The sequence below is a fragment of the Schistocerca piceifrons genome, chromosome 6 (genome assembly GCF_021461385.2).
Source record: "Schistocerca piceifrons isolate TAMUIC-IGC-003096 chromosome 6, iqSchPice1.1, whole genome shotgun sequence".
NCBI classification, from domain to species: Eukaryota; Metazoa; Arthropoda; class Insecta; order Orthoptera; family Acrididae; genus Schistocerca; species Schistocerca piceifrons.
In genome coordinates, this window is record NC_060143.1 from 20,259,043 (window position 1) to 20,502,835 (window position 243,793).

The 243,793-nt window shown below is 41.0% G+C and overlaps 1 protein-coding gene across 1 annotated transcript; it reads right to left on the bottom strand.

Annotated features, from left to right (window-relative positions):
- Nucleotides 1–45,741: 45,741 nt before the first annotated feature.
- LOC124802766 lies at nt 45,742–222,798 on the bottom strand. Its single transcript, XM_047263758.1, has 8 exons — nt 222,631–222,798; nt 212,444–212,689; nt 203,424–203,582; nt 170,442–170,608; nt 168,809–168,885; nt 100,451–100,570; nt 57,834–57,956; nt 45,742–48,411 (listed from the first exon to the last, which is right to left on the bottom strand). The coding sequence occupies exons 1-8, from the start codon at nt 222,721–222,723 to the stop codon at nt 47,321–47,323; spliced, it is 2,076 nt and encodes a 691-aa protein (XP_047119714.1). The 5' UTR covers nt 222,724–222,798; the 3' UTR covers nt 45,742–47,320.
- Nucleotides 222,799–243,793: the final 20,995 nt, after the last annotated feature.

Sequence of the window (243,793 nt, forward strand, 5' to 3'; positions counted from 1 at the left end):
CGGCTGCTATGACCAGCGTAGTAACGAGTAAGACTTGGGTGACGAGAGTTCGCACAAAAAAGTGATGGTAGTGAAAACTGGCGAAGTGTCTGCGAATGCTTATTCGTTCCCATTGGTGTAAACAAGGCATTATGGTGTGGGGGGAGGGAAGAATGACCGCTTTAAACTGGCTGTGCTCCCTATAATTGGTCTAATCTTGACTTCGCGGTCCCTGCAGGAATGGTCAGTACTTACCTATATGGATATGGTGTCTGTTCTTTCGGACATGTCCGAAAGAACAGACATCATATCCATATAAGTACAGGGCTATTACAAATGATTAAAGCGATTTCATAAATTCACTGTAGCTCCATCCATTGACATATGGTCGAGACACACTACAGATACGTAGAAAAACTCATAAAGTTTTGTTCGGCTGAAGCCGCACTTCAGGTTTCTGCCGCCAGAGCGCTCGAGAGCGCAGTGAGACAAAATGGCGACAGGAGCCGTGAAAGCGTATGTCATGCTTGAAATGCACTCACATCAGTCAGTCATAACAGTGCAACGACACTTCAGGACGAAGTTCAACAAAGATCCACCAACTGCTAACTCCATTCGGCGTTGGTATGCGCAGTTTAAAGCTTCTGGATGCCTCTGTAAGGGGAAATCAACGGGTCGGCCTGCAGTGAGCGAAGAAACGGTTGAACGCGTGCGGACAAGTTTCACGCATAGTGATGTGAAAGATTCAGTGTTTAAACCTCCTCTACCAAGAAACGTGCCAGAACTGCGAGCTCGCATTAACAATGCTTTCGAACTCATTGATGGGGACATGCTGCGCCGAGTGTGGGAGGAACTTGACTATCGGCTTGATGTCTGCCGAATCACTAAAGGGGCACATATCGAAAATTTGTGAATGCCTAAAAAAACTTTGTGAGTTTTTGTATGTGTGTGCAAAGCATTGTGAAAATATCTCAAATAATAAAGTTATTGTAGAGCTGTGAAATCGCTTCAATCATTTGTAATAACCCTGTATATAGTTCTGACAATACCAGCCATGACCTTCTTCTTCTGTGCCTATGCACACATATATTGTGTGGACATACAAGGTGAGAATGTGGGTCTCGCGGGAAGCGTGCGCGAGATAGTCCCAGTCCCTATCCTCTGTACCCTCGGTGGCTCAGATCGATGCCGGCACGGTACCTCAGCGTGTTCGGTCAGGGAGCTGGCTGGCCTCTGCAATAAAAAAACTGAGTGGAAGGGTCAACAAACGAACTTTAACGGATGTCATGTGACGTCCGCAGCGACCAAATCCAACGATAAAAAAAATGGATAGAGCTTCTGCCATGTAAGCAGGAGATCCCGGGTTCGAGTCCCGGTCGAGGTACACATCTTCACATGTCCCCATTGATATATATCAACGCCCATCAGCAGCTGAAGGTATTCATATAGTTCTAATTTTGGTCAGTATTTAGTGATGTGACAGGAACGATCATTCGAAGCAATGAAGTCCAGCAAATACGAGCTCTAAAATGCATCCTGAAGAGCTATGAACACTTGGTCAGTAGAAAAGATGCCTCACAGCATCGAACATGAAAAATTGCTCATAGCTCTTAAGGTATTCATTTCAGAGCCCATGTTTACTAGATTTTCTTGTGCTTCGAATGATCGTTCTTGTCATATATTTGAATACCGACTGTTCCTCCTGAGATACCCTGTGTAGGGAAATGTATGACGTTTTCAGATTTCGCACTTAATATTGACTCTAGAATTGTTGTTAATAGGCTATCGCAGGGTGTCAAGCGTCTGCCAATTTAGAGTTTTCAGCACATCGGCGACGTTCTCAAATGGGTCAAACAAACGTGTAACCATTTCTGATGTTCTTCTTTATACACTGAGATCACAAAAGTCGTGGGCTAACTATATGCTTATATACAATTGTGACGGCAGTATTGCATACAAAGGTATAACATGGCAGTGCCTTGGATGAGCTGTCATTTGCACTCAAGTGTTTCACGTAAAAAGATTTCCAACATGAAATTAACACATGAGAATTAACAGACTTTGAAAACGATCCTGGTTGGAGGCGGTTAAGTGGGAGATGTGTCTCAGAGCTGGATTGTGACAGACGGTGATGCGAGACTGGACGCGCACGTAGTTTATGTATCAGCCGATAGAGGACAATATTGGATAGGGGGACTGTGATTTTAGTTTCGATTGTGCCCACTAGAGTGCACTAAAGTAATAGAATGTTTTTCATAAACTGTATTAGTAGTTTCATAAAGTGTTATTATTTCTTTTTGTGTGTGTAAAATGTTATAAATGTGTTTTAGCAGTATGAATGATGCGTGAGTGTGGTTTAAGGTTAATATGGAGATAATTTTTTAACGAGTTATGTAGTAGGATATAGTGTGGGAACATTTTGAAGAAGTATGGATATGGACAAGGGGATTTTTGTAGAATGGATTTGTAAAGTAAGTTTATGGTACAGGGAAAGTTAATTCAGGTATAAATAACAACAGTAAATAACTTTATGCATAAGCGAAACTTCAGCGTATTAGATAATTACGTCGGAAAGGTGCAGTCGTTAGGTTTACTATTTTGCCATTGGTTACTGATGAAAAGTGCGGACTGACGCGGGAGAGTGTTGTTTTGCTATTGGCTGTTGAGTAAACTGACCAATGGTAAAGCAATATTCTTCGCGCGCCTTTCTCTGCTGGTAGAGAAGACTTAGAGTATTCTAGGGAGGAGTCGAAGCCTAGCCATGAAACAGATCGGACGTGTGTAGTAGTAGTTCCGATGGAAACGATAAGTTGCCGGATCTAGCAGTGTTTCATACATCAAAAGTGTTGGAAAGTGACGGCATAATTATTCCGAGGTGTGTGTAGAAATTTCGGAAATTTTAAGTGAATTTTGTGACGAAAAAAGACATAAATTCCGCGTGGCGTATTGAGCAGGTCGGTGGCTGAAAACTGACTGCATTTGGTACCGATATAGTATTTGGCGAGCATTATCAATCAAAAACAATCAGTATTTTTGTAGCTACTACGTTTTCGGGAAATGCAACACCATAAACTTGCTAACGTGAGTGAAAGAGATTATGAGTGACTGTGTTAAGACTAGCACGGGCTTGGCAGTGATACTTGTTCACCTACGTTTCAGAATATATTAATTGAGGACAAAATTTCCAAACTTTCATTTCGTGTTTCCCCCGAAACGTAGATTAGTGACTTAAATTGCAGCCTGGTTCACGTCGAAGTACAGTAGGTTTCACTCGGCTTTCCTACTGATGATCTGCTGAGACAATGTTCACAGGTAGGTGCAGGTTCGTCGTAAAGGGACGGAAAGAACCACGCCGCCGCACACGGAATGGTAGTTGCAGCCAGACGCATGAGACATTCCATTTTGGAAATCGTTAGGGAATTCGATATCCCGAGATCCACAGTGTCAAGAGTGTGTGGGAATACCCAATATCAGCATTGCCTCTCACCCTGGACAGCGCAGTGGCCGACGACATTCATTTAACGACCGAGACTAGCGGCGTTTGCGTGCGGTTGCCAGTGTCAATAGACAAGCAGCACTGAGTGAAATAACAGCAGAAATCAATGCAGGACAGAGCAGTGAAATCAGGCGTCAATGGAAAACCGACGCGAGTGCCTTTGCTCACAGCACGACGTCGCCTGCAGCACCTCTCCTGTGCCCGTGGCCATATCAGTTGGATTCTAGATGACTGGAAAACCGTGGTCTGGCCAGAAGATCGCGAGACTCCCCAGCGAGATGGGCAGTTTTCGCGGAAGCCTGCTTTGTGCTTCTTTGGACACAACCATCACCCGGCACCTGTCTTAGCTGACAGCAGGGGACACCGTGCTTCCACTGCCGCCCCCAGAGAATAACGGAGTATGACATTTTTGCCTTACCTGCATGAACATCAAAGGTCGACACGCCGGGACTGCCTGGCCAGCATGAAGAAGATGGCTGCTTTCGCTCCAATATTTTTTGTCATCCAGTCGAACTGAGTTGCCATGCTACCTTGGTTGTCACCAAGAGCCCAACCAATCGAGGAGACACACTGCTCTTGGCCAGCACCAACCTCGCGTTTCTTAACGTCTGTTTAGTACACCAGTAGAGGACAGTTTCTGCAGCATTCCCCTTTTTGTCATGAAGTAAGTGATACTCTAGTTCGTCACATTGCAAATACCATTGAATATTTTCCTCTATGTAGTAGCCGTCCGCAGCTCGTGGCCTTGCGGTAGCGTTCTCGCTTCCCACACATGGGGTCCCCGGGTTCGATTCCCGGCGGAGTCAGGGATTTTTCCTGCCTCGAGATGACTGGGTGTTGTTGTGTCGTCTTCATCATCATCATTCATCCACATTACAGTCGGAGGAAGGCAGTGGTAAACCACCTCCGCTAGGACCTTGCCTAGTACAGCAGTGTGGGTCTCCCGCATCGTCCCCTACGCTCCTCGGAGTATGGGAGCTCATCATCATGTAGCAGCTATTTAACTACACATTCGAGAAAAGAGGAGTAGATTTTCTGGGTTTAGTTTTCCAGTCACCTTGCAACTGGTCTCTCTGCTGCTGCCTGGTGTCAATGAGCAATCACTTTGCTGATTTTGGGAAAATACAAGTTTCGCAACCTGTGTGAGCATGACCCGCACTCTAAGCAGTTTGCTACCTAGTTGTTCTGGTAACTTAAGTTACCCGCTTGATTATAGTTCATGACTTCGCCTCATTAATGTTGAATTTGCGAGAGGAAGGGGAATTTGAGTTTTCTCAAAGCAGTCTTTCACATAATTTGTTACACTATCCTCCCTACCCCCCCCCCCCCCCCAAAGTTACTACCATTTTGTGTGAATTTAATCCCGATATTTAGAGTCCTTTGCTCTCTTTTCACTACTTCTGTATTGTATCCAAAAATTGGAGCACATAAAAATCTGTTATGCTGAGCCTTGATTTAAATTACAAAGTCCTTTAAAATGTCCCAAAACTTTTCCATGTTTAGGCGACCGACTAATAGTAAATATAACCTGTTGCACACCTAGGCTTGTTGTTATCATTTTTTACAGTGGCCAAGCTCAACGATCATTCTATCATTAATCAGTACAGGTAACGAGCATTGCACTCGCTTATCTCGTTTGAAAATAAACCTGTTTATTCACAAGGATGAGCTACGTGGATTTCCTAATGGACTATGTTTGCTGTGTGTTGTTTCATGACTATTTGGCTAACAACATACCTTAATGTTGGTCTAGGTTTAAACACTCACATAAAAAGCTAAAACTTTCAAAAGAAAGTTACTAATTTTTGCACAAAAAAATGGTTCAAATGGCTCTGAGCACTATGGGACTCAACTGCTGAGGTCATTAGTCCCCTAGAACTGAGAACTAGTTAAACCGAACTAACCTAAGGACATCACAAACATCCATGCCCGAGGCAGGATTCGAACCTGCGACCGTAGCGGTCTTGCGGTTCCAGACTGCAGCGCCTTTAACCGCACGGCCACTTCGGCCGGCTAATTTTTGCACATCTTTGAAATCCTGTCAAGATCTGATTGACTATTTTTGCTGCTCTTTTCCAGACATTCCTTTCTTATCAATAACATCCATCCTTTGCAAAAAGTCTGAGGTTATTTATGTTGTCCAGCAGTTCATGAATAAACATCGAACAACAAGGGTCCCAACGCACTTCACTGGAGTTCAAATGGCTGTGAGCACATCTGAGGTCATCAGTCCCCTAGAACTTGGAACTACGTAAACCTAACTAACCTAAGGACATCACACACATCCATGCCTGAGGCAGGATTCGAACCTGCGACCTAAAACCGCTAGGCCACAACGGCCGGCTTCGCTGGAGTACTGCTGGCATTGCTTCTACATCTGCCGATGCTTCTCTATCCCAGATAATATGCTGCGTCATTCCTTCCAAAAAATCCTCAGTCCAGTAACATATTTGCTCTGGTATCCCATATGATCTTATTTTTACGTAATAAGCGTTGATGTGATACTTGTTAAATGCTTTTCAGATTCCAAGAAATACTACATATACCCAACTGTTTTGATCCATGGCTTTTAGAATATAATGTGAAAAAAGTTTGAATTGAGTTTCGCATGCCAATGTTTTCAAAATGGGTGCTGGTTAGTTTTCTAGAGGCCAAGGTTGTGACCTTTACTCTTGTGGGTTGCAGTGGTGGACTGTGAAGTGGGTTGATAACTGTTGGATACTGTAAAGGGACACCCTCGTCTAGTATTACTTTTCCTCGACAGAAGTAGGCGATACCAAAAATAATTACAGATTTTTAAACAGTTTAATGTTATCTCAGCTGTTTTTCTAAAAGAATTTCATATGATTTTGTATACGATGTGCTATATTTCAGGCTAAAATGTACAAAATGAAATTACTTTAATTACGTTGTTACAGTCGATATGTAGTAGCTCTCTATGTAAGTTAAAATCACCCCTTTTTTTTTTTTAGAAATATTTGAAATTACGAAACATCTGGCACGCTTAAAATTGCGCAATCAGACGATATTTACTATGTTTACTTCTGGATTCACTTATAAAATAATGATGTAAATTGGTGGAAATTAATTTGCCAAGAAAATTTGTAAACTCTTTGGAATATTGTTAGTACCACAAAATGGATTAGTAGTGGACATACCTCTGATGTGATCGGATGTGTTTTTATTTTTGGCAATAACAACGTAATTTTCGGTTTTGAAGTGGAAATTGCAAAGATAATGCGATATAGAAAAATGTGAGAGAATAAAATTAACTGCTCAGGCAATACTTCAGCATTATTTGCGTCAATTGGAACAATGAGAACCTACAATATCAAAAATTTCAGCTTCAAGAAACAGCCCCTAGACGTGAAGAACTGGAGCCAACTATGAGAAACGAAGATAAGTAAAAACGTTTATTGTAAATCTTACTCCTCTCGAAGCTTATGACAAGAGTTAATTACAAAGTCAGTGACAATCAACAAATGATGTGAGGGAGAGGTAGATTACAATACCCAGCATGGGGGGGTAACATTATATTTGGACACCAAACATTTATTGTTCATGAAATGAAACAGGTGATCTCTCTACATCCTAGGTAGCTAGCATTGGCAGTTGTGCTGTAGAAGGTACTCCACTTGTATGCACTGACCAAGGCATGGTGAGCCGCGTGGCTCGATCAGCGATATTCCCACCGCCAGTATGGGTCACATTTCCGGTGGTGTGCGCAGAGCGCATGGAGGTGCCACCTACCAGGCCGATCGGGGAGTGAGGGGTAAGCTCAAGGAAGTAGCGAGGATTGGGCTTTGGGACGCCTAGCAGCAATGTCGTTTGACAAGTCTGGCGGACAGTACAGGTGCCGTGCGAGGCAGCAGGAAGAGCACATCTAAAAGGAGATGTTTACCCCGGTGACGGTGCCGTAGGAAATATAACCGGCGTGGAAGCAGTCACGTTACTCGGAAGCCATTTGTTAGCATAGGATGGTGCCATGCAGGTGCCCATAGCCATACCCTGGATTTGTTTATACATAATGCCTTCAAAGGAGAAGTAATTGTGGGTGAGGATATAGTTGGTCATGGCGACTACGAAGGAGGCTGTTATTTTTTGGAATGTAATGCAGGGCCTTGGGCATTAGGAATGTTAGTGTACAGGGAGATGGCATCAATTGTGAGGAGCAGAGCACTGTGTGGTAATGGGACAGGAACTGTGGGGAATAGGTGGAGGAAATGGTTGGTATATTTTATATAGGAGGGTACTTTCTGGGTAATAGGTTGAAGGTGTTGGCCTACAAGAGCAGAGATTCTCTCCATGGGGGCACGGTAACTGGCCACAACGGGGTGTCCTGGGTGGTTAGGCTTATGGACTTTAGGAAGCATTGCTGTGCTAGTGTCAGTCCTAGTCGAGGGAAAGGGAAATTTTATCAAAATTCAATGAAGGCGTGGTTGGGCGATGAAATCTGGGTCCGCTGACACTCGTGGGTGCGGAGCTGTGACGGCAGTATTGCATGCATGATTTGTTTTGAATGGAGCAACAATGAGGCAGGAAACGTTGCTTTAAGCTATTGCAATTTATGAGGTGGGGCACTAGGCCAGAGCCAAGAGTGGCAATTTTTAAATGGCTAATATGTAGGAATTTATCCCTGCCATAGTTTCTGTCTCTCTCTCTCTCTGACACTATATCAGAAGCGAGGGAGGAACCAATACAAATACACAGGCAATTTTAGCTTGGGACAGAGTGTGCCAGGTCAGTTGAGCATCAGGGCAGACCTGTGCTGGTCTTCGCTTTAGGGGCCAGTCTGGCAGCAATGTTATAAGTATTCTGTATTAACTTGTATTCTGTTTCTGTGTACCTGTTCGGGCTATATTCCGCCCCTGGGGACACAACACCAGAGCAGGACAGAACAGCACCCTGGAACTTGGAGACTGCATGGTCTGCATGAAATAGGGCAGTGACAGTGGTCTGCAGCGGGTCCAGGAGGGGCTCTGTTCCACACAAGTCTATGGACAAAATTCGCTGTCCACCTGGTGTACCGGAGTCCGGGCGAGGCGTACGCTGTGGGAGGCACAGCAGCATTGCAGTGGCGCCAGAGACGGTGGCAGGTGTTGCCGTCCAGCAAGCACAACTAGTGGCAAGTTACAGCACAGCATCCAGAAGGGCATGGATTCAAGTCTGCTCCTGTCCTGTGAGCAGCAGCGGCCTGAGGGCCACGAGTGACCTTTGTCCCATGGTCAGACAGAGGAAGCCAAACGGGGCAGAAGGCAGCAAGGACCAGGGACTGTAGCAGTCTCCGGAATTGCGGGCAGCAGTGCAGCGCAAGTGGCAACGCATCAGTGGGTGGCAACCAGGAGAGTACTGTCTACTTCCAGGAGGGTGGCCTTGATGACAGCAGCAGCAGCGCAGCATACCAGGAGCCGGCTGGACTCGTGGGACAGCACGCAGGTGGCGCGCCGACACTACGCTTCACCCATCGAGTACTGTAAATTATCGGAAGAAGCAAATGTTGCACTGCCCCTCGAATCTCTTGAACTTGCTCAGCCTCCTGACAAAATGCAGCGTGGGAGTCCCAGCTTCAGCTCTGCCATCTGGAATGACAGGTTCGACACACTGACCCACAACAGCATATAGAGTGTGGGGAGTGGTAGGGTTGAGTAGAGAGATGGACTCCAGGGAGAGGTTCTGGGATAGGACTAAGGATTTGAGTAATGACTAGAGATAATGCTGGATTACTGGAATGGGGTTATTGTGGCAAGGTTTGTAGGTTCAAGTATCTGACAGCTGCTGGAGTCCTTCTGCCAGGTAATCCTTGCAGTTCAAAACGACAGTGGTGGAGCCTTTGTTCACAGGTAGGATAATAAGGTCAGAATCAGTTTTTAGATGGTGGACTGCGGTTTTTTTCTGATGATGTAAGGTTAGTTTGCATGTTGAGGGATTTTGGGAATGATAGTGGGGCAAGATTTGACGTTAGGAAATTCTGGAAAGTTAACAGGGGATGGTTTGGAGACAGGTTGGATGGATCATGGTTGGAGTGAAATGAGTTAGACAAGGTTCAATACTGGTTTGTGTTTGAGTATGATTGATAGGGTCGGTGGCAAAAAAGTGTTTCCACTGAAGGGACCGGGAGAAGGAGAAAAAATCTTTAACAAGTCCTGCAGGATTGAATTTGGGAGTGGGGTAAAAGGTTAGGCCTTTGGAAAGAGCTGATATTTATGTGGGGCTACGGTTTCTGGAGGACAAATTCATGGCTGTGTTGCGGGTCTTCACATTTATCCACCCTCAGACCTGCTACCCGCAGTAATATATTTCATTAGTTATTCTTTACTTTGGTCCATGTGACTTCTCACTCGTGGTTCTGGATTCTATGTGGTGGTGGGAGGGAGTTTTGGAGGGTGGGGTAAGTGTAGTAGGTGTGCAAGACAGAGTGTGTCAGCTGTGAGGGGATGTGGGGGAGGTTTGGAGGCTGTTGTAGAGGTGGTGGACAGTGGTACTCCAAGTGAGCAGGATGGAGAGTTTTTTGAGGTGGTGTTGTGCATTTTGCTCAAGTTCTTGCAGGGTTAGTGTTTCAATGTTTGTTATGGGTTCCAGGAATTTGGGGCTGCATAACATGAATTTTGTGGATGGAGAGAAGGAACTGCAAGAAGGTTTGGGTTTGGTTGATATGGTTTAGCAGGATTGTGTTGGTGAGGGCTGAGGACTGGCAGAATCTGAACAGGTGGAAGGAGGAGTGGTAGCCAGAGATGAATAATTTGATGGTAAGGCCATTAGGGGGAATTCAGTGCGCCAAGCTACAATGCAGGAACAATATGTGGGACTGGTATCTGGCTACAGATAAGGAAACTTTTCTGTATTGATGCAGATGGAAGGAGCAAGGATCCGTGGCCATAGAAAAATGCGAAAAATTACCTAAATAATGTAGAATTACGCCCGAAAAATTTCGCAAAATACACCAAAATACGTGTGGAAATTCATGAAAAGGATGAAATGGATGCAAAAGAGGGAAACAAGATGAAATCTGGGGGAGTAGATGATAGCGAAAGGCGAGAACTCGCTAAAATTGGTGAAAGATCGTGTGGCACCAGAAAGATGTGGGAATTAGTACGCAAAAATATAGGAAATGACATGAGGAGAGTGGTCAATTTGAAAGGATAAAAATAATTATATCCGCAGAAGTAATGTGCGACATAAGATGCTGCGCCAACAATCAGCATGGTCTTGTAGCTGTCTGTTGTGCGCAGCCGAGACGGTTCTCCTCATAACTCAGTACCACCCAGGACTGGAGCAACTGAATTGCATTCTCTGCCATGGTTTTGATTTCCTCTTGTCATACCCTCAAATCAGAAATGTCCTGCCCACTATCCTTCTCACCCCACCCACAGTGATATTCTCCCATCCGCCAAACCTATGCAATATACACGTCCATCCCCTGCTCCCAATCCCTCACCTCATGGCTCATAGCCCTGTAATAGACCTAGATGCAAGACCTGTCCCATACATCCTCCAACCACCACCTACTCCATTCCAGTCACTAACACCACCTATCCCATCAGAGGCAGGGCTACCTCTGAAATCAATTATGTGGTCTACAAGCTAAGCTGCAACCACTGTGCTGCATTCCATGTAGGCATGACAACCGACAAGCTGTCTGTCCACGTGAATGGCCACTGACAAATTGTGGCCAAGAAACAAGTGGACCATCCTGTTGCTGAACACGCTCCCAAACATGATATCCTTCATTTCAATGACTGCTTCACAGCCTGTGTCATGTGGATTCTTCCCACCAACACCAGCTTTTCTGAATTGCGCTGGTGGGAACTTTCCCTACAGTACATTCTATGTTCCCATAAGCTTCCTGGCTTTAACCTTTGTTAGTCTCTGACCTCACCCATCCAGCCCCTTTCCTGTTCCCATTCCAGCACTACACAGCCATCATTCCACCACCACACCCAGTTTTTTTTTATTTCTCTCCTTTTCCGCCACTCCCGTGTCCCCTCTCCACCTCTCCCCTGTCCACCATCTAACCTGCAGCACTTCACTGTCCTGTACCCCCACCATACTATCACTCTCCCTCCCTTCTCCAGCCTCCTCCTTACTCCCACCCAGATGCCACTCCTGTCATGCACTGGTGCTGCTGCTCACAGTGTGGTTTCAGTTGCCTGAGACTGCAGTCGTTTGTGTGAGTTGCATGTGTGTGTGTGTGTGTGTGTGTGTGTGTGTGTGTGTGTGTGTGTGTGTGTGTGTGTGTCTATTGTTGACAAGAGCCTTAATGGCTGAAAGCTATAATTGTGAGAATATTTTTGTTGTGCCTATCTGCGACTCAGCATCTCCGCAATATGGTGAGTAGCATTTTACTTCTCACAACATTGCTACAGAGACAAATTAGTCACTGAGGCACTATGAATTACAATGCTAAAGTTCATTGTTACCGATGGTCTACCATCTCAATACTGTTCAGCATCCTGCATTAGTTGTTCTGCAGTCATCCACTCAGTGAATGAACTAGACTTCATTCCCAACTATGTAAGATTTTGATGAGGCAACATGTCCAATGGTCCATCTGGCCAATACAGCTGTGGCTGTGTTATATTTAGAAGAGTAACTCCTGTCATTGTAGCTGGTAAATAAAACGTGGGTCCCACACATGGTTCCATTTATCAACAACTCACTGCTTCTTAACTCTAAGTGTCTTGCTACCATTAAAATTTAACTTTTTTAGCAAGTTGCCACCACTATTATATCATCGTACATAAAGTATATGAAATGTGGAGCTGCACGCTGGAAGTATGGCTTTGATCCTCCAGGGTGTTCATGGCACTTTTGTGAGTTTTTTTTGCTGGGCACATGGTGCCCTGAGCTATTGCAGCCCTTTCTTCCTTCCCGGGCTTCATTCTCAGTCCAATGCCCCTCCCTTCATATCCTAGCTCCTTCCCCTCTGCTCCCTTGTTCCCATCTCTCAGTGTCCTGCTTATGTCGGCCCTGCTATCCTACTAGTTTCTGCTATCACTTGCAGTTTAGTTGCTCTTGAATTTTTTTCACGTTACCTTTTGGTGTTCTTGGTCTCCCTTTGGTGTTTTATCTCCCGTTCTAAGTTTAGTCGCCATAGTGTCTGCCAACTGGGGAAGAACACCTAACTTAGTGTCTTTGGCATGTGGTCTCTACCACCTCTTCCATCTTTTCCTCAATGCTGTTGTCCTTATAATGCTATATAGCCAGCATTGTAGCCTGTCTGTGTTGTGGGGTCATTACATATCCTTTTGGTTGAGACCCCTGACAACGCAGGGATCACACTTCTGATACCTAAACTGCTTCCTGCTCATGTATGCCTACGAGTGTTTGCTTGTCTTTCTGGAACATCAGAACAGCCATTGTGGCAGATGGCCTTTGCTGTGGTTGGCTGGTACCCACAGTGAGAGCCCCTAATCAGAGCCAGTGGTATCAGGGTGGACACTTCCTGTGTGAAATGCGTGAAGCTCAAAAAAACCAGCTGTTCTTCTATGGCCATCTCTTTAGTTGGTTATGGGAGGAGGAGGAGGAGGAGGAGGAGGAGGAGGAGGAGGAGGATATTGGTGTTTAACGTCCCGTCGACAACGAGGTCATTAGAGATGGAGCACAAGCTCGGATTAGGGAAGGATGGGGAAGGAAGTCAGCTGTGCCCTTTCAAGGGAACCATCCCGGCATTTGCCTGGAGTGATCTAGGGAAATCATGGAAAACCTAAATCAGGATGGCCGAACGCGGGATTGAACCGTCATCCTCCCGAATGCGAGCCAGTGTGCTAACCACTGCGCCACCTCGCTCGGTGGTTGGTAATGGGTCCTTTAAAGCTGTTTCTTATGACCCTACAGCCTTCCCTTCCTGGCTACACCCTGAGAGGGGGGTCTGGCTTGTTGTTGACTTGGAGTGAAACCCTTTCCCAGCTACCTGACCTGCACCAGAACTGACGAGGACACTTTCACTGCCACCAAGTCGTTTTCGTCATGGAAATTATCAAAAACAAGTTTGGCAAAGTGGACTCTCTGAGTAAGATTTGGTCAGGTTCTCTCTTGATCAAAACTTCTTCTGCTGCCAAATCAGCAGCCCTTTGTGCTTGTGATCATCTTCGCAAGATCCTGGTGTCCTTTACTCCGCACCAGCCTTTGAGTATGTTTCAGGATGTCATTTTTCATTGGGACTTCATCCTGCAAATTGATCAGGAACTTAGGGCAAATTGGTATGACGGGGCATTTTGTTTAGCATGTTCAGGAAGGCAGTAAGGACAGTTGTATTGATAATGGAGCTTTTATTCTGGCGTTTGAGGAGGATAAATTTCCAGAGGTCAAAGTTAATGGTTAATCAGTGTGATGTGAAGCTGTATGTCCCACCACCCATGAGGGGGTTGCCACTGCTTGTGTTTTGGGCACATGTCTTTGCACTGTACAGTGGACCCTGTATGCGTTGAACATGGATGCCCACTCCATGAGGGGAGCTAGTGTGTTCTGCCACCCATGTGCATTGTCCTGACATCACTCCCCACACTCACTGGATTGCTCATTTTTATAAGAAGGAAAAGAAGATACAAGAGTATAAGTCCCTTGATTGTTTATCCTACATTGAGGCTCTTCGAAATATGACTGTCTTCACCCTGTGTCTATAGCATCTAATGTTGCCTCTGTTATGTCCTTTCCTCCTCCTTCCTTCTCTTTATCGCAGTCCCATCCTCATCTCCACTTCTCCTCCACTGCAGTTTCCACACTCTCCCCTCCAGGTGCCACTGCCCTACCTGGCCGCAGAAGTGTCCCCTTCTTCAGCATTTGCCAGTGATGATGCCTTTTTCTTACCAGCATCTCCCAGACCAGAAGCTTACTACCACATGTCGTCCAGGAGACCCACCGGCCGTGCACCCCAATGCTGCCTGCTCTCTGTCAGTTCCACATCTTGCTGAAGATGCTCTCTCTCTGGGCCCGGTACTTCTCGACCCATGAGAGGGAGGAAGAAAAAAAAGAAGAAGAAGAAATAGTAATAGTCCTGGGACAAGACCTCTCCAGTGCCCCTGAAGGTGCTGACTCCCCCTTTGCAACCTGAGTCTGACCTCTTGTTTATGGATGATGCACCATTCTTGTAGCTCATGGATGGTGACCCAGCAGTGTGACAAGCTTTGGACCATTTGCCTCCCATTTGGATCCCCATTCTGCACTTATTCAATGGAATTTTAATGGATATTACTGCCACTTTCCAGAGTTGCAATGCTTTATTTCCTTTTTCTCTGCAGTTTGTGTCATTTTACAGGAATCCTATTATACTGATGCGCACTCACTGATCCCTCACAGGTTTCGTGCTTCCTGTTGGAACTAGGTTGGCCCTATGAGGGCTTTTGGTGTTGTTTGCATGTTGATCCATTGGAACATGAATACTCTTTCATACCACATAGTAGCTTGTTACTGTCCAGGTCCACTTGGACTCTGTGGTCATCATCTGCAATCTCTATTTCCCTCCTGACAGGCAACCTATACCCACTGCCTTAACTGACCTCCATCCTCCCTTCTTCCTCCTCGGTGATTTCAATGTCCATCACTCCTTGTTGATTAGTGCTTTTTTGTTTCTTCAGGGACTCCTCATAGACCAGTATCTTGTAGACCATGACCTAGGCCTTATTAATGATGGTTCCCCTATCCATGTAAGGAGGTCGGGACGTATTGAAGAAGTTCATGATGTGTCTGACATATTTATTCACACTGCCCACATTGCTGCCTGCCCCTGAATGGTCCCCTTCCACTGCTGGACGGTCCTGTGGTGGAGCATGGCTATTACCATCACAATCCATGATTGCCTTGCAACGCCTTAAGTAACACCTGTCCTCTGGCAGTCTTATTACCTTTAAATGCCTCTGCACCAAATCCCGTTGCTAAATCAAACAGAACAAGTGGGTATATAGGAAACAATTTGTATCTTCACTGGGCTCTTGTTGTTCCTTTGTCATGGGTGTGGGCTACGCCCTGCAATATCCAAGGTTGACAACTGCTGTCTTCCATCCAAGGCATTTGCCCTCCATCAAATCTCATGGAACACCTTGCAACCCATTTTGTGATGGCATCTGCATCAGCCTGCTATGTAGCTGCCTTCCTTCTCCAGAAACAGCAGGCTGAAGCTTCCCTCTTACGTTACACCTCTTATCAGGTGGAAGCCTACAATGAACTTCTTACTGAATGGAAACTTCTTCTGTCCCTCACCACCTCCCACAACTCAGTCTCTGGCCCTGATTCCACCCATAACTAATTGCTTTAACATCTCAGTCCTCCACAACAGCAATATCTTCTCCAGGTGTTGAACCTTATTTGGCTCAAAGGTGTATTCCTCTCCAGGTGCATGGACAACATTGTGGTTCCCGTCCTTAAGCCTCGTAAGGATCCATCATCCCCTGATAGTTACTGCCCAATCAGTCTGATGACCAACGTCCCCTGCAAGTTAATTAATAGATTGTGGCTCTTTGGCTCTGTTGGGTCCTTGAATCTTGGGATCTTTTATCTCCTTACCAGTGCAGGTTTCAAGAGGGACTGATCATCTGCTACGGTTGGAAACTGAAGTCCGGTAGGCCTTTCCTCAGCACCGCCATCTTGTCACAATTTTCTTCGACATATGTAAGGCCTATGACATGGCTTGGTGTCATCATATCTTAATTACATGCCATGGTTTTTATTCGTCTGTTCCTCTCCCACTGGTCACTCAGAGTTTGGATTGACACCATTCTGAGCTCTCCATTGGCTCTGGAGAATGGCATTCCACAGGGTTCCATTTTAAGTGTCCTTCTTTTCCTCATTACTATTCATGGACTCTTGGCCTCCACTGGAAAAAGTGTTCAAATCTGTGTGAATTCCTAAGGGACCAAACTGCTGAGGTCATCAGCCCCTCGAATTACACACTACTTTAATTAACTTAAACCAACTTATGCTAAGAACAACACATGCACCAACACCTGAGAGACGACTCAGACCTCCAGTGGGAGGGGCTGTGCAATCTGTGACATGGCGACTCAAACCGTGTGGCCACTCCGCGTGGTGCCTCCATTGGACTGTTGGTCACCCCTATTCTGTATATGGACGAATTCTGTATCTGCGCTAGTTCCCATGACAGCTCAAAGGTCTCACCTGGTTTGCTTCCATGTGGACTCTCTCCCATGGTTTCCAATTCTCCCCCCTTGAATCGTGTGTCATGCATTTCTGATGCTGTATTACAGTCCAACTTGACCAGGAGCTCTACATCTACACCCAACGTCTGACTGTGGTCCTGTACTTCCGTTTCTTGGGTATTCTTTTTGACAACAAGCTTGCCCCTCCTGGAGATTGGCAACCCCCCCCCCTTCGGGTAATAAAGTATGTGCAGTTAAAGATACTCCTCAACGCCTCCCAATGAATCTAGCATCCTCTGCTGCCTTCATATCAGCCATACCAGGTTGACCCATCGTTTTTCTTCTCCAGAATGAGCCACCACCCATTCCCCCCATTTTGTAGCTATGCAGCTCCACTCTTAGTGAACCATATTTTGCTGAACTGCCCCTGCCTTTTGTCTCTCCACTCTAAATACACCCTCCCATTCTCCTTTTCCTGGGTGTTGGTGGCCAACCCTTCCTTGCTATGTCCATCCTTAGTTTTCTTTGTGAAAATTGTTTGTCCTCCCAGATTTAAGTATCTGATCTCCTTCTGGGATTTGAGTCCCTCAGTCCGTCGCTTTATTGTGCATTAACAAAGGATACAGAATTAACTTTGTTTGCTGTTTCTCACTGCTCTACTGCTCCAAATTTGTTGACACCAGCTACATTTCAGTGTTCACACTATTTTCATCAACACACACTGTGGAATACGGAACAAAAAACTTGCATGAACATCACCTCATCTGAGACACCGACTGTGATTCAACAACAGCTGCCATCAGAGCCTTAATTAGTGGACTTACATGCCAACCCAACACTGACCAACCTTCAGGACAATACAAATTCTGTTTTTGTGTGAACAGATAGGGTGCCAGCAGAGTGTTCTGCATCTACCATAATGCAATCATCAACATTAAACATGATCACTTCATGCGTGCAATCATTGTGCAACATTGATGCTATGTTCCCAGCTCAAAGCACACCACGAACAACAGTTTCAGTACCGGTCATACCTTACTATTCAGGCTTCACAGGACAGTGTAGAGCTGCACCACATCCTAAGCTCCCAGGTCCCAGCCTGATCAAGTGGCATTATAGTCACGATGGCTGAGTGTGTATTCATTTCACTAGGCATTGTAAACAGCAACTCAAAATTCGTTTTTGTTCACTTGGAATTAACCAGTGACATCATCCTATGCCCACCAGCATACAGCAAGTACACTGTGCTGCATTACTAAATATAATCTGTTCACCACACCGAGTTTTTTTATCTAACAGTTCTGCCTCACTCACAATCATTATGAGTTGTAACTGAGGTGGATATACGCTACTGGCCATTAAGATTGCTACACCATGAAAATGACATGCTACAGACGTGAAATTTAACCAACAGGAAGAAGATGCTGTGATATGCAAATGATTAGCTTTTCGGAGCATTCACACAAGGTTGGCGCCAGTGGCGATGTGGTGTCACTGCCAGACACCACACTTGCTAGGTGGTAGCTTAAATCGGCCGCGGTCCATGTAGTACATGTCGGACCCGCGTGTCGCCACTGTGATCGCAGACCTAGCGCCACCACCAAGGCAGGTCTCGTGATACGAGAGAGCAACCGCCCAGTTGTACGAGAACCTAGCTACCGCCCAGTTGTACGCGAACCTAGCTACCGCCCAGTTGTACGAAGCCTTTTCTCTCATTAGCCGAGAGACAGAATAGCCATCAGCTAAGTAAATGGCTACTAACTAGCAAGGCGCCATTTGTATCAGTGCCTATAGCTTACGAGTATTCAAGAGAGATGTATTCCAAGGACTAATAAAAAGATAAGTAATAAGCATCTACATACTTTTCTTCTTATTCATTTATAAGTTCTCATGTTCCAGACTTCACGCCCGTCTGCTTTAGCCTTGCGTGCCCTATCGGCTACAGCGTTAGTCTAGCATTCCTTTTCAGCCATCTAAACTTCACGGTGTCGGCCCAGCTACCGACACAACATTTATTGGCGACGAGGATGGGATGCATCGGATTTCGGGATCGGTGCTGTGCTTGCGCACAAAGTTGGCTCCCATGATCGCCCTATTGCCTTTGCGTCCAAATTGCTCTCGTCTGCGCAAAGAAATTACTCGCAGATAGAGAAAGAAGCTTTGGCTCTCGTGTTTGGTGTTACTAAGTTCCATGATTTCTTGTATGGTCGTCACTTTACCATCATCACAGACCACAAACCTTTGACGTCGCTTTTTCATCCGACCAAGCCTGTACCTCCACGTACAGCGCAGAAATTCATTCGCTGGTCTATTTTCCTCTCGCAGTACCGCTACGATATCTTGTATCGGTCCACTGCTAAGCACGGAAACGCCGATGCGTTGTCCCGTTTGCCTGTTGCTGAGGATAAAGCATTCGATTCTTCCGAACTTGCTTGCATGTTCATTGATTCGGAAACCGATGAAGTGGTCGAATCGTTTCCGATTGATTTTAGTCGTGTCGCTACAGCCACAGCTGCTGACCCCGTCCTTGCTACTGTTTTACGTTTTGTTGCTACGCAATGGCCTTTGTCAAAGTCTCGGATCGAGGATCCGTTGGTTCGCCGATTTTTTGCTCACAAGGAGAGACTTTTTGTTCGACGTGGTGTTTTGTTGTTGCGTTCTGATAATGATCAGTCCCGAGTCGTGATCCCACGTTCGTTACAGTCCTCTGTTTTACGGCTTCTTCACCAAGGACATTGGGGTATAGTGCGAACGAAACAACTTGCTCGTCAGCACTGTACTTGGTTCGGAATCGATGCTGCGATTACGAATATGTGTTCTTCGTGCCCGGCGTGTGCCGAACAACAATCCGCACCGCCGCGGAAAGTCTTTGCGTGGCCAAAAGCCACTTCCCCTTGGCAACGCTTGCACATTGATTTTGCTGGTCCATTCTGGAATGCTCGATGGTTGGTTCTGGTCGACGCCTTCAGTAATTTTCCTTTTGTTGTCCGGATGTCTTCCACGACGTCCTCCGCCACCATCCAAGCGTTGTCTGCTATCTTTTGCATTGAAGGTCTTCCGCAGACTATTGTTTCCGACAATGGCCCACAATTCATGTCCGCAGAATTTCAGTCATTCTGCCAGGCCAATGGTATTCAACATCTGACATCCGCGCCGTTTTCGCCTCAGTCCAACGGTGCCGCTGAACGATTGGTCCGGACTTTCAAGTCACAGATGTTGAAATTGAAAGAGTCGCATTCTCGGGAGGACGCATTGTTGCTCTTTTTGTCTTCGTATCGCTCTCAGCCCCGAGATGGTCGCTCGCCGGCTGAGTTGCTCCACGGTCGTCCTCATCGCACCTTGATGTCTTTGCTGCATCCGCCGCATCAGGTTCCTGTGCAGCGGCAGACTCCTGCTTTTGCTCCAGGCGACGTTGTATTTTATCGCAACTATCGAGGTTCACGGCGTTGGCTCGCAGGGCGCATTCTTCGCTGCCTCGGCCGCGCGATGTATTTGGTTTTGGGGGCCTCTGGTGAGGTGCGTCGGCATCTCAATCAGCTGCGCCTCTGTCGTCGCTCGGGTTCTGCCGCTCCCCGTCTGCTTTCAGCGACGGTGCCGTCCGGTCAGCGCCCTGGGGACCCATCTACTGGCTCGCCTCATCCCCAGGTGTTACCGACGATGCCTTCCATTTTGCCCCATGGCGACGCGCCGCCGCCGCAGCAGCAGCCGCCGCCGCCGCCGCCGCCGCCTGTTCTCCCGCCGGCGTCGCCCGCATTAGACGCTTCGCTGCAGCCGCCAAGCGCCTCCCAGGGTCACGCGCCGCCGATCGCTTCCCGTGACCAGCTGTCCTCCGCCATGGAACTCCCGCCCGCTCCGGACCACATGACGTCATCGCGCGTCGGCTACCCCGACGCAATGGAAATTGATCCTTCGGTCCCTCCTGTCTCTTTACGGGCGCATACACCGCATGTTGACGTGCACCCTGGACTAGTTTTGCAGGCGTTTCCTAGCTCCCCTCGGACCGAATGGCCGGGTGCGGGTGGCACAGCCTCGCCTGTTGTTAGGCTCCCCACCTCATCGCATACGTCAACATGTGGTCCTCCCCACGGCGGGCGGAAGCCTTATCTCACGACCGTTCGCCGATTTGCGGGGGAGGAATGTGGTGTCACTGCCAGACACCACACTTGCTAGGTGGTAGCTTAAATCGACCGCGGTCCATGTAGTACATGTCGGACCCGCGTGTCGCCACTGTGATCGCAGACCTAGCGCCACCACCAAGGCAGGTCTCGTGATACGAGAGAGCAACCGCCCAGTTGTACGAGAACCTAGCTACCGCCCAGTTGTACGCGAACCTAGCTACCGCCCAGTTGTACGAAGCCTTTTCTCTCATTAGCCGAGAGACAGAATAGCCATCAGCTAAGTAAATGGCTACTAACTAGCAAGGCGCCATTTGTATCAGTGCCTATAGCTTACGAGTATTCAAGAGAGATGTATTCCAAGGACTAATAAAAAGATAAGTAATAAGCATCTACATACTTTTCTTCTTATTCATTTATAAGTTCTCATGTTCCAGACTTCACGCCCGTCTGCTTTAGCCTTGCGTGCCCTATCGGCTACAGCGTTAGTCTAGCATTCCTTTTCAGCCATCTAAACTTCACGGTGTCGGCCCAGCTACCGACACAACAGGCGACACCTACAACATGGTGACATGAGGAAAGTTTCCAACCGATTTTTCATACACAAACAGCAGTTGACCGGCATTGCCTGGTGAAACGTTGTTGTGATGCCTTGTGAAAGGAGGAGAAATGCGCACCATCACGTTTCAGACTTTGATAAAGGTCAGATTGTAGCCTTTCACGATTGTGGTTTATTGTATCGCGACATTGCTGCTCGTGTTGGTCGAGATCCAATGAGTGTTAGCAGAATATGGAATCTGTGGGTTCAGGAGGGTAATATGGAATGCCGTGCTGGATCTCAATGGCCTCGTATCACTGGCAGTAGAGATGACAGGCATCTTATCCGCATGGCTGTAACGGATCGTGCAGCCACATCTCGATCCCTGAGTCAACAGATAGGAACGTTTACAAGACAACAACCATCTGCGCGAACAGTTCAACGACGTTTGCAGCAGCATGGACTATCAGCTCGGAGACCATGGCTGCGGTTACCCTTGATGCTGTATCACAGACAGGAGCGCCTGTGATGGTGTACTTAACGACGAACCTGGGTGCACAAATGGCAAAACGTCATTTTTTCGGATGAATCCAAGTTCTGTTTACAGCATCACAATGGTCGCATCCGTGTTTGGCGACATTGCGGTGAACGCACATTGGAAACGTGTATTAGTCATCGCCATACTGGCGTATCACTGGGCGTGATGGTATGGGGTGCCATTGGTTACACGTCTCGGTCACCTCTTGTTCACATTGACGGCACTTTGAACAGTGGGCGTTACATTTCAGATATGTTACGACCTGTGGCTCTACCCTTCATTCGAACCCTGCTAAACCCTACATTTCAGCAAGATAATGCAAGACCGCATGTTGCAGGTCTTGTACGGGCCTTTCTGGATACAGAAAATGTTCGGCTGCTGCCCTGGCCAGCACATTCTCCAGATCTCTCACCAATTGCAAATGTCTGGTGAATGGTGGCCGAGCAACTGGCTCATCACAATATGCCAGTCACTACTCTTGATGAACTGTGGTATCGTGTTGAAGCTGCATGGGCAGCTGTACCTGTACACGCCATCCAAGCTCTATTTGACTCATTGCCCAGGCGTACCAAGGCCGTTATTACGGCCAGAGGTGGTTGTTGTGGTTACTGATTTCTCAAGATCTAAGCACCCAAATTGCGTGAAAATGTAATCACATGTCAGTTCTAGTATAATATATTTGTCCAATGAATACCCGTTTATCATCTGCATTTCTTCTTGGTGAAGCAATTTTAATGGCCAGATGTGGTATGTTATGTTGTTGCTAATAGTGCACTGCCAGAACCTAGCTCACGGTGTGTCATGCGAGGGATTGAAATGTCACTGTCAAAGTGAAGTTAGTGAGGCTGGTAGTGCTCTACTGAGCTGTTTAGTTTGTCCGTTGCTGTTTGCGATACACAGAATGGCTCAAGCCATAGCACCAGGTTACCTCTCTCTCAAGATGGGAAACTTCTCACAAATGATGTCTATCTACATATCTGAGTAGATTCTGCAGAATTATATTTCCTTATTGACACATGGTCAGATGTGGGTACATCACCTCATCTAATGTTTGAACCACATGTCAAAAACTTTGGACTGCAACTATGTGGGGCTAATGATGCAAGCATCCATGTACACACCATACAACTTACGGATGAGTTAACAGTACACTTCAACCTTTTATCTAGCCGATGTCACTCATCCATGATAGGGGTCTACATCCTTCACAAATTCAGCCTCTAACCTGACCTCTACCATGGTTGGTTAGTCCACCACATCACATCACAGTCTATCCAGGTTCTTTTTGCCACAACCTTGCCACAGGAACCATTGTGAAACAATACTCGTGTCCACCTTCAACCTATGTCACAGTCAGTTTGACAGATGTCAAACACTGCAGCAGCAACAGCACGCACAGCCCAGCCCCTTCCCCCTACCGGAGGGCCACACCACAACATACAATGCATCTAACCGACAAACTAAACAGCTCAGTACAGTGCTACTGGCCTCGCTAACTCAACTTTGACAATGACATTTCAAACCCTTGCATGACACACCACGAGTTACATTCTGCCAGTGCACTATTAGCAACAACATATCATACCACATCTATATGACCCTAGGTGCACCCATTCACCACAAGGCACAGTGCTTCACACTGGCTCTTCTCCAGGCAGCTAAGACTGCAATGGATGAAATGTTGCAAGTGGTCATTGTCCATCCGTTGGACAGCACTTTGGCATCACCCATAAAATCAGTACTAAAGACAGTTCTGTGAAACTCTTTGGGGCTACAGATCTCTTAATTCTCACATTATTCATGACACACTGTGCCAAACATTCAAGATTTCCAACTTTCACACATGGGAGCTACAGCTTTTAGTGTGACTGACTGCTACAAAGCTGATTATAAAATCCTCACACATCCAGACAACATCAGTAAAATAGCTGTTATTACACCCTTCAGCTTGCTCAAGTTCGTGGTAATGCTATACAAACTGAAAAACATGGCACAGATATGGTAGCATTTTATTGACAGAATAGTTTTCAAGATCGATTACTGTTACATGTATACCTTGATGAAATTTTAATTTTCTCCACTGACTCCCACAGGCACAAAAAACACCTTGAACTCATTCTCACTGCTCGGACACTCAATGCAGATGGAATCAAACCACCTCGAGATGGTGCTGAATTTGTCTGCCAGATGCTGCCACGGCAAACTTATCATGACCTCCAGCAGTTACTGGGTATTCTAAACATCTGCCAATGATACTTACCTCACACAGTGGAAGTTCAGGCGTCTGTAATTGATGCCCTGGCAGGTCCTCATGCACAACGGAAAAGGAAACTTGTATGGACCACAAACATGCAGTGTTTGGCCAAACTAAGTAATGCCTTGCAACAACAATCTCACTGGAATGTTCTATACTGGATGTTCAAATTACTATCACAACTCATGCCAGTGACTCTATCAGGGTGGTCCTGCAGCAGGAGGTGGTAGGTGATACATGGCACCTCAGATTCTTCTCCAGAAAACCACAGCATCCCACTCAAAATGGCCAACTTTCAACAATGAATTACTGGCAATACATGAGCCTGTATGATACTTTTGGAGAAGGTATAGAGGGCTGTCGTGTTATCACTGGAACAGAACGCAATCCTCTAGCAGACACCATATGACAGCCATGAGTAATGATCAATCCAAGGCAGTTCCACCATATTGATTTAATTGCTCAAACTTTGCTTGGGGTAGACAGCATCATGGATGCTTATCTTTGTTGAATGTAGACATACTCTCTTACGGCGGATTACAGGAGATAAGCATATGAACAAGAGTGGGACCTGACAGTTTAAGCTCGACTCACAGACAATTTTTCCAACTTCAAAATTGAATGGAAATTCATCCCAGGGTCAGAGGTCAGTGTTCTTAGTGATGTGTCAGAATTGAAGATCCAACTTATTCTACCCACGTCTATGCTGCACATAACCTATGATCGCCTACACAATCTCGCACAGTCAAGTGTTCGACCCATGGCCCAGCCTGTGACCAAGCACTTTGTTTGACCAGGTGTCAAATGAGACTGCTGTGAGTGGATGCGTGTGTCTCAATTGATTGTCAGCATAGCAAGGTGGGCTGATGTGTGCAGACACACCTCGGCAGTTTCGATATACTATGCAGACACTTCCACCGTGTACATTTAGACCTCATGTGTCCTCTATCAGTCGTGAAGCGGACAAATACCTTCTTCCCTCGGTTGACAGTTTTTCATGCTGGGTAGAAGCAGTTCTGCTGACAGATATCACATTGTGATCCATGGCCAAGGCTTTCATACCAGCTTTGATGCCATCACCACTGATTAGGGCCACCTATTCGAATTGTCTCTCTTCATTGCCCTCTGAAACTTCTGCAGTATCTCCCACCATCACACCATGGCATACTGTCCCCTGGTGAACAACAGCATTACACGATGAAGATAGCATTCATGTGCTAAGGTGGGGCACAGACCAAGGTCCACTTGTGGATGCTTCTCAATGTCTGCACAGCATTTAAAGACAACCTACGAGTGTCACTTGACTGGTGCCTCCTCCACCAGTGCGCTCAGCTCCTAAACCATTCATACACAAGAGACTCAAGTGTCACACACATGTGATGCTCCATGACGACACTATAGAGCTGCCCTTGCAGCCTCTCTTCAAAGAAGCAGTTCAGGTGCTAAAACAGCCACACATTTGATACTGGCATCGACAGCAACCATAAGACAATCTCCATTAATAGACTAAAATTCAGATGTACCATTGTCATTGGGGAGGATACAAATGACCAATACTTATGACTGGATTACAACCTGAGGAACCACAAATACTCGCAGTCAGCATGAGACTTCCAAACAGACAGAGTCATGGTCAAACTAGTGCCACTGACCTCTGTGTTGAAGCAACTCATGCAGCCCAGGATGCCAGGACTGAGACAACTGCTATTAGTCTTGTCAGGACCTTCTGCCTATTAACTACCATGGTGTCTTCACTAATCTCCCTGGAAAGTGAACTCGTGATCATCCTGCTGGTTAGCACAAAGAGCAGCTTGCCGACCTCGGTTACACCTTCCCATCAGCAGCCACCCAGAGATGATTCACAGCCATTGTCAGCAGAGAAAAAACCAACTGTGACACCTGACACCTCCTGCTATGGCTACCCACGTTGGCCTATGCTGCAATGTGGGCCTGGTATGACACACCATACAGAAGCAACAGCCAGTGATGGTGACCAACAACCCTCACCCTTCACAGATGCTGACTTAGCACCACACTCTACAGTGCTATGCACTCTGGTGGGCATGGGGATGAGGCTCTCAGAGTCTCTGTGGGGCAGTGAGGCAAAGAAAATGGCTGACCAAGGCAGGTGAGCAGAGATGCAGAGCATGGTGGCTTTCTGTATTGTGCAAATACTAACAAATGTTTAATCTATAACATTGGTGTGTGAATGTTATTGGTGTATTCCAATTACATGGAGGAAAACATCTACAGTCATGATATCATCTTCACCAGAAGCCCAAACCCTACGAATGTGTAGAACTCCAATCAGTATAGAGACATACTCCAGAAGATACTACTTGGTTCAAGATGAAGATCTGAAATATTTCTACATGTTATGAGTACACTCACAAGGGTGCCCATACAGTAGTTTGTACATGGGGGGCACTACACATGGGAGTATGGTACATTTTTAATGTTTTGGAGGACAAATGGTGACTTGTAAGCTGCCATAAAAAATTTTCAGATTTGACTATGTTAAAAACAAGTATAATATCTGCCATGGGACATTCCTATCTGTGTTATCATAAGTGGTGTCAAATGTGCAGTCTGCAAGCTCCCAAATGAAACAGTGGATAAAATATGGTGTGAAAGGAGCTGTGTTCTCACAAAAGCAAAGTTACCAGCACCCAACATGACCAGGGATGAGTGCAAAGGCCTGTGAGCACCACACAATGATGAAAGCAATGTGGTCCTTCCTGCTGACAAGGGGAATGCAGCCATAATTATGGAATATGTGGACTATGATATGAAGATCTGCACACTACTGGATGAAGATTCTTATTGTAAACTCCCATGCGACCTGACATTGAGAACAATAAGAAAGACATGTGAACTTCTCCAGTGCTTTTTGGTGGAAGAGCACTGTGGTCAAGAATCTTCTCCCACAGGCATCTTGGCCACCTACTGATTATGCTTTGCCAAAAATCCACAGGGACACAATGCCATTCTGCCTCATCATATCCACCATTGGTCCACCAATGTACGTGGCAAAGTACTTGGCCAATCTCCTTGTTCCACATGTCAGACACTGCGATCATCACACTAAAAATTCAGCAGATTTCATCAACTGAATTAACCATCTTCTACTTAGTGAGGGTGACATTATGGTCAGTTTGGATGTGGTGGCACTGTTCACAAACGTGTCTGTCAAAGACTGATTGGCCCTAGTATCCCAGTTCTTTGTAAGTGAAGTGGTCGAGCTATTTAGACACCTCTTACATCCTCTTATTTTTCTTATTAAGACTAGATGGATGGTGTTGCAGTGGGTAGCCTGTTAGCAGTTGTTGCAAACATCTTTGTGGAGAACCTTGAGGATATTGCAGTAGACACGGTGCCATTAAACTCTGGTTGTTTTTTTCGATACGTTGATAATACGTTTGTCATTTGGCCCCATGAACATGTGAAACTTGACAAGTTCTTGGAAAAATTCAACAGAATTAACAATAACATCCAGTTTACCATGGAAATAGAAAAAGATGAGGTATTGCCATTCCTTGACATTCCCATCTGTTGCAAACAAAATGGATGCCTTCATCACTGCGTCTATAGAAAACCCATCCTCACTGATCTGTACTTGCAAGACATCAGCCATCACCACCCAACACAGAAGTGCACTGTTTTACAAATACTGGTGCATCATGCAAGAATGATATCAGACACTAATAACATGCCCTATGAATTGAGGCTTCTATGCAAGGTCTTCAGGAACAATGCTTAAATATTCATCAACTAAATAATGTGATTTCAAGCAAGACTCACAACAAGACTACCTAAAGGGGCGAGAAAAAAACTTGCTTTCTTGCTGTTCTGTGGTTCTGTATCAGGCAAAATAAGCCGCCTAATGAAACAACACCAAATCGATCTTCAGGCCTCCAACAAAAATCCGACAATTACTCAGACCAATTAAAGATGCAGCAGGTCACAGAACACCTGGAGTCTACAAGATACCTTACAAGTGTGGCCAGTCTTAAGTTAGACAAACAGTATGCACTGTGAAACAATGCAGGAAGGAGCATGAGTTGTTTTTATCACCTACACTACCCTGAAAAATCTGCTTTAGCTGAGTGTGCTTTAGAAAATGGACACCAGATAAAATCTGACAAAACATCTGCCTTGGCTCTGTGACATTACAGCCTTTATCACTGCGATTTTTAACATGTAAAAGTTTCTTTTTTTTCTGTATTCGCGTCAGTATGTGCGAACTTTTAACATATACCAGTGAATGTTGTAACCAGATATCTTTGCCGCGCTCCTGAAAAGCGCAGAATATCACGATAGCTATAAACTGTTATACGCTGCTATCGATCAGTAAAAAAAAAAAAAAAAACGATGCACCTATGTTTCAAAATAACAATTGCCAATTTTTACTTCTGCAGGGAGCCGCGCCGCTCTCTAGTTGTTCTTCTGTGAATGTGTTGCGAGTCGGACGCAAAAGTATTGTGCTCCATACTGATATAATCATTTTATTGTAAATTTAAGAGTTTAAGTGATTAAAAATATATGTAGCCACAAACAAGCGAGAATGTGTATCATGAAAATTCGCTCCACCGCTACAATGGGTGGCCATGTTAATGTAAGTTTCCGTTTCATAATATAATACTTGAAGCCTTGAAGTTTATTTAATTTCAAAGAAAATCTCTCAACCTTATTTTCATTAATTATACTTGTGATAATCTTTCCTGTTTAAAAGATTTATGCAGCTTATGATCCAGCGTGTGTTCTGTCGGAACAGGAGGCTGTCGTGACGACATCGTTATAGTATTTATTCCAAGTTCTTTCAGTTCCGTTTATATGTACGTACAAATCCAATTAGTTGGTCCCTTAGGTTTCTTTCATGTAACTTCCGTCTGTTTTCTCCGCGCGATCTTCCTCCGAAAAAAATTTCTGTTCATTTTTTTTGTAATTTTTGATATCGCGAATGAGAAAAGACATCCGCCTCCTGCTCCGAACGGAACACCACGACTTTTCTAACGTCGTAGAGTACCGCACGAATTTTCCGCTAAAAGGTAATAGAATTTCTTAAAGCTGGACCAATTACACATGTTGCTGCTGTTCTCCGACAAATCTGGTGTGATTAATAGTAATTTATTCTGTCACGACAAAAAGAACCAATTTTATTTTTACCAAAGCAACAAAGCTTTCAATTAAATTACAAAAAAAAAAAAAAAATATCATACCAGATCTGGCGCCCGAACAGGGACCTGACTAAAATATTGAAAGTGTCACGGTACTAATATATGATTGTCTTATTTCATGTATCGCTCTTTGGAACCCAATGCTGCATAAAATTACGGATGAGCAATAAATATACGCAATATTGAAGGACGCGGTATTTACACAAATATCTTGGGATTTAATAAGACGCAGATTTGCAGTTTTGAAGACAACGCCGAGTGAGTACCAAATTTTCATTTGCCATAGTTCTGTCTAAAGAGTAGCTCATTTGACCTTCAAATTCGACCTCACTCTATCCTTTCTGTAGCTTAACGTAAAAAACCACTTTTTTTCCTACGTAAATATTTGAACATTTTCTGTAACCTTTTGCTTGGACTATTTGTTTTATACTGTAGTTGGTATTCTCGTGTAAGTTCAAGATGGATGTCATTTCAGTCTTTTCTGTGTAACAGCGTTGGCAATCAATTGTTTCAACGGCGTTGACTCCATCTTGTCTTTTTGCTACAGACGTGTGTCAGTTATTACCCACGTAACATTAGACATTTGACGAACGCGCCGCGACTTTAACTTGCGCGGCAAGAATAATTGACAATCAGAATTTCAGTTGGCAGTACCCATTTTAAGTTGGCAATAGTTGAATTTCATTATGGCGGATGGACAATCGACCGCGAACTCTGCAGACGAAAGCGACGGCACTGTTAACAAACATTACCGACTCCGCTCACGCGGAACGACGGCCAGGACAGACGACAGACAAGAGGTAGCTAACGTTGACGACACTCAGCAGGAAACACCCACCTCCCCGATAACGGTATCCATTGACATTGTCAAAATGTTACAGGAATTGATACTAGACAGATAGGAGAGGGAACAGCGCGAACGTGATCGCGAACAACGTGAGAAAGACAGAGACAAGTTTTTATCAGAGTTGAAAACGGATATGACAACACAGATTGACTCAGTTAGGAATGACGTAAATACCACCATTGATGCGAAAGTAGGTACCCTCACTACGCAAGTAGGCTCTCTCACAGCACAGATAGATTCCGTTAAGGGTGACGTCACGGCGCAAGTAACCACTTTGACAACACAGATAAGCACTCTGAATAACAAAATTGACAACATTGGTCAGAATCTCACAACTCAAATCGAAGCGTGTCGCAAAGAAACCGATTCGGTAAAACTTGCGTATAAAACAGTTGCACGACAGGTAGACGAGTTAGCGACAGGGGTAGCCACTGTAGAATCAAAAGTAAGTGCAATGGCGAATGACATTTCGGACCGAACTATTGAGGAAAGAGTTAACAGTAGTGTTGCTTCGCACACTAAAGCACTTACCGAACATTACAAAGAATGGATTGATGTACAAGAGAAGCTTGTTGAGGAGAAGGTTACACGTGACTTGAAAGATGTTGTTAAATCCGCAACCTTAGACATATTATCTGCACCCGGCAGTTCAGGAGACACTGTTTGTACTGAACTAGGCCAAATTAGACGAGTGTTTACCCGGGACTTGCCGGAATGGCGGAAGCAAGTAACAGATGAGATATCCGACCTGAAACAGCAAATTCAAACACTATAGTATGATAACCAGGGTGACGGGAAACACTCACTACCTTCTGAGCCAGATGAACATCAATACCAGACAACACAACAACACAACACACCACAGTGTGCGCAAAACTATAGACCTATATCTCTTACGTCGATCTCTTGTAGAATTTTAGAACATGTTTTTTGCTCGCGTATCATGTCATTTCTGGAAACCCAGAATCTACTATGTAGGAATCAACATGGATTCCGGAAACAGCGATCGTGTGAGACCCAACTCGCCTTATTTGTTCATGAGACCCAGAAAATATTAGATACAGGCTCCCAGGTAGATGCTATTTTTCTTGACTTCCGGAAGGCGTTCGATACAGTTCCGCACTGTCGCCTGATAAACAAAGTAAGAGCCTACGGAATATCAGACCAGCTGTGTGGCTGGATTGAAGAGTTTTTAGCAAACAGAACACAGCATGTTGTTATCAATGGAGAGACGTCTACAGACGTTAAAGTAACCTCTGGCGTGCCACAGGGGAGTGTTATGGGACCATTGCTTTTCACAATATATATAAATGACTTAGTAGATAGTGTCGGAAGTTCCATGCGGCTTTTCGCGGATGATGCTGTAGTATACAGAGAAGTTGCTGCATTAGAAAATTGTAGCGAAATACAGGAAGATCTGCAGCGGATAGGCACTTGGTGCAGGGAGTGGCAACTGACCCTTAACATAGACAAATGTAATGTATTGCGAATACATAGAAAGAAGGATCCTTTATTGTATGATTATATGATAGCGGAACAAACACTGGTAGCAGTTACTTCTGTAAAATATCTGGGAGTATGCGTGCGGAACGATTTGAAGTGGAATGATCATATAAAACTAATTGTTGGTAAGGCGGGTACCAGGTTGAGATTCATTGGGAGAGTGCTTAGAAAATGTAGTCCATCAACAAAGGAGGTGGCTTACAAAACACTCGTTCGACCTATACTTGAGTATTGCTCATCAGTGTGGGATCCGTACCAGATCGGGTTGACGGAGGAGATAGAGAAGATCCAAAGAAGAGCGGCGCGTTTCGTCACTGGGTTATTTGGTAACCGTGATAGCGTTACGGAGATGTTTAATAAACTCAAGTGGCAGACTCTGCAAGAGAGGCGCTCTGCATCGCGGTGTAGCTTGCTCGCCAGGTTTCGAGAGGGTGCGTTTCTGGATGAGGTATCGAATATATTGCTTCCCCCTACTTATACTTCCCGAGGAGATCACGAATGTAAAATTAGAGAGATTAGAGCGCGCACGGAGGCTTTCAGACAGTCGTTCTTCCCGCGAACCATACGCGACTGGAACAGGAAAGGGAGGTAATGACAGTGGCACGTAAAGTGCCCTCCGCCACACACCGTTGGGTGGCTTGCGGAGTATCAATGTAGATGTAGATGTAGTACATTCCGCGACCGAAAAATGAATTTAACGATTCACACAACAACAACACTGAACAATTGACACCACAACCCTCATGAAAGAGGAGAGTGTATTGAAACACAGAGTTTTTCAACCATTCCAACCGGAAAAGCGAAATATTCATCCAGTCGTTTTCCTAAATAACTTTTCAGGAGTCTTTCCAGCTGCCTGGAATGACAAACAGAGAATACAATTCATTACCGGATACATACAAGGAGAAAGTGCTATATGGGGAACCGAGATGGTTGATAGAACTTTTTAAGCAAATTTTGGAGCGCAGGTGTTCAGCAACGCCTACGCAAAGAGGTCTACAACGCCGAACCTTTCCATTCGAACAGTGGCGGACTTCGCCGGTACTTTGAAAAGTACTTGAGAAAGATACAATATTGGGACACTCCCATAACAACAAAAGATGTTATTATGATCCTTAAGTAAGTCAGAACTACCCATTTCTATACGCGAAAAATTAGTGAACGTGTCAGAGGAAGATCAGGACGCATTTTTATCCGTCCTTGATTCGCTCGATCTTATACACGAAGACGCGCGTGCGAATGCTAACCGTAAGAACAACAACGCAGGCACGTATTCGAATGGAAACGGTAGTAATGGAAATGGTTCACACGAAACACAATACGGAAACAAACAGTACAATAACCGCAATAGAGGCCGAAACAATGGTTACCGTAATGGTAAACACAAAAACATGCATTACGACAACCAACGGTACAATCCAATATACAACACGCAACGACAGTATTACGGGAATGCCCCATACCAATCAAACAATAACGGTAGTAACTTCTACCAGAATGGGAACAAATACAAGGGTAAATGTTGCAACAATCAAAATTGCGGAGGTCAGCTACCTCCACCACAACCCTATGGGCAGCCACAACACCAGCAACAACAGCAATACACGCCTCAGCAACAACCATTCATGCAACAACAACAGTACACGCCACCACAACAGGACTTTAGATACAATAACAATAAACCAAGAAAACCATACAATCCACCGGTATATTTTACGCAGGCGAGTAATGTACCGATTTTTCAGCCTGGTAACCAAGTGCAGTACCAACAAGGGTTTGATACAAATCAACACACAATGGGTAAAAAACCAGCGAGAATGGTCAAGTGATGTGACAGAAGAATCAAATCAGTCGCATCACAAGAAAGCGGAAAACTAACGGCAGCACCCTTTCGCCTCCTTGGGGATGCTGCGGGACATAATGGGGGCAAACTCGACCTTGAACGACTTAACGTAATACGTTATGATCGCGACACTGACTTGAGAGACGATTTGTTGCAGGAAAATATTGAGACAGACTTGAATGACGTATGGGAAGACGAAGTACAAGCAATGACTAAAATTTACATAGTCAATACACCAATAGATGCTATTATTGATACTGGTGCAAACGTAAATGCTTTATCACTATGTATGTTTAAGAAAGTTTCTGCAGGGATGAAAATTTTAACGTTACCAGTACAAGGTTGTTCAGTAACAGGAGCGGTAGGATCTTTATCACAGCGAGTCAATTTGCAAGCTCAGGTACCGATAAGGATTAATTGTACTTCTTTCATGTGTGTATTTCTAGTAGTTAAGAATTTGTCAGTGCCATGCTTATTAGGAATGGAGTTCCTGAGGAAGAATAAGGCAGTGATTGATATAGAAAAGGGTATCTGTACAATCCGAGTAGGTGAACAGGAGGTAACGCTGCAATTGTTGCGCGGCAAGGTCAAAAGAGTCAACACTGAGCACAAAGTTAAGGTACGCAGACTGGTACAGCGAATGTTTTTGAACCAAGCACACATGACAAGACCGGGTAACAGTTGGACGGATTTTGATACTGATGACGGACGTCCGACTAGAGAAGAGATTTTGAATAAAGTAAGCGAATCAAGTGAACTTGATTACATACAAAGGCAAGATTTACTGCACTTACTTATGAGGTATCTTCATGTCTTTTCTTCGAAACCTGGAGTAATACGTGACTACGAATACGACATGAAGGTCGCTCCCCATTCTACTTTTTGCAAGACAACGTACTCTGTCCCGTATGCAAGTCGAGAGGCTGTGAAAAATGAAATACGTAAAATGCTTAAGTGGGAGATCATTGAACCGTCAGACTCACCTTACAGTAGTCCGTCATTGCCAGTTTTGAAGCAGGATGGTAGTGTACGTATAGTTTTGGATGCAAGAAACATAAATAAAATAATTATTCCAGTAAGAACTCGACCTGAGGCTATGGATGAACAATTACAAAGGTTTCATGGAGTAAAATTCCTCACATCAGTAGACTTGAGATCGAGCTACTGGCAGGTCAAGATGACATCACAGTCTCGAAAATATACAGAGTTTATATTTGCAGGTAGATCATACCAATTCAAAGTAGTTCCATTTGGTTTGAATGTGAGTTCAGGCGTATTCATAGCTGCACTTGATCATGTATTAGGACCCGAACTGTTGGATCGAGTAACAGTGTATGTTGATGACTTACTGATTGCTACGAAATCTTGGGAAGAACATTTAGACATAATAAGCAAAGTTTTCCAGAGGTTTGTTGACTATGGAGTCACAGCTAATCTACATAAGTCTAAATTTGGTAAAAGCGAGATTAAATTTTTAGGACATCTTGTATCATCGCAGGGAATTACCCCAGATCCAGACAAACTAGCAGCTATTAAAAACTTTCCTGTGCCCTCTTCTAAACGCCAGTTGAAAGGCTTCCTCGGAATGACTTCCTTTTTCAGAAAGTTTATTTCGGACCAGTCGATGAACAGTCAAGCATTGCATGATCTTCTAAAGAAAAATACTCACTCGCATTGGACGCCAGAGTATCAGGCAGATTTTGATCGCATTAAACAAGCACTTCTTAACAGCAATATTTTGTTCCATCCAGACATGGATAAAGAATTCTGTATTTCGTCAGATGCTTCATTTCAGGGGCTTGGTTCTTGTTTGTTTCAAATAGAAGTAATTGATGGAAAAGAAGAGATAAGAGTTATCAGCTTTGCAAGTAGGGTTCTCACAGAATGTGAGAGGTCATACTCGGTGACAGAGTTGGAGGCTCTGGCCATTGTATGGTCCTTTAAAAGGTTCAATTACTACATCCATGGTCGGAAAATTAAGGTCTTTTCTGATCACCAAGCTCTTAGTTTCTTGCTCTCGTGTAAACTTCTTCATCCTCGTCTTACACGATGGAGTCTCTTCTTGCAAGAGTATGATTTCGAAATAGTATACATCAAGGGTAAAAACAACATTATCGCGGATGCTTTGTCACGCATGCCGCAAGGACTTCCCGAGTCCAGTGAACTTATCGAGCAGATGTCTAACTACCGAATTCTTCTAATGAAAGACCCACTACATAGAAAGTATTTCCTTCAGCTCTGCAAGCAGATGCGTATACTCCAAGAAACAGATCCCAAATGGCGTAAGGTCAAACAACTTCTTCTAACAAAACCCGATCACCACTTGTCCAAATTTTATAAACTACACAACGATGTTTTATTCCATCGAACTTCTCTCCTCTCTGGTAGATGGTGTGTGTGTATACCACACGCATACGTTGAACACCTTATCTGGTACACACATCTTTCCTGGGGTCATTATGGACCTGAAAAATGCAAACGAAAGATTTCTGTGTATTGCTATGTACCAAACTTGCACCATCGAATCCACAAGTTGTTAAGTACATGTCTTATCTGCCAGAAGGCAAAACCCTTCAACCATTCGAACCTAATTCCTCTGAATCCAATTATTACTGAGAGACTAAATTAAGTTCTGGTCCTTGATCTCGCCGGCCCCCTGCCGCAAGGGAGGGGAGGGGTGAAATACCGAGTCGCATTGATGGATCTTTTCACAAAACATGTGAGACTTTATGCAGTGAAATCATCCAGTGCACTTCCGATCATCCGTCGAATCGAACAAGACTATTTTCCTCGATTTGGCAAGCCGGAGGCCATTCTATCAGATAATGCATCGAATTTCACTGGCAGACAATGGCGCAATTTTCTTGCCAGACATGGCATCAAACAAATACTTATATCTCGTTTCAGACCGCAATCTAATCCCACCGAACGTATCTTCAAAGAGTTCAATAGATTCATTCGAACCTACATACCTAATCGACAAACCCGTTGGATTGACTTTGTATCTTCATTCGAGCAGATTGTCAACAATCTTCCACACTTCTCAACTGGATTTACACCTGCGGAATTAATGACGAGTCATCGGGAAAGAAATGAATGGTTAGATCCCATACTTAAAATTGTAGAACCAGAATTAGATTTAGATGCAAAACTTAGGCAAGCATTGGTATCCTTAGCTGTACAGGCGAATCTACGCAAGAAGTCTTATGACAAGAAGGTATCTAAGGCTCTTACATATGATATTAATGAAAAGGTGCTTTTACGGACACATTTTAAGCCATCGAAGTTGTTGAAAAGAAATCGGAAATGGAGGCTATTGTACGACGGACCATTTGTAGTAATTAGAAAACCACTTACAGGATGTTATCTAATAGCGGATCCAGCATCTGGCAGAATTAAAGGATTTTACCACCACCAGGATCTCAAGAAGTATAACGAGGCAAAGTAACAAGCAAAGGAACATTAGCCTAAGGTTTAACCTGTGAAACACTTCGGTATTCAAACACACCAATATGAGTACTCACACTTTGGCGAAAAACTGTGGAGGTAATTGAAGATTTGATTTATTATGGCGTACGAAAAGGAAAGCACATTCCATTTGAGAGGACAGATTCTCAGTTAGTTTTAAGTTAGTCATAGGTGTAAGCAGTCCAAGTTGGCTGTTGGCATTGAGGAATGCCGTTATTGGTGAAAGGAGATACGGAAGGAAGCAGCAGATTGCCACCTTCCAACTCCAATGAATATATATGTATGTGAAATATTAGGTTAAGCAATTTCTTTTTCAGCTCTCAAGACGGAATGTTAGTCTTTAAGTGTACAGAGTACAGCCTATTGCATGTAAACTGTGCGTTATTGTAACACCGCCATGAACTATACCTTTTGTTAGCGCGATCTTTAGAATTAAACAGATTTGTGTAGCCAAGTGTTTGAAATGTCAAAAGCAGTAAATAACAGAGAGAGAGAGTATCAAGTAGTATTTGATAGTTTTCAGGAGATTCAATCTCAGATTCAAAGTATCATCTACGAACAGTAAGCCTCATAAAGATTTAATAGCTAAGCAACAATGCATTTCCTTTATTTTGTTTTACAACAGCTGTTAGGTCATGTGCCACTACATGGAAATACATACGTCGTACTGACAAGTCTGAAGTATTCCTGATGGTAAACGTTTCTTCTTTAAACATGTAAGATGCACTAAAGTAATTTGCTATTTCACAGCCAAGCCCGACAATCGCCCAGAAGGAAGCGTGAGAAACTAGAAAGCTGTCACCAGATATGACTCACATTATAATAATAAAACTAAGATCTGATATTAGATCAAAGAATAGCCACTTGAAGGCACACGTGACGCATGCCATGCATCTAAGGTCACAAAAAATATCCTAGTGTAGTTGTGCTAGAATTTGTATATGTATATAGTGTATTTATGTTCATATTTGATCCTCTCCTCTTCCACTTCCCCATCCTATCCCATTAAAAAAAAAGTGAGGATTAGAATTTGAAAGGCTCATCTGAGTGCTCTTTAGACGGTTGAAGTGGAAACGAAATTTGTGGGAGAGATCCATTAGCGAAAGTTTTGTTCTAATCGCGTATCGCGAGTAGCAATGTTGAGAGATTATAATACATTCCGCGAGTAGTACTTGCAGCCAGTAACTTTATGAAGCATGAATCTTCCGGAGAGAAATGCATGAGTATGCTCGACCAGTAGAGATAGAATTTGTTCAATCTGTGCTCTACATAAACAGTGACACTAAATTTTGAAGAGAAACGAAATAACAAGCTGCTTAAAAGATTTGTTTTAAGAAAAATTTTACCTTTGTAAAAGGGAGAGAGAATAACCGAAATAATCGTGCCTTGATGCACAAGTAGTGGTATTCAATACGCTAATCCGGCGTGGCGTGACTGAAAAGGTTAACAGAATTTTGTGACTGTAAGCAAACTTAAGAAATGTATGTATGTATGTATGTATGTAATTTATGGACATTGTTTAATCTTGTAATGTATTTACCTGTGAGTAACTTGAACTGTGAACTTTGAAATCGCAATGTGAGATGGGAGATGTGAATTTGCAGACACCCTAAGACGTTCTAAACAAAATGCGAGTGATAAAGTGTACAAAATACGTGTGCAGTGAGGTGTGTACGCGCAAGTGCAGGTAGTGACAGCGATCACGGCAAAACATTTTGCAAACTATATGTAAAACGTTGGCTTCACTTACCTGTGTGTAAGCAGCATGGCAGGTCGCAGGGACTGTCCTGTGAAATCCTCGAAACAGACGGTGGTATTTTCTACCCAAGTTTTCGATACGCCGATCGACGATGGAGAAAGGACACTAGACGTGTGTTTTCCGCGTGTTCTCATTTTAGCAGAGCGCGAGTGACACACGTTAAACTTCATACGAGCATACACGAGCGCGTGTTGCACTGGACTAGTAACCGGCAACAGCGCGGAGCTGCTTGCAATTGGACTCAACAATTAACATTTGAAACACAACCGACGCGCGCGCTGTGGAGGCGTGTCATTGACCTTAGAATGTTTTCCGTCTCACAACTACGCAAGAGACATTGCTAAAGCTATCACAATGAAACTTAATTATGAACTTTATTTATTCTGTAAAAAGAGAAGTCTTAGCTTCAAATTAATTTCCATTTAATCAGTCACGTCGGATATTTTGCGATAGATAGTTAAATAAAGACAAGGCATTACTGAGCACTGAAACGTTAACTGGAAGGGAAGGTTATCAATCCTGTCCAGAATCCTATAAAACCTTTACCTGTAAGTCTACATTATAGCACGAACCTAACACAGGTTTCTTTCTGTTTATTCGCATGTAAACGACATGACGCTTGATGCGAGACACTAGAGAGGCAACACGAGCGAACACAAAAAAGACGCTACCCAGGGTCGTGACCTCTCGGACGACGCCGCTCACCGAACGAGAATTGACGTTGCAGACTCCGGTTAAGTGAGCGCGTGACAAATAAAAGTGTACAGTGTAGTGTCAAGTGAAACATCCTGATTAACAACGACATTCAAAAAGAATCTAATGAAACGGATAAAAAACATTACGAGACCAAACAGGTCACAGAGAATTTTAGAGGACTGTTTAAGTAATTATTTCAATGTATCTGTGTATGTTTGTCTACTGACATGTTTTGTTTTCTATATAGAGTATTATTCATTTATCTTTGTGTGTGTTAGACTTAAGATTGTTTTTTGTCATATTTTGATTCACAGTAACAGCAATTAAGATAACAGTGCAAGGACACCTTACAATGAACTGAGAGAAGTGCCAAAGTGCACAAAAGACTATTTGTTTTCATAACTGTACTGGAAGCATAAAATAACTAGATGTCAAACTCATTCCAATTTTATGTTAGAACGAAAGTAAACAGATGATAAAACACAGTAATGTCTTGAAACTACATGTGAGTCCTGATGATCCTTCCGGAATCATCATGCCTCACATGGGAGGCATTGTGACATTACAGCCTTTATCACTGCGATTTTTAATATGTAAAAGTTTTTTTTTCTGTATTCGCGTCAGTATGTGCGAACTTTTAACATATACCAATGAATGTTGTAACCAGATATCTTTGCCGCGCTCCTGAAAAGCGCAGAATATCACGATAGCTATAAACTGTTATACGCTGCTATCGATCAGTAAAAAAAAAAAAAACGATGCACCTATGTTTCAAAATAACAATTGCCAATTTTTACTTCTGCAGGGAGCCGCGCCGCTCTCTAGTTGTTCTTCTGTGAATGTGTTGCGAGTCGGACGCAAAAGTATTGTGCTCCATACTGATATAATCATTTTATTGTAAATTTAAGAGTTTAAGTGATTAAAAATATATGTAGCCACAAACAAGCGAGAATGTGTATCATGAAAATTCGCTCCACCGCCACAATGGGTGGCCATGTTAATGTAAGTTTCCGTTTCATAATATAATACTTGAAGCCTTGAAGTTTATTTAATTTCAAAGAAAATCTCTCAACCTTATTTTCATTAATTATACTTGTGATAATCTTTCCTGTTTAAAAGATTTATGCAGCTTATGATCCAGCGTGTGTTCTGTCGGAACAGGAGGCTGTCGTGACGACATCGTTATAGTATTTATTCCAAGTTCTTTCAGTTCCGTTTATATGTTCGTACAAATCCAATTAGTTGGTCCCTTAGGTTTCTTTTGTGTAACTTCCGTCTGTTTTCTCCGCGCGATCTTCCTCCGAAAAAAATTATTTCTGTTCTTTTTTTTTTTTTTTTTTTTTTTTTTGTAATTTTCGATATCGCGGATGAGAAAAGACAGCCGCCTCCTGCTCCGAACGGAACACCACGACTTTTCTAACGTCGGAGAGTACCGCAAGAATTTTCCGCTAAAAGGTAATATAATTTCTTAAAGCTGGATCAATTACACATGTTGCTGCTGTTCTCCGACAAATCTGGTGTGATTAATAGTAATTTATTCTGTCACGACAAAAAGAACCAATTTTATTTTTACCAAAGCAACAAAGCTTTCAATTAAATTACAATAAAAAAAAATCATACCAGAGCTCACACAAATGGCTTCTGGGATTGTGTAATTACAGAAGCCACTGAAATAAAAATCACCGACAATGCCCTAAACAGATGCGGTGGCCTGCAGTTCAGCACAAAGTGGGATCCAGCAATCACACAGTTGAAGTGGGAGCAGCAAACCCTGAGTCAATGTATGCCCGTATATGGTGAGCTCGCGGGTACCAGTGAAATCACAGCCAACAGCTAGTGTATGTAACGGGCATACTCGCAGTCCACTATCACTCATACCATTTGACAATGGCCAAGGATTGCTTGGCCGAAAGCTCATGTAATTTTAATTACTTGACATGCTTGGAAACCTGAGAACTTTTATTCAATGTTACTGCCATAAGACTCTGCATTCTTACAGCTCTGTATACAATTTTCCATGGGTTACACATGCCGTATGGTGTTTGTTTAAAGGATTCTACCATTAGAAGATAGTTAAGAATATGACTAATCATGTATTAATAACTTGGAAAAAATAAAATTTAGACTGCACTATTGGTAATTCTTATCCTTCTTACTAACTGGTCATTGCAGTTATCCTAGTTACCAGTTCTACATTCCGACCTTGGCAGGGTATCCATTGCTGATTGGTCTCTGCATTATCCCATGTCTTATGGTGTTATTTGAAAGTGGTATGATGAGGTATGGGGAGAACATACTGACCACCCAATTATTGTCAGCTTCCCAGACTCAGAGCTACTACCTCTTGCTCATGTAGCTCCTTAACGGGCCCCATGAGGCTGAATGCAGCCTATTGCCATCCTCCCACCATGGGAAATTTCCTGGCAGTATTGAGAACTGAAGCTAGGTTTTCCACATGGCAGTCAAAAGCACTGACCACTAAGCTACAGATGCAGATGTTATCCCACTTTCATTCTGGCATATCTTTTCTTTCTTAACATGTATCTTATTCCGTCATTTGCTCTGACAGAGAGTAGTAAAGACAGTTAATTTCCCTGGGTACAATGTTCTATAATAATGTAATACATCAAAGAATGGAAACTACTGCTAGGAATATAAACAATCTAGGAAAAGGCAGACTGGTATTTACCATAAATAAGACACATAACATTGCAGACGGGCACAATTAAAAGACACTTACATAAAGCCTTTCGCCTCAAGCATCATCAGCAAAAGAAAAACACACATCTTTCATACGCACAAGCAAGCACACTACATGCACACATGATCTCCAACTCCAGTATCTCAGGCTAGAATGTAACCATCACATGAGGTTGCAAGCAGCAATGTGGAGGGGGCAGGAACAGAAATGCAGGGGTAGGGGGAGAGATGAACACTGTCTGGTGGAGTGTGCAGGAGCTAGAATGCCAACAAGTGCATCCCCTATTTCCGGTACAATAATTCTTGCTAGTATTCTATTGAAGTTGGTTGGTTATGTATTTTTTGTCTGATAAGGGTTATTGCTTATTTGGGTTTAAAGTTTAATTACTTTTGGTTATTTTGAGGTTGCGGGGCAGGGAGGTGGGGAGAAAAGGAGTAAAAAAGGAGAGGAGTGGGGAAAGATGGGTTGGCAGAGAGCAGCAAATAAACATGGCGAGAGACAAGAATGGGGAGCTGATGATGTACACTGCTACCCCTTCCTCTTCCCTGCCAACTTCAGATTGTTGCTTGCATCCCATGTGATAACTGCATTCTGGCCAAGATGCTGGAGTTGGCAGTAATGTGTGCATGAGATGTGGTTGCTTGTGTGTCTGAATGGTGTGTGTTTCTCTTTTGCTAATGAAGGCTTGCACAAAAGCTTTATGTAAGTCTCTCTCAACTGTGCCTGTCTGCAAACTTAATGTGACTTCTTTACAATAAGTAGTAACTGTCTTTCCCAACATTGTTAATGTAATAAATCATGTATGCATGTAGCTGATGAGAGGAAGAAGGGATTTTATTCAGATCTTAAACAATTCTGCAAAGTAGGTCCAAAAGACAAAATTAGCTAACAAAATAATCAGTTTATGAATATATAATTGGACAGAAAAAATCTTCTCATCAAGCAGAGACAGGAAAAAACACACATGAAAGTTAAGGGAATTTGCAAGCTTCCAGAACCAGTGGATTCTTCTTCTGGCAGAGGGGTTGAAGAGGAAGGAATAGGTATTAATAAAAAGGACTGCTTGAATTTTAGGTAATGGAGAGAGTTATGGAAAAGTCACCCAAAACCCTGGGTCAGGAAGACTTGCAGACAAGATGAGAAGCAAAGACTTAGCTTTCTGCTCTTCTTAACCCTTACACAATGTTTTATCAGTAATCCCTCTTGCTTATTAACAGTCTTTCCCTCTCACCCTGTCTTGTAAATCTCCCCTGACCTGGGGTACTGGGCAACTTTTCTGTAACTCTTCCTATGTTCTAAACCTTGCCAGTCTATTTCCTTCATCTTTCTCCTTCCCCTTTAACCCTTCTACCAGAAGATGGAGTCATTGGCTGTGAAAGTTTGCACATTTCCTTAACATTATGTGTGTTTTCTTCTGCTGCTGCTTGGTGGAAATATTTTTTATCTATCTGATAATATTTTAATATATCTAGAAACAAAGATGATGTGACTTACCAAACAAAAGCGCTGGCACGTCGATAGACACACAAACAAACACAAACATACACACAAAATTCAAGCTTTCGCAACAAACTGTTGCCTCATCAGGAAAGAGGGAAGGAGAGGGAAAGACGTATGTTTGTGTTTGTTTGTGTGTCTATCAACGTGCCAGCGCTTTCGTTTGGTAAGTCACATCATCTTTGTTTCTAGATATATTTTTCCCATGTGGAATGTTTCCCTCTATTAATTCATATCATTGATTATATTTTAAGAATGTGTCAATTGCTCTGACACAAGTGGGTTTGTAATGTTAGTTCTAGAAGGCAGACCGAGCGAGGTGGCGCAGTGGTTAGACACTGGACTCACATTCGGGAGGACGACGGTTCAATCCCACGTCCAGCCATCCTGATTTAGGTTTTCTGTGATTTCCCTAAATCACTCCAGGGAAATTCCGGGATGGTTCCTCTGAAAGGGCATGGCCGACTTCCTTCCCCATCCTCCCCTAATCCGATGAGACCGATGACCTCGCTGTCTGGTCTCCTTCCCCAAAACCAACCCAACCCAACCCTCTAGAAGGCAACAGTCTGAAGAAATAACCTGGAAACACGAAATATTATTGAACCTACTCTTAATCAACAGAGGGGTTAATACTTCATAAACATAATGTTCTACATCATCACAGCAGCTGTCTGCACTATGCTTTTACACCTACACTCTTACAAATGCAAAATGTTTCAGTATTTCCACTACATGGAAGTGGAATTGCTGACATCTGATATTACAATTGGTGTGCTTTTCAAGCCAAGAAAAGGAAATAACAAAGGCAAATAATTTGTGCATTTAATACTGTCAAAGTAAGGAAACTAATGGTATAATACATCCCAAATGAAAGTGAACCTCATAAAAACCACAAAATCTAGGGCATTTAAAAAATTGGGCTTTATGCTCTGTTAACGGATGCAAGGAAATCTGTTAAGAGTGGGAATAACAAAAAATAAATCCAGTTTAGAAAGATAAAAAAATTGCAATTAATTGGGCAGAATATTATTATTTTGTTAGTGTTAGGTATTTGTAACTGTGTCAAACTTTCACTAACATTAAGCAGCTCAAAAATTTTTTAGCAAGGACAGCAGACTTACTTGTAAAGGCAAGTACACTAACATTCATGTAGCAGAAAACTAACAAGTAAAAACAGAGAAGTTCTAGTATATAACATGTAGACTGGTCCACTACACACACACAAATATGTGTTCAGTCATGTAGTGATGTTAACTTAATTCTAATACCCGAGAAGGAAGTGCCATGAACCTGACATTATGAAATGCCCACAGAAAAATTGAACATAGTATTAGGCAGGGACTGATTTCAGACTGAGTTGGTCAGAGTAAAATAAATCAATATGTGATTGACAGTCATCAATCAGATTGTTCTATTATGAGAAGATTATGAACAGTAGTTACAGTTTTTGTTTCTGTTGGGGTAAAATAACGATTGTATGGCATTATTGGCTGGGTAACCCATCTAGCAATGTTTGGCCATCTGGTGCTAGTGTTTCTGAATGATGCAAATTCAGCAAATTGCTCGTTGATGAAGATGAGATGATTAGGCAACACAAACACACAATTCCTGAGTGAAGAAAATCTTTTTCCTGGACGGGAATCGAATCCTGAACCCCATAACCTAGTAGCAGCAATGCTAATCACTAGGCCACAAGTCATGGACTTTTGGGATGAAGTGCTCAAGCTGAATTAATGTACAGTCAGTGCATTAACATTAATTTAAAAAAAAAACCTAGTAAGATGATATAAAAGAAAAGGGCACAAATAGATCTGAAAATGTCTAAAGTTCTCCAAAATATAAGAGCTGGTAATCAACCTGATAAAATTATGTGATCCTTCCAACACTGTGAAGAACTGAATAGATGGAGAGAAATTTAGTAAATTTTAAAATTCTAGAATCCCCATTAGAAGTGAAATTGTGTTTAAATTAAATTATTTTAGGATTTTTCTTTTTGCAAATGACCTCATTTAAAGAAAAACACCAGAAATTAAGAGGCCACTACTGTCTAGAACATATCAGTAATTTATTCATTAGGTTTGAAAGGACACATCATGTACCAAGCAAAGGTATTTCCTTGCTAACCAATCACAGAATACCTATCAGTATCAATGAATTTTCATGTATAACTAAACATATTTCCAAATATTTCACTATACGGAAAATAAACTGACAAAATAATTTACACAAAATATGAAAGATAATTTAATGCAGCATATAGGTCAAGCTATCCACAGATTATAGTTTAATATCATGTGGTTTAAAGATGAAACTATTTTCATGAGTACAGACTTCAGAAAACTTGATAAACCACAAAAGTTATTAATTAGTTCAGAAGAATGAAAATATTTCCAGTAGTTATAAACATCCATTATGAATTTTCACTTAATTTGTATATTTATCACAAAATACAAAAAGTACCACTGTCCTGTTTCTGAAATTTGGTTTAACCACATGTGTAGATTATATTAGACTTATAAACTCATCTCCAGATGTAGGTACAGTTTGCAGTACAGACAGCATCCAAAATGATGGAATCTGTAGGCTTTAAATATATCAATTTTGGAAATAATAATGGTATTCAGTACAGAATGACAGCCTGATTTCCATCAGTAAAGTACTGTAATACAATAGTGCTCAGTCAATGTGAGGTCTGTAATTACATGTTTTAATTTATAAGACACCCACAGTAACATTAAAAATTCCCCTTCTCAAAAACTAACACATTCAGAAAATATCTTCAATTTATTCTCACATCATGCCTCTGTCAATACACTGAATGACAAGTTTTAAAAATTTTCTAGCATGTACATAACATTCAAGCTGAAGTATTTATGTTTCATCACAAAAAATACAGGTCTAGAGGCCATATTTGAAATGAAACTATTCAAGTTCTGGATACCATTCATAAATATGGCAACAGAACAGCATGTTCTATCGAAAAGTTGTAAATTACAACAACACTGACACTTATAAATTTAATTTTGACAGAACCAAACATAGTATTTGTAAGTTGCAATATACTCACAGCAGATGATTTTTTATGTAAATTTTTGGCTTGAGAAGCAGTGCCTTCCATTTCTGTGAATACAATGTATCCAGTACTATGTATAAACACCACCACAAAGGAACTGAAGAATACGTGTAAGTGTATAGACTGCCAGAAGAATTTAATTAAATAAAGCTATTTCTTTCAGCATGTTTAATAATGTATGAAATTCAAAAATTGTAAATGAAAACTATAACATTCCAGTGTAAGTCTGACATGCACTTTCTCATGTATGAAGTATTACATACAATCTGATTATTACACTACAAAAAGTTAAAGCATCCCTTAGTTTCATCACAGCTTGATACGAAATCATAAATTGTTTTATTAACTGTTACATAATTTCATGAAAATAAATATGAGAACTTCCAGAGGATTTTCAACAGGAAAAAGCATAAATAACAATAAATTATTAGATTATAAAAAGTGTTCATTATAAATACTAATGTACAAAATACATTTTTGCATTAATGTATGGGTAGGAAATAGAGGCCTGAATTATCTTTAACACAATTAGCATAGCAACATTTAGAACCATACACTAAGGACCAGGCAAGGAGGCTATTTAATTCCTACAAAATAGCACAGACTAAACAAAATATAACCAACAAAAACTATAAATATTCCCTTCAACACAAATATGCAAAGCTTTTGCAAAGTTTAATGGAGAATGTAATTGAAACAGAATTTTGAGCACATCAGTAATTACATGGCAATAAACTGCAACAAATTATTTTTCATCCATTTTTCCCTCACTTCCTTTGCTGCTCTGCTCAGGTGTTGCTAAATCTGTTTCTTTGCTTTCCACAGCTATTGTTTCAGCATCAGTGCTGCAACAGTTTGGATTTCCTGTTTCATTTTGCTGAATTTCAACAGCTGCAGAATTCAACAGCTCTTCTTGCTTAGTATCTCCAGGTGAAAGACCAGGGTCGCTTGTGCGCACTGTCTCAGCATCCACAGCAGGACTACCAGCAGAATCATGTGGAGCATTTCCACAGCTCTCTGCAGTTGACTGGCCAGTAGAACTAGAACACAAGTTGTTAATATCAGACAGTGTTTCAGTAACCACAGCAGAATGATCAGAATCACATGCAGTTTTTCCATGATTTTCAGCAGTTGACTGATCAGCAGTACTAGAACATAAGTTGTCAATATCAGACATTTTCGTTTCTATGTGGTCTGTTCCTTCTGATGGCATAACAGCTTCTTCAGAATTATTTTGGGTTTTGCTCATATAATTAGCTTCAGAAACTTCCTTTGTTTCACTCAAACTCAAATCATTCATAGCAACTACACATGGACTATTTTCCATTTGAGAAGGCACAGCATCTTCAGACATACTCTCAGTTCCACTTGTAGTAGTGACATCTTCCCACCCATCATCTCCCGATTCACTCCTTTCCTTCGCATCATCACTACTTTCCTTTTTATCTGAGTCACTTGACTTTGTTCCATAACTTTTATTTGTAGAATTTCTCTGTCCTCTCTGTCGTACTGCTTTTAGTATCTGTCGCTTTGGTTTTGGCGTTTCATTTCCTGTCCTTGAGTCACAAACAGGGGGTAACGGTGGCTTTGAAGCACTAGTCACATTAGCTTCAGAAGCATCATGAGCCACCTCTTTCTCCTTTGATGATGGTGTACTAGCCCCAGAAAGAGGTTTAGTTTCTGGAGATTGCTCATATTTCTTGTTCTGTCGTTTGCTGGGAACCTTCCTTTCAGTATTCACACGGACTGTTTCATCTTCTGACTGACTACTGTAGCTCATTCTTGCTTGCTGACGTGGTCCTACTCTACCTGTTCCTGCTATGTTCTTTGGTGATACTGGAGACAAAACAACAAACATTAGTAAGGTTTTCTAATACTTATATCACAAGGTAACTATCTACACTTTCTGAGTAATTCTACAAACTACTTCCAACATCAATTTTTGTACTTTCGTGCAATCACTGCCAGATTTGTAATTATTACAACTGAAATATGATTAATTATCTGCCTCAGATGTACATGCTGTGTCACTGCAAACTTTTCCATGAATTTATTGTCAAGGAACAATTTTACAAGAAATGAGGGAGTTGCCTGCAATCATAGTCAATTACATAAAAATGAGATGAAGTACATGTCTGTGCATTTGCAAAATGACAAATTATCAAATATACCCCTACAACATAAAAACAAAATAAGAAATAAAACAATAGTACAAAGAAACAAACTCTTTTGTGAAACAAAACAGAAATAAAAGGCACTTCACTCAAACATTTTAGAAACAATTCAAAAATTTGGAAACAATGAATTGCCCCTTGGGGAAGTACAGGGAAGAACACAAGAATTTGATAGCTCAAGAAAAGTGGGGATCTGGTTTAGAGTCCCAGATCAGCTAGCACATATTTAGCCACGTCAGGAAGTTTGACAGATACAACTGTCAGGTCCTGCCTTTCAGAATGGCTTTCACACCTTTGTAGCAGGGATTGCTCCATGTACCACACTCAGAAATTGTTTTTTGCGTGTTGTGAAGAATTATTTATGCAGTAAAAGGAATTGCAATTACTCTTGATTTGACAGAATGAAATTTTTGGAGTGCGATGGATTTATCTTTGCATTTAAAGAGTCACTTCTGTCAATCAATTGGAACATTACAGTAATACAGCCACATTTGTACTGGCTGTAATAGTAGTATTGACATTGAAAGATACATCAGACTAAAATTTGTCAAATGATTTTTTTTCTGCACTCTTAGATACAATGTGTCATCTACTCCACTCTCAATGAGTTCAGTACTTGCAAAGAACAATGATTTTTTTCCTTTGATGTGACCTTTCAGAATGATCCTGCAGTTCTTATATTTGGTGTGTGCCAAAGCAGTCTTTGTCCACTACCTTTCACAGTGCAGTAACATTCTCCTCAGTGGCAAATGGAGTAGTAGTCAATCATCTGAAACTCACTAACAATGATAATACAATAAACCAGTGTATGCTGTTTCAACAACTGGACTGGTTTTATCCCAGAAGTGACTAGTTGCTGGTGGACCTCAAGGAAAGCTGTCACAAAACCACACATGGCTATTCTTATTTCCACTGGGACATCTAACAACCAATCAACAAATACATCAAAAGTGATAACAGAACCTTGTATTGTTATCCACAATAAATTTGTGAGAAGGGCTAAGTAAACATTCACAGAAGCAGGTTACGTCTTGTTCTTGGAGAGTCACATGTTGTAAATCATTGCTAGTACCTTAGTATTTAGTATTAATAATGATACAGACTCAAAACTGATAGAATATGTTAGTCTTATTTTCCAGGAATTTATAGCCAACCAGAAAGAGACCTAGAGTTAAAGTCCTGTTACAGTGACATGAAAGAAATGCAACACACCACATTTTCCTATTTATCTTGAGGACACACAGACAAGGAAATATTATGTGGAATAATTTTATGCTGCTGCAGTCAGTTTTTATTAATATTTTATTAGCATAACGCATTTCGGCAGCATGCTGCCATCATCAGGTGCATTATACAGTTACTTATACATCAGCTGATAGGTTATGTACATTGGCTGTGTGTGCCAGTGGGGTTAAGAATTGAAAAATAAACATTTTTGTTGGCAATTTCATTTTTTGGCACACAGAGCACAGCGACAGGTCAATCACTGCTTAGCATTTTCATAAATGTCTGTTTACAACTTGTTTGTGAAAATGCTAAGCTGTGATTGGCCTGTTACTGTGCTCTATGTGAAATCGCCAACAAAAATGTTTATTTTTCGATTCTTAACCCCACTGGCACACACAGCTAATGTACATAACCTATCAGCTGATGTATAAGTAACTGTATAATGCACCTGATGATGGCAGCATGCTGCCGAAATGCGGTGTGCTAATAAAATATTAGTAAAAAGTGACTGCAGCAATATAAAATTATTCCACACAATCTTATAATACAGTTGCAGACCTCAAACAACATCCATGTAACATGAATAAATTTAAAGGAAATATTAGTTCAAAAAATTACAGGAAACTGATCTTGTCAGTATTCTTTTCTGAAAAAGGAATATGTTGGTATTCTCTGCAGATATAGTGCACATGTTAATTGATGATAAGTTTGTAAATGATCACTGTAGCAGAATAAACAATGTGCAGGCTTCATATGCAAAGTGACTCATGATTGAATCAATGTGAACCCATCCCTCCATCCCTCCCACCCTCCCTCTCTCCCTCCTTCGACATAAGGCACACACTCTTGTCATTCAACAATTTGCTCGCTATGAAATCCACCATTGTATTATGTGAAACCTATGTCAAGGAAGTGCAGCTGATTTTCCTCAGAAGATGCAATGGAATTTTGGCTATGTACTAGTGAGAGTTCCTTATGCTGGAGAATGAGCTCCTTGCTGACAAAAAATTAAATTTACTACCTCTGTTTGAATTATACATGAGAATTATTCACACAGTTTCATCAATATTACACAGTTATAAATTAACAGTATGTTGGGGCGAGTTATGTCTGCAAGCACACAATTCATTCTATAACAGCCAATGACAGTACAGGAAAAAGTGCAAATATCTGCTCAACATTGCTTTCAGTCTAGTCATGTTATTCATATGCCATGCCTCATTGTCAACAGGCTATTCATGATCACATCATTTCTCTTGTGGAGGAAGGGGATTTGACATTGCTGGAGGCTGGGGCACAGTACTGAGTCCCTGAGTGTACACGTGACAATGCAGATACTGCAGCATCTAGTACGTATTTGGGAACTGGAGTTTGTCATATAAGGATACCCATCCAAGATAATGAAGTTCTCAAAACGTCATGGCAAAACCCTTTTTTAAACACACCTGCATTTCCCAGCTCAGTGGATAAGGGCTGGCACCAGCTTCAGGAGACCAGACTACCTCACAAACAACCAGCAACAAAGGAGAAACTCAGTGATGATCATCGACTCTACTTATTAGTGTTTGCTGAGGACATTGTCAATCTTGAACATGATATTTTCTGACAAATCAGTACTGTTCTTAGTGAATGATGGCCCAGTACAAATACAAAGGCTGCAAGGTGCCCATTTTGGCCATACATACATCCATGAGTCACTTCACTGCAGCCTCATGTCTGTTGCAGTTTGGGGCTGGATGCATTCCTGTGGACTTGGAATCCTTCACAGGATAGATGGTCAACTTGGTGCTGCCCAGTATTATGAGTAATATTCTGGTCCCGCCAGTGCAACAACTACATCCAGAGGGATTAACCTGTTTCCAGCAAGACGAGTCTCCTATACGTGTCAGTGATGGTGCAGGGTTGGTTTACAGAAAAAATGTGATTTCCTCCTCTTGATTGGCCACCTCCAGCACCAAACCTAATCTCTTTTGAAAACTTATGGGCAGAAAAAAAACAGATCATGCCAGAAACTTGCCTGACCACACACTTAGAACCTGTGATGACCTTTAGAACATCACTGTAGCTCCTTGGGAGGAGGTGTCCGAAAATGAGATATTCATTACTCACCTCACAGACTCCTTTCCTCACAGATTCAGACAGTGATTGAAGCTGAAGGCCTCTGATTAGAATATTATGAGGTAATGAAGCATCATGCAATGCACTTTTGATGGCCAAAAATAGCTTTATAAAAACCCTGGACTATTCATTCTGTTAGTTTTGTGATTCCTATCAGTTACAGAAATTAATGGAACAATGGAAAAAAAAAGCTGCAATAAGCCTTATTTGAATCAAACCTTTTTGCCAGGGCCACTAGACTGTCAACTAGTCAACTATGTCACAGCTATGCATGCATTATGCTACAGCTTTCGACATCAGCTTTCGACATTTAGATACTTCTTACTGTTCCTGATTTCACATCGCAAAATACAGTGCCTTTACTATGTCCGTAATGCTACAAATGATGCAGCATAGCTTTCTTGCAAATTTTTAGAGGATGTATCTGCATGCTAAGTGTTAAGAAGGTGTTAATCCTTCTATTACACTGTTCATTACATTTCAACACCCCATAATAAGATAGATTCCTGTGTAACATGGCAGGTAATTCAATCTTCAGCCTTGGCCATTTTTTGTGCTGTCAGGTGTACATAATAGTACAGATGGATATGAATTTTTCAGGTGAGATGGTATAAAAAGTGTTTAACTTCAATGCATTACGTTCAATGTTATATCTTATTCAAGGTACACTGCAGAAAATTCCTATAACTGGCTGACTGCGATTTTTCAATTTTTTCCACAAAGTCTTCAATGTACTAATGGAAAATTATGTGTATTTATTTCAGTAAGTATCCACATTGCCATAATCAGGTACACTGGTAAACTGACCACTTGAGGGATGGCACAGCACTTTTCTCTCTTCCCCTCCACCCTCCAATCTGCCATTATATCTGCTAACTGCTCCTCCTCCCCTACTCTTGAGTTCAACAAATAGCTCTGTCCTAGGCTTGTGCCCTGGAACACATGCTGGCAGCACCTCTGCTGTCCCTCTACCTGCCCCTGAAGTCAGTTCATTACAGGTATCCCCTTCCTCTTCTTAATCAGACTAATTGCGGGTTCACAGGACTTACTAAGCATGTAGTCATTATAATGACTGATCAGTGGTTCTCTGACTAGGATATCAATAAATTCAATGAAGCAGTTCCAGAAGTTAAATGCAGGTGTCAAAACCACAGTATGGTCATAATCCATTCCATGTAATCCTGTATCCAGCACTGTCCAAGTTTAGGCAGAACCACAGTATGGTCATAATCCATCCCATGTAACCCTGTATCCAACACTGTCAAAGTTTAGGCAGTAGGCAAAACAGCCATCATCACTTGGTGTTTCAAATTCATCATATCTTTCCAGACAGAGCACCATAAAAAGGGAAAAATGCAGTGGCCACTTCCTCCTGAGGGTCCTCTTCTGTTTCTGCCAGTTGTACAGTGGGCTCTCTGAATTTGCCACTCCTTGTAGCCATTCTTCTGGAATACCATCCTCAGATGTTCAAGCTCTTGGATGAGACTTTCATTGTTATGGAGGGTCTTGTAAAGGATTCTTGTAAAGGCAATCTTTGTGTGTGTGTGTGTGTGTGTGTGTGTGAGAGAGAGAGAGAGAGAGAGAGAGAGAGAGAGAGAGAGAGAGAGAGAGAGAGGGGGGGGGGGTGAGGGGGGGTGCAAATGTGGTGTGAATGTTTCCCAACATAAGGAATAAACAAACTTAGCACATGACTATGTTGAGTCACAAATGTTGCTAGTAATGGGGCATAAAAGTGAACTTCCAGCAGTCCATAAAGTTTCGGAGGAACTAATGGTCTCTGTCATAACTTCTTAACACCCTCATTTGAGAAACATCATTGTCTTTCTCTCACCCTCTTTGTAGGGCCAGTGTTGACCCTTTGGTAGGCACTATCCTAAGCAGGCATAAAATTTCTTCACATAATTCTGGTGAGACAGGGCAACAGCTGCATTGCCTTTGTTAGCTGTTAAGACCACAGTATTTGGATCTTCTCTTAGTTTCCGTACGGCTGCCCTCTGCTGCCAGACATGTTTGGTTTAATAGGTCTTGTGCACATGAGAGCAGGAAAGGTTTCACGATGTTCTTCAGCTGCTTCAGCCTCAAGTTATTAAGAAATGAAAGCATAGCCTCATCCAATTATTTGGATCTGAGATTGATGATAGTCTGACAGGATGTTTCAGAAGATTGTCTCACTCATATGTACTTGAATTTTGATGTTTGATATCTGGTGGCCTTCCTTTGTGCAGAATCCACTGCAGCCCATTCAACAGCATCAAAACATTCCCACATCCAGCAATGAAATGGTTGGTCAGCAGTACATGTAATTTGAGTATCTGTTTGTTAGTAGAGCCCAGGCACTGGCAAGCAATATGTACTCTCTGCTGTATGATGACTAGACCAGCACATTTCTTTACTCTTCCGGCTGCCACTTAAGTCAGTGTGATGTGTTACCTTGGGAAAGTTCATAACCACACATTCTTCATGGCATCTCAAAAGGCATGCAAATGCATTTAGCAAATGGCTCCTTTTCAGTGGCACAGCTTGTCAAGTATTTTCATGCTGTGATACATCTCCTCCCCGTAGCAGTATGTGATGTGGTTCTTCAGCTTATTCCAGCATATTCAGGATGATGTAGTTCATGGGTGAGAGGCCAGATGTCAGTTTCCAATGGCCACAGTAATTTAACAAGTGACCAAATTTCCATCATCAGGTGCACTGATAAACTGATGTCTCAGAAGCCAGAGCAGCATTTTTCTCTCTTTCCTTCCTCTCTCTGATCTGACATTCTGTTCACCATCTGTGCCCAGCATCTCCTCCCCTACTACTCAGACTGACACACTGTTCTATCTGTTGTGTTGGCAGAAGAGCCAACACCGTGTTACTAGAGGAGGCCGAAATGCACACTTTTTAGCTCACGCAGGCTGGCGTGAGGAGGGAAGAACTATACTGACGTGAAGTCTGGAACATGAGAAGGAATTAGAATTCAGAAAGTGGACGTAATTACTTTGATACTTAACTTTAATCCATTAATGATGAACGTCGCTCTTGACGATACATGATTCACAATATTATCTGTTCAGAATAGTAACTGAATATGGTGCCTCACTAGGTCGTAGCAAATGACGTAGCTGAAGGCTATGCTAAACTGTCGTCTCGGCAAATGAGAGAGTATGTAGACAGTGAACCATCACTAGCAAAGTCGGCTGTACAACTGGGGCGAGTGCTAGGGAGTCTCTCTAGACTAGACCTGCCTTGTGGCGGCGCTCGGTCTGCAATCACTGACAGTGACGACACGCGGGTCCGACGTATACTAACGGACCACGGCCAATTTAAAGGCTACCACCTAGCAAGTGTGGTGTCTGGTGGTGACACCACACTATCCTACATTTCTGACCAGTTACACATACTGCTGGCAACTCTGCTGTTCCTCTGCCTGTCCTCATAGTCACTTCATTGCAAGGTATCTCCTTCCCCTTCTTAACCAGATTAATTGCAGGTTTCCAGGCCTTTAAGCATGAAGCCACTATTATGATTGATTAGTGGCTGCCTTACTCAATTCTCAACAGATCCTTTTATGAAATGATCCCAGAAGTTAAATGCCTGTGTAAGAATCTCAATATGGTCATAATTCAATCTTTGTACTTTCCACAGAAAATGTGATTCAACTGCCGACTTGTTAGGCTCCTGCAATCTGGTGTTCTGTTGATATGTCAACAATGACCTTTGACAGTACACACCATCTGACCTACATATGTCTCGCCACACTGGCAAGGTGTCTGGTCTGACAGGTGCCAGATTTCCATAATCCAAGGTTGTTGTTGCCACTGTCAAGCAGTGCCCATGTTTTATGCAGTGGGCGGAAGATTGTCTTCACTTGGTGTTTCAGAGTAATTCATCCTATCTTTCCAGATAATGTACCACAAAAAGGAATACAAGCAATGGTCTTATCCTCCTGAGATTGCTCTTCTATTTCCATCAGTTGTACCATAAATGTAGGATGTAGGGCTCCAAATCAGTCACTCTGTAGCTGTTCTTCTGGAACACTGACCTCAGGTGTTCAAGTTCTTGGTTGAAACATTCAATGTTAGAGAATTCAAGTCCTATGTACCAATGTTTTGAGCTTGCCATTCCTCTATGCCGGGTAATAACAGTGGTCTGCATCTGTGTATAGGTCAGCGTGCACCTTTTTCTGGTAAACACTGTGGCCCAATGTGCCAACGTCTCTTCTTTTTACCAGGGCATCCAGTAAGAGAAGCACTCCATCCACTTCCACTCCCATGGTAAATGTATGCAGCCTGAAGTAATAAATGAAAATTCATCAGGTTACCTTCCATTCAGAAAGTTGCTGCACTCAGCAACTGTTATATTGACTTGAAAATTATAGATTGCAGCAATCAGTTATTCTTTTTAAATTTTACTGTGCATTCTCAAAGCACTATTATTTTCACTCAATGCATGTAATTCCCTGTTGGTTGGGCTTCATCCACAGTTCATTGAATTCATTCCAAGGTTAAATCAATGTTCTGATGAATGGAATTCAGATGTATGAGGAAGTCATTCAAGGTCTCTCTTCTATGTGGCCACAAGGCAAAGGTGAAGGTGTCATCTACATACTGAAAGAAACTGGTAGTTTTCATTGGGCTGGCTCCAGGGCTTCTTCCTCAAATATTCCATACACATGTTGGTGACAATTGGTGAGAGTAGACTCCCCATGGCTACTTCTTCTGTCTGCTTGTAATAGCCATTGTTGACATCAAAAAATTGTGTCTGCTGGACACTGACATCTGGCCATTCACTCGTGAGCTATTTTGTCATGAAGTATGCTGGGACAAGCTGAAGGATCACATTTATAAATTATCAAAAGATGTTGGGGAAATACTAACAAGTCACAGATTATATTCTGCAACACACATGTGCTTACACAAATACACCACCAGGATTGTTACTGACAATACTTAAATGCTACCTCTATTAAAACTGCTCACAGAACATTAGGCCAAACATTAGAACTTGTAATGGAATTAAGATACAAAATGCGTTTGAACAAATGGAGATATGAATAACACTAAGATGGAACACTAAAATCAAGGTATCATATAGCAGAACAGGCTAATCCATTAGCAACCCAATAATCCCTTGGTGTATGTGTAATTTAAATATATTATTGTAAGTGCAACAAGATAAATTTGCTTAATTGCAGGCTGCTTTCATTGTGACAGCATAAAATTTTTCAACTTCCTGTTTTTAAAGTATTATATACCTCAAAGCATATCTGATATTATTTCTGCATTCTAACTAAGCTCTCACTGTTAGTAAAAATAATGCATATCCCTCACATACACACACACGACAGTCTCCCTGTACTAGAAACTAACATTCCAACATGAGTTTAAGTTTTGGTTCCACTGTCCTCCCTGTTCAACTATAAATATTTAAGTACATAATAAAATATTTTAAACTCAGTTCATTCTTTTTGTAAGAAACTGTTAACTGTCATCATTAATGTTTTTTCTTTCTTCCTTCGTGTCCCTTCCTTATCTACACCTCTCCCAGGAGCTTCCATTCTGATAACTTTCTTTTAAATTGATCAATTTTGTTAATGATTAGTTCTCCAAGCACACATCTTTCTAACTGACAGTTCAAGAGTTCAAGTTGAATTAAAAATGTGTTGTTATACTTCAACTGCTAGTGTCCTCATGTGTTGGTGTCATCCTAGCTGTAAATAATATTTATTTCCAGTATATAATTTCTATTAGTTACCTTTCACTCTCTGAACTGGAGGTGCAGCAGCATGATCATTCTTCACAGACACTTGCAGTGATATTCCCAAATCCTTCACAATCCTTCTTTCTGGTTTGGGGCTTTTAGCTGCAAGCCTTTTATCTAGAAAGATAATATTAAGAGGTATATAATGCAGTCATTATAACAATTATTAAGAGAGGCACAACAAGAATGTGACATTTATCTGTATATGTATCGCTACTTCTACGAAGTCATATCCAGTGATGAATTCAGGGGGTGGCCTGGGGGGGAAAGTCGCCCCCCCCCCCCCCCCCCCCCTGGAAATTGGAAATTACCCCCGAGAAATTCATATCTATAGTTGTGGTGAAACAAAAAAATTATCACCTAGACTGTTAACTTGTACCATTGTGACAAAATTTAAACTACGCCAGCTGCTGCTACTAACGAAGTTTGGAGTCAACTATGGAGAAGTCATGATGACATGCAGTTTTTACAAGTAAAATGAATGTGTAACACAATAGGTGGTAGCTGGGTCCCTATAGTTTGATTTTGTTACTTATCAGTTCGGTTTGGAGCACTTAGTGTCGATTGTTCTGTTTTTATTATTATTATTGCCAACACCAACAAATTAGCAGTTGCTGTATAATAAGTGTGCGGTAAAGCTAAGCATTGCAAGGTGTGTTGGCAATGCCGATTGTGAAATAAGTCAGCCTTTCCTCTCTCATGTCTTCCCTCACCGCACCTCCAATCGGCCTAACGTGTAAGCTAATCCCTTAGGTACGCAGCCCACCCTCGCTGCGAACTTTATTCTTATCCGCCGCTCATATCTATACTTTATTTGCCTTTATAATAAACCTGATGTCGCAAAACATGTCCACGGGTATTGCTACGGAATTGGAAGTAGCATCTGACATTATAAAAGATTGTATTAATTTTTTTATTACATTACTGGGAATATTTCCAAGATTTAATAGCCATATAGATTTTTCCTAATCGATGAGTCCAAAGCTCAAACCAAATATTTGTGTATACTTGACAATGATTTTTGCAGTGTCAATGGGGATACACAATTTTTGCCTAAAGAAGCGATACATTCCACCATGAGTGGGACGTTTGGCAATGCTGCTCTACGAGTATAATCCAAGCTTTCATTGTTGTATAAAAACTCAATGCATTGTTGAAACTGTTGTAAGGTTGTAACAGTCAGTTGACAGGTTACTATGGAAGTGTGATGTGATTATGTAGTGTACTACGTGCAGTCTTCGTCAGTTTATAACATAAAAAGAAGTGTTAGTGCCGAAATACAATGTCGAAACAACAAACTTCAATTTCTTTCTTTTCTAATAAAAGACAGTGTATTGCAAAAGACAAAGATGAGTGTGAGTCTACTGAAAGAAGTGCTAGTGATTGTGACGATGAATTGCATAGGTCTACCAAGTCTTCAGTTTCCCTTCCACAGTTTTCAAACGATAAATGTGCTATTTCTGGCCCATCCATAAATTGCAATTCTAAACAAAGTATTGAATGCGAGATTAAGTATCAGCAAAAATGGGAGTGTAAGTACAATTGGTTGTACTTTGATCATGAGCTGGGTGGGGCTTTCTGCAAATTGTGTGAAATGCATTTAAAAAACGATGTTGAAGCTCTACAGAAAACAGGAGGAGTGTTCATTTCTGTACCTTTCACTAAATTTAGAAAAGCTACTGGAAACACGGGAAAACTAGAAAAGCACGGTAACTCAGAAAAACATGACAGAGCCATTGCACTTGAAAATTGTAGATTACAGGGATTAAATGCTCCAATTCATACACATATTTAAACAAAATGAAAATGAAAAAGCTTTAAACCGCAAAGCATTGTCATTGGTAATTCGAAGTCTGTATTTCCTTAGTAAGGAAGAAATACCCCACATTACAAAATATGAAACTCTAAATCGTAAGGTAGTACTGAAAAGCGACATTAATCTTGAAAAGTGGTTAAAATTTCAGAGCAAAAGGTCCACATATCTTAGTAAGTATACTGCGTCAGAATTGTTGACTTGTTTGGGAGAGTCTTTAGACTTTTAAGATGAAACACTTCTCCATCACAAATATTTTTCATTAATGGCAGACGAATCTACAAATGTTTAAAATCAAAGTGAACTGTCTTTAGTAGTTGGATATGTTCCACCGTCTCCATCGTTTGAAGTGAAGGAAAAGTTTTTATGTCTCATTGAGTTGAAAAGCACTTCAGCTGAATCCATATTTACAGCAATTGATACTGAACTAAAGAAAAGAAAACTTTCTTATGACATATTATTATCTTGTTCTTTCAAAAGTGCTGTTAATTATAGTGGTTCTATCTCAGGAGTCCGCACTCGGTTGTCAGAGAGGAAGGGCCATAAGCTGCCATACATTCACTGTAGAGCATATGTTATGTCAATTGCTGCCACCAACTCTAGGAATAAACATCCCATTATAAAATGCACATTACATGTTGTTAAAGACATTTACAAACTTTTTCATGGTTCTTTAAAACGAGAAAATGTTTTGCATGAAATTCAGTGTGCTTTAGAGCAACCTGTTTTAAAAATACCCAAAGCTGTTGACATCCAATGGTTAAATACCTATCGCACAGTTCATGCTATTTTTGCTAACCTACAAATCCATGATAATGGCACGTGAACATATACACAAGGACGATGCGGATTTAACAAGTTTAGCTGGAGAAATCTTGTTAGAAATGAAGCATTCCAATTTCATTGTAGGTTTAGTGATTTTAGACGATACGTTAAATGCAGTCTCGAACTTACGTAAACTTTTGCAGAGACAATCACTTAAAATTTTGCAAATCCGTCTACTTGTTTCTGGAACTCTGGAACATTTAAGACACATCGACTGTCTTTGTGACTGTGATGGACATAGCACAGAAAATGAAACTCTTAATAAAATTAAAAAACTGCAGGAGGATGCAACAGAAGTTAAAGGTGTGCTATTCACGAGCGTAGAGGAGCAGATTCAAGCTATGAAAAGTGCAAGGAAATTTGTTAAAAGTATGATTGATGAAATTGCATATTTGGAAAGTTTTAAAAAATTTCTAGAGTTTAGTGATAATGATTGTAAAGAACAGTGCTTGATTTTGGGACTTACAAACATTGATGCTATTATTGCAGACTTGCATTCTTTTAGGTATGATGTTAGTAATAAATTAGATGATACATCTTCTGATGTTGCTTCTTTCATTCTGAGAGCCGACATCGGCTACGAAGCACTACGGACACTCGCTGAATGTGTACTGTGCATTCCCATTTCAACTTGCAGTGTGGAAAGGTCATTTAGTACAATGAATAGGGCGATGACAGAATTAGAGAATAGGATGGGTCAGGAAATGCTCCAAGCTTGTGTGAAGATTTCAGCTGAAGGGGACGATGAACCAACAGAAAGTTTTATTGATGACGTCATCAAGAGAGATGCTGTAAAAAAGCCTCGACGTATTAGTTTGATGTAAATGTGAGTTTTTTTGCATGCAATAAAATTATTTTATTATTTAATATAATTAACTTAGGCTTAGCCTAACAGCTTAGTACTTAACCTACATATTATTTAATTATATATTAGCTATTCATGAAAAATTTTAAATATTAATAGCGCTGCTATGTCTTTTGAATGCTATCACTTAAATTTTAAGCCTATAACTTCGTCCTCTCCCCCCCATCCTCCCCCTCCCCATTCAAGCTATATATCCCCCCCGGGGGAAAGTGGCTGTATTCATCACTCGTCATATCAGGAAAAACTCTGACTACAGCTGTCTCTAGTGAACTCATTGTTGATGGAAGGTTAGACCCTAATCTTCCTTGCATCCATCTACAGACAGTAATAATACACTACTAAACTGCAGGGAAAGGAATAAGGGGATGGAGGTATGACACCAGTAATATTTTAATGAGTCACATTCCTCACTAACTAAATAATTTGAACCAACATCTGATTGTGGTTAGTGTGTGAATGAGTAAAAGTCTGCCCTCCAAATGTAGAAGAAAGTAGCATCATTGATTTGGTAACATGTCTATTTTTGCTTCCAAAAACAAGAGATAATAAAAATAATACAGGTACTAGAACCATGTAACTCAGAAGACTTATCTGCTAGCCTTGTTGTTGTTGTGGTCTTCAGTCCTGAGACAGGTTTGATGCAGCTCTCCATGCTACTCTATCCTGCGCAAGCTTCTTCATCTCCCAGTACCTACTGCAACCTACATCCTTCTGAATCTGCTTGGTGTATTCATCTCTTGGTCTCCCTCTATGATTTTTACCCTCCACGCTGCCCTCCAATACTAAATTGGTGATCCCTTGATGCCTCAAAACATGTCCTACCAACCAATCCCTTCTTCTAGTCAAGTTGTGCCACAAACTTCTCTTCTCCCCAATCCTATTCAACACCTCCTCATTAGTTATGTGATCTACCTATCTAATCTTCAGCATTCTTCTGTAGCACCACATTTCGAAAGCTTCTATTCTCTTCTTGTCCATACTATTTATCATCCACGTTTCACTTCATACATGGCTACACTCCATACAAATACTTTCAGAAACAACTTCCTGACACTTAAATCTATACTCGATGTTCACAAATTTCTCTTCTTCAGAAACGCTTTCCTTGCCATTGCCAGTCTACATTTTATATCCTCTCTACTTTGACCATCATCAGTTATCTTGCTCCCCATATAGCAAACTCCTTTACTACTTTAAGTGTCTCATTTCCTATTCTAATACCCTCAACATCACCCGACTTAATTTGACTACATTCCATTATCCTCGTTTTGCTTTTGTTGATGTTCATTTTATATCCTCCCTTCAAGAAACTATCCATTTCATTCAATTGCTCTTCCAAGTCATTTGCTGTCTCTGACAGAATTACAATGTCATCGGCGAACCTCAAAGTTTTTATTTCTTCTCCATGGATTTTAATACCTACTCTGAATTTTTCTTTTGTTTCTTTCACTGCTTGCTCAATATACAGATTGAATAACAACGGGGAGAGGTTACAAGCCTGTCTCACTCCCTTCCCAACCACTGCTTCCCTTTCATGTCCCTCAACTCTTGTAACTGCCATTTGGTTTCTATACAAATTGTAAATAGCCTTTCACTCCCTATATTTTACCCCTGCCACCTTCAGAATTTGAAAGAGAGTATTTCAGTCAACATTGTCAAAAGCTTTCTCTAAGTCTACAAATGCTAGAATCATAGGTTTGCCTTTACTTACTCTAGCTTCTAAGATAAGCCATAGGGTCAGTATTGCCTCATGTGTTCCAATGTTTCTACGGAATCTAAACTGATCTTCTCCAAGGTCAGCTTCCACTAGTTTTTCAATTCGTCTTTAAGGAATTCAAGTTAGTATTTTGCATCCGTGACTTATTAAACTGATAGATCGGCAATTTTCACATCTGTCAACACCTGTTTTCTTTGGGATTGGAATTATTATATTCTTCTTGAAGTCTGAGGGTATTTCGCCTGTCTCATACATCTTGCTCACCAGATGGTAGAGTTTTGTCAGGACTGGCTCTCCCAAGGCTGTCAGTAGTTCCAATGGAATGTTGTCTACTCCCGGGGCCTTGTTTCGACTCAGGTCTTCAGTGCTCTATCAAACTCTTCACGCAGTATCGTATTTCCCATTTCATCTTCATCTAGATCCTCTTCCATTTCCATAATATTGTCATCAAGAACATTGCCCTTGTATAGACCCTCTATATACTCCTTCCACCTATCTGCTTTCCCTTCTTTGCTTAGAACTGGGTTTCCATCTGAGCTCTTGATATTCATACAAGTGGCTCTCTTTTTTCCAAAGATCTCTTTAATTTTCCTGTAGGCAGTATCTATCTTACTCCTAGTGAGATAAGCCTCTACATCCTTACATTTATCCTCTAGCCATCCCCACTTAGCCATTTTGCACTTTCTGTCGATCTCATTTTTGAGACGTTTGTATTCCTTTTTGCCTGGTTCATTTACTGCATTTTTATATTTTCTCCTTTCATCAATTAAATTCAATATTTCTACTGTTACCCAAGGATTTCTACTAGCCCTCGTCTTTTTACCTACTTGATCCTCTGCTGCCTTTACTACTTCATCCCTCAAAGCTACCCATTCTTGTTCTACTGTATTTCTTTCCCCCATTCATGCCATTTGTTCTCTTATGCTCTCCCTGAAACTCTGTACAACCTCTGGTTTAGTCAGTTTATTCAGGTCCCATCTCCTTAAATTCCCACCTTTTTGCAGTTTCTTCAGTTTTAATCTACAGTTCATAACCAATAGATTGTGGTCAGAGTCCATATCTGCCCCTGGAAATGTCTTACAATTTAAAACCTGGTTCCTAAATCTCTGTCTTACCATTATACTAGCCTTATGTAACACATAAAAATGGAAGTTTGCTTCCTTGTTTGTTGTTCTTCTGTTTGTTTCTATACCATTCATCCAGTCTAGATGATACTTTGGTGAGTTGTTGTATGTCTGTCTGTAATGCTTTCTGTGGGAGTAAGAACCAATACCACCTTAACCACTACCAGCTTAACTCAGGAATGTCTGGAGCAATTTCAGTTAAAGTTTGTACTTACATGACTCATTATTTGTACAAAAATATTGGGGATGGCGGGTAATACGCCCCAGCCAGCCCTATGGTTGGGGCTTTAGAGAGAAAACGTGTAGAAAATTTCATCAAATGTAGACCCTTAAGTTAGAGACGCCACACTCACAAATCCTCAGAAAAATGAAGCACTGGATAAATGGTTCTTCAAGAAAAAGAAGCTACAGGTCAAAAGATCAATATTAATGTCAAATCCATAGTCCTTGGGGTCGCTAGATTTAATGGTGAAAGCCATGATGATCCTTCACCCCTAAAAAATGACAGCATATTAAAATGACAGCATATTAAAATGACAGCATATTATTTCGTAAGCTTCCATGGCCAGTGTCAATTTAGATAAAATCATTTTGGTTATTAGGGCATGTCATTATGAAACACTACAACAACGAAGCAGTCATGTTTCATAATAATGGAGCCTAATACCCTAAATGATTTTATTCAGATATCCAGCATACCTTTGTAACACCCAAAGGGACTTATACCAAAACTGGCACACACCACTTGGTACCTATGAAAATTTACTGTGATACTAAGACACCACAAGCACTTCTATGGCTGAAGGTAGGAGTAAAAAGGTGTTACATAAAAGTATGATTCAGGCACCCCTGAAACCATTTCAACCATATTTGGTACATACATAACTCAGTATTTGTATAAAAATATGGTGGGAGTAAGTTGAGTTATAGGTGGGGGTGACAACAGAAAGCAGAGAAGTGTAAAAATATCCAAAAATAACTTGATGGTATTTCTTTCCTGTAATTAGTTGACTTGGAATATTTTAAAAATATGGAGCACGCTCTGTCTCTCAATTGAATTATTCATTGCATTGACCACATAGTGTGAATGAGCACTGAAGCGAGCCAATAATTTTGCCAATGTGTTTTGGTACAAAAGATCATGCCACACAGCTCAGTACCACAGATACATTTGACTTCCCCTTGAGAGTTGCTTAGTGTAAAACAGTGGAGAATCATACATTCACCAGTGAAAGTCCTTTTCCTGAACAATACAATCAATTACTATCAGAATTAAAACTTTTCCTCAGAATTCATGCAAAACTGCAGGGTTAAAATTGCTAGAGACATGGATGAAATATGTTAAATGTGTGTGAAACATATGTGACATGTGTATGTGGGCAATGCCATGGGAAATAGCTAGTTACAAATAAGGGCAGGAGTAAAGGTAACCATCCAACTTAGAGCTGAGGCATTGAGCAGATGACAGTACATAAAAAAGGTCAAACACTTTCAGACAATGTCCTTCCTCTGAGGAGCTGCACATACATTGTTTATTAGCCAAACTGGTATTTGGGTGTATAACCCATTTTTGGTGGTATGTGAACAGGAACAAACAACCATATGCGCATCAATTTCTACAACATGATAATTGCATACATAACAGCAGAAAAATAAGTCTACTTACATCATGTTTGTATATTGAATGAAATGTGTGTCAGTTACAAATTCTTTATGATGATCAGTCTGAGGTGCAGCTATTAAATTGGTGCATAAGTTTACAGCATTTTTGTTTTGCATGTTGGTATTCTGGTTACTATTGTTTTATTTGTTGTTCACTGTTGCTATTTTTGTTTACATATGGTCATTTGGAGATAGCAAGTGGATCTGTAGACGCTAAAAAATGAAGTGCCAAGTGAATAAATCTGAACATTTCTGATATTCTTCTGTCTCAGTTCAATAGAGAGTGACAACAGCACAGGCAGCCAGAAACATTTGCACAATGCATGAATATAGTGCAATTGGACATGTTTTGACATTAGTGGCTCTCCATGTTCAGGAAGACCTTTGGGGTTTGATCCACAATGACCCACATCAGTGTACTTAATGCAATGGGAAAGGTTCAAAAATTGGGTGTACAGTACAGCGTGCTCACATCCAGTCACAAAAAATGTCAAATTTGTAGTTCAATCATGTTAAAGTCTATTGTTGAAATCCTGAATTGACTCTGAAATAAGTGTTCAAAAAGAATTTGGGAAAATTTAATTGACTGATCACTTACAAAATAACAGGATGAGCCAGCCACACTCTTAACACATTAAAATCTTCTCCCTAAAAATTTAGAAATTCAGACATCTCACAAAATCTTGAAAGTTGTACCATATTCATCTCATTGTCAGGCAAAATACAGGACAGATTGACTGGCATACTAATCTTCACCCTCTTGCCTGAATATAAAATATATTCAGTTAAAAAATAGCATACTGTAATATGTACACCACAAGCTCTACAGATTGAAGGGTCCTCCTGCTGGAGTAGGAAGCCATGCATCATCAGACTTCATGATGTCCCAATGGCTGGAAGGAGACATGACATGGCCTAAAAGTTGGTTTTCGTATGCACAACTTACTGTCCCTCACTTCCAGCCGTTCTTTTCCCCAACTGACACACAACAATGTAGCTCAACACTGAGCTTGTAGGGAAACAGCACAGTTCACTGCCTGATTTAGAAAAAACGCTTCCTTGGCTGTCACATTTGCTGATTCATTTCCCTGAATTTCATTGTGTTCTTGTACCCAGCAGAATGCCATCCACTTCCTGAGCCTTTGCATCTTGAGATGGAAGTCCTGGATGTTCAGGTCATTTTTATCTGCTCGGTAAATCCACTGAATAAATTGAAAGGTGTTTAAGGAGTTGAAGCAGACAAAAATATTCACAGCAGGGGTATGTCCTGTCTTCTTCAGTGCACTGAAGATCATATGAATCTCTGCATAATAGAGAGTAATTTGCTAGTAAATGAATCTTTAGGACATGCTCCAGGAAAACCACTGAGCAGCCAAGAGTTGCCCCCTGCCGAGACTCATCTGTAAGTACAGTTACATAGTTGTGATATGATTTAATATTAATTAAAACTCACTCATTTAAAATTTAATTAAAACTCAAATCAGAAACATAGACAAGAGTGCTCCCTCTCCTGTACCACTGCAAATCTAAAATTATTCTGGGGCCCTTCAGTAGCCAAGATGGCAGTCGGCTCAAGCCCCAGGTAAGTGTTGGTATTTTCCCAACAGCAAGTGATCTTTGCACAGATCCCGAACAGCCTTGTTGCTCACAGATTTATAAAAGTTGCTTCCATGGGAGGGCAAGCAAAGATTTGATATGCTGGTGAATTGGAACAGCAAAGAACCTTTAAGCCTGACATACCACAAGCAACTGCTGCCAGATGGCAAGTGGCAGCTCCCCATCCTCAGCACAGAGGCTACGTAATTACCTGTAGCCACCAAAATCCCCCTCATCGTGGATAGCATCAAGGATCTTGAGATAACTAGGTTCCACTGATCCATAAACCATACAGCCACAATGTAGCCTGATTTGCACTAATGCTTTTTAAAACATGAAAAGACTCACTCTGCCTGCTTCCGCCCCTCCCAACGCCCACACACACCTGTCGAAAAATCAAAAATCAGAAACAGTAGCCCACTATAGCAGGGTTAAGAAGAGGAACAAAATAATGCAAAATCGAGCCAATACGATGAGCACTGCATTGGGCTCTTTGCTATGGACGCTTTTCTATTACAGCAATGGAAAACAAGATTTTCATATAAAATACTGCCTTGAGAGATACCACTGTCTCCCTAAAATATGACAGACGGAACTCCACGAACTCGGTATCTAAACTGTGACAGAGCGGCAGGATGACTTGGAGTGGGCAAGTGTTGTAGTGACTCGAGAATTTCAGAGTAAATTCTAGAGACACTCGGCCTTCCATCGTCTCAAACACCAGATATTTTAAAAGTATGTAAGAGAGCAGAAACATATCTACTGCGCTGTCAGTTTCTGCATGCAGGATGGAAGTTTGTAATGGGAAGATGATAAGCGGGGCAGTCAAACGCCGCCGTCAAGTGTTTGCCGCAAGAGCCACAGACACGGCGTGAGAGGACATGGAGTAATTAAATGCTATTCTCTGCTGTGTCAGTGAATGTGAATGTTGAAAAAAAAAAAGAAGACTTTTAACTTACTTCATGTCTTAGCTCGGAATGAAGCAAGAAGCATGGGACGTCTATAAATTATTTGGTTGTTAAAACCACGTAATTGTGATTATATTTAATTGTATCAAATAGGTTAAAAGCTCAAAATACGAGAAGATGGAAATATTTATATGTGAAATGCGAGAATGTTACTGTGTATAATCCAATACATTGTTAACTGGTAAAAACATACATTTTGTATATTTATTCTACATGTTTTATTATCAGATACCATTAGAACGTGGCGACCAACGTGATCAGGACTCGAAGAAAGAGGAATTCTCAAACAAAATCAAGATAAAAATACTTTTGAGTTGCTATAGCAACCAATAGTAACAAAGCAGGGAAATACTTGATTCGGTCATGACTGGGTGGAGTATCATGAGCTTCACAGAGTGCTGAGTCCAATTCTCACACGGTAAAGAGGCAGTTATAGGTCTCAGAGCTACTGTATATGAAGTCCAACCCATCCCTTTCTATGTTCATATTATGATGGGATGCTGGATCAAGACTGGAAAAACAAGTAGTTTTGGCAAAATTCTGTGCCACTGGCTGGCCAGTGACTCTTTGATTGCCACCAGCTCGAACCTGGTAACATGTGGTCATAGATCTTCACAGTAAATAAGAAACAGGTTGGCATCTGTGCAAGATGATCACTGAGAGCCTTAGGAACTAGGTTGTCATTTAGGGGAACATGTAAGGAGCACTGTGCCACCTTATATGGCACATGTATTATTGTAGCACCTGCTTGCAAGTTTGTGTTGAAGAGGAGAGGCAAGGTTGTCATTGTCGACCTTTGTATCTGCACAGTGAGTGTACTAATGTGTCCAAACTTAGCTTACCACTTAGCATACAAATGGGATAAACATCTGAACTGTCTTCTCAAGCACAGGGTGTCAAACAGACATTCTAAGTAAAAATGAACCTGGCCCCATAAGGCAGCTGATATTAAGTGCAGATCATAACAAAAATCATTAGAAATGCTGCTGCCACGTAACTAGAATGCATGAATTAATAAAGGTGAAAGTTTTTTGTCTATCCTAGAAAGACAAAACAGCTATTCCCTTTTTTATTCTACATATAATTTATCAACTGTGCTTCCAGGGGTCAAGTGATACAGAACGTTCAATCATGTTCAATTACTTTTGACACTCAATAACAAAATATTTAACTCTTGGACATTCTGAATTGAAAATTATTAAAATCGTTATCTCTACACATGGGAAATTTTTATCACAGGAAAGAATGATTAAAAATCTTCATCAACTCATTTTCATCTATTTTGTCATTGCTGGTCAATGCACTGAGTTGGTGGAGAATAAATTTACTTTTTGTACCAATGAAAAAACTCTTATGTACTCAATGTGAGGGTAGGTTAGTATCCTAAATTTTGATATTCAATGGTCAAAGTGTATGCAAGTTGGAGTGAGCAAAATCTAGACAAACATTTACTTTGGCCTAATGCACGATGGTACTTTACCACACAGCATCTGCAACAGCATTGTCTCCATGCTGGAACTGAAACACTAATTCCCTACTCTGGCCTTGACTGAATTCACTCAGCCTCAACTTTCCTGCGTTCTGTAGAATTTTAATCTTTCCCTAGTTGAAATAAAGGCTGTTCCACACTCACAAAGGGTTGGAGCAATGTGCACAAATTATTTGTGCACAAAAGTTCCCACAGGAATATTTAACTACCACTTTGGTATCTGTCGCCACGATGTGTGAAGCGTATCATCCTCACTTCGCAGAAAGCAATCCTCTCAATGCCCTTGCTTATTTCCACAAACTTGTGCGGTCCAACGGGAGATGAGAGAGAGAGATCTCAATTTTAGGTCTCAAAATGCTTTTATATAATGGGGATCTCCCCACCTCATCACGTCTGCATCGCCCAGTACAGCTTCAGCCAATCACCATCTCGCTACAAGTGAATTTTGTTTTTCTTGCTGGGTTGCAGCCTAGCCCTGTTAATGCCGTGGAGCCACATACCCTTGGTCCCGGCTGTATTTACATTAAAAGGAATAATGTATTGTTCTGGCCTTATCCCTTTCTGCGCTGAAGCTCACCGTTCTCTTGTTAAACGGGGTTTTCCGATGCCATTAAACACCTGCTCGGTTCATCTCCAAAATGCGTTTCACTTTAACCTGTTTATTCATGGCCCTGTCCATATATTGGTAGATATTGTTTTGTTAGTTTTCAGTACATGAGATTAACTGCAGTTGCCTTTTATTGATATAATATAATTAGTATTTTCTAAGGTCTCATACTGTTTCGTACTGTCATTACGGATCAAGCTTACGTAAGGTCTGTAAAATCCAGACACCTTACAAGGAGTGTTGTTCGTTATTGATGAATATGGATGCACCATCTTTACCTCTCTTCTCACTGAAACCTTCCTTCCTGTGAATGCTTTAAATCCATACTACTGGGCTGTCAGACCCTTTAAAGTGTGTCTCTTGAAGATGTAGACACAAGGTTCTGTCTTAGTTCTTACATGTGAACTCTAAACCCATTCACATTCCATTGCAGTATGGGAACCATTTTATTAGTGAAAGTTTTATGCAAAATATTTTTTGTTTATTGTGTTATACAGCTTTTATAAATTGTAGAAATGATACCTTAAGATATTTTATACTGGGACTGGTTTTGGAGAAAGTCATTTTCCAGTATAGGTTTTTGTTAAAAGCAAGAACACAACATCAAAAATATATTATTTATACATAATATTTAGCCACACAGAAATAGATCCATGGAGTGCTCTTTTCCACATTGGGATAACTGCAAAACAATGAATTTTGTAGCTCTTTCCAGCACATAGGAGGAAGACAATGAATTAAAGTTGTTACTTGTTTCTTCATCCAGGTTCCAACTTCAACAAACCAAATGCAAATACAAAGCTCTGTTTTGAAGTCTTAACACTATATGCATGCCTGTTGGTTACAGATGAATTCTGACACATGGACATCTCTCCATTTCATAGTCTATCCCATTCAGAAGTTGTGACATTACTTCTATTCAAAAGAGAATTTGTCTGACTTAAAATTTCATCTGGCAAAGTGACACATGATAGTACAGTAGCTTTACTGATCATGTGACCCCCTCACTTTGCAGTTTTGCTCTACCAAGCCAGTGATTTGAGCACATCTGCATAGGTAAGTCAGACAGCAGCGACCGGCCAAGGCAGATGCAGCAACAGGGAAGTAACCAATTTTGTGACTTTTATGAGTTCCTAACCGTTCTCGCATTTTTGTTTGTGTCAGAAAGTAAACCAATTTTGTGACGTTACAAGTTCCTAATTAGTCTCTCCTGAGTGCTTCGATAGTTCGGTTTTTGAATCTCTGCTTATTAATCTAATTTATTAGACACAGTTCATTTATTTTTGTCAGCGTCTACAGTAGAGCTCCACAGCACATGCCGACAGTCCATTTATCTGGGTAGTGTAGTTTCCCACAATCATTAGAATGGATAGGGATTGTGATTGTTGTGTGTGGAAGGGAGCCAAGTTGGTGACACTTTGTTCTCAGCTCCAGGCTGTGATGACTTTGGTCACACAGCTTGAAGCTGCAGTGGATGGGCACCACTGTTGTGGGGCGGCTGTGAGGATCCAATGGATGGCCAGCCCAATTACTGCTCACACTGAGGTTGACCCCTCACCTGTGGTCGAATAGGAGGTCACCTCGGGGTGTGGCAGGTGATGAAAGAGTTCCCAGGGTGCTGCATGTAAGGCTTTCCCGGTTAGCCTGACAAACAGATTCCACGTTCTGGCTGTGGCTGACACTGTCGCTCAGCCAGATGCAGTCACCTGTCCTGTTTCAGAGGATACCTCTCAGCTGCAAGATCTGGGCAATCACAGAGGGTGTGATTATTGATAGTTGGAAGCTACACCAATAGGCGTGTTATGAGGCCCCTTAGGGACATGGCTGCCAAGAAGGGGAAGAAAGCCAGTGTGCATTCCACGTGCATACCAGGAGGAGTCATTCCAGACTGTGTAATGGGTCCTTCCACATGCCATGATGAGCACAGGGTGCAGCCAACTGTGGGTGGTGGCTCACATCAGTACTGATGATGTGTCTCACTTTGGATCAGAAGAGATTCTATCTGGTTTCGAGCGGTCAACATGAGTGGTAAAGGCTGCCAGTCTTGCCTGTGAGATGAAAGCAGAGCTAACCATTTGCAGCATAGTTGAGAGGACAGATTGCGAACATATGGTACAGAGCCGAGTGGAGGGTCTGGCAGTCTTTTAGGTTAGAGGATCTCAGGAAAACATAAAATGGGCCTCAGTCACAAACGATGGAGGCCAAACACAGGAAGAACATAGAAACAGGAACCTTCGGTACAACAGCTGTAAATTGTTGTAGCTCTATTGGGAAAGTACCAGAGCTCCAAGCGCTAATAGAAAGCGCTCATGCTCAAATCGTGATAGGCACTGAAAGCTGGCTAAAGCCAGAGATAAAGTCAGCCAAAAGTTTTGCGAAGAACCTTATGGTGTTCCAAGAACGTAGGCTAAACACAGTTGGTGGTGGCGTATTTGTTGCTGTTAGAAGTAGTTTACCTAGTCGCAAAATTGAAGTAGATAGTGCCAGTGAGTTAGTAAGGGCAGAGGTCATTCTTGGCAACTGGAATAATATAATAATTGACTCCTTTTACCAACCTCCCAATTCATTTGATGTTATTGCTAAAAGGTTCAAAGAAAACTTGAGTTTGATTTCAAACACGTACCCGACTCATACAATTATAGTTGGTGGTGACTTTAATTCAGCCTCAATATGTTGGTGAAAATACATGTTTCAAGCCGGAGGTACACATAAAACTTCATCCGAAATTGTGCTAAATACATTCTCAAAATTATTTCAAGCAGTTAGTTTACGAGCCCATGCAAATAGTAAACAGTTGTGAAAATAAACTTGACCTCTTAGCAACAAATAATACTGAGCTAATAACGAGCATCAAAATAGATACAGGGATTAGTGAACACAGGGCTGTTGTAGTGAGATTGAATATTGTAACCTCCAAATCTACATCTACATATATACTCTGCTAGCCACCAAGCAGCGTGTGGCGGAAGGCATTATTAGTGCCAAAGTCATATCCCCCCTCCCCCTGTTCCACTTGCGGATTGTGCGAGATAAAAACAACTGTCTGAATGCCTCAGTATGAGCTCTAATTTCCCTTATCTTTGAATGGTGATCATTGCGCGATTTGGAAGTTGGTACTAGTAATATATGATCTACATCCTTCGCAAAGATCGTGTTTTGGAATTTAGTGAGCAGCCCCTTCCGTTTAGTGTGTCGCCTATCTGCAAGTGTGTCCCACTTCAAACTTTCTTTGAGATTTGTAACACTCTCATGATGGCTAAATGTACCAGTCGCGAATCTTGCCACTCTTCTTTGGACCTTCTCAATCTCTTGAATCAGACACAACTGGTAACAGTCCCATACAGATGAACAATACTCTAAGACTGGATGAACTAAAGTATTGCGAGCAATTTCCTTTGTTGAAGGACTGCATTGCTTCAGGATTCTACCAATAAACCGCAATCTAGACTTTGCCTTACCCATTAGGTGTACAATCTGATCGTTCCATTTGAGATCATTTCGATTAGTCACACAAAGATACTTGGCAGATGTTACCACTTCCAAAGACTGGGCATTTGTTTGTACTCACACATTAATGGCAATTTTTGCTTTGTTATACACAGTAGGTTACACTTACTAATATTGACTGATAACTACCAGTCATTAGACCACACATTTATTTTCTGCAAATCCTCATTGATTTGTTCACAACTTTCATGTGCTACTACTTTCCTGTAGACTACAGCATCATCAGCAAACAGTCTAATGCTGCTGTCAATACCATCAACCAGATCATTTACGTAAATCGTAAAAAGCAGTGGACCTATTACGCTGCCCTGGGGCACATCTGATGTTACATTTGTTTCTGTTGAAGTCTCCCCATTCAGGATGACATATTGCTCTTTGTCTGTTAGAAAACTTTCTATCCAATTGCATATGTCATCGGATAGATCTAACCAATTTTTGGAGCAAGCAACAGTGCAGAACTGAGTCGAATGCTTTTCGAAAGTCAAGGAGTATGGCATCAACCTGGGAGCCGGTATCTAGGGCCTGTTGTATATCATGCACAAAGAGGGCCAGCTGTGTCTTGCATGACTGCTGTTTCCTAAAACCACGCTGGTTTCTGCAGATGAGATTCTCAGAGTCTAGAAAGGTCATTATGTCTGAACACAAAATATGTTCCATGATTCTACAACAAATCAATGTTAGTGAAATTGGCCGGTAATTATGTGCATCCAATTTTCTACCCTTTTTATAGATTGCTATGACCTGGGCCTTCTTCCAGTCTCGTGGAACTTTCCACTGTTCCAATTATCTCTGACAGATAGTGGATAAGAATGGTGCTATATTTGTAGCATAGTCAACACAAAAATCTCGGCCAGATGCCTTCCTATAGTCTAAGGATCTTAACTGTTTTACAATCCCAGATACCCAGATACACTAGACACTATGTCAGCTATCCTTGTGTTTGTTCAATAACTTAAAGAAGGAATGGTGCTGCAGTCCTCTACCATAAACGAGTTTTTGAAAGCTAGGTTTCGAATTTTGGCCTTCTGTTTATCATCATCTGTTATATTAACCATACTGTCAGTACGAGAAGGTATTGAATTATTTGTAGCATTCATAGATTTTAAGTACAACCAAAATTTTTTGGGGTTATTTTTAGAATCTGCAGATAAAATATTGCTTACTAATTCGTTAAAAGAATCTCTTATTCACTTTTTGACAGCTGCTTTCACTTTGCATAATTTCTATTTGTCAGCGGGGCAGTGACTGTTTAAAACGTGTGTGCAAAATTCTCTGCTTTCTCAGCAACTTCCTAATATGTTTGTTGAACCACAGTGGATCCTTTCCCTTCTCTATATTTTTGCTAGGCACATATTTCTCTAGCACGTGGTGGACAATACCTTTAAATTCTGACCACCCTTCACAATTCTAACCTCATATAGCGTGCGGAAAAAGCGAACACCTATATCTTTCCATGTGAGCTCTGATTTCCCTTTCATTTCTCCCTATAAAGAAAGGTCAGCATCAACAAGATATTTTCACATTTGGAGAGAAAGGTGGTGACTGAAATTTTGTGAGAAGATTCCACTGCAATGAAGAATGCCTTTGTTTTAATGATGTCCACCCCAATCCTGTATCATTTCAGTGACTCTCTCTCCCCTATTTCGTGATATACAAAACATGCTGCCCTTCATTGAACTTTATCGATGTACTCTGTCAATCCTATCTGGTAAGGATCCCACACTGCACAACAGAATTTTAAAAGAGATCAGACAAGCATAGAGCAGGCAGTCTCTTTAGTAGAGCTGTTACAATTTCTAAGGGTGGTGAGCACTAAATTAGTATAAATTACTCTTGTAGTAACTCTTACTTCTTTAGTCTGGACTACTTTAGTAAATTATGTCTGTAGTAATATACTCTTTTAGTAGATGTTGGAGAGCTTAACTTCTGTTTACTTCTTTAGTTGTAACTAAAGCAGTAATACATTTTTACTAAAGAACTAAGCCATTTCTGCACACTGGTGGCATGTGCATTATGTGCTCTCTCGGAAAATATTGATTGTTGGCAGACTTTATTGCATCACCTTCTGTGTAATTTATGTTCATCACTATAATTTTAGAAGCTAGAAAGGATTATTAAATCGAATTGAACTGAATTGAATTGAATTAAAATTGGAAAATCTAAATGTTATTATAATAAATAATGATAAGATCTGTGTATTATGAAAAAGAAATATGCTGTTAATGGATGAATGTATTGTTAACCCTGCCATCTATAGCTATCAACGTCCATTGTTGTTGGTGACATGTATTTATTTAAATGCCAGTCTGAGATACGGGCTAGCAGCGACATGGAGGTAGCAAAGAAACATTCAAAAAACATACCAGAAAATGAAAAAAGTGATTTGCTGAAATAATGAAAAAGTACATAACAACTATTGAATCTAAAAGCACAATGTCAACATGCTGAAAAAGGGAAAAGGAGGCTTGGGAAAAAAATACACGTTGAATACAATGCAGAAGCTCTTACACAAAGATCACAAGAGCAGCGTAAAGTAATTTGGAAGGACATGAAAGTGAAAGCAAAGAAAATGAAAGCTAAATGTAATCAAGAACAAATTCAAACTGGCAGTGGAGTAGGTTTCTTTGAACTCAAATCACATCTGGTCCACACTTACATAGTTAGTTTTGAAGGAGTGGAGATTCTCTCTCAGGAAGACGGAAGACATCAAGTGAATTTCCATCTACTTTTTTGAATAGGAATGTTTTTCATTTATTTTTGTATGAGTTTTCCTGTTTGGGAAAGCAAATAAAAGTGTCATTAATGTAGTTTTGAAGGAGTGGAGATTCTCTCTCAGGAAGACGGAAGACACCAAGTGAATTTCCATCTACTTTTTTGAATAGGAATGTTTTTCATTTATTTTTGTATGAGTTTTCCTGTTTGGGAAAGCAAATAAAAGTGTCATTAATGAATATCTTCATAGTCAGCTCCAAGCATTCACCATGGGACACAAAGATGAGGTTGGAATTGTGAAGGGTGGTTCAATGTACCCTCTGTCAGTCATTTAAATGTGATTTGCAGAGTATCTATGTTGATGTAGATTTAGAAGCATTGCCAGTGGAGGGTGGTGTGTGCTGCCTCATGGCAGCTGATCATGTTTTGTGTTGTCCAGAAGGTCTCCTAATGGAAGATACCACAACTCAACACTAATCAAGACATTGTTTCTTGGATGGATCATATGATTTGGTGTTTCGCTGTGTGTAGCTACAGATTCAAGGCATTAGAAACACTCCTGCAATGCACAGAATTCAGACATCTTTCTACAAAATGACTAGTAGAATATTTACACATTAGCTATGTGCTTCTCTCAGATTATGCACCTCCAGACATTAAACAGAAACCTTATCAACTGTCCTGATTGGCATGCAAACTGCAGTCAAAAATGACCTGCCAGCAACAACCTGAAGAACTGGTGTACAAACAAATGTTATGCCTACCTGGGGAATTTTTTTAAATTGCTTCCAATAATGAAATTGAAGTACAAGATTTTGTACAATGGTTACACACAGAAATCTGCAGGGTCTGACCCAAGCATGCGCACCAAGTGTCCATTTATTTTTCAAAACTTACAACTGAATGAGTGTCTCTGTGCATCATGATGTGTTTGGGAAATCATTGTGGCCATCATATGAAGCTCCTTTAATGCCACAATAAGACATTTGTCATTGACATGAACAGTTTGTCTATCAGAGTCTCACTCAGTAGGTTAAAAACAGCCATTTACCACAGCGGAACCGTGAGACTATGAGACTAAGAAGGCCGAACAGGATAACCATCTACTACTGACACTGTTATTATAGTTGGTGCCAACTTCAATCTACCTTCAATATGTTGATGAAAACACATGTTTAAAGTCAGTGGTGAACATCAAAAGTTCAGGAACCGATCCATAGTGTAAATGTTTGCAAAAATGTACTTGACTTCTTAGTAACAAATAATTCTGAGCAAATAGGGGGCATCATGATGGATAGGATTAATAACCACAAGGTTCAAATGGCTCTGAGCACTATGGGACTTAACTTCTGAGGTCATCAGTCCCCTAGAACTTAGAACTACTTAAACCTAACTAACCTAAGGACATCACACACACCCATGCCCGAGGCAGGATTTGAACCTGCGACCGTAGCGATCACGCGGTTCCAGACTGTAGCGCCTAGAACCGCTCGGCCACTCCGGCCGGCTAACCGCAAGATCATTGTAGTGAGACTGAATCCTGTAACCGGTCTGGAATCGCGCAACCACTATGGTCGCAGGTTCGAATCCTGCCTCGGGCATGGATGTGTGTGATGTCCTTAGGTTAGTTAGGTTTAAGTAGTTCTAAGTTCTAGAGGACTGATGACCACAGCAGTTAAGTCCCATAGGGCTCAGAGCCGTTCGAACCATTTTTTGAATCCTGTAACAACCAAACCCACCAAAAATAAATACAGAATATGTCTATTAAAAAAAAGGCAATAAAAGTTCACTTCACACTTTCGTAAGAGACAGTCTCCACTCCTTCCAAACTATCTAAGCACAGACCAGATGTGGTTTTAATTTAAATAAATAATATTGACAGAAATTGAGGGATTTCTAATAAATAAGTTAATAAGAGACAGAGTTGTTCCCCAATTGCACACAAAAGAAGTCAGATGGCTGCTGAAAAAGCAATGAAAAAAGCATGTCAAATTTAAAAGAAAACAAAATTTCCAAGATCGGTGATGTTTTACTGGAGCTCAAAATTTAGCACAGTCTTCAATGTGAGTTGCTTTTAATAGTTGCCACAGTAAAACTCTGTCTCAAAATCCAGCAGAAAATACAAAGAGGTTCTGGTTACCCATAAAGTACACCAGTGGAAAAAAAAGTGGAGTAGCTAAACACACTTTCCCACAGTTCCTTAATATGAAGTAAATATTACAGAACTCAAACGAAGAAAACTGCAAACATGAGAAACTTAGAAGTCAAAATCCTCAGTGCAGCAAGCAACTTAAATCACTTAATAAAGGCAAGTCTTCCAGTCCAGCTTGTATATCAATTAGAAATATGTAAAAAACTGTGTAGACTTAATTTCTGAACCACTGACACCTCGTAAACCTGTCCTTCTCAGCTGGCAGCTTCCCAAAAAGTTTAAAAATACCTAAAGTTAAACCACTACACAAAAAAAGAAGCCAGGAAGAGGTGTCAAACTATAGACCAGTTTCTCTACTGTCTGCATTTTCTACAATTCTTGAGAAACTCTTTTGTAAAAGAATATCAAATGTCAAAGATAAATATAATATACTAACATAATCTACAGGAAAATTAAAGAGACCTTTGGAGATAAGAGAACGACTTGTATGAATATCAAGAGCTCAGATGGAAACCCAGTTCTAAGCAAAGAAGGGAAAGCAGAAAGGTGGAAGGAGTATATAGAGGGTCTATACAAGGGCGATGTACTTGAGGACAATATTATGGAAATGGAAGAGGATGTAGATGAAGATGAAATGGGAGATATGATACTGTGTGAACAGTTTGACAGAGCACTGAAAGACCTGAGTCGAAACAAGGCCCCCAGAGTAGACAACATTCCAATGGAACTACTGACGGCCCTGGGAGAGCCAGTCCTGACAAAACTCTACCATCTGGTGAACAAGATGTATGAAACAGGCGAAATACCCTCAGACTTCAAGAAGAAGATAATAATTCCAATCCCAAAGAAAGCAGGTGTTGACAGATGTGAAAATTACCGAACTATCAGTTTAATAAGCCACAGTTGCAAAATACTAACACGAATTCTTTACAGACGAATGGAAAAACTAGTAGAAGCCAACCTCGGGGAAGATCAGTTTGGATTCCGTAGAAACACTGGAACACGTGAGGCAATACTGACCTTACGACTTATCTTAGAAGAAAGATTAAGGAAAGGCAAACCTACGTTTCTAGCATTTGTAGACTTAGAGAAAGCTTTTGACAATGTTGACTGGAATACGCTTTTTCAAATTCTGAAGGTGGCAGGGGTAAAATACAGGGAGCGAAAGGCTATTTACAATTTGTACAGAAACCAGATGGCAGTTATAAGAGTCGAGGGACACGAAAGGGAAGCAGTGGTTGGGAAGGGAGTAAGACAGGGTTGTAGCCTCTCCCCGATGTTGTTCAATCTGTATATTGAGCAAGCAGTAAAGGAAACAAAAGAAAAATTCGGAGTAGGTATTAAAATCCATGGAGAAGAAATAAAAACTTTGAGGTTCACCGATGACATTTTAATTCTGTCAGACAGAGCAAAGGACTTGGAAGATCAGTTGAACGGAATGGACAGTGTCTTGAAAGGAGGACATAAGATGAACATCAACAAAAGCAAAACGAGGATAAAGGAATGCAGTCGAATTAAGTCGGGTGATGCTGAGGGAATTAGATTAGGAAATGAGACACATAAAGTAGTATAGGAGTTTTGCTATTTGGGGAGCAAAATAACTGATGATGGTCGAAGTAGAGAGGATATAAAATGTAGACTGGCAATGGCAAGGAAAGCGTTTCTGAAGAAGAGAAATTTGTTAACATCGAGTATAGATTTTAGTGTCAGGAAGTCATTTCTGAAAGTATTTGTATGGAGTGTAGCCATGTATGGAAGTGAAACATGGACGATAAATAGTATGGACAAGAAGAGAATAGAAGCTTTCGAAATGTGGTGCTACAGAAGAATGCTGAAGATTAGATGGGTAGATCACATAACTAATGAGGAAGTATTGAACAGGATTGGGGAGAAGAGAAGTTTGTGGCACAACTTGATCAGAAGAAGGGATCGGTTGGTAGGACATGTTCTGAGGCATCAAGGGATCACCAATTTAGTATTGGAGGGCAGTGTGGAGGGTAAAAATCGTAGAGGGAGACCAAGAGATGAATACACTAAGCAGATTCAAAAGGATGTAGGTTGCAGTAGGTACTGGGAGATGAAGAAGCTTGCACAGGATAGAGTAGCATGGAGAGCTGCAACAAACCAGTATTGGGACTGAAGACCACAACAACAACATAATCTCAACATGGTGTGGCGTCAATAGGTCACATTGACCACGTAAAGCATGATCTTTGAACTCTAACTGCTCTGATGAGCCGCCATGTTAATATTCCAGTCAGCCTTTGTACCTTGTACAGTGTACACGTGTATCTTTCTTTGTGCTGAAATATATGTATGTATAGGCATTTAGGGGAACAGTTTGTTGTGTATACAATTATCCGTATTCCCATTTTCAATACTGGTGACCCCAAAGTTTCTACGTCTTCCGCGACTTCTGCTCCGGCTGTGTGGAATCAACAGGTTTTATGTTCGATGCAATGGCTGCCTCAGCCAACGTTTTATACGAGGATTTGGAGGCTCAGCTACCACTACCAGGCCACTCCAATCTCCTGCCAACAGTTGTTTTGCCACTAACGGACATGATTCGTGATCTTCAACGAAGTTAACCTCAAACTTTGTAACTCTACAATGGCTGAGTGTTACCCCGTTACCTCAAACAATGGACTCAGGTTTTGTATCACTGGACTGTGCACTCCAACATGTGAAAGATGAAGTGGACGATTTCCAGAATTGTGTAACAATCAATCGCTCATGTAGAGTTCAAAGGGACCAAAATTCGCACACGTGCTTTGGTTCTCTACACGCCGCAACATCGTTTACAGTAGTGTCATGTGCAACACCGTCATTTGTGCAAAATGCACACACGGTCAATGCTATCAAGCTATGACAGTTTTGCCTTCCTCACAATTTAATAACAGACATTTTTATACATCAAGTCCGCCAGGCTCAACCACCAGATCTGTCGCCCAGTTTCTCGACCATGGGGGTTGGAGCACACCCGACGGCACTTCACCATCCAGGAGCATTGTACCACAATGTGACCACCAGCAGGTTTCACCAGTGATTTATGGTCCTATCACATGGGGTGCATTTCCGATGTGCACAGAAAACACTCACTGTTGCCACACCAAATACCAAACCACCCCCTCCCCCCCCCCCTACCGCCCGACCCCTCACTCACAGGGGGGCCTGATTCCAACCATAAAGCCGCTCACTCCTTCCACAGTACCGTCTGTGCCTACCATGCCGGCCTTCCACGTCATTTCCGAGGTGGACAATTTAATTACTGTGCCTTTAACCTACAGTCCAGTTTACAGGCCTACCTCACACACTGCACATCCATTCGTTCCCACGATACCGACCGTGCCTGCCGCATTGTGCTTCCGTGACTCATCAGGGACACTGCAACATGCCGTTGTTCGGGACATGTTTGCTGGTAACACTCCCACGCCAGTGGTGCAGGGTTACAGGACAGCCTATCCTACCACAGGACAGCAGGCCTTCCAAGATACACCGAAGCCACTCCCCCCCCCCCCCCCCCCCCCCCTGGCCGTCTGTCGAAGCTACTTCCTTTATACAAGGGCAACCCCATCTCATGGTTCCCACTTGTGGAGCACTTTTTCGAGTTACATCAGGTGACCGACGACACCTCTAAATTTCTATGTCTCGTCATGCACCTCCATGACCACCCAAATTTAATTTGTGACCTCTTCCTTTCGCCACCGCCACCACCAAAATATGAGTTCACCAAGAAGACAATATTGGACCAACTTGCCTGCTCGCCACAGGAATTAATGAAGACCCTGTACGAGGAACACCTGGAGGACCGCACTCCGTCACAACTCTGGCGCCGCCTTCGGCTACTTGTGAGTGAACACACGATGCCGGACTTTACCCCGTGGGCGGTATGGTCTGCCAAGTTACCTACCGACCTGCAGATACACCTGCTACCACACTTGTTCGAGCCTATCGGCTCTCACCTTTGCATCGCAGATCAGCTGTATGCACTACTGCGACAAAAACAACCAGCACACCTCTCACCGCTGGTTGGCACTATGCCGTCTGTTTACCAGCCGTCTGCGGGCAGAGGCAGGGCTCGTTCTGCCTTGATGCCATCTACACCACCGGGCACTACTCGTTCACTCTCTCCTCTTTCTCAGCACTCAAGAATAGCATATGCACCATACGTCCCAGTTTACATTCTGGAACAGATCAATGAGGACAAACCTCCTCCGCTGTTACAATCACTGCCACCACCACATCCAGCTCATCCGTACTGTTGGCACCACTAGATTTTTGGGGATGAGGCCAAGAAGTGCAGATTACCTTGCCAGCACCCAAACGTCGACCGCAGGATGTAAAAGACACCGAGTCCTGCAGGGAACTTCACAGGCGTCCTGAAACATTGCACTCTGTCCACTCGTCCTCTTAACTGAGCGGTTGTTTATACGTGACCAACATTTCGTCACGGCTTGTTTTCCTAATCGGCACAGGCGCTGACGTGTTCATCATACCTGCATCATTGGCTCCTTCCATTTTTCACCAACAAAGTCACTTCTACGCGCTGTCAACGAATCAACATTACAAACTGTCAGCTCTGCTAAAGTTATGGTGCATCTATCTCCTTCTCTACGTTTCCTAAGGACTTTTTACATCGCCGACATTGAGAACCAATTCTCAGTATGGATTTCTTGTCCCATTGTAAACTCTCCCCGAACATAGTCCGAGATTCAATGCTTCACCACCCTTCTGACATTCAGATACCGTGCTCAGGCACTTATGCTCATCGTCCTGTTTCTGTCGCGACATCTGATTTAGTTCGCGAGTGCTCCATCTTCGTGGACAAAATTGTGACCTGCATCACTAATCTACTGTCAGAGTATGATGCAGTGGCGTGACTCCATTGGCAAAACAACGAGTTGAAACAACGCACTGCTCACACTTTCGAAGAGCTCACCGCGGCGGCTCATACCTCGCTGCTACAACTGCAGTCCACAGTTCCTTCACCTGATCGACCTTCATCAGCAGACACCAGCACGGGCACCCATCAGGTTAGTTTAATACCATTCATTGCATGTGATGATTCACATTCAGTGATCTCTGAACCCGCCACACGCTGCTGCGTGCAGTGCTATGTGTTTCAAACAGTGCTTCTAATGACAGTCGCGCGCACGATGCGAACACGCCCACCGCGCAGGCTGCCATCCCGCATGTTGGTAAACATTCCCCCTCTCTCGCGTGCCTACCACGTGATTCGGTGACCATCGCCATTCCCCACACAATGCCCGCACAGGTTACTCAAGGCAAAGCTAACAACAGACAGTCACTGCGCGCCCCAATTCGCTCCATGCTGTGTGTGCAGCCGACCTTTCCAAACAAGTGCACGCCGTGCTCACGAAATAGGCATGTGACTTTCATGCTGCCTTTTCCCACCCACTAATTGCTACACCTCATCACACCCCACTCATCCCAAAACTTCACGTCAGGATGTTACTCAGCCTCGTGTGCAGTTCTCTGTCTCTTCCGTCACTGACGGAATGACACACAAGATAATTACCACTGCTGGCCCTCCTATTAGGCACAAGGTTAGACGCCCCAACCCCATTAATTTGTGCACGGCCCGGCAGCAAATTAATGAACTTCTGGAGGCAGGTGTCGGACAGCAATTGGTCTTCACCGATTCACCTCGTCACCAAACACGACGGTTCTTTTCGAATGTGTGGTGATTACAGACACTTAAATGCTCGTACCATCATGGACAATTACCCAGTGCCGAACATAAACGATTTCACCCCTATGTTATCGGGCACCACAATCTTCACTGTGATTGACTGTAAACGTGCCTATCATCAGATTCCCGTAGTGCTGGAAGACATTCCAAAGACTGCTATCATCATGCCACTTGGTTTGTTCCAATACAAATTCATGCCATGCGACTTAAAGAATGTGGCACAAACGTGACAATGTTTCACTGACTCAATCTTATGACAGTTCAAGTTCTGCTTTGCATACCTGGATGACATCTTCATTTTCAGCAAGTCGACTGAGGACCACAAAGATCATTTATCCCAGGTCCTCCAGATCCTGAATTCCAATGGTGTCAAGGTCAACAAAGATAAATTCCAATTGTGCCAGTCTTCTGTGACATTTTTGGGTTACAACCTCCCAAATCCCGTGTGCAGACTATCACATCATTGTCACCCCCAGCTACGTACAAAGAACTTTGACATTTCCTGGGTACTATAAATTACTACCACCGACATCTACCTTCTGTCGCCGCCATGCAGGCCCCTCTGACGGACTCGTTGTCCAGCAAACAGACTTCGGGCCTTAAGCTAGTCCGTTGGACCGAACCTATGCTTGAGGCCTTCAGGGCTCTAAAGGCAGCATTAACTCACACCATCGTACTCGCCCACCCCGATCCGTCTACAGAGTTCTTCCTCACTACGGATGCCAGTGACATCGCGGTTGGGGCAGTATTACAGCAACTCAAAGGCGACATGGTTTTACCCCTTCATTTCTTCTCTAAAAAACTATCTACAGCATAGAAGAAATATTCCGCTTTTGATAGAGAACTTCTGGCAGTCCATGAAGCCGTCAAACACTTTTGGCCTGACATTGAAGGCCGTTCTTTCTTCATCCTTACTGTCCACAAACCACTGGCGGATGCCTTCTGCAACCCTCCCAAGTACCCACCCCCTTGGCGTTTGCGCCACTTCGACCTGGTCTCTCAATTTACTGTGGATGTACGCTACATCAAAGGCACTGAAAACATCCCCACTGATTTCTTTTCGTGGATCAATACTGTCTCACGCATCGTCAATTTATCCGACCTTGCCACTCTCCAGGCCTCTGACAAGGAACTCAAGCTCTCCTCACAGATCCCCAGACATCGCTTGTGTTTACCAAAGCCAAGTTCCCTGGCGTTTTGGATGAAGTGTAGTGCAACTCTTCTACCGGCACTCTGCGGCCGTTGTTGCCTCCCACACTGTGCCGACAAGCCTTCGATGCCTTGCATAACCTCGCCCACCCTGGAGTCCGCGCCACCACACGCCTTGTCACCAAGGGTTTTGTTTGGAAAAAATGTTAAGCAGGACTGTCAAACCTGGGCACGCAGCCTGCCAACGCAACAAAATCGGGTGCCACACCTCCACCCCCCCACCCCCCCCCCCCCTTCTTGGCAAGTTTGACATTACGCAAGGACATTTTTGTCATGTACATATTGACTTTATTGGCCCTCTGCCACCATCAGAGGGCCACAGATATATCCTCTCCACAATCAACCGCATGTCTCATTGGGTGGAAGCTGTTCCTTTACCCAACATCACAGCAGAAACCATGGCCAAGGGATTCGTCTCATCATGGATCGCTAGGTTCAGTTGGCCGTCCACCATCACTACTGACCAGGGCTGACAGTTCGTGTCTGCTCTTTTCATGATTCTATGTAACCTTTGCGGTATTAAAAAAATTCATACAACAGCCTACCACCCACAAAGCAACGGTTTAGTGGAACAATGGCACTGCACCCTTAAAACAGCCCTCAGGTGCCATGACTGCCTCTGGTCTGAGGCACTTCCTTGGGTGTTACTCAGTCTCCATCCGACCTTTAAACCTGACTTACAGGGAACCATCTCCGAATTCGTTTTCAGCGAGAACCCAGTTCTACCTGGGGACCTTATCCTGCTTCAAGCACCCGAGGATTTCCCCACCTCCCCAGACATTATTAGTTGAATGCGCACCCACTTTAGACACATATGGCTACACCTGTCATTCCCCACCGGACACTTACGTGCCAACCACACTCAACACATGCTCCCACGTTATGCTCAGGGACGATTCCGTTAGACAACCCCTGCAACCCCCATACCTCGGGCCCTTTGAAGTACTCCGGAAGGGCGAGACGATTGTCAACATTATGGTTAAGGATCGCCTGCAGACTATTTCGCTACACAGGCTCAAGCTTGCTTTCATGGACTCCGATGCCCCTCTCCATCCCAGTTGGACCATCCAGACAAATTTTCATTGCCGAGCCCAATAACGAGTTAGCTTATCCCATGGTAGAGTCTTCTCCTTCTGATGATTTGTCACCGCAGTTCATGGGTTTCCCAAGCATGTTGTCATCAACCCCATGCGCAGGTTTTGATGACGTTTCATCTACTGGAGAGACTTGCTCCCCGACTTCCAATTTGCGCTCCAATGTACCACCTAACCGCGTTGACGACATATCAATTGTCGCTTTTGACGACTGTGTACTCGTGCTCCTTACAGACAATGCAGACTCGACACTCAAAGAGGAACTAGATGCCAAGATAGTGCACAGCCTGTCCCTCGCTGATAGTGCGATCCATCAAGAGTTCGTGCGTTCATCTCCTCGGACAGCGCCATCTACATGCTCGCATGCCGCACCCCTACTCACACCTCTACTCCTGGGCTGGCCAATGCATTGTCTGCCCCCATTTGCTGTCTGATTACAGTGTGGACCTGCAGCCTGTACCTGTGCATTCGCATACCGGCCTAACTGGGATGGAGCTTCCAGTCATGCACCTGCCACCTTGCACTACTCACTCCAATGCTGACGCCCACATGACCTCCCCTCAGGCCTCACAGGCCATACTCCATACTTTGGGAGGGGGGGCGGGGGGCTGTGTGGCGTCAATAGGTCACATCGATCACGTAAAGCATGATCTTTGAACTCTAACTGCTCTGACGAGCCACCATGTTAATGTTCCAGTCAGCCTTTGTACCTTGTGCAGTGTACATGTGTATCTTTCTTTGTGCAGAAATATATGGCATTGTTGCATATACAGTTATCTGTATTCCTGTTTCCCATAATGGTTTTAGGACAAATCACTCTATGGAAACAACAATCTTTTCTTTTCTGTATGGAAACTCTACAGACCTAGGATAGGCAGGAACATACCTCAAGTATATTCCTAGACTTGTCAAAAGCGTTTGATACCATCAGTCATGATAAATTACTAGGTACGATTCAGAACTGGGATATTAGGGGAGCAGCACATAACTGGATTAAACCACACCTCCATGAAAGAAAATAGCTCATAGAGAGAACACATGAAGTAAATGGGTCAGTCAAAACTCATCAGTCAGATTTATTAGTTGCCAAACATGGAATTTCCCGAGGTTCCACAAGGGGTTCAATTCTCTTCCCACTATATATAAATAAACAGTAAAAACAGTAAGCTATATCAGTTTGCAGATGACACCACCCTCTTAATTACAGGAAGTAGCAAAGAAAATGTTGAAAATGACATTAAGACTGTCACAGAGAAGACAGTACAGTACTTTGATGCAAACAGTTTGATTATACACTCCTGGAAATGGAAAAAAGAACACATTGACACCGGTGTGTCAGACCCACCATACTTGCTCCGGACACGGCGAGAGGGCTGTACAAGCAATGATCACACGCACGGCACAGCGGACACACCAGGAACCGCGGTGTTGGCCGTCGAATGGCGCTAGCTGCGCAGCATTTGTGCACCGCCGCCGTCAGTGTCAGCCAGTTTGCCGTGGCATACGGAGCTCCATCGCAGTCTTTAACACTGGTAGCATGCCGCGACAGCGTGGACGTGAACCATATGTGCAGTTGACGGACTTTGAGCGAGGGCGTATAGTGGGCATGCGGGAGGCCGGGTGGACATACCCCCGAATTGCTCAACACGTGGGGCGTGAGGTCTCCACAGTACATCGATGTTGTCGCCAGTGGTCGGCGGAAGGTGCACGTGCCCGTCGACCTGGGACCGGACCGCAGCGACGCACGGATGCACGCCAAGACCGTAGGATCCTACGCAGTGCCGTAGGGGACCGCACCGCCACATCCCAGCAAATTAGGGACACTGTTGCTCCTGGGGTATCGGCGAGGACCATTCGCAACTGTCTCCATGAAGCTGGGCTACGGTCCCGCACACCGTTAGGCCGTCTTCCGCTCACGCCCCAACATCGTGCAGCCCGCCTCCAGTGGTGTCGCGACAGGCGTGAATGGAGGGACGAATGGAGACGTGTCGTCTTCAGCAATGAGAGTTGCTTCTGCCTTGGTGCCAATGATGGTCGTATGCGTGTTTGGCGCCGTGCAGGTGAGCGCCACAATCAGGACTGCATACGACCTAGGCACACAGGGCCAACACCCGGCATCATGGTGTGGGGAGCGATCTCCTACACTGGCCGTACATCACTGGTGATCGTCGAGGGGACACTGAATAGTGCACGGTACATCCAAACCGTCATCGAACCCATCGTTCTACCATTCCTAGACCGGCAAGGGAACTTGCTGTTCCAACAGGACAATGCACGTCCGCATGTATCCCGTGCCACCCAACGTGCCCTAGAAGGTGTAAGTCAACTACCCTGGCCAGCAAGATCTCCGGATCTGTTCCCCATTGAGCATGTTTGGGACTGGATGAAGCGTCGTCTCACGCGGTCTGCACGTCCAGCACGAACGCTGGTCCAACTGAGGCGCCAGGTGGAAATGGCATGGCAAGCCGTTCCACAGGACTACATCCAGCATCTCTACGATCGTCTCCATGGGAGAATAGCAGCCTGCATTGCTGCGAAAGGTGGATATACACTGTACTAGTGCCGACATTGTGCATGCTCTGTTGCCTGTGTCTATGTGCCTGTGGTTCTGTCAGTGTGATCATGTGATGTATCTGACCCCAGGAATGTGTCAATAAAGTTTCCCCTTCCTGGGACAATGAATTCACGGTGTTCTTATTTCAATTTCCAGGAGTGTAAATCTGGAAAAAAACTGTTGCAATGAATATTTTCATCACCCATAATAGAACACCAGCAAATCCTCCTGTAGAAATAAGTGGACCAAAAATTGAAAAAACAGGGAGTACAACATTTCTTGGTATATGGATTCAACAAAACATGAAATGTGGTACAGACGTGGACTACGTGAACAAAAAAAATGAGCAAAACATGTTTTGTAATGACAGTAATAAGAAACTACATATCACATGAAAATCTCAGAACCATATATTTTGCTTATGTTCATTTAATATTGAAATATGGTGTAGTGTTTCGGGGAAACTGTGGAGCTAGTCAGAAATCATTTAGGCTGCAGAAAAAGATTATTAGATTAATGGAAGGGTTGGATCAAAGACCATCATGCAAGCCACTATTTAGGAAAAATAAAATACTACCACTTCCATGTATTTAAATACTTGAAAATGTAATTATTATAAAAAAAAAACTAAACAGCAGCTGTCCATGCATGACCTGTAATGAATCTGTACATAGCTACCACACAAGACAAATAAATAATGTACATGTACCACAGACAAACACAGGACTATTACAGAAAGGCGTACTCCATCCTGGCATCAAATTGTACAATGCACTACCCAAATCCACAAAAATAATAATGGACTTAAACAACTGCGAAGGACTACTTGGTTGAGCACTGCTTGTATACATTAAGGGAATACCTAGAAAAACAAAACTCCCTCGCCGATTAAGACTGTTTTTATAAAATGTGTAGAGTAAGAAAATATAGTAATTTTATGTTTTGTTAAAATGATGTCTGAAAAAAAAGGAATATGTGTTGTAATTAATGAATGATCCAATATCTTTTGTACACTGTACAGTCTAGATTCATAGGACCAATAAATAAACAGATAAACACCTCGTTAAAAAGCCTTGATTCACCTGTCCCGGGTGATAGTACCTTATGAGGATCCCTTGCCAGGGATACGGTGAAGACCTCAACGGCAGTGAAGGTGGAGAAGGTGGACTTCAGTACGGTGCAGCTGGTGCAAGAGGTGGCCTCTTGACCAAGGCCAAAGTGGACGGAGGGCACGATGGTTCCACATGTTAGTGGTGTTCCTTCCACATGTTAGTGGCGGCTGAATGAGTAATATTCCAGTCTAACAACGTGGTCATACTTTGCGAATTCAGGGATGACTTTGGATTCCCGACTCTTTACAATTTACAGCTTCAAATCGCAAAATGGAAAGTTCGCACAATGGATGCTCTACTCCAGGTGGTAACTCTGATGAGGAATCCACCATTACATCATGTAATGCAATGGGACCTAGGGTTCTGGGGGGTCCCAACATTTGTGATGAAGATTGAAAAGCCTTCCAAGTTACAGTTCAAGAAGTAGTACTACTTTGGAACATTAAATGTAAATTCTCTTATAAACGTTGGGAAACAAAAGGAATTAGAATTATTTCTGCAGAAGAAAAATATACAAATTATAGCAGTCCAGGAAACACAATTCTTAGATGAGAATGTAGTTGATACACAACATTATAGAATATATAAAGGGAAACCAGCAGTGAGAATAATGGAAAACATGCCGATGTTTAGAACAGCATTTTAAGCAAACAAAAAAAATCATAGACAGTGTATCAGAATTTAGATCGAATTCAGAAAGAATATCCATGTCAACAATAAATTGCAAGCATAAAAGTTACACCCTCATAAACTGTCATGCGCCTATAAATGCAGACAACAGAAGAAACCTGGAGAACGTAAATCAATTCTGGGATCTTTTAGACTCTGAAATTTCTATCATACCTAAAAAGGATGTTAAAATACTTCTTGGTGACTTCAATGTGCAAATTGGGAGGGAAAAGAAATTTAGGACTATTGTAGGTGCATATCCAGCACACTCAAGAACAAACAGAAATGGTGTAAGACTGATCAATATGTGTAAAATGTTCCAGTTAAAACTCATGTCCACACATTTCCACAAACTACCAAGAAAAGCCAAAACTTGGAGTCATCCAAATCCAAACCTAGAAGAATTTCAACAGGATCATGTAGCCATATCTAAAAAGTATATCACGGAAATCATGAATGTTAAAATAGTCATAAGCGGGGAATTCGACTCAGATCATTATCTCTCTGAGGTTAAAATAAAATTTCTCCCATCTAAAACAAAAAAGGTGACCAAGAAAGTGATCAGATACAACACCACTACAGCTAATATTACAAAAGAAAATATAGACAAATTTAGAGAAGAAACTGAGACAAGTAAAGAAGGTGACTGGCATGAACTCCGGATGCAAATAACTCAAGCAGCAGAGAAAACTTTAGGGTTGGCCAAGAATAAAAAGAAGACATGGTGGAATGAGGAGTGTGAAGAAGCAAGAGATCAAAAGAGTTCAAAAATGTAGAAAATGGAGATGTTTGAAAAAGAGGAAGACCTTGAATACTTCAGACAAAAAAGAAAAGAAACATCAAAAATAATCTGGAAAATCAAAAGAAACTTTGAAAATTCTCAGCTTATTGAAATTTTAGCAAAATGTCTTGAAAAGCTGTTAAACTGTCCAGTTCCAACAGATAAATTAGAATTTCCAGTGACACCTCAAAGAGGAAGATTTCTCACCAACGAAATTAGAAATTTATGAAGCCATCAAAACACACAAAAACCATAAAGCAAGTGGCGAAGACTCCATTACAGCAGAATTACTTAAGTGGTCAGAACCAAAAATCATAAAGAACCTACAACTGCTTCTTAAGAACATTTGGAAAACTGAAGAGATTCCATTTGAATGGAAAACAGCATTAATCCACCCACTACATAAAAAGGGAGACAAACAAAATGTCAATAATTACATAGGAGTGTCACTTCTGCCAGTGGCATACAAAATATTATCAAAAATTCTCCTGAAAAGAGTGGTAGATACTTTAGACAAACAACTGGGAGAATATCACGGTGGTTTTCGAAAGGGAAGATCCTGTGCAGAACAAATTTTTAACTTAAAGTCAATAATTTGCCATAAAATGTTAACCAGCAAACCAATAATAGTGTCATTTATTGATTTCCAGAAAGCATTTGATTCTATAGACAGAGAAACAATAGATAAGGTCATTAGAGAAATTGGTGTTAAATCAAAATTAGTAAATATAATTCGTGAAACACTAACAGGTACAATATCTAAAGTCTAATTTATGGGATAAGTATCACAGCCATTTGAAATAAAAACTGGTGTTAGATAAGGTGATGGTTTATCACCTTTACTGTTTAATTGTGTTCTAGAAAAAATTGTAAGAATCTGGAATTTGAAGCTAAAAAATCACAAAATTGAACCAATAACTCTGGGAAGGAAAACAAATGGAATCAAGGTAAACTGCTTGGCTTTGGCAGATGATTTTGCAATACTTTCAGAACACCTGACAGAAGCAGTTATTCAGATAAAGCTTCTGGAAAAAATAGCAAACAGAACTGGTCTCAAAATTTCAGCTAAAAAAACAAAATTCATGACAAATATAAAAAATGCGCCAAAATTCATGGAAACACAAATAGGTAAAATAGAGCGAGTAAATAAATTTAAATATCTTGGAGAGACTATACAACACAATGGACTAGAAATATCTGCAATAGATGTAAAAATTAACAAAATGGAAAGAGCATATGGTTTGACCAAAATTATTTACAACAAGAAATGTATATCTAGAAAACAAAACTAAAACACTACACCACAGTGGTACGAGCAGAATGTTTACATGGATCTGAATCCCTAACGATGAACTATAGGGTGGACAGACTAGAGGTTCTGAAGAAGGATTATTAGAAAAACAATGGGTGCAATAAAAACTGCAGATGGTTGGAATGAGGAGGTTTACAAAAATATAGAGAAAATATCTGAAGTAATGGCCAAACAAAGATTAGCCTATTTTGGACACCTCTGCCGAATGGATGGAAATAGACTAACAAAACAAATACTCTTATCTTTCTGGAAGCAGAAATCGACAATAGCATGGATAACAGAAGTAAGGAAAGATCTAGAAAGAAACAACATCAAAGAATCAGAAATAGCAGAAAGAAACCATTTAAAAAATAAAATAATTAATTTGGAAGGCTTTAAAAGCAGAAGAAATAAAAAATCAGGAACAACATGGACAGAAGAAAGGAAGAGACTTCGTGGGGAGAAAATGAAGGAATACTGGAAAAATAGGAAACAACAACAAAGGAAGAAGATGAACTGAAAAAAAAAACAGATAAATAAATAAATAGATCCCTTTCAGAGCATGCTGATATAATAGCCATCACATACAACTGCTCATGTGATGGACAATCCACATCTAAAGACTGGAAAGTTGCACAGGTCAGACAAATAATCAAGAAAGAAAATAAGACTAATCTGCTGAATTACAGATCTGTATCACTGATGTTGGTGAACTGTAGAGTTTTGGAACACTCATGAGGTGTTGCAATTAAATAATGAGGCTGCATACCTCCTATCATGCTGCAGCATGGTGAGAGGTTGGTATTGGCATGTAGCTGACCTTGATTATTCAAGATCAGTCACCATTCATTTCATCTTTCTCTGCTTTGGTTGGCTTTTGAGCCTTGGTTGTTTAGAACATTGTTCTGTAATAGTGCAGTGATCATGGTGAACTTAAAAACTGAGCAACACATTAACCTCAAACTCCTTGTGAAATAAAAAGTGTCACTAAGACAATGTTTTCACTTGTTAAAGGAGGTGTTCGGTGATAATTTATGTCACAAGTGCAAATTTTTTAATGGCACAAATAGTTTTCAGACAGGAAAAGATTGAAGATGAAGAATGTACCAGGGAGTTCAAGAAACGAATCAAACTAACATAAAATTAATAGAATTGAGTGGAACAACTGATGTCTGAGCACTCAGATGATTTCAGACATAAGAAACAGAAACCAAGATAAATTTTGCATGATGAATTAAACATGACAAAAGTTTGTGCGAAACTGGTTCTGAGAAACTTCTTTCAGGAACAACAATAGCATTGCAAGAATATTTGTGCTGATGTCATAGGACAAATCAACTAAGGACTGGACTTGCTTACATGTGTCATCACATATGATGAAACATGTATCTTCCAGCAAGTCCGAGAAATAAAGTGTAATTGATGCACTGGAAGACTCCCACATCGACGAGAAGGAAAAAGGATGATTGAATAACTGAAGAAAACGCTGATCAAAAAAAAAATCATGCCTGGACAAGTGCCTGGGGTCAAACCATTCATCAGAAATACTACAACGAAGTCCTAACCCAACTGAGGGGGAAGAGTAAGGATGAAAGGATTTCTGGAAGAATGGTGCATGGATTCTGCATCAGGATAATGTGCCAGCCCTCAATGCCACGTATGTGAAACAGTTTTTAGCAGAAAAACAAATTCCTGTACTCAAACATCCTCCATATTCACCAGATCTGGCTCTCTCTGACTTTTACCTGCTCCCAAAAGTGAAAAGTGCATTGAAAGGGATACATCTTCAGTTGAACAGGGTGAAAATGGATGGCCTACAGCAATGCTTTGAACAATGTAGGACACACATACAGAGGTGTATACATAGGGGAGGGGCACATGTTGAAGGGGATAAAAGTTAGGTGTAACTTTGTTTGCATTAAATCACATTTCACAGACCAGTCTCATTCTTCACTTGCCACACCTTGTATTGTGTTCAAACATAATGAATTACCTTGATGAAAACATTGTATTCACACATAGCATGGATCCAGAAAATATCATTCTTATGAAACACAACTAGGTCTTTATTCACAAAGAAGTAATGAGTGCTATTGATTAAAGATCTCAAACTGATTTCATATTTCTAGATTTCCAGAAGAATTTTGGCACTCTTCTTTGTAAGTGACTTCTAATTAAACTGTGTACCTCTGGAGTACTGCCTCAATAGTCTGGCTGAATTCATGATTTTCTGTTAGGTAGTTCACAGTTCATGGTAATTGATAGAAAGTTGTCAAGTAACATATAAGTGACATCTGGTGATCCCCAAGCAAGTGTTATAGTACCCCTTCTACTCTTAATCTACGTAAATGATTTATGAGACAATCTTAGCAGTGGTCTTAGTTGTTTGCAGACAATGCTGCCATCTACTGTATAGTAAAGCCAACAGAAGATCAAAGCCATTGCAAAATGATCTAGGCAAGAGAGCTGTATGATGTGAAATGTGGCAATTCACTAAATAATGAAAAGTGTGAGAGTACTAAAAGGCATGTTGACTGGAAACAAACTGTGTTCTATAGTTAAGACATGATTCATTATGGCTATCATGTTTGATTTATCAGATGCCTTTTTGTAACTGTGAAATAAGCATATGAACCCTTTTTCTCATACCTGATACATCATAATCACTCATACAGGTATTCATTATGGCATTTTCTAAGCTATTGGGGGTTAATTTTAATACCAAGAGTGAGCAGGGAGCTCACATGTAAAAAGATCTGTATAAAAAGGAATCCGAAGCAAGAAAACTTGATTTTATTTGATGACAAGCTGGATGTGAGAGAATTACCAATATATATCAATCATTGCAAATGTATAAGCATTTTTAAGTAGTTTTTTAAAGTGTTTTCAATGAAACATTTATACATGAAATGTTTCCACCTAAAAATTATTTTGATAAAGTGGCAAAAAAATTAAAATGGGTCCCTAAAGGTATAAAAGTCTCTAGAGCTAAGGAAAGACAGATATATCAAGAATTAAGATATAGCAAGTTGTTGAATATGTTAGAAGATACAAAATTATATTTAAGGAAGTTGTCTTGGTAGCAAAGCAAATGACAAATAATAGATTAATTTTAAGACATGAGACTAATCAAAGGCAGTGTTGTCAGTTGTGAAATCTGAATTAAAGGACAAAGTGAACACTGCAAAAACCTATACGGTACATTTCAAAACCAAATATTCAAAATGTGTGGAACTTAAAATACACCATAACAACCAACTTATGGAAGAAGCTGACACAGTCAGATTCCTAGGACTAAATGTGGACAAGAACTTTAAACTGGAATACACATATTGATTTCCTATCAAATAAATTATGCAGTTTTACATTTGCAATGCAAACAGTAGCAAATTCCACTGATTTGACTACACAAAAGTTGCTTATCATAGTTATTTTGAATCTATTATTAGATATGATATAATTTTTTGGGGAAGCTCAAGTAGTGTATCTCAAATAGTGAAACTGCAAAAGAAAATTGTCAGATACATGTGTACCACACAGCAAATGGAGTCTTGTTGATCATTATTTCAGAAACTACAAATCCTAACTGTTCACCCCATACACATTTACGAAATTATAATCTCCCTATACAGCAGACAAAAATTATTTGAGGAGAAGCATTTTAACCACACGTATAATGAAAAATTAAAAATAATTTTATGCTATCCACTCGCCTGTTGAAATTATATGCTCTGACTCCACAGTACATAGGAATGACAATATATAAAAATTAATGGACAAAAACATATTTAATATGAAGGCAGAAATTTTAAAAATGAGGCTACAGCAGATTCTATGGGAGAAAGGCTACTATTCAATAGAAGAATTCATAGAGGATGAAATGATAATTTGAGCAAGGAGTAATCAAGTGTTAGATTTTATTCTATGTATATATAACAAAATTGTATTACCATCATGATACTGTTTGTTAACATCAGCTGTTCTGTGTTTCTGGTGAAATTTTACCACAATTTTGATGTGTCTCCTGTACTTGAATCAAATGATTTAGATTACGTATTTAGATTACGTATGTTATGAGACAAATAAACCACAATTCACTACTTACAATAATAAACCAATCTTTCGAGCATGGATGTTTCCCACAAGTGCTAAAGTATTCAGAAGCAAACCCATTATTAACCCTTTAACTGCTCTGGACGTGTTAACGCGCACGCCTTTGTACCTATTCCTGTGTGATCTGAACATGTTGATGCGCATGTACGTGTAGACACATTCAGAGTACCAGGTAGAAGGATTGGTGGCGCGCATAAACCTGTTCAGAGCGCACAGGGACAGGTACAAAGGCAAGTGCATTAACACGTCAGAGCAGTTAAAGGGTTAAAAAAATTGCCAAGAGAGAGTATGGGAAATCATTATGCCATCTTTCATCTTTCAGTTCTGCTAAAAGGTTCTGAACAAGCTGTTGCCATTCAGATACAAAATTTTATTGAAAAAATATAAGATTATTTTGAACAATCAAACTGGTTTCCAGCTTGTTAAAAACAATATAGATGTGAGTAACAAATTTGTTGACCAGTTTAGCACTTCATTAGACAATAAGAATAAAGTTTCAGAGATCTTTTGTCACCACACAAAAGCTTTTGATGCAGTAAATCATGCAAGTCGTATCTACAAACTTGACAGATATGGAATTAGAGGGGTAGAGTTCTGCACCGACTTACTGCCCACCTTTGAAATAGAAAACATTATGTTGTTGTCTCTGCTAATGCAGCGAATTATTCTTCTGAAGGGAAGATGGTAACAGAAGGTGTCCTTAAAGGTTCTGTCCACGGACCTACTTTTGATTCTGTTCTACATTAATGACCTAACAATCAACATAAATGTCACAACAGTTTTATTTTCAGAACATACACAACTATCAGTTGAGGACCATGAGTCAGAAAACAAACGTGTCAGCATCATCAGTACATCATATTGTCTAGAAACATGGTTTCAACTTAATGGATTAATCTTGAACAACCCAAAAACCGATACGATCCAATACAGAAAAAAATAATCAAAATTACATGAAATGAAAATCAATCTTAAAAAATCAAGATCTAGAGGTAGTGGCCACTGTGAAATGATTACTATTAAACATAGACAAGAAACAAATTTAAATTGGAATAAATCTGTTTGGTATCTAATAAACAAATTCTTGTTGGTGAAAACAGTATTATGTAACTAGCAAATGGTTGATTTTGCATTTTTTACTTAGTTACATGTTCCATAGATCACGTGAATAATTGTTTTATCGAAATGATGTGGAACAAGTTATTTTAGAGAATACTTAAGGAACATATTATTACTTTTTTCGTCCCACTCGTGCAGCTATACTTAATAATTTGATATGAGTGTTCTATGTGAATTGCCTTGAGTAAGAACCATCTAATAAACAGAGTGTTGACAATGAAGTCGACTGGTGGTTTATCCCTCTAATGTGTTTTCACCAAGGCACTTAGTAGCTGAGGATGCTTGAATCTGATGAGTGAAACTAATCAAATAATACATGGCCTGTGGTGGCTTATCTGAACATTAAACCAGGTAAAGGTTGTAGAAATATTAAGAATGAATATCTACTGTCTTTGAGATACATACTGACACGCACATTTTCACTTGCAACTGACAAGGCAATCAGTCTAAGTTACAAACACTGCTACTCACCATACAGTGGAGATGCTGAGTCGCGATAGGCACAACAAAAAGATTCACACAATCATAGCTTTCGGCCATTAAGGCCTTTGTTAGCAGTAGTCACACAAATGACGGCTACGCAGGCATCATTTCACCGCCATACCCAGTCTTTTAATTTCTTTTTATTTCTCTCCTTTGCGCTACTCCTACCCTCCGTCTAAACTGCAACAATTCACTGTCTGCCACTCCCACCATACTATCCCTCCCCCTCTCCACCCCAGCCTACTCCTTACCCCCACCCAGTCACCACTCTCATCATGCACTGATGCTGCTACTCGCAGTGTAGTTTCAGCTCTCTGAGACTGCAGACGTGTGTGCAAGTTGCATTTGCTCGAGTGTGTGTGTGTGTTTGTGTGTGTGTGTGTGTGTGTGTGTGTGTGTGTGTGTGCTTGTGTGTATGTGTGTCTTCTGCTGACAAAGGCCTTAATGGCTGAAAGCTAAAATTGTGTGAATCTTTTTGTTGTGCCTATCGCATTTCAACATCTCCGCTATATGGTGAGTAGCAACTTTCCTTCTCTGGTATTGTTACATTCCATCCTGGATTTTCCATTGTCTGATTTAAGGTACAATCATTGTCATCTTTGACCACAGAGTCATGAGTTCTAGTACTTTCATCAACAGACTTACTCAAAATTTTCTCCACTGCGAGATTACAAGTAGTGCACTACACCATATTTTAAGTGCATAATAAATCCAGTGTTTCTACAGTCCACGAATAAAGATATCCCTGTTCCCTGTTATTGAGGTAGAAAAACAGGCAGGAAAACAATACAATTTTATCAGAAATAGTGAATTTGTGGAGTAATACTCAGCCACCAGACAACATATTCAAGTTGTGCAACTATGTGCTGGAGCTTGTGATGAGAAGTGTTAAGCCATACATTAATAAAAAGCAGATTTATAAATTTTAAAAATTTATGTCAGGACTGGTGTCTTCTACAATTACTGTTCCCATCTATTGCAAAAAGTAATCAAGATATTTTCAACAGATTGCTCTTCAGCTGATGAATCGGAATAGACAGCAGCATTTAAAATTTATTGAGGAAATGAAAGTCAGTTTAAACTCACCTTATAGTTATTTCGGATAAAGGAAAACATTTGATGTCTCTCAACTGATCTGCTGTCAAATATATTTAAGAAGCCCATTGTATAGGAGCACAGCTAGTATATTTGTTACATCACAATCAGTATTAGAACGCAAATAATTTAATAACTAATCAAGATTACTGCTAATAGTTAAAGGCATTTTGTTAACAAAGTTTCAATGAAAACATCTTCAAATACATAATAAAAATGTATATTAAATAGAAAAAAAGTAAATGATAATATTCAGAAGCATTAGTCTTTTGACCAATCAAGTATAAATGTGTTTGATGCAGAAATGATTGAAAATGTATGGAGCATCTTGACAGATTTACCTTGAGTGGCAAAAGGAGAGGCCGCATCATGTGTTTTTTTCTTTCTTGTGACTCCTTTTCCATCTCTGTTTGTTTCTGGATGATTTACTCCAGCAGGATGACCTCCATCTCTAGGAATATCTGAAGGAGAAAAAAGGAAATTCTTTTATCCTAATGTTCCCTGCACAGACAAAGGAAGCCAATAGTTCAATAACAAAATAAGATTCCTGTAACCTAAGTGGTTGCCTCCCTCCTGGTGACAAACTCAGCCTATAATGGTGTGAACTCTTAGTCTGCCATACACCACAGCCCAGAAAGAAGCACTGGTTCTGATGTAAAATATGTATAAATATATTACTTTTGAACCGAGATAGAAGTGAAACTATCCCCTTACCACAGTTTTTTTGCACCTATAACTAAACCACATCAAATGTAGAGGAACAACAACTTAAAACATAACCCCCTTGGGTATTTCTACATTTTTGATATTTCTCACAAATATGAGGTTATTCAGAACCATTCAGTTACTTTTTTCCACTTCTTAAACAAAGCCACCCCCACAGCCATAGCTACAAATGTAAACTTGTGTTGTGGCACACTACAGAGTGACAGCTGATTCATGTCCTGTTGGTGGAACATAATTATACTACATAGGATGATGGTACATGCAGTTCAAAGACTGTCCACCAGCATCTAGAACTATATTTGAAATCTCTCTAATTGTGAGTTTGTGAAGGCATATGATACAGCTGATGGTGATTTGGCTACTGGATGGATGTGTTATTCTCTGCTTTGGGCTGTTTGAGCAGAATATGCTAAGTGCTGGGACTAGGTTTTTGCCATCTCCCTTATGTTCTGTTAGAAAAAACTCTAAAAGAATTACTTAATGTGGATGAAATATATTGTCTGTTGAACAATAAAATACCATGAGTGACATATGATATCAACCAGTAGACTCCCCCCCTCCAACCTCAGGAGTGTGGCAACTGTGATATGAAGCAGTGCAAGTGACAGCTGGAGAGACAAGTAAGAATGGTATATTCTCCTCATTTTCTGGATGCTTGTCCCATCTATATTCTTGCTGTAGTACTCTGTCACCAGAAATGGCAATGCCTATCCCTGCTGAACTGAATAAGCCAAGAGTTTTGCAAAGCACTTATTATATCATATCAGTGCCACAGAACTGTCTATGGATGACCAAACAAAATCACATGAAAATGAGAATATTATGAAAAGGAAAGTTGCTACTCAGCATATAGAAGATATGCTGAGATGCACCTAGGCACAACAAAAAGACTCTCGCAATTAAAGCTTTCGGCCGTGAAGGCCTTTGTCACCAGAAGACGAAAGACACACACACACACACACACACACACACACACACAACTACTCACACACACAACTGCAGTTTCAGGCAACTGAAACAACACTGCAAGCAGCAGCACCAGTGCATGATGGGAGTGGCGACTGGGTGGGGGTAAGGAGGAGGCTCGGGTGGGGAGGGGGAGCGGGATAGTATGGTGGAGGTGGCGAACAGTGATGTGTGACAGGCGGCAGGTTAGATGGAGGGCAGGGCAGATGTGTAGTGCTGGAATGGAAACAGGGAAGAGGCTGGATGGGTGAGGACAGTGACTAATGAAGGTTGAGGCCAGGAGGGTTATGGCAACGTAAGATGTATTGCAGGCGAAGTTCCCGCAATTCAGAAAAGCTGGTGTTGGCGGGAAGGATCCAAATGGCACAGGCTGTGAAGCAGTCACTGAAATGAAGGATATCATGTTTGGTTGCGTCTTCAGCGACAGGATGGTCCACTTGTTTCTTGGCCACAGTTTGCAGTGACGAGCAGTCCATCTCAAAATATGCTGAGGGTCTCACTCAAGCCTTCACTGACCGTAATTATCCTCCAAAGCTTCTACAAAAACAAATCTCCGATGCCTTATCCTTCCAGTTTCCCACCAGCTCCCACAGTCTGACCATCCAGACACAGAGGAGCATTCCCCTCCTAACTCAGTGCCACCCAGGACTGGTGCAACTCAATTACATTCTCCACCAGGACTACAATTACCTCTCATCATACCCTGAAATGAGAAATGTCCTGCCCACTAGCTTCCCAACCCTGCAACAGTGGTATTCCACAGTCCACCGAACCTACACAGTATACCCGTCTATCCTTACATAACCCCTGCTCCCAATCCCTTACCTCATGGCTCACACCCCTGTAATAGGCCTAGATGCAAGACCTGTCTCATTCATCCTCCCATCACCACCTACTCCAGTCCAGTCACTAACATCACCTTTCCCATCAAAGGCAGGGCTACCTGTGAAACAAGTCATGTGATTTACAAGCTAAGCTGCAACCACTGTGCTGCATTCTATGTAGGCATGACAACCAACAAGCTGTCTGTACGCATGAATGGCCACCGACAAACTGTGGCCAAAAAACAAGTGGACCACCCTGTTGCTGAACAAGCTGCCAAACATGATATCCCTCATCTCAGTGACTACTTCACAGGCTGTGCCATATGGATCCTTCCCACCGACACCAGCTTTTCTGAATTGCGCAGGTGGGGAATTTCCCTGCAATACATCCTACGTTCCTGTAACCCTCCTGGCCTCAACCTTCTTTAGTCGCTGTCCTCACCCATCCAGCCTCTTCCCTGTTCCCATTCCAGCACTACACAGCCGTCATTCCACCATCACAACCAGTCTTTTTATTTCTCTCTTTTTCCACTACTTCCCCCCCCCTCCCAACCTCACCCCTGCCCTCCGTCTAACCTGCCGCACTTCACTGTCCACCACCTCTACCATACTATCCCTCCTTACCCCCACCCAGTTGCCACTCCCATCATGCACTGGTCCTGCTGCTTGCAGTGTGGTTTCAGTTGCCTGGGACTGCAGTTGTGTGTGAGAGTTGCATTTGTGTGTGTGTGTGTGTGTCCTCTATTGTTGATGAAGGCCTTAACAGCTGAAAGCTTTAATCGTGAGAGTCTTTTTGTTGTGCCTACCTGCGACTGAGCATCTCCACTATATGATGTGTTGCAACTTTTCTTTTCATAATATTGTTAAATTCCATCTTGGATTTTCCACTATAAGAAAATGATAGCTATACAAAAAGACCATAAAAGAAAGAAACTAAACTTGCTAACCTATTCAATCACTCTACTCCATGGTGAAACATCAGACATAACTCCATTCTCGAAAGTTTCCATTTTTATATTTTTTGTGCTAGTTGTAAGGATGTAAAGTGAATTCGAACTCCACTGACAAAATTTCACAGGTTTTTCAGGAACATTTTTTGGACATTTTGGTGTAAGTGATCTGTGGTCTCTGGTGATTCATTCAATAATAATGTAATTATAATATACTCAGTTTTTTACCACCCCTAATTAGCTTTGTTTCTGTGAAAATACCTTCTCAAGAGTGAACAAGTCTGTAACATCAACCATCTAAACACACAAAACAATTCAGAGTAATACAACACTCTCAGATGGAATGCATAAATTTTATCACAGTATATTCAACATGTTCTATCAGTGCACAGTACAGTATGTAGCTAATGCATAACTGTTCTCTTACAGGTATTGTTCAAAATGTAGACCACAATCACAAGAATGTGCACAGTGACACACTGTAAACTGTCTTACGTGCTCACAAATCCCACGAGTTTCATGTACTACCTCCACAGTTGTAGCAATCCTAGCAACCAGGTCCTTGCAAGTATCAGTCAGTTTCATAAATGTGACTCTTTTATCTGCCTCTAGAAGAAGTACTGGTAATCCATTGGTGTCTGGTAAATGAGCTGGCCACAGAACAGGACCACTGCAACCGGTCTATTGCTGTCCAGACTGTACATGAACATTCTGCAGAAAACAGATATCCAATAGCCATACATTTATGGAATAATTTTATTGTGCTACCAACTTTCGTGCCACATTGAACCCATCTTCAGGCCCCTACACATGAAACGAGATAGGGCATCCAGTCATCTGTGCTTACTGGAGACACCACTATATCAAATTGGTTTTTGTAGATACCTACACAACAGATGTGGACACTTCACACATCTAACAACAGCTCTTGCCATTGAAGAAAAATCAAGATACATTTGTAGTTTTTGTACACCTGGAAAAAACATTCAGTAATGTAAAATAGTGCAAGATGTTCGAACTTCTGAGAAAAATAAGGGTAAGCTGTAGGGAGAGATGGGTAGTATACAATATGTACAAGAACCAAGAGGGAAAAATATGACTGGAAGCTTAAGGATGAAGTACTCCAATTAAAAAGGATGTAAGGCAGGGATGTAGTCTTTTACCCCAGCTGTTCACTCTACACACTGAAGAAGCAATCATGGAAATGAAACTTCCTTTTAAGAGTGGGATTAAAATTCAAGGTGGAAGGATATAAATGATAAGATGCACTGGTGACATTGCTGTCCTCAGTGAACTTGAAGAAGAATTACAGGATCTGTTGAATGGCATGAAGAGTTTAATAAGATCAGAATATGGACTGAGAATAAATTGAAGAAAGACAAAAGTAACAAGAAGTAGAGGAAATGAGAACAGCGAGAAACTTAACATCAAAATCGGTGATCACTAAGTAGATGAAGTTAAGGAATTCTGCTACGTAGACAGTAAAATAACATATGATGAATGCAGCAAGAAGAACATAAAAAGCAGACTAGCACTAGTAAAAGGGCATCCCTGGACAAAAGAAGTCTACTAGTATCAAACATAGGCCTTAATTTGAGGAAGAAATTTCTGAGAATATACATTTGGAGCACAGCATTGTGTGATAGTGAAACATGGACTATGGGAAAACCAGAACAGAATCAAAACAGTTGAGATGTGGTGCTACAGAAGAATGTTGAACATAAAGTGGACACATAAGCTAAGGAATGAGGAGGTTCTCTGCAGGATCTGCAAGCAAAATCATATATGGAAAAAACTGGAAAGAAGGGGGGGACAGGATGATAGGATTGTGATAGGGGTTGACTTCAACTTGCCAGGTATAGATTGGGAGTGTTATGCCATCAAAACCGGAGCCAGAGACAGGGATTCATGTGGCATTGTTCTGGATGTCTTGTTGGAAAATTACCTTGAGCAGATGGCCACTTGTGAGGCTAACGTCTCAGATTTCTTGGCAACAAAGAGACTTGAACTTATCGAATCAATTTACATAGAGGAAGGTACCAGTGATCATAAGGCTGTGACAGCATCTATGATGACAGGTCCTACAAGGAATGTTAAGAAAGATAGGAAGATATATTTGCTCAGCAACGATGACAGATACAAATTTCAGAAGATCTCAGCAGTTAGCATCAAGTACTTGGTGATGAGGACGAAGATGTGGAGAACAAATGGAAAAAATTCAAAGGCATTGTTCAATATGCCCTAGACAAATATGTTCCGAGTAAGGTTTTAAGGGATGGGAAGATCCACCATGGTTTAGCCACGTTAGAAAAGCACTACAAAAACAAAAAGCACTTCATCTTAGGTTCAAGAGAAGTAAAAATCTAGCTGGAATGTGGCTTAGGACATTAAAGGCTGCACTTATGTGCCACAACAGTTGCTGGATAGCTGCCCTGCCACAAGCCTTGTTAGAACTTTGTACAGAAGTTAATCCGGACATTTGGGCATCAACCACCAAGAAGGTTTATGGGAAAAAGTTGTGTCTGCTGTCAGACATTTTTCAGCACAGTCGGCATTTATGGAACCAGAACTGTCATAATGCTACAACATGCGAAGCTCCAGATAGCCAGGTTATGCCTACCCCAGTATCATGTCAAAGGGCTCCAAAAGTGTTTATATGTAAATAAATTGTGACACGCTCCCATGTGCTGTTGAACAGATGCTATGTGCAGCCCTTACAGCCGCCATACTTGGAACCTTCCTGAGTATTAAAATGCAATGAACATTTGGTCCTAATAGCGTACAATGACTGGCTGCTGATAATGTCCTGGGAGAGGGTTAAACCAGCATACATGCTCAACCACAGACTTACCTGCACAACAGCAAGAGAGTGTGAGTCTTACACTGGCGACTTTTACCCCACCTGTCATGGAGACCATACAATGAGCAGCAGCATCACCTTTGACATGACAAATGGGCCCAAAAGTCAAGCAGAACAGACAGGTGATATATACAAGGGCATGTCAATGTGTACAGCATAAATTCCCAGACATGGCGGGTGCTCCCCTCTACCACAGGAGAGAGTGGGTGGTTGTGTGGTGAGCACCAGCCACGGCCAGTGACAGAAAAGACTTAGATGTTCTTTGGCTGACTGTATGGTTGTGTTTCCTTATTTATTCCTTGTTTTAATGTTTATGAGAGTTCTTTATTTATCCATTGTTAAGTAGCAATTTTTGTGTAGTTACGAAAATAGTTATTTCTTGGTATTATGGGAAGTTTCTGTTTCTGTATCTATAGATTAATGATGAGCAACACCTAGAAGTTGTGCACCTAGCTACAGTTGAAAACTTGACACCGTAGTCTAAAATGTTGGAGAAAGTGTGTTGGACATATACATAATTGTGAAAATTGTTGCACCATTGCTGTCAAAGTAAAATGTGTTTAAAGCAGCGTGGCACAGCCTGTCATAGTGTCAATAAAATGTGGAAACATTGACAGAATGTCTCATCAAAGAAGAGTTCCACTTGACCATGGTTGATGGAGAAGTTGTGCATTTTCAGTGATGGTGATCAGTAAGCAAACAAAAACGGCAAGTCAGCCTGATAAAACTGATGTTTCTAAAGAGTGAAAACACAATACATTGTTGTGTGATGTGGAGAAACATAAAAGTGCCAATGATAAATTTGATTGTGAACTTCTCCCCTCATCAGATAAAAATATCAAGTTGCCAAAATATCACTAGACACTTCCGAAAAATGGCTGAGTACAATCAGCTGGATGTATAGTCGATGACTAGAGGTATGTTGCATCATTTTACTTTTCAATGGGAATTGTTCTCAGAGTTTCGGTCCGTAATGGCCACATACATATTACTCAGCGATAAAATATGCCTTGTCACCAGTATGGAAACTGTCATTGTCGACAGGGAAATTCATTGTAAATGATGTGAGGCACATCTTTAAAATGTTTTGTATGTACCAGCTAACAAAAAGAATTTGTTTTGCTATGAAGCATGTACTTCAAAGAAAATCCCTCCATTTTTCAAAGAAGATCTAGTTATAGTTGTGCGGGACAAGTGGAAAGTTTGAAGCAAGAGATCTATATTTACTGGTTGTTTTTTATAACAAAATCCACTTGAGGAAGTGATGAAATAAACATTGCGGTAAATGACATGAAACAATGGCATGATTTACGGACCGGAAAATGTAGCATCTACTTTTGGCAAAATTCGTATCTATTTTTTGCAAAATTCCCAATTATTTTCATTGTTTGTAAATGATTAGATGCACAAATTTAAAAGGTTGTCACACTACATGAGCGAAGGCAAACAAATCATTAGTTCTTTGAAACTGACTGTTAAAAAAAGTGCTGACAGGGAGCTTTTTGACTGGAATGTTTTCTTTTGCAAAAACTTCAACACCTTTCAAAAATGCTTATTCTATTGAAAAGCAGCAGCATTTTCCCAACAGATAAGTGAATGCGACTCCTATATAAGGTGTTTCTGGACATTGTCTTTTCCTGACCAATTTGAAGATTAAAAAATCTGCAAACTACTAATTGTGATCTTTCGTGGGCATTCATAGCCCTAAGACACATTCTTGACAATGCTACAGATAGAACTGACAATGAATTTTGGGTAGAAGTATAACCGAAAGTACGGTAACTCCATTTTAACATTAGAGGAAGAATTTCGGCACCGTCAAAAAACTTTACAGATTTTGTTTTCTAATTGTTATAGTGGAAAGGGCAGGTGCTATAGGCTATAGTTGCAGATAGCTGTGAGCATAAATAGACGTGAATTTTGACTGCTACAGGGGAAAGACAAGTGTGATGAAACAAACCACACCTCAATTTTGCTGGGCAGCAGCCTACAGCAGAACTGACACATTGTCACAGGGATTGCCCATCTCTTCTGGTACTGTAAGGGTGGTAATCGAAATCTGTGATGGGCCAGGATTAGTCACTTCACTTATTTCAAAATAAGAAAATAAAACAATGAGCAATGTGCACACAACGCATTTGGGGACAGCTACCATGCAATTGTTTGTTGAGGTTAGCAGAGTATTATTAATGATGTAGTTCAGGCCTGACCTCTGGTGGTTTTCAATGCAACTAAGGTTCAAAGCACCCACCACCTAATTTTCCACATTAAAAATTTTCTACGTTATACTATCTTTTGAGCTTTAGCTAACAAACAAACAGACATGTTTCTTCCTTATAAAATGCTAGCTCCCATGGCTGAGTACAGGTACTATGTTGCATTACACGACTTGTATCTTAAACAGATCATCCAACCATCCACAGTTGGCATGGCACCAGATCATTCAGTGCATTGATACATCATTGCATTCATACACTTTATTTTGCAAGTAATTTCTTGTGCACATTACCTTTCCAATTTGGGCTTTGCCAGATGATTTATAATGGCAGTAACTGCTTACATTTTTGATATTGTATGCAGAAAGTAAAGCTATCTCAAACTATACTGGATAAATACCTCATCTGAATACAATTAGCTATGAAACAGTGTCTATTAAGCAATTTCACTCTTATGCATTTTGAGGCAGAATTTGCATCTATTTCGCATTTATCGCAAAATGCGAATTTTTACAGTCCCTACAGGATGAATGAATGGGTACATAAATGCAAGGATGCTTCAGCAGGTGTCGGCCAAGAGATCATTGAAGGACTTAATATAATAAAAGAAGATGACTTTCTGTGAACCCTGTTGGCTAGGCAAGGAGCATCAGCTTAAGTTAAAAAATGATGGGACAATTTGTTCTATGAACCCAGGTAAATTTATTCACTCAGATCTCTGCGGTCTCACATCATTTGAATCAATCAGTGGTGAAAATTTTTCTGTCACATTTAAAAATGAAGTAACTTAATACAAGATTGTAATTTTCCCAGACACAAAACTTATGTCAGTGACGGATTTCATGAAACAAGTTTGGTTTGTTGTGTGTGGACAATGGTACCACAGTCTAACATAAAATGGTACTTTGAGTATTAATTATGACGTAAAAATGCTTGTCAGAAAACGTACAATCCTGCTGGAGACAACTGCTCCATACAGTCCAGAGCACAAGGGAGATCGGAGAGTGACAATTCAACAATTGGTGAAAGAGAGCATATACATTGTTGAAAACCAAGATTATCTCAAAGTTCTTATGAACACAAGCATATGAGGTGCTATTCAAAATTTTCGGGACTGGTGCTGCCACCTGTTAAAAACCTTACCTTTGGACTAATGGTCACCATCACCCTTGGAGTAGTTCCCATCCACACGTACACACCAGTCCCAGCACTTCTGCCACTGGTCAAACGTTTTCTCGAAGTCCTGTTCCTTGAGGGAGTTTATCACTGCCAGCAATGTTTCTTGAATCCTCTCTAGAGTGTTGAACTGACGGCCTTTCAACTTGAGTTTCAGGTTTGGGAATAGCGCGAAGTCGCAAGGTGCCAAATATGGTGAGTACAGTGTGCGGGGTATAACTACCATGTTGTTTTTTGCCAAAAAGGTTCTGGTGAGCTAGGATGTGTGACAGGGTGCATTGTCATGATGCAGCAGCCAGTTTCCTTGATGCCAAAGTTTGGGCCGTCGTCGCCACACGTTTTCATGGAGCCGTCACAAAACATCACAGTAGTACGCAGAATTCACTGTTTGGTTGGGTGGGATGAATTCTTTGTGCGCAATTCCCTTGGTATCAAAGAAAACAATGATCATGCTCTTCACTTTTCTCTTCACCTGTCTCACTTTTCTGGGTCTTGGAGAGCCCAGGCTCTTCCACTGGAACAATTGTACTGCTCATGCTCTGTCCCCCAATCATTGCAAGGGTCTCCGTATCACTTGTCCCGAGATTTGCACATAATTTGATACACACACACACTGTTCTGTTCGCGGATCCATCGTAAAATCGCCACACACCAAACACAAGAGTATTATGGAAATCACTGTGGACACTCAACACGTCCTCCCACCTGAATGTCACTCCACACAGTGACTCATCAGATATGCAGCTCTCGCAACCTAGCGGTGCAAAGATCTACTATTCCTACTTTCCAGATGGCAGCACCAGTCCCGAAAATTTTGGATTCCACCTCGTATAACATTGCTGTCTACATCAATATATATGATTCCAATGAAATACAATTTGAAGTAAACTCCATAAGACTTGTGGACTGGACGAAAACCTCATATTCAACATCTTTGGATCTATGGATCCTGTGCTTTTGCTCATGTGCCAAACAATTTTGAAGCAAGCTCCATTCCAAAAACTGAAAAGTTATGTTCGTTGGCATCTAGCAGAATCGTCAAATTATTAATTTTTTGACCCCACAAATTGGAAAATTTTTATACACTGACATGCCACATTCAGTAAGATGAGCAGTAGCACACCACCATCACCATAAGAAGTTGATAATTCATACCTAAAGATGACAAAGAATGAGAAAATGGGGGTCGTACCAAGCAAACTCATGTCACGCAATTACAAGTACAATAAGAGACAGAGTCACCACAAAAAGATATAAGAGCAGCATGGCAGCTAATGGAAGAGCAATATCTTGCATGCCTGCAAGATTGTTCCACTGTTCATAAGCCATCAAAGTATGAAGCTGATTTCATCCAATATCATGTCTCTAATACTATTAAAGAGCCACTTTCCAGTCCCTACTCAAAACGCTGGAGAAAGGTGAATGCAAAGAAACTGGAAGCTCATGAGGAGAACGAAAAAAGGAATATCATTTGTAAAATCAGCAGCCAGCAAGTTATTGACTCAATGTGGATCTTCAAGGTCTTCTTTTACACAAACAGCAAAACTACTTGGAACAAAGCATGGGTTTGTGCAAGTAGTATGGCATCAACTACAACAAAACTTTCTTACTGTCTTTAAATATGTCTGCTTGTGTCTGTATATGTGTGGATGGATATGTGTGTGTGTGTGCGCGAGTGTATACCCATCCTTTTTTCCCCCTAACGTAAGTCTTTCCGCTCCCGGGATTGGAATGACTCCTTACCCTCTCCCTTAAAACCCACATCCTTTCGTCTTTCCCTCTCCTTCCCTCTTTCCTGATGAGGCAACAGTTTGTTGTGAAAGCTTGAATTTTGTGTGTATGTTTGTGTGTCTATCGACGTGCCAGCGCTTTTGTTTGGTAAGTCACATCATCTTTGTTTTTAGATATATTTTTCCCACGTGGAATGTTTCGCTCTATTAATTTACCAGTTACGTGGTATGACTTGTCCAGAGTTTTTCTGACAAAACTGTCACATACAAAAATTTGGAGATTATATAGTTCCACATTTACACTGCATTTCTACACAGCAACATTAAAGAAAAAATCTATATGGAACTAACTGAGAAGCTGCTGAGTGTCACAAAGAAGCCTGTAACCTGCAAGCTTGAGAAGGAACTGTATGGGCTCAGTCAGCCTCCTCGTTGCTAGCACAAGAAGTTTCTAGATTTTCTTTTGCAGTTTAATTTTCAAGCAAGTGACACTGATCCACGTTTATTCCATGGCACAATCATGCTGAAATTGTTATGTTAGCATTATTTGTAGATGATGGACTTACCTTAACACCTCAAAATCGAGGAAACTGATTAGAAAAATTGTAATGTCATGAGAAGAAACACTTGGTATTACAGTCAGAGATGATCATTGTATTGCGAGACAGGAAACTGAGTGAGATCAAGCAGGAGAGAGAATATTAATTGGAGGAAAGAAAATATTAATACATCTATGCATCTACATGAGAAGAATAACTGAAATGTTTGGAATGGGTTATGCAAATGTTCTGTGTGTTCCAATCGATCCTCACATTCATTTCTTACCTGTTGAGAAAGAATTTGAGGTTGAGAAAATGCCAAGTAACATGAAGTGATCAGACCATTTGTTTTTCTCTTTTATCTCGTAACAAGATATTTCATTATCAGTGAAAAGTAGTTTCTGAATGATCATAATAATGCACATTGGCAAGCTGTAAAGAAAATTTTCCATATTCCTATGAAATGGAAGTTATGGTATAGAATACTCCAACAGCAGCTGCGGATAATAACTAGTAGGTTTTTCTGATGCTGATTATGCAAGTGGCTCAATGAGATGGGCTTCCAAAAAAAAAATATTGTTGCTCTGAGTACACCCAATATGAATACGTAGTTGCGAAATATTACAGCAAAAGAAGCAATCTAGCTGTGAAAATTACTTGGTGATCAGCTGACATATTGGGAAATTAGTGTTATGTAAACTTACAGGGCTGTGAAAACAAAAGTGCCCCAAAAAAATATTTCCTAAACCTCAAGAGTAGGAAACCCAATTCATATTACCCTTGCCTCTTCTTAATGTGCACAAAATATTTTGCTATGAGCTGGATCCACACTTCACTGTTATGATAGCCGAACTGATTTCCATTTTGGAAGCCGTACTACTCTTGGCACAGACGCCCACATCAGACATAAAAGTCATCGTCTCTGACAATACGTCAGCCCTACAACTGATTAGAAACCATTATAATAGTTGTACCATCCCCACTGTTGCAGCTATTGTTGATGCTGCATTTTGGGTGCAGAGGAACTGTCACAACATTGTGTTGGTGTAGATGAAATACTGTGGGACACCTGAGAATGAGCAAGTGGGTGCACTAGCAAAGCAGGCATCTCTGGACGGAGCTCTTAAATATGATAAATTGCCTGTCACAGAAATGACACCCACACTCAAAGTTGTTGTCATCCGGCTGGAAAGAAAAATGGTACTGGTAATCTAAAATCAAAGGCAGTCACTACACACTAGTTCATTCCACGATTCCAAGAGTACTATGGTATAATAAGGCACAAACATCGAGGAGCTTCACGACAATTATAGCATGGCTGAACTTTAATCATTAAAAGTTCAAGAGACATCTCCATCTGCTTAACCGAAGCGCCACCTTCTGTGTGTTTCCAGAGAGGAACAATATCTGAACCATATATATTTTCTACAGTGTCCTTGGAAAACATATTACAAAAACATCCTTACAAGTAATCTTCAGGCTCTAGATCTTCAGTTCCCAAGTAGCCTCAAATCTTGTTAGCATCTAACTATGCAACTTATAAGCATGTTCGTCAACAGTGCCAACACCAAGATATAAATCCCTGTGCCACTAATGTAGTGCTTCTGGTAATTAGAATGCCTGAGGATGACCAATGAGCAATTAACTGACTATGCCTCCACGTGCTGCTCTGCAGAATATGGAACGCTCAGACGCTGAATATGGTACTTATCGACCTGGACTAATATTAAATTCTCAATCTGCAGCTTTTGCACAATTCTCACAGGACATGTGACTATCATTTTGTTAATAATTTATATGTGTAATTATTCAGGTGAACTGAATTGGGAATATCCCAAATTTGTACCAATGCCTTTCTCTTGTGGAAATTTGTGGTAAGTTCCTGTGGGACCAGACTGCTGAGGTCATCAGTCCCTAGGCTTACATACTACTTAATCTAATTTAGTCCGCAGCTTGTGGTCTCGCGGTAGCGTTCTCGCTTCCCACGCACGGGGTCCCTGGTTCGATTCCCGGCGGGGTTAGGGATTTTCCCTGCCTCGAGATGACTGGGTGTTGTTGTGATGTCTTCTTCTTCATCATTCATCCCCATTATGGTCAGAGGAAGCAATGGCAAACCACCTCCGCAAGGACCTTGCCTAGTACGGCGGTGCAGGTTTCCCGCAACGTCCCCTACACTCCTCGGAGTTTGGGACCTCTTCATCATCAATCTAATTTAAACTAACTTATGCTGAGGAGAAAACACACACACACACACGTGCCTGTGGGAGGACTTGAACCTCCGATGGGGGGAGCCACACAAACTGTGGCAAGGTGCCTTTCCGTCATTTACTACTTGTGTTAGCAGTAGGATTTTTATAGTGTAATGACACTTTATATCCTGTGTTCCATTTTTGTCTTGTTTACCTGTTTTAGTATACTCTGATTACAAAACTTGTTTTATGTCTAATCAGACCGTAAATCATGTTCTACATTGTACCTGGCTACGACATAAAATAATGTCACACTGAATTGTCAAACCCAATTGTCATAAAATTTTCTGTGCTTGGATGACTAAATGGCATATTCCAAAAGCCAATAAATTAAAAAAAATAATCCAGAACAATTTCATTTTGCTAACCTCATATAAATGCTTTTACCAAAATGTTTTTTGCTTGGGGAGTTTCGAAAAGGTTTGCAATTATGTGTAAGGTTTGCTGGCAGTCACTGAGATCTCTAATTGTGAAATACTGGATGAGTAAAGTCTCCTTAATTTGCACACTGTGAGTTACTCTGCATGGAGATGTATGCACAGTTTCTAATTTTAATAACTGACTTACTGTGTTAAACCTTTGCCATAAAATTATACCTCTCAGTGACTAGATCACTTCACTTAATAACTCTATGAAATATTGAGAGTCAATTTTCTGCTTGTGTCTGTATGTGTGGATGGATATGTGCGTGTGTGCGAGTGTATACCTGTCCTTTTTTCCCCCCTAAGGTAAGTCTTTCCGCTCCCGGGATTGGAATGACTCCTTACCCTCTCCCTTAAAACCCACTTCCTTTCGTCTTCCCCTCTCCTTCCCTCTTTCCTGATGAGGCAACAGTTTGTTGCGAAAGCTTGAATTTTGTGTGTATGTTTGTGTTTGTTTGTGTGTCTATCGACCTGCCAGCGCTTTTGTTCGGTAAGTCACCTCATCTTTGTTTTTATATATAGTTTTAGATATTTAGTAATATGAATGAAATAGAAAATAGAGTAATGTTTCTTTTTTCTTTCACATGCATTGTTCATCATTGATTTGACCTGCCAGGATAGCCTAGAGTGCTAATGCAGTGCTTCCTGGACTCAGGTAGGCATACTGGCTCTGGATCGAATCTGCCTGATGGATTAATGCCGTGGGCCTGTGTGCTGACCAGCCTGGATGTGGTTTTTAGGCATTTTTCCATATGCCACTAGGTGAATACTGGGCTGGTCCCCGCATTCCACCTCAGTTGCATGACTCACAACATCTGACACATGTTCCCACTGTTTCATGATTTACACTAGATACAGACAGATGGGGTACACTGATTCCATCTCGGGGGGTATGGGGTGGTGGCAGGATGGGCATCCGGTCACCCCTTTCCATGAGCTATGCCAAATCCGACTGTAACAATGCAGACGCAGTGAAAACTGTGGGATAATGGCACAAGCTAAAGAAAGAAAGAAGTAGAATTCTAGGGATAGAATCTGAAACACCTATCACATTAAAAATTGATAATCAGAGTGCAATTTCGTGATCAAAAAAATTCTGAGTACCACTTAAACACCAAAAATATTGATATTCAGTTCCATTTTCTGAGTGAAAACATTTTGAATTATGACATAAAAGCTGACTATATTTGTATCAAAGAACAGCTTGCTGACATGTTGAATGAAGTGTTAACCAAACAGAGAGAATATTATGAGAAGAAAAGTTGCTACTCACCAAATAGTGGAGATGCTGAGTCGCAGATAGGCACAATAAAAAGACTCTCACAATTAAAGCTTTTGGGCACTAAGGACTTCTTCAACAATAGAACAGAAACACACACTCATCACACACATCTCACACACACGACTGCAGTCTCAGGCAACTAAAACCACACTGTGAGCAGCAGGACCAGTGCATGATGGTAGTGGCAAATGGGTGGGTGTAAGGAGGAGGCTGGGGCAAGGAGGGGGAGGGATAGTATGGTGGGTGAGGCAGACAGTGAACTGCTGCATGTTGGACAGAAGGCAGGGGAGAGGGAGGGGGGAAGTAGCGGAAAAGAAAAGAAATAAAAAGACTGTGTGTGGTGGTGGAATGATGGATGTATAGTGCTCGAATGGGAACAGCGAAGGGGTTGGATGGATGAGGACAGTGACTAACGAAGGTTGAGGGTTATGGATGTATTGCAGGGAAAGTTCCCACGTGCCCAATTCAGAAAAGCTAGTGTTGGTGGGAAGGACCTATATGGCAGACACTATGAAGCAGTCATTGAAATGAAGGATATCATGTTTGGCAGCATGTTCAGCAACAGGGTGGTCCACTTGTTTCTTGGCCACAGTTTGTTGATGGCCATTCATGCAGACAGACAGCTTGTTGGTTGTCATGCCTACATAGAATGCAGCACAGCAGTTGCAGCTTAGCTTGTAAGTCACATGACTGGTTACACAGGTAGCCCAGCCTTTGATGGGATAGATGATGTTAGTGACCAGACTAGAGCAGGTGGTGGTGGGAGGATTATGAGACAGGTCTTGCATCTAGGTCTATTACAGGGGTATGAGCCATGAGGTAAGGGATTGGGAGCAGGGGTTGTGTAAGGATAAATGAGTATATTGTGTAGGTTTGGTGGACAGTGGAATACCACTGTGGGAGGGGTGGGAAGGATATTGTGCAAGACATTTCTCATTTCAGGGCACAACGAGAGGTAATTGAAACCCTGGCAGAGAATGTAATTCAGTTGCTCCAGTCCTAGGTGGTACTGAGTTATGAGGGGAATGCTCCTCTGTGGCTGGATGGTGGGACTTTGGGAGATGGTGGGAGACTGTAAACATAAGGCACAGGAGATTTGTTTTTGTACAAGGTTGGGAGGATAATTACGGTCAGCGAAGGCTTCAGTGAGACCCTTCAGTATATTTCAAGAGGGTCTGCTCATCACTACAGATGCAAAGACTACAGGTGCCTGGGTTACTATGGAACAGACTTCTTGGTATGGAATGGGTGGCAGCTGTTGAAGTGGAGGTATTGCTAGTGGTCAATAGGTTTGGTTTGGACAGAGGTACTGATGTAGCCATCTTTGACGTGGAGGTCAACATCTTGGATGGTGGCTTGTTAAGTTGAGTAGGATAAGGTGAATCAAATAGGAGAGAAGTTGTTGAGGTTCTGGAGGAATGTGGTTAGGGTGCCCTCCCCTTCAATTCAGATAGCAAAGATGTCATCAATTAATCTGAACCAGATGAGGGGTTTAGCATTCTCGGTTTTTAGGAAGGATCCCTCTAGATGGACCATGAATAGGTTGGCCCATGAATAGGTGGTGCCATGCAGGTGCCCATAGCCGTACCACGGATTTATTTGTAGGTAATTCCTTCAAAGGAGAAGTAATTGTGGGTGAGGATATAGTTGGTCATGATGACTAGGAAGGAGGTTGTTGGTTTGGAATCCATCAGGCGTTGGGAAAGGTAGTGCTCAATAGCAGTAAGGTCATGTGCATTATGAATGTTAGTGTACAGGGAGGTGACATCAATAGTGACAAGCAGATCACCGTGTGGTAAACGGACAGGAACTGTGGAGAGTCGGTGGAGGAAACGGTTGGTATCTTTTATATAGGAGGGTACGTTCAGGGTAATAGGTTGAAGGTGTTGGTGTACAAGAGCAGAGATTCTCTCATTGGGGTCACAGTAACCGGTCACAATGGGGCATCCTGGGTGGTTAGTTTTATGGACTTTAGGAAGGATGTAGGAGGTAGGAGTGTGGGGAGTGGTAGGGTTGAGTAGAGAGATGGATTCTGGGGAGGGGTTCTGGGATGGGCCTATGGATTTGAGTAGTATCTGGAGATCCTGCTGGATTACTGGAATGGGGTCACTTTAGCAAGGTTTATAGGTCGAAGTATCTGACAGCTGGTGGAGTCCTTCCGCAAGATATTCCTTGCAGTACAAAACAACAGTGGTGAAGCCTTTGCCTGCAGGTAGGATTATAAGGTCAGGATCAGTTTTTAGATGGTGGACTGCAGTTCTTTCGGTGGATGAAAGGTTAGTTTGCTGCAGTTCTTTCGGTGGATGAAAGGTTAGTTTGCAAGTTGAGGGATTTGGTGAATGATAGTGAGGCAAGGTTTGAAGTTAAGAAAATCTGGAAAGTTAACAGGGGGTCGTTTGGGGGCAGGGGGTAGATCATGGTTGGATGGAGGAGTGAACTGCTTCAGATTCACTGATGACATCTTTGCTATCTGGATTGAAGGTGAGGACATCCTATCCACACTCCTCTAGAACCTCAACAACTTGTCCCCCTTTTGCTTCACCTGGACCTACTCAACCCAACAAGCCACCTTCCTAGATGTTGACCTCCACTTCAAAAATGGCTACATCTGTACCTCCGTCCAAACCTACCATCCACCAGCAATACCTCCACTTTGACAGCTGCCCCTCATTCCATACCAAGAACTCCCTTACGTACAGACTAGCCACCTGTGGTCATCGCATCTGCAGTGATGAGCAGTCCATCCCAAAATATGCCAAGGGTCTCACTGAAGCCTTCACTGATCATAATTATCCTCCCAACCTGTGCCTTATCTTTCCAGTCATCCACCATCTCCCAAAGACCTACCATCCGGCTATGGAGGAGCATTCCTCTCGTAACTCAGTACCTCCCAGGGCTGGAGCAACTGAATTACAATTTCCGCCAGAGTTTCAATTACCTCTCATTGTGCCCTGAAATGAGAAATGTCCTGCCCCACTATCCTTCCCACTCCTCCCACAATGGTACTCCGCCATCCATCAAACCTACACAATATACTCGTCTATCCTCACACAACCCATGTTCCCAAACCCTTACCTCAAGGCTCATACCCCTGCGATAGCCTTAGATGTAAGACATTTCTCATACATCCTCCCACCACCAGCTGCTCCAGTCTGGTCACTAACATCACCTATCCCATCAAAGGCAGCACTACCTGTGAAACCGGTCATGTACTCTACAAGCTAAGCTGCAAGCAGTGTGCTGCATTCTATGTAGGCATGACAACCAACAAGCTGCCAGTCCGCATGAACGGCCACCGACAAACTGTGGACCACCCTGTTGCTGAACACGCTGCCAAACATGATGTCCTTCATTTCAATGACTGCTTCACAGCCTGTGCCATATGTATCTTTCCCAAAAACACCAGCTTTTCTGAACTGCACAGGTGGGATCTTTCCCTGCAATACATCCTAAGTTCTTGTAACCCTCAGCCTTCGTTGGTCACTGTCCTCACCCATCCAGCCCCTTTCCTGCTCCCCATCCCAGCACTACACAGCCGCCATTCCACCACCACATTCAGTCTTTTTATTTCTCTCCTTTTCCGTTACTTCCCCCTCCTCTTCCCCACCTCTCCCCTGCCTTCTTTCTAACCTGCAGCACTTCACTGTCCACCACACCCACCATATTATCATTCCCCCTCCCCAACCCAGCCTCCTCCTAACCCCCACCCAGTTGCCACTCCCATCATGCACTGGCGCTGCTGCATGCAGTGTGGTTTCAGTTGCCTGAGACTGCAGTCACATGTGTGAGTTTTGTGTGTGTATGTGTGTGTGTGTGTGTGTGTGTGTGCATCTATTGTTGACAAAGGCCTTAATGTCTGAAAGCTTTAATCGTGAAAGTCTTTTTGTTGTGCCTGTCTGCGACTTAGCATCTCCGCTATATGGTGAGTGGCAACTTACCTTCTCATAATACTGTTACATTATATTGTTTGATTTTAACCGAAGAGAGACTTATTTATTTGTATGAAAAACTTAATACTGAAAAAGCACAATGCATTCACTAAGACGGAGGGAGTACAGGCAAGTTTATGCATGCTTGTATTGAGTTTCAGTGTCCTGTAGAATAATTTTTTTAGTTTTCAGAGATGTGCATACATTTTGTTCATCACCATTAGATGAGTTCTTATTCTTAAGGCAGTCACTGTAAATGATGCTAATTTGGTCAAATAAATCAGCAATTTAATTGATATAAAAATGTTATTTCTCTCTGCAGTTCTTCAAACATCTCATCACATGAGCTCCATTGAAAAAATGCAAAATTTCTGCAGCCCCATTTGACTAATAACCAAATGCCTTATCAGTATTTACTCATACAGAACAACATCAAACATAACATGAACCTAGATCTTTCCCCGTCAATTTCAATAGAAGATTTATAATTTTTTAAGACGAAAAAGGGAGCATTTTATTCTTCTCCCATTCTTACAGCTAATTAGATGCCACGATATATCGTGTTGATAGAACTCTAGGATGTGAAAAATCAACACAGTACGTATCTCACATTAGTTTGAAGGTGGGCAGTAAAAACTGAAGTAAACTTTCTCTCTGTACATAATTAGAACAGCAAGTACCAGCTGTGATAAACCAGGTGGATTATTGCCTGTCCGTTATGTTTCCTCCTCCTCCAGAACTTTTAATTTTTTTTTTTAAATTTTGTAGTATATTTGATATTCCCATTTACATAGCATGCACACAGTATGTAAAAATATAAAATATCGACCCATGACGAATTCAACTTAACTGTATTATCTGTTACCTTTTTTAGATTATTCAGAACCCATTAGTATAATTAGTTTGGCTAAAAGCTGTGCTACTTACACAATACAGTAATTTAAAGTTTTGTTATCATTGTTCATGTTGTTGTTGTGGTCTTCAGTCCCGAGACTGGTTTGATGCAGCTCTCCATGCTACTCTATCCTGTGCTAGTTTCTTCATCTCCCAGTACCTACTGCAACCCACATCCTTCTGAATCTGTTTAGTGTACTCATCTCTTGGTTTCCCTCTATGATTTTTACAGTCCACACTGCCCTCTAATGCTAAATTGGTGATCCCTTGATGCCTCAGAATATGCCCTACCAACTGATCCCTTCTTCTAGTCAAGTTGTGCCACAAATTTCTCTTCTCTCCAATTCTATTCAATACCTCCTCATTAGTTATGTGACCCTCCCATCTAATCTTCAGCATTCTTCTGTAGCACAACATTTCGAAAGCTTCTACTCTCTTCTTGTCTAAACTATTTATCGCCCATGTTTCACTTCCATGGCTACACTCCATACAAATACTTTCAGAAACGACTTCCTGACGCTTAAATCTATACTCGATGTTAACAAATTTCTCTTCTTCAAAAATGCTTTCCTTGCCATTGCCAGTCTACATTTTATATCCTCTCTACTTTGACCATCATCAGTTATTTTGCTCCCAAAATAGCAAAAATCATTTACTACTTTAATTGTGTCATTTCCTAATCTAATTCCCGCAGCATCACCCGATTTAATTCAACTACATTCCATTATCCTCATTTTGCTTTTGTTGCTGTTCATCTTATATCCTACTTTCAAGACACTGTCCATTCCGTTCAGCTGCTCTTCCAGGACCTTTGCTGTCTCTGACAGAATTACAATGTCATCGGCAAACCCCAAAGTTTTTATTTCTTCTCCATGGATTTTAATTCCTACTCCAAATCTTTCTTTTGTTTCCTTTACTGCTTGCTCAATATACAGATTGAATAACATGGGGAGAGGCTAAAACCCTGTCGCACTCCCTTCCCAACCACTGCTTCCCTTTCATGCCTCTTGACTCTTATAACTGCCATGTGTTTTCTGTACAAATTGTAAATAGCCTTTTGCTCCCTGTATTTTACCCCTGCCACCTTCATAATTTGAAAGAGAGTATTCCAGTCAACAATGTCAAAAGCTTTCTCAAAGTCTACAAATGCTAGAAATGGAGATTTGCCTTTCATTAATCTATTTTGATTTTCGGTAATTTAATTGATTTATTCTAGCTAAAGTATTATTTTTGCAATGAGTGAGAAGTGCCTGACTTGCCGTAGAATTGTTAGTTCCGGGGTTTGGTGTGATGGATGCAGTAGTTTTTTTCACTGGGGGGACTGCAGTGGCGTGGGTGTTGGGAAAGTGGATCAGGCTCATCAGTGGTTATGTAGGATTTGCAGCAGAGATAGGAAGATAGTGGAACAGGAGGGGAAAATTGCTGCCCTTCAGGCTGAGCTAGATCAGGCTAGGGAAGATCTGGACAGGTTAAGGAGGGAGAAGGGCAAAGAGAGGTGGGAAGTGGCAACAGGTAGCAGAAGGAATAGGCCTAGAACTAAGTCTGACAGTTTTGTGGTGAATGTCAAAAATAAGTTTGACCTGTTGCTTCAGTTAGAAACTGATGAGCCTCAAGCAGAGGTAGGTGTAAACAGGACTCAACAAACTTTCAATAGGAAATTGAAAAAGAATGTAGGAAAGTCATCGAAAAGGAAGAAACTTTTGTTGTTAGGCAGTTCTCATGCCAGAGGTGTAGGCCAACTTCTGCAGGAGGAATTAGGACAAGAATACCAGGTCACAAATTTTTTCAAACCAAGTGCTAGTCTGCATCAGGTGACAGAGGATTTAGGTTCACTCTGTAAAGGATTTACCAGGGAAGACACCGTGGTTATTGTGGGAGGGCCAGGGAACAGCATCGACAGAGATCCTGGGTACAGTATAGAGTGTGACCTGGTAAAGATTGCGTCAGCATCGAGACACACCAATGTTGAATTTGTATCTGTCCTGAGATGCCATGACCGGCCTCATTTGAACTCTTCTGTTGGGAGAGTTAATTTGGAGTTGGAACGGCTGCTTGGATCGGGTGCGGGGGCTCATATTGGTGTGGTTTCTGTTGATTATCTCAGTAGGTGGGACTATACCAGGCATGGCCTACATCTCAACAGGAAAGGGAAGGGGAAACTGGCTGGGGTAATAGCAGGAAATTTAAGGGGGGGAGGCACTGCCATGAATGGTAAAATACCAGTGGTTACAGGTGTTGGAGCAGCACCTTTTTTAGGATAGGTAAGACAGAAAGATGTCAAGTTCTACGAGAGGTCAGGATTGAAACAAATCTTCAGTTTAGGAAAGAAATTAAACAGCACAATTCTAGCACATTGGATCACCAATCACAGCTATCAATTATAAATTTTCACCAATCACCAGAAATTTTATCTCCACCAAGTTGTATCTCAGTCCTAGGTAATTCCATTGATGAATTAAAGTCACCCAACCCAGTTGACATAATCTGCCTCTCTGAACACCATGTGACCACTGGTATAGGAACTAGGCCTAAGCACAATGAGAAACTCAGACAGGAGAGTACTGCAAATGTTAGAATAAGGAAAGGTTCTCATAAAAGTATAATTAAAAATAATGTAAGTATATTTCATCAAAATATTGGGAGTTTAAAGAATAAAGTAGATGAGCTTCTGGTTTGTTTAGAAGATTTAGAAGCTGAGAATGAAATAGATATACTATGCCTGTCTGAGCATCACATTGTTACTGATATGGATAAGGTAAATGTAAGTGGTTATAAGCTCTCTGCACATGTAATGAGAGAAAATATGGAGAAAGGAGGAGTTGCCATATATGTCAAAAGTTATCATTGTGCAAAAAGTATAGAAACAAAAAAGTTTTGTGTAGAGAAACATATAGAAGCATGTGCCTGTGAGCTTAAATTAAATAAAGGCACATTTATAATTGTAACTGTATATAGGTCCCCATCAGGAAATTTTCATCTATTTCTGAAAAATTTGGACTCCTTGTTGTGCTATCTGTCAGACAGGGGGAAGCAAATTATTATTTGTGGGGACTTCAATGTAGATTCTCTGAAAGAGGGTAATAGGAAAAATGACCTTGAAGTATTACTCGGTTCTTTCAATTTGACACCCGTTATTGATTTTCCTACTCGAGTGGTAAAGGATAGCAGCTCACTGATAGATAACTTCTTTATAGACCAAGATAAGTTTAACCAGATAAATGCTCAGCCTGTTGAGAATGGTCTTTCTGATCATGGTGCACAGCTAGTTACAATATATGACATAGCTCCATTCAGCAATACTAAACAGTCCTCCAAAGTAGTACGTTCAGTCAACGATTTAACAATTGCAAATTTCAGGGAAAGCCTACAGCAGTTAGACTGGGATGAGGTGTACCGTGAACCTGATGCCAATTTAAAATATAATTTATTTCATGACATTTTTGTAAATGCATTTGAAAACTGCTTCCCCAAGAAAATAGTTAAATATACTCGTAAGAAACCTTGTAACAAACCATGGCTTACTAAGGGTATAAAAATATCTTGTAACCGGAAAAGGGAAATGTATCTGACAGCAAGAAAGAGTAGTGACCCAGAAACTATCAAAAATTATAAAAACTACTGTGTTATATTAAGAAAAGTTATTAAAAAATCCAGGAGTATGTGTATCATGTCTGAAATCAGCAACTCTGATAATAAAATTAAAACAATTTGGAATATTATTAAAAGAGAAACAGGTCAACCAAGAGCAGAGGAAGACAGTATTACCATCAAATTGAATGAAAACTTTACGAACAAAAAGTCAGAAGTTGAAAATATTTTTAATAATCATTTTCTAAATGTTGTGGATATAGTAGGATCCAGGTGTTCATTAGAAGATGCTAGGCTGTTAATGGAAGAGGCCATACCTATGCAATTTGATACAATTCAAATCTCACCCACTTCTCCCTCTGAAATTAGGAAAATAATAAACTTGCTTAAAAGCAAAAACTCACATGGAATTGATGGCATTTCCAGCAAAATACTAAAAGCTTGTTCTCAACAGATAAGTAAGATTCTCAGCCACCTGTGTAATAGCTCTCTGGAACAGGGCATTTTCCCTGATAGACTGAAATATGCTATTGTTATACCTTTGCATAAAAAGGGGGATAGATCTGATGTCAACAATGACCGTCCAATCTCCCTTCTAACAGCTTTATCCAAAATTTTTGAGAAAGTAATGTATTCAAGAGTAGCTTCACATATCCGTAAAAATGAAGTACTAACAAAATGTCAGTTTGGTTTCCAGAAAGGTTTTTCCACAGAAAATGCTATATATGCTTTCACCAGTCAAATTTTGAATGATCTGAATAACGAAACACCTCCCATTGGGATTTTTTGTGATCTCTCAAAGGCTTTTGATTGTGTAAATCATGAAATTCTGCTAGACAAGCTCAAGTATTGTGGCATGAGTGGGACAGTGCACAAATGGTTTAATTCGTACCTAACTGGAAGAGTGCAGAAAGTTGAAATAAGTAGTTCTCGTAACATGCAAAGATCAGCACATTCCTCAAACTGGGGAACTATCAAGAATGGGGTTCCACAAGGGTCAGTCTTGGGTCCTTTGTTGTTCTTATTATATATTAATGACTTGCCATTCTATATTCATGAAGAGGCAAAGTTAGTTCTCTTTGCTGATGATACAAGTATAGTAATCACACCTGAGAAACAAGAATTAACTGATGAAATTGTCAATACTGTCTTTCAGAAAATTACTGAGTGGTTCCTTGTAAACGGACTCTCACTGAATTTTGATAAGACACAGTACATACAGTTCCATACAGTGAATGGTATGATGCCATTAATAAATATAGACCTTAATCAGAAGCATATAGCTAAGGTAGAATATTCCAAATTTTTAGGTATGTCCATTGATGAGAGATTAAATTGGAAGAAACACATTGATGATCTGCTGAAACGTTTGAGTTCAGCTACTTATGCAATAAGGGTCATTGCAAATTTTGGTGATAAACATCTTAGTAAATTAGCTTACTACGCCTATTTTCACTCATTGCTTTCATATGGCATCATATTTTGGGGTAATTCATCACTGAGGAATAAAGTATTTATTGCACAGAAGCGTGTAATCAGAATAATAGCTGGAGTCCACCCAAGATCATCCTGCAGACATTTATTTAAGGATCTAGGGATATTCACAGTAGCTTCTCAGTATGCATAACTACAATACTAGGAGAAAGGACGATCTTCACTATTCAAGATTAAATCTAACTTTGGCACAGAAAGGGGTGAATTATACTGGCACTAAAGTCTTTGGTCACTTACCAAACAGTATCAAAAGTCTGACAGATAACCAACAAGTATTTAAGAAGAAATTAAAAGAATTTCTGAATGACAACTCCTTCTACTCCATAGAGGAATTTTTAGATATAAATTAAGAAAAAAAATATTAAAAAAATGAAAAAAATAAAAATAAAAAAACACAAAAAAATAAAGTTGTTATATTAACTTAAGTATGTTGTTAAATTAACCTAATTATGTCATGTATTGGAAAATTTGACTCGTTCCACATCATTACGAAATATCGTATTCATGATCCATGGAACTAGTATTAATCTAATCTAATCTAATCTAATCTAACATAAGTCATAGGGTCAGTATTGCCTCATGTATTTCTACGGAATCCAAACTGATCTTCCCCGTGGTCGGCTTCTACTATTTTCTCCATTCGTCTGTAAAGAATTCACGTTAGTATTTCCTAGCTGTTGCTTATTAAACTGATAGTTCGGTAATTTTCACATGAGTCAACACCTGCTTTCTTTGGGATTGGAATTATTATATTCTTCTTGAAGTCTGAGGGTATTTCGCCTGTCTCATACATTTTGCTCACTAGATGGTAGAGTTTTGTTAGGCCTGGCTCTCCCAAGGCTGTCAGTAGTTCTAATGGAATGTTGTCTGCTCCCGGGGCCTTGTTTCGACTCAGGTCTTTCAGTGCTCTGTCAAACTCTTCACGCAGTATCATATCTCCTATTTCATCTTCATCTACATTCTCTTCCATTTCTACAATATTGTCCTCAAGAACATCACCGTTGTATAGACCCTCTATCCACTCCTTCCACCTTTATGCTTTCCTTTCATTGTTCATATGTACACCCAATTACTAATTTCCTGATAAAGTAGATAAAAAAATAAGTAACATATTCATACAATCTAAGAGGCATGTTGGTTGCTGGTTTCTGTAATGAGCAAGATCTATGTCAAAAAATATGGGATGATTCAGTGACTGAGTGTGAATTTGTAATTACTTTCATTGAAAATGTTTAAAAGTCAAGAACATCTTGCGTTAATTGTGACAACAGGGTATGACTACGATTCAGGTTGTTTCTAAATAATAATTATTGCAAACATAGTGTTCATACTGATATGACTTTTAGATCACAAGGACATTAGTTTGAGTTTTATTCAATGACAGTGTTAAATATGTATTTGCCGCATGGAGACTTTTGTGAATAATTATGTCAGTGTTACTTTACTGCATTTGAACATTATTGCAGGACGGCAATGAAGCGCAGTATGTGGCTCTCCGCTTACCTGTGCATAGTTAAAGTAGAAAAATCTCAAACTCGCCTTGTATAACATTTCAGTCAGCAACCAACTGCAGTTAAAGTGTGTGAGCTGCAGTTTTCATTGTCAACAACATTTTTGGTAATAGATTGTTCATACCATCAACTTTCCAGCTAATTTCAAGGCAGGTGCTGCTACAGAGTTTAACAATGAGGTTAACTGATAAGCTAAATTTGGTTCCCTTTCCGTATGAGGACTGTTCCACCCAGGCACTATTTGGACTTCAGAATAACATGACATAGCAGGGAACTATCTGTTGGACAATGAACTAATTGTATACAGTGGTGCAGTGACTGTCGTACAGTAAATACATTTTTGTATGTCAAAAACTAATTGAAATCACATGTGGACTGAAGGTAGGACAGTGCACAGACAAATTTTCGAGGCAGTACAAGCATTATTATTTGAAGTAATAATGACGGAAAAAAGCAGAAGCATTGTGAGGAAGAATTGGACCAGTGTTGCTAGTGGTGCCGCCAGCTGGACAGCAGACATTAATGTGACTGCATTGTGTACAATAATAGTTTTCTGTGCAAAGTGTGAATAGATGTCAAAGACTGACTATTTACTGACTCAATGTGGAAAAATTGGAAATTTTATGCAGAAGAGTTTATCCTGATTGTTGGAAGGAAAAGTGCAGTGAAATTTTTGACTTACATAAGAGAAAAGTGGGAATAGATAAAAGTTTGACTGTATTAGATTAGAGCCCACACAGAGGCATACCGACAATCCTTCTTTCCATGAACAATAGGAGACTGGAATAGAAGGGAGAATCGATAGAGGTACTCGAGGTACCCTCCGCCACACACCGTCAGGTGGCTTGCGGAGTATGGATGTAGATGTAGATGTATTTTTCAGTAACTTGTACAACAGTAACAGTAATATACTCTGAGGTGACAAAAGTCATGGGATACATCCTAATATTGTGACGGACCTTTTGCCTGGTGCTGTGCAGCAACTTGGCATGGCACGGATTCAACAAGTCGCTGGAAGTCCCCTACAGAAATATTCAGCCATGCTGCCTCTATGCCTGTCCAAAATTGTGAAAGTATTTCCAGTGCTGGATTTTGTGCATGAACTGACCTCTTCATTATGTCCCATAAATATTTGATGGGATTTATGTCAGGTGATCTGGGTTGCCAAACACTCACTCAAATTGTCCACAATATTTTTCAAATGAATCGTGAACAGTAGAGGCCTGGTGTCATACATTGTCATCCATAAAAATTCCATTGTTGTTGGGGAGCATGAAGTAAAAGAATAGCTGCAAACTGTCTCCAATAGCAAAACATAATCATTTCCAGTCAATGATTAGTTCAGTTGGACCAGAGGATCCAGTCCCCTCCATGTAAACGCAGCCCACAACATTATGGAGCCAACACCAGCTTGCACGTTGCTATTGAAAACTTGGGTCAATGGCTTTGTGGGGTCTGCGCCACACTGAAACTCCACCATCAGCTCTTACCACCTGAAATTGGGACTCACTTGACTGACCACAGTTTTCCAGTTGTCTAGGGTGCAACTGATATGGTCACGAGCCCAGGAGAGGTGCAGCAGCTGTTGTTGTGCTTTTAGAAAAGGCACTCGCATCGGTTGTCTGCTACCATAGCCCATTTTGTCACACTGTTGTAACAGATACATTGATCATATGTCCCACACTGACTTTTGCGGTTATTTCACAAAGTGTTGCTTGCCTGTTAGCAACTTTACACAAATGCCACTGCTCCCGGTCATTAAACGAATGCCGGCAGCAACTGTGTTGGCCATAGTGAGAGGTAATGCCTGAAAAATTTGGTATTCTCGACACACTCTTGACACTGCATATCTTAGAATATTGAATTCCCTAAAGATTTCTGAAATGGAATATCCCACTTGTCTAGCTCCAACGACCATTCCATGTCCAATGTATTAATTCCCGTTGTGTGGTGATTATAATGTCAGAAACCTTTATGACAGCTCCGTCAATATGTTGCCCTTTTATGTCTTGTGTACATGATACTACCGCCATCTGACTCTTTCTCACCTCAGTGTAAGTGACAGTAAAAAGGAAACGGTAGAGATACCAAAGAATGTACTGAAAGATTCTTTTTGTAATTGACAGTAAAGTGAGCAATTTGCAAAAATAAATATTCAGTATAAATGTGCAGACAGTGATTTTTAGGGTGTTTATTATGAAGGGTTGAATGTCCAGCATCTCTGCTGTGGTTTGCTCTGATCTGGCAAATGTAAAAGATGAAGTCCGACCTTCAATCCATAATACAAAATTATATAGAAGGGCTGGGGTCAAGTTATCAGTAAGTGATAAGTAAGTAGGAAGTTCAGTGCACTGTTTTGAATTCATTATGTGACAGTAACGCTTTCCCATAGGTAGGTGATTCTGTTCTTCCTTTCATAGATCACTCAACCGTCTCCTACAGTGCTGTCTGTAGACTGTAAATGAACAGTAATCATCTTCTACTTTGCTTGGTTCAAAAGTGTATAAAAATTTACTGTTTTAGAACTGGCATTTTGTATGTTAGTAAGAACTATGACGACGGAATCATGTGAAACACATACAGTATAGGGAAGTTTTACTAAATCTTGTGAAATGTTATTTAACTTGCTTTTTGAGCATGGTATTAGTAAGCAGAATTTTAAGTCACTAATAATAAATTTCTTTCAGCCAAAGCATCAGCTAATTGTAAAATAGAACTGGTGTCAGAATATAAGAGATGTGAGTTGGCAAAAGTTTATATAGCAGCATCTACATCTACAGGATTACTCAGCAATTCACAATGAAGTGTCTGGCATAGCATTCACCGAACCACATTCTGGCTATTTCTCTACTGTTCCACTCCTCAACAGCATGCGAGAAAAACGAGCACTTAAATATTTCTTTGGGAGCTCTGATTTCTTTTATTTTATCATGATGACCATTTCTCCCTCTGTAGGTGGGTGCCAACAGACTATTTTCGCAATTGGAGGACAAGGTTGCTGACTGAAATTTCATGAGAAGATCCTGCTACAAAGAAAAACACTTTTGTTTCAATAATGGCCATCCCAAATCATGTATCACATCTGTGACACTCTCTTCCCTATTTTGCAGTAATATAAAATGAGCTACCTTCCTTTGGATTTTTTCAGTGTTCTCCATCAGTCCCATCTGATGCAGATCCCACACCGCACAGCAATACTCCAGAAGAGGGCAGACAGGAGTCATGTAAGAAGTCTCTCTAGTAGAACTGTTGCATTTTCTAAGTGTTGTGCCAATAAATCAGTCTATGGTTTCCTTTTCCCATAACATTATTTATGTGATCATTCCAGTTTAAGTTGTTTGTAACTGTAATCCCTAAATATTTAGTAGAATTTACAGCCTTCAGTTTTGTGTGATTTACTGTGTAACCAAAATTTAGCACATTTCTTTTAGTATTCACAGGGATGACTTCACACTTTTCATTATTCAGACTCAGTCATCACTTGTGCACCATACAGATGTCTTGTAAAATCATTTTGTGGTTGGTCCTAATGACTTTACATGACTTAATAGCAACATCATCTGCAAAAAATCTATGAGGGCTGCCCAGATTGTCTCCCATGTTGTTTGTGTGGATCAGAAAGAGCAGAACACCTGTAACACTTCCTTAGGAATGCCTGATATTATTTCTGTTTTACTCAATGACTATCAGTCAGTTACTACAAACCACGACCTTTCTGACAGGAACTCACAAATTCAGCTGCACCACCGAGGCAGTACTCTACAGACATACAAACTGATTAGAAGACTCCAGTGAGCAAAGGTGTCAAAAGCCTTCAGGAAATCTAAAAATATGGTTTCAATTTGATATCCCTCATTGAAAGCACTCATTACTTCTTGAGAATAAAAACTAGTTGTGTGTCACAAGAATGATATTTTCTGAAACTCATTTTCTTTGAGGTAATTCATAATGTTAGAACACAATATATGTTCCAAAATCCTACTGCAAATTGACATTAGTGATATAGGTCTGTAATTCAGTGGATGACTCCTAGCCCTTTCTTCAGTATTGGTGTGGCTTGTGCAACTTTCCAGTCTTTAGGTACAGATTTTTCAATGAGGAGGTGGTTGCTCATGATTACTAAGTATGAAGCTCCTGTATCAGCATACTCTGAAAGGAACCTGACTGGTGTACAGTCTGGACCGGAAGCCTTGCCTGTCTTAGGTGTTTTAAGTTGCTTTGCTACACTGAGAATATCTACTTCTGAGTTACTCCTGTTGGCAGTTGTTCTAGATTTGAATTCTGGAGTATTTACTTCATCTTCTTTGGTGAAGGAGTTCCCAAAAAGTGTTTAGTAACACTGCTTTAGTGGCACTGTCATCAGTAACATCACCACTGTTATCGTGCAGTGAAGGTATTGATTGTGTCTTGCCATTGGTTTACTTTACATATGACCAGAATCTCTTTGGGTTTCCTGCCAGATTTCAAGACAGTCTCTTTGTGGAAACTATTAAAAGCATCTCGCACTGAAGTTGTGCTAAATTTCGAGCTTCTGTAAAACTACACCAATCTTGGGGATTTTGCATACTTTTAAATTTGGCATGCTTCTTTGGTGCTTCTGCAATAGTGTTCTGACTCATTTTGTGTGTCATTGGGGATCAGAAGTAAAGAGGGAGATAATATCTTGAATACATTGGTTTAGTACTATTTGTGGTAACATGTAAAAGGTTTGGTGCTCAATACAATTATTTGTAAAAAGATACACCTGTGAAAAAAGTGTTATACCACAGACTTTCCAGTTTCAGTTAGGAGAAGTGCAGTCCAGTTGCCTAAAGCAATAACTGAAGTACCAAAGCAAGGTTTGTGTCTATTTTGCCCTTCAGGCCTCATTTCAAAGTAACATAGACGTATGAAGTAAATGTAACGAAATCAGAAAATAAAAACTCATATTTTGTCATATGAAAAATATGTTTTGTCTATAAGATTAAACAATGGAAAAGCCAGGTAAGAATATCAACAATGTAGGAAAATACAGATTGCTACTTACCATAAAGAAGATGCACCAAGTTGCAGACAGGCACAATTAAAAGACACTCACATGTAGCTTCTGGCCACAGCTTTCGTCAGTAAACACACACACACACACACACACACACACACACACACACACACACACACACACACACACACACACACAAGCAAGCAAGCACACCTCAAGCCCACACAACAGCTGACTCCAGCACCTCGGGCGGGAAGCATATGGCCCGAGATGCTGGAGTTGGCGGTTGTGTGTGTGTGTGTGTGTGTGTGTGTGTGTGTGTGTGTGTGTGTGTGTGTGTGTGTGTGTATGTCTTTACTAATGAAAGCTGTGGCCGAAAGCTACATGTGAGTGTCTTTTAATTATGACTATATGCAACTTGGCGTGTCTTCTTTACGGTAAGTAGCGAACTATTTTGTCTACAAGAGTATGAGATGTTACTGTGGTGTATTATTCTTTAGAGTTATTTTGTACTGTGCAATTCAGATGTTTAATTGATGTTTAATGAGATGATAAAGTATAATGAATATGACAGCTGAAAGCAAGGGGAAACTACAGCCGTAATTTTTCCCAAGGGCATGCAGCTTTACTGGATGGATGGTTAAATGATGATGGCATCCTCTTGGGTAAAATATTCCGGAGGCAAAATAGTCCCCCATTCGGATCTCCGGGCGGGGACTACTCAAGAGGACATTGTTATCAGGAGAAAGAAAACTGGCGTTCTATGAACTGGAGTGTGGAATGTCAGATCCCTTAATCGAGCAGGTAGGTTAGAAAATTTAAAAAGGGAAATTGATAGGTTAAAGTTAGACATAGTAGGAATTAGTGAAGTTTGCTGGCAGGAGGAACAAGACTTTTGGTCAGGCGAATACAGGGTTATAAATACAAAATCAAATAGGGGTAATGCAGGAGTCGGTTTAATAATGAATAACAAAATAGGAGTGCGGGTAAGCTACTACAAACACCATAGTTAATGCATTGTTGTGGCCAAGATAGACACGAAGCCCACACCTACTACAGTAGTACAAGTTTATATGCCAACTAGCTCTGCAGATGACGAAGAAATTGAAGAAATGTATGATGAAATAAAAGAAATTATTCAGATAGTGAAGGGAGACGAAAATTTAATAGTCATGGGTGACTGGAATTCAGTAGTAGGAAAAGGGAGAGAAGGAAACATAGTAGGTGAATATGGATTGGGGCTAAGAAATGAAAGAGGAAGCTGCCTGGTAGAATTTTGCACAGAGCACAACTTAATCACAGCTAACACTTGGTTCAAGAATCATAAAAGAAGGTTGTATACATGGAAGAAGCCTGGAGATACTGACAGGTTTCAGATAGATTATATAATGGTAAGACAGAGATTTAGGAACCAGGTTTTAAATTGTAAGACATTTCCAGATGTGGACTCTGACCACAATATATTGGTTATGAACTGTAGATTAAAACAGAAGAAACTGCAAAAAGGTGGGAATTTAAGGAGATGGGACCTGGATAAACTGACTAAACCAGAGGTTGTACAGAGTTTCAGGGAGAGCGTAAGGGAACAATTGACAGAAATAGGGGAAAGAAATACAGTAGAAGAAGAATGGGTAGTTTTGAGAGATGAAGTAGTGAAGGCAGCAGAGGATCAAGTAGGTAAAAAGACGAGGGCTAGTAGAAATCCTTGGGTAACAGAAGAAATATTGAATTTAATTGATGAAAGGAGAACATATAAAAATGCAGTAAATGAAGCAGGCAAAAAGGAATACAAACGTCTCACAAATGAGATCGACAGAAAGTGCAAAATGGCTAAGCAGGGATGGCTAGAGGACAAATGTAAAGATGCAGAGGCTTATCTCACTAGGGGTAAGATAGATACTGCCTACAGGAAAATTAAAGAGACCTTTGGAGAAAAGAGAACCACTTGTATGAATATCAAGAGCTCAGATGGAAACCCAGTTCTAAGCAAAGAACGGAAAGCAGAAAGGTGGAAGGAGTATATAGAGGGTCTATAAAAGGGCGACGTACTTGGGGGGAATATTATGGAAATGGAAGAGGATGTAGATGAGGATGAAATGGGAGATACGATACTGCGTGAAGAGTTTGATAGAGCACTGAAGACTTGAGTCAAAACAAGGCCCCGGGAGTGGACAACATTCCATTAGAACTACTGATAGCCTTGGGAGAGCCAGGCCTGACAAAACTCTACCACCTGGTGAGCAAGATGTATGAGACAGGCGAAATACCCTCAGACTTCGAGAAGAATATAATAATTCCAATCCCAAAGAAAGCAGGTGCTGGCAGATGTGGAAATTACCGAACTATCAGTTTAATAAGTCATGGATGCAAAATACTAACGCAAATTCTTTATAGATGAATGGAAAAACTGGTAGAAGCAGATCTCAGGGAAGATCAGTTTGGATTCCGTAGAAACACTGGAACATGTGAGGCAATACTAACCCTATGACGTATCGTAGAAGGTAGATTAATGAAAGGTAAACCTACGTTTCTAGCATTTGTAGACTTAGAGAAAGCTTTTGACAATGTTGACTGGAATACTCTCTTTCAAATTCTGAAGGTGGCAGGGGTAAAATACAGGGAGCGAAATGCTATTTACAATTGGTACAGAAACCAGATGGCAGTTATAAGAGTCGAGGGGCACGAAAGGGAAGCAGTGGTTGGGAAGGGAGTGACACAGGGTTGTAGCCTCTCCCCAATGTTATTCAATCTGTATATTGAGCAAGCAGTGAAGGAAACAAAAGAAAAATTTGGAGTAGGTATTAAAATCCATGGAGAAGAAATAAAAACTTTGAGGTTCGCCGATGACATTGTAATTCTGTCAGAGACAGCAATGGACTTGGAAGTGCAGTTGAACGGAATGGACAGTGTCTTGAAAGGAGGATATAAGAGGAACATCAACAAAGGCAAAATGAGGATAATGGAATGTAGTCGAATTAAGTCAGGTGATGCTGAGAGAATTAGATTAGGAAATGAGACACATAAAGTAGTAAAGGAGTTTTGCTATTTGGGGAGCAAAATAACTGATGATGGTCAAAGTAGAGAGGATATAAAATGTAGACTGGCAATGGCAAGGAAAGCGTTTCTGAAGAGAAATTTGTTAACATCGAGTATAGATTTAAGTGTCAGGAAGTCGTTTCTGAAAGTATTTGTATGGAGCGTAGCCATGTATGGAAGTGAAACATGGACGATAACTAGTTTGGACAAGAAGAGAATAGAAGCTTTTGAAATGTGGTGCTACGGAAGAATGCTGAAGATTAGATGGGTAGATCATATAACTAATGAGGAGGTATTGAATAGGATTGGAGAGAAGAGAAGTTTGTGGCACAACTTGACTAGAAGAAGGGATCGGTTGGTAGGACATGTTCTGAAGCATCAAGGGATCACCAATTTAGTATTGGGGGGAAGCGTGGAGGGTAAAAATCGTAGAGGGAGACCAAGAGATGAATACACTAAACAGATTCAGAAGGATGTAGGTTGCAATAGGTACTGGGAGATGAAGAAGCTTGCACAGGATAGAGTAGCATGGAGAGCTGTATCAAACCAGTCTCAGGACTGAAGACCATAACAACAACAACAATGAATATGTAATGATGAAGTATATATGGAAGTATGTGGATGTAAGAATACTGATACATCGACAATAAGTGAAGTAAAACAGAAATGCTAATAAGAAATGTATTAGATACACTATGTGATCAAAAGTATCTAGAGACCCCCAAAAACATACATTTTTCATATCAGGTGCACTGTGGTGCCACCTACTGCCAGGTACTCCATATCAGTGACCTCAGTAGTCATTAGACATCATGAGAGAGCAGAATGGGGTGCCCCACGGAATTCATGGATTTCAAACATTGTCAGGTAATTGGGTGTCACTTGTGGCATACATCTGTACACAAGATTTCCACACTCCTAAGTATCCATTGGTCCACTGTTCCTGATGTGATAGTGAAGTGGAAACATGAAGGGACATGTACACCGCAAAAGCATACAGGCTGACCTCGTCTGTTGACTGACAGAGACCACCGACAGTTGAAGAGGGTTATAATGTGTAATTGGCAGATATCTATCCAGACCATCACACAGGCATTCCAAACTGCATCAGGATCCACTGCAAGTACTATGACAGTTTGGGGGGAGATGAGAAATCTTGAATTTCATGGTCGAGCGACTACTCATAAGCCACACATCATGCCAGTAAATACCAAATGACGCCTTGCTTGGTGTAAGGAGCGTAAACATTGAACAATTGAACAATTGAACAGTGGAAAAAATGGCAGGGTATGGGTATGGCGAACGCTCACTGAACGTCGTCTGCCAGCTTGTGTTGTGCCAACAGTAAAATTCGGAGGCGGTCGTGTTATGGTGTGGTCATGTTTTTCATGGAGAGGGATTGCACCCCTTGTTGTTTTGTGTGGCACTATTACAGCACAGGCCTACATCGATGTTTCAAGCACCTTCTTGCTTCCCCTGTTGTAGAGGAATTCGGGGATGGCAATTTCATCTTTCAACACAATCAAGCACCTATTCATAATACACGGCCTGTGGTGGAGTGGTTACATAACAATAACATCCCTGTAATGGACTGCCCTGCACAGAGTCCTGACCTGAATCCCATAGAACACGTTTGGAATGCTGACTTCGTGCCAGGCCTCACCGACATCGATACCTCTGCTCAGTGCAGCACTCCATGAAGAATGGGCTGCCATTCCCCAAGAAACCTTCAGCACCTGACTGAACATATGCCTGCAAGAGTGGAAGCTGTCATGGTGGGCCACCACCATATGGAATTCCGGCATTACTGATGGAGAGTGCCACAAACTTGTAAGTCATTTTCAGTCAGGTGTCTGGATACTTTTGATCACATAGTGTAGTGTACCAATGGTTAGGGAGCCTGACTTTTGCAGTAGAGTAATCATGATGAATACACTCCCATAGCTAACAAAGTTCACAAAGAAAGTATATGATGAAAGTAAAAGGCGTTAGTATAACACGTTAAATGTGTACAGACGCATATCATTTTTTGTCTAGGGGAACATCTTTAAGAGTTAGGCAACATGTAGTTATTTTGTATACAAGGTGATACTTACTAACATTTAAAATCCTCTTAAATGGCACAGATGACACCCCAGTGTAATTGAATATAACACACATGGGGCTGCAATTATTCAGAAATACCCCAAAAGTGGAAGACAGATGCTGACCATGTGCCATCACCAAGTGACATACCTTACCGCACATTTAGCGGTTGAGCCTACCAACCTGATGCACCTTGATCATCCCAACCCAAGTCAAGTATTCATGTTGGTGTGTCTTTGCACCTGCGTGCACGACTTCAGTGCTTGGAACTCAGGTTTTGAGTTGTGTGTCTAGCACGCAGAATTTTTTCCATTGCTTTGATAGCGATGTGTTTACACTGAGCTATAATTTATTAATTTAGTTACTGGTCTTGCAGTCTCCCTTGGTTTACTGCAGAATACAATAAAACACAAAATCCTACTATGAGTATAAGCTTATGAACTGTGTCACTTCCAGTAAATGACCTACATTTTCTTTACTACATAACTGTATATAACAATAAAATAAGGGAGAAAAGAAAAGAAACACAAAGTAAGAACAGCTTTTGATTGATTACAGTGAGGACAATAATTTCATAACTTCCACATTTACAACAAATCACATTTCCAAAAGGTGTTTGAAATTTTTGCTATTTGCTTGAACACAAGTGCTGCATCACTCAGTTGTCCCTTCACACATGCGCTCGAATCCTCTGAATTTTTATGTGATCTCACATGATTAACGTATATCATCCAGTGCTGGGGTATTTCCCGACATTTGTGGCCCATGTCTCTTATATTAAATTACTTGTTACAGCGTCATCTACATCGCTTCTGCATTTTTTAAACGTTAATAAGAATAACACTGTATAATGTACGACACTGGAAATGAAACACTGAATAAGAGAGTAACATTTTGATGAAGTACTGATAATATTCTGCTGTGTATATAATTTTCTTTCTGTTAGTAGTTGCTTTCGTGTTCATGCTAAGAATGATGATCAGAAAAAAACAATGTTTTGCTAATGAAGTGACAATTATTAAAAAGTGGTAGGAATTTGAGTACATTGACTGGATTTGATATTAATGAGGTGGAAATTATGAGAAGTAGTTTCAGTTCAGTGATTTGAGTTAGAGTGAAAGCTAACATGAAGCACTGTCCATTCTCTTTACGTTGTTAGATTACCAGTTATGTCAACGTGAAAAACAGACACACACACACACACACACACACACACATACACACACACGCACAAACACACACTTGCACACACCCTAAAGTACAAAAAAAACTGGTATAAGCAAGCGTATTCAAATGCAGAGACATGTAAGCAGACAGAATTCAGCACTGCGGTCAGCAACACCTATATAAAATAAGTGTCTGGCACAGTTGTTAGATTGGTTACTGCTGCTACAATGGCAGGTTATCAAGACTTAAGTGAGTTTGAATGTGGTGTTATAGTTGGCGCATAAGCGATGGGACACAGCATCTCTGAGGTAGTGATGAAGTGGAGATTTTCCCATATGACCATTTTACGAGTGAATCAGGAATCCAGTAAAACATCAAATCTCCAACATCGCTTTGGCCGGAAAAAAGATCCTGGAAGAACAGGACAAACACCGACTGAAGAAAATCATTCAACATAACAGAAGTGAAAGCATTCCGCAAATTGCTGCAGATTTCAATGCTGTGCCATCGACAAGTGTCAGTGTGTGAACCACTCAACGAAACATCACCAATATGGGCTTTTGGAGCCAAAGGTCCACTTGTGCACCCTTGATGACTGCATGACACAAAGCTTTATGCCTCACAAGGGTCCATTAACACTGGCATTGGATTGTTGATGACAGGAAACATGTTGCCTGGTCAGATGACCCTTGTTTCAAATTGTATTGAGCGGATGGACGTGTACGGATATGGAGACAACCTCATGAATCCATGTACACTGCATGTCAACAGGGGACTGTTGAAACTGGTGGAGGCTCTGTAATGGTGTGGGGCGTGTGCAGTTGGAGTGATATGGGACCCCTGATATGTCTAGAAATGTTTCTGACAGGCGACACGTACATAAGCATCCTGTCTGATTGCCTGTATCCATTCATGTCCATTGTGTATTCCGACAGACTTGGGCAATTCTAGCAGGACAATGCAATGAAAATAGCAATTAATGGAAATAAAATGGAAATGAGCGTTTGGCATCATTGGCCCGGAGGCCCCTTGCAGGGCAGGTCCGGCCACCTTGGTGCACATCTTATTACATTCAACGCCACACTGGGCGACCTGTGTGCTAGACGGGGATGAAATGATGATGAAGATAGCACAACACCTAGTCCCTGAGTGGAGAAAAACCCCGACCCAGCCGGGAATCGAACCCGGGTCCATAGCACGGCAATCTGTTATGCTGACCACTCAGCTATTAGGGCGGACATAGCAATTAATTATTTTAGGTAAAACATTGTTACTGAAATACACTGATGGAAAAAGTTACAGCACCAAAATATAATTAATGTAGAATAATGAAATTTCAGGATTACATTTGTCTAGGTAACATATTTAAGTAATTTACATTGCAAGATCACAGGTTAATGTAAGCGTTAAGCAACTGCAAATGTGAAATGCTAGAACATTAATAACCAGTGTAATGATCAGAATGTTGAATTCAAGCGTGCAAACATGCAGCACTGTGTTGTACAGGTGCAGGATGTCAGCTTGTAGCATGGAACGAACGCCTATTGTGCTTGATCAGTCAATATAGGGATGGTTAATGCTGTTTGTCAATGACGCTGTAGTTGTTGTTTGATGATGTCCAATATGTGCTTAACTGGAGACAGATCTGGTGATCGAGTAGACCAAGGCAACATGCCACCACTCTGTAGAGCATGTTGGGTTATAACAGCAGTGTCCGCAGCTCGTGGTCGTGCGGTAGCGTTCTCGCTTCCCGCGCCCGGGTTCGATTCCCGGCGGGGTCAGGGATTTTCTCTGCCCCGTGATGACTGGGTGTTGTGTGATTTCCTTAGGTTAGTTAGGTTTAAGTAGTTCTAAGTTCTAGGGGACTGATGACCATAGCTGTTAAGTCCCATAGTGCTCAGAGCCATTTGAACCATTTTTATAACAGCAGTATGTGGGTGAGCGTTATCCTGTTAAAACAGCTCCTGGGTTACTGCTCATGAATGGCAGCACAAAAAGTCATATCACCAGACTGACGTATAAATTTGCAGGATGGGTGCATGGGTCACCCACAAGAGTGCTTTTAGTGTCATACGAAATCTTACCTCAGACACAACTCCAGGGCAGGTTGGTTACAGGCCCTCAATTTCTTCCCACTAAACAAAACATGGCTGTCACTGGCACTGAGGCAGAACCAGCTTTCATCATACAACACAACCGATCTCCCCCTGCCCTCCAACGAGCTCTTGCTCGACCCATTGAAGTCGCAAACAGCGGTAGTTTGGGGTCAGTGAAATGCACGCTACAGGGTGCCTGGCTTGGAATTGTCCTTGAACTGCTACTCAAATTGCTGTTGCAGATGCAGTACAAAGCACCAGAGACACATGCCAAATACAATCGTCTTCCTTCTTGGTAGTGCCGTGTGGCCATCCAGAGCTCATACTTCTTGGAACCATACATTGTCTTGGCCACCTCTGCCAGCAGTCGTGTATAGTGGCTACATTCCTGTGAAGTCTTTCTGCAGTATCACAGAAGGAACTCCAGCTTCTCATAGCCCTGTTACATAACTTCATTCAAACTCAGAGAGGTGTTGATAACAGCATCTTTTCATCTTAAAGGCATTTTTAATTAACATCAACTCACCATGTCCAATTTCAAAGGTAACTAACACACACGACTGTTACAGTGTTTATTTACAGGAAACCTGACTTGCATCCTCACACTGGCACTACTATCACCACTCTTACGCGATTGGCACAAGATTTGACTAGACATCATCTTTCTGATGCAGAAACATGCCCACCAATTTCTGTTTGTCACACAATTTCTTCTTGGTGTCGATATTTTTTTCCCCCCTTCAGTGTAGAATTGCATATTTGAAAAACCAATTAGTAGAATACAATAGGAATTATTACTGTATCTGGAAGTTTGCATTTAAACAAAATTCCATCCACTATTCAGTTATTCAGAAATGTAAATCTATAATTGCAATTTGCGGAAATCTCGCAAGCAACAAAAGACAACTTCAGTTTTAATTGTTGTAAACTTCTGTAAGTGGCATGTTGGCAGCCATTTCACTTCAGTCTGTTGAGAGTTATGAAATGAGTATGCTCCAGGTTCATGGGATAACATACCAAAGACAATTTAGTATGGCTTACAAGGCAGGACACATACTGAGTGTTACCTAAATTTCATGTTCAGGAGTTTATTCAATGATTCAGTGACCACTTTTGGATGATTGAGTGCAAATTTGTAATTATTTTTATCAATATAATGGAAGGAAACATTCCATGTGGGAAAAATTATATATAAAAACAAAGATGAGGTGACTTACCGAACAAAAGCGCTGGCAGGTCGATAGACACACAAACAAACACAAACATACACACAAAATTCAAGCTTTCGCAACAAACTGTTGCCTCATAAGGAAAGAGGGAAGGAGAGGGGAAGACGAAAGGAAGTGGGTTTTAAGGGAGAGGGTAAGGAGTCATTCCAATCCCGGGAGCGGAAAGACTTACCTTAGGGGGAAAAAAGGACATATGTCTGCTTGTGTCTGTATGTGTGGATGGATATAAGCGTGTGTGCGAGTGTATACCTGTCCTTTTTTCCCCCTAAGGTAAGTCTTTCCGCTCCCGGGATTGGAATGACTCCTTACCCTCTCCCTTAAAACCCACTTCCTTTCGTCTTCCCCTCTCCTTCCCTCTTTCCTGATGAGGCAACAGTTTGTTGCGAAAGCTTGAATTTTGTGTGTATGTTTGTGTTTGTTTGTGTGTCTATCGACCTGCCAGCGCTTTTGTTCGGTAAGTCACCTCATCTTTGTTTTTATATATAATTTGTAATTATTTTGATTGAAAATGTTAATAATGAATAATGGCTAGAGTAAACTGTGACAATAGGGTAAGACTATGAATGGGTTGTTTCCAAATGATAATTACTGTGCATAATGTGTTCATATTGATATCATTGTTCAATCTAAAGGACAGTGGTTTAATAGTTTTATTCAGTGACTGTGTTAATTACATATTTGCCACATGCAAATGTTTGCAAATAATTATGTCAGTGGTAGTTTACTGCACTTGAACAATATTGCAGGACATCAACGAAGTACAGTATGTGGCTATCCATTTAACTGTACATAAATAATACAAATACTTCTGTCAGCAGCCAAGTGAAATTAATGTGTGTGAACCACAATTTTAGGTGTAGACTACATTACCGATAATAGGCAGTTCCCACCATCAACTTTTCAGTCAGTTTTGATGGAGGTGCTGCTACTGAGGTTAACAGTGCAGATAAAAACAGGTAATCTACAGAGCATGCAGCACTACTCTGGTGAGTAGCGGATCCAACATACCATGTTCGTGACTTTTAAGACAGAAATAACAGCACAATCAACTTAAATTTGGCATAAAACTAGTCTTGATGTTTAAAATAAAAGTAGAATTGTGCCTGACGGTGTGCAGATAACTCGAAACAGCCACCACATCCATTTTCAAGTATGACATAATCAATCAGACTGTGTTACCAACAGATTGCAGGAAGCTGTGCTTTTTCTACGTTCATATTTCATCAATGGTTTCTTGTCATGTTTTTCTGATACCAGCAACTGGAATTCTGAGAATAGTTACATTACTTTAGCTGCTGGTAACAAACTGACTGATGAAAATTATATGTATACTAACACTCCACCTGGTTTCGCATGGGTAGCATTGGGTATCTACAGCCAGACAAACTATTCGGTGTAGTGTATTTTGTTTGCAGGTCACTGCATAGAGTTATGAATAAATGTGAGAGAACAACATTAAGTAACTGAATGCCATCACTTTCAGATAACTTGTGCAATGTAAGCAGCACACAGCAGGAAAGATGTCTGGAGGAATATTGAATTGGTGTTTGGAGTACATATCATGACAATGCTTGGAAGCACATCTTGTTGTAAGTAATACGTTTACATCCAGGGTAAACACGGCATGATAATTTTTTTTTCTTTTCTTTTTTCTTTTCTTTTTTCTTTTTTTTTTTTTTAAAAAAAAAAAAAAAGAAAAAATCCGGTATGAGGTACATATTTAGCTCATGTTACAGCACTTCCCTTGTGAAGCTTAGTATGCACTGTGATGCATTGTTGACACTCGTTGTCACAATACAGGGTGTTTCAAAATGAATATATGGGTTTTAAGGCTTTGCTGCACATATTACTTTCACCTTACAATTATAAATAACACACCTAATGGAAGAGAAACACAAACAGTTTTTCTTACAATTATTCAGTGCGAACACCAATCACACATCGAGTCGATAGATGAGTTGCTCCAAAACTTTGATCAATTGCCAGGAGTAACTGTTGTAATAACACTGTTTCTACAGTCGGATAGATCAGCTGGTATCGGAGACACATACACATATTCACGTCAGATCATGTGTGAATGTTGAGGTCATGCATAAAATGCTCTGTCATTCGGCCCCTTGGGGCCAATCCAGCGATCAGGTACAACGTCGTCTAACCGGTCGCATACTGAGTTATGTCAGTGAGGCGGTACACTATTTTGCTGTCAAATAAAGTTGTGTTGTTCAACTTTTTCCAATTGAGACATGGGCCATAGTTGTAGCACATCAAGATAAGAAATGCCAGTTACAGCTGCTGCACCGAAAAAGAAAGACCCATAAACTTTCCACAGGGATACAGCACAAGAAACATTCAGTTTGCAACTGTATCATCTCCTGGCGATTATCTGATCACCAGATGTGCACATTACATCACTTCCTCTGATGTGAAACGTTGATTCATCACTGAAGATGACACGACCCAGAAATCTTGGTTGTCATGCAGCAACATTTCGTTTGCTAAGTTGGCACATAAATTTTAGTCTGTATGTATTAGAACTTGTAACAACTACAAATGATAAGGATGTTGTTGTAAGCGTCTCCTTGAAAGTCTCCACACAGACTCCACTGAAGCTGCTAATTCACGACTAGACTTCCGAACTGATTTCTTGGGGCTACGCATGAAAGACTCTCATTCGTTCTTCAGTCACTCTTGGTCGTTTCATACTCTTCCCTTTGCACACAGGTATACAAATATCATTTTATGTATTATTTACAATTGTAAGTTGAACATAATAAATGCTACAAAGCCTTAAAAACCATACATTCATTTTGAAACACCATGTACTTTGTCAGGGACTCTTTATGGCATACATCTTTGCCATGCCATGCAAAGAATCGTGTCCACAACTAGGTTTGATTCAAGGAAGGCAGAAAGCTGAGTCATCTGATGTGCTGCTGAAAGAACGTACTGTATGTGAATGAAGCAAAATAGCTGAAGTAGTTTTTCATGTTTTTTCACAGTGCACTTATTCTCAAATTATTGCAGGGAAACTATTGGTTAAAATATTTTTAATTCAAACTGTAAATCTCTCATCACAGCCTGATGATAATGAGGTGGTTAGTTTCCTGTTACTGGTCAGATTTATTATGATTCTTCAAAATTGAGTAACTCGCTGCCTGTTGTTTGAAGGAACTGCAGTGAATTAATATAGCAAATTGCGATTGCTAATTGAGAGAAGCAGAAATCGGCAGTCTGAAACTGTTGTCATATTTTGAAATGTATATCTGAAAGTTGAGTAACTCACTGCCCATTGCTTGAAGAAATTGCAGTGAATTAAGGGAGCAAATTGTGACTGCTAATTGAAAGAACCAGAAATCGGCAGTCAGAAACAGTTGTCATATTTTGAAGTGTATATTTCCAAACCGCTGAAAGGTGAATGATAGGTTAAAAGGCAAAGTGAAAAAATGTGACACAGCCAGGGCTCAATCTCCCAATCTTTTAGTTTTCAGCCACATGCTCTACAACTAGATCATCAAATGCAAAATAGATCCCGCTTGCTGCATTCTTGAGACACCCTGTGTAGTAACACGATTCACGTTTCCGTCACACTTCACCTAGTGTAGACCGGGAACCGTCTGCTAGACCTGCCCGATGTGAACTGACTCGGCCCAGCCCGTGCTGCCGGAGTTGTTGTTGTTGTTATGCCAGCAGAGGTCGCGTCCGAATTTTCGCGTGCCCTCTGGTGGACGGGACTCTACTTGCAGCAACTACCGTCCGTGACGCGCCGTGCCAATGTGCGCCTCCCGCGATCTTTCTGGTGGCTACAGCACTCCTCCTCCTCCAGGAGGTGCAGCCACTGTGATCCACTGCGTCGGAAGGCGGAGCGTCAGGCCGGAGCGATGACCTCCACATCTATTGGATGGCTGGAGTCGAGGGGATCTGCCAACCCTTGACCCGGAACCTTCAAATACGGCTGGAAGTGACCCACATGAAGAGGCCCCCGTCGTCCCACAACCGGAGCCCGGGACAGAACGGGCGACAAGCTGTCGAACGCCGGATCCTGTTCCACCTCGGGAGGGGCAAGACCCAGTGGCGGGGACGAAGGGGAAGGGACGACCCCAGGTGACCCAGCCTCCTGAGAAACCGGGCCTGCTAGGGGGGCTGGCTCTCGCTGTGGCATCTCGAACGATGGGGAAGCTGGTGCTGGTGCTACTGGAGGCTGCCAAGGCTGAGAACCATCGCAGTGCGGCAGAGTCACAGCGGGGAGAGGAGGTAACGTCCCCTGTGAAACCAACACAGGTGCCGGCAATGGGGAAGCCGGTGTCCGAGAGGTCGGAGGGTGGGTGCCCGAATGTGGACGTAGCTGATTTTGGTGACGACGGACCACCCGGTCCCCCGCCTGCAAGGTATAGAGCCGGCGGCCATGTCGGCGCAGGACCACCGCCGGTATCCAACGTGGATTGCGACCAAACCCACGGGCCCAGACTGACATACCCAGTGGAAAGCCAGGCACTCCGGTTTGTGAAGACTGGCAAGGACCAGGCCGGAGGAGGTGCAGCAGAGTCCTAGGTTGACGCCCATGGAGGAGCTCTGCGGGGCTGCGTTCTCCCATTGGTGTGGTCCGGTATGCCGTCAAGAAAAACGTCAATGCTTCCACCGCAGGAAATTCGTGCACATACTTTTTCATCTGCGTCTTAAATATGCGCACCATGCGCTCGGCTTCCCCATTCGATTGTGGATGGAAGGGAGGAGAGCAAACGTGCCGAATACCGAAGCGCCTACAAAAATCCTGGAAGGTCTGCGAAATAAACTGTGGTCCATTGTCTGAGACCAGGGTGATTGGCAGACCTTCCACAGAAAAGATTTTTGCTAGTGCCTGGATTGCAACTTCTGAAGTGGTTGAGGAGCAGCGAACCACATATGGGAATCAGGAATAAGCATCAATGACAATGAGCCAAAAGCCATTGAGAAACGGGCCCGCAAAATCGATGTGAACACGTTCCCATGCTTGGGTAGCCGGCGGCCATGAAGAGAACGCTGCCCTGGGAGATGCTTGTTGGCTCGCACACTGGGAACAGGCGGCCACCAAGTGCTCAATTTCTCAGTCAATACCGGGCCAGTACACATGTCTGCGAGCCAAGGTTTTAGTACGGGAAACACCCCAGTGACCCGCATGTAATAACGTGAGGACCTCCCTTCGTAAACCTGCAGGAACAACCACGCGAGGAGCTGTATCATAGGTAGCCAGAAGGAGAACTCCTTCCAAGACCGAAAGGTGGTCTCATAGAAGAAAATAATTACGAAGAGGGCCCGAGGCCCAGCCCGGAGGGCGGGAAGACCAACCCTGCTGAATGAGGCGAACTACTTGCCGGAGAACCGGGTCAGCCGCCGTTTCCCTGGCGACTCAAGAACTTGTTGTTGTTGTTGTGGTCTTCAGTCCTGAGACTGGTTTGATGCAGCTCTCCATGCTACTCTATCCTGTGCAAGCTTTTTCATCTCCCAGTACCTACTGCAACCTACATCCTTCTGAATCTGCTTAGTGTATTCATCTCTTGGTCTCCCTCTACGATTTTTACCCTCCACGCTGCCCTCCAATACTAAATTGGTGATCCCTTGATGCCTCAGAACATGTCCTACCAACCGATCCCTTCTTCTGGTCAAGTTGTGCCACAAACTTCTCTTCTCCCCAATCCTATTCAATACTTCCTCATTAGTTATGTGATCTACCCATCTAATCTTCAGCATTCTTCTGTAGCACCACATTTCGAAAGAACTAGTGATCGGGAAGCCATCAACCGCGTGGCGGGACGCCACATCCAAATGAAAACACATAATCTCCTCTCGATCGAACGTAGGATCCGGGCCCACCGGAAGACGGGAAAGAGCGTCGGCATTGGGATGCTGTCCTGTAGGGTGAAAATGAATGTCATAATGGTACTTAGAGAGGAACAAGGCCCAGCGCTGTAGTCTGTGGGCCGCCCTATCCGGAATCTGAGAGGCGGGGCCAAATAACGATATTAACGGCTTATGGTCAGTGATTAACTGAAACTTCGTGCCATACAAGAAAGGGTGAAACTTGGTAACAGCATAAACAATGGCCAAAGCCTCTTTTCCCACCTGGGAGTAATGGGCCTGCGCGGGACTAAGCGTTTTAGACGCAAACGCCAGTGGTTGCTCGGAACCATCTGCGTTGCGATGGGCCAGGACCGCCCCCACCCCAAACTGCAAAGCGTCTGTAGCCAGGACCAACGGCTTATGGGGATCAAAAGTAGCCAAACAAGGGGCTGACGTGAGGAGGCCCTTCAACGAGGTGAATGCTCGCTCGCATGCAGGTGACCAATCAAAAGGAACACCCTTGTGCAGAAGGCAGTACAGGGGGTGGGCTATAGTGGAAGCCCTGGGAATGAACCGGTGGTAATAGGCTATCTTGCCTAAAAAAGCTTGTAACTCTTTCAGCGAAGCGGGCCGAGGAAGGTTGACGATACCTTGGACCAAACTTCCTAGTGGCTGGATGCCGTGCCGAGATATGCTGCCCACATACTCAATGGACAGTTGGAAGAAGGTTGACTTATGCAGGTTGCAACGCAAGCCCACAGACCTGAATTTGAGAAAGAGGGTGCGAAGGTTGTGCAAGTGTTCTTTCGTGCTGCGGCCTGTGACAATTATGTCATCCAGGTAATTAATACAATGAGGGATTGTTGACGTGACATGCTCAAGATAACGCTGGAATATCACCGGGGCACTGGATATTCCAAAGGCCAACCTCTGGTATTGGTAAAGGCCAAACGGAGTGTTGACGACCGCCAGCCGTTTGGAGTCCTCATCAAGTGGTATCTGATGATAAGCCTCCGACAGATCGATTTTCGAAAAATATTGGCCTCCCGCCACAGCGGAGAACAATTCATCAGCACGAGGCAAAGGATAGGTGTCCACCACCAATTGTGAATTAATGGTGGCCTTGAAATCGCCACAAAGACGTAATTTTCCCGAGGGCTTCCTTACAATAACGAGGGACGAAGCCCACTCACTGGAAGAAATGGGAAGAACGACCCCTAGGGCTGTCAGTCGGTCTAGCTCTTCCTTTACTTGAGGGCGGAGAGCCAAGGGGATCTGCCTCGCGCGTAGAAAATGCGGGCGAGCCGACCCCTTCAATGTTAAGTGAGCTTCAAAATCTGAAACACGCCCCAGGCCGTCCTCAAAAATATCTGGAAAGTCTGAGATCAAAGATTCCAATGATTGATAGGGAACGTCTTCGGAGATCAACTGTATGGTGTCAGTGATAGAAAAACCGAAAGCTTGAAAGGCATCCAGGCCAAAAAGGCTAGCGGAGCTCGCATCACTGACAACAATAAAAGTAATAGGCCGAGTGACTGATTTGCAAGTCACGTCGGTAGTGAATTGACCCAACAGGGGAATGAACTGTTTACCATAACCACGTAGACGCCGGTAAACTGGCGCCAATGGGGGCGATCCAAGGTCGGAATAAGTTTGTGCATTCAACAACAAAACTGCCGCGCCCGTATCGACTTGCAGTTGTAACCGGAGCGACCGAACCGACACCTCGATAAAGAGTTTGCGTGCTGATGCGTCAGGAGCCTGGCCCGATGAAACTTCCTGAAAGTTAACGTCCATGTCCTCTGTACCTGCTTCCTTCGATTCTTTTGAGGCTGAGCGGCATACTTTAGCAATGTGACCTTTTTTATTACATTTGCGACAAACGGCCCAACGCTGGGGGCACTCTGACTGATCATGACGTATATAGCACGACGCACAGGACGGCAACAGGGGCCGGCGGCCGGAATTTTGTTTACGTGCCGTGCGGGAGCGGCCGTAACGGCCGGATTTTACCGCTCGCACGTCGTCGACCCCGGACACAGTGGACGTGGCTGCGCCGCCCTGAACCTCCGCGACGTCGCACCACGCTTCCAGCTGTTGGCCTGCAGCGTGAGAGACTTCATACGATTGAGCAATGGACAGGACTTCCTCGAGGGAAGGGTCTTCTAACTGCAGGCCCCGTTGCTGGACCTCCCTATAAGGGGCCGAACGAACAATGACATCGCGTACCATAACGTGGGCATACGACTCTCGCGACTGCTCCGTGACAAAATGACACTTGCGACTAAGACCGTGCAGGGTAGCTGCCCACGCCTGGTAAGACTGATGGGGCTGTTTCTTGCATTGATAGAACTCGACCCTAGCCGCCACAACATGCGTGCGGCGGCGATAATATGAAGACAGCAAGGAACACAATGCCTCAAAAGACAAGGATGAGGGTTCCTGCAACGGCGCTAGCCGCCGCAAAACGTGATACAGCGAGGGAGATATCCAAGATAAGAAGAGAGCACGACATACCTGCGCATCGGCAACATGAAACGCCTGGAAATGCTGCCAAAGGCGATGTTCATATGCATCCCAATCCTCCGCCATCTCGTCATACGGGGGAAAGGGAGGAGGGAACTGCGCCAGAGCAGAGGGAGTGGAGAGCAACGCCGGAAGCACTTGTTTCATGGTGGCCATGAGCTCCGTCTGCTGCGCAACCAAAACCCGCGCCAAATCCTCCATGCCGTGGAGAAGCTGCGAAACTGGAACAACGACGCAACACGCAAAAGAACGACCCTACTCGTCGCCAATTGTGTAGTAACACGATTCACGTTTCCGTCACACTTCACCTAGTGTAGACCGGGAACTGTCTGCTAGACCCTGCTTTCTCGTGTTACGATTGCTGTTCGCTAGGTGGCAATGGAATCATTTTCATTGTTCAACTTTAATTCAACATCATTCAGACAATTTGTACAAAATATTTATAACTTATATGCAAAAAATTTTCGTGTGAATCAGTGTATTTCTTTGCCAAAACTGGATCAAAATCACTCTGGGAGTGCCTGTGATTAGCCTGCATATGCAGATGGATGTGAGCAAGTGACTTCAATTTTTATATAGAGATAAGAGAAAAGAAGAGATGAGAATGTACACTAATAAATGTTTAAATAAATTACATCATGATTCACAACAATTTCAGCAACAAACATTTATTTTGTTAGTATCAGCTTTTTTGAAAACTAAAATGATGAAAATTTATTCACATCTGGACACAAACAGATTCAGAATTGTGATGTGTTAGTCATTGCACAACATAACAGTAATTGAAAGAGACTGAAATGATATTAAATCTGAACATAGAATGGTTTAGAAACAAACATGTTCTTCCAAACACAGCACATAAAGAAGCAATAGTATGTTCAGATGTTTAGAAAGAGATTTCAACATTATTTAATCTTTCCAGAAACTTTACAGAAAAATATTTTGCTTAACCCAGATGACATACAGACACAAAATCCACATGCATTAATCAAAAATATCTTGCAAATTGCATAGTATGTACACAACCTCAACATGACAGTAATTGTAACATATTTTCACAGAATTAATATTCTTCATTTTGAAATAAGAAGATAAATTGTATAAGGCACTTTCCAAAGGTAAGGGTCAACTGGAAATAAATTTAGATACGAAGGCGACAACAAGTAGAATAGGATGTGCAAAGATGTTTCAGTTCAATTCTTGTTAACTGGCAGCCCTACTTTCATAAGTTTAGTTGACATTTTGGTGGCTAACAACTATCAGAAACTAAACTATACAGTCAGTAATGAAGTCCAGACTGAAAATCAAATTCCAAAAATAAAAGAGACATTTTAACAGTCAATAATAATGCCACGAAGGACCTGCAAGGCAGACATTTAATTACAAAATACTGGACATTTGTGTTTGGGTTCTAGGGCTAGAAATGATATCTGACTGGTTGAGGGTGTGACAATGTGGATGAAACCAAAAATACCTTTGCAGTGTCTCCAACTATGTAGCTTAGTTGGCATCTGTCTTTAAATGTCTGCCAACTGAGGTTTTTCAGCATTTTTGTGACACTCCCCCATGAGTCAAATAAACCTGTCACCATCTGTGATGCGCTTCTTTACATACATTCAATATCCCATGTTAGTCTTATCTGATATGGGTCCCCACACTTGAGCAATATTTTAAAACAACATACACAAGTGTTTCATAAGCAGTCTCCTTTGTAAACTGACTGCATTTTCACACTATCCAGCCAATGAACCAAAGCTTGCCTTGCTTTACCTCTGATTGAGCCTGTGTGATCATTCCATCTCATTTCCATAAAATTTTTTATAGTTAGATGTCAATAAGATCTGATGATTCCAATTGTAGCGCACTGACATTGTAATCACAGGATGTGAAATTCCTCTGTTTTGGGTAGTGCAAGCCTGAAAACGTGTCATGTCCCAAGAATTCAATTTGACAATAAGTACCCAAAACACAATATTGATAATTATCTGCTTAGCATTTTTAAGGTAGATTACTTTGATACAACATGATAAGCATAATTCAATAATATAAGTAACATAAATTCTTTCATGTTACTAATATGAATATAGACGCCACATTTTTAATTCAACAATCCGAAAACACATCCTCATTTGATCCACTCCAGCATGTCCAATGGACTGTGAAATAAAGACAGAATATATTCTTCAAAATAGTTTATTCATACTCCTGTAATGTTAGGTTGAAACTGAAAACTAAAAAAATGAAATAGGGGGAAAAAGGCAGAATGTCTGAGACAATTCTGTCTGGATATCACCAAACACGGCACATTAATACCCCTCACACCCTTACAGCGGATCTTGAGAAAGAGGGAATAAGCTTTATAAAAAGGCTTATTCAATTTAGATGCTATCTATAATAATGTGTTTACTTAATAAACTTCAGATGTGTTCACAATTAGCAGATTTAGAGTACTTTCAAGATTTCTATTTTTTAATGTTGACTGGTGTAACTGAAGTTCAACAAAATGTGTTATGAAAGACGTATTTTGGACTGGTTGGGTATTGCACAGCCAGGACCAAGGTATGATTAGACGGATGTGGGAAACCTCCCAAAACCATCTTTGAATTGGCTGGTAGAATCAACTTTAAACAGCTTAGGACTGCACCAAGGGAATCCTCCTCTCTCCACTTTGCCACATTATTGTGCAGCATGCAGAATTAGTAGTTCTCTGACTGCATGTGGCACTGTGCGTGCCCATAGACTTTGAGAAGCTCCCAGTCCTCAAGAGCACGTTCTTTTCGATCTTGAAATTTCACACTTTTTCCTCTTTTCTTGTTCATAAAATAGTGTTTTCTTTCTGTGACTGATGTGATTAGGATTAAGTATAGATGTACACACCCACAACATAATATCACTGTGCTCTTCTGAATGCACTTGTATTATACTGAATGTGGAATCAGCAAGACATAATGAGTTTTCTTTTTGCACAGACAAATAGTAAACTACTGTTGTGTTTCTGCTGAGCATCAACAGAAGGCGGTGGTGTCCTTATGCGAACTGGGGACAGATGACCTGCACTTATACACTGCCACATTTATGTATTGGGAATGGATGATACAATCTGTGCGCCATAGTTTTAGACTGGCTCCCTTCTGTGGTTTGGTAAGTGCTGAACTAGGAAGAGACAGAAAATGATTGAAGGCAGTATTTTGGAACAGTTCTGTAAAGGTTTGTACTCATCTATACACTGATTGCTAAAGCTACAATATTTCACAATGTGATCACCAATGTTAAATCTGCAGTTTAGTCGAGTCGCAGACAGTGATTACTAGGAATCTGAGAGAAGCTTGTAGAGAATAAAGAACCTGTACCTAGATTTCAGGAGGGCCAAGTGCCCCCTCTTGCACCCCTTGCAAAAGCCTATGATAATGACATTTTTCGAAAACAATGGAGGTACATTATGTGCACCACCATTCTTCAACAAATGCACAGTTCTTTCATCCTTCTATTTTACAATACATAGCACAGTATCACTTGTAGCTCAGCCACTTTCACCACATTTCAGTTCTTTATATTGTTTCTGGTTAGGCATGTTCTTTTTTGATGTACTGATAATCGAATAAATTTATCAGTGATAAATGTGTAGGACAAGATGGACTGCATCTAATCAGGCTAGGGTCAGCAACATGCATAGTGATATATGTAAGATCATACTTAGTAAGGGAAACTAGTATGCAGAGATGGGGGTGTAAAAATTGACAAAGAAGTTGAAACAAAAATACACAAACAGCATTTCAAACCAGATGCCATTAGGAATATTCAAAACAGTAACAATATGTTCGTAATGCACTTGAACATAAATGGGTTAAGTTCAAACTACTCAAATGGTAGAGAAACAAAACTTAATGACTTGCAAATCATTTTGTCAGAAATACCAACTATCAAGGTTGTATGCTCGAATGAACACTGGCTTACAAAGGGTAGTATTAAAATCTAAAATAACCTTGATAATTTTTATGTTGTCAGCAGCTTTTGTAGGAATAATTTAACTTGAGGAGGATCATGCATACTTGTGGAAAGATCAGTGGAATATAGAGCAAGACTGAATTTCGATTCCCTTAATGAAGAATGTATATTTGAAAGCTGCTGCGTAGAGGTAGGGGAAAATATTGTAATTTTATCTGTATATAGAATTCCAGGCGCAGAAATAAAGAAACATTTTTTGTTGAAATTCCAGTGTCTATTGCAAAAACTTAAAAAGGAAACCAAGAAAAGAGTCATAATAACTGCTGATTTCAACATAGATCTAGCCAGTGAAACCAATAACTCAACAAAATTCATTGATATGATCCAAATATCAGGTTTCAGCACAAATTTCACTGATTTTACTCAAGTAAACGAAATGTCTTCAACATGTACAGATAATATTGTAACCAATTACACTTATAATGAGGCAAATAAGTTTTGTTTAGATTTAGGACTTTCTGATCATTGCAGTCTATTCATGGAGTTACCAAAAACAATAGAACCTTGCTCAAGAAAAACCTACATCACATGCCAGTTCAGCAAAGAAAATATGAACTTATTCTACCACAGATTAAATAAGGTGGAGTGGGCTATAGATCATAGTATTTCATGCTCTGAAAATTTTGCTACTTTCTTGGAAAACTTCCTACACATTTTCTTGGAAAACTTCCTACACATTTTTAATGAAACTTTCCCCCTTACACTGTAGGAAGTGGATTACTGAAGGAATAAAAATCTCGAGTCCAAGAAAAAGATGGCTACATAGGGAACTAAAACATAACAAAAGTCCTGATTTTGTTGCCTATGTAAAAGATAACAAAAATATTTTTTAGAAAGTTGTAAAGGCAGCCAAAGAACTGGCAAATAATAGATTTATATTGGATAGTGAAAACAAATCAAAAGCATTATGGTCAGTGATCAAAGCTGAAACAGATGCCACAGGTAGAGGCCATGATATTTCTGAAATCAGGATAGAGGATAAAACTATTGTAAATCCTGCTCAAATTTCTGAATTATTTAATGCATTCTTTATACATGTAAACAAATCTAATGGCAATGTAGCAGAGCACTCAGACAAGGCAATTTGATGGTGAATTTTTTGGTACATTTACCAAAACTACTGTAAAAGATACAGAAATGTGATACTATCACGAAAAAGTAAAACATCAGCAGGATGGGATGGGATGCCAACAAAAGTGTTAAAAACGGTCTCTAACATAATTGTACAGCCACTAATTACAATAGTTAACCAGTCCCTTCAAAAAGGTTATTTTCCAAACACACTGAAGTACACAGTAGTTGAGCCAATGTTCAAAAAAGGCACAAAAGTAGATATGGGAAACTATCGCCCAGTCTCTCTTCTTCCATCACTATCAAAAATATTTGAAAAGGTAGTCACCATACAAATTCAAAATTTCATCTCAAAAAATCAGTATGTATTTGAAAAAGGCAAAACCACAGTATCTGCTACAAATAATTTTGTTGATAAAATTAACTCATCTCTAGACAACTCACAGCATGCCACAGGAATTTTTTGTGACCTATCAAAGGCATTTGATAGTGTGAATCACTCCTTGCTACTCTGTAAACTGGAAAAGTATGGAATCAGGGGCATGGTATTAGAATGGTTTAAGTGCTATCTAACCAACGAAGACAAAGAGTGGTTATAACATCAGAGAGAGGAACTTATACTTCAAAATGAGAGACCATTTCACATGAAGTACTCCAAGGTTCTGTCCTAGGTCCCATTCTGTTTTTGTTTTACATAAATGATCTGCCACTTAATATTGGGTGTCACTCAGTTTTATTTGCAGATGACACATCTTTAATCCTTGAAAGTAACAGCACTGATCAAATTCCACAAACTGTATTAAATACTTTAGAAAAATTAGATACTTGGTTTGATTTAAAGGGGTTAAAATTAAACATGGAAAAGACTTGGTTAATGCAGTTAAAAAAAAAAAAAAAAAAAAAAAAAAAAAAAAAAAAAAAAAAAAAAAAAAAAAAAAAATGATATTCACGTCAGTCACAGAAACCAGGATTTGCAGGAAGCTAGCTGTGTGAAATAAAAACTCTACCGTGGGGATCACATATACAGTATCTTGCAAATAAATTAAATAGCCTAACATTTGCAATGAGAATATTGTACAATGCTACCAGTATGGGCATAAGAAAAGTAACATATCATAGCTACTTTGAGTCAGCAATAAGGTCTGGAATTGTATTTTTGGGTAACTCAAACCACCTGTGTCGAATACTAAAACTTCATAAAACCATCATTAGAAATATGCACAATGTAGGGTGAAATAAAATCATGTTGCCTACGCCTAAAAAACTAAGTATATTAAATGTATCCTCAGTACACATATATGAGCTGTTTATCTTTGTACACAGTAACCCTGATTTATTTGTAGCAAATCATTTCCAACATGATCACAACACCAGAAATGAAAATAATTTTATGTTGCCCACCCACTGTTTGAAACTTTATGCTCAAACTCCACATTATATGGGTATGGAAATTTATAACAAAGTGAAAGGAAGAGAATTGCTCAGCATAAATTTAGAAACACTGAAAAAATCCTTATATGAGAAACTAGTGCAGAAATGTTATTATTCAGTAGAAGAATTCCTAAATGACGACCTCAATATTTGAGCAGGAGAGAGCAAGTACTTAGGACTGTTAATCTTCAAAGTCTGTTACTTTTGAAGAAAAATTATTAATTGCTTGATTAAGTAATTACTCAGTACTGCATATTATATTACTGGTATTATAAGGAAAATTGTAAACCAGTTTTTGTGTTTTGACGAGTCTCCTGTACATTAAGACAATGGCTTGAAAGTTACGAGACAATAAACTTCTACTTCTACCACACACAGTGTTTCTTTTCCAGAAGCTCTAGCACTTGTACACTGGCAAACTAACTGTCAAAGAGAACTACACGATTATTTCCTCCAACACCCGTTAGCAGCTCTTTTATGATTCTCTCTAACACATTTCTCCATTGTGTTACTTATTTTACTGGTATAAACATCAAATTATTGCACATTATCAGACTTGACTGCAAACTTATACACTTTACAGCCCCCCCCTCCTATCTTGTTTTGTTTTTTTTTGGGGGGGGGGGGGGAGAGAATTACTGCTTCAAGGATGATCTATCTTTGAATTTGATCATTGACTCATCTTCATGTACATCACTTGGATGATTGATGACAGAACTTCAGAAATTGTCACAACCATAGACAAAAATGGTTGTAACTTGTATAGCTAATCATAACTCTACTCACCCTGCTTCAGCACGCAGCTATTGTCATTTAGATGCAAATGAGACGAAAGCCATCCACGATGATTAATTGTTGTCATTGAACTAATGTAGCTCTCTTAAAGACCTGGCACTGAGGTTCAGTAATTCCTATAACTTGCCAAGAAATATTTCCATCTTTCCACATGCCATGGGTTTGTAAGGTTTCTCATTTTCTGATATCTCTGTTCAGAGTACACTCTGCATAACAATGCACTGAATCACATCATCAGATATCAACAATTTGTAAAAATTAGGAGTGGGATTCTTGAAGTCACTCACATATGCAGAAGGATAAATTACTGGGGAAAATAGTGGAGCTGTTTGGGTATTTCTGTTTCCCCACACAAGGGTGGCTGTTTATGTGATGTTTGGGGTTGGATCTTCATCACCTGCATTATATGCTGGTACTTGTTTCGGATCATCAGTTGAACTAGATGCAGTTCGACCTTAGCAGTAAGATGAGATGTCCATTGTTTGGGCTTTATTTTCTCTGCTGAGTCACTTTTGTCTGAAGAGATTGTTCCAGCAATAACCATTCCCGAATGAGGGGCACAGTAATCTGGGTTGTCATCACTAAAGTCTGCATCTTTGTCTGATGAACTTTGATCTAAAGTATTTCAGCACGGAGTATTGCCATTATATCATTATCTTTCACTATTTCCCTACAGTAACTCATTATAAACTGAAATGGAAGACAATGTCTCAAATTACATACATGTTCATTTACCCTCTCATGCAACTTTAGCTGGCTGCTGTGGCTGAGTGGTTCTAGGCGCTTCAGTCCGGAACAGCGCTGCTGCTACGGTCGCAAGTTTGAATCCTGCCTCGGACATGGATGTGTGTGATGTCCTTAGGTTAGGCATGGATGTATGTGATGTCCTTAGGTTAGTTAGGTTTAAGTAGTTCTAAGTCTAGAGGACTGATGACCTCAGATGTTAAGTCCCATAGTGTTTAGAGCAATTTGAACCACACAATTTTACTATACAAGCAATGAAAGAAATGTGTAACACATTTTGATGTTCCATGCAGTATCTAATGTAGCAGAGGAACACTGATGCAGTGTGGTACATATTTTGAACTCGGAGTTACTTGTGACACGGTCGTCTCCTGTAGAATATTTCTAAGAACCATGAATTCCACAGAGATTCTGAATGTATACACATCATTATCTTACCTGTAATAAAGAGCAGAAACAACAATATATTACATAAGGATGGAAACAACTACACATTCAGTCACAGTGGGCACAACCAGCAACACTGTGCACATCATGGGAAATAAGAATGTCCCCAGACGGACTATATGGAGCAATGCTACTTCTGACCTCTCTATCATAGTGTAACTACAACACTTTGTACAATGGGTGGTTAAGCAAACATACTTTCAGATTCGATGAGTCAAGACTTCACAGTTAAGTGGTACTTTTTGGGGTAAAGCCTAACCTGAAAGAGTTAATGGTGTCAAACCAAGATCTGTTCAGAATTTGTGCTTGTATTTGAGCATAATCACTTCCTTTGGTCCACGAGCTCCGAGATGATTCATCTTGCCAGCAACTGAACACTCCTTCACAAATGGTATGTCTATACTCCACATGAAGTTTTACGTCTAGTGGGTTTCCACTGCATACAACTCACTTTGCCGAGTCGTCTGCTTTTTCACTACCTGCAATTCCACAATGAACTTAAATTCACTCACTTCACCTGTTGTGGAACCTGCTGTTTCCTGTGTCAAGGGCTGCGAATGTAAAGGGGTAGGGGCCTATTACTTATCAACAGTTAAAAAATACAATGAATAACAGTACCCCTTAGGAAAATGGCAGCAAGGGATGGGAAGGAACACCAGATGCACTCAGTGTGTATGCCTGGAGGCCTCATTCGGCATGTTGAAGAGCCTATTCTGGCAGCCACTGGGGGAACTAGGTGCAGCCAACTGCAGATTATGGTACAAGTTGTAATAAACCATACCTATCGTTTGGGATCTGAGGTTATACCTGAATCATTCCAGTGACTAGCAGTGATGGTTTAGAATACCAGCCTTGCTCATGGAGTTTCAATGCTCAAATCTACAGCATTGTTGCCAGAGCAGATTGTGGCCCTCTAGTTCTGAGTTGAGTGGAAGGCCTGTACCAGAGATTTAGAGTATTATGTGGCAGACTAGGCTGTGACTTCCTAGATTAGGTGACTCTCCATACCGCCCAGATAACAATAGCTGTGGGAAACCCAGAAGTCGCTGTACACAAGAAACTCAAATCCATCAAGATTGAAACTGAAGTTCCACGTGAAATTGTTACAGCAAAATTCTCTCTTTTGCAATAGAGTAGCCATACATTCCAGTGGGGAATTTTACATTATTTTATTTATATATGTAGGAATTAAGTATAGGCTATTTTTATCATTATCACATTTTTATTTTTTATTTTATTTATTTTTTACTACATATTATATATATGTGCATAATCCACAGTCTTTGTATGAAGAGGTTAACTGTGTCAATAGAATTATTGTTCCAAATATCATCTATTTGATCAATACTGTGTTCTTGACCTCTCCTTCAGGTGTGATGGTTGGGGCTGAGGAATATGTGGGTGTGGTGTATAAGGATTCTTTTTAATGTGAGATGTTGTGACAAGAATCTGTGTTGTGTGTTATGTGGGAGATAAATTCCTTCTCTCAATTCAGTTTACTACTATGGTTTCCAGCCATTGTGACATAGGGTCTGTAGCTTACATATTCTTCAACTTTCTTAATTTATATATTGAGAGTAGCTGATGTTTCTTTTATCTCCTGTTACTTAATATACATTGGGCATGATTTATCCCTTGGTGGGTGATTTCCTTTACAGTGTGCATAGCATCTTAATTGACTTGTACACTCTACTGCCTTATGATTCCCTCCACATTTATTACAGTTAGCCTCTGACAGTCACTGGTTACTGAGATGCCCATATCAGAGCCAATAGAAGTACTGTCTTACTAGTGATATGTATGGCCTAACATTACATCTCATACAACAGGGTGATTACAAATGATTCATTGGGTTTTGGCATCTTATGGCTTCAAATATATAATGCCCACCCATTTGCACTAATAACCAATTGAAAGAGCATACTTTAAAGTTTCGTTTGTGTCATTGTAGGTTCCATTTTGACCCATCAAGTGGAAGGGTGATAACAGTTTGCAAAATGGTGACTAATCAGCAGAAAGCATTTTGTGTGTTGCAGTATGAAAAGACAGAATCTGTCACTACCATGCAGCGTGCATTAGAAGACAGTGCAACAAACAGCTACCACTTCAGCTAAGTGTTCTGTGATGGCACTGATAGTTCAAAGACTAGTTGTTTCCGAGACTGACAGCTGACAACTCGTGCTTCACATCTGAACAAGATGGAGCTCCACCTCATTGGCGTAGAGAAGTGTGTCGCCATCTAAACCAGGATCTTCCAAACATGTCGGTTGGGCAACGTGTTCAGGATGATTTTACACTCTTCAGGTGGCCCCCAGGATCTCCCAGCCTTACAGTTGATGATTTTTTTCTTTAGGGATACACGAAAGACAATGTGTATGTACCACCTTTTCTGGAAACACTGGCTGAACTCCAGGATCAAATCACTGCTGTGCCGGTGAACACTGACAGGGACATGCTTGAATGCATATGGGCTGAGCTTGACCTCTGCATAGATGTGTGTCATGTAACATGAGGACAACACGTAGAACATTTGTAATAATGTGTAAGAAACTTGAAAATGTACTTTATCATATAATGTAATCAATCACTATTTTGTATGTAATACTTTGTGAAATACGTTCATCCAAAACCTGATGAATCATTTGTAATCACTCTGTATATATTGTCACATGCTATAGCAGAAACTGCGATGTAAATGTGACAACACACCACAGTGATTCACTTGTTTGATCATCCTATGTATGTGAGTAACAGGGATCAAAAACTGAATAACTTCCTTCAGTTCTAGCTCTGACAGTTTAGTGTCCATATTTCTTATTACTTCCTGGTAGTGAATCTTGTGGTTTGGTATATATGCTGCCATCTGTTTGTGACTTAGAAGGTAGTCTTCCACACTTTTATTGGCAGCCTCCCTCATTGACAGATCAGTTTCAATCCTATTCTTTCCAACAACTGTGAGTCATAATTTTATGTTTATATTCAGTCTGGAGTGAACATTAAATCCCCCAAAACCATGGGATGGTATTTACCAATATTGTCACTAAGACCCTCAACAAATATATAAATAGGGCCATCTGCATCAGTATGATAACTATTGGTTTTGTTCTGATCGTAAATTACATTCACATCTGTTTGATTAGTAATTTCCCCCCTGCACGTTTTGTTTCTTGTAGATGTCATCTACTGAGTTGACACCCAACACTGTGGGAAAGGAGACTTGGCCCTTTATTGAAAGATAAAGTGTCAGACATACCTGGAGTTAACGTTGTTGGATTTGGTACCTACTTTGCTGTTGCTGATGTTCCTGAGTGGTGATCCCAAGTCACTTCTCCTTTAGTTATTTGTTTTGTTCCAGCATACTTTCACCACAAATCTCAATTGGTCATTATCCACACTCATGCTCAGGATTGTACCATCTAATTCAACAACTGAACATCATGTAGAAAATGAAAGTTGGGAGAATAAACCTGGCAGGGCACAGTACCAGGAGGCCAGAAACATACTGGGCTAAAGCTGTGCTTATGGGAAAACCTAATGGATCTTGTCCAATTGGAAGACCAGGGGAGTGACAGGAGGACGAACTGCAGTCCAAAGTGCACAAGATTGCCATCTATGGAGGAACACTGTCAGGTCAGCACATGATCTTCAGGGTTCGTGATCAACAATATGAATATGTATATGTATGTATGTATGTATTTGAGTCAGTATCACATTTTCAGTTATTATTAAAAGTGTGGGTCATGTGGGGTATTTAGCAAAATTTGTGAATGGATTGACAATATTTTTTTCAGATGGTGTGTCATCAACATATGTAAAAGTTACTTTGGGTGTGCCCCAAAGAAGTGTGTTAAGATCCTTGCTGTTCGTGTCATATATTACTGACCCTATGGACAATATTAACAGTAAACTCAGACTTTTCACAGACAGTGTTGTTATCTGTAATGCAGTACAATCTGGAAGAACCCGCACAAATATTCAGTCAGATCTTGATAAGACATCAAAGTGGTGCAAAGAAACACAATTTGCTTTAAATGCTGAGCAATGTAAAATTGTGCACTTCACAAAATGAAAAAATGTTGTATGCTATGACTATGATATCAATGAGTCACAGCTACAATTGTTCAAATTGTACACATACCTTAGTGTAACAATTTTTACGGATATGAAATGCAACAATAACAAAGTCATGGTTGCAGGTATAGCAGGCAGCAGAAAGCGGTTCATTGGTAGAATACTAGGGAAAGGCAATCAGCCTACAGAGGACACTGCATTCCAGTCACTCGTGTGACCCATCCTAGAATATTGCTCAAGTGTGTAGGACTCATACCAAATAGGACTAACAAGGGTTATAGAACGGATACAAAGAAGGCCAGTACGAATGGTCACAAGGTTGTTTGACACATGGGAGAGTGTTACGAAGATGCTCAAGAACTGAACTGGCAAATGTTTGAAGATAAATGCAAAATAACCCATGAAAACCTACTTACAATGTTTCTAGAACCAACTTCTGGTGATGAATCCAGGAACATACTGTAATCATCTACATATTGCTCCCATAGGGATTGCAAAGACAGGATTAAGCTAATTACAACAAGCACAGAGGCATTTAAGCAATCATTCTTCCTACAATCTATATGTATATGTAAATGGAGAAAGCCCTAATAAATGGTACAGTTTGTTTTATAAACACAGTAATTTATTTGTTCAAGGAGCATTTCACTAGGAAAACATAGGCCATTTACTGGGTGGGTCACATAAGACACAAAACCCCTTTTATTTCATGAACAGTTGCTGATATCGAAATGAAGTTTTCAGCAAATAAAAGTATGCTTAGGAGCAAATACTTTTCTTATGTGGTAAAGAGTCTTAATTCTTGTATCAATTGAGGTAATGAAGCAAGTACGATTTTTAAAATAGAATGCTATGCCTTTTTTTTTTTTTTTAGTGCCTGAAAGCACTTAAAAAGATGAGCAGTGGCTGCTTACAGTCAATGGTAAAATTTGAACACATGCTTAAATGAAGTGTAAAAGTAGTTTTCATTAAGAAACTATTTATTTTGTCAGTGACAATTCATCAGTCATTCTGGACAAAATGTTTATTGTATTTAAAGAACCATTCCATCTAGTTACTATTTCAATTAGTATCTGTAGACACATTTGTCTGGCAGAGGGAGTTTTACTTTTAAGAAGTGTTCAGATGTCTCGAGGCAAAGACAGGTCAGGTATTTTTCTTTTCCGTTTTTCCAAATCTATGTCATTCTGACATATGAACAACTGATGTTTCTGTTTTGGTTTTGAGAAGTAAGCAGCAATGGGAAGGGTTTAAATGGAAAACTGCCACACACAACTGCAGTTGTTTCCACAAAAAACTTGAAACATACACACGTTTGAAACAGCTTTTCTAAGCCAATCCAATGCATCACAAGGTAACATATGCCATAGTTCCTTATACAAAAACCATAGCTGATGCTGTATCTATGTCGTACAGGAAATTTGGTTTGATCTTAGTAGCATTGGACTGTCTTGCTGCATATACAATGAAGCCTGGCATGACAGCTCTGCTTTGCAGTGTTTAAACGCCGCAATAGCTGGATGACTGCATTGCTTTCCAATTTTAGTACATTTATTGGATTCTTTTGCAAAAGGTTTGAACATCAATATTATCAAGCACTATATCACTGTAATTGTCTTTTCAAGAGCTTTTGAATGCAGTTACAAAAAGTATATGGCTCCATTTAAAAAAAAATTGAGATGTTGCCAAATGTTTTCCTGTGACTGATGTCCTGTGCAATTTGATGACATTGCCCTTCAATATAGGATAAGTATTCTGAGAGTGTAGAATCTCAGTTTTCAATAATGTAGGTAGTAAACAGTTTTAATCTGCCAGGAAGTTTCATATCAGTGCACACTCTGCTGTAGAGTGAAAATCTCATTCTGGAATGTAGGTAGTAATTGGAGTTACATGCTGTCAGGCCACATCAGTCCTCATTCAGATAGCATGCTTTCATTATATCAATGATGGCTAGCCAGTGACTAAGAAAATACCATAAATCCAGCATTGCTCCACTAACAAATTCCTGTGCGAGTGAGTCAATATTTCTCCATTTGTGGCAGGTGGCTGTTGCCCTGAGGTGAATTTTGTGCAGTTTGCATTTGTAAGAATTTTGTGACGGACAATCGGATATCATCATGAGTGAATCTGTGAGGGCAATAATGTCTGGTGAATATTTCACCATGGTATTGTCCAATTCATCTGTGATTCCCTTATTAGAATCAGGTTTTCAGATGCAGCCTTAGTCATGACTTTATATATTGACCCATTAAGAACCTGTGAGGCGTTTGATATGCTATCTAAATATACTGTATAAATAACTAAATTCAAGAAAGTGTTTCTGGATGTGCTGGTATTCAGGAAGAATTGTCTCTAGGTGTATTAGTGGCACTAGGCTCATTAGTCTTGTGCTCGTTAAAAGACAATGAAGAAGGCACGTGCTCTGACGTATTTATTTTATCATTTGGTTTATGAAGAGTCTTGTGTATTAGTGTCAAATGCTGATTAGATCAAGCTTGCTCCACCAGGAAGACAAGATGAGTGCCATGAACTGTACTTGAAAGATACTATCATGAAGAAGAAACCACCTGAATGCCTGCTGAATATTTGCTGCCAAAGCTTCAGGGAGCAGTAGTACTTGGGCCACATAGTACATTTTGCTTGCAAAGCATGCATACAGTGTTTGCAAGTTTTGCAGCAGCTTCAGGTGCAGGTGCAATGTGGCCCTGGTGCGATTCAGAAGATCCACCCAGTTCTAAGCTATGTAGCAGCCAGGTGTGGCCATCCACTTGATGCCCAGAGAACAGTGTAAGGTTTGTTGCTCAGCTCATGTCACTCAGGAGTTTCACCAAAGATCCCACTAGGTATAAGTATGGGCTTCTCCTGTTGTTGATCTGAGTGCCAGTGGCCTTTATGTAGATTTTAAGAACATTTTCCTGGGAAGCCAAGTCTTGTTGGGAAAACACAACAGATATGTACATTGTCAGTATTCTGTGCGGCATATCCGTGTGCTCTGAACCATTTATCCTCTAATTCTACTTTCAGTGAGATGCAGTCATGGTTAAATGGCTATGGCATATAGGGCCACTGATAGTGGGCATAGCTGGTGGATACATCAACTGATGCAGAGTAATTTTATGAGGCAGCCATTGATTAAAATGCAAGAGGAAGCATTTGATACCATTCCATGGAGGATTGTTGTGATACAATCTCCATATCCCATCCTCATCATCGTTTCTACTAAAAATTCACATCTCACACATTCAAATGCCTTCAAAAAGACTAAAAGCACAGTTGCTCCTTCGGTTCCCACTGCTGCCTGCAGAGTGTATTGCATCCTCTAGACCCCACACAGCAAAACCAACACTTCTATGAGGGACAGAACAATGTTGTTAGCTGCCTAAAATCTTCTCCAAAAGTGATTTCATAGAAATGTTAGCTGCTCGCACAAAGATCTTGAAACCTGCATTATGCAGTGTGACAGGCTGGAGGTTTACATACGTGACTGCTCCAGCCAGTTTTTTTGGATAACTACTACTAACCCTTCTTTCAGAGTACTGGGTACCACTGTGCCTAGCCACAAGTCACACCTTGAGAGGAGTTTTTGAGTATTTCACAATAGCACTGGTAGAATTCTGGCTCAGAGGCCATGCACTACACAGTGTTTGTGAAGTCTAGTTAGATGTAGAAGTAGATATAGTGTGATACCCTCTGTATCTAATACTAAGTTTGTTTACTTTGCTTACTTTCACTCTCATTATCCCGTATGGTGTTATATTTTAGGGCAACTCTGTACACACACCAAAAATATTCTTAGCTCAGGAAAGGATGGTCGAACTGATCTGTTGTGTCAGTTTGCAAACTTCATTTAGCCTGAAACCTAAATTTGTCATCTCTGTATGTACACTCCATCACAGAATTTATTGTTGGAAACATTGATCATTCAGAATAAACTGCAACATTCATCAAGGGAACACTCAATGGAATATTACATGCACATGGGTAACACTTCCTAGAGCATTTTACAGCAGCAAGATGTGGACTGTCCACCAGATTTCGTTACCAACAGGCTTCCATCAAAACTGAAAAAAACTGAGTGATAAATTCTAAAATACTCACGTTGATAATTATGGGGATTACTTTAAATGCCACTGCTCCTCCTCTTACAATATAAGCAGTAGTGGTTAATAATGCTCCTTTAAATAACGAAGATTACAGCTTATCATCTCATGAATCATAAGAAGTGACACAAAAATATCACAAAAACAATAATGTGATAAATAACCCAAAACTGATGGTATTGGTTAAAAACAGTCTTGGTTGCAATTTTAGTTTTTTATTTTTCAACTACGCATTTTGCCTTACTTAGGCATCTTCAGGTTGATCTTTTCTAGATGGATGTGGGTTACTCCATGACCCGCACAACGCATTCCCATTCACAGGAGCGAGTAACAGAATAAGATGGGGCTCAGCAGGTCTCGGAGCCACTCACGTCCATCTAGAAAAGATCAACCTCAAGATGCCTAAATAAGGCCAAATGTGTAGTTGAAAAATAAAAAACTGAAATTGCAACCAAGACTGTTTTTAAGCAATACTGTTAAGCACTGGTTTGCTGTATGCCACATATGGATTGGAAGAATTCCAAAACTGATGATTTTTACAAGATATTGTGGAATTCATAATTTTGCCATGGAAAAATGTTATAAATCTGAGGACAGCAGATTACTAATACTCATAACTGGTAGGTAGCTAAGGAATGTTAAAACTATACGATTTTAAACTAACAATTAATTTCCTATGTGATGAACGTCAATGTTTAGAGGAAAATAGCACCGAAATTAGCAAAAATAACATGGAATATGACAAAAAAATGTCAATAAGGCAGAAAAGTAACACCGAGTGTGATGGAAAAGTGACACAGAACTGACAAAAATAATAACTAATTTTTCAAAGCTAACAAATCTGTCCAAAAAAAAAGCGCCCTGAATTTGGTCATAAAATAAAACAACTTTTTCCTGTTTCTAATGATAAAGTCATCTATCTAACAGAGAAAAAATTATTCAGATATTAATGAGGAATAAGACTCCAATCACCCAGAAGACAACTAGAATAGAAGGCAGCATTCATTACTTAGAGGCCATACCCGTCACCAAGAAGGAAGAAGCGACCAAAGTTGTGCGGGCAGAGAGTGTGTTTGACTGAAGAAACATTGTAATTCATGCTGTTCTTGTCTGGCTTTAGAAGAGCAGTCAGCTCTTTGTGTTGAAGAGTGCTTCAAGCTTTATCATCAATAAAAAGAATTTGACTTTTTATTACCATACGCAATACAGTGATTACATTTCATGTCTTAAAACTACATTGCTTATATGAAACTTTGTTTGCACTTTAAAAGCTGCTTTATTTCCAGTATGAAAATAAAACTAGTTCTGCCATACCTGAATAATTTACTACACCTGTCTCTGATGCCCATTACATGTATATCATGTGTTTTATGCCTGGCTGTATGTAGAAAAATGTTTTGTATAAGTGAATTCATTAGTGGAACCAGCTACAAGTAAGATATAAATCATAGTTGGCAGTCGGTATGTTAAGTAGTGAAAGCTCTTGCACGTATCACACGACTATTTTACAGGACAAAAATAATGTAGAAAATGCCATAGAAATATGTATGTTTATAACAGTAATAAATTCTGCAACACTTCTGTCACAGTTTTTTTTACATAAATCGCCCTTACTCTTGAAAAGTACCTCTTGGTTCAAAGTTAAACCATTAATAAAAGCTCTACCTTAGTGTGTTATGTATAATCCATAACAGACAGCATGCCAGCACAGGAAAGCTAAAAATCAGAAATGCTTCTAATGTGCTTACAGCTTTCCAATGTGTGTTTATCACGGCGGTAGGGAATTCTCCCTTGTCCTGCACTAGGTGGCCAGTCATTGTCAACACTGCAACAAATATAACAAAAAGCACGTGTCATATATTATCACATTTAATAGCTTCTAAAATATTGCACACCAATTTCATAACATTTAGAATAATGCTAAATACAGCTATCTGTGACTACAGTACTAGAATAAAGTGAAGTACTACAGTAAAATTAACAGAGAACTTAACAAACAGCAACTTACGTTAATTTTACGGTTCATTTACAAAAAAAAAAAAGAGTCTCTCTCCCCCCCCCCCCCCCCTCTCTCTCTCTCTGTCTCTCTCTCTCTCTCAAAAATGATAATGTAAAAAATAACCCAAAACTTATGATTTTTACAAGATGTTGTGGAATTTATAATTTTGCCTTTGAAAAATGTTATAAACTTTTATTCAAAAATATTCGTTAAGAGTACTGAATACGGAGCAGTTGAATATTAAAATGTCTTGAAGAGTGAAGCACTCAAAGGCATTTTAACAAAGTGTTGATCTCAGTCGAACAACTGCCATTAAATCTAAGTTATTTCCTAAATTTACAGAATGGCTTTTTAGACTAATTGTTCCAAAAGGACAGAGCTGTAGAATAATGCTACAATTGAAACAATGCAACTTAGTATAAATTACTACACTTGAAAGACACAATAAGTGAATGCTCTTTCAGTATACGTTCCCAAAATGGACAAAACTCCATAAATAAGGGGGACTCAATTACACAAAAAACAACTAAAAAAACCTCTGCATTCTTTTTTTCATCCAAGCACCACTGGAAATAATCAAAATAAAATGGATTCACATACTACAGAAGAGCTAATTAGGAGAAAGTTGAGTTAATATCAGGTCTCAGATGAAGACTCAATGTAGATGAACTGTCCTTTGCAAGCCTTATTCTACCAATTAATAAGCCAAAATAAGTGTTGTGGACCAACTCCAGTATTAACTTACTGTTAATTCCTCTCATTCCTAGGAAACTTCATAGCTCACCCTCCAACACCAGCAATCTCGGGCAAAAATTATGAAACTAACTTGACCAGTGTCTGATGATTGTTAGCGACTATGGAAAGGTACCAATGAGCGGTTGCAGTTGCAGATCAGAGCAAGACGCATATTCAAATGACACAGTAGGAAGAGTACTGTCAGGAAAAAGTTGGTACCTCCAATCAAATACCAATCTCGTACAAAGATTGCTAAAGTTATTAGGTTTTTTAATACCTTATATTTACAGTTCGCCTAGGTTTACCCAAATCTGCGTACTTCAATCTTCAGTTTACTTTTTTGGAATCCAAGTAATTTCCCTTCCATTTCCAGAAAAGAAAATGTTCATTCTCTATTGGCAATGGTTTATCTTCTCTTTACTTCATTTGATGTCATTCTTCAGTCTCATTATCAACAACAGAATCAAATGCACACCAAAGCAGAAATATCAAGTATGAAATTAAATCTGGGATTCCCAATATTTATGCAAACATGAAGACTCATTTCTCTTTATAACAATAACAAAAACAGTGAAACCATTTTCTATCACACATGATCCGAAAACAATTTTTAATCAACATTCTGATAATGACAGAAATGTACTCACTCTTCAGACACCTTTTCCTTGTCCCATTCTCTCTTCCATTCTCCTCCTGCAGTCTTCTGTCTGTTTATGCGTTCTTGGTCTATCTGATATCTTTCAGATTTCCACATCTCGTAGGCATGTTGATGAGGGCCATCTGAGCCACGTCCACGACCTCTAGAGAATTTGCCCTTAAAGAGACAAAGAAGAAATATTTACTTATTTTAAGACCAATCCCTCAGTTTTTCCCAGTTACAACTCACTGATGACACAAAAAAAGTTGTGGAACGAGAAAAGTGTTACAACATGAACTGTACATCACAAAACAACTGTTAGTAGTTGAACCATACAGAAATAAGAAACAGAGGAGAGACTTCAGTGTGATGGTAGTTAACTGTAGGGTAGGAAATTAATATGTGCACTTTATCCTTTTCCATTTTGTCAGTGTTAAAGTAATCTGTGGATATCATTTCTAGATTGTTTGGCTACTTTCTTTCCAGAGAGTGCGTCTATCGTAAGTGACACATCAGAGAGGATCATCTTTCTTTGGAACCTTGTGCCTCTTCTCTTGCCTTTCACTCTCTTGGAAGGAGGAGAGGGATGTGGTGTCAATCATTGGAGTTCAGCATAGGATACCAACTTTTTCATACCACTGTACTCCAATTACTGTTGTTTTACACCAAGGTAATCATTCTATCTGACGACTTCTAGTGATATAATCTATAACTATACATCAGTTTTTGCTGGGTGAAGAAAAATTCATTATATGTATTAAGTAACTTCAAAATGTAGTTACTTTCTCAGTTTTCAATAAAAAAGTATCAGTAAGTGGAATACTTGAAAATCTAGCAGACTGTTTATTCTGTTGTGTATCAGACTAGGAGGGTGACAATATGTCAAAATACAATACTGCCACTAGACTCATACTATTTTTACAATTTTTTGAATTCTTTTTTCAAATATTTCTTCACTTAAGAAAATATGCATATGTAGATGACCTTGAGTCAGCAGAGCAAACTGACATTAATAACCACTTAGAATTAGTCTTATACCAGAACTTGTTGACTGCATAATAATAAGATAATAAGAAACATCTGGAGATTACCCAAGAAAGGGCCACTTGCTTTGCTATGTATCTCAGTAATAAGAAGTCAACTTAAGTTCAACGTATGTGTTCAACTTACTAGGAAAGAGATAACATTTAAGTATTTAGGAATAACACTAGAGGCCAGATAGTTCCAATTATAACCAAAAATGTATCGAAACTCACTTGCACATTATAGGTGAGCCAAGTTATATTCTTCAGAGTATCCTTTCTCATAACCGTGTTTTAATTGGGCAGTATGTAAGGAATCACAATAATATTTCTGCAAATGTAAGTCAGCCTTAAGGGAAAATATTACACACTGAGTCTTCAGATGAACAATTTGAACTGAACAAAGGGCACGCTGTGACAACACTTGCCAGTTTTGCAAGGTGTTACAATGTGATCACACTTCCTGACAGCAGATCAACTGCTTATCACCGTACATGAGCTCTACAGTGATAAGCATTATAAAAATTGGCTTAAGGTACCAAAACAGGGCATTATACAAGACTCACCTTGTAACTTTTATCCAAACAATGAAAGAAAAACAATTTTATTACTTCTCTAAATATTCGTCATTAAAATTTATGTACTTCACTCTGACAGCTTTAAAAAATTATATAAGTAATGTCAGAAAACTGGAGTAAATAGCAGGTAGCCTTCCGGGGATTGATGATAGGTGCAGAAATGTAAGCAAATGTAATGTACTGCATGTAACTATATGAAGAAATCCACTACTGTGACTCTTCATGCTTTCCTGATGGATCTGTAGCAAATACAATTCTCGGGTTTGCCACCAGATTGTATACTGCACAATATTTCATTGACGCAACTGCTTGACACCTTCAGGTGGTGGCAGTTGCTGCTGTCACTGCTGCAAGGCACAACTGATGATAATAATGCGGCAGCATTGAAATTTATCAGGCTGGACAGGCTACACATGTGCGTAGGCAGACACTTGCAGTTGGAGGAAAGTGGCACTCCTGCTGGGAGCCGCAGAAAGGCCTTCCATGCATGCGATGTGGGCAATGATGTGCTTCTGGATGCTCCTGTGTTAAAAGCTGAATTAAAGCTCAGCAGTGCTTTAAGTCCTGTGATGAGTCAGAAATTTTTGTTTTCCCTGTTTTGATTTAATGGCCGGCCGAAGTGGCCGTGCGGTTAAAGGCGCTGCAGTCTGGAACCGCAAGACCGCTACGGTCGCAGGTTCGAATCCTGCCTCGGGCATGGATGTTTGTGATGTCCTTAGGTTAGTTAGGTTTAACTGGTTCTAAGTTCTAGGGGACTAATGACCTCAGCAGTTGAGTCCCATAGTGCTCAGAGCCATTTGAACCATTTTTTTTTATTTAATGGCAGCCAGTGCTGGAGTCCAAGTGGCACTTAGCTGAAAACTTGAATACCTGTTGATAAGATTGTCTGGTGTACGAACATGTATGGCCTCCTTAACAACACAGTACCAGAAAGATGAGCTGGGGATAAAATTTCGGTCTTTTCGTAAAACATATGATGCCCTGTGTTTAAGAAATGCTCTGCTACCACTGCTTTATCGGGTTGCCCCAGCTTGTATGATGATGGTGTTCAATGCAATATTCTTGCATGGTTTTGCATGTCTGCCCAATAGAAGATTTTCCACATTGGCATGGGATCTTATACACACCACATTTCCTAAGGTCTAGATCGTCTTTGACCGAGAATAATAAATTCCTCAATTTTGCTGGTGGCCTAAAAACAAAATTGGTGTCATGCCTTTTGAGATTCTTTCCGTTCTTGAATACAAGCTGCCAAAATAGGGCAAGAACACTTCCACCTCTTCATTTACATCCCTGCTTTGAATTTGCTTAGAATGGTATTCTTGGCGTTTTGTCTATTGGAATAGCCATTCTGTTGGAATACCATTCTTAGGTATTATAGCTCATCAGGTAGACTGTCAGCATCTGAGAGCACATGTGCTCTATGCACCAAAGAGCGTAAGACAGTACCACGTTGCACAGGGTAATGACAACTTGTGGCCTGCAAATATAGCTCCGTATGAGTTGATTTGTGACAGGCACTAGTCCCAATGTACCATTGGCTTTTCTTTTGACTGACATCCGGGAACGGTAAAATGCCATCCTTTTCCACTTTCATCGTGAACTGTATATTGAGATGGAGCAAGTTCAGATGCCAGTGAAACACAGGTAATTTGTCTATTCCATGGGGCCACACCACAAATGTATTGTCTACATACCGCCAGACATAGGAGGGTTTGAGACTTGCCAACTGCAGTGCTTTTTCCTCAAAGTCTTTCATAAAATAGTTGACCACCATGGGAGACAAGAGTACTTCCCATGGCGACACCATCCACTTGCTCTATATACTGGTTATTGAATAAGTTGGGGTAAGCACATGTTTAAAAAATGCCACAATATCTTTCTCAAACTGGCTGCTGATAAAATGGAAATGTCGTGCAGCTAGGGCCTCCCGTCGGGTAGACCGTTCGCCTGGTGCAGGTCTTTCGATTTGACGCCACTTGAGTGACCTGTGCATTGATGGGGATGAAATGATGATGATTAACACAACACCCAGTCCCTGAGTGGAGAAAATTTCCGACCCAGCCGGGAATCGAACCCGGGCCCTTAGGATTGACAGTCTACCACGCTGACCACTCAGCTACCGGGGCAGACTGGCTGCTGATAGGCACTAATGAGTCCTGCTGAGGTACTTTAACAAGTAAAGGTACAACGCCAAAGCTAACTAAACAATCCAACAGTACTAATGAGTCCTGCTGAGGTACTTTAACAAGTAAAGGTACAACGCCAAAGCTAACTAAACAGTCCAACAGTTGTAGCTTAAGTGTCTTCGGGCATCTTATGCAGTCCTTTGAATTCCGGATATGGTGATCACACTTGCCTGTGAGAGGTCCCAACAGCATACGTATTATACTACATACAAAATAAATGGAAAGAAATTTAAAGTATAGTACAATTGCATTATCAGGAATGTTCTGCAAGTACAAATTTAGGCTGTTTGGACTCCCTCTCTCACATTTCAATTGTAGATGCAGGCAGCCGACTTCATTAAGTCTTCTCTTACTCAGACTCACATATAATACATAACACTCATAATATTTCATACTTCGAGGTATACATTTTAACCATCCTTCTATGTACAAGAGTGTGAAACAAAATCATGTACAAAGAAAAATGAATGTCTTCACCCCCTGCCTTACCGTGCATTCATAATTAATGTCTTTGCCAATGCTTACGGTCAATCGCTGTTTCATTTCTTTATTTTTCTTTTTTTAATAAATTTTAACTTTACCCGATCTGAAGGGTCTTTCACCATATATCTACACATGTAGTAAGATGTTTGTCCAGAAAATAGGTAGGAGCTCCAATGTTGCTCACTATTGGGCGAATAGGAGTCCCATCCTTATACATCTTGGGTACGACATACAGTCTTGGGAGAACTGTAGCCTGTTGTTATAGCTCTTAATCACTTTAGATTGAATAGAACTCTTCTTGAAAAGATCTAATGTTTTTCTCTGGATCATGCCAGTCGGATCATCTCTTAGCCTGTGATAGGCAAGATTGTCGAGCAGCACCTTGTGAGAGAAGAATGGTGGCGTTCCTCTTTTCGAGGGTATGTTATACAAGACGGGAACTGCACATGGTGTGCACAAAGTTACTATCATTGCATCTGAAGATATCTTTGAATCTCTCAGCTGTATTCTGGGACTGAGTAGATAGCGCTAGCCGACTGGTCAAAACAACAAGCCAAGGTTTGCCAAATATCAAAGTATACTCACCTGAATGCCCAACTGCAAGAAGGGAATGCACCACATCAATGCACCATGTTTAATTTCATGGACAGAATCCTGGATGATGCAGCTGTTACAGTACTCGAGAAAGGTTTGGACTCTGCACCAACACCACGAACAACTGCTGAACTTTAACACGAGCCCCACCAAGAAAGTTAAACATCAGCTCAGCAGAAAGGAAGGCTCTGCAAGACTTTAAGAGTAGACAAATACCTCGTATTTTACTTGCCAATAAGGGGAACGCCACTGTCCTTCTCTCACGAGGCGAATGCAACAGCAAGATGGAGGTGCAGCTTGACGATCCTGCCTATTGCATGCTAAGAGAGGATCTGACTGGCAAGATCCAGAGAAAAGCATTATATCTTCTCAAGAAGAGTTCTTTTCCTTCAAAAGTGATTAACAGACTATGCCAACAGGTTGTAGTTCTCCCAAGACTGTACAGCCTACCCAAGATACATGACGATGGGATTCCTTGCACAATAGTGAGCTACATTGGAGCTCCTACCTATTTTCTGGACAGACATTTACTACACTGTTGAGACATCTCATAATCAAGTGTGATCACCATATCCGGAATTCAGAGAACTTCATAGGATGCCTGAACACAACTTAAGCTACAACTGTCGGATCTTTTGGTTAGCTTTGATATTGTATCTTTATTTATGAAAGTACCTCTGCAGGACTCATTAGATCTTATCAGCAGACAGTTTGAGAAAGACATTGTGGTATTGTTAAACATGTGCTTATCTCAACTTATTTCTTATTCAATGATCAGTATTTTGAACAATATTTTCGAACAAGTGGACAGTGTTGCCATGGGAAGTCCTCTATCTCCCATGGTGGCCAACTACATTATGGAAGACTTTGAAGAAAAAGCATTGCAGTCAACAAGTCTCAAACCTTCCTGCTTCTGGCGGTATGAACATGATACATTTGTGGTGTGGTCCCATGTAATACACGCATTACCTGTGTTTCTCTGGCATCTGAACTCGCTCCATCCCTACATACAGTTCACAACGGAAGTGGAAAAGGATGGCATTTTACCATCCCCGGTTGTCATAGTCACAAGAAAAGCCGATAGCACACTGGGACACAGCATCTATCACAAATCAACTCATAGGGAGCTATATTTTCAGGATTTGCAGGCCACAAGGTGTCACCATTCTGCGCAATGCTCTTTGGCACACAGCGCACATCTGGTCTCAGACACCAACAGTCTACTTGGTGTACTATAACACCTAAGAACGGTATTCCAACAGAATGGCTAATCCAATAGATAGATACACCACGGATTCCATTCTAAGAAAATTCGAAGCAGGAATGTAAATGAAGATGAGGAGGCACTCACTGAAAGAGCATTCTTGCCCTATTTTGGTGGCATGTTTTCAAGAATAGAAAGTTCAAATGGCTCCAAGCACTATGGGACTTAACATCTGAGGTTATCAGTCCCCTAGACTTAGAACTACTTAAACCTAACTAACCTAAGGACATACACAAATCCATGCCTGAGCCAGGATTCGAACCTGCAACTGTAGCAGCAGTGCGGTTCCAGACTGAAGCGCCTAGAACCACTCGGCCACAGCAGCCGGCAGAATAGAAAGAATCCTCAAATGGCAAGGCATTAAATTTTTTTTTTTTTTCAGCCAGCAGCAAAATTGAGGAATTTTTCATGCTTGGTCAAAGGCAATGTTGGCCTTAGGAAACGTGGTGTGTATATGATCCCATGCCAATGTGGAAAATCGTATATTGGGGAGACATGCTGAACCATGCAAGAACATTGTGTCAAACACCGTGGACATACATGCCTGGACAACCTGATAGATCAGCAGTAGTAGAACATTGCGTGAACATGGGGCACTGTATGTTTTACGAAAAGACTGAAATTTATCCCCGGCGTCATCTTTCTGGGACTGTGTTGTTAAGGAGCCCATATATATTCATACAGCGGGCAATATTATCAACAGGTATGCAGGTTTTCAACTAAGCGCTCCCTGGAATCCAGCACTGGCTGCCATTAAATCAAAACAGGGAAAACACGAACTTCCAATTCAACATGCGACCCAATGTACTACTGAGATTCAGTATAACTTTTAACCACAGGAGCATCCTGGAACACAGTCATTGCCCACAGTGCACACATGGAAGGCCTTTCTGCGGCTCGCAGTAGGAGTGCCGCTTTCCTCCAACTGCGAGCATCTTCCCGCACATGCATATTGCCTGCTCCCGGCCTGATAAATGTCAATCCCACCATGCGATTATCATCAGTTGGGCCTTGCAACAGTGACAGCATCTGAAGATGTAGAGTAGTTGCACTGATCAAATTTTGTGAAATTTACGCAATACGATCTGGCGGCAAACTCAAGAAGTATACTTGCAAATTTTTTGACTACCCTACTGGCAACAAATCACTGAAAACCATAAATAATGCAAAATATCTATGAGTAACCTATGGAGCCATGCAATGTAGAATGACCACATAAAACTTACTGTATGAAAATCAGATGTCAGACTGTATTTCTCTGAGGAAACATACAGAAATGTAATTCATTCATTAAAAAAAAATATGCTCATCTGAGCAGTTCTTTAGTACTGCTCATCATTCTGGGACTCTTACTAGACAGGACTAATAGAAGATAGAGAGAGGCTCCAACAAAGAGCAGTGAGTTTATCACAGCATTGTTTAGTCAGCATAAGAGCTTTACAAAGATGCTTAACAAACTATAGTGGCAGATGCTACAAGAGAGGCTCTGTGCACCATTAAGAGGTTTACTACTGAAATCCCAAGTGTACTTTCTGGGAAGAGTGTGGCATCATATTTCTTCCTGGCACATACATATTGCAGAATAACCACAACTAGAAAATCAGAGAAAGCAGAGCTCATACTAAGGTTGCCCCAACATCATTCTTCTGATGCACCATTCACAAATGTAATAAGAAAAGGGGGGGGGGGGGGGGATAGTGGTATCACCATAATGTGACTTGCATTTTATAGATGTAAATATAAATCAGGTGAATATATGCAATGAGATTTTAATTCAATGTTTCTATTCATCAAATACTTGGACTGTTTGACATGCTGTGTGGCAGATGCTACTGCCATGAGAAGAAAGGCACAACTTTAATATTATCCATTCTAAATGTGTGAGGTAGTGGTTGTTATATTTTAACAGTAATAACTGGTAACATCAACCATTTTCTGTCCTTCACACAGCTCAACTTTCTTCTTTTAAAGTGTTTTGGGAGACAATACTCTCACATCAGGTTGTGGAACTTGGCTCATGAGGCTAAAACACTATAAAATCTACAACACATTCGTGACATTCATAAACTGAAAACACATTGGACAGTGGGTCTTTGTCTTACATTAAAATTGTTGGCTTCTTTCAGTAGTTGTGTATGCATAGGACAGAAAGCAGTGGAATGCTACCAATTATTACTGTTCTTGGATGGGTGACCATCCAGTCTGCCGAGTGTTGTTGGCAAGTGGGGCGCACTCAGCCCTTGTGAGGCAAACTGAGGAGCTACTTGATTGAGAAGTAGTGGCTCCAGTCTCATAAACTGACATACAGCTGGGAGAGTGGTGTGCTGACCATATGCTCCCCACATCTGCATCCGATGATGCCTGTGAGCTGAGGTTGACACGGCGGCCAGTCAGTACCATTGGGCCATCATGGCCTGTTCAGGTAGAGTTTAGTTTTAATTATTACTGTTGAAAAATGCTATAAACTTCTGTTGTTTTTCCTAGTTTCATCAATGACTTGTGGCAATTAATTTGTTGTGTTTCATTCAGCAGTAACTGTTCTCCAGTCATCTAAATAGATGGTCATGACACATCCAGTTATCCAAAGAACATACAGCAATTTTATGGAAGTGCTCTGTAAACAAACAATTTCTGTCAGTTTTGATTTATAATAGAACACAAACAGTTGTCTGCTACCTAATTTCCCACTTGAATGGGGTGCAACGTGTAGACAACCTCCAAGATGGTGCACCCCGGGCAACGGACTGCGATAGCAGGACAGCAGAAAGTCTACACAAATGGCGGCCGAACTAGATCAATGATCTCTCACGGCCACATAAAGTGACAAAACAAGAAAGAGAAGGATGCTATCATCGAGAAAGGCTCTTCTGAGAGCCAACAGACTAAAGATATTTATGTAGAAGGCCTGACATGGGATAAATATGACTACATAAGCAAGCTGGCTAATGATCATAAAATCGATATCATAGCACTCCAAGAAACTCATCAAGTGCAGGAGCGTATAACAGCATGCACCATTCAAGGCTGCAGGATGGTCACAGCACTGCCATTGCACATTCATGGATCCGCTCTGTATCCTGGTAACAACATTGCTGGGTACAAAGAAGTGATATGACAAGAAATTAATGACATAGAAATAACTGCTATTGAACTTAATGGAATGACCATAGCAGCCATTTATAAGCCCACACAAAGTAAATGGCCAACACCAGCTTTACCAGCACTGCCCAACCCCTGCATGTATGTGGGGAATTTTAATAGCCGTCACACTCTCTGGGGGTATGGCAACATCGACGAAAACGGAGAAGCTCTGTCTGAGTGGATTGAAGCACATGACATGTAACATGTACATGATATATGATGCCAAGGACCCTAAGACATTCCAATTGGCCAGATGGCAAACAGATACCAATCCTGATCTCTGCATTGTGTCCACTGATCAGATAGGGTCCCATTATACCATACAAAAAGAGTCCTGAAACACTTTCCAAAGAGCCAACATCGTCCCACCATACTTAACATAGGCCTCCAAATCCCAGTAGTAAAATCTATCAATAAAACGCAATGGAACTTTAAGAAAGCTAATTGGGCAAAATATGCTCAAGAAGTTGATCAAAATTTGCACTGGATTACCCCAAAGCACGAAAACTATAAACAATTCACTGGAGTCATCATCGCTGCAGCCAAAAGGAATATACCACACGGAGTTAGACAACAGTATATTCCTTGCTGGGACAATAATATTAACAAACTTTATGATAAATACCAAGAAACAGGAAACCCTGAAATTGGTGGACAAATATTAGAGGGACTAAACACACACAGAAAACAAAAGTGGCAGGAACTCACGTCCCAGCTGAATTTTACACATTCCAGCAGAAAAGCCTGGTCATTATTGAGGAAACTTGGTAACTCCTCTCCAGCATGCCACCAGGAACCTAAAATAAAACCGTCAGAGATGTCAGAGATGGCATTGCACGTAAAGATGCATACTGAGAAAACCCCTCTTGATCCAACAACTGAAGCAGAAACTAAGAAACTACAAGAACTTGATAAAACTCTGAATGACGATACATTGCTTTCATCACCATTTAGCGAAGAGGAAATCAAGGGTGCAATAAAAACCTTAAAAATAAGCTAAGCTGTGGGGTTTTACGGTACATTCCCAGAATTTATAAGACACCTCGGACCTAATGGAAAAGCGTGGCTAAGAAACTTTTACACCAACATTTTAAACACTGGAATAGTCCCACCACAATTTAAAATAGCCCACATGCTAGCAATCCTTAAACCTGGAAAGCTACCAGAAGATCCAACTAGCTACCGCCCCATCGCCCTCTTTAGTATATGCTTTAAGTTGTTGGAACGCCTAATACTTAATAGAATTCAGGACATTGTGGATGGAATAGCCCCTCCATATCAGGCAGGTTTCAGAAACAAGCACAGCTGTTGCGAACAAATTTTAGCACTAACATCATATATAGAAAGCGGATTCCAGAACAGGATGAAGTCAAGTGCAGTCATCGGCATACGACACTCTGTGGCTCCAGGGTCTTATCTTAAGTTCAAGAGACACATACCTAGTTTAAAACTGGCAACCTTAATGAACAACATGCTGACGAACAGGTCTTTCAAAGTGAGCATTGGCCACAACACCAGCAGATCGTATAAAATAAAAAATGGCCTCCCTCAAGGATCAGTGTTGGCCCCAACCCTTTTTAATTTGTATATTAGCGACTTGCCAAATACAGTCAACAGGAAACTTTGCTACACCGATGATTTGGCACTAGTTGTAAAAATCTAAAACAATTGGGGAAGGAGCGAATGTACTCACAGAAGATCTGGAGTCCTTGAATTCCTATTATAAAAAATGGTGACTTTGCCCTAATCCAACCAAGACTGAGGTGTGTGTTTTCCACTTGAACAATAAAATGGCCCACCAGGAACTGAATGTGAACTTCTGTGAACAAAGAGTCAAACACAACTTCAACCCCAAATACCTTGACATAACACTAGACCGCTCCCTGACTTACAAAAAACATCTAGAAAATGTAAGCCAAAAGCTAAAGATTCACAACAACGTCCTGAGAAAATTGGCTGGCTCGACTTGGGGAGCTCAAGCATCCACCTTACGTACTGCCACAATAGCCCTGGTATATCCTGTTGCCGAATATTGCTCTGCTGTCTGGTATTCGAGCACTCATACTCAGAAAATTGACATCCAGTTGAAGGAGTGTATGAGGATAATAACGGGTAATATTAAATCCACCCCAGTCCCTTGGCTGCATACTCTAAGCAATATCCCACCTACACAATTGACAAGGCAAGAAGCAGCAGCAAGAGAGTGGTCAAAATTTCATGACTCAGATTACCCACAGAATCTACCAACCCATGATGTTTTGAACGAAATACCATCGACCCGCTTGAAGTAACGGAAGCCTATATGGGTTAATACACAAGAACATCAACCTGACATCAAGGAGCAATGGCGGCACTTTTGGAATGACTCTGGAATTAATAAACACGGTATTCAAGATCCTACTCTGGAATTACCGGGCTTTGACCTGAAGAGATGTACCTGGACTAAATTAAACCGTATCAGAACGGGCCGTGCAAGGTGCAATGCTTATGAGTACAAGTGGGGTCTATGTGACTCACCAGCCTGTGACTGTGGAGCACCAGAACAGAACGTCCGCCATATTATTGAGGAATGCCCCTTAAGAAGATACGCTGGACCTGTCTCTGAGGTTATATATGTGAAACCCTCTGCTTTGGATTGGCTGTGAAATCTAAATATCGAGCTTTAAATATATGAATGAGTTTCTAGTCAGGCTTGCCAAGCTTTTAACGTGTAGTTATTTTGTCTTGAGTGTTTGTACTTTATCCTTTTGTCCTATTGTTTTTTTTTTTTTACGCATGTACTATTTACACATTGTTTTGTTTTATACATTTCGTTTACATATTGTTGTACTTATATAAAATATTGTCGCTGTACTGCCATACACAAAATAAAATAAATCCCATTTGAATGAAAATATCTAAGATTAATCTTCTCTCATGAATTTCCATTTCCTTGTTCCTGTTTTTAAGGTTTGGTTAGTGGCTGTAATGGACACACTAGAATGTTAACTCTGTACAAATTAAGGGTACACACTGAAGTAATCGGTTTTCTGTTTATCATTTCCACTGCAACTGGTATTAAAAAATGTTTAGTGCATTCATGGTAGTTTCCTGTGTGTGGTGCTACATAAATAATTATTTTTACTAGAACCCATAACCAGTGACTCCAACATGATTGTGAGCACACAAGAATCACTCCAATTATTATTTCAATTTTACTGTGCAGTTAAAATATGTTTTTTCATGGAAAACTTACCATCATACAACAAGGGTATAGAAATATTATGTGTGACAGTGAAAATACCAGCTTTCTGGGGAAAAGACGGAAAGATATGTTTTTTGTAAGTGGATTCCCAATTTATTACCACAAATAGCAGCAAGAAAGTGATAAAGTTTCATCAAGGTTCAAAATTGCTTGATAGTGAAGTTGCTGAGCTGATTTCAGATTTCATGTCTATAACATAATCAACTTCCCCAAATACAAACTTAAAACCATGTCTTGCCACAGAATTTGAACAATCAGCCACACAAAGTCAAAAAATTGATAACCGAAGTAGAACTAGGAGGCAAAAAGCAATCTACTTTGCTCAGAGAGATGCATTATCTTGCTGAAACATGAGTAACCAGTGATTTTTAAGAACTATATTTCTTAAATAGCTACCAACCAATGCATGTTCTGTACTAGCATCTAGTCAAGACGTAAATCTTGAAGCAATGGCTAGAACAGCTGACAAAATTGTAGAAATTATGACATCCAGTCAGTTCATATATAGCATAGAAACTGTGTCATCTCCATCTCAAGATGACACACTTTCCCATCTGGAAAGACAGCTTTCAGAACTAATGACCCAGATTCAGAAACTACAAACTGGCACAAGATCGAGAAGCACACCACAATCACTGTGATGTGCACAAAAACAATCTGTGTGCTGCTATCATTATAAATCCACAAGGACAAGAAGAAATGCACATCAATCTCTCAACAGTCTGCTAATGCTCAGATGGAAAATCTACTATGCTATTCACTTGGTGTGGCAAAGAGTGCGGAGACAGAATTATCTAGCTGCCTCTTCATAATGGATCGGTAGCAGATCTTTTTCACAGTTAAATGTTCATGCGAAATTGAAGGTACTGCAGCATCTGATATGCCTAAGGATGCCTGTGTCTCACAATAAGGCATCTACTAATACTCTTTGATCATCTTAAGCACAGCATCAGTTTGTATTGGAATTACAACCTATTTTGATGAACATTCTCGAAATTTATGACTAACAGAACCTGACCATGATGAAATTCTGCAATCCAATTCCAGTTGTAAACAGTCTTTTGTGAAGGTGATTGGTTACCAAAAGTCGACTGAAGTGATTTGCTGTATTTTTGCTAAGTTAGGCCTTAACAAAAGTCATTCAATACAAACCTGCACATGAAATTTCCATTTTCACAACGCTCTCCTTCAAACACTAGATGTAAGCAAACTACTTGGCCAATTTCAGAGTTGCCACTGATTTTACAATAATCAAATGACTAATTTTAAAACAATACTGATATCAGATCTCAATACTACCATCTAGTGGCTGCTTTATGTTTTTACAAAGGTATACCTCATAGTACAAAAAAGGACAAAATATGGGACGCCAAGCAGTATCTGGGGCAAATGAATGAGGTTTAACTGTTTTTCACTACTATTAATTGTTGTGACTTGCCAATCTTTCAAAGTGCTGCTGCGCAGTTACGCGCGTCCTCTACATGCGGCACTGTCTGCCAGCCATGCAGCAGCAGCGCCACCTAAGCGGCCAGCCAGCCAGCGGCCGCTAGACTTGGACTCAGTTATGATTTGACTGTTAAAGTGTACACATCTTACTCTGTTTACTTGATTTTTGACTTTCATGTATTGCGTCTTGCTTGAAATATATTTGTTCAACTTGAAGTTATTACAATTGGTGACAAGGTAGTGATTTTTCTTTTCCATTGTTGACCCACATGTTTCCATGGCTACTTTAGAGCAACTATTGCAAGGTCTCATAGAACAGCAAACGCTTCTCACAAATGCGATTCGTGATTTCGTTGTTCTCTCTACCTACTTTTCCTCCTTACGACGAGACGGCTGAAGACTGGTCTGATTATAAAAAACGTCTTCGACAGCACTTCTTGGCATTTCATGTCACGGACGAACAAACATGTAAGTCTCTGTTCCTTTCATGGATTTCACCTCAAATGTATCGGTTGTTGTAACAATTGGCTCCTTTGAAAGATCCTGCATCTTTGTCCTTTGCTGAAATGTGCTCACTTCTGTCCATCTATTTTCAAAAGCAAACGCATGTGGTAGCCTCTCGTGTTGCCTTTTATCGTTGTCAAAAACAACCGAATCAATCCTATCACACTTGGGCTGCTGAACTTCACTGCCTCAGTAAAAAGTGTCAACTTGTTACTGAAGTTCACAAAGAATCCTACGCCGATTCCATGGTATGGGATGCTATTATCCAATCGGCGCCCGACAAAGAAGTTAGGCAACATTCCCTTCAGTTGGCAAATCCGACTCTACATGAATTCCTATCCATCGCTCAGTCTTTTGAAATTTCTCACACCGCTGGAGTGCAAATAGAGGCATGGGGCGACGTCGGGGAAATACAACCTCTGTGCGATGTTGACGAAGCGTGTGGTGTGTCCCCGCCAGCCGGCATGGTCGCAGTACGCTCCCAATCGCAGCCTCGGCCTAACCGTAAACAAACCTCTCAGAAACTGCAGCAAAACCCGCGGCAACTTCCTTCATGTCCGCGGTGTTTTACGAAACATTCATGAGAAGATTGTCCACAACAGTGGGCCGTGTGTCACAAATGCAAAAAAAAAAAGGGTCATGTGTCATCCATTTGCAAATCTGACCGCATACATGATGTTCATGAACATGATGCTGATTCTGATTCTGTGTTGTCTGTCAATTGCACTTCTTCCCTTTCAGGGAAGTTATTCCTCACTGTCCTAATACTTGGTCGAGATGTTCGCATGCAGGTGGACACTGGTTCTGCTGCCACTATCATCAATTCTCAGATGTATCTTCAGTTGGGTTCTCCAATCCTGTCACCTGTCACTAGGCAATTACGGACTTACAATAAACAGAAGATTTCTCTCTTGGGACAATTTGATGCTGAGGTATCTTACAAATCTGTCGTTCACACTCTTACCATATTTGTGGTAGACCATAGTAACACAGAGAATCTTTTTGGTTTCGATGCCTTTCGCGTTTTTGGGTTCTCCATAGATGACTCTGTCAATAGCGTCTCTGATGCTATTCCTTATGCTCAATTGGATTCCTTGTCGACGACATTTTCATCCCTTTTTTCTCCTGGGTTAGGCCGTGCAAATGACTTTGAAGCTCATATCACGCTCAAACCCACTGCTCGGCCTAAGTTTTTGCGGGCTCGGCCCATTCCTGTGGCCCTTCGTGATCAGGTCAAACGGGAGCTGGATCGTCTCACTGCTTCAGGGTTCTTGCTTCCTGTCACTTCCAGTGAGTGGTCCTCTCCTGTCATTGTCGTTGCTAAGCCAAATGGTGATATTTGTCTCTGTGGCGATTTCAAAGCCACTGTAAATGCTCAATGCCTTATCGACACTTACCCTATGCCTCGACCTGATGAATTGTTCACTAAACTTGCTGGAGGCCAGTATTTTTCTAAACTTGACCCGTCAGAAGCTTATCATCAACTTCCTCTTGACGCTGCTTCCCGGCAGTTTCTGGTCCTTAACACGCCTTTCGGCCTCTATCAATACCAATGATTGCCATTGGGCTTGCCAGCACCCCTGCTCTCTTTCAGCGATTATTGAAACAATTATTGCTCACTGTCCCTGGGTGAATAAATTACCAGGAGGACATTGTCGTCACTGGTTCCACCACTGACGAACATCTTCAAAATCTCCACACACTTTTTCATGTCTTACAGACTGCCGGTCTTAGGTGTAATCTTCAGAAATCAAAATTTTTTCAGGCATCTATCATGTACTTGGGGTTTCAACTCTGTCGGGATGGTATTCGTCCGCTTCAGCAACCTGTCGCTGCGATCGATGCCCTTCCTCGCCCTTAACATCTGTTAAGGAACTGCAGGCCTTCTTGGGGAAAATAGCATACTATCACAAGTTTTTACCATCTGCTGCTTCGGTGGCTTAGCTGTTGCATCGCCTGTTGCATAAAAACATGCCTTTTCACTGGTCCGCGTCATGCGATGCGGCTTTCCAGAAATTGAAGACTATGCTGAAACAGGCCCCATGCCTGGCTACTTATCGACATGGCCAACATCTTGTTCTTGCCACGGACACCTCTCAATACGGGGTCGGTGCAGCCCTTGCGCACCGTTTTTCTGACGGTTCTAAACAACCCATTGTTTATGCCTCCAAAACACTCACAGATGCCCAACAAAAGTATTCTCAAATTGAAAAAGAAGCTTTGGCCATTATTTATGCTCTTCATAAGTTTGGTGTTTTTCTCTATGGATCCAAATTTCATCTTGTTACAGATCACAAACCACTTGTTTCCTAGTTTCATCCATCAACGTCACTTCCCGACAGGGCTGCACACTGCCTCCAGCGCTGGGCTCTTTACTTGTCTCGTTTCAATTATGAGATTCATTTCCGGCCGACGAATCAACATGCGAATGCTGATGCACTGTCTCGCCTTCCCATGGGTCCTGATCTGGCATTCAATAGGTACAAACTTTTGTCTTTCCACCTGGATGTTGCCAAGCAGCGGGTTGTGGACGGGTTCCCCATCACCGGGGACCGGCTGGCGGCTGCTTTGGGTTCTGACCCTACCCTCTCCGGGTTTTACGCTGTATTCAGAAGGGTTGGGCCAGATCGTCCATCCGCTAAGGCTTCTGATCCATTGCAGAACTACTACGCTTTGCGTTACCGCCTCACGGCTATGGATGGTGTTATCCTCCTTTCCACCGAAAATGCTCGGGATCCTGGAATCTCTCATTACTCACAACGCAGTCCTCTCACCATCATATCGGTACCAGCACAAGTACTGACGCCACCAGGAGATGTGCCCATGAAGGAACCAGATGACCACCATCTGTTGGAGCAACTCTACTCGCCTCCTTCTCCTATGGACGCCCATGTATCCTGTTATAACAACTGGACTTGCCGCAATGGGCAGATTGGTGGATGGGGCCCCAGCAGATCCGACCCCCACATCTCCTGTCATCTCGACCCGTTATCATCGGGCACACTTCCGTCCGTACAGGAAGCCTCCTCCTCGAGACTTTACGGACAGTCAAACAACACCTATGGACATTAGCAATCTACAGGCCACCTCCATCAAAACCTGTGCAAAAAATTCAAAGTGGGGAAAAGTGTTGTGACTCACCAATCTTTCAAAGTGCTGCCGCGCAGTTGTGCACATCCTCTACATGTGGTGCTGTCTGCCAGCCATGCAGCAGCAGTGCCACCTAAGCGGCCAGCCAGCCAGTGGCCGCTAGACTTGGACTCGGTTATGATTTAACTGTTAAAAAGTACACATGTCTTACTCTGTGTACTTGATCTGTGACTTTCATGTATTGCACCTTCCTTGAAATATATTTGTTCAACTTGAAGTTATTATGTTAATCAAATGTGTTTTCTCAAAAACTTCAGTAATCACTGCTCCAAAAATTTTGTTCTCCAGATGTTTTTGCAGCTACTGTTGTGAACCACAGTCATTTCAGGTCGATCCTGCCAAATTGCATTTATGTCAGAATGGAAACTGTGTACCTGGCAACTGATTGTATACAGCTCGACTTTTCAACACATACTCTTCTAGCTGATTATGAAAGCATCTGTACACTTCAAAGCCAAGCAACATTTTGTGTATATGTCAAAACAGAGCAACATTTGGTCTGAAATGGATGGACACAGTTAAACATACTAATGCTATCAGTGTTTCACTTAGCTTCCATTAACAATATGGTTGTATGGTTGCTGGCAAGGCCTTTTACAGAAATTAGGTCCAATGCAATGTAAGGCTACAACATTTGCAATACAGGTCTTTGCAGATCTGACCAAAAGATAGCATACTACCTATTTAAAAGAAAACAACTGAAGAAATGAAAAAAACTGGTTTCTTTTCCAGCTTTTAGTCTTAGTGCCAGTAATACTTCTATTCTGTGTTGAGAAACCAGGAAGCAAACAGAAATAAATGTCTTTAATTTTACATAAAAGTCAATGAATTTGCATTTTGCATTCCAGAGAAGTAACATGTTAAAATATTACTCCAGCAAATCTGAAGTGCTATTGAAAACCCAGTCTCCAAAGAGTTAATAATCGTGACATATGGTTGACTGAATATATGACACAAATAATTAGAGCCATCAGAGCTGCTCCCTTGGATATATATACTATTATCGGGTAGTATCGTGCACTACTGATACCATGTCACACCAGTCCATGTCTAGAAGTTGGCAGTAACACATGTGACTGCACCACCAATCTGGGGCCAGATACGAGACACACCGTCTATAGCCCGCATGGCCAGCGCCATCACAGGGCCGGCAAAAGAAAGCCGCACCAGAGTTACGTTGCCTAGGTGAAGCTTTGTCACTTCGCCTCTGTTGTTATTGTTGATATCAAACCAGCCTATCTCATGTACTCACTTTGGATTTTGCTCTGGACTTGTTGTTATTCAAGTTCAGCAAAAGAGGTTATCAAACACTGTGTGTGCATCTCACTATTTTGCTCTGTGTCTCAGAACCCACAAACTCCTAGGCATACACCACCGAGATAGCCAAACATCTGCCAATGAGGGAAAACTGTGTTGGTTGCTACTTGATTCTATTTCTCGCCATATGAACAACTGGCAATGATATTAATTGTGTGTCTTTCTTGAAGAACTGTGGTCCTTCACCATGCTTCCTGGTACTTTGCTTCAGTGTTTCTGAGTGTGTTACAGAGCATTGGCCCTGCAACTAAATGTGTTTTCTTGTGCTTTTCAGAGGCTGATATCCCTAGCGATATTTCTTAGTTGGACAAATAAAAAAAAAAAAAAAAAAAAAAACCCGCTCACCAATTGGTGAAAAGAGGACATACATATAAAAAGGTATTATAGTTTGCAAGGTTTTGAAGCCAATGGCTCTTTCTTCTGGCAGAAGTGTTGAAGGGGAAGGAAAAGGGGTGAAGTGAGTTTTAGGGAAAGGTGTAGAGTTCAAAAAAGTCGCCCAGAACCTTGGCTCGGGGGATGCTTACTGGACAGGTTGAGAAACAAAGATTTATTGTTGGGGACTGCACTGGTCGAAATTTGAAAACCTGAGAGCTTAAAGGTGGAAGATGTGATAATATGCAAGACAAAGATTACTGCTAAAATATCGTGCACAAGGTAACAAGAGTGGATAGCTAACTGTATTGAAAGTGACAGATGTGGGAAGGGGAAGGTGAAAAATAGACACATCAGAAAATGAAAGACGTAGAAAACTAAAAGGGAGTGAAGACAGGAGTAGTTACTGTGAAGAAATGCTGAGACCGAAGAAATTAACACAAATTAAGGCCAGCTGAGAGGCGAGGACCAATAACATGTTGTAGTGCCAGTTCCCACCTGTGGAGTTCTGAGAAACTGGTGTCTGGGGTAAGAATCCACATGGCACATGTGCTGAAATAAGCATCGAGGTCACGACTGTCTTAGGGCATGCTCTGCAACAGGATAATGTGTGTTGCCAATATACACCCTCTGCCTATGCCCATTCATCCTAACTGATAATTTTATAGCAGCCATGCCAATATAAAAGGTCAAACAGTGTTTACATAACAGCTGGTATACAACAAGTGTCATTTCACCAGTGGCTCCCTCTTCGATGGTATATGTTTTGCCAGTTACAGGGCTGGTATAGGTGGTGGCAGGAGAGTGCATAGGGCAAGTATTGCAGTGGGTATGGTCACAGTGGTAGGAGCCATAGAGTAGGGAAATGGGTGTCAGACAAGGAGACTGCAGAGATTGGGAGGACAATAACAAGCTATTCTAGGTATGGTGGGCAAAGCTCATACAGAATGGACCTCATTTCAAGGCATAATTTTAGGAAGTCAGAGTCCTTTTGAAGTTAGCTGATTAATAACATTCAAGACCAGGACAATACTGAGTGACAAGTGGTGAACTCCAAAGTTGTTTTTTGGAGGAATTCAGGAGTACCAGGGATCTTCCACTGTGGTACTTCATCAACGGGAGTATGTGAGTCAAGGTCTACACCAGCTGTCTGACACCTTTACATACAGCATCTGCCATCAAGATCCCATCCCTTTTATTCAAACTGACCTGCACTCCCTCCTTAAGACCTCAGACCCTCACAAGGGCCAACACCTCAAGCCATACAACTTCTTACCCCATATCCAAACCACACACTCCCACCTTTTACCTTCTTCCTAAGATCCACAAACCTAATCACTCTGGCCGTCCCATAGCAGCTGGCTTCATAGCACTCACCAAATGTATGTCTGCCTTAGTTATCAACACCTGCAACCCATATTACAAAGACTTCTCTCCTATATTAAATACAACAACCACTTCCCAGATCATCTGAAATCTGTGCCCATCCCACTCCCACCACAAACATTGCTTGTCACTACTGACGCCACTTCCCCCCACTCCAACATCCCCCATGTACAGGGCTGTCTGTGGCTGAACATTTCCTCAGTCTGCATCCACCTGATTCCAAACCTATGACATCCTTCCTTATCTGTAACATGAAGGCGGAAGGGGCACAAAGGAAAGGAAAGGGAAGGAATTAGTGATGTCATCTGCATCTGGACATCAAGCGGAATCAGTAGTGACAAGCAAAAATGTGTGCCACACTGAGATTCAAACCTTCGATCTCCTGCTAGAAGGTCCGGCACACATTTTCACTCATCGTTGCTGATTCTGCGTAATGTCCCAATGCAGCTGATGTCATGAATCCTTCCTTTCCTTTCCTTTCTCCCCCCTCCAACTCCATTTTACATATAATGTATCACAGCTGCGGATCCTGCATTGTGTCTGTCCTTTCAGACATGTCAGAAACAACAAACACCATGATTTCATATAAAAGACACCCTTCATGCTCACCTTAATCAACTTTATACTTACCAACAACTATTTCACCTTTGAGGAGCAGACATACATACAGATCAGGGGTGCAGCCATGGGAACCAGGATGGCTCCTTCCTATGCCAACCTTTTCATGCGTCGCTTGGAGGGGGCTTTCCTGGGATCTTCAAGCCTTCTGCCCTTGGTCTGATTTAGATACAGTGATGACATTTTCGCAATATGGACTCATGGTAAGGCTGACCTGTTAAAATTCCTAGAGTCTGTATACACACCCTTCCAATTAAATTTCACAAGGTCCTATTCCAAATCCCAAGCCACTTTCATTGCTGTTGATCTCATATTCTCGCCAAAGGTCAGCTACACCCTTCTGTTCGCATAGAACCTACTAACCAACTACAGTACATACATTTTGACAGTTGTCATCTTTTCCATGTCAAATGTTCCCTTCCATACAGCCTTGGCATCCAAGGCAAATGAATTTCATCAGAAGCAGACTCTTTATTTCTTCAGAAACAAACTCTTCACAGCAATACACCATCATTCTCAACTCAGTCTTCACTGGATGTAATTACCCCACCAGCCAAGTTCAAAAACAGATTTCCCAGGCCATCATATCCAACCCTGGTACTGCTGATCCCTTCAAAACACTACTTTGGAAAACATTCAGATTATCCTGGTCTTGAATGTATTACTCAGCTACTTCAACAAAGTTATGACTTCCTAAAATCATGCCCTGAAATGAGGTCCAGTCCGTCTGACATTTCAACCACCACAATTAGAATAGCTTTTTGTCACTCTCCCAGTCTCCGCAACATCCTTGTCAGACACTGTGCCTACACCCATTCCCCTATTCTGTGGCACCTACCCCTCTGACAATCCCCACTATAAGACTTTCACTATGGACCCTCCTACCACCACCAATAACAGCCTTTTAAGTGGTAAAACGTAACTATCAAAGGAGAGCCATCTGTGAAGCACCACATCATATACCTGTTATGTAAACACTGTCAGCCTTTGACATCAGCATGAATACCACCAAGTTATTGGTTAGGATGAATGGGCATGGTCAGAGGGTGTATACTGGCAATACATAATATTCTGTTGCAGAGCATCTCTACAACATGACAGTTGTGGCCTTTGTGCCTGTTTCGCCACATATACCATTTGGATTCTTCCCTCAGACACCAGCTTCTCAGAACTCCCCAGATGGGAGCTGGTGTCCTTGGTTCTCACCATACACCTGGTATTAATTTATGTTAATTGCTTAGTCTCACAATTCCTTCACTGTACCTATTCCTTTCTCCACTCACTTTTAGTTTTCTACATCTTTCATTTTCTGACCTGTCCCTTTTTCACCATCTCCCTCCCACCTCTATCGCGTATAATGCACTTAGCTTTCCACTCTTATTAACTCGTGCACAATGTTTTAACAGTTATCCCTGTCTTGCATATTACCCTATCTTCTACCTATAAGCTCTCAGGTTTTGAAATCTCATCCAGTGCAGTTCCCATCCACCCATTAAGTCTCCCCTGAGCCACGGTTCTGGGTGACTTTTTCAAACTCTATCCCTTTTCTTCAACATCATCAGTCATTTTCCTTCACCCTTCTTCCTTTCCCCTCAACCCTTCTTCCAGAAGAAGCTAGCAACCTATAATACCTTTTTATATGTGTGTTCTCCTGCTGCCACTTGGTAAGTAGATTTTTTATCTATCCAATTATGTATATTTTCAAAAATTGATTATTTTCATTGATACAATGATTTTTCTAGTCATTTTATGTGTGTTTCATTTGGGCAGTCCTCCACAATAACTGTCAGTAACTTAGACAGTTCAGCTTCAGGTGCAGCAGATGGGTTCAGCTTCAGGTGCAGCAGATGCAGCATCTCATGGAGATGATGGCGACACTGCTTGCTAAGCAAGCAAACACAGCAAACATTGCCCTTAACACCTGCAGTACTGCCACAACAAGCAGCACCTGTTTTTGTACTGCCATTCTTTGCATTTGATTCTACACAAGAGGAATGGTTCGAGTACCGTGCACAGCTCAACTCATACTTCATAGTGCATCACGATGAAGGTACAGACAGGCATCCTTATTCTCTTGCAACAGTGGGAGTATCCGTTCACCAGTTGGTCTGCAAACTTTTTCGTATTGATCGCCCTGAAAGTGTTTTTTTATGAAGAACTAATAGGTGCACTAAACAATGATTATGATGAACAGATTAATGTGGCAGCTGCAAATTACAACTTCTTTCGTTTTCATAGGCTACTCAATCACACACACAAGCAGTGGGTAGTTGACTTACAAGGAGTTACATGCCAATGCAGCTTCAAGAGTGAGTGTGGACATTACTATAGTGATGCCGCGATTAGGGATGTCATTACTCAAAATGTATTACATCCTCACATATGTGAACAGATTCTTAAGTATCCTGATCCTAGCTTGCAATAGGTTTTGGAATAGTGGAGCATCGGAAATTTTGTGATAGTGTAGCATTAGACTTTGATCCTGCTCCTATTCGTGCAGTTCAGAGTATTGGTAAACACGTTGTGCCCGTAATTCACACAACGTAGCACACAAAATCTTAGACAGGGTACCAAGGAAAATACAACCACTGTACTAGACAGCAGGCTATCAGTATTAAACCCTGCCATTGATGTTTAATGACCCACAAGTGACATGTGTGCCCCTGTCTTGATGCTAAGTATTAGCATCATGGCAAGCATGGTCATCTTCAGTCTGTGAGTTTAAAAAAAAAAACACAGGTCCAAGAAGCACTGTAAACATTCTACATGGTCTCATTCAATGAATGTAAATGAATTTTTTTCTAAGCACATTGCCAATGAATTGTTTGTTACTATGCAGATTGTCATACACAAAATATGCACGCAGTTAAGACTCTGGTGCACCAGTGACTTTGTTGAAAAGAAGTACTTCCATCTGTTACACAAGCGCAATCAACACAAATGACAAACAACTTTTTCTGATTGCGGTGGACATTACACTCCCTGTTCTACATATTTGCAGACTATGTGTCATATTTTGTAATGTTACTAAAACAGTTTCATTCACCAATATATTTTAGGCGTGGACTCTTCTGATCTGTTTGGTTACACATTCAAGACAATGTTTTTTCAGTGAACTCCTTTTTGATGGCAGATGAACTTTGTGATGAATTTAGTGACATTTTTCAAGATAGCCTAGGCCAAGCTAATTATTTCAGGGCTCACGTTGCCATGAAAGATAATGTGTAACCCCATTTTTTCTGAGCATGGCCTGTCACTCATGCTATCGGAGATCAAGTGGCACAAGAACTCTTATCTTGGCAGGACAATGGTGTGATTCCCCGTCACAGCCACTTAGTGGCCATCAACTTTGAATAATTAGAAAGAAACCTTTAGGCAAATAATGCTTGTGCACATATTTCAGGATAATTGTTAATCCATGACAGTGATTAACTATTTTCCTTGGCCATGGCCCGAAGAACTCGTGGACAAGCTGGGTGCAGGTCACTTCGTCTCCAAGGCGGAATTTCACTGTGCTTATTTGTGTCGTCCCTCAATGAACAGTCCCAACAAGTTTTTGTGGTCAAGTTCCACATGTGGTTATTTAAGTTTTTAGTTTGGTCTTTGGCAGCGTGTCAGAGCTGACTACTACGGTTCCTTCTTTTTTGAACTATCTGGATGACATTGTAGTTTTGGGTTGTAGTCCTGATGGACAGCTTGCCAACCTCAGGAAATTGTTTCAAGTGCTCTCTGATGCTGGGTTCTACATCTACATCTACCTAGATACTCCGCATGCCACAATATGGTGTGTGGCGGACAGTACCCTGTACCACTACTTGCCATTTCCTTTCCTGTTCCACTCGTAAATGTAGCGAGGGAAATACAACTGTTTATATGTCTCCATATGAGCCCTAGTTGCTCATATCTTATCTTTGTGGTCCTTACATGCAATATATGTTGGCAACAGTATAATTATGTGGCAGACAGCTTCAAATGCTGATTATCCAAATTTTCTCAATAGTGCTTCTTCCTCCACACTAAGATTAAATGACTTTCTCATTTACGATACCATGAATCCCAGCTCCTGTAACTCTGGACGATTATTATTATTTTAAGTTTGTATGTAAAATTTAGATGGAGGCGACGATCTTCATGATGGTGCTGCTCAACAATAGAGGTATGTGAATGTGTTCACCTCTTTCTCTTCGTGGCCACCAATGTCAATTTGAATATTTAGGTCATATTTGCCGCAACATTCAGAACCTGCAATCTTTCTTTTCATTTAATTATGAAGTCTGATTATTTTCTTTCTTAGAAGAATAAATGCATTTTAACCATAATTCTTTTTACCCAGGCCATAGGTAATGATAGTATTTAGAACGTATGTGCCTCTATCCTGATCGTACGTTCGCATACAATTGAGTGTGTATCAACGTAACTATACGTATGACCCATTTCCTTTACAGCATTAATTCTTATTTTGAACCACTCACTCGTGAATGTACATGTCCTCTTATTTTGTGGAGTCAGTCAGGTGTATCCCCTAATGACATTACTTTTAATATTCAGTGGCTTAGTTTCCACAACTGAGCTTTGCGAAATATTTACTATGCAACAGCCATACTAACTCTCATTTCAAAATTTTACGACACTGGCTGACTAAGCTTTTAACAATTAAACAGGGCGGTTTCAAATGTCAGTGAACTCCAAGTTGTGTTGGCTAACTACTCCAAGTTGTGTTGGCTAAACTAATTTATCACATTCTGTTCTTTCTAAACGCTGCACAGATTGCAACTCCACTGCATTGCTCTTGATGAAAGAATGTTCTGTATGAGTGGACTAGGGAGTGTCAAGTCACATTACAGAAACAGAAAGATTCTTTATTGATCAATCAATGTCTGGTACATTTTGATTCCACTAAGCTGGCTGTACTTGCAGTTGAAGCATCCTCATACGGAATTGGTGCTGTACTCTTGGACAAAGATGGATCACTGGACAGCCAATAACAATTGGCTTCACATCTAAATGCCTCACCACAGCACACTGCAACCACTTGCAGGTAGAGAAGGAAGGACTTCCCATCATATATGGAAATGACCAACTTCCACCAATACTTGTATGGCAAAAAATTCTACATAGTGATGGACCACAAGCTTCTCACCTCATTGTTTGGCCCACCAAAGCTAGTCCTTCTGCGCACAGCGCAAAAGTTGCACGGCTGGTCTCTGTTCTTCTCCAGTTACCGGTATGAAATTGTGTACAAGCCAACGGCTAAGCATTTGAACGCAGACACTCTTTCTAGCTTACCAGTCAGCATTGATTTGGCATTTGATACCTCAGAAGACTATTGCTTTCACACTGACACCCAGGACAATGAAATAATTGATAGCTTTCCCATTGGCCAATGACAGATTGCTCAAGCAACGGCTGCGGACCCCAATCTCAAGATTCTGTTGCAGTACCTCCACACTGGTTAACCATATCAATTAAGCACATTAGTGAGCCAGAAAAATGCCATTATTTTGTGCTTTCACAGAGCTTGTCAGTGCAGCAGGGTTTCAACCTATTACATACAGACAATACTCAGTGCTGTGTGTTTGGGCCACATTGTATCAGAGTGAAACTCTTTGCCTTCTACATCAAGGTCATTGGGCATTATACGCACTAAGCAGCTTGCCTGATGGCATTGCACATGGGTTGGCATGGACACTCAAATAGAACAATGGACTCCACTATGTCCAGCACATGCAGAGCACCACATTCCTATGCCACAAATATTTTTTACTGGGCCAAGCCCAGCACCCCTTCACAATGTTTACATATTGACTTTGTGAGTCCAACTGGAATTCACAATGGGTTATTGTGGTCGATGCCTTCAGCAAGTTTTCCATCATGGTGCCCATGGCCTCCACCACAACGGTTAGCACTATGAAGATGCTGACATACTGTATTTACTTGAATCTAAGCCGCACTTTTTTTCCAGTTTTTGTAATCCAAAAAACCACCTGCGGCTTAGAATCGAGTGCAAAGTTTGTGGAAGTTCTGAAAAATGTTGGTAGGTGCCATCACAACTAACTTCTGCCGTCGAATATATGTAGCACTACACAGGCATGCTTTGTAGGCACAAAGATAAACACTGGCAGCAAAACCTCTGCGTCAGGGGGGGGAAAAAAAAAAAAAAATAATAATAATAATAATAATAATATGGGGGTACAAGATGAGCTTTTTTCTCCGTCCCGAGTTTCAACCACAGCATTTCCATACATTACCCAACGAACTAAATAGAAATTCCGTATTGTTCAGCTTTGAATGTAGCAGCCTTTCACATATTCGTAGCAAACAAAAATAAATTTCTTTACACAAAAATAACAACAATGAACAAGACTTTAGGATTGTTGCACGAGCTGATACGCTGGGGCTCATTAAGAATTCACATAGCGGCACCTACTGCTCTGTGGAATTTTGTGAAGTGCTTGTTGGTGTTAGTGAACCACAATCAAGCGCTTTCATTATAGTGCCAAATTCAAGAGGAGAGTTATTTCTTTTGCGGAACAAAGTTCTAATTGTGCTGCAAGTCTGCAATACAGGATTGATGAGAGCAACATCAAGCGATAGTGACTGCAGAGAGACAAATTTTTTGAATGTTCAAGTAGCAGGAAAGCATTTAGTGGGTCAAAGTGTGGCCGACATCATGCACTAGAAGTGATTTTAAATGAATTTGTAAAGGAACAGCATCAAAAATCCCTGCCTGTGAACGCCAAAATTTTAAAAATTAAGGCACATGAAATTGCTAGAGAGCAAAAAATCGAAAATTTTAAGGCTAGTCACAGCTGGATTGATCTGTTTATGAAGCGCTGGGGTTTTTCACTTCGGAAGCGAACTTCAGTTGCACAGAAGCTGCCGAAAAATTATGAAGAAAAACTTGTGGAATTTCAGTGCTTCATAATTAGGTGACGCACAGAAAAGCAATACCTTCTTAGTCAGATAGGAAATGCTGACCAAACTCCCGTATGTTTTGACATGCCTTAGAATTATATGGTTGACACCAAAGGAAAGAAAGACATAAGTGTTCTTACATCAGGGGGTGAAAAACAGCGGACGTCTGGCATGCTTGCTTGCACAGCAGATGGACATAAATTACCCCCATTCATAGTTTTCAAGTGAGAGACTTTACAAAAATCAGAAGTGTTTCCAAAAACTATAATTGTACGAGCAAACGAAACTGGGTGGTTTTCAGAGGACATGTTGCTGGAATGGATAGGTGTGTGTGGAATCGTTGCCCTGGCACAATGCTTGGTTTACACAGTCTGTTGGTATTAGATGCGTACGCAGGCCATACAACACCTGCAGTAAAATGAAAATTAGTGGAAAGCAAAACAGACTTGGCAGTAATTCCAGGCAGGATGATGTCAATTCTGCAATCACGTGACGTCTGTTTGAATAAGCCATTTAAGGACAAGCTTAAACGCATGTACACAGACTGGCTTTCAAAAAGTGACAGACAACTGACACCAACAGGACGTGTAAAACACGCAAGTTTGGTGCAAGTGTGCCAATGGATTTATGATGCATGGAAGTGTGTTCCACATCAGACTGTGCAACAAGCATTTAAACAATGTTCAATATCCAATGCACTCTATGGTATGGAGGACGATACTGTGTATGAAGAAATGAGCAACAAAGAACTGAGTGATAGTGATTCAGAATCATGACTGATATTTTAAACATTTTGAATAAGATGTATTACAAACCTAATAAAATTTTGTTTCAAATTTCAGCATTTAATTTCTAAGTTATTTTCATTCTTATTTTATAAGTATTGCAACTCTGCATTGCACAGGATAGAAAAGCATGGTGAGCTGCATCAAACCAGTCTACAGACTGAAGGCAACAACACCACATTCTACATTTGAAGTCATCACTAAAAATCTACTATGAGAATCCGACTGGCAAGACTGTTTGGAATGTATGTCAATATGGCCAAATCTACAGTCTGAATTTTTTCCTACCTGTGGCGAGAGATAGTTGCTAATAGGAACTTTTATGAATTGTGAATCACATGCAGTATTCTCTTCACCATAAGAATAATACGAATGTAAACATTATGCCATGTATTCTTTCGTGTTTGCTGCAATCTCATTTAAATCCTGACTGCTTAATAAACTACGAAACCAGAGTGAGAGAACAACAAACATGGAAGAATATACATATCATGTCATGTTTATATTCATATTATTCTTATACTGAATAATGATACAGTCAGAAGTGAAGCACGGCAACTGACTAGATTTTTAAATCTAAGATGACTCTAATTTCTGTGCAGAATGTAATGTACTAAAGAGATGCCTGCAAAGATTTTCAAATGGAGAAAATTTTTCGCTAAACTCTTGTTCATAGCATCTTCTATCATATGCAGTCTTTATTTGGTTCTTGCTGATCATTATCAAAGAAAGCAGCAGTGTAAGTAACAAGAAATAGCAGTCTCTTGCAAGCGGCAGTAGTGCGCACAAAAGCAAGCCATGCCACGAGCGGCAACAGGTCGTAAACACTCATTATCAGAAAGCAACAAACAATGCATGGCACAGTACAATAATGCATTTTCAGCTTAGAGTGACGTAAACACCTATAACAAAGAGAACGGCACTTATCAGATCAAAGCAAAATAAGCAATTGATTCAAACCAGACGAAGCACGTGAAAAAGGAAGGCTACCCATATAAATATGGACGGAATACCGGACGCATAGCAATGGCTACCTGGTAAAGCTTAACTGATAAGCTTACGATTCGAACCAAACTAATGTAGCTGTATCTTCATCCATTCGACCTAAATTGTGTCTCATGTTACAATGGACCAGCTTTGTTTTGATTTGGAGGTGTGGTCTAAAACTTTTCTCTCTCCTTGAATTTTGAGTCTCAAATTTTAGGTGCGGCTTAGATTTGGGCAATTTTTTTTTCCTTGATTTCGAGTCTCATTTTTCAGGTGCGGCTTAGATTCAAGTAAATACGATAAGTCTTTAGCATCAAATGCCTATCACAAATGCTGGTTTCTGACAATGGACCTCAAATCACACTGGCAAAATTTCAGCAGTTTTGTGACGCCAACTGCATCAAATATGTGACAACTACACTGTTCGACCTTCAGTCTAATGGTAAAGCAGAACACTTCATCCAAACTTTCAAGCAAACAAATTAACAAGTTATGTGCTTCCCCTTATGCAGGAGCAAGCTTTTGTGCTCTTCCTCTCGTCCTATCATTCCATCCATACAACAGAACACCACCAGCAGAGCTCTTGCATGGAAGTCAACACAGGACACTGTTTCAGCTTCTGCGCCCCCAAAGCAGTCGATCCATCATCCACAGTGCTCTAAGTTTAAAGTAAATGATTTGGTCTTTTCCAGCACTGGCAGCAACACACGCTGGGAATGAGGCATTATCACCAAAGTCTTGGGCTGCTCTTTGTATGCCAACAGAAACAGCTCCACCTGTGCGAGCTGTGTTATCGTGCTACGAGTAGTGTGTTTGCAAATTCAGTGCCCAGGAGAATCATACAGCCTCAGCTGCCTTTGCCACCCTTAGGTCCTGTGCCACCTCTGGCAGATGGAGATCCAATGGACTTTGATGCACCATCACTGTAACCACAGCAACAGCAGCCCCAGCCATCACCCTACCACCTTCCTGTGGGCCGTTGTGGACCTTCTAGTCACTGTTGCACCTCTACCGACAGAAGAAGATGCTCCACCCCTGGGCATGGATGCGCACCCTGCAGCTGTCCCCCCCCCCCCCCCCCCCCAGCTATTTGCATAACGAAAGTCAGGGTCTGGGCAAAAGGAGCTTGTCACTGGCTGAAGTTCCACCTCTTGCCCTCTCCATGGCACCCATCCCCAGATCTTCCCCCTGTTGCCCCTTCTGGAAGCACTAGTATATGACGGCAAAGTTTTTTTTTCTTTAGGAGGAGGGAGGGGGACAGTATGTGGTATGGCACTATCAATGCAATGCCATGCCATGCCAGCCCATGTCTACAAGTTAGCAGTAACCCATGTGACTGCATCACCAACCTGTTGCCAGCTCCAGAGACACATCCTCCTTAGCCTGTGCGGCAAGCACCGCCACAGAGCCATCAAAAGGATGCTGCTCAGGAGTCTAGCCTGTTAGTTTAGTTGTGCTTTCCTAGTCAAAGCATTGTCAGTTAGCCTCTGTCATTACTGTGGATACTGAGCTGGCCTATCTCAAGGACTCGCTTTGGATTTTGCCCTGGACTTGCTGGTTGGTTTTTTGGGGAAGGAGACCAGACAGCGAGGTCATCGGTCTCATCGGATTAGGGAAGGACAGGGAAGGAAGTCGGCCGTGCCCTTTGAAAGGAACCATCTCGGCATATGCCTGGAGCGATTTAGGGAAATCACGGAAAACCTAAATCAGGATGGCCGGACGCGGGATTGAACCGTCGTCCTCCCGAATGCGAGTCCAGTGTCTAACCACTGCGCCACCTCGCTCGGTTGGACTTGCTGCTATTCAAATAAAATAAAAGAAATTATTGAAAACTACATGTGCATCTCATTTGCTGCTCTCTGTCTTAGATCCCACTATATCCTTGGCATCCACCACTGGGACAACCAAACATATGGAACCAACACTCTCTTGCAAAGGAAGGTTTAACTTACAAGAATTTTCTACTAAAATGATACAACTATTCCACTGAGATGTAAAAAGGCATTGGCTACAATGTAGAAAACTACTCTCGAAGGCAACCAGGTCCTTAATATCTTGTACATACGCAAAGACTATTGTGATAGCAGGCTACAGTAAGAAACTGGTGGCTCACCAATAATCATAACATGAACGTACATCAGTTTAAATTCTCTATGCTAATGTGATCAGTTCAAATGAAACTGCAACCTAGTTTTTGGAGAAGCAGCAAGACTTCAGTGAAGATCCTCAGCATGAATACTGCAAAATCCAGACTACGGACAACAGATCTACAGTTTTATAGATGGGCGTGTTATAAGACTGTGATTTGCAACCAAAGATCAATGTAGCAATTTTAAATTGTTTGGTGATAGTTTGTTTGAGTTTCTCTGTCAGTGGAGTCTGTAAACTGAAAACTTTGACTGTGAGGTCCAAACATCTTCAAACTTCTTAGAGTGTACATTTTCTAAATTGACTGTAGTAACCACAATTCACAATGGATATCGACTCAGTTTTGATATATGCAACAAATAACAAATTGTTATAATTGCTGGCATTAGTCCAAAACTTTCCTACCCACTCCCATGCAAACACATGCACATACTACTGACACACTTTTACTTGATCCCCCTCTGATCGATGAATGTCTGCTGACTTCAGACCGCTCTGGAATGTTCATGGCCATTGCCAACTTTAGATACACAACAGTATTGTGCATCACTGCAATAAATAGCCATTGTGTGAATAGTATTGATTTACATGTGGTGTTGTGCCTAGTGATTGCCAGTATCATTTACAAAGATGAGTGAAGAGGCTTTACTGGTACCTGTTCCTTCCAGCAGCTCTCCAGCTACTTTCATGTCACTTCTGCAACACCTTTACCTATTACACATTCGTTTCCTTCATAACCTGTAAGCACTGCTATGGAAGGAGCAGGCACCACAAGCTAGTCATCATAAGCTTCTGCTCCCAGCATTGCCTCCCTAAAGGGCCAAATAAAAATGTGCAATCAATACTCACCCTTGTTTCAGGTGGCCCTGTTCTCTCTCTATACTGTGTTGGCATGCCACGGTTACCACGACCTCCTCTTTGAAATGGAGCACCACGAGAACTGGCTCTCGGATCACGCTGTCGATCTGCCAAGAAGTTGTACACAGGATCTGGAGGTGGTCCATCATCCTAAAATATCATTAGGGATTAGCAAATAGCTGTAATTTTTGTCCATTACAAACACAGGAATTAAGTAAGACACCTAAAATAAACAGTATGTTCTTCAAATTATTTTGTCTATTGAAGATTTATTATCAACAACTGGTACAATTCTAGTGCACACCAGGATCATTCCTACAGTTCCATTCTGTGGTCTCGAGTCCAAGTACATTTCACTATCAAGAACATAACACTAGACAACTAAATTAATTTGGCTGCAAGTCCTAAAAATATCCTTTTCCTCATGTGTAGCAAGTCTCAGAAGAAGACATCCAAAGCATGACCACTACACTGATATCTTTACATGTGATCACAGCATGAATGACATACGAAAATAGATGAAAACGTGTCAAACTGTGAATAAAGACAAGCCACATGCTATGGAGCTCTCAAATGTCTCATGACAATTAATTTTAGACTTGGAGAAGAAAAATGAGCAAACAGTGGAAGCTGAGAGAAAAGGTGGCTAACACATGGAATCAAAGGTATTTTGTGCCAGGAAGTGAGAGCTTTATTTATTGCAAAGAGCAGAATTAAACATGTGTTAACACACATTGTTTCAAGCAAATATTCAGCTCTTTGCTGTGTAATATTTCATTAATACCTTTGTGAATTGACTAGTTATAACAGTCTGTTACACAATATTGTTCCTTCAACAACTTGTACTTCTGTAATCTTTAAATATGTTAACCTTCAAAAATCAGTTATTTTACAGACAAGTGGCATTGTCAGGTGATAGGAAACACACATCTCTGCATTTTAAAATCATTTTTATACAGCTACAGCTATTCAAGGAGGGATGTTTCCCTTGTGAGAGGTGGAGTGTCTGCATGGCAACTGTTGGAACAGGAACATCAGTAGGAGTGGCAAACTCACTATTTAAAAACAAACAAAAATAAATATGAAGTTTCCATTAAAAATTGTATTTTCTTTTTTAACAGAATACTTTATGGAGACACATGAGTTTCAAGAAAAAAGGCACAAACAAAATGACCCAATCGCCCTGACTCATGTTCCAAAGTGACAGTTTATTATTATCTGTTTTGATGATGACAGCCAGCAAATCATTAAGGGTACTCCAGAATTTTAATCTTCATTATTAGTTCATTTTGATTTCTGGCTCATGGAACACCTGCTACAGCTAAAAAGACTGTTTGCAGTTAAAACTGGAGCATCATCAGGAGGGCAGCATGCAACAAAAATGGCATAAGTGTAGTACATGTTTGGCTAAGCAAATGACTAGCCCTTGAGTGCAGCTGCACTATGAAGGATGGAAATGCATGACCACAATCTGACATCCTGCATTCCCACATGCTTCTACCATTCACCTCACCCACCCCCTCAACTCTGATACACCCGCAAGGATACACTTTATGCCTTAATAAAGCTCCACTGCACTTTGGCATGGTACACACTTACAGGCTGTAACAAAAATATACAGCACAAATTGCAGGACACATTCCTCACACCAAGACGAAAAAAATATGTTATATGAACATGGATCTGGTAACATATTGTTTCTATATTACAACTCATTTTCTCCAACTCAATAATCATGGGAAACACACAAGAACAAAATGTTATGATCATGGGGAAGATGCACCCTTGGTGACATCTGGTTACATTGTGCACTGCTAGTGTTTTGTTTTACATGTCCTTTTTGCCATGTGAAGTACATCGCTGCTTGATTACAGGTAACGTCAACTGTTCCAGTGATCAGTATGACCACTGTAAGCACACGTGTTACTACATACATTTAATCAGAGATTTGGCTCATGCAGTGGCAGTGTACACAAATGCAGAGTTGGCAGATGCCCATTTGAAGTATGGATTAGCTGATGGCAATGGAACTTGCATTTACTGTTTATACTGGAAGAGATTTGTGGGAAGAAGGTGCTCAGACAGGAAAACGTTTGAAGGTATTGATCATTGTCTTAGGGAATATTGGGCATTTAACCCTGATATTCGCCACCAGAGGAGACCAGATGGACAAGGACACCACAACAGGAGACAGCTATTCTCCATGCAGTTGATGAGAACCTTAGTGTCAGTACAAGGCATGTAGCTGCAACACGGAATGTTCACCACATGACTGTCAGGTGAATGTTATATGAGGACCAGCTGTATCCATACCATTTACAGCATGTGCAGGCACTATCAGCAGCTGATTTTCCTGCAGAGATACTCTTCTGTGACTGGTTTATTCAACAAATTATCAACCCTAATTTTAGTGCAACTGTTCATATATGGGGCATCATTTAGACATCAAACAAGATTTTCTGCCAGTGTTTGGACTGGCATTGTTTGTTACTGTTTGATACAGCCTTACTTATCATAATTTTGAAGAGAATATTCTACCTGATCTGTTAGCACATATGACTTTAGCTGTGCGACAAAACGTGTTTAATGCACGATGGGGTACCTCCCCATTTTAGAGTTAATGTCCATCGGCTTCTAAATAACAGATTCAGTGACATAAATTTAGACAACATTGTCTGTGGAATGCAGCGATCTGATGCTAACTTTGATTAAAACAACAATTGAGATTGCAATAACATGTGTTTATTATTCCCAGATCAGGGTGTACGATCATGGTATCACGTGAAGGAACGAGGAGCCGCCAGCACCAGCCATAGGGGGACCAAAAAAATGTGAGGATGGCTTTAATGTAAGTTGAAACCAGTAATAGTAATCAAATGTTATTGCCATCTTGACTGCAGTTTTAATCAAAGATTCGGGGGCAGATGGATCGGTAGAGATGGACCAACTGCCTGTTCTATATGCCCTCTGGACCTAAATCCACTGGACTTTCAATTGTGAGGGCATTTGAAAGCTCTTGTGCATGGAACTCCAGTACAAGATTTTTAGAGTATCCATGCCCATATTATCGAAGGCTGCAAAACCATATGGAATACTCCAGGGGAACATCAGCACATCCAAGATTCACTACGAAGGAAGGTTGATGCATGAATCAATGCCCATGGAGGGCATATTGAATATCTCCTGTGAGAAAGAGTTGCATGTGGTATGCTCATGCATTCTGCTCGTGTGTGTTTCCCATGATTGATGAGTTGAGAAAATGAGTTTTAACATGGGTACAAAGTGTTTTCAGACCCATGTTCATAAAAACATCTACTTTTGAGGAATGTGTCCTGCAGTTTGTGCCATACACTTTCGTTACACCCTGTATAATATTTGTTCTTAGCCCCCCTTCATTTAATAAACAGCAATTTTATACCATTAAAATAGTATTTCAATAATCGGTGATTTTTCTCCAGCCCCTAAAATGTGAAACCTATTATCGTATAGAAAAAATTAATATTGTCATTTTTGCAGGAAATTTAATGTAGTTTAATTTACTACTAGAGAACATTTTTTCTAGAAAATGAAGTTTTTGAGTGATTTAAGAAAAACAAAGAAAAGTGATATTTAATCACCCTTGCCCTCCCTCCCACACATAACCCCACCAGTGGGGATTCATAGTATGTTGTTCATGCCACCTCCTCCTACCACTGTACAAAAATTTGTGGCTGCATGACATTTTTCCCTATTCAACTTTTTGTGATCTTTGTTGACTGGGCTATGACTACATGTTGCCTGTGCTGCTCTCACCTACCTTGATACAAAATGTTCGATTATGACCCTGGTAATACTTCCCCCAATCACTCACCCAATTAAAAGTGTCTAGTCACGAAATGCCAAGAGGTTGGCACACCACTTCTAATCAGACATTACAACTGATCACGTATGGCGCATAGTTTTAGCATCTGAAATGCCATAGCCTTATCTGCCACCCAAGCTCAGTTGAACTTCACAACCAGCCCTGTCAGAGCCACTGTTCCTGCTACAGGCAGCAATTGTATGTACTAAATTCCACACCCTGTATATGCCACCTATAAATTTTTCTATGTATTCTTCCTACTACAATGAGTATGCACATCAAGTAAAATTTCTTCATTTACTATTTTTCCTGATGAGGCAATTTTAAGGGCCAGGAGTGTAACTACAGTCTTGGACTGCACCACATATTCCACGAAATGGCTAAAGTCAGGGAACAAATGCCAAACAATAATAAAAAAATTAACATTTTAGCACTTAAAACTACTTTTCTCACCACTCATCTGTTACCCGGGACTACCCTCTTGTGCCTACGCTAAACTAATGCCTTAGTGACCAATGTACACAGTCCAGAACTCGACAACAATCACCACAACTAAAATAATTGTATAGCTGTGTCTGCAAATTATTTTAATTTAGAGTATTTTGTATAATTACATTTTACAATATCAAAGTCATTTACAGAGAAAAGAAGTGTCTTGAGCAATTGCATCTGACATTTTCAGATCTTTGTCTCCTCTCAACTTTTTTTGTGAAATACGAATGAATCCCTCTTGAAAATGAAAGGTGGCCAGGGTGCCCAACATAAGCAGTTACAGGAGGTTGCAATCCTCATGCAGTGTGATTGTTTAAAAAATAATGTCTGCTGCACCAGTGAGCACATTTAGCATATTCTTGGGACTCATTTGGTGGCCATCACAAAATCTTAAAAGAAATTTTATGTGCCTATCTTCATGCTGGTGCACACTACATATCTGAAGCAGGAAGAAAAGGAGCATATCAAAACTCATAGAGGAAGCAGCAACCATAGGTCTGCATCTTCTTCAGCAGTGCTTGCACATGTGAAGAAAGCAAGATGTGTATGCTAAAGAATGATATGCACTTTCTTTGTGAACTGATTATTGTGCAGTCATATTTTATGACAGAATTGAGCCACTGGAATATATTGTTCTAAGCATATCACAAAAATCCCAGACAATCAAGGTGACATGGGCCTACAAAATTTTTGTGAACAACTTTCATACAAGGTACATTATGGGATTTACTGATCTGAGAGGATGCACTGGTGCTTATATCCTCAAGGATAGTACTAGACGAAGATGTGAAGTTCTCCAAAACACAACAATCTGCATTACCTTCTCCAAACTTCTGTAGTTAACCCCCCACCCCCAAATCAAATAATTACTTTGTAAATAAAATAATCGTTTACACGAGGAGAACAATTTTGTAAAGTTTAAGGTCTGCATGTTGCAGAGGGCTCAGTGTTAGACCCCCATGCATACATGTTATCATCACCAGTTTTCTGCTGTATTGGGAGGTCCTTTGCATCTCCATTTCCTTCTTTATGTTCCTGTATGTGCTGCAGTCCATTACATCTCTTCCTCCTTCACCTCTTCTTTTCTTCCACAAACCCTTCTAATACTGTTTTATAAGCTCTCCTTCTTGCTTAATATAGGTCCAATTTAGTTTTGTTTCCTTCTTTTTATTATTTTCAGACATACATAGTGCAGCATAAAAACTTGACAGAACAAAGTGAGGAATATTAAGCTGTTTTTTTTTGGGACATAAGATTATGCTTGTATTACATTAAATTTGCTGTGATGAAACTTCTCAGGGAGTCACACATAGTGATTGCGTGGCTGGCGACCACGGGGTCCTGAGCTGAGTCCTGGCATTGCTTCCACTTACTTATGCCAGGCTCCTCACTTTTATCTTTCCTATCTGGCCACCCTCGGCCAGCTCTTGTTCTTTTCCGACCCTGACGCTATTAGGTTTCGAGGGCTAGGAGTCTTTCATTTTCCTACCTATACTTCTCATGCAGCGTCTGACCCGGAGCGGGTGGCTGCAAAAGGCGTCTGTATCCCATGTTAGGGGCGGCCTCCAGAACTGCAGAAGGAAACGGAATACCACTGCAGATTATCTTCCCTGCATAATGCAGTCTCCATTTTAAGCACAAAAATGGCTTCCTCTCATGTTAAATCAGTGTCCGAGGTAAAATAGTCCTCCATTCGGATCTCCAGGGGACGGGAGGGGGGGGGGGGGGGGGGGCGGGGTGGCGACACAACTTGAAAAGAGGCAAAAAATCAAAACGAGAATTGGTACCTCGAATGTTAGAACTCTGCTACAAGTAGGAAAACTAGAGAACTTTAAAAGAGAGATGGAAAAGAATCATATGGACCATGTAGGAGTTGCTGAGGTAAGATGGAATGGACATGAAGAGTTGCAGTCAGATGAATATGTGTTGTAATACTCAGAATGAGAAGTAAAAAGAACGAATGGAGTAGGAATGATTATGACAAAGGAATTGGCTAAATGTGTGGAATACGTAGACTATGCAAATGACCGGGTCATTGGTGTAAGGCTGAAAGGAGCACTAAAAGATTTACTGATTGTCCAGGTGTGTATGTCAACTTCAGAACATGATGACCAAATTGTAGAGGAAACATACAATGTAATAGAGAGAATAATGGATGAAAATAAAAAATGCTGCAAAATAGTAATGGGAGACTGGAATGCCATTGTGGGAAAATGGAAAGAGGGAAACATAGTAGGCAGTCATGGTCTTGGAAAGAGAAATGATAGAGGTGAATAGCTAACTGACTTCTGCAGGGAAAGGCAGCTCATAGCGGCAAACACATGGTTCAAGAAACACAAGAGGAGGATCTACACTTGGAAATCACCAGGGGATAAATACAGAAACCAAATCGATTTTATACTGGTAGAAGAAAGATACAGGAATGGAATCAAGAAGGTGCACAGATTACCAGGTGCAGATATTAATAGTGACCACAACTTATTTATGCCAGAAATAGAAATAAGAATGAAAAAACTGAAGAAGGCGACCATGGTGAAGAAGTGGGATCTAGAGAAGATAAGATCCAACAAAGAACAAATTACAGAAATACTGTCTCGGGAGTTTCTAAACACATTACGAGACAAAGAACCACCTGATAATGCCAATGAGTACTGGAATATGCTGAAAGAAGGAATCATTAAAGCAGGACAGCAAAATATAGGATATGTAAAAGGGAAAAGGTCAAAAAGACCATGGGTCACGCAAGAAATGATTTCCAAGATGGAAGAGAAAAGAAAATTGAAAAACAAGATCACTGAAGATGCAAGAAAGATATACCGAAGGTTAAATAATGAACTGCAAAGAGAAACAGAGCAGGCTAGGAAAAAATGGCTAAAAGAGGAATGTGATGAAATTGAAGAACTGGACGGGACAGGAAGATACAACTTACTATACAACAGAGTAAAGACTATGACATGGGAACAAAACAGAGCAGGAAGTGCTACTATGGAAATTTTGAGTAAAGATGAAGAGATAGTGTACAAATATCGTGAAGATGTCCTCCAGAGATGGGAAGAATATCTAAAAGAGCTATATGACACAAATAGCAAACCCGAAACTCTGGAACTTGAATCACACAACAGTGTAAGTGATGACGAGAAAGGACCAACCATCATAATGGAAGAAGTAAACTCTGCCATAGCTGCAATGAAAAATGGTAAAGCGGTAGGTACAGATACGATACCGAGAGAAATATTAAAATGCTTGAACCAAGATGGGATAAGAGAAATATTGAGATTATGTAATAAAATATATGACAGTGGTGAATGGCCTGTGGACTTTCTGACAACAGTAATGATTCCATTACCGAAAAAACAAGGAACCAAGAAATGCAGTGAGCACAGGACAATCAGCCTCATTTCACGTGCAGCCAAAGTGATGTTAAGAATAATTAATAAAAGATTTGAAAAAGTAATGGAGGAGAATCTTGGTGAGGAGCAGTTTGGCTTTAGGCAGAATACGGGCACCAGAGATGCAATAGGGCTCCTACGAATCTTGGGAGAAAGGTTTATTGAAAAAGGAAGAGACCTATATATGTGCTTCATCGATCTAGAAAAGGCATTTGACAATGTGGTTTGGGACAAGCTGGTGACTATAATGAGGGAAAAGGGAGTGGGCTGGAAAACCAGAAGACTTGTAAACTCATTATATCTTAATCAAAAAGTTTCAACTAAAGTGAGAGGAGAAAGTCCAAACTGGATCGGACTAGGAAAAGGAGTAAGACAAGGAAGCTGTCTATCACCTACTCTTTTCAACCTCTACTTGGAAAACATGGTGGACTAATGCTCATTAGATGACAAAGGCGTAGAAATTGGAGGAAAAAGAATAGGGTGTTTGAGGTTTGCTGATGACATGGTCCTTCTAGCCACAGGGGAAAAAGAATTATAGGATTTGGTGGACACCATTGAAACTAACGGGAAAAAATATGGAATGAAAATTAACACAAATAAAACAAAAGTATTGGCACTAGGAGGAAATAAGGAAATAAAAATTATGCTGAATGAAGAAATACTAGAACAGGTGCAAAATTTTAAGTATCTTGGAAGCAGGATAGACACTGACTGGAAGTGCACCACAGAAATTAAAACAAGGATAGCAATGGCAAAAGAGGCGTTTTATAAGAAAAGGAGAATTTTCTACAGCAGTCTGGACAGAAAACTCAAGAAGAGACTCATAAAATGCCTTGTATGAAGTGTTCTTCTATATGGTGCAGAAACATGGACTATGAGGAAGAAAGAGAGAGAAAGGCTGGAGGCTTTTGAGATCTGGACATGGCGGAGGATGGAAAGAATAAGTTGGTGAAGAGGTACTGAGAAGAGTGGGAGAGAAAAGACAGTTACTAAATGTAATAAAGAGAAGAAAAAGAAACTGGATTGGGCATATATTAAGAAAGAATGACGGACTGATAAAAACAGTTTTAGAAGGTTATGTAGAAGGGAAAAGGCAGTGAGGAAGGAAGAGATTCCAGATACTGGATGACATGATGGACGATACAACATACAGCACCGGTAAGAAGGAAGCAATGGATCACAGAAAATGGAGAGGCAAAGGACCTGCTAATATAGGAGATAACTGATGATGATGACGATGAAACTTTATATCACATATTTGGAAACAAAAACAACAAATATAACTTTACCTGCGAGAAACTGTGGCTTTTTGTGCTGGTATATGGTTGTGCTGATGGACCAAATCGATTATGTTCACGAGCTGAGGCTCTCGGTGAATAACTTAGTTCATTCTCCTGACCCTGCTCATGCATGTCCCTCTCAGACTTCTTTGGTAATCTTGGATGACTGAACCGTGGTTCTTCATCTTCATGTGGAGGAGATAGCTGAACCAGAGCATTTAATTTTGCAGCATTCTGTTTATCAGCTTCCACTTCCTGGAAGTAGTGACAAACAGCACAGTTAAATTACAAACCTTTTTTTAACATATTTCAGTCATAAATATTAGGTCATAAAAAAATTACTAATTGTTTTAGGTTTCATATCTTGTCAACAACAGGCACAATGAGATACTGACAAACTTCTAATACCCATGTACACAGAAGAATGAAAGGGATAATGGGATGTCACCAGAATTTGTACTCACCAACTTATCACATGGAAATCACTGAAATGATGGATAAAAGCTAATATGATACTACTATGTAATCAATAAGAGGAAAGAGTGACTACATATACAAAAAAAATGGAGTTAAGGCTCAGGCCTTACTTATTAACAGATATCGAGTCTTTGAATGCAGTACCACCATAGCGGAGAAACGCTGTTTATATAGGACACCAGGAGTTGTTGAAGTCCAGTTTTGCATTCCAAACAAAGATTGAAGAAAATAGTGTTAAAGCAATTTACAGTTTGTTTCCATAGATTCCATCGAGAAGGATAATCTTCAGTGACAAACAAATTGAAGTATAAGTTAACAAAAGACAAGCAAAAGTCATAGAAATTTAATCAGTGCACAATATAAAAAATAAGGTGGGTAAGTCGAACCTATCGATACCGAACAAGAACTTTGACCTGTGAAGTACTGATGTTGTGGCATGTGGTGTCCTGTGCACACAGAGATAGAAAAGAATATTCATAATATTTATTTGGCTTCCATATTACGTTTTGGAACATGGCTTTTGGTGACAGACCAGTTGTGTGTAACGTGCATTTGATTGTGAATTGGGAAAGCCAACAAATATGAATCAGTAATATAATTTGTGATGAATTGTTGATCTATAAGGTAGTCCAATGCCTAGGTTAGTTTGAAAGGTCGAAGTCTGGTTGTGAGTTGGTCAGTGAATGTGATGACTTGAGAATAACTACAATTCTTGTTAATGTATGTATTATAATGCACATTGAATTTCAATGAGATATTTATGTCTGTCATTTTTATGACATCATGGATGGAATCGGCTGGTTCAATATTTCCATAAATTATCACTGTAGTGTGTTTTCACCAGCTAAATGTAACCTAGTAAATTAGAAGGAAAGTCACTACTTTAAAAAAGTTGCTGCTGTGTCAGTTATATTTAATAACTGTTGTTTATCTTCTGATGGCAGCCTTCATCTGTAAGCACAGAAACCTGTCTACAGTACAGGCCTACTATTTTTTGACATGCAGCTGCATAATGAACACTGCTACTTGCAATGTAGCTAACAGTAATTTTCAATGTGTGAATCTAGACAGTCGGATAATCTGCAGAAGTGGCTAAAGTGAAATGTTTTTAATTTGCTTATTGGATTGGTAGGCATTCCCAGTTTCTTGTTTTCTGTTAGATAGGAGCTTGCTGAATACCCTCACAGTAGGATGACAACTCCAGTGCAAATCCTAGACAATGAGGAAACTTCAACATAAAAATTAATTTTGTGTTTTGTACAGCGATTGTACAAACGTCAGTTCAGTTGAAACCGTCTTTATTATACCCAACAAAATAATTAAAGAATAAGTGTACTGAGAAATGTAAGAACACAATTACCTTAGTTGATTTAGATGAAAAAGCAATAGTTGATGATTAATTTGACCAGTATGGTTAAATATTTAAAATGAAATATACTGATTAGTCACATCCAAATTATAGAAGAAAAGTATTATATCATAAAACATAAAAAATACTAAATCACAAAGTTCGAAGTTAAATTACAGGAAGCAAAGTGGTGAAATATTTATACATCAGAAAATGCAGAGTGAAAATACAGCTTTATATACCCACAGCTTTATATTCCCACAACATTTAGAATCTGGTGTTCCCCTAAAACAAAATGGAGCAAAGTTAAACATAATCAAGAACAAGGAATGGATAATACCTGGGATTTAAGTATATTCTGCCAGGAACAGATAGCTCCACCTAAGTCAGAGGACATGTCGTAATGAAAAGATAGAAACTCCATTAACATCAGTATTTTGAGAGGTTCCAGTCTGTTACTGGTATTTAAGAAAAGGTGAAACATTTGTACTATGCTCAAAAGAATAAATTAATAACAATTTGGAACAATATTAAACAAAAACAGTGACAGGAATTAAATTTCACATACAACTAAACTACCACATACAGAAGCATTAGTTTTAATTCAGCAGAAACTGTTTATGTAAACGACAACATTGCTTTCAAAAGTGCAGTCTATAAGGAGATCGTAATAATGGTAATGCTACTGACTGTGATTCTGTTTCTGGCACAGTATTAAAATCTTGCGCTCACTAGACAGCACTATTCTTCAACTATCTTTGTAATCAATCAATGACTCAGAACATATCTTCTGACAGGCTCAAGAATTTTACAGCAGCACCCATCTATGAGACTGGAGATAAGCAAACCAAATATAATTACAGACCTACTCCACTTCCTCCAGTCTATTCAGGGGTTTTTGAGAAAGTGGCCTATGACATAATGCTGGTTCATATTTTCTAAGCAGAACAACAACTGACTCTCATTCTGGCTTTAATAAAAGACTGCCCACAAAGAAATCCATGCAAGACCCCACAAATGAAGTCACGACTGCGAACCAGACAAATATAATGAAATGTACAGTTGCTACTCACCATAAAACGGAGATACTAAGTTGCAGAAAGTTAGCTTTTGGACAACACAGCCTTTGTCAAAGGCTCCAGCTGCCAGAGACTATGATCATGTGTGTGTGAGTTGCGTTTGTGTGAGTGTGTATGTCGTCTATTTTTGACAAAGGCCTTGTTGGCCTAAAGCTAACTTTCCAACAGCCTTTTTGTTGTGCCTTTCTGCAACTCAGAATCTCCACTTTATGGTAAGTAGCAACTATCCTTTTCATTATATTGTTACATTCCATCCTGAATTCTCCATTGTTTTAAAAATTATCCTAGAGCATTTGACTGTATGGACCATAAACCTCTACTTGATGAGCTAAAATGTTATATCGTTACTGCCAGTCGTCTTACCTGTGTAAACAAAGCTGATGGTCACACTGACAGACTATGACACTGCAATGAAACTAACATAATATGTGGAGACCAATAAAGATCAGTTCCATGTTCACTCTTCTTAACCAACACAAACTGTCTTACCATGGCTTCGAAGGACTACGCCAATTCAAAGTTTGTGTTATTTTTGGATAACACAAACATGTATCTACATATATGTACTGCACAAGCCACTGTACAGTGCATGGCAGAAGCTATTTTGTGATAATATCAGTTTTTCTGTCCACTTTCATTCATATTTAGTGAGGGGAAAAATGAGATGTGTGATGATGGCAGCATAATGATTTCACATTCTTCTAAAAACACGTGGTCTTTGGATCTGTTCAATATCTATAATCATGCCCACTTGAGGAGGATTCCCAACACCGGTAACAATACTGTAGGATTAGCTGCACTAGTATCTTTTATGTAATTTCCTCTACAGCTCTACAGATGTATTGCACTTTCCTAAAACTCTTCCAAAAAGTCTACGTCCCTCAGTCATCTTCAAAATTCCTGATTTTACATATCTGTCCCATTTCATACTGATTCATATTATTATCTCCCAAACAATTATACTGTGTGACATGGTCATGATATTCACCACTAATTTTGTAATTGGATACTTCTCGGTTCTTTCTCTTTGTCCTAGGCATCATCTTTCATTTATCCACATATGAATAAAGCTGTTATTTATTACACATAATGGAAATTTTGTCCAAGTTTTTCAGCATTTCCCTACAATCGTCCAACAATGTTTTCCTGCAGCCAACAACATCGACAGCAAACAAACTTATAGTGCTGCTGATTTATCTGATAATTAATTAGTCTATATATATTGAACACATAGGAAGTGCTACTAAGGTTCCTTGGAACACAGCCAGAGGTGTATATTTGTTCCTGAACATTTGCCATCCAGTATAACATGATGAGTCCTTTTAGTCAAATATTCATTGTGCCAGTCACGTATCTGCAAAAATATCCAATATAACTGTATCTTGGTTAACAGCCAAAGATATGATATATTTCAGAACACCTTTTTGACATCTGGGAAGACACTGCTCTTATTTTTTGAAAAATATCATACATGAATAAAGCAAGTTGTAGTCATACAAGAGGTTTTTGCTAAATCCATGATGATTCTTTGAGAAAAGATTGCTTTCTTTGAGAAACATCATAATATTTGAGCTCAGAATATGCTCTAAGTTTCTATAACAGAAGTAAATCAGCAAGAATATGCTCTATGTTCCTAAAACAGAAGGAAATCAACAAATTTATTATGTAATTATGTGGACCTGATGTTTTACCCTTTTTGGAAACAAGAGTCACCTGCATTCTTTTCCAACCATGGAGGATGAGTCACTGCACACCGTATGTTCAACAAATATGAGTTAGAAACAGAGATGATGTGACTTACCATACGAAAGCGCTGGCAGGTCGATAGAAACACAGACAGACACATACATACACACAAAATTCAAGTTTTCGCAACAAACTGTTGCCTCATCAGGAAAGAGGGAAGGAGAGGGAAAGACGAAAGGAAGTGGGTTTTAAGGGAGAGGGTAAGGAGTCATTCCAATCCCGGGAGTGGAAAGACTTACCTTAGGGGGAAAAAAGGACGGGTATACACTCGCACACACACACATATCCATCCACACATATACAGACACAAGCAGACATATATTTTGTGTCTGTATATGTGTGGATGGATATGTGTGTGTGTGCGCGAGTGTATACCCGTCCTTTTTTCCCCCTAAGGTAAGTCTTTCCACCGCCGGGATTGGAATGACTCCTTACCCTCTCCCTTAAAACCCACTTCCTTTCGTCTTTCCCTCTCCTTCCCTCTTTCCTGATGAGGCAACAGTTTGTTGTGAAAGCTTGAATTTTGTGTGTATGTATGTGTCTGTCTGTGTTTCTATCGACCTGCCAGCGCTTTCGTATGGTAAGTCACATCATCTTTGTTTTTAAATATATTTTTCCCGCGTGGAATGTTCCCCTCTATTATATAAATATGAGTTAGAACTAGAGCTAATTCAACAGTGCATTAAATGTAAAATCTAACTGTAAATCCATCATGGCTTAGTGCCTTGCTTACTTTAAGTAATCTTAATTCTTAATTTTTTTTCTATGTCATTGCTAGTAACAACAACCATTGTGAATCAGCCGTTGGTATGGGAGTGTCCTTTTCGGATGAATCCATTTTTTGAAAGCTGTATTTAATATTTCTGCTTTATGTCTGTTGACTTCATTTTCACCAGACAGATTCTCAAGAAATCAAATGGAAAGTTTCGACAAGTGCATTGACTGTACTTATGACCAGACATTCCCAGGATTTTATGACAAACATTTCACCTGGTTATGAAAGTGAACATTTTTATAGTCTTCATGTGTGGTCCTTTTTACAGATGCACAAGTTGCTAGTAAGTTTTATCTATCAATTTCCTAGCAGTCCCATGTATAACACAAAAGTAATAGTATTTGTTTTCGTAACATTCTCCAAATGGTGCTGAAGAAGTTGTGTTTGTTGTATTTTATTACTTTACTTTACTTATTCATTACGATTGACGATTATAGCTTCATTCACATTTAACCAAAATTGTTCTGTGTATGCCAAATTTTAATAAGTAAGTTTATGGAGACTGTCTAACTGTTTGACCGAACATCAACACTCTCCTTATTTTCTTGGTGTCCTTTTCGCCTTTGGTGACATCAGACCTGTGACACTATTGTTTCGATCAAGTCTGTCTGAAGCCAGAATATGTAATATACTATTATACTTATACATACTAGTTAATTGAGGCAACTATTAATCTAAGTCCACCAAGCCCGATTCCTCTCGTGCATATTAGATTGCATACATTACATGAATTTGCAATCGTAAATAAAGGCAACCCTCAGTTGTAGAATGGAATGACGACAGTGAAAATTTGTGCCAGACCAGGACTCGAACCTGGATTTCCCACTTATCATGAGTTGTCACCTTAGCATTTTGCTATCTGTGCATGACTCATGACCAGACCCAAACTTCCATGTGTTGTCAACCATGTGTCTATGACCTGTACTCACACATCCATTATGTTTATTCCCGTACAGATCAGACGTTGTATTTGGAAGTTGCTTGCCCGGTATTGGCAGCTAAATACGATACTGCAATGCCTGTGTTATTCTGATTATGACTGATGCAAAGTTCCTTTGGACATGCATGCATGCAGGCACTGCAGTGACTACAGCGATTATGAAATACATTAAATGAATTCACAATTGCGAATGAGGACAACCATCAGCTGTAGAATGGAATGGTGGCAATGAAAATTTGTGTCAGACTGGGACCAGATTTCCCACTTATCATGAGTGGCTGCCTTACCATTTGGCTATCTGTGCATGACTCAAGGCCAGACCTAAATTTCCATTTGCCATCAACCATGCACCTATGACATGCATGCATGCATGTTCAAAGTAAGCTTGCATCGTAATCAAAATAACACAGACACTGCAATTTCATATTTGTTTGCCAATACCGAGCAACCAACTTTCAAGTACAATGTCTGACCTGTACAGATATATACACAATGGATGTACGAGTGCAGGTCGCAGACGCATGATTGACAACATACGAAAGTTTGGATCTGGCCATGAGTTGTGCAGGAATAGCCAAATGGTAGGGCAACTGCCTGCGATAATCGGAAAGTCCAGGTTCGAGCCCTGGCCCAGCACTAATTTTCATTGTCATTTCATTCTGCAGCTGATGGTTGTCCTTAATCGAAATTGGGAATTCATTTAATCTACTTCATGATGGTGGTAGTTGCCGCAGTTCCTGTTCCTTTGGACACGCACGCATGTCCAAGGGAACTTGGCCTCGTAATCAGAATAACACAGGCACTGCAATATCATATCAGATTGCAGTCAGATTCATTTTGTACCTTGTTAAACCCAATGTTTCTGCTTCTTACTATAAACACTCCTCCTCAGAAGTCTAATCTCTCTTTCTGACACACATTCCAAATTTAATGTTTTCATGAGATGAGAGCCAACAACCATTAAGTTGTTAGAAAATGCATTTTAACCATCAGCTGTTTTATTTAATGTGTATGTCATGTACCGGTTTTGGTCATAGACAATCATCACTGGATATAAGACAAAACACATCAGTTAAAAACACTGTGACAACCTTGATGCTGTATCAGCTTAAAAGGAAAAGGGGAAATGTTTTTAATTGGTCTGTTTTACCTTATACCCAGTGCTGATTGTCTATGACCAAAACTGGTAGATGACATATAAGCGTTACATAAAACAGTTGTTGGTTAAAATGCATGTTTTAAAGCACAGTCCACATGTTGTCAAAAGTGTCCCTACTCTCCATTTCAGATTTCAACCATCTCTCAGTTCCTATTACGGTGTGATGATGAATGCTTTCAGTGAGACGCATGAGCTTCGGAATTACTCAGGCAACAATTATTTTTGAGATTCTCACTCCAGAGATTTGCCAACCATTCTGTTGAAACGATTGGTTTAGCTGGCAGATTTTTATACTGGGAGGAGAGGGGGGTTCCAGTGATTTCAACTAATCTAAAAAGAAATTTCATTCTTCACATACTCTGTCACCTGAGTATCTATCTCTTGTGTATCAAGAGTGTAAACTAAACAATATCAAATACAGTGTAGCTGACAGCCCTAGAACTATTTCATAGGTAATACTTCATGTTGACATTATCGGTCGTACCCCTAATGAAACAGTGGGTGTAAATTATCTCGGTGTCCAAATAGATAATAAGTTAAAATAGACACACATGGAAAAACTCATCAGAAAGCTTATTTCAGCATGTTTTGCACTTCATAATATTTTACTGTATTTACCTAAAGACACGGGTGGTGACATATTTTCATTCCCAGTTTTTTGGAATTATCTTATGGAGCAATACACCTAAAGCAAATAAAGTATTTCATTAGTGAAAGCAATCAATAACAATAGTGGCCGAAGTAGGCAACTGCAGATCTTGCAGTTAGGGCTTTTTAAGGGTCTTGAAATTTTTACACTCACTTCTCAGTTCATTTATAGGAATTTGTTGCTGATAATAAAAAGTGGTTACAGCAGAACTGTAATTTTCATGAACATGTTACAAGGCACAAAAATAATTTTCTTGTAGACTTTGCATTCTTCTCTGTGGATTAGTATGAAGCTATTTACTCTGGTGCAAATGTCTTCAACCAAGTTTTCACATAACATACAGCTAGAAATTGGAAATCCCTATGAATTAAGTAAATACCTTATTAGCCACTCCTACAAAATATCCAATAACCTAATTTCAAAAGACTGCATTCTTCTCTGTGGATTAGTATGAAGCTATTTACTCTGGTGCAAATGTCTTCAACCAAGTTTTCACATAACATACAGCTAGAAATTGGAAATCCCTATGAATTAAGTAAATACCTCATTAGCCACTCCTACAAAATATCCAATAACCTAATTTCAAAAGACTGAAAATTTCTTTAAACTGTATAGCAAATAGTAAATGTTGAAAAAGTACATAAAAACTAATAACGTGTTGCAAATAGGTCTTTGTTGATAGAAATGTTATTTTGCACGTATATGTAAATGATGCAAGTAAATTATAAGAGCAGCTGTTAAATGTAACTGAGGAATTTAGATTCAAAAGTTGATACTAACCTTACACTTTACTAAATGGCATTTAGGAGTTGACACTGAGCTTATAAACACAAATAATATTAGTCGATAAAGTGATAGTTTACTGGTCAATACAGTGGGAAAATTTGTTTCTAAGAGAAGTTTTGCTTTAATGTATCCCCTGACCCACTCAATATCTCTGTGGGTTTTCTTCTTGATGATTTTGCGTTCAGGTGGGATGTAGATCACATTACATAAAACGCAATGGATAAATAGAAGTTACACGCTAAGGTTCCTTTAGAAAAGTTCACCATACATTAGATTTTCTTTCAAAGTGATATAATTGTGCTCCGTAAGTAAGGTTAACCTTATCGCTTTACTGAGAATTAAAAAACGAACAAATCTGTGTCAACAGCATGTTATGCTGCTCTCTGTCACCATTCAACAACAAGGTAGAGTAGTTTCTTTTTAAGAAGACAGAGGCATTATAGTATGAATTCACGGTTAATGAAAACATGAAATAAATATGCAAGAAGTACCAGTGTTTACTATATTTAAAACGGATAAGTTTAAGAAAACATAAGAAGCTAAGGATACTAAGGGCTAGTGATACACTAGGTTGCAGATGTATGTTACTCATCTCTACCGGACCCAAACAATTTAGGAAATAAAAGGTACAACACATTAGAAGGCAGCAGATTCGATAGTTGTAATAAGATGCGTCATTATCACTTAATATTTTTCGTAGTTCATTCAAAATTACTGTACTATTGTCGTTCCCGGTGACTTCAGCTAGGCCACTTTTATTATGAGGAAGTAATGTGTCATGCTTTCCTTCTCGATATTAGGGTCTGCGACGTTAGTAACTATTGTGGTTTCCTTTATTTTACAGATGTCGCAAAACAAGTTTATAAAATGGTGTGTGGTGATGCATCTGAGAACAGAGAGACTACTGTATTCAGTCATCACATGGTGTTATTTCTCTCGCGCCTCAACAAAAAGCGGTACCACAAATGGCCTACATCGATCTCGTCGATCGTATGCTAGTTTACTGATGTATCTGATGTCAAATTTGGTTAAATTTCTTAGTATATTCATGCAGCTTCAGTGTAAGTACAATTGTAATTCCAACATGCTTTATTGCGTGCAGTAGCAATAAATATCCAATACTCAACTAAAGATTTCCGTGTTTTTCATTATACACACGAACTTAGATATTACGCAAAAGTCCGTTTTATTGGAAAAAAGGTAATGTAATCATGCAAATAATTTTTAATTTTCTAACCAAATATCTTCGTTGAATTCTTTCGTTGTTTTTCCTTATTTTTTCGATTCTTTCTTCCAAAAGAGAATCGTCACTTCTTGTCGTCTGTGACATGATTCCCTATGACCAACTTAACCTCACATATTACACCGTAGCGGAGGCACACTCCGCTGTGCTACTTGGCGTTAAATTATGTCTTTGCAACAACGCGCGCTTCAGAGATAACATGTGCCTGGCTTCCACAGGTATATAAAACTTGCACATACATGCATCGCATCCCACCCCCACTCCCTCTTACCGTCAGCACAGGCTGTAGAACTGGCTTCGAGAAAGGCTGCACTCCTACGACCTACTTTACACAACCCAAGTCATAATGTGTACAACGCTTTTAAGGCCACATACTAACTATGTAGTACTGCGTTCATGGAAATACGAGTTATGAACGTTTTGACTTTGATTGTTGTGAAATGTGCAACATCTGGTAAACTGCTTCCCTAGATATCCAAAGGCCACTGATGCGACTGTAAAGGTACGTTTCCTGACTGATTTGTTATTATAGAAAAGATATTTAAGGCTAGTGTGAGAGTGTAAAGCCATATAATGAACTGCATGGATGTAACATGTTAGTACAAGGTGGCGCATTATCCATGGTAAAACTGTATTATTATCAGTTAAATGATATTATTCAGATGCCACATAACTACTATGTCTGAGGATGTGCAAGCAGTAAACGGACACATACAGAGGAATTCCGAGGAAAAGTTGGATGCTTTCCAAGAGACCCTTAGTCATCACTAAGCATCAGAAGAAGAGGACATGACAACATTTGATACTTGTGCAGTTCTGCGAGGAAGCGTTCAAGGTTTTACTCGTCCAAAACTATGTGAAGGTTTGATTCCTAAATTTTTCCCCATTCTATCACATTATTTAATTAATGAACTAAATCTCCTTCTGGGAAGGATCCAAATGATAGAAGGTGTATTGGAAAGCTAGTTATTGATATGAGAAATGAAGACTGATTTGCAAAAAGTGCGATTAAAAGTTTTTCAGATGTGTGTGACAATGTGGATATTACCCCTGTAAGGACAAGTGCTACAATACTGTAATATATGAGTAATTATACTTGTACAGATTATCAGTGGAAGGAATTACAAAACATCAAACCATTGTAAAGATTATGAACATATTGCTTCCCTCCACAGTTCAGCTGAAAATAAATCTAATACGACCTATTTCGATGTGAGATGATATATCGTTCTAATGTAGCTGATTCTAGCTTTTGTCTGTTTTTTTTTTTAATGAGAAACTGCAATGATAAAAAAGCATGAAGTAGAAGTATGTACCAGTTTCAAACATCACCACGCAAAATTCCATGCTGCCATAAAACTCTTGAGATATTTACTTAAAAGGAGGCACTGCATTACCTATTTTTTTAGATTCTTATGAGTGAAATTGCTGCTCGATATAGAGACACCAAGCAAGAATCTATCGAAGCAGCTCCTCAGAAGTATGTTGTTTGTCAAATCAGACACTGAAAAAACAGGTAATGGAATTCTACTGAATTAAGCCAGACTTACACAGTATTTCTACACCTTCACTACTGCAGTGCTCTCAATCAGGTAGCTTCTATACACACAATGAAAAACGATTGTGTGTTGTGCATATAGGGTGCACAAGCACATTCAAACAAAGCTGTATTACAGACCTTATTGTGACAGTATGAACTGTACCAGAAATCAGAATTATAATCAGCATATAATTGAAGAGAGAGTCATCTACAGTACACTGATAGTTTGAAACGTTTTTTGGTGCAACATGCATCCAGAATGTTTTTTCTCATAGAGTAATCTTTTATTTTCACATCTCAGGAGCTGGATATGGCGTATTGCGATGAGATGGAATGACATTGTGAAGGAGGATATTAAATTTGTGCTCTCCATTTTGAGACAGCCAGTTTATGAATGCAGATAAGGACAAAATCGTGTGGAATGTAATGACATCAGGGTTTGATACTCCCAAGAACCCACATCTGTTTCATTCAAATCAAAATTACCCAACGGATCCCCTTTACCTGTATTGAAGAATGGGAAGCAAAAATTGCAATGCTCTGTGGACACCATGGATAGAGGAGAATCGAATGCAGCAGTAAATACATGGCATACAGATTCAATTATAGGGTTTACACTAATTCATTTAGATGTGGCACTCATTTCATCTGAGGCAGAAATAATTAAATAAAATGAAACATACCCGAAAGTACATTCCAAACATGTGGATGTACTTATTAGCATTTCCTTTTGAGCCTAAAGCGTCAGGTTACAATTCACTTTACTTCTTAAAGGATTTTTGATGGTACAAATATGACTTGGTAAATATGAACTGTTTTTGTACATTGCGCCCTGATTCTGTTATTACATGTTAACATTAGCAGGAAGACAGGATATTAGTTTTGTTTTGGAAAATAACAGGGAAATTACACCATTAAAAATAGTAATTTTTCTGTTGATATCATACAACTCCTCTGTTACTACAGAGTAGATGCTTTGAGTACCAGCACTGCAGCCGCTGTCAAAAGATTGCCATTTTCTTGTCCTATAGACTTTCGTGACTGCTGGTCATGGATTGTGGTCCCACTGTAATGCCAGCTTACATTACAGTCAAAAAAGTTAAAAACCGTTTAACTTAATGGCGACGTGAACATCCTCCCATCTCTGTCCACAAGCTTCTGCAGTTGCTACCAGATGAATTCATTAAACAACACATGTCCCCAGTCGTTCATTTATGCATGTGAGTAGTTCGCACCATGGCAAAAAGTGGGCTTTATGTCCAACTAAGTGAAGAAATAACTTTTTAAAGTCGCAATATGTTCTTAAGCTTCCTCATACGAATCTCGTTGTCACTTCCAGCAAACCTAGAATCACTTACATGTATCAAAGCAACACAGCAACATTTCCAGCAAAGCAAGGTATTCAAAAGTGGAAGGTTATTCATGTGTATCTCCACGATTTTAGAAAACAACTACATGAAAAGTTAAAGACAACCAGAAAGAGAAACATATCAGTGAACAGAGCTTGTTTCTAAGTTTTGATTCATAATACACGCCTCAGCATAGTTACAGAGCGCACCAACAAGGGCCAGGCGTATCGAAACCTAGCGTTTTGTGTCCTTGAATCCGTTAAATGTGCATCAGTTGCGATGTTTCAGCGATGATTTAATACAAAAAAGCTCCAACAGGCAAAACAGTCAATGGGAGGTACAAAATATTCTGTAAGATTGGCAACTTAGGTGGTGCGAAGGAAACAGGCTGTATATGATCAGCAGCAGGTAGAGTGGAGTGTGTGCTGGAATCATTCGTCAGGAGCCTGAACAAATCGACAAAACGTGCGAACAGAGAACTACAGATACCACAGTCAACTGTCTGGCATATTCTATGCAAACATCTGGATGTAAAACCATATTGCCTGCAATACTTACATGTGGTGACTACTCGGGACAGTAAGCAATGTTCTGACGTTTCAAATGACTTGCAGCAGCTACTAGAGGAAGACAGTTTTCACAGAAGTAGATTTGTAGTGATGGTGCCACATGGAATTGGTGTGGAAAGGTGAATCATTGTAACGTGCACGTTTGGGGCACAGAACACCCACACATGACTGTGGACCACGTCGCTAATTCATCTAAAGTTAACGTCTTTTCTTCCATGTCCCCTTTAAAAGTTTGTGAACTACTTTTCTTTGTGGAGAAAACTGTAACTGGTTTCGTGTACCTGGACATACTGCAGCAAAGACTTATCGCACAATTACAGCAAGGCAGTGGAGACTTTATTTTAAATAAGACAGCAGTGTACCACACTTTCTGTCAGATGTTCGTGATTACCTCAATACCGAACTGCCTCAGCACTGTATTGCATGTGCCGTCCTCTTCTTGAGTGGCCCCTGCAGTCACACAACTTAGTTGCATGTGATTTCCTTTTCTAGAGTTATGTTAAATATCGTGTGTTCCTGCCTCCACTGGAAGAATTGCAAGGGAGTATAATTAATACAGGCCCTGGTATTAACCATGACTCGTTGGGGCATGTAATGCAAGAGTTTTGACTGTCATATTAACGTTTGCCCTGTAACATGGGTGAAAAGCTTGGAGATATGCTCTATCCACTGGTGTGTCTCTGTTTCCTGCATGTCATGTAGCGTTCATGCAGTCATCTTCTGAAACCACAGAAGAATTTAAGAATAACACCATATTGTAATTGAGAGGATGAGTTTGCAGAGTTATTCATTAATGCAGAAATGTATTTATACTTTAGCGGAATGACAATAAGTTTTTAGTTTGATTATTTAGTGCAAATATTACAATTAAATAGAAATAGGAAATGTATTTCTGCGTCAGAGATTTAAAGCTACTCTTGACGTAAATAAAATCCCTTGTAAATGCAACAGTGTTATTATTGACTCAATCATTGAATGATGGCTGATCCTGCACCATTCTACAAAGTCTGATTACGAAATTAAGTACAGGAAAAGTTATATTTACAGCAACTGTTGCCTCGAAGAACCATGACTAAGGCTAAAAAACAATTCAAACTGTTGAGCGAAGGGCTTTCCTTTCCTATGTACATTCAAAGCATTATAAATAGCAGATGCAGTAAACATATTACACTGGTAATAAAGAGGTCACCAGCTATCCGGTATCACAGTGTTACTTGTAAATTAATGTAAGCTGCGAAGTGTTACATGTCGTTTACGCAAACGACATTTCACACTCCTTGTGTAGTACAAGGAAAGATGATCGTGAGACGATAATATTAGGTAGCGAGTAAGTTGCGAAACATTTACTGAGCAAGTATGTCTGTTTTAGGATGTGCAGACAATTAATGGTGGTTGTGGAATACGTGAAAACGGCAAGAGGTGGCTTGACCATCAAAGAGCAACCACACTCTCCAAGAAGGTAAACAAAAGACGAGAACTTTTTGTGACAAATGAAATATAGTGTAATCTGGATTGTCGTGCTGAGCCTTCGACGAGCTTGTATTATGAAACGTTGTGTTCTACTCAAATTCACGAGTCACGCTAATGATCTGTACACCCATTCAAGGAAATATGTGTTTGTAAAAGGAAAGTAGTGGACATGATTTCTCGTGATATGAGTAGCAATTATCTTTTTTTGCTCCAGTAACAGCTGCAGAACATGTAGTAGTCAAGCCTTTCTTCAGCTGTACATGGGGTTTCAGAAGCACTGATTAACAGAACCTCTACTTCAAGAGAATCAACCATGGCGACCAGATTAAAAGAAAAAGGTAAAAACATCAGATATTAAGTTGGGTGACAGATCTAATGAAATTTTCTGACTCAGCTTCAGCTAGAGTGTGTTAACTGTAAGACGGCAGAGTTGTGAGGCAGTTGCAGTGCTGGCACTACAAATTGCGCGTCATGCTTACACGAAAGCTGACGAAAGGCTTGGAAGTAAAACTCGCTTTAAATGTTGTCCGTAAACGAAACTGAAATCGTCATGTACATTAATATATATATAGATGTTTGTCTACTATGCGCTCACAAACCATTCATCCGATTGCAATGAAACTTTGGTGAATTGTTCTCCGAACGACCGAAAAGAGTAATAGACGTTTCAATGCGTAGCGCAGTTGATTAGGAAAAGGCTTGTCATGCAGCGCACCCGGGTACGATTCCCATTACTCGCAATTTTTTTCATTCCCCGCAATGTTAAACTATTAATTATAAAATTTAAATATACTTAAACACGCAATATAATTTTGCGAGCATCGCTACGTAATACTGGCTTCCTTCTAACCGTAGGCCTATCGGTAGGGGTTGTTGGCGACTCCCGAGATTGGCCAGCAACTGCCTCTTCACTCATTTTGATTATGTTTAGCACAGCTGCACAATAAAAACACACACAACAGTACAGCGCGAAACAATAACGAAGCAGACGACAATGGCTACCTTCTACAACACAGTTAGCTATGTAATGTTGGCAGCAGTCGAAACTGCGTGCCTACCGAAGCCTCCCGACGTTTACCGACTTCTACTGATTCAGAACTAGGGAGAGGTCTGCCATCTAAAAGTTTCCACGCTGTACAAGGAGCGAGCCAGCAACTACATAAAACACTAAACCAACAAGAAAAACACTTCGTTTCGCGACCATGGCAGTATGCAGAGCATTGGAGCAACGGGAAGAAAATGGAACACTATAAATTTGTAAACTCTTGAAATTGAATGAGTGAAAAATTTCGGCGTTGCTATTAAAAACAACGATTAAACAAAATGAGAAACTACAAGTGAATGGATGTAAAACTGAGTAACGTTCTGTTAAGAAGAAATCGAAAAGAAATATTGGAACACTTCACGAAATCTGAAGACAAGTCATACAATTATGGTACAAGTATTATGGCAACTTCAGTTAAATCTATGTGCCAAGTAAACCACGTCGACACATGCATATAAGAATTTTTTTATTATGATGAAGTAATTTTTCGGTGGGTTTGTAGGAAAAGTTTGCAGTGGGATCAGAGAAGAAGATTTCGAATCTTGACATCGGTGGGGGTGCAGTAGTACCTAGACAACGCTGCAGGGATGCTGCTGTATGACACAGTGAAGTCCACCTATCGCTGTAATTGAGACACTGGCTGCGCCAGGTGATGCAACTCATCGTGTTACATCGCCACAAACATGCGGTTGCATTGGCCACAGGATAAGAGTGCAGTTCATTGGAAAGGGTAAGGTGTTCAGAAAATATAGAAATCCATTTTGAAAACTTGTTTTTGTCTAGACAGTGACACAGTGTTTCACTGTTGTTGTGCTTAATAAAATAATAGAGAATATTTGCATTGTATGACAGTCATTAGTAGATGAATGACTGCATAGGCTCCAGAATAGGCCAAAGAATTTTGCAACAAATATCTAACAAAATGAACTCCAAATTTAAGGAATTATCTGACAAAGTAAATTCTAATGTTAAGAAACGATCTTACAAACTCGATTCTAATATTAAGGAGTTGTCTGGCAAAGTAGATCCTAATATTAAGGAACAATCTGACAAAGTAGAGTCTAAAAATAATGAACTGTCTGTCAAGGTAGAAAACACGAAAGAAGAACTAAAATTAGAGATAACAAAACATATCAAACAGGAAATAGAAGCTAAATTAATTAACATTGCAAGTTCTTTGACCCAGTTGCTTCAGGAGTTGGGGGATAAGATCAATAACCAATGCAATTTAGTTAATGAGAAAATTAAAGAGCGAATCTCAGAGGCGAATGAATGTGTAACTGTTTTAGAACGACTGCAAAGAATTTAGAGAACTAGCTAACACACTTTAGTTAATGAGAAAATTAAAGAGCGAATCTCAGAGGCGAATGAATGTGTAACTGTTTTAGAACGACTGCAAAGAATTTAGAGAACTAGCTAACACACTTGAAACGTTATCGAATTTGGAGGAACGATTACATGAATTGGTAAATTCTACCATACAAGAGAAAGTAGAATCGCTTAATTCTAAAACTCTTTCTAAGGAAGGTGGCGCTGAAGAACATGAATGTTGGTCAAAGTATGTTAAACTTTATCCTATTAAACAAGCATGTACCAATACAGTAATGCATTGCTTGCAAGAGTATTTTCAAGTTGTGGTTAAACCACATTGTCTATTATAACTGGTAATGGCGCACAATTTATTAGCCAAAATTTTAAGTTATTCTTGGCTTGGGAAGGGGTAAGACATGTAACTATATTCGAGTATCTCCATGGACCTTATTCAACCTCTTGTGGACGTTTCCCACTGTCTCGTTTTCACAGCACAGGAATTCTACGACAGCACGTTGCTTCTGACGAACGTCAAGTGTAGCCATCTTGAAGACATGCTGTGATGGCGCCACTCACGGGAACAGGTTGAACTAAGTTTTAAAACAAGCGGGAAGGATGTATCTACGCACTGTAAAACTTTCACACATGCAGAATGAAAACTGTATTTTTACAAAAATTGTGTGCATTTCTTTTGCAGTGACCCTCGTACATTTACTGAGGATGAATAAAGTACTAAACTGTAACTTTTCTTTACCATATCTTTGTTGGAGTATGTCGTATCGATTTCCATATAGTCTGCAGGTAACTGAACTACCATTAAACGCAGTTATTCTGTAAATTTCAAACCAGGCAAACGGTGTGTTGAAAGCAGTGTATATTGTGCTGAAATCAGAGAATTTCTGTTAGAAGTAGTCTCTGTTGCGCCGATACCAGATTAAGAGAAAAATTTGTGAGGAGGTGTAGTGGAACACTGCATTAGCCACTGGTCGCCAGTAAGCATCGTGCCCCGACATCTGTGTTAAGGCAACAGGCTTGTGAAATTATTACAAGATGGGCTACCCTCACTCAGCGTAACTTACCAGTACAGCATTAATGCATGGTGCCAGCAAGGCAATCTTGCCAGCATTGGGGTTTCAGTGGTGTTGCCCAATATGTGACCAGCACTGGCGCATTGGCACAACAATTGCGTTGCTATCAGGTATAAATAACTCTTGATTTTATAGCAGAGTCATTCACAGTCCAGCAGTACCACCAGCATGCTGGGCCTACATCAGCTGCTGCTTTGAGACCCTGCCAAAGTAACTGCTTCCTGCACTAAGTGCGCCCACTGGACTTGGAGCCACAGTGAAGTAGGTCTGCCGGTCAACTCCAGCAACATCCAGACTCCCGCTAGGAGACAGTAGGACGTAGCACCCACCTCCTAACAACTCAGTGGGCTTGCCCCTTGACGGCCACCTTGGCTGCCAGGCTGCTGTAACTCATTAAAGCAAGATTCCGGTACATGATGCTGACATTGGTGTTGTGGCTCACACAGTAAAGGTGTGGGCACAGAGCCCGGTACCGAATTGGCAAAGCAGGGCGCCAGTACATATTGCAGCCATCTGGACGGACGCTAGTCGCCAGATGACTGACTACTGGCCCACTCCTGTGGGGCAGGAATGTGATTGCTTCCCCACCATGCCGCAAAACCAATGTATAAGTTGGAAATAAAGTGTTAATTTAGACAGTCACTTCTTTTTGGGCAACATCATCATGCCATCCAGTATCACCCCTTGGCCACCCAGCCCCCTGACAACTTGGTCACCCCACGCCACTCCTGAGTTTGGCTACAAAGTGGGGGCAGGAGTTCTGACATCGCCTTCAGTGGGCATAACAGTGTGCATCATCCACACAGTGCAAGGTCTGAATCGTGATCTGCAGTATCAGTGTGGCGGGGTGAGTCGAGAAACTTTATTTTCTATGTGTGTGGCAGGCATGAGATCTGAGAGAAAGTGTTATGTTAACTTGAATGTTACTATGTTTAGACCATAAGAACCAGCTGATCTGCCTGAATTATGTGGGAACAGTAAATGTTGAGACTCTACGTGTTTGACAATAAGGTGCAAGGTGTAACTGTTTTCTTTCTGCGAGTTGGTAATTACTATGTATTTGTATTCTGTATGAATGAAGGACAGAGGTGTTGGAATGGCAGAGTCAAAGATACAGAGTATCACTGGGCCAAAGGCACTTCAGGCATTAGTTAATGAGGCATCGTGATGGGGAACAGAAAATCGGTCTTGCTTAGTATGATAGCAGCTGGGTATGAGGACTTAGTGTTGCTCAAGCCACCCAATCTTGTAATAGACCCAGCTGCCACTAAGCTAATCAGTCCACTTTAATGGAATGTCGTCTGAGGATGTGATGTTGTTCGTGGAGGACCTAACTATTATTGGGGGTTAATTAGATAACCAGTTGTTGCGTGGAGCGAAGTTACATTTAATGGGGGAGATTAAGACTTTTGTGAGATGCATGGATGTGCTGAGCAGTTGATGTGTTTGAGCAGCTGAAACAGGGGCTTCTGCAGAGATATAAGATGCAGAACAGAGCAAGCTCCTTTTGGGAGCAATTGAACACTATTAAAATGAGGCAACGGGAAACTGGAAGATTTTGCCGACAGAATAAGAAAAGTGAATATACAAACATATGAACTGACTTAGAGTGATGAAGCGAATAAATTGTTGCTGCAGGAGACCGAACGGAGGGCGTTCGATGTTTTCCTATGGGGTCTGCCACAGGATATGACGATGATGTTTGGTTCGAGGGGTGCTCAGCTGCATGGTCATCAGCGCCCACACAAGGTCGTAATATTTACAAAGTCCAACTTTTTTACACAGTCCAATCTAGCCACTGTCACGAATGATGATGACGATGAAATGATGAGGACAACACAAACACCCTGTCCCCGAGTAAAGAATATCCCCACTCCGGCCGGGAATCGAATCCAGGGCCCTGTGATCCAGAGGGAGCAACGCTAGGCAGTAGACCACGAGCTGTGGACACCACAGGATATGTCTAGGAGGTGCATACAGGGTCGCCTAAGGAACTCTATTCAGCTGTAAGATCAGCAACAGACTTGATGAAATTAATGTGCTGGCGAGTGTGAGATAGGCATTATGTATTGTCTGCAAATGTGAAGTGTTGCAATTGTGGGCATACAGAATATGTACAGAAATAGTGTTGCCACCCTCAGTGGAATAGGAGTGGAATGTGTCATCAGCAGCACTATGGCAACACTAGTAGTTTGGACCAGGAGGGCACAAGCAGCCATTAAATGCAAGAGGGAACCTGAAGTCTACTGAAAGGCAAAGCCATTGAAGTCAGACACAACAAAATATGTATGCAATAACGAAATGTGCAATAGTGAGTGCCTTGAAGGGCAGGAAATATAAGTTTTTATTAGATGCAGGGGCACATGCATCGGTAGCTAGTAGGGACCTAGTGGGTTCGAGATGATGGGACCCGCCATATTATATGTTATGTGGATGGAGGATAATGATATAAGACCATGGAGGTCGGTGGAAACAGATTTTTGGTTGGAGACAGTATATGGAAGTAGTGCCTCATGTAAGCAAGGGCTACAGCATGATCCTGGGCTTAGAAGCTTTGCTTCAAAATGATTCCATAATTGACCTGCAGCGACGTGTAATGCAATTTTATGGGAAAACATCTCACCATGGGGGTGCAATCACCAATGTATATTTGCTGCAAGGCGTGTACACCGTTTTGGGCTATACGATTACACACTGTACAAATAAATAGAGTCTTGACTTGCATAACTGTGTGCCAAGTGGCACCAGGAAGTTGAGTTGGGTATGTGTGGAGCAAGACTTACTAATCGATTTTTTATGCATAATAGAACTGCTGGAAGGAAATGAAGTTTTAGATTCAGCGTGTTGATGGGTAAAAGGTGTGTCATACAATTGTGGGAGTAATATAGTGGGAAGGTAGTACCGGTACCTGCCAAAATCGACAGTTTTGGCGCCGAAAAAGTAGAGATGACAAGGGGGATATTGATAACATGATTTGACATTCCAGAGGACGAGGATTGCGGCACAGAAGATGTGAGCCATATAAAGCCTCAGGGCTGTATTACAGAAGAAGGTGGAGCATCTAAAGGGGGTGCAGAGAACACAGGTGGAGTGCAGAGAACACAGGTGGAGGAGCTGATGATGGAATATTAGAGTCCATTCTTTCCTCGTGTTCAGATGTCTGTTGTCTGTTTGTTCCACTGCAAAACACAGAATTCCAACAGCAAATGAAGCACTGGTGTGCCAAAATCCATACAGAATACCTTGGTGTTTGCAACTGATTCTGTGAAGTATACTAACCAGCAATTGGCTGTTGGGATAATAGAAGATAGTAATAGTCCGTGGGAAGCAAGAATTGTGATTGTCTAAAAAGTCCTAGGACAGTTCAAAGAAACACAGATTTTGCTGCGATTACCAACAGTTTAAAAGTAAAATTATAACAGATGCATACCCCACATCCAACATTGCAGAGACAATTGATAACTTGGGGCAGTACTGGTATTTCTCTACCATGGATTAAAAAAGGGATTCCACAGTTGAAGATGGCTCTGGTGGATCAGCCAATGACAGATATTTCGTTACCATCAGGCCATTACCAGTATTGCAGGATGCTATTTGGGCTGAAGAATGCTTGTGCGAAATTTCAGCGTTTGTTGAACGGAGTGTTTAATGGACTGAAAGCTTGCCAGAATCTAGTTTGTCTGGGCAATATAACTGTGTTCTCAAAAGGCACAGGAGGACATGGAAAACGTTTAACAGAAATATTGTGAGCTGCACATCAGACGTTGAGTAAGGAGAAGTGTCGTTTTATGTTGGAAGAAGTAAGTTATTTAGTGGACATCATTAGCAAAGAGGGGATGAGAAAGGAGCCAGGACTGGTATATGCAGTATGAGATTTTTCAGTGCTAAGGAAGAGTAAAGTGTTAACAGTCATTCTAGGGTATTTCAGAATACTATAGGATGTTTTTAAGGGGGTTCACTGATGTAGTGCAACCACTCACGCAATTACTGAAAAAGGCTTTGAAATTTGTGTGGCCAGAGGACTGACAGGGAGCATTCGAAGTACTGAAGAGAGTTTTGTAATCATGTCCAGTGTTGATGTTAATGGATTACCTGAGGGAGCTACATCGTTTGGTGAAGCATATAATTATGCTCTTGGATGTGTTCTAATTCAGGAGATCAAAGGTAAGAAACACCCTATTCATTTTGCATTGTGAGAATTTAACAGGACCGAGAAAAACTATTCGACCTCAGATGAGAAACAGTTAGCCTCATATATGTGTTCGTCAGGATAGAAGTCAGGAGCGGAGGGCGTTGTAAAATGAAAATTAATTGAGTGGAAGGACCCAGTTTATTCTTGTAATGATGGTACAGTGGTGCCTACGTAGGGCTGAGCAGCCCCAAGAGGGGTTGCCGTCTGCTCATCAGAGAGGCAGAGGCTAGAGGAGCGACTACTCGGGGCCGAGGTCAGAAGCTAAGAGAGCGCGGAGCTGTTTCCAAGCCGCCCTCGCCGCTCCCGGCCACGTCCCCACGTGATCACACGATTAGTCTCTGATTGGAGGATTGATTCCGCCAATGCACTTTGCTAGTAGCGTACCTCCGTCAGCGCAACCAACCCGTGGGACTTGAGTCTGACCGAGGAGCACGTGGCAGGAATGTGCCGACCATGGTCTTCCGGCCAGCACCTTCCACCACTGTATGCCCAAGCCAGCTACGGCCGAACATTATGCATTGAAAATTTATTTAAATAAAATGTTGTCGGCAATGATCCCTCTTGGGGATCTCCTCCCTGCACATATGGAGTGACACATTTTTAATTTTACTTTTATTGGAAGAAGATTTAAATGGTGTCCAATCATGCTGTTTCGAAATGATTTTAGGGTTGGAGGATCCACCCACCAGATTAACGAGATGTGCATTATGACTCAGTGAGTTTGGCTATGAAATAGTTCACAAGCCAGGAATGCAAATGCATTAAGCAGGAATGTAGTGGTAGTATCAGAATGTATTAGTGCAGCTCTGGAAAAAAAGTAGTTCCAATTTGGGCCGCCACATGCGAATCTAGCGCTGTACAACATCTTATTGATGTCACCGGTGCTCATACTCTGTGCCGGACCGAGACTCGAACTCGGGACCTTCGCCTTTCGTAGGCAAGTGCTGTACCAACTGAGCTGCCCACCCACGACTCACGCCCCGTCCTCACAACTTTACCTCTACCTCGTCTCTTACCTTCCAAACTTTACAAAAGCTCTCCTGCGAACATTGCAGAACTAGCACTCCTGAAAGAAAAGATTTTGTGGAGACATTGCTTAGCCACAGCCTAGGGGATGTTTCCTGAATGAGATTTACACTCTGCAGCGGAGTGAGTGCTGATGTGAAACTTCCCGGCAGATTAAAACTGTGTGCCAGACCGAGTATCGAACTTGGCACCTTTACCTTTTGCGGGCAAGTGCTCTACCATCTGAGCTACCCAAGCACGATTCACGCCCCATCTTTACAGCTTACAATAGTAGCTCACGAGGGTGAGGCGTAATTTAGGCTTGGCACACTGAATCCACCACTGTAGAACGCTAGTGTAATGACTTCGGTGCCGCTGGAGCTGTTGCCATGTTATGTTCACCTGCTCTTCGAGTTAGGCATCCTGCAGAAGGCTGACATTCAATTTCCAGTAGCCTTTCCCACGGTAAATTTGCTGGCGTTGTAAGTTAAGGTAACACTGATATGCACAATTGTTGGAGATGTTGACAGGAGCTATGTCAGAATTCACAGTGTGTCGCTGGAGGGCATCGGACACATAGATCCTATCCAGCCGACTGGCAGAATGACTGGTTACAAAGGTGTACACTACCCGTTCACCATGCAGTTGTTCCCATGTATCGTGAAGACGCATGCCATGAATTAAATGTTCAAGTTCGATACATCTGTTCATGTTAGGAGTTGGGTCTCTGTCGTTAAGCACACGATTGAAGTCACCACCATGGATGAGATGTGCACGATAAGCGCTAAGAAGAATGGGAACCTCGTTTTTATAAAAGTTTGAACGATCTCTCTTATGAGTGCTACCTGAGGGGGCATACACATTAACAATCTGCACACCATTCACTCGAAGAGAAATGTCACGACCACTAGACAGCTGCTGCATGTACGTAATGGGTACACCATCGTGCAGAAGTATGGCAGTGCCTACAGCATCCTGGATACTGATGTTATCAATAAGAATGTAACTGGGCACTTCTAAGACTGTGACAACCTCCTGCGGGAGGGCAATGTCAACGCTGGTACCATACAAGAAATCAGTTAGCGAATGGAGTTTCGCCACACTTTGAATCCTATTCATATTAAGTGTGGTAATATTGTAGGTTTGGCTGTCGCACATGATGGCTCAGAGGACAATGAGCTCTGAGTGTTGGGATCGTCCTTCTCGACGGCTTTGAAACAAGCTCGTTGGTAACATCTGGAGTATGAGGGGAAATGTCAAAGCCATAACAGGTCAGGGAGTGGAAAGTTCGCAGCACGATGGTCATGCGCAAGAGCAGCTACTGCTGCATCTCCTCGTCCTGCTGCCACCATGGCTCATTGCTGTCGGGGTGCTGCGCAGTGTACGCGACGCCCTGCCCTTAACCGCCGGCTGAGTCTGTCAACGTGGACTCATCTGCCTGGCCACCATGCGGGGCTGCGACTGACTTCAGCGAGTTCCTGTGGGAGCGCTGCTGCAGCTGCTCGCTGCTCTGCTCACTCTTCCTCTTAGCCGTTAAGCCGTCGGCACACGTACCGTGCAACTGAACGTTGAGCGTTGAGCGTGCCGAGTTTCTGACGTCATAGCGTGGAATAACACGCTCGGGAGTCTTTCCGAACGTGCAGAGCAATATCTGGCATGTCAGATATGCTGAGTGTGCGTCTGAGCTTTGACCAATGAGATGGCACAACGCCATCTACGTCACAAGCACGCCGTCTCCTGTCAGTACAGAGTTGTAAGGCGCCATATTGGCATTCATTTCAAGCCTATATGTGTGTATGCCGTTTCTGAGCAAATTGAGAATCACTGGAAAACCCATTGTTAACTGTGTGATTCGTTCCAATAAAATAATGATTCATTCCAACAAAATAATGAGAAACATCTTATTAATGGCAAAAGAATTTTTGTAACTTGCGTATTATGAGAGTAGGCTATTTGAAGGCAGCAACACACTGAAGATCCACTCAAAACTCATTGTTCTTGGTACAATTTGTTATAATTTAATTTCAATTTGGAACATATCTACAATTAAGGTTTTCAGCAAGGGGTAACATAATATAGTTACTTGTCAGCGGAGTGATACTGGTTTAGCATAATAAGTAGCGTCACTGACCTATATCGTTATGTGTTGGAGCGGTGGTTCGCGTCTTGACACTAACAAATTTTTTTTCCTGTTATTCACGTTTTTATTAGGTTCTGATACTCTATTGTTAGTTTAATGTAAGTATATACTATAATATTAGATGAAATATAAATATAAGTTCACCTTTTTTCGAGGGGTGACTTTGTTCGATTGGCTTAATCTACAGGACAGCTTGTGCTACTTGTATGAATATATTTTGCACCTTTTTCTCTTGAGTTTCGGAATTCACGTGTTGCAAAGATTCTGCTACTGGGTAAGAGCAGTGATCAAGTAAGACTGACCTTGGGTTTTTACTAAAATGTGGGAATAATGAAATAAAGTTTATCTTATGCGGAGAAGTATTCCAAATTTTTAACACACTGTTCGTAATTGTACTTTTATAAGCCTGTGTCCTTATTGATTGGACATGGTACTTTCCTTTTCGTGGACGATGGAGGAAATGTGCGTTTTAATAGAGCTAACATGCGAATTTTACGTGCGCCTTTGAGTAAACAGTGTGATTTACGAGCTAGAAACATCCCTCAACTGCCGCCGCAGTGCATTGCGATCGCATGTACCACGTTGGGACCCACGTACCGTATGCACAAGTCGCATCGTTCCTGAGTGTTCAGCAGCGCGTTGAACTTGGCACACTCAACGTTAACGTTCGACAGCATGGTCCGTGCGCCGACGGCCTTCTACATCTACATCTACATTTACACTCCGCAAGCCACCCAACGGTGTGTGGCGGAGGGCACTTTACGTGCCACTGTCATTACCTCCCTTTCCTGTTCCAGTCGCGTATGGTTCGCGGGAAGAACGACTGTCTGAAAGCCTCCGTGCGCGCTCTAATCTCTCTGATTTTACATTCTTGATCTCCTTGGGAGGTATAAGTAGGGGGAAGCAATATATTCGATATCTCATCCAGAAACGCACCCTCTCGAAACCTGGCGAGCAATCTACACCGCCATGCAGAGCGCCTCTCTTGCAGAGTCTGCCACTTGAGTTTATTAAACATCTCCGTAACGCTATCACGGTTACCAAATAACCCTGTGACGAAACGCGCCGCTCTTCTTTGGATCTTCTCTATCTCCTCCGTCAAACCGATCTGGTACGGATCCCACACTGATGAGCAATACTCAAGTATAGGTCGAACGAGTGTTTTGTAAGCCACTTCCTTTGTTGATGGACTACATTTTCTAAGCACTCTCCCAATGAATCTCAACCTGGTACCCGCCTTACCAACAATAAATTTTATATGATCATTCCACTTCAAATCGTTCCGCACGCATACTCCCAGATATTTTACAGAAGTAACTGCTACCAGTGTTTGTTCCGCTAGCATATAATCATATAATAAAGGATCCTTCTTTCTATGTATTCGCAATACATTACATTTGTCTATGTTAAGGGACAGTTGCCGCTCCCTGCAGCAAGTGCCTATCCACTGCAGATCTTCCTGCATTTCGCTACAATTTTCTAATGCTGCAACTTCTCTGAGTACTACAGCATCATCCGCGAAAAGCCGCATGGAACTTCCGACACTATCTACTAGGTCATTTATATATATTGTGGAAAGCAATGGTCGCATAACACTCCCCTGTGGCACGCCAGAGGTTAGTTTAACGTCTGTAGACGTCTCTCCATTGATAACAACATGCTGTGTTCTGTTTGCTAAAAGCTCTTCAATCCAGCCACACAGCTGGTCTGATATTCCATAGGCTCTTACTTTGTTTATCAGGCGACAGTGCGGAACTGTATCGAACGCCTTCCGGAAGTCAAGAAAAATAGCATCTACCTGGGAGCCTGTATCTAATATTTTCTGGGTCTCATGAACAAATAAAGTGAGTTGGGTCTCACACGATCGCTGTTTCCGGAATCCATGTTGATTCCTACATAGTAGATTCTGGGTTTCCAAAAACGACATGATACTCGAGCAAAAAACGTGTTCTAAAATTCTACAACAGATCGACGTCAGAGATATAGGTCTATAGTTTTACGGTACTCTGTTCCCTCTCAGCACTCAGTAGTGCCTTCAGGTGTTTGGTCTGTTCACGAATGCGTTCTTGCCTCACGGTGTTCTCTCAGCGCACTGAGCAAGAAGATTGACGTTCAGTCTTGGTGCCACTTTCTGACATGTGTATGGGTCTCAAATCATTCGAATTTTGCTCTTTGCTACTATTCCTTTTGCTTCTCCTTCGGCAGCCTTTCTTCGTTTCTGCTGCAGTCTCTGCCAATAGGGGTGGTTCAGGCAAACCGATTGGCACCCGCTCGTGCATCTCACACGCTTAGTTTCAGAGGTGGCTGGCGCATCGTTGGTATCCGGCGGTAACTGTCCCGCCGAGGATGACGTGGCCGAATCGACGTCCGTCCTACAGTGAATGTCTTTGGCATTGCATTCCACCTGAACTGGCATCTCCGCCTCGTTAACATGTTCCGGCTGCCGGGGTTGTGGTATAGTCCCCACGACTACCTCACTCAATAGCGGAACGAGCCTTTAACTACTGTCTGCAGGGCGTTCCCATGGAAGCTGAAATGGATTTCGACATGTGCAGTTCATCCGCAGATGTTCTGTTGAACGGCAGATCAAACAGGTAGGGGGTTGTCCAACGTAAGTTACCTGTGCGCAACAGCCGCCAATGACAACATACGAAGGTATATGGTTTTTTAAGTCTACACATACACTTCGCACCCCGCTGTTAACTTGGTAGCGATATGCACTCGTCCATTTTTCATTGGTAACTGACAAAACAACGCCGTACAGCGACAGAGAAAGTGCAATCAGGTCATTAGGGCACTCAGGTGGCACATTAAATACCCTGACGGTTCTCACTCCGTATCCCGAAGGCAGGATTTGGACATTACTAACACTGCCATCATTATGACAAAATGGTCTCACGGCAGCATGTTCCTCAACGAATTTCTCATAAGTGTCACTCGAAATAAATTTGACAAATAGCGTGTACTGCACAAACTTCAAATGGAACGTGTTGACTGTATCCTCAGGCAATTTCAAATCCTCAAAAATCCGCTCATGAATTTCAAACGCCGTCGGTCGCAATGCAACGTGATCGAAAACGCACTGAACGCTGTTCGCTCTGTTAATTGTCGACCTCGTACTTACAACAGTTATACAGAAAGAAACGTTAACAGCGCTCGCACTCGCTGCTCGGCTCTCCACCTCAGCACTGCTCGCGACGTAAACATTGGCGCGCGCTACCGCCCGTCACCGCGCGATGTGCACTGGCATTGTGAGCTACCCAAGCACGACTCACGCCCCGGCCTCACAACTTTACTTCTACCAGTACCTCGTCTCCTACCTTCCAAACGTCGCAGAAGCTCTCCTGCGAACCTTGCAGAACTAGCACTCCTGAAAGAAAGGATATTGCAGAGACATGACTTAGCCACAGCCTAGGGGATATTTCCAGAATGAGATTTACGCTCTGCAGTGGAGCGTGCACTGAAATGAAACTTCCTGGCAGATAAAAACTATGTGTGCTGCTCCAAGACTCGAACTCTGGATCTTTGCTTTGCGCGAGCAAGTGCTCTACCATCTGAGCTATGCAAGCACGATTGACGCCGCCTTCTCACAGCTTTTACCAGTACCTTGTCTCCTACCTTCCAAACTTTATAGAAGCTCTCATGTGAACTATGCAGAACTAACACTCCTGAAAGAAAGGATATTGTGGAGACATGTCTTAGCCACAGCCTAGGGGATATTTCCAGAATGAGATTTTCACTCTGCAGCGGAATGTGTGTTAATATGAAACTTTTTGGCAGATTAAAACTGTGTGCCGGACCAGACTCGAACTCGGGACCTTCGCCTTTCACGGGCAAGTGCTCTACCATCTGAGCTACCCACCCATGACTCACGCCCCGTCCTCACAACTTTACTTCTACCATTACCTCGTCTCTTACCTTCCAAACTTTACAAAAGCTCTCCTGCGAACATTGCAGAACTAGCACTCCTGAAAGAAAAGATTTTGTGGAGACATTGCTTAGCCACAGCCTAGGAGATGCTTCCTGAATGGGATTTACACTCTGCAGCGGAGTGAGCGCTGATATGAAACTTCGTGGCAGATTAAAACTGTGTGCCAGACCGAGTATCGAACTTGGCACCTTTACCTTTCATGGGCAAGTGCTCTACCATCTGAGCTACCCAAGCACAACTCATACCCTGTCATACCTGTTTTTCTTTACCTGTACATCGTCTCCTACCTTCCAAACTTTAGAGAAGGTCTCCTGAAAACTTTTCAGAACTAGCACTCCTGAAAAAGAAGGATATTGCAGAGACATGGCTTAGCCACAGTCGAGGGGATGTTTCCAGAATGAGAATTACACTCTTCAGCGGAGTGTGCGCTGATATGAAGCTTCCTGGAATATTAAAATTGTGTTCTGTACCGAGATTCGAACTTGGGACCTTTGTCTTTCGCGGGCAAGTGCTCTACCAACTGACCTACCCAAGCACGACTCGCGCGATCCGTCCTCACAGCTTTACTTCCGCCAGTACCTCGTCTCCTACCTTCCAAACTTTACAGAAGCTCTCCTGCAAACCTTGCAGAACTACCAGTCCTGAAAGAAAGGATATTGCGGAGACGTGGCTTAGTCACAGCCTAGGGGCTGTTTCCAGAATGAGATTTACACTCTGCAGCGTAGCGTGTGCATGATATGAAACTTCCTGGCAGATTGAATCTTTGTGCTGGAGGCAGAGTCGAACACGGGACCTTCGCCTTTCTCGGGCAAGTGCTCTATCATCTGACCTAGCCAAGCACGACTCACGCCCCGTCCTGACTGCATTACTTCTGCCAGTACCTCGTCTTCTACCTTACAAACTTTACAGAAGCTCTCCTGCGAATCTTTCAGAACTGGGACTCCTGAAAGAAATGATATTGCGGAGACATGGCTTAGAAACAGCCAAGGGGATGTTTCCAGTATGAGATTTACACTCTGCAGTGGAGCGTGCGCTGAAATGAAACTTCCTGGCAGATAAAAACTATGTGTGCTGCCCCAAGACTCGAACTCTGGATCTTTGCTTTGCGCGAGCAAGTGCTCTACCATCTGAGCTATGCAAGCACGATTGACGCCGCGTTCTCACAGCTTTTACCAGTACCTCGTCTCCTACTTTCCAAACTTTATAGAAGCTCTCATGTGAACTATGCAGAACTAACGCTCCTGAAAGAAAGGATATTGTGGAGACATGTCTTAGCCACAGCCTAGGGCATATTTCCAGAATGAGATTTACACTCTGCAGCGAAGTGTGTGTTAATATGAAACTTACTGGCAGATTAAAACTTTGTGCTGGACCCAGAGTCGAACACGGGACCTTCGCCTTTCTCGGGCAAGTGCTCTATCATCTGACCTAGCCAAGCACGACTCACGCCCCGTCCTCACAGCTTTTCTTCTGCCAATACCTCGTCTCCTACCTTCCAAACTTTACAGAAGCTCTCC

What these genes read in the sequence shown, in the direction of transcription:
- LOC124802766 (XM_047263758.1), bottom strand. Translation starts at nt 222,723, where the DNA reads ATGTCACAGACGACAAGAAGTGACGATTCTCTTTTGGAAGAAAGAATC. An exon ending in AAAGCCACAGTTTCTCGCAG is followed by an intron (nt 203,583 to 212,443) that starts GTAAAGTTATAT and finishes ATGATATTTTAG; the next exon opens with GATGATGGACCACCTCCAGA. An exon ending in CTCTCCTTTTGCCACTCAAG is followed by an intron (nt 57,957 to 100,450) that starts GTAAATCTGTCA and finishes TTATCTTTCTAG; the next exon opens with ATAAAAGGCTTGCAGCTAAA.